General features: G+C 44.1%; 2 protein-coding genes and 1 long non-coding RNA gene across 7 annotated transcripts; 2 read left to right on the top strand and 1 right to left on the bottom strand.

Annotated features, from left to right (window-relative positions):
• The first annotated feature begins 14,508 nt into the window (after nucleotides 1-14,508).
• PRKAB1 (protein kinase AMP-activated non-catalytic subunit beta 1) lies at nucleotides 14,509-25,305 on the top strand. The gene is made up of 7 exons (XM_028116397.2): nucleotides 14,509-14,941; nucleotides 17,550-17,713; nucleotides 19,333-19,426; nucleotides 19,709-19,823; nucleotides 22,172-22,305; nucleotides 23,513-23,581; nucleotides 23,938-25,305. Exons 1-7 carry the CDS (start codon nucleotides 14,783-14,785, stop codon nucleotides 24,013-24,015), a joined length of 813 nt encoding a protein of 270 aa, XP_027972198.1. The 5' UTR covers nucleotides 14,509-14,782; the 3' UTR covers nucleotides 24,016-25,305.
• An 8,023-nt stretch (nucleotides 25,306-33,328) lies between these two features.
• LOC114219013 (uncharacterized) lies at nucleotides 33,329-40,218 on the top strand. 2 transcript variants are annotated; one of them, XR_003611290.2, is made up of 3 exons: nucleotides 33,329-33,671; nucleotides 36,149-36,371; nucleotides 38,840-40,218. It is a non-coding gene; the product is annotated as an uncharacterized LOC114219013 (long non-coding RNA). The 2 variants fall into 2 exon arrangements; XR_015766964.1 differs by lacking the exon at nucleotides 33,329-33,671 and having other exon boundaries at nucleotides 33,682-36,371.
• CIT (citron rho-interacting serine/threonine kinase) lies at nucleotides 38,115-197,013 on the bottom strand. 4 transcript variants are annotated; one of them, XM_028116391.2, is made up of 49 exons: nucleotides 196,789-197,013; nucleotides 195,858-195,955; nucleotides 190,662-190,803; nucleotides 183,444-183,619; nucleotides 179,094-179,195; nucleotides 166,168-166,310; nucleotides 165,352-165,445; nucleotides 159,179-159,382; nucleotides 157,612-157,765; nucleotides 136,020-136,203; nucleotides 120,346-120,451; nucleotides 119,297-119,440; nucleotides 117,845-117,964; nucleotides 112,528-112,698; nucleotides 112,200-112,250; nucleotides 111,413-111,466; nucleotides 108,662-108,802; nucleotides 106,738-106,863; nucleotides 103,311-103,406; nucleotides 98,990-99,106; nucleotides 97,940-98,049; nucleotides 96,711-96,885; nucleotides 92,557-92,754; nucleotides 84,651-84,704; nucleotides 77,108-77,305; nucleotides 76,410-76,630; nucleotides 73,789-73,924; nucleotides 71,493-71,597; nucleotides 66,067-66,207; nucleotides 65,508-65,615; nucleotides 63,636-63,753; nucleotides 63,190-63,354; nucleotides 59,732-59,869; nucleotides 58,795-58,975; nucleotides 58,033-58,124; nucleotides 57,386-57,490; nucleotides 57,007-57,176; nucleotides 56,229-56,273; nucleotides 55,678-55,758; nucleotides 55,405-55,540; nucleotides 53,594-53,733; nucleotides 49,944-50,036; nucleotides 48,231-48,339; nucleotides 47,991-48,119; nucleotides 47,351-47,431; nucleotides 45,392-45,470; nucleotides 45,079-45,258; nucleotides 39,552-39,852; nucleotides 38,115-38,521 (listed from the first exon to the last, which is right to left on the bottom strand). In XM_028116391.2, the coding sequence occupies exons 2-49, from the start codon at nucleotides 195,951-195,953 to the stop codon at nucleotides 38,498-38,500; spliced, it is 6,234 nt and encodes a 2,077-aa protein (XP_027972192.2). In that variant the 5' UTR covers nucleotides 195,954-195,955; nucleotides 196,789-197,013; the 3' UTR covers nucleotides 38,115-38,497. The 4 variants fall into 4 exon arrangements, with proteins under 4 accessions (XP_027972192.2, XP_027972194.2, XP_027972195.2 ...); XM_028116393.2 differs by having other exon boundaries at nucleotides 76,410-76,603; XM_028116394.2 differs by lacking the exon at nucleotides 56,229-56,273.
• Between the last annotated feature and the right edge of the window lie 59,972 nt (nucleotides 197,014-256,985).

The raw sequence follows: 256,985 nt of genomic DNA, 5'->3' as shown, positions 1-256,985 counted from the left end.
ACAGTCGCCAGTTGTATAATTATCATTTAATGCCTGTCTTTCCCAGCAGACTCTCAGCCCCTATGAGAGCAGGAATGCTGTTCACCTTTTTCACCTCTGCATTCCCGGTGCCTGGCACAGAGAAGGTTTTCAGTAAGAACGAGTAAATAAATAATGAATGAGAATGAGGGTGTAGAGCAGGGAGAAATGGAAAAAGAGAATAGAACCAAAAGTTGCTCCATTACCTTGGCCTTATTTTTACATCCTCTGGCAGATTTAAACCTCCCTTCCAAAGGAAGATGTGACTAACCAAGGAATCGGTTCAAAGTCCTGCCCCAAAACATCCTCGCATATTCCTTTGTCACTCATCATGATGGCCTGGAAAGCGGAAGTTATGAAAATTCAGTCCACCTAAAAGTTATTTCAAGAAGATACGGACCCCAATGAAGAACCCCAGCTTGTATATGTGGGTAACCTTTCCCCAAGGCTTCCTTTGAGGCTGGGCTGCCCCCTAGTGGAAGCAATGGACAAAGGCCCTTCAGGGGTTCCCTTTAACCCTCTGCGCTTCTGTAAGGAGATCCAGAAACAAGCTGGAGAGAAATCACACAATTTGATAGAGAAAAGAAGCAACAAGTTCAATAAAGTGGAAACGGAGCTAAGGCTTTTTAAGGTCTTACATTGGGCCAGGCACTGTGCTAAGCACTCTGTGCCATATAATCTTTGCAAGACCCAACTGAAAAAGCCACTCTTTGCTGTCCAGTTTGAAAAACAAGGAAACTGAGACGTGGAAAAGGTAAGTAACTGATTGCCCAAGGGCCCATGACTAGAAAGTGGTGGAACCAGGGTGTGAACCTGTGTGGGTTGACCCCAGAGCCTGGGATCCCAACCATAATGGTCCTTGCCTGTAGTCACTGGTTCAAAGCACTGAAGTACAGTCTGTTGCCTTTGAACCAGGCTAGCTCACTTTAAAACTTAGTTATGGCCACAGTTCTCAAAAGCAATGTAGGTACCAATATTCACATCTCTGTTGCTTAAAAACACTGAAGGTAGACAAGATGGCAAAATGCTTGGTGACCAAGGAAGGCAAAGTCTGGCTCAGTAGGATTTGTTCTTCAGTCTCTACATTCTGCAGTTCTAAAATTAGCTCTTTTGCCCCCAAGATATTGCTTAACCATTAAAAAGTGGGTAACTATAATAATGTTATTGAGGCAAACTTTATGGCTTGCTATCTACCAAGGAGTGTGCTGAGCCCTTAAATGTACTTTCACATAATTGCTGTTAACAACCCCAGATATAAATACCACAATTAAGTCATCTTTGCCTCTGAGGAAACTGAGGCACAGAGAAGTTAAAGAGTTTGTTCAAGGTCACATGACAGCAAAGTCTGAGGATTTGAGCCCAGGCAATTTGATTTTATTTATTTTTTAAGGTTTTTTTTTTTTTAAGATTTTATTTATTTATTTGACAGCGAGAGCAGGAACACAAGCAGGGGGAGTAGGAGAGGGAGAAGCAGGCTTCCCGCAGAGCAGGGAGCCCAACGTGGGACTCGATCCCAGGATCCTAGGATCATGACCTGAGCTGAAGGCAGACGCTTAACGACTGAGCCACCCAGGCATCCAGGCAATTTGATTTTAAAATCCATGTTCTTAATCACAACACCTGACTAACTCCCATAAATCACAAACTAGCTTTCATGGCTTTCAGTTCATAACTAAGAAAAAATAACAAAACTACTTTTCACACATAACAGAGTGAAATGACTTCATTGCCTATTCCCCACTTTCCATAAGTAGTTGCAAGCTTGACATAAATTTGTGTTGGCTGAACTTCTGGAACAGATTTGCAGTCATTATGACACGTTTTCTATTTAGAATCTTATCAGAGATTAAAGAAACTCTGAGGTCTCACTTCTCTATCTAAAATTGATTTTCAATGTATGATAATTGACATCCGTAGAAGACAAAACAACTACACACCTACTGCTTATGAACAGGAGCTCATCTGATTGGCTGATGTGTGATTTGGAATGCCATTGGTTGCAAGTGATAGAAAATCCAGTCAACTACCACAGTAAGAAGTTACTGCTTCTCACAGTGGAAAATTTCAGACAGAGGGCAAACTTCAAGGTTGATTTGATCCAGCAGATCACAAAGCTAGCAGACTATGGCTCTGTTTCTCTTTGAGTCTCTCCGTTCTGTTCTCCTTTGAGTATGATTCTTTGTTGTCAAACTAGCTCCTCAGGCTAAAAACTTCTTCATCAATGTTCTGGGAGATGGAAGACCTTTCTGCCCCAAACCATCTTGACGAAAGCCCTACACTTGCGTTGTAGGGTCATGCTGAATCCAGATTGGCACAGATCTGGGTTACATGCCCATTCCTGAAACAACTACTGTAGCATGAAGGGTGAGGTTGTCCAGTCAGGACCTGCCCCTGGAGTCACTCAGTAAATACTGGCTCTTACTAATTTTATTATTACAAGAAATGAGATGTTTTCATACCCAGGTAAAGTATAAGTAGAATGACCAATTATGGAAAAGTTGATCCGGCTCAGTCATAAATCAACAAACACAGCAGAACAATGAGATGTTCTGATTTTTTACTAATCAGACAGCTGAACAAAATTTTAAATGTTATAATGCTCAGTTTTGAAGAAGATGTGATAAACAGTCATCCCGAACATAATTGCTACTAGATTCTAGAGATAAATTTGGCAATTTCAAGCAAATGTTTTAAAGTATGTGCTCTTAGATCCAGTGATTCTATCATTAGGAAGTATTCCCACTATTTTACTCACAAAACTACACTGGGATATATAGATTGGTCAGGTTGTATGGGTATATGATGGCAGTGTTATTTGTGAAAGTCCAAAATGAAAAACAAAATGTCCATCAATAAAGACTGATTAGACTTCTGGCTTCCCATAATGGAGTAACATATTGGACTAATTCTCCTGTCTATAGCTGCTATCAATGCTGGACATTTTTTTTAAAATGAGAGGCTCTTGAGAACAACCAATGGCAGGCAAAAACTGTAAGGAACAGAACCCTTAAAAGAAGGAAATCATCCACATTTACCTGGATTTCCCTTTGAGGGGTCTCCAAGTCTGCATAACTCACATGGAATAAATGTCAAGCTGAAAGCAACAGTCTTGCTGGGCTGAGGAATCATAGGTTGGTGTTTGGGGCTCCTGGCGTACCTGGAAATTGAGGGGAGAAATCCCAGAAAAGATAAGAGCCACAGAGAAGGGGTACAAAAATCTGAATATAAACTCCCCTCAGATCCTTGGCTGACTCCTGAACTACATATGTGGAGCCCAGCAGGAGCAAAAGAAAGAAAAGAAGAGAAAAGAAAAAGACAGCTGCAAAGCTCAAGGAACTGAGCAGAGATTTTATCAGATCCTCGGTGCTGGGAGGCAGAGTTTGGGGTTTAAGTTCCACCAAATTAGGGAAGCCTGGTAGCCCCTCAGTCTTTCTGTTGAAACTCCAGAGGAGTCACACATTAGTAGTAAAGACCGTATCTAAGGACTAAAGTCTAGAATGCACAAAACCAAAATAGACCCACCCAAAAGAAGCCTAAAAGCATGCCTCCACTGGATAAATAAGAGTCACCAGTAATTTTACTGCCAGATAAATCAAAACCCAACACTATTCTGAGGACGATAACAGAATCCAAGTTCTCTGCAATACATCATACACAATGTCCAGGATAAAGTTTAAAAAATCACTGAACATGTGAAGAAGCAGGAAAGTATTATCAAGAGAAGAAATAGTTAATAGAAACAGACCCAAAGATAATGCAGATGTTGAAATAAGTAGGCAAATGCATTAAAATAAAGGCGATAAATAAGTTAAAGGATCTAGAGGAAAAAGTTAATGAGTGAAGATATGGAGAATTTCAGGAGAGATATGGAAACTAAGAAAAACTAGAAATCCTAGATCAGAAAATTACAAATTCTGAAAAAAAATTATTTGTGTGATATTAACAACATATGGGACAACACAGAAGAAAAGATCAGTGAACTTGAGGGTAGGTCCATAAAAATTATTCAAACTGAAGCAGAGCAAGAAAAACAACTTAAAAACAAAATAGAGCTTCAGTGACTGATAGAAGAATATCAGGCATCCCACCATATATGTAATCGGATTTCCAAAATAAAAGGAGAAAGAGAATAGAGCAGTAAAAAAATTTTAAAGAAATACTGACATAAATGTTTCCAAATGTTATTTAAAATATCAGCCCATATATTCAAGAAGCTCAAAAAACTCTAATATGGAAATGTTTAAAGAAAACCAAATTGCTGGAAACCGAAGTTAAAGAATAAAATCTAAAAAGCAGCCAGAGGTGGGTAAAATAGATTATATACATGGAAACAATGGTGAAAATAATTGACTTCTCATCGGAAACAATGGAATACAGAATACAGTAGAATGACAACTATATAAACAACTGTTAAGCTCCAGTGAAAATATCCTTTAAACAGAAAATGAAATAAAGACATTTTCAGCCAAACCAAAGCTGAGAGAGTTGGTTTCCTGCAGATCTGAAACACAAGAAATGCTAAAGGAAGTCCTTTAGGATGAAGGAAAGGAAAACCAGATGGAAATTAGTATCTATGGGGAAAAAAGTAAGTTCTGGAAATGTTAAATGTGTGAGTAATTGGAAAAGACCATAATCTTCATCAGAATCTCAACAGGACTTTTTGTACAAATTGAGAGGCTGAGTCTAAAATTTAGATGCCAGAGCAAAAGCCCCAGCATAGCTGAAACACTTTTGAAAAAGTGTAGCGAAGTTATAGGACTCACACTGCCTGATTTCACGACTTAGCTACAGTTATCAAGAAAGTGTGATACTGGTGATTAGACACAGAGATGAATGGAATAAAATAGGGTCCCAGAATAGACCTGCACATATATGGTCAATGGATTTTTCACAAAAGTGCAAAAGCAATTCAATGGGGGAGAAAATAAATGTTTTCAACAGATGATGCTGGAACAATCAGACATCCATATGCCAAAAAAATGAACCTCAACCCATGCCTCACATGGTAATATAAATTGACTCAAAATAGATCATAGATTTAAATGTAAAACCTGAAATGACAAAACTTCTGGAGAAAACACAGGAGAAGGTGGAGAAACTGGAACCGTTGTGCACTGCTGGTGCAAATATAAACTGGTTCAGCCTCAATGAAAACAGTATGGCAGTTCCTCAAAGAACCAAAAATAGAATTATCATACGATCCAGCAATTCCAGTTGCGGGTATACACCAAAAAGAACTGGAAGCAGAGACTCAAAGAGGTATTTGCACACCCATGTTCACAGCAGCAATACTCATAAGAGTCAAAAGATGGAAGCGACCCAAGTCGGCCAGTCAATGGATACACAAATGTGGTATATATGTGTCATAGGATATTATTCAGCCTTAATCAAGATGGAAATTCTGAGATAACTTACAACCTGGATGAACCTTGAAGACATTATGGTAACTGAAATAAGCCAGTCACAAAAGGACAAATGTTGTGACTCACTTGTAGGAAGGAGTCAAATTCATTGAGACAGAAAATAGAATAGTAGTTGCCAGGGGCTGGGCGAAAAGAGGGAGTATGGAGTTATGGTTTAACAGGTATAGAGTTTCCACTCTGCAAGAGAAAAAAGCTCTGGAGATGAATGGTGGCGACAGTTTTGCAACAATGTAAATGCACTTAATGCCACCAAATAGTACACTTAAAAATGATTAAGGGGGTGAGCCTCAGTGGCTCAGTCAGTTAAGTATCGGACTCTTGATTTCCGCTCAGGTAATGATCTCAGGGTCATGAGATCGAGCCCCGCATCGGGCTCTACACTCAGCTTGGAGTCTGCTTGTCCCTCTCCCTCTACTTCTACCCCCACTCTCGTTCACAGTCTCTCTCTCAAATAAATAAAATCTTTTAAAAAATAAATAGGGGCTCCTGGGTGGCTCAGTTGGTTAAGCAGCTGCCTGCGGCTCAGGTCATGATCCTGGGGTCCTGGGATGGAGCACCACGCGTCTGGCACCCTGCTCAGTGGAGAGCCTGCTTCTCCCTCTCCCTCTGCCTGCCACTCTACTTGTGCTGTCAAATAAATAAAATCTTAAAAAAATAAAAAATAAAAATAAAAAATAATAAAAGAATGACTAAGAGGGTAAATTTTATTTATGTGTATTCATGTTTTTTTAATTTTCTTTTTAATTAATTTGTTTTTTTTAGTAATCTCTACACCCAACATGGGACTCCAACTCATGACCCAAGATCAAGAGTCACATGCTCTACCAACTGAACCAGCCAGGCACCCCATGCTTTTTCTTTTCTGTATTTTATGATGCTTTGACATCTTGGGCCTTCAGTAACTGGGAAGAGAATGCACCTCCCCAAATTAACTAATTTCTACTGGTAGAAAATCACTTGCCTGGAATATGCAAACCAACCAGCCCAGAGCACATACTCTGAACCACATCCTCTATCTGAGTTCTACACTCCAGAAGGCAAAATTCTTCAGCTCTAAACACCCCAGGGCCCAGTACCAGACAACCAGGGACCATCCCTATAGTCCAGGGCCCACCAAAACCACAGTAAGGGCTTTTTGCACATGGTTTCCCCTCACCCTCTCTACCTGTGGCCAACCTGAGTGGCGTGGCATATCCCCTCCTCTCGGGAATGGAGAGGAATATTTCCATGGCCATCATCTCCTGATCTGCTGCCCTAACTATACATGAGTAAGTCCAATATCCTGGGTACACTTTATAGCAGTATATTTTAGTCAATTTAAAAAAGATAAATATATTTTTTTAAGATTTTATTTATTTGACAGAGAGAGAGAGAGACAGCGAGAGAAGGAACACAAGCAGGGGGAGTGGGAGAGGGAGAAGCAGGCTTCCCGCTGAGCAGGGAGCCCGATGCGGGGCTTGATCCCAGGACCCTGGGATCATGACCTGAGCTGAAGGCAGACGCTTAACGACTGAGCCACCCAGGCGCCCCCCAAAAATAAGTAATTTTTAAGAGTATTGAGAAAGATTGATGTATCAATTATGGTACATCTATGCTACCACAGTTTGGTATGGTAGTTAAGGATGTAGACTCAAGTGTCAAATTTCTGGCATCCAAATCCTGACTCTATCAATTTACTCGCTTTGTGATGTTGGGCAAGTTACTTATCCACTGTGCCTCAGTTTTTTCATGTGTAAAGTGGGGGTAATGATAGAATGCGCCTCTTAGGGCTCTGTGAGTGTTCAATGGGTTCAAACAAGGAAAGGGCTTAGGACAGTGCCAAGTATACAGTAAGCACTCTATAAATGTTAACTATTACTGTTATGGAACCTGCAGCCATTTAAAAAATGAGAGGGATCTGTATGTGCTGACATGGAAAGAGACACTAAGGGGGAAAAAGTCCCCACTGTGTCAATTTTTTAAAGGAGAGTGATATAAGCAAAAACTTCTGGAAAAAGTTACACAACTATAACAAAATATGCCCCCCAAATAGTATATGAGAAACTCTCAATAGGTTATTTTGGGGGGAAGGAAATAGAACTCTACTAGAAGGTGCAAGAGGAACTTTTATTTTTTATTCAATATCTCCTATACTACTTGACATTCTTACCATGTTTGTTCATACTTAAAAATAGAGATTTAATTTTTTGGAAAAACCACGGGACTATTTCTCAATGTTCTTTATTGCCACCTAGTGGATTCTGGGGGTATTGCCTGCCATAATGGGTCACCAGGTTACACTTAACTATTTAATGTGATACCACCTTCTTGATTTAGTATCTTACACCAGGCAATTCACAGCCTCCAACTTTCAGATGATAATGAGTTTTGTAACAATAACAAAAACATTCATATTTATAAAAGTCAATAGATGCTAAAAAAAAACACAACACCTTGTTTGATTTCCTTCACTGAATGATCATTCTGGCTTTATGTTTATAATCTTGATTAGTTTAGACCCATTGGCCTGCCCTAAATGATCTCACACTGTACCCAATTATCTTTCCACAATGCCTAACTTTCCACATAAGCATGGTCACCTGGGTTTGAATACAGATTCCACGACTTCCTAGCTATGTGACTTTGAGCAAGTCACTTCACCTCTCTGAGCTTCAGATTCTTCCGTAAAATACAAGTGATAATAATAGTAGATCCCTCAAAGGACTCTTGGGGGCCTTATGAGTTGATACATCAAGCACAATGTGAGCCACGTGATAGGGCTTGATAAACAATTTTCACTGGAAACAGCTACAGACTTCAAATGTCAACTTAATTGACACTTCCTCTAGGAAGCCTTCCCTGACTAGGTCACATTCCTCTCACAAGGTCACATTTCTTCCTAGCATCTGTCACAGATGAATGTTGGATGATTGTTTGATTAACGTCCATCTTCTCTGAGAGGATCATAAGCACTATCAGCACAGGGCCTGGGTCTGGTTTTACCCATCATTCTATCCCCAACATCTACCACAGCCTGGCAAATAGTTGTGCCATACATAATTATTGATAAAGAAATGAATTAATGAAGTTAGAAAACTGAAGGCCTCTAAAATATTATATGTTTAACTAAAACAGGTATCACAGACTGGTTGAGTTCTGATGGGCAGGACAGGAGGCCTGGACCAGAGAGGTCATCCTGCAAGACAGCGTACATAAAATAAATGGGAAATAGGATAAACTGTACACCTCTAACATTTGTCCTAGGACCAGTCCTGTTTTTTCAGTCGAGGTGAAATTCATATAACATCTAATTAACCATTTTAAAGTGTACAGTTCAGTTGTATTCAGTACAGTGTCCTGCAGCCACCATCTATCTATATTGTCCTAAAATACCTTCAGCACCCCTAAGGAAAACCCCATCACCATTAAGCACACTCCCCATTCCCTCTTCCCTCAGCCTCAGGCAACCACCAGTCTGCTTTCTATTTCTGTGGATTTACCTATTCCGGATATTTCATATGAACGGAGTTATACCATATGTGGCCTTTTGTGGCTGCCTTCTTTCACTTAGCATAATATATTCTTTTTTTTTTCTTTAAGATTTTATCTACCTATTTGAGAGAGAGGGAGAGAGCAGGAGCAGTGGGAGCAGCAGAGGGAGAGGGAAAAGCAGATTCCCGGCTGAGCAGGGAGCCCAACACGGGGCTCCATCCCAGGGCCCTGGGATCATGACCGGAGCCCAAGGCAGAGGTTTAACCGACTGAGCCACCCAGGTGCCCCCACTTAGCATAACATTTTCAAGGTTCATCCACCTCGTAGCCTGTGTCAGTACAGCTAACCCTTGAGTTGACAGCAAAAACCACGAGGCATTTATCTACCACCGCTCCCCTTAGTCTCCAGCTACCCGATCCAAGGTGACTGGCAGAGGCTGCACCTGCTGCCTTCTGAGTCCCCAGGAAAGCCCGCCAAGGCCCTCAGCAGCCCCGGGGCCAGAACCCCAGGACAGGGCAGGGCTGCAGGTCGCCCATGCGCTGATGATGGAGTGGGGGGCAGTCGGGTGGAGCACCCTCCCCCCTCCCCGGCCCGTGGGCTGGAGGCTGTGCTGAAGCGGAGGGACGCACCCAGAGGCCAGGGATGGGGCTGGGCAGGGAGCCCCGAAGCCTAGGCCGCCCCTTCTCCTCCTGGCGCTGGGGCTCGGGGCTAGATCAGGCGCTGTCCCCTCCCACACGTGGTCCCAGGCCCTCCGCCTCGCGGAGGCCCAGCACTCACGTGTCGCCGCAGCCGCCAAAGGCCACCAGCTAGTGTTGCACCTCCAAGGAGAAGGGGAGAGCTGAACTGTGCCTCCAGGTGACTATCGTTACCAAGCCAAGGCCACCAGGCTACAGACACCGCCAACCCCGGGCCAGGCCCGCCAAAGCCGCCGCTGCGTCCCAGCCAGCCTATGGGTGGATTAAAAAGCGCAGGTCAAAAGTTATACCCGGATTTTACATTGGGAGGGGTAGAGGGTGGGGCTCCTGCCCCCACTGGTTCAAAGGTCAACTGCACTTCTTTCTTTTCATGCCTGAGTAATATTCCATTGTATGGATTACACCACAGTTTATCCACTCTTACCTTGATGGACGTTTGCATTATTTTCACCTTTTGGCTATTGTGAATGGTGTTTTCCAATCCTGTTTTTTTAAGCCTGCGAGGTCTGTCAGATCATGAAGAATGAAGTATCAGTGTCCTGGACCAGAAACCAGGACACAGGGTGGTCCTAGGGGTGATTGACAGCCACTAGCTAGTATAATACAGCAAGCCTTTTTACCTCCTCAGCTGAAACCTAAGAGGTTGAACCAGAATTTTTGTGTAGGTAATTTATTTGGAAGGTGATTCTGAGTATTTAGTTAGGAGATGAGCCCCAGAGTGACAAAGGGAAGAGAGGAGGGAAGCCAACGATTTTGGTGCACCTTTATGATCACGTTCCTGCATTGGGCAACGAGGGTTCGGTTCCACTGGGGACCTCTGTATGGATACTATATGGAACAGATCTTAGAGCTGTCCTACCCAGTGGGCAAGGGAGCTGGGGTATCTATCCACTAACTCCTGTGTGTCACTGATGAGCACTGCTCACAAGCTATCCACTCTGTGGCCCCTCTGGCCTCCCCCTTGTGCATGCTAAGAATGCTCTAGAAGGCCCTCAGACAGTCCCATGTGCTTATAGTACGACACTTTGGGCATACATGGAAGGATGCATGCAATTTGCAGTTGAAGTGCAGTGGTCATTGACAATGCTTGTTCGAAGGATTATCAAACTCTGATCCTCAAATCCCTGGGAGCTCACATTTTAATGAGACAAACACAGACTTTTTTTTTTCACCTTTGTTGAATCTTTGCCCAAAAACTGCTTTAGTTTTGATAATCTTCTTGGAAAAGGGAAGAGAGATATACATCCTTTTCTCCTCCTATTTCTTCAAAGCTTGAAAGAGCAGACTCGGGCTGAACTTTATTAAGGCGGATGTATTACTACTCCAATCTAGGTCTCAGTTTACCCTGTATGTGAAGCTATTTCTTTAAAAAATATATTTTTATTGAAAATAAATAAATTTCAATTTTATTGAGAATAAAACAAAGATACAGGAAACCACACAAAATTAATGTATGGCTTAGTGAATTATTATAAGACAAATGCTTTAATAACCACCACCCAGGTGAAGAAATAGACTTTTGCCAGATATCCTACAAGTCACAAAATGAAGCTATTTGCCAACTAAGGTCTCTTCCTTCCAAAATGTACAACTCTGTATTTTTATAATCAGCTCATTTGTAACATTCAGCCCGGCCCCAAAATTCTATGATATTATAAACTGTATATTAATCATTATGTGAATCAGATAACGACTCCCACACATAAGCCCTTGCATGAATTCCCACTGACTTGGGAGTAAAATCCAGAAATTTTACTGTGACCACCAAGATCCAAAAGGATCAAGCCTTTCCTCCTGTTTCCCAGTCCACTCCAGCCACCATACAAATCACCTCTATGTTTCTCCAGCATGTAAGACTCATACCCACCTCAGGGCTTTTGCACTTGCATTTTCCCTTTGCCTGAAATGCTCCTCCCGAACTCCTCCCATCTGACTCTTTCTTGTCATTACAGTCTCAACTGAACTGTCGCCTCCTCAGGGAGGTCCTCCATGACCACCTCATCTGAAGTAGTACACCAGTCACTCTCTCACATGATTTCATTTGTTTCCTTCATAGTAGTAATCAGTCCAAAATTATCCAGCTTATTTATGTTTATTTGTTTATATATCTATCTGCCGCGCAGGGCCCTTCAGCTTTGCAAAAAGGATTAACATTGTGGGTTATTCCTTTATCCCCAGCACCCAAAACAAAGCCCAGCATAAATTGGCTCTCCACAAATATTTGTGGACCGAATACCACAGAATGAACTCATTCTATCTCTCTGTCACAATGACATTTGCATCTCAGTGGGGAGAGGACACAGGGATGTCTACCAAAAAAGACGGACAAATCTGCGAACATTGTCAGTGTTATTTACATCGCCCAGGCAAATTTCAGAAGGCCTGGTAGAAATCCAGGTAGGCCAACTAAAAAGCAAGCTTACAACTCTATCCCAACAGCTCACACACACTGCAGTCTGTCTTAGTCGGCTATAAAAAAGTACCACAGAGTGAATGGCTTAAACAACAGAAATTTACTTTTCCATAGTTCTGGAGACTGGAAAGTCCAAGATCAAGGTTCTGGCAAGGTTCCAGCTCTGGTTCTCTTCCTAGCTCGCAGATGGTTACTTTGTCCTCACCTGGCCTTTCTTCTGCATGTGCATGGAGAGAGAGGATGGGGAGGTGGGGAGATCCAGGGCCCATGCTTTTTACCTGGTTATCTTATCTGAGCCAGAGCAGAAGTATTAAAATTTTTTTCACGCATGAAAGCCTCTGCATAGCTCAGATAAAGGGTCCACAGCTTACATGTTCTTTCTTACCTCTCAAGTTGTTTGGAAGAGAACCCAAAGCTCAACATCCTCATGTCCATGGCCTCCTCATTGCCTAGCGTGAGTAAGAAAAACAGCTCAAAGAATATATTCTGGGTTATCCACTGGCCTGGCTTAAGTCCCTTCTGGGCACCAGTAGAACCCCTTGCCTAGTTGAATTATTGCCTTTCTGTGAGTCTGTTTCCACCTTTACTCTGTGGATTCCTTTGGGGCTGGAATCATGTCTTTTTTATTTTTGTCTTAAAAAAGTTTGTTTTTAAATTACAAAAGTAGTACATCCTCACAGTAGAAAAAATTTCAAACAATGAAAAAGAGAAAGTCCCCTTTTGATCTGTCCCTGTTTTCAATCCCACTCCTCTCCCCAGACTGGACCACGATTAACAGTGTGTTGTATATATTTCCAGAACTTTCCATTCACAAGAATAATGATACCAATAAATGTGCTTACATTTGTTGAATGTTTACTGAGTCAGATGCTATGCTAAGCACTTTCCGTGCATGTTCTCAATTAATTCACAAAACAAGCCTATAAGGTCGGTGTTATTTTATTTCCTATTTCACAAAAGAGGAAACCAAGGTGACAATTTTTTTACAAATGTGGTAAAGCCAGAATTTAAACTCAGGCAGGCTGACTTTAGGGCTCATGCTCTTAACCTCTATTGTTCTGCCACTGGCTGTGGGATTTGGAATGTCACAGACACTTCTCCATAGTTACCCACAGAATTCTCTTTCCTCCTTTTTTAAAGTTGCTCAGTATTCTCTAAAATGAATGCGTTTAATTCATTTTGTCATTCCATTGACACACTTCTTAAAAATTTGCAGTTTTTCATTGCCTTTTTTCATCAAATCTAAGATTCCATTGATTGTAAGAAGCACCTAGTTTCAGAGAGATTAAAATGCGAAATAAAATATGAATCTTAAAAAAAGGGCATCTTGGAATTAATGTAATATGGCATTAGAGACCCTGCTGCAAATGAACATGCATCCATATAATTGACATGTAGAGTATATTTCTGCAGAAGTTCCCTGGAATTAAAATTGTGCACTAAGATGAAGGTGCATTTTTTATTTTGATAGACACGACCAAATCCCCTCCAGGAGACCATTTCTTAGTCATCTGTCTCCCACTTACTTAGCACAATACCTGACACTTTGTAGGTATCAAATAAATGTTTGCTCAGTGGACAAAATGCATGAGCTGGCCCAGCAAATGCAAAGCATTTTGAGATACTCACATGCGAAACAAAACACAAAAACAAGAACAAAAGAGCCCCACCACCACCAAAAAACAAACAAACAAAAAACCACGATAGTGACTGACAGCGAGATTAGAATATTTTAGGACCACAATGTGTACACAGTTTTTGCTAAAGCACTGGCCACAGTGACAAACACTAGTAAGTAAATTAATTTTATGCAGAATGTTGTGTCCAAAGTGATTATAAAATAGCTTACAAAATTATCTATCAAAAGGCTGTGCACTTTAAAAATACACTAATAACTCCCACGTTTTATAACCCCCAAGCCTACTAGTGAGAAATTTCCAGAACTCTTATGGTCTGACATTTAATCAAACACCTGCAAGATTACTTGCATCAGAATCACCTGGAGTGCTTAAAATGCAGACCCCACTCCAGAGCTTCGGAATCATAATTTCCGGGGATTAGGGCCGGGGAATCTGCATTTTATGCAGGCGGTGCTTCTAAGGCACTCAAAAGCGTGGGAGCTAGAACATTAACAGGCTTTGATAAGATGAGTCTCTTAATTAGACGAGCACTTTAAACGAGCTCTTTGGCTGTCGAGTACAGAATCAACTGGAAGTGGGCAAAGATATCTAAAATAGTTAACGGCATCACTCATTCCAGCGCGGGGAGAGGGACCCAGACAGCCCGTCCGCTGGCACGCCCCCTGCCGGCCTTCAGCAGCCTCATCCTGGGTCCCGTCGTAGCAGCCGACTGCGACTGCGCGCTCCGAGGGCGGCCTCCTCAGGGTGCTGCGACCCCGCCAATCCAGACCGGAAGCGGAACTGCCGAATGCGATTCGCCGGCAGCCGCCGCCCCCACCCCGGATCCCGAGTGACTCACAGACGCGCCGGAAGCGGAAGTTGCTAAGAGGTGGGGGAGTTGTGGGGCAAGTGTTGGGTTGTTTTTGGGCTTCTTGGGTTTAAGCGCGGTTGGGTATCCTCGCCAGTTCTTCTCACCCGCCTCAAACCGGTTCCCGGCCCGCAAGCCTCGCCCGAGGGGTGTGGTACTCGGGGCTCCGACTCCTTCCCCGGGGTCCGTGTGACCCGCTGGTTGCCGCAGTCCCCTGCCCCTTCCCTGGAGTGAGGCCCCGTCCGGCTTCCCGGAGTCCCCCGCAGAGCCCCGCCATGGGTAACACGAGCAGCGAGCGGGCTGCGCTGGAGCGGCAGGGCGGCCACAAGACGCCGCGAAGGGACAGCTCGGGGAGCGCCAAGGACGGGGACAGGCCCAAGATCCTGATGGACAGTCCCGAGGACGCCGACCTCTTCCACTCCGAGGAAATCAAGGTGAGGGGTGAGGGAATCCGGCTCCCCTGGACTAGTGTTGAGGGGAGGAGCCCTCTCCTAGATTCCCCGCCGAACTCATCATAAGTGGGAAGGTAGGTGATACTTAACTCCGTGCACTTAGAAGCCAGATGGCCGGGTAAGAGCCCTCTTAGCAGTCCAGGAACCTGTGTCTAATTACCGATGAGAAAGTCACCCCGAGGGAGGAGGAACGCACTTCGTTCAACATCATTAAGGCGAAAGCAGCTCTGGGACAGCGTTTCAAATTCTTAAGATCGTTGAGCTAGCAGCAGGTGAGCCCCAGTCTCTGCTCGCCTCTTAGGTATCATTAGTTTCACTGCTTTGAGAAATTTTTCCTCCCCTTTACGAAAACTAACACTTCTTGTAATAGCTGGCTTTGTAGTTTATTGTCGATTTTGGAGATAACCCAGAGCACACGTGTAATCCGAAAGTAGAGTTACACAGCTGACCGTAGTTGCCAGAGGTGTTTCATTCTAACAAACTTTTGGCTCACCAAGCCACTTTAGAGCAGACATAGAAAAGTAAACCCACTTTTGGAGGTCAGTGGGTGAGTGAAGTGTCAGTCTGAAAGGGGGGCAGCCAGTTGCTACTCACCTTCTCTCTCCTATTGTGTAAATATGACTTAAGATTTTAGACCAAAGCAAACATTTTTGCAAGCCAAATTTGGACATCTTACCATGGTCTGCTGTAATTCATCAAAACTTTGAAGATGAATCTTGACTCCTGCTTCAGCCACATGCCTGCTAACTACCTGATGGGGTCTTGTGTTTCCAGCTGCAAGGCCCCTGCCCGGTGTCCAGAACCACGGACACTTAGTGGTTCTGGCAGCTGATAAGTATGTGGTAGATCCTCAGAGAGGAAGAACTGATCCCTTAAGGACAATGCAACAGAGTAGGTTTAGGAAAAATCAAGATGTCTCCCCAGCCCAGCATATTCTCTGTTAGTATCCAGTTGCATATTAATCATCATTGCCCATTAGGCTAATTGCCTGGCAACTCATTCCACCTTTACTCGTATTTTTTCTCAGATGTTGGGCTTGGTGATCACATTATGATCTTAAATCCTCACTTGGATCTTGGCTTTGAGTCTAAAGAGTCTTTTACTGGGCCTTATGTCCTGTGATTTGCACTTGCTTTCTGCATTTGTTGCATTCCTGAGGACCTGTATGCAAAGTGAACTTTGGAATCCTGTTTCTCCAGTGACTTGATATCCTTTCCCCCCAGAAATAATTGTGGCCCAAGGACGGCTATTTAAGATACCATAAGAACCAAACTACTTTATTCTAGAAGTAACTGTTCTGTTGCTGTTCCAAAATTCCTACAAGAAACGTTTAGCCTACAGAGAATCTGTGGACAATGATTTTAAATTGTTTCCATTATCACTTCCTCAGAAGTTACTGAAACGATGTAGCAGAGACACTGGATTGAATGCCCTATATTCCCAAAAAAGTCATGGGTTATTTTAGCTATACTAGTTCACCATTTTGGCTGTGGTTAGTTATCACCTTCTCAGTGGCAAGTGATTCCAGTCTGTTATTTTTTAATCTGTAGATCTTGTTCTCTCTTAAAGCAGGCGTCATTCAAAATAAGCTCTGGTCAGGGCACCTGGGTGGCTCAGTCGGCTAAGTGTCTGCCTTTGGCTGAGGTCATGATCCCAGGGTCCTGGGATTGAATCCCATGTCGGGCCCCCTGCTCAATGGGGAGTCTGCTTCTCTCTCTCTCCCTTTGTCCTGCCTGCCTGTTTGTGCACTCTCTCTTTCTCTCAAATAAATAAATAAAATCTTAAAAAAACAACAACAACAACAACTCTGGTCAGTATTTGAAATGAAGGTCTTAGAAGCTCACTCGTCAACACCTTTAAGGGTCTCTCCCAACCTGGAACTCCCACTCTTTTAATATCTTTGGCTTCTGACTAGTAAATATGTAAAAGATCCAAAAGCACATATATTTCCCCCAGAGTTGGAAGTGTTTATTTCTTAGTTTGGAATACCTCAGTTATACATCACTTCCTGCGCTTAGAAGCCATTGTTTGCCATATGGAGGGTCAGTCTGTGTCTTATCTTTTTATTCCCAATGCCTGAACAGCACTTTGAATATTTTTTTCCCTTAGAATCTGGATTTGTGAGTTTTCAAGTTGACAGCTCTGGAATTGTTCCTAATAAATTTTCGTGTACTTCAAATCTTGTTAATTAAGGGAAGAAAAGGACATTTATCTATCTGGTCTGAATTCATTGCATCCTCTTCCAAGTGAGTTCTGTAGCTTCTACTAAAATTTTGGTGTAGATCTCTTTAATCACAACAGTATTAACAGCTAATAATTATTAAGTACGCACTATGTGTCAGACACTATGCAGAGCAGTTTACATGGACCCTCTCAGTCTTTCACAACAACCTTAAGAAATAGTTCCTTTTGTTATCTCTGTTTTCCAAGTGGAGAAACCAGCACACCGCTATTAAGTTAATGAGCCTGAATATGAACATAAGTAGTAATCGCTGTCTCTTTAGAATGAATTGTCTACATTAGGGTAACTGTCCATTGTAGGGAGCTCACTAATGGCTTCCTGTCCCTGAGTAAACTGTTCCGTTTCTAGGCTCCAGAGAAGGAGGAATTCCTGGCTTGGCAGCATGATCTGGAAGTGAATGATAAAGCCCCCGCCCAGGCTCGGCCAACAGTATTTCGATGGACGGGGGGCGGAAAGGAAGTTTACTTATCTGGGTCCTTCAACAACTGGAGTAAACTTCCCCTCACAAGAAGGTAACTGCCTGGGCACTATTCACATATTTGTCTTCATCCAGGGATACTGTGGTTTCTAAATGGGGAATAGAAAACAAAGTTTTTATAAAATGGATGCTGAATGGAAAATAATTTTGCTTAATAATTCACAGGGTTTACATCTCACTCCCAGTTAGTCTCTAGGTTTAGAGCACACTTAGAAGAAAACATTTCTCAGTAATGAGATTTCATGAACATTTTTGACTTCAGATATGCAGCTGTGTGTTTGCTTAGGTGGGACATCTCCTGCAGAAAGAGAGAAATCTATTCCTAGTGGAGAGAGAGCACTGAGCTGGGAATCTTCAAGACCAGGATTTGAGTCCACATTGGCTGAGCTAACATCTTGTTGACAACTGAGTCCCAGTGTTTCTATCTGTAAGAAGGGAATATTGGACAGATAATCTCTGAGGTTCCTTCTAACTTTGCCTCTCTGTGTATTACTTTTGCTTGGAAGGTACCTGTTCTTTAGGCATCATTAGCAAGGCCATAGTAAAACACGTGATCAGGAATCCTAGCATGGACTTCTGTCTCAAACTGTCATTGGAAAAGCATCTTCAGGGCACCTGGGCGGCTCAGTCGTTAGGCATCTGCCTTCAGCCCAGGTCAGGATCCCAGGGTCCTGGGATCGAGCCCCGCATCAGGCTCCCTGCTCAGCGGGAAACCTGCTTCTCCCTCTCCCACTCCCTCTACTTGTGTTCCCTTTCTTGCTGTGTCTGTCTCTGTCAAATAAATAAATAAAATCTTTAGAAAAGAAAAAAAGCATCTTCATTAGTGAGTGTTCTTGATGAAACAGAGGGAGAGATTGTGCCCTGCTGCGTCAGGCCTGATTGCTGTCCCAAACCCCGTGCTTTCCCAGGGCTGATATCGGTGTAGGAGGGAGACACTCAGCACAGTTACAAGTCCTTTTAAGTCTGGGGAACAAAACAGAGAGCTTTCCTGGAAACTCGTCTTAGTAAGGAAGCAAGTTTCTTTAGAGACCTATTTGTGGATCCTGTGGAATCGGTCCCATCTCCTGCCCAAGGCAGACTGACAAAGACTAAAACTGCAGCATGCAGTTTACCTGGAGCTGTTCTCCTCCTTGGCATGAGTGGTATTTTGCATGCAAGCTGAAAAGAACATGTGCCTGATTGTTGACCTTTTGCTGGTAGGAAGGCGGATTATTCCTGCAATTGAGCAAAGTGAGTCCTCCAGGAAACGTCTTGCATTGCTGCTTCTTTACAGCTTTTCTAGTTTGGGATCATTCTACTGAATTGTCTAAAGTGGTTAAAAATGTTTACTCTTCTGCAGCTGAACTCTTGGTTTCACATGGAAAGGTCGGGTTTTGTTTGATGGCTGATTTATTTTTTTAAAGATTTTATTTATTTATTTGACAGAGAGAGTAGGAACACAAGCAGGGGGAGTGGGAAAGGGAGAAGCAGGCCTCCTGCTGAGCAGAGAGCCTGATGTGGGACTCGATCCCAGGACCCTGGGATCATGACCTGAGCTGTAGGCAGACGCCTAACGACTGAGCCACCCAGGCGCCCCTTGATGGCTGATTTTGTCGGTAAGCTTAGGAGGGCAGCTTACCCAGCTGAAATCCTCTGCTTCCTTTTCCCTTGCAGCCACAATAACTTTGTAGCCATCCTGGACCTGCCTGAAGGAGAGCATCAGTACAAGTTCTTTGTGGATGGGCAGTGGACGCATGACCCTTCCGAGGTACTCTTCCTCCTGCCATTGGTCCTCTGACTGCCTGCACAATCCAAACAAACTACTTTCCCTTATCGATTGTGCCAGGTCCCTTTGTCCCGCCGGTAAAATCCCCGTGTGTGGCTGAGCTAGATAGCAGTGCTGGTTGTCAGACTTACGGGCAAACTTGATGGAGATGAGCAGATTGGCTAGCCCGGAGATGAGACCTTCCAGCCAGGAAGTCTAAATCCTCTAGAGAATAACTCCAGAGACCTTCCACGTTATGATTTCTGCCTGTCTGTCTCTTCCCAGCCAATAGTAACCAGCCAGCTTGGCACAGTTAACAACATCATTCAAGTGAAGAAAACTGACTTTGAAGTATTTGATGCTTTAATGGTGGATTCCCAAAAGTGCTCCGATGTGTCTGGTATGAACACAGTTATTTTATACCACATGTGTGCAGGTGGGGGCTATGCAGTCTAGAAACACTCTTATTTCTCTTGCCTCTCACTCTTGAGCTCAAGCTGCTGCCCAGTTGTTTGTAGTTGTTTGTAGATGTTTGTAGTTCCCTAAAGAGCCACAAAAGTAATTCCTAACTCTGTCAGATCAGGTTGTTGAAATCCAGCCCCAAGGGAGCTGTAAGTCATTTTTTTTGGTCCTCTCCAGTATTCAGTAGGTCTGCTTAGCCACAGAGAGCAGACCATGGAAACAGAACCAGAGCTTGATCTTGTGCCAGGGGCAGGGCCCAGGAGGTCCTGGAGAGTTGCGTTGGGTCGGTGATGAGCCAGCTCAAGGGAAGCCTGCCAGCTCCCTACCCACTCCTGACTCGCTTGGGGTGCCTGCCTAAAGAGTTTCAGCCTGGCAGGTGGTAAATGGACACCTCTGTGACCTCATGGGGTGTATTAGCACCTTCTCAGAATCCCTTGCGAGGGGAGACAGGCTCATCACAGGAAACAGGCTAACTGTGCAGCCTACTCAGTACCAACCTAGTAAAACTTTATCATCTCCCAAGAGTCAGCCAGTCATCAAGCTTTCGGTAAATTGCTTTCCATCCAAACCCACAGGAAGAAACGTAATACATAGAATTCAGGGGCAATGATGTGTTGTAATTTTTTTTTTTTTAAGATTTTATTTATTTGAGAGAGAGAGAATGAGAGAGAGAGAGCATGAGAGGGAAGAGGGTCAGAGGGAGAAGCAGACTCCCTGCTGAGCAGGGAGCCCGATGTGGGACTCGATCCCGGGACTCCAGGATCATGACCTGAGCTGAAGGCAGTTGCTTAACCAACTGAGCCACCCAGGCACCCGACGTGTTGTAATCTAAGTGTTCATGCCAACTTCACTGCCCCTTCTTGCAGGGGTTTAAATAATTCCTGGACCCCTGTGGGAGGCAGTGAAAAGATTGCCCAGGACTGTACCTGATAATCTGACAAGATGGGTTCAGTTCAGTTTACAGGATGATTCTTCATTGTTACCTGGCTGGGCCTAGAGCTTCTGCCACCAGGATCTCTTATCAGTTCAGAAACCGCGGTGGTAAATTGACTATGGTGGGCTTGCTGTGGCTGAAAAGCCAGCTTGTTGAGCAGGAATTGGAAATCCAAAAATAGTGTTCCCTCTGGATAGCTAGCTAACTAATCTTTTCGAGAAGTCATTTATTTCTTTCTTAGTAGGTGGGAATTGGGGAATGAATAAAATGCCCCAGTATCCCCTACTTACTGATAAATGTAATTTTAGACCACTTACCAAAGCTTTTTAGTCAAGCTTTTTTCTGCAGCACAGACCACCTGGGGAAAGAAAACTGACCCCTCACTGCCAGTAAACCAATATCAGGCTCTGCATAGACTTCATATTTAGATATTCACTTTCTTAAAATACATCTTTACTCCCAATGGCTCAGTGTTCTGCACTTAATGCTTTTCTCAGTTTCCTGTTGTCATATGGTTGGGTCGTGTGAAGGGAGCCTGTACCCTAGAAAATGACATCAAGGGAACTGGCAGAGTGAGAGCACATCAGATTTATTCTTGGATGCCTCCAAGGATCAGGCAGCCAGAACCCGGCCCAGGTGTCCTTTGAATAACCGCTCAGTCCCTTCCAGCTGGCCCAACATTGCTAAGTGAGCCGCCTCTAACCTGATGAAACACTGCCCTTCTAGAAGCTTCTTGATATATCTGTGTAATCAAGACACTCAAGCAAGAGTTTGAAAGGAAGCTCAGAGTGGTAGAGTCAGAGTTGAACCTGTAGAGATCAGGGTTTCAATTTTTTATTTTTGGTTTTAGTTTTGAAATGTGCCAGTGCTTCCTGTAACCTGTTTTTGCCACCGTGTCTGTATCCACAGGCTGCTTTATCTTCAGTTTTATTCTGGCTGGTGGTGCTCACACCTTAAGCTTGGCTGCTGAAGCCTCACTTGAAGCCCTGAGCTTCTTTGCGGTATTTGCCAGCCCAGCCCAAGGCAAGAAGCATTGTTCTGCAGGGGCAGGTCAGGTTAGGTTACTGTGAGCAGCTTCCTTGTTAGTCTGACCCGGAATTACCAGCTTCACCACCACCGTTGTTTGCTGCCGGGGCATCTGAGCTGGCTGCTGAATTTTATGCCAGTCACCCAAATTCCAGAGGGTTTTCTCATTGCCTCTACTCTTCACCCTTGGGGCCTGTATGTTCTTCAAGGGAATATAAATCTTTATTGAGGGGACAAGGAAAACTAGATGATGCCACAAATTCAACGAGACTGCTCCTCAAACTCATAATTTTCAATGTAAATATCCTGTCACCATCTCCCAACAGAGCTGTCCAGCTCCCCACCGGGACCCTACCATCAGGAGCCCTATGTCTCAAAACCAGAAGAACGGTTTAAAGCCCCACCCATTCTCCCTCCACATCTGCTCCAGGTCATCCTGAACAAGGACACGGGGATTTCTGTGAGTACACAGACATCTGCCAGGACCATCCTCCGTGGTCATGTTCCAAGGCTCCCCTTTCTGACCATCTCAGAAAGCAGTTGGTAAAAAGGTTTTGGGTTGCCCATCGGTGTTAACTGCCACCTGCCAGGGTCCCCCTCCACTGTGGGAATGGGCTGCGAGCAAGATGTTGCCCGAGTGTGGGTGCTGCTCTCCCATCACACCGAGCCTTTCTGAACTTGTCTTCCTTGTGTTTCACTCCTCCCTCAGCCTCATTCCTTATAAATCATGATGAAATATATAGCCACCCCTTCTCAGTAAACTACCAAATGGAATTCCTCTTCTGGCCCCCACGTTTTAGAATCTAATCTAAATCACCAAAGTGCTTTCAGAAACATCAGTGCTCCTGGATCCAAATTTGGGGAATCTGGGTAACACACATTTTCTCTGAGAAATTGATGTTATTTGTAAAAAGAAGTATAATCCTCCTGGATCATGAAGAGCACCCCATTATTACCTTGTTAATTTTCCGTTCTGTTTAAGTAGATATGCACAGCATGGCCCTAATTCTGAGGAATCTGGCTGTCCTGTGCTTTGTTCAAGCTACCCCCTAAAATTCACATGTTTATGAGGTGATAAAGTAACCATGCCGCTGCTCTGGACTCCACATACAAGTAGCTACACCTGTGCTGAGCTGAAGAGCTGAATGCAGGCATGTGTGGGCATCCCCCCATCGCAGTCATGGCTCGTTCCCCGGGGACTCGCTGTTCTCCAGGCACCAGGTGCCATGCCCCCCCCCCATCCATTTCATCATGCTCCCTGAGTATAGACATGAGCCTGCAGTCCACTGCTCAGGAATGTTTAGTATAGATTTATCTTGCTGCTTTCTCTAAAAGTGCACTCGGTTGACAGCTCTTTCTTCCTTCTTCCCTTTCTGTAAGAGGACAGAGCCATGGTTCACACTTCAGAGGCCAGGGTAAAGCCTGACCAAGACACATACCCGTGCATCCAGCAGGCACGCAGGGAGCTCCCCTTAGTTGGAGCATGAGGCATGACCCCCGTCACCTCACCTGTCATCTTAGACGAGCCTTTCACTGCCCAGCTTAAGCAGAAAGGGGCATGAGAGCCGGCCTCTTTCCTGTTGATACCCACTGCTGCGAAATAAAGGGAGAACCTTCTTCATTTCCAAATCCTAAATGCTCACCATCTGCTTTTGTTCCCCCCACAGTGTGATCCAGCTTTGCTCCCTGAGCCCAACCACGTCATGTTGAACCACCTTTACGCGCTCTCTATCAAGGTAATGACGTGTTTGTTGCTGATTAAGCTATGTTTCTCAAAGTGTGCTCTGGGGCCCCCTAGTCACAGAACTACCTGGAGTACTTACCTAGCAGCTTCTGGGACCTTATGCATACCCTCAGGCTCTGGTTCTGAAGGCAGAACAGGACTCTTTTTATTAAGCCCCCTTAATGCTACACACACACACTCACACTTTGAGCCCTTAATGCCACACACACACACACACACACACACACACACTCACACACACTCACACACACTTTGAGCCCTTAATGCTACACACACACACACACACACACACACACTTTGAGCCCTTGACTTAGTCCTGCCTTTGATCATTTCCACCCTCTTCCTCAGGATGGAGTGATGGTGCTCAGCGCGACCCACCGATACAAGAAAAAGTATGTCACCACCTTGTTATACAAGCCCATATGAAGAGCTGGGAGCCAGCGGTGGGCCCCAGGGAACAGTGCACCCCCAGGCTCCACGCGTGCATGCTTTCCACTAGAGGGAATGGACTGTAAATTTTTCATTTCACACTCTATAAGACATTTCATACCCGCCATAGTCCTGCTTGAAGGTTTGTTCCAGGCGTGGCAGCTCCCGAAGCGCCTCCTGTCTGTAACAGTCCTCTGGGCACCCAGTGGCTTTGAGTCTCAAGGCTCACTAGAGCTGAGAACAGAGTGAGGGGACACAGGTCTGTGGCCCCCATACCACGGTGCATGAGGACAGGTGCAATTCTTAACAGACATCTTTTGAGCTGGTCGTGGAGATGCTTCTTAAGCCAAAAATGAACCCTAGCCACTTTGCTGGTAAAATCCGGGAAGCAGGGATGGAGGCCACACAGAATGTCTGATCATATGTGTGTCTGAGGCCACCCACTTGTCCCTGTTGAGGCCTGACTGTGGAGCTAACAGCAAGTACCGGTCCTCTTGAAATCAAAGCAATAAGATGGTCTCCTGTTTTCTGCTCCAGGGAGGTATAATTTCTATAGAAATTAGAACCTGTCTGATTTCCAGATGAAATTTACAATTGTTTCTTGCTTCTGTGCACTGAGTACTTTTGTTTTAAACCAGAGGTGTCTGACTCTCTGGTCTTAGGGCAATTTTAAAATCACCCTAACTAGAATATAGATCATGTGAACTGTATTCAGCAATAATCTGTTTTTAGAACAGACTCTGAAAACCGCTGCCGGATTTCTCCATGAAGCCAGATGATCCTGAGGACTGACCACTGTTAGCTGGAGCGTTGTCCAGCTTCTTATTCTAATCGCAGTGAGGTGACAGTGTTTCCACGATCACTTCAGAGAAGCGCCCTACCCTAGCCTGTGCCGTCTTGCTCAGGGCCTCCGTCTGCACTTAGCAGTGAAGGCGGTAGAGTTGCTCTTGCTTATTCTGGAAGGAACTTAGAACTTGACAGCAGCCTTCTAAATTTGTGTCAGGAAGACATTCTTTGGACCAAAGCAAACCTCTTTACACCCGTCGTGGTTTCCGGGGAGATGCTGCAGACGTGCCCATTAGCACAAGTTCCTGTCCCCGAGTCAGCAGAAGCTATTGTTACACCCTGTGTTCCTGCTGGGAGATGGAGGAACAAGCTCCCTGGTTTCCAGTATTTATTTGGTAAACCTGAGTCTGAGATACCCTTTTTTCGTTACTGTCTTCCAAACACTGAATTATTGTCACCTTGACGTACAGGTTTCAATAAAGCTTTGTAAAGATAATGGGACGTGCGCTTGGAGGAAGGCTTGATTTTATTCCGTCATTTGGAGAAGAGACTGGAACTCTTCCAGAGGTTTACTCGGCGCGGTGCTTTTTCAATCGTTATCACATATCGGCACTCACTGAAAATGGTCCCATCCTCGTGGTACTCTGGGGTGAGTGACAGGGCAGATCCAGCTGTCCCCAGGGCTGAGGAACATTCCCTTGACCCCCCCATTCTGCACGCAGAATTTGGAAGGCTGTTAAGGAGCCTGTAAAACTGAGCTCCTTTGAACCAATGAGTCATGAGGGGAAGCTAAGGAGAGGCGACAATGAAGGTTCCCAGTTTGGGCAGGTTGGTGGCATCCCCAGGTCAGAGATTTTGCCACCTCATGCTCAATCAGTAAGCACCACAGGAGCCTGGGATCTTGACACATGCTTTGGAAGACACCAGGACATTCTAGAATCAGTTGTTCCCATTAGCTAAAAGGAGTTCTGTTTGTTCTACCAATAAAGGTGAAAGATTACAGATGTTCTTTTAATAAGCCTTTCCTTCCCAGGCATCAGGAAACATTTAAATACATTTATGAGAAAAGGGAACCTCGATCATTTGGTCCACTTGAGGTGGAGAGTAGCCTAGAAAGCATTCCTACTTCAGTAATTAGCTATCTCACTCTGAAAACCCAAGCAATGGGGGAACCCTAGATTTTAAGGACTATAGGGATTATTTAGACTATGGAAACATGCAAAAATCCTCTCCAAAACTGGACAAAGTATTTTTAAAATACAATTGAAAATACATACCTAAGCTCAAAAGTATGAAAGGGATCTGTTCAAGCACCAGGAACATAGAGACCATTGCCATGTTGGTGAGCTGAGAGCACACCCCCTAGGTCCATGGGGGAGACAGAGGGCAGCTGGTGGTGGGGCCCCTGCCTGAGTTGGTCCAGAACTGCCACAGCCCTTTCTGTGAGGGAGGATTAGAGAATCTGGCTGCTAGCCTGAGTCAGAGCTCAGAGGAAGCCAGCAGCCCCAGGCTGTGGAGGAAACAGCATGAACTTGGAAGTCCAGTGTCAAAATGAACTGGGAGTCAGGAAACCCTGTAAAAGCCCTTTGCAGCCCAGTGACCACAGAGGACTCCCGAGGGAGACGCTACTATGGTGGAAATGCAGGAACAGCCACCGCCTGGAACCATGGTCTCCGTGGTCTCTACAGCTGGCAGTGCTTCTAAAAGACCCATTTTCTTTAAAAGGCAACACAAAGCAAGTCTCCTGTGGTTCAGAAGATTGCTCACAGGCCCAAGTGAAAGACTTGATACGCAAGGTAATGGAAATTACTTCACAGATGTGGGAAAGGAGACCCAAATCAAAGGGGCAAAGCCAAATGTAGAAGTGAAATGTCCTATGACCCAGGCAGTGCTTTATTAGCATTCCCATGATGGGTGAGGACTGGTTTCATGGTTAAAGCTTAACCCAAATTGCTTATTAACATATAATTGTTTCAGAGGTCCAGGTCTGTGATTCATCAGTCTTACACACTTCACAGCGCTCACCGTAGCACACACCCTCCCCAGGGTCCATCCCCCAGCCCCCCAGCCCTCCCACCCTCCTTCCCCTCCAGCCACCCTCAGTTTTCTTCCTGAGATTGAGTCTCTCATGGTTTGCCTCCCTCTGTGATTTTTGTCCTGATTGATTTTTTTCCTCTCTTCCCCCATGATCCTCTGTCTTGTTTCTCAAATTCTACATATCAGCGAGATCATATGATCATTATCTTTTCTCTGATTGACTTATTTCACTTAGCATAATACCCTTTAATCTATCCATGTCGTTGCAAATGGCAAGATTTCATTTTTTGATGGCTGCATAATATTTCAGTGTGTGTGTGTGTGTGTGTACACACACCACATCTTCTCTATCCATTCATCTGTCGATGGACATCTAGGTTCTTTCCATAGCTTGGCTATTGTGGACATTGCTGCTATAAACACTGGGGTGCAGGTACCCCTTTGGATCACTACATTTGTATCTTTGGGGTACATACCCAGTAGTGCAAATGCCAAGTCATAGGGTAGCTCCATTTTCAAATTTTTTTGTTTTTAAGATTTTATTTATTAGCATGAGAGAGGGGAGGGTCAGAAGGAGAAGCAGACTCCCCGCTGAGCAGGGAGCCCGATGCAGGACTCGATCCTGGGACTCCAGGATCATGACCTGAGCCGAAGGCAGTCGCCTAACCAACTGAGCCACCCAGGCGCCCTCCATTTTCAACTTTTTGAGGAACCTGCATACTGTTTTCCAGAGTGGCTGCACCAGCTTGCATTCCCACCAACAGTGTAGGAGGGTTCCCCTTTCTCTGCATCCTCGCCAACATCTGTCTTTTCCTGACTTGTTAATTTTAGCCATTCTGACTAGTGTGTGGTATCTCATTATGGTTTTGATTTGTATTTCCCCTGATGCTGAGTGATGTTGAGCAATTTTTCATGTGTTGGCCATTTGGATGTCTTCTTTGGAGAAATGTCTGTTCATGTCTTCTGCCCATTTTTTTTTTTTTAAGATTTTATTTATTTGACAGAGACAGCAAGAGAGGGAACACAAGCAGGGGGAGTGGGAGAGGGAGAAGCAGGCTCCCCGCTGAGCAGGGAGCCTGATGTGGGGCTTGATCCCAGGACCCTGGGATCATGACCTGAGCCGAAGGCAGACGCTTAATGACTGAGCCACCCAGGCGCCCTCTTCTGCCCAATTCTTGATCGGATTATTTGTTCTTCGGGTGTTGAGTTTGATAAGTTCTTTATAGATGTTGGATACTAGCCCTTTATCTGATATGTCATTTGCAAATATCTTCTCCCATTCTATGGGTTGTCTTTTGGTTTTGTTGACTATTTCCTTTGCTGTGCAAAAGCTTTTTATCTTGATGAAGTCCCAATAGTTCATTTTTGCCCTTGCTTCCCTTGCCTTTGGCGATGTTTCTAGGAGGAAGTTGCTGCCTGTGTTCTCCTCGAGGGTTTTGATAGATTCCTGTCTCACATTTAGGTCTTTCATCCATTTTGAGTCTATTTTTGTGTGTGGTGTAAGGAAATGGTCCAGTTTCATTCTTCTGCAATGTGGCTGTCCAATTTTCCCAACACCATTTGTTGAAGAGACTGTCTTTTTTCCATTGGACATTCTTTCCTGCTTTGTTGAAGATTAGTTGACCATAGGGTTGAGGGTCCATTTCTGGGCTCTCTATTCTTTTCCACTGATCTATGTGTCTGTTTTTGTGCCAATACCATACTGTCTTGATGATTACAGCTTTGTAATAGAGCTTGAAGTCCGGAATTCTGGTGCCACCAGCTTTGCTTTTAATATTCAACATTCCTTTGGCTATTTGGGGTCTTTTCTGGTTCCATACAAATTTTAGGATTATTTGTTCCATTTCTGTGAAAAAAGTTGATGATATTTTAACAAAGATAGCATTAACTACGTAGATTGCTCTAGGTAGCGTAGAGATTTTCACAACATTTGTTCTTCCTATCTGTGAGCATGGAACGTTTTTCCATTTCTTTGTGTCATCCTCAATTTCTTTCATGAGTATTCTGGAGTTTTCTGAGTACAGATTTTTTGCCTCGTTGGTTAGATATTTTATGGTATCTTACGGTTTTGGGTGCAATTGTAAATGGGATTGACTCCTTAAATTCTCTCTTCTGCCTTGTTGGTGTATAGAAATGCAACTGATTTCTGTGCATTGATTTTATATTCTGCCACTTTGCTGAATTCCTGTATGAGTTCTAGCAATTTTGGGGTGGAGTCTTTTGGGTTTTCTACATAGAGTATCATGTCACCTGCGAAGAGTGAGAGTTTTACTTCTTTGCCAATTTGGATGCCTTTTCTTTCTTTTTGTTGTCTGATTGCTGTGGCTAGGACTTCTAGTACTGTGTTGAATAGCAGTGGTGAGAGTGGACATCCCTGCCGTGTTCCTGACCTTAGGGGAAAAGCTCTGTTTTTCCCCAATGAGAATATTTGCTGTGGGTTTTTCATAGGTGGCTTTTATTATATTGAGGTATGTACCCTCTATTGCTACACTGTGAAGAGTTTTAATCAAGAAAGGATGCTGTACTTTGTCAAATGCTTTTTCTCCATCTGTTGAGAGGATCCTATGGTTTTTGTTCTTTTTTTTTTTTAAGGTTTTATTTATTTGACAGAGACACAGCGAGAGAGGGAACACAGTGGGAGAGGGAGAAGCAGGCTTCCCACGGGGCAGGGAGCCCAACGCAGGGCTTGATCCCAGGATCCCGGGATCACGACCCGAGCCAAAGGCAGATAGATGCCCAACGACTGAGCCACCCAGGCGCTCCTGTTCTTTCTTTTATTAATGTACTGTATCACATTGATTTGCAGATGTTGAACCAACCTTGCAGCCCAGGAATAAGTCCCACTTGGTCGTAGTGAATAATCCTTTTAGTGTACTGTTGGATCCTATTGGCTAGTATTTTGGTGAGAATTTTTTCATCCATGTTCATCAGGGACATTGGTCTGTAATTCTCATTTTTTTTTTAAAGATTTTATTTATTTATTTCAGAGAGAGAGAGAATGAGAGAGAGAAAGCACGAGAGGGAAGAGGGTCAGAGGGAGAAGCAGACTCCCCGCTGAGCAGGAAGCCCAATGCGGGACTCGATCCTGGGACTCCAGGACCATGACCTGAGCCGAAGGCAGTCGCTTAACCAACTGAGCCACCCAGGCGCCCTGTAATTCTCCTTTTTGATGGGGTCTTTGGTTTTGGGATCAAGGTAATGCTGGCCTCATAAAATGAGTTTGGAAGTTTTCCTTCCATTTCTATTTTTTGGAACAGTTTCTGAAGAATAGGTATTAATTCTTCTTTAATGTTTGGTAGAATTCCCCTGGGAAGACACCTGGCCTGGGTTGTTGGAAGATTTTTGATTACTGCTTCAATTTCCTTGCTGGTCATGTTTTCTATTTCTTCCTGGTTCAGTTTTGGTAGTTGATACATCCCTAGGAATGCATCCATTTCTTCCAGATTGTCTAATTTGTTGGCATATAGTTGCTCAAATGTTCTTAAAGTTATTTGTATTTCTTTGGTGTTGATGTGATCTCTCCTCTTTCATTGATGATTTTATTTATTTGGGTCCTCTCTCTTTTTGATAAGTCGGCCAGGGCTTTATCAATTTTACTAATTCAAAGAACCAGCTCCTAGTTTTGTTGATCTGTTCTACTGTTCTTTTGGTTTCTGTTTCATTGATTTCTGCTCTGATCTTATTATTATTTCTCTTCTTCTGCTGGGTTTAGACTTTATTTGCTTTTCTTTCTCCAGCTCCTTTAGGTGTAGGGTTAGGTTGTGTATTTGAGACCTTTCTTATTTCTTGAGAAAGGCTGTATCGCTGTCTGCTTGCCTCTTAGGACTGCCTTTGCTGCATCCCAAAGATTTTGAACCGTTTTGTTTTCATTTGTTTCCATGAATTTTTTTAATTCTTTAATTTCCTGGTTGACCCATTCATTTTTTTTTTTTGTGGACACTTTTTTAATACTTAAAAACTTCTTATTGAAAGCAATCATTGTCTTCCTTTATAGACATCAGATTGTTTCAGATCTGTAAAACGGTGTTGTCAAGGTAATTCAAGTAAAGTTACAATACACCATTGTTTTAAGCAACTGTGGATTTGAGAGAAAAATCACAAAGAGAAATGCGTGAGTACAATTCAGAGAACAACAAAAGGAACTTTTACATTGTCAGAGAATACACTGAATACAAAGAGTCTGGGAAGTGGGTGGGATAAAAACATGAAAGAATATTGAACTCTGGAGAATTTTTAGTTGCATTCATTTTTTTTAAGATATTTATTTATATTTATTTATTTACTAACTAACTAACACAAGCGGGGCGGGTGGGAGACAGAGAAGCGGCTCCCCGCGGAGCAGGGAGCCCAGTGCGCGGCTCGATCCCAGGGCCCTGGGATCATGACCTGAGCCAAAGGCAGACGCTTAACAACTGAGCCACCCAGGCGCCCTGACCCAGTCATTCTTTAGTAGGATGCTCTTTAGACTTCATGTATTTGAGTTCTTTCCAACTTTCCTCTTGTGACTGAGTTCCAGTTTCAAAGCATTGTCGTCTGAAAAAAGGTGGGGAATGATCCCAGTTTTTTGGTACCAGTTGAGTCCTGATTTGTGACCCAGGATGTGATCTATTCTGGAGAATGTTCCACGTGCATTAGAGAAGAATGTGTATTTGTTGCTTTGGGATGGAATGTTTTGAATATATCTTGTGAAGTCCATCTGGTCCAGTGTGTCATTTAAAGCCCTTGTTTCCTAGTTGCTCTTTTGCTTAGATGATCTGTCCATTTCAGTGAGGGGGTTGTTAAAGTCCCCCACTATTATTGTATTATTGTTGATGTGTTTCTTTGATTTTGTTATTAACTGGCTTATCTAATTGGTTGCTCCCATGTTAGGGGCATAGATATTTAAAAGTGTTAGATCTTCTCGTGGATAGACCCTTTAAGTATGATGTAGTGTCCTTCCTCATCTCTTATTATGGTCTTTGGTTTAAAATCTAATTTGTCTGATATAAGGATTGCCACCCAGCTTTCTTTTGATGTCCATTAGCATGGTAAATGGTTTTCCACCCCCTCACTTTCGATCTGGGGGTGTCTTTGGGTCTAAAATGAGTCTCTTGCAAACAGCATATCGATGGGTCTTGTTTTTTTATCCAATCCGATACCCTGTGTCTTTTGATTGGGGCACTTAGCCCATTTACATTCAGGGTAACTACTGAAAGATAGGAATTTAGTGCCATCGTATTGCGTGTAGGGTGACTCTTATTGTATATCTCTGTTCCTTTCTGGTCTATGTTACTTTTAGGCTCCCTCTTTGCTTAGAGGACCCCTTTCAATATTTCTTGTAGGCCTGGTTTGGTGATCACAAATGCTTTCAGTTTGTTTGTCCTGGAACCCAAAATGCTTTTGAATGAAGATGTATTCTTCCTTCTGGAAATGTATATACAAATGAACCTATAGAGCCAAAGGTAAGGCCTTCACATTCCTAACATGTAAAATGGTATTGGGTCAATAGGACCATATGTCAAAATACTGAAACCAAAGATCAAAGGACCCAGGCAAAGCTCTTTCTTTTCTTTCCTTCTTCTGGCTTCACTTATGGGTATAAATGTGAGGGAAATCAATAGTGCTCTGAAACCACAAATAGTGCTCTGAAGTCAAAGACTAACTTCACGTTGGAGTCGGCAGTCTCCCCTTTCCCCCCCAGTGTCAATGCTGGAATGAAATTAGGGATGTTGATCTAGTTCAGGTGCTGACTAGCTGTGTGACCTTGGGCAGGTCTCATCGCCCCTCTTAGCTTGACTTCCTCCTCTGAAAACTGAGAGGGGTTGGACTAGCCTAGATGATCCTAGGACTCCTTTCTTGTTGGGAGCCACAAAGCCTTTACAACATGGATGGAATACGGCCACAAACAGGAAGTCAGGAGGCCAGAAAGGACAAAAATGCCAACCCCTCAACTCGCTCAAGTAGGAAACTTCCAAACTCCAAAAGCCAAGATTAAAAACCCAGAACATCAAAGTGATCTCATCCGTGGCTGAGGTCAGAGACAACCACTGAGAGAAGAGTAAAATGTTATTTGGTTCAACACCCATTATTTCTAGATGAGCACAGTTTCATTTCTGAACATGCAATTTAGTTCTCCCAATACCTGATTCTCTACCGGTGTTTATGAACAGTTTGAATGAATTAATGAGGATCCAAGTCTATGGACCACTCACATCTCCATTCAGCTTCTGAAGGATCCCTCCTTAGCACTTCTATTGACCAGCAAATTAGTGGAGGAACAAGCCAGAGCCTTCTGACCCAGAGTGCCAATGATAATTGTCTTCAGGAGAAAATAAGGAAGTTACAAAGCACACGTGCATTTCTTCTTCTTTTTTTTAAGATTTTATTTATTTATTTGACAGTGATAGCAAGAGAGGGAACACAAGCAGGGGGAGTGGGAGAGGGAGAAGTAGGCTCCCCGCCGAGCAGGGAGCCCGATGCGGGGCTCGATCCCAGGACCCTGGGACCATGACCTGAGCCGAAGGCAGATGCCCAACCGACTGAGCCACCCAGGCGCCCCGCGTCCATTTCTCCTAAAGCCTGAGTCATCCCTCCTGTTGTAATAACATCTGCAGGGCCTTCCTGAGCGCCATTACTGCGGTGAGTCAGACCCGTGGAGAGGATCCTGAAAGCTGGAGCAGCCAGAGACCCCAGGCTGGGGGGCCTGCCCTGTCTCTGGTCAGCTCCCACTCCTAGCCCTTTTTGCCCTCAGTTTGGGCCTTTGCCAGGATGAGGACACCAGCTCTCATTGCCACCTTTTCTACTACCCCCGGAGTGAATTCACCCGTCTCATCTGGAAAATTGTCTGTACCGTGAGTCAACTTTCTTTTTCCTTTTTGTGGTTCTCTGAAAGACAGCCTGAGTTGCATAGAGTAGGGAAGTCGTTTTCGAAGTTCTCTCCTCTACCTCAGGGTAAACAGAGTTCCATTAATCATTGATAGACTCAAGGGAAAGCCAAGTGATCAACACTGTACTATATTTCCACTAGCCTCACCCTCCCCAGCTTTGGAAAATAAAGCAATACTTGATTAGGGAAATGATAAAACATTTTTCTCATATAAACATTGTATGCCTAGCACCACAGTCTCCGTGCTGTAGACATCATAAGCACTATTGAAACTGCCCAGAGAGAAATCTGACCAGAACAGGCCAAGACTTCTCAACCTTGGCACTACTGACACTTGGACCTGATATGAATCTTGTTGGGAGTGGGGGCTGCCCTGTACACTGTAGGACCCACTAGACGATCAAAAATGTCTGCAGATAGGGGCGCCTGGGTGGGTCAGTCGTTAGGCGTCTGCCTTCGGCTCAGGTCATGATCCCAGGGTCCTGGGATTGAGCCCCACATCGGGCTCCCTGCTAAGCGGGAAGCCTGCTTCTCCCTCTCCCACTCCCCCTGCTTGTGTTCCCTCTCTCGCTGTGTCTCTGTCAAAAAATAAATAAAATTTAAAAAAAAATGCAGACATTGTCTGATGTCCTCAAGGTAGGGGAGCAAAGTCCAGTGCTTTAGAACCACCGGAACAGGCCTATTCAACTGTTGTTATGAGCAGAAGCTTAGCGGCTCCTACCCCTGTAGGCCTCGTCCTAATGCCTTAGACGTCAATGGGCATGGATGTTTGCTAAAGCAAATCAGATTCAAGAGGCCCAGTTCTGAAGAAAAACTTCAGTCCCATTAAGCAAATTATCTCTTTCTGGCCTAAATCTCCATATCCTAAAGTTGCATGGTTACGAAATTTGCTGTGCAATCAGCGTCTTTAGTCTCATGAAAATTAAGTTGTCAACATAGAACACGTGACGTCTGATTCTGTGTTTAAGAAAGGAATGGTGGGGCGCCTGGGGGGCTCAGTTGGTTAAGCGTCTGCCTTTGGCTCAGGTCATGATCCCTGGGATCAAGCCCCACATCAGGCTCCCTGCTTAGTGGGGAGCCTGCTTCTCCCTCTTCCCCTGCCCCTCCCTTGTGCATGCTCCCTCTCAAAACAGAATCTTAAAAAAGAGTGGTGGCACCCTGGAACGCTGGGCCTCATTTTATGATGTGGCTGAGTAATTTGTTGGTTGTTTCTTTGATGTCATTCCTTAGGGTCCAGAGAAGCTTTCTGGAACATTCCTTTTGGAACCAAACTGTTTATGCTTTTGAAGTATTCTGTGGCTGCCGAGAATTCTCATTAACTGATATGGGGGGTTGGTATTTAATGGACTTTCCCCAGGATTGTAAGAGAGGTTCGAACATTTTTCCTTGTTCATCTTATGAATTATTTCCCTTCTTATAGTTACGACCTTTGGCAGATTTTTAGCTCCAACAGTAAAGTGGAACAGAATTGCAACTACAGTTCCTGTAACAAGCCATGTCAGATACAACCCTACAAGTAAGATTGTGACTGTGGTCACATTACTTCATTGGAAAATAAAAATCAAAGAGTAAAAGCAACAGGAACCATGAAAGAAATCACCATTTGCCAAAACTGATGTTTGTCCGGATCAAGCAGAGTTTATACTAACAAACTAAAAAATCATGGAAAAAAATCAACCTCACAGACTCTAAAAATCCATCTAGTTAAAAACAGAAGTATTTACATTTTAAATTATCTTGATCTGAACTCCTCCAAGGAAATCTACATCGTTAAATTCCCCACGGCCTAGGGCACCTGGGTGGCTCAGTTGGTTAAGCGACTGCCTTCGGCTCAGGTCATGATCCTGGAGTCCCGGGATCGGGTCCCACATCGGGCTTCCTGCTCAGCAGGGAGTCTGCTTCTCCCTCTGACCCTCTTCCCTCTCGTGCTTTCTATCTATCATTCTCTCTCTCTCTCAAATAAAATAAATAAAATCTTTAAAAAAAAAAAATTCCCCACGGCCTTAAAATGGATGAGAGAGATTTTAAGGTGACCTGTTTTCTTGGTTAGCTGCATTATAGGAGAACTAGGTAATCCATTCTCAAGTAAGCCTTTCAAGATGGCCTGTTTGCATTCGGAGCTCTCCAGTTCTGCAGTCCTATAAAGTGACCTAACCACCAGTCTGTGGTTCACGGGAAATAATGACCCAACTTCTTGACGCCAGGAGAGCAGTGTGCTCAGACCTCTGTATCGTTCCCTGACCCCCCTCCCCCACCCCACCCTCAGCCAGAAAAAGGAAGCAAGGTCCCAGGCCATGATAACAAGACTGTGCTGGCACGGGCCCAGTGCTTAGGGTGTTTAGTAGTCTCTCAAGAAAAGAAGAGGTCATTGCACGAAAGCACACATTTTAGATCATTGCTTTATTTCACTATTGTTTAACAACAAAGTTCATTCCTCTTCAGGTGGATCTTGAATTGTTCCTTGTGTTCTTTTCCTCATCCTGAATAAAAAAGGTAATGAAGAAAAAGCCTGTACTTTTGGAGACCTAAAATCTTGCTTTTGCTAATAAGCTTTTGACTGCAATTTCGTGGTCCGGTATTTCCTGCTGGCATCTTGGTGGTCCCACGGAGCTTCCCACCCTCCAGTGAAGATGGCTGTCCACAACTACCACCGTTGAAACCAAAAGTAAGTGTTGAAAAATGCACCTTTTACAATAAAAAAGTAGAAACCAATTCAATTTCCTTTTTTTTTTTTACGAATATAAAGTTTCTTGTAAATATGTACAGTCTTTTGAGCTAGTTCTATAGCAGGAAGCATTTCACAAATGAGACACACGATATACACTTTCCGGGCTCAAGAAGCCCATTTCTCATGGAGATCCTAAATGAAATGCCAAGACTGAAAGACCAGTTTTCAGTGACCTTTCCAAATACTTGTGGACCAAGAGACAAAAACTTCAGCAAACATTCAATCTGATCTGCCCTGGGGAAGGGAGGGGATGCAGTATGACCCCAAAGACTCCAAGCAACACATAAAACAACAGTGTGACACCTGCCAAGGCCGTTAACAACATGAGGGAGGGACACAGGCGTTCCAAACAAGAAAGCACTTAGGTTAAGAGACTAGCAGGAAGGAGCTGGGATTTGGGCCAGGTTGCAATCTGGAAAGTAATCTGAACTGCGGACAATGTGGGTGGAAATGTGGTTATGTTCACCTGCGGTGGTGGAAACAGGTCTACCTTTCAGCCTACCTAGGATGTGCCTTGGTGGTTTGAGGCCTAAGAGTCATGGAGAATCTGAAGCAAGAGATGCCTTATGGGAGATTAAAGGCAGAAATAAGGCCGCTAGTTAGCTTGCCAACTGCAAAGCCTCTAGGTTGCTGCTTTACCAGTTGCCAGGAATTTTGCATTCTGGTAGCGGGTCGAGAGAGAACCCGTGTGCGCCGCGCTGCACCTAAGGGAGGACCTCCCAACCCCAGCAGAGGCGGAGGAGGGGCCGCGGTGCTCTCGAACTTCCTGGTCTTCGTTCAGCCCTAGGGAAAGGCTCCCTTGGGAAGTCACAGTTTCGTGGGGGTAGAACCCTGCTGGATTGTGTGTGAACACAGAGTCATCCACGAGGGAGTCGGCAGGGAAGCGGGAAAGTGTGAGTTGGTGGTTTGCTGAAATCCTTCTCCGGTCGTAAGGCTTGAGCGTTTGGTTGGTGGTTCAGTGCTACAGACTGCAGCTTGTTGGGGCCAGTGAGTTGGCAAGTGGTCAGAGGGTCTCAATTCAGCGGGAGCTGTGGTATGGTACTAGTACATCGGCAGAGCAACCCAAGGGGGGCAGCCAGGTCGGGGGCGGCGGTGGGGGGGGGGGGGCAGCACATGCAGTGAACCGCCATGCAGAACTCCCGGACGGGACTCTTCCCATCCCAGGGTGGGGAACAATGCACTGTCGTGGACAGGAAGTAGGCGCCCCCGGTCCCCTCGCGGACCCAGAGACTCCTTAATGCTGGGCTCCGAGCAAGTCTATTGCATGCTTTCCTGGCCCAAGCTATGTGGAAAGCAGGGACAGCAGGCTGGGGAGATGACGCTGCGGGGCAGGGAGGGAGAGCTCCTTGAGGTCCCATTGCCCCAAGTCACTGCCTCCAAGCTGAGGCCCGATGACCTCTGTACATTCTCAGCTGGTGGGAGGGGAAGTCGTCAAGGCCATAAAAGGCAATGAGAACAGTAAACATTTGGCTAAGATGTCACCCTGGGTAAAACAGGGCCATCTGCGAGGATGGACTGGGATAAGAATGAACCTACATGAGCTCAGGAGGTTGGCCAACTGGCGGGGACTCTTCCACAATACGTTTCCAGAGCAAAGACCTGATGGTGTGATCTAGCTAAAAATAACTACAACGGGAAATACATTGCTATTCAAATCTATTAAGAATTCTGTTGTCTTAAAAAAAAAAAAAAAAAGGAAATCCAACCAACCCTAGGATCTTAAAGTAGCTATTAAATAGGATTCTAACCACGGTGTAGTTAGCGCAGGTTGGTTTCCTTTGATGAACCGGTACAGGCTAGAGCTAGGTATAAAAGTTTATGAATGCTCTGAAAGAGTAACAAAGTGCACAGAGGATGACTGCAGGAAGGCGCTGACAGCTCCTAAGAGCCTCGGCCCCTGCACCGCCTGGATGCAGGGTGTCCACACTGAGGTGGCTCTGGGCCCAGCTGTGCCTTGGGGTGGCTGAGCAGATGGGTGCTGGGGGCCCCTTCAGCAGAGTTCCTTAGAGTGTTTGGTATTTTCCTGCAGATTAAGATGAGAAGTTGGTTTTCCTGGCTGAGATTTACACTGAAGACTGGTCCCAGACCTAGGAGCAAAATAAGGAGGAGTTTTAGCTGAGGGGGCCAGGAGTCCCTGGGCTCGCCCCACGTAATCCCAGTAGGAAGCGTGCCACACTTGGTCTCCCTGTGGCCGTTAACGCCGAGTGCTGCCCAGGCCAGCAGCGGCGAGGAGAGCCAAGCCACTGAGCTCGGGGTTCGTCAGGCAATGTAATTCACGGAAAATTCTCCAAAGCTATGGATGGATCTCTGTTACACATACACATACACTTGTCCCCATTTTATCGGTAAATCAGAGGGGCTGAGAAGAAACACTGACTGGCTTTTCCTCTTCTCTTTATTGGCAGGGGTCCCAACAGTGACCTGCAGGTGGCATTAGGAGAATGTGATCTAGAAAACCAGCCCCCCTCCTGGCCCCCTGGGACAGAAAGGTGGCTGTGCTGTCCAGAGGGGGCCCCTGGAACTGGCTAGCCTGCCGAGGAGGCACCAAGCACTCAGACCCTCCCCCTGCTCATGGGGGCCCCCTTGTCTTCAAGACCTCCCACCATCTCTTTATTCGCTAACTGGAAAACTTACACAGATAACACAAGCATACGATTTAGAGATTTCAAAAGGCTCCAAGTTCTAGAAGGCAACCAGTGTTCCCAGTTTCTGTGTAGCCCTCCAAAAAAAGTTCTCGGTGCACGTGTGTACCTGTATATGCACTTGAAAAAAATAAGGCGTAAACATTTTGTGTAGTATGCTATCATTTGTGTTTAAGAAGGGAGGATACGCACACATACTTGCTTATACGCCCAGAATATCTCTAGAAACTGCTAACACTGGTTGCCTCTGGGGAAGGGAATGATCTACCCTAGGGTAGCTATTACATTTTGAGGTACACATGTACACATCATCCATCTGCTTAGAAAGCCCTCTTAAATGTTTTCTTCCTAAACTTGCTATATGTCCTGAAAAATCTGATAAAAAAATCCCCCCCCCCTTTTTTTTTCTCCAACAGTGGCCCTGAAGGGCCCTCAGCTCCCCAGGTCACTCCTCTGGCCTCAGGATGTGCCTGACCTTGTTGACCTGGGACAGTGGGGTCCTCACGGCTCCCACAGGCAGCCGGCCCCGGCTGCTGTCTTCAAACAGCCTCCCAGGGGAGCGTTCCCTCCGCGTGCTGAGCATCCGGCCTGGGGACTTCTCCCGCTCCAGGGGGCGGCCAGGAGACTTGTCCCTGCGCAGCTCCGTCCGCCCCTCCCGGTAGCGGTGGGGTGTGCTTGGCTCTCGCGGGTGGCTGGGGCCTTCCGGTGGTGCCGGGCTAGAGGCCACACGCTTGGTGATGTGCTCGTTGTACGTTGGCGGGCCTCGCTTATTGGGGCTGCAGGCAACAGGAAAGGGAGATGCGGAGCTGAGAAGTCATAACCCCAAAGGGGCATCTTCCTCCTCTGAGAAACACCCATGCCCCAATCTTTAGTAGAAAAGATCCCACCTGGAGTTCTTCAGGCTTTTTGTTTTCTTTAGGTAGTGAGGACAGGGAAAGAAAGATGACAAAGCCCCAAAAAACAAGCTTCCTGCTCTCAGTGCAGGTTTTCACTGAGCACCTACTGTGTGCCCAACCCTGTGCTAAGCTCTTTATGTGCTTCGACTCATTGAATCACCATAACAGCTCCACAAGCTAGGAACAAGCATGACCCTCACCGTTCAGACAAGAACCTGGAGCTGCAGAGCTGGGACTCTGACACAGGTCAGTTTGACATCCTAACCCCCGCCCTGTATCCTACTGGCCTAGTATTTTGCAGAGCCTAGAAGGCACAGAAGGAAGTCTTCATTTAGGGGTTGAGACTGCTACCAGGCCCTTGATACAAGGGAGCAATTTTGAGAAAGCCTGTGCTCATCACTGTCAGCTGCCATCTCTGCCCCCGCCCCCCGGCCTGGTGCTCAGTCACCTCTCCTTCCAGGTGGCTTTCCAAGCCCCTTTGGCACCTAATACTGATGTGAGAGGTGTGGGGATCAGGCCTGACAGAATTAGAAAACTGAGCAGGACAAATAAAAACAGTACAGTTGGCTCAAAACATGTCCCTGGCCCCAAAGGTTTATAGTAATAACCCAACAATTGAAAACACTGGGGCCTTTTTGTATGGCCCATCCAACCCTCCATCCAGCTCTGGCCTGGAAATTTCAAATGAAGATTTCAGCAGATACAGCCCTAACCATCTCTCTGAAGAAGTGAGATCCAGAAACAGAACTGAGAGTCAATTCCTTCCCACTCCAATGGGAAGAAAAAGTACTCAATCCTCATCATCTCAGCACAATTAGAGCTAGGAAAAGGGAACCTACTTAAAATGGGCACATTTTATAGAGAATATTACTTGGAGAACATATTTTGATTGGGGCTTTATCTCAGAAAATAGAAGTAGAAATCAAGAAAGTAAATTTATCCTCATTATTATTAAAATCGAAATTACAATTGGAATTATGTGCCGATTCTAAGAATGAGCCAAGTATGAATCACATACTGATTTAACTTGCTCTAATTTTCGCAAAATTGTATGCTAATATGCTCAATGACATACTTTCTGTCAATGTTGGACTTCTGCAGTAAAGTCAAAGTCATTTCTTAAAAAATGAAAGTGTCATTGATTTTCCCAGAGGCCTATCTTAATCCTTGATATTTAAATCCTTCTCTTTGAAAGGGGCCAAATTTGTTGTTTTTTTCTTCAGTTATTGATCTAACTGCCAGAATTGCTTTTGTCAATGCCCATAATTAAAAACAAGAAAAACAGGGCGCCTGGGTGGCTCAGTTGGTTAAGCGACTGCCTTCGGCTCAGAGTCCCGGGATCAAGTCCCACATCGAGCTCCCTGCTGAGCAGGGAGTCTGCTTCTCCCTCTGAACCTCTTCCCTCTCATGCTATCTCTCATTCTCTCTCTCTCAGATCTCTCTCTCTCATTCTCTCTCTCTCAAATAAAATCTTTAAAAAAAAATAAAAACAAGAAAAACAAAGACATCTACTGGGGGAGGAGAGACTCTAGAGCAAGCTTGAGGGCCAAATCCAGACAGATGACCTTATAAATAAAGTTTTATTGGAACACAGCCATGCCCATCTGGTTAGGCACTGTCTACAGCTGCTTTCACACAACAATAGTTGAATAATTGAGACAGACCATATGGACCACAAAGCCAAAAATATTTACTATCTGAACCTTTACAGAAAAAGTTTGCCGATTCCTGCACTACAGTGAAACAGAAGGGTGAGTAGAGAGAATGTGATAAGTGATCAGTTCATTGTGAAGATTTTCATGTGATTCTCTGGTTTCCCTGTGCAACTCTAACTGTGAAGATTCCAGACAACATGCCCAGAAAGCCAGAACCCCCCTGTGCTACATGTCCAGTGGAAAAAAATTTAAGGTAACTCAGATTTCAACATCTTGAAATAAAGTTTTATATTCCTCTCTAGTCATGTGGCTTTAAGATATGGAAGACAAAAATAAATAAATTCCAAGTAGGAGAATTATATTAAGCCTCTTTGTAATGGAAGGGAAATTATAAAATGTGTCCACAGGGGCCCATCATAAAGCAAGAAGGATGGCTCCAAGAAGACCATTTGGAATGTTGGCTTAGATTAATGGAATGAAAGAAAATACCCATCATTCTAGGCCAAGGGGGCAATCTTCCATCTCTGTGTCCATTAATGACCAATGCTCTCCCATGCCAATTTTATGGGTTTTTTTGTTTGTTTGCAAAGAGTTACATTTCCTGCTCTGCTAAACAGACCAGGTCAGTGAGGCCTTGTGGTGAATCACACTCAACCAAACTGGCCTTCTACATTCTGACCTGCCAAAGCAGCCTGCATAAAAAAGACCATTTTATAAGCCAAGAGACAAGCAGAGACTAACTGCGATTTTCCAGACATGCCTGGCCACCGCAGGAAAGCAACAGCATTGTCTCTGCCTCTCCTTCACAGGAACTGGAACTCCTTTCAACCAGAGAATAAGCAACTTCTTACAGAGATGCTATATAGTCTCAAAAGGAAGGTGCCTGCCATCTAATTAGTAAGGCAGTAGAGAAAAAAAATCTATAGTACTTTGATTTGTTCTTGGCATGACTTAAAATCTGGACATTTTCAGGAGAGTCCTTTGAGCAGTTACTCTTGAGGCAGGGTCAGGCCAAAAGAGTTAGGAACTGCTGGTTATTTACCACTTCTGGTTTTCTAGCAAGTGCCTGGGATTAAAATTACACTGACCAAACATTTAGACTAACCTCTTGTATTTCAACAGAAGAAAGACTATTCATTAGGACGTAGTCTCAAAATGTTAGATTTATGATGTTCTTTTCCAAGACCTAAGCACTTTTTAAATATTAGAGGTAGTTCCTTCACCAAATTGAGAGTCCCTTGAGAATAGAAACATGTCTTCATCAGTGTATCCCCAGCCCCAGATACCTTGTCTAGCACATGGTAGGGGATCCGCATAACTCTTTACAGGGTAGACACAGCAGGGCAGAAAATTTAAATCCTAGGTCAGTTAAATATTTCCCTGGGTTAAATAATCTCAGAACTACTTTGTAGACCAAGAACTTAAAGTTACACATCTCAAACCTATCCATCAACCTGGATCTGGCTGAAAGACTTCTATGTCAAGGCAAGGTCAGTCCCACTTCCCACGCACTGCTGATAGGATTACAAATAGATATAGCCTTCAGGGAGGAATACTCAGCAACATCAAAATTACAAATGGACATCTGATGTCACCCAACAATTTTTTTTCCTAGGGATTTATCCTACAGATGGATTCCTAAGCATGCAAAATGACATAAGCACAAAGTCATTTAATTTATTACAGCAACAGTCTGTGAACCACCGAAACCTCCAGATAAAGGAGCAGTTAAATAAATTAAGGTCACACGAAGGCATAAATGCCATGTAGGCATAAAAAACAATGAAGAAATACTTCTGATACTGACATGGAGCAAACTCCAAGATACATTAAGGTACAGAAGAAGGTGCACAGTGTGCTATCACCTGTATTAGAAAGGGGAGGAACGCTTCCAGAACGGTACAGTAAGGACTGCTGAAAACCCGTTCCTCCATAAAAGCAACCAGAACACTGGCAACAACTGTCTAAATCAACTTTTCAGAACTCTGGAAATTAACCAAAGACTTGCAACAACTCAAAGAGCAAGAGCATTTATGTAAAAAATAGCTGAATCTCCGTAAGAACAACAAGCTTTGTGACATGTTAATGTGACCTTTTCCCACCCTTTTCTCCCCAGATCTGCAGTAGTTTTGAAACCAACAGCCAGGTAACCACAGCAGCACTGGAGGGAGATCAGGATTGAAGCCCCAGCCCAGCAAACAGTCCCCATCCGACCTGTCTGGCTACTCCTCTGGCTACCATTTTCCGGGCTCTTTAGCTGACCTGACACAGGGTTTGCTCATGAGAAAAGCCCTATTCCCAGATGTTTATCAAAAACAATCAGCAGCAAGTGTTTAACCTGGCAAATACCTGAGGCAGTGATACCAGTTGGGGAAGAGGCTGGCCAAAACACTCAGAAGGCAATCTCGGAATAAGATGTCTACAGGGCATTCTGAAATGGTCCCACATATTTGTAGGAATCTAGAAGGCCACGCACACGGGCAAGGCTCTGCAAATGCCCAGGAAAAATCTGAGAAGGCCTCAGTCTCTCAACTCTGGCTGACTTTGAGCATTGAAGGTATGCCCAACACACACACACACACACACACACACACACACACACACACACACACAACCCCTCAGCAAAGGGTGGGAGACTTCCTGGTTCAATGCATCGAAGGAAATCTCTGCCCAATCATTAGCAGATGACTAACTTAACCAAGCAGAAACCTGAATGGCCACACAAAACAAAGAATACAGACTTTACAGATTTAGTCCCAGAGAGTCACTCAATAAACTGCAACAACAAACTCAGGGGAGGCGGGGGGGGGGGGGGGGGGGGTCTGAGTGGGGGTCTGATTTCCAGAGTTGCCACATTATATTATTTGAAATGTTCAGTCTCCCAACAAAAAATTAGAAGACATGCAAAGAAAGAGGAAAGCATGGCCCATACAGAAGGCCTTATTTCTTCTGCGAAATCTTCCTTGGCCCCCATTGTCCAGGCTGGGAACCCTCCTCTGGGTTCTCAAGGTGTCTTAAACTACCCCAGTTTGAGCCCCATCCTCCTAGGCTGTGCTGTAATTGCCTGATTGCTCATGTCTCTCGCCCACTGGGCTCTACGAGGGAGGGACTGCATCTGGTTTATGCGGCGCTATACCTCCCATAGCAAGCCCAACTAGCAAGGCAGAGTATCTGCTAAAGCAACGAATGCATAATTCGTGATCCATTCTAGTGCCACTGAGAATACCCAACAGAGAAAGACCAGACATTTCCTTCCACCTTTTCCAAGGGGGCATTTAAAAATTCTCCCGATACTTGACAAGGATGGAGTCACTTTCATGCTGTATCTCAAAGAAAGGGGTGGTTTGAGCTTGAAGATTGGGGAAACCTTCGACCAGCTTAGCAAAATTTCCTTCTACCTTACAGAAAAGCACTCTGCATCCTATAATGAAGAAGAGGGGAAGTATGGTACCTGCGGGAGGTGGCGGGGCCCCGGTGGTGGTCAGTGCCAGACTCCTTCACGAGGTTTCCTTTGCAGCAAATGACCCGTAATTTATCCTGGTATGAGGACGCCAGGTAAATCGCTCCTGAGGAAATTGCAGGGCCCAAGTAGCGTGGGTTCGGGATTTCCAAATACGCTCGGGCAGGAGTCCTGAGGAGTTCCAGGTAAGAGTTTACATTCAGGTTACCTCCATTGCTAGGCGGGATGGGAAGAAACAGACACTTGGCCCCGACCCCCGACCCCAACAGCTGAACTTTTCAAAGCCTGAAAGGACAATGCTTACCCCAGAGAGGAGCGTGCCTGGATCTCAATGACTTCGAGTGAGTTGAAGTGGGTCACAAACAGATAGGGTTCTCTGTAGGCTGCATGGCCACCACAGAAGAAGAGCATGGAGCAAGGGTTAAAAGAGGAAATCAAAACCAGGCTGCAGTGCCACCTTGGAGCCAGCAATCCCACCTAAAATAATTTAGCCTACACATACATCCATGTGCCAACATAATGAGGCATGTTCAAGTTTACACACTGCCATGTTGTCAGAGCAGAAGATGGGAACCAAATCAAGGGTACGTTATAGGGGGTCAGGTAAATATATTATGGTTCAACTGTGGGATTCTGCACAGCTATAAAAATGCATGAAGCTATGTACGGATGCATAAAAAACCCTGAGGTGTGTTTTACTTGGTGTGCAAATTAAGATTCAGAATAATGTGTAAAGTGTGGCACCACACTGATTAAAAAAAAAAGTGTGGGGGGGGGGAGGATAAGAATATATTTTCGAGGCGCCTGGGTGGCTCAGTCATTAAGCGTCTGCCTTCCACTCAGGTCACGATCCCGGGGTCCTGGGATCGAGCCCCACATCGGGCTCCCTGCTCAGCGGGAAGCCTGCTTCTCCCTCTCCCACTCCCCCTGCTTGTGTTCCCTCTCTCGCTGTGTCTCTCTGTCAAATAAATAAATAAAATCTTAAAAAAAAAAGAATATATTTTCTTACGCATCTGTATTTGCACAAAGCACTGAAAGGATAAGAAACAGGAGTTTCCCCCCCCCATCTTGGGGGAGTGGGGGTGGAGAATTGGGGAGAGAGGTTATATGGGAACTTTTCATTGTATACCTTTTTAAACTGTTTAATTCTGTACATTTTCAAAAAAAAATTAAAGACTGAGTTTAAGGATAATTAAATATTTCTAATCTTAATACTGTATATCTATGTCATAGCATCAGTGAAACTCTAGGATACGATGGGAGCCTTTTCTGTCTTAAAAGGAAAAGGAAATTATCACTGTTATCCCTTGTGGTAAACCAAGACTTTGGTTTTGGACAATGAGTCATGCCTCCCGGTACTCAGGGCCCTGGTGGAGCCTCCTTGCCTTGAATCTAGGCTGACCCCGTGGCTGCTTTAATCAGTAGAATGTGGTGGAAGCAACAAAGGCCAGCCAGCTTCTACTTTCGCACTCCTGGAAGAAGCCCACGTGGAGAGGAACTGAGGTCTCCAGCCTCCAGCCTCCAGCCCCGAGCCCCGGCTGAGTTCCCACCAATTATACCAATTGGCCGCCATTTTGTGAGGCCATTTTGGACTTTCTAGTTATCCCAGTGCCCCCACTGGTATCACATGAAGCAGAACTGTCCAGTCAAGCCTCAGCATCTTGGGCAATAATAAGTTGTTGTCTTGTCCATATGCAGCAAAAGAGAAACCAAATAGCCTTGACGGGTATTTTAGCCATAACAGTGTTTCAGAACATTTACACCAATATGTGTGTACATATTTGTACGTGTGTGTGTTCATGTATATGGGTGTTTATGTGTGACCCAGCAGCTCCACTTTTAGGGCTTGTGAGCAGCAGATACTACTTGACAAGTGTGCAGAGATTAGTGCAAGATGTTCAAGAATGAGCATGACCTACGTGCTCTGCCTAATTAGAACTGGCTAAATTGACAGGTGTTCAGCTATGCCATGGAGTACTCTGCAGCCTTTGAAATGATTTAAATAAATTCACAGGGAATGCTCTCCTTTCTTCATGAGAACCTAACAAATATTTCACAAGGCTGGTGGATCTGGCATATGCAGTTCTTCATCAAGCATCAGAATCTTTGCCCTGAACACTTCAGGGGACTACGACCTACGGCACTTGGTGTCTAACGTGATCCACAGGCACAGCGCATAAACCAAAAAGGATTCCACCTGCAATTCTTTCCTAGGACTCCAGCTGCTGGCAGAATAGAGCCCTCCAGACCTTGCTTCACTTACCAAAGGCCAAAGGTAAGCGACTCCACTTGAGATCGTCTGTGCGGCTACGTCTTCCGTAAGAATCCACGAACACCCCAAATTCTGCAAGGAGTTGGAGCCGGGGAGCGTTGGCACAGTCAGAGGCAACAGAATCAATGACACCACACACTTTGCCAGAAGAACAAGGGATTGAGCCCAGGGGACCACCAGCCATATTTACCTGGGTCGTTAAGACCTGAGGACCTTTGCTGAGCCACATCTCTGGGAGATGTGTTAAAGGAAAGTGGGGGAGACAGGAAAGAAGGAGCAAAAGGAGGAGGAAGAGACGGGAGACATGGAGGAAGGGAAAGGGAAGAAACAGAGACCCAGACACAGGGAGGGAGAGACAGGAGGAGCCAGAGATTTGCCATGGGGGAGGGGAAGGGAAAGGAGGAATAAAAAAGAATGAAGAGAAACATCAAAAGAAAACGCAAGAAAGAAGGAACAGAACAGAGAGAAAGGAAACGGAGAGAGAGAAGCAAGGGGCGGAGAAGGAAAGAAGTGGCTGCTCTCAGGACAGAATATGATGGTGCCGGACGGGGCGAGAGCCCTGGTGGCGGTCTGGGGCTCGCGGGCGCCCGCAAGCCCTCAGGACCGCGGCCGGCAGGGAGCCCCGACTCACCGTGGAAGCAGAGCAGGTATTCCTCCCGCTGCCCTGCGCCGTTCACCTGCACGATCGAGACAGGGAAACTGTTGGAAGAGGAGGCAAACACAGCAGGCGCCAAGGAATGGTCATTCTTATCCAGGAATTCTGTAAAGGCAGGTGGGAAGCGGGGCGTCAGGGAGGAGCCAGAAGTGGCGGTGAGGCCAGAGCAGAGATCGGCTGGGGGGCGGGGGGAGTGCGGCCGGACTGGGACCCTACCCTCAAGCGTGTACTGCTTCATGTCAATTTCGTAGAATTTATTGGTTCCGATGAGGATACTGTAATTGGTGAAGTGGATGCAGCTGCAGGGCTCTGAGGTCTCTATCTCCTGAGACAGAGGATAGAAGAAAACGATGTGAGCGAACACAGGGCAGCCGCATTTCCACTGCTATTCCGTTTCCCCCTCAGGCATCTCACCGAGCCTTGGAGACGGTCGCCTCTGGACTTGTTCACGTTCTCGGCCACACAAAGCACACACACTCAATCCTTTCACGTCCCCCATGAAGACTAATAATTCCTTTGCTACCTCTGCGTTCTTTGCAACCCAGACCAAGAATATCAAATGGCAGCCCCAAAAAGAGTCAGAAACACCATTTCAATGGCAAGGTTGCAGTCAAAGACAGATCTTTAAAAATAACACATTCTTATCTGAGGAAAAAGACTGGAAAACACAGGGTTGGTTAGAGGGAGTGGTTTTAGCTTCCTTCTTTTTGTGAGCTAAGTTTCTAACACGAACCTCTATTACCTATATAATTATTCTCATCACCGTTGTTGTCATCTCTTCCCTTCCCCTCCCCCATGGCAAATCTCTGGGTCCTCCTATTAGTGATCAGCTTTCTAATTACTTCCACTTGTTTTCAGGCCCATCCTAATATTTTCAAAAACCTAGGCATGCTTATTCAAAATGGTGGCCAAGAATTATAAAGAAGCAATGATTTCTGAGGCTTTTCCTAAAGCTAACAGTTCAAAATCTAATCTGCACTATCACCACCGCATATTTACTGAGCACCTGGTAAGTACGAGGAACAGTTAGGGAGCATGACACAGGGAAAGCAGGGAAAAATCAAACTTCAGAGTTTTGGTCTCAACTTTGTAACAGGATCTCAGCTCAATGGCCTCAATGAAATCCCATTGAATCCCACCTGAAAATTGGGGCTAACCACCCGTGCATTTCAGGACTGTTGTGAAAAGTGTTTGTAAAATAGTCAGCTGGGTCTTTGGTACCAGTAGGTGCTCAATAAAATAAAACAAGCGAACAGCCCACCCAGGATGAAACTGTTTCCCTAACACATAATGACCCTTATATATTCACCCCGCATTTCACTTGAGACTAATCGGGAAGGCACCTGAAATAAATTAGGCTTACAACAGGTGAACTTTTCCTAATCTAGGGACAAAGGCCAGCCTCTGGAAGGGAGGCGAATGATCTAATGTGCACCTTGTCCACACTGCAGTCACCATCACCACCACTCTGCTCCACAGAGAATCAGCTCCCTAGTTACACCTAAGAACACAGCACTGGCTTTTCCAAAAGTTATTAATGGAACCGTCTAGGATCCGACAAAGATTCTGTTAAGTGTCGCCAGGGACCGCTAGCTTCTCAGAGAGATCTCCTTCCTTTTTTATGCTAATTTAAAAGTGTCTCTTCCATCAGCCTGCTTCCTTTCCCCTTAACAAAGAGCTGAATTCACTGGGCTGGCTGGAGAGGCAGCTCACAGGCAGGAGAAAGAAAGTGAGAAGGAAAACTGCAGCTACTCAGGGCTCTGGAGCTTTCTCCAGTAAGGAAGGGTGTAATCTGCTTGTCTGTCTGTCTGTCTCTCTCTCTCTGGAGGTCACCCAGGCTGAAGGGACCGGGCACACACTGGTCCCTGAGACAGCACACTTTCCACACTAAGGGGGGGAACAGCAGGACATGCGAGGCCCGGGACTTACTTTCCGAATGCAGTACTTGCTGAGGTTTTCGTTGTAGCGGAGAATGACAACTTTGCTGGGCATGGCTGCACAGATGCAGAGCCCGTTCTCAATCTGAAAAGCAATCAGGGAAACAGAGAGAAAGAAAGAGAGGGTCACTGGTGTGTATGCTGGCTCCACAGCAAAACTAGGAACGTAACACCAATTCAGAGCAGAGTTTCTCCACTTCAGTGCTGACACCAGACCAGAAAATTCTCTGTGGCGAGAGGCTGTTCTGTGCATTGTAGCAGCAAGTTTAGCAGCAACCCTGGGCTCTACCCTCTAGATGCCAATGGCACAACCCCCAGTTGTGAAGGCCAAAAATGTCTCCGGACACTGCCCAGTGTTCCCTAGGAGATAGAACTGCCCTTGGATAAGAACCACTGATTTAACAAAGACCTGGCAAAGGCCCCTGGAAATCACCCAACACGACACACATTTGGTGTGTGTGCACCTTCTGCTGGAGACAGGGTCTTTTGACGATCTTACCCTGAGGGAGAGGGAGGCAGTAGAAATTACCTCAAGAATTTGGAGACCGTGGTTCAAAGAGAAAAGTTCTTAGCTAAGATCTGTGTACGTGCTGTTCTCTTTTTCTGGAACAGCTAAATCACTCTTACTTCGCCTTCCCATATCAGGTCCTTGTCATTTCACCAAGGGCGAAAAGAAGCTTCTCAAATCCGTACTGACACGAAGGTCAGCAGTTGCAGGGGGAGGGGTGGAATGAGATGGGAGGTGAGAGGGAAGGAATACACAGGAAAATGGAAACTGTTAGTAATGTTCTAGCTCTTGGGGTGGGTAGTGAGTTTGGAATGTTTATATTATTAGATGTTATAATTTTATAATGTACCTATTTTTTTAGTAGTTCCAACACTGTAAAATGCCCATTTCTAGGTAACTCATCATTCACAGAAGAAATCATAAGAAATTTTAAATTTTAAAATACGTGAAATGATAAAAATTTACAGGATGTGACTAAAATTGTAGTTAGAGGGAAAATGTATGGCCTTAAAAAATATCTTAAAAAAAAAAAAGACCTGAAAATTCATTAACTAAACAAGAGATTAGAAAGAGAAAAACGGAAGAAAGCCAGAGAAAACTGAAGGCAGGAAAAACAAAGATTAAGGAAAAAGCAAAACTCAACAATAAAGGTAATGCTCTCATAGCAAGAATCAGTACAGCCCGAAGCTGCTCCTTTATAAAGATTAGTAAAATCGGTATAATGCTGATGAAATTAAGATGAATGAGAGACCCAGCACAAGTAATATTAGGGATAAAGAAAAATGCAACAGCTACAAGAGAATATACAACAAAGAACAAAAAGCAGAAAAAAGGAGAGGAAAAAAATGTTCTTTTTAAAAAGAAGAATTAAGGGCGCCTGGGTGGCTCAGTTGGTTGAGCGACTGCCTTCGGCTCAGGTCATGACCCTGGAGGCCCCGGATCGCGTCCCACATCGGGCTCCCTGCTCAGCAGGGAGTCTGCTTCTCCCTCTGACCCTCTTCCCTCTCATGCTCTCTCTCATTCTCTAATAAATAAATAAAATCTTAAAAAAAAATAAAAATAAAAATAAAAAAATAAAAAGAAGAATTAATAAAACTGAAAAGGTACAGCGTTCCTTGCTGGGTCCCTGTTGGGAAATCCTGGGTCCTTCCAGCAACGTCCTTTATCAGTCCCTCGAGATCCACCTCTTCTGAGAAATCTTCGCAAATTCTAGGCCAGCCACCCTTTTCCTTCATAGTCTATCCTCTTTTTACTGCTGCCAGTTAATCCCAACCATTGTATACGTGACTAAGACAAGAATCCCACCAGCCCCATGGCCAGAGGGTTTCAGAAACCAAAGTCCTCAAGAACAGTGGCCACGGGCAACGACGTGGATGGAGCTGCAGGGTGTTATGCTGAGTGAAATAAGTCAATCAGAGAAAGACATGTATCATATGACCTCACTGATATGAGGGATTCTTAATCTCAGGAAACAAACTGAGGGTTGCTGGAGTGGTGGGGGGTGGGAGGGATGGGGTGGCTGGGTGATAGACATTGGAAGGGTATGTGCTATGGTGAGCGCTGTGAATTGTGCAAGACTGTTGAATCACAGATCTGTACTTCTGAAACAAATAATGCAACATATGTTAAGAAAAACAAGAAGAAGAAGAAGAAGATAGCAGGAGGGGAAGAATGAAGGGGAGTAAATCGGAGGGGGAGACGAACCATGAGAGACGATGGACTCTGAAAAACAAACTGAGGGTTCTAGAGGGGAGGGGGGTGGGGGGATGGGTTAGCCTGGTGATGGGTATTAAAGAGGGCACGTTCTGCGTGGAGCACTGGGTGTTATGCACAAACAATGAATCATGGAACACTACATCACAAACTAATGATGTAATATATGGTGATTAACATAACAATAAAAAATTTAAAGGGAAAAAAAAAGAACAGTGGCCACGGCCAAGGTCAAGCCCCGCCCCCCAGAAGGTTCCTATGGCCCACTGCACCCCTCCCCTGTTGGTCCTCCATCCCTCAGCACAGACCCCTCTGAAGGCTCGGTCAAGTACATAGGATGTGCTAGGTAAACGTTGACTGAGTGACCAAATGCCAAATACCCAGTGAGCAGTCTTCTGAGAAGGGAAAGGCAGTGGTTTACAACGGGAGAACTCCAGTAGCCTCAGGGGTCTACAAATGCTTGATTCAGATTTTATTAGTTATATATGTTCATGTGTATGCACCCACAAATATTCTTAATTTTTTTGATAAAAAAAATTTCCTTAAAGAAGCAGGCAAGCAAATGTATTTATGTGCCAAAATCAACATGCTATTAGCTACCAAAGAATTAACTTGACTTATCAGGAACTGACTTTATGCTATGTAAACGTCATAAATCAGAATTTGCAAGTTTTTAGTAATAAAACATTTTGTCATTTAGTTCGGACATGGGGTTCCAGGTTAGATTAAAAAAAAAAAAAGACTAGGGGGGCCTGGGTGGCTCAGTCAGTTGAGCAGCCCACTCTTGATCTCAGCGTAGGTCTTGGTCTCAGAGGTCGTGAGTTCAAGCCCCATGCTGGGCTCCATGCTGGGTGTGGAGCCTTTTTAAAAAAAAAAAATGAAAATAAAAAGGACTCCATCATACATACATACACACACACACGCACGCATGCACACACTCACATGTACACCCACACACACTTTTTAAATTTATTTAATTTTATTTTTTTATTTGTTTATCCGAGAGAGAGAGATCACAAGCAAGGGGGAGGGGCAGAGGGAGAAGCAGACTCCCCGTGGAGCAGGGAGCCCAGCATGGGGCTCGATCCCAGGACCCTGGGATCATGACCTGAGCCCAAGGCAGACGCCCAACTGACTGAGCCACCCAGGCACCCCCACACACTTTTTTTTAAACTATGGATCATTCTTTTAGTTTTGTTAATTTTATCCTCATTTTTCTCTCTGACATTTCCTTTGGACTCAAAGCGTGTGCAAATTTCATGGCTACACAAATTGTTTCGTGTGCCTAAAGGAAGCAATAGAAATCTAACCCAATGAGAGGACAGTTAGTTTTCAAGGTCAAATCAATGAGCCCCGTAGAAAGGGGGGCAGAGCTGATTTCCAGAACACTCGGCCCGCCGAGGCCCTGAGGAGAGCCTTACCTTGCCAGCGGCAAACAAGTGGCAGCCCTTCACGGCTTCGAAAACATTGGGGGAGATGTCGGGCTGGGCGGGAAGGTGAGCTTGCGCGAGGGACTGCTTCACTTTCTTCACGTCAACAAGGCACAGAGCCCGCTCTTCTCCTGAGGGGGAAGGAAGAGCCTCGGGTCAGTGTGAGGCAGGGAAGCAGGGACGCGGGAAGGCAGTTCTACTTCTCCTCACGAGGAGCCAGGCGGGGCCGCGCAGATGAACAGTTTTCCACAGAGTCCTGTCTACCCGGCTCCGGTCCAAGTTTTAGAACTACAGTGAAAAACACCTGGCTTCTAGGTCAAGATGCTGGGATGGAAAAAAAAAAAATCCTCTGCAGACGTAAAATCCGAGAGCATGAACTGGACTTTTAAACATGCTCCCACCAAAGCGGGAAGAAGGATGGGTTAGGAGCACCGAGGGGACATGTCATAAAACCACAGGCTTGGACTATTCTAATGTGCCCGTGGCGTGGAGGACAAAGCCCCGTGCCAGATTGCAAGGAACTGCAAGGACACCACTAAACGTAACGCACGACCTGGCGCGGGATCACAAATCAGGGCGAAAAATACCAGAAAGGACATTATTGGGGCTGCGGGTAAAATCTGACTCCGGGCAGCGTATCAGACAACTGCAGTACAGCAAGGGTTAAGTTTCTTGAATTCAAAAAACCGTGCCACGTGACACTATCCCGTGTGATACTCCGACGGCGGATCTGTGCCCTGACACGTTTGTCTAAACCCATGGAAGGGACACCACCAAGAGTGAACCCTAATGGAAACCGTGGACCTGGGGCGACGATGTGTCACTGTGGGTTCATCAGTGACGTCCAAGGTGCCGCTCTGGTGGGGATGGTGACAGTGGGGGCAGGGGGCCTCCGGGAACTCTCTGTACTTTCTGCTCAATTTCGCTGTGAGCCTAAAACCACTCTAAGGGATAAAGTCAAGAAGGAAGGGAGGAAGGTGGGGATGGAGGGCAAGGAAGGAAAGGAAGAGCAGGAAGGGAGGCAAGCAAGCGGAAAGAAAGGAACAGAAGAGGCAAAGAGACGGAGTGCTGAAAGACAGGAAAGGCCAGTTCCTGACCCTATTTACCTCACCCCCGGATGCATCCAGCCACACCTGAAACAAGACCTGGCTGTGGATGTTTTTGAACACTGAACCAACAAATTACTGTTTTCCCTTAAAAAAAAAGGACGGCCAATAAAGAGAGAAAAAAATTTTTTTGCCATGGTTGTGTAAGAGAATGCTCTTGTTCTTAGCTGATATGCTAACGACTTTGGGGTCACAGCTGCAAGGGACTCTCAGATGGTTCAACAGTTAGTGTGTGTGCATGTGCGTCTGTAGAGGAAGAGAGGAAAAATATGGCCAACCGTTAACAGTGGTGGACAGCCCAAGGGTCTCCCAGGGGTCCCGGAGAGGTAAGAGGCCACATGCTAACAGCAGGCCAGCTCTCAGAAGGCCACGGCTCACGATGGCATTGACGTCACCGTGACGTCGGCATCAAAGGGTCTGCCGTTAATGACACTTCGGGGCTCACTACTCCTCACTTGGCATAACGGTAAAGTGTTCTTTGGGGGTGTCCGACTGCGCTGCACAGGCCACCGCGGGAACGAGTCTGGGCCGAGAGCGCCATCAGCTCAGGCACCGATGGGGACCCAGAGGAAAGAGCCGCTTTGGCTCCCATCTGCCACCAGGAGGGCCTGCCTTTGTGTTTCATAGGCGTGACACTTGGTCTCAAATAGTTTCCCTTAACAGTGAAAAGAAAGCGCCACGTCCTTGGCCTACCACCTGCTATCATGAGGAGCTTCTCCAGGTCCTTGATGATATAAATTTGGAAGACCGCTCCAATTCCAGGGACATGGGTGAGGGAGTTTTTCAAGACATTCAGTGCGTAGAGCCCTTCCTCAGTGCCCACCAACACCACCTGCAGGAACAGAAGTCCACAGGCGGAGCGTAAGCATAACCACGTGCCCACGACAACCCCGAAGAGTAGGAAGAGCAAGAGCCCTTTGGCTCGTGACTGTGGGGGAGCTACAGCCAGTGCCCGGAGAACAGCGCTACCTGGTCGCTGAAGGGCAGCGTGCAGTTCATGTCCAGACGGTCATCACCTTCCAGTTTCAGCAGGGAGTTTCCAAGCAATTTCTTTTCATATTGGAACCAAAAAGAAAAAAAAAAAGAAGAAAAGGAAAAAAAAAGGCACAGTAAGTTTGAACTGTTCATAACCAAACCATCCAGAGACAAAAGCAAGAACAGAGAGAAGTTTGGTGCCAGGAAGAAAGTAAGGTTACTCCTGAAAACGCCAGAAACACACATTTGCTCTTGGCTTGCCCCGTATTTTGATCTGAGCTCAAAAGGCAGAAGGTGAATGTTTCTGGTACCTCCGGGGCGGTTGTTAATTAGCATCAGAGTTACGCCTCGGCTTGGACGCAGAAATAAATGAGTGAAGTAGACACTGAGAGATTTTCTGTGGTAGGAAATAAACTGACGCTAAAGAGATGTCACCCGCAGAGGGTTAATAAGCCACATGGAAGGCTCCTTCCCCTCCAGGCCGCAGCCAAAGTACAAAGCCCAGGGTCGGCAGCGAAGCAGCAAAAGCTTCTGAATCTCTTTACCTGAACCCACGCAGGCAGAAGCTCGTAGGAGAGACGGTCGCAGCCCTATTGTGCACATATTAACGTGGATTTCAATAAAAGGCTCGCACAGGGAACCACAGAACAAGTCATCAAAACAGGTCCACCCAGTGAGCCAAGCTCCTCTCAGGAGGCTCATGGTTAAGAAGTTTGCCACTGCAAACACCGAACATGTTTACTAGGAGCCCAGTGTTTGGTCTTGGGTGGAGGAAACGCCAATGAGCAAGGAGCCCTGTTTATATCCTGGAACTTTCCCGGAGGAGTGATGCCAATCAAGGCACACCTACAGTTCTGACGTCTTAAGGAGAAGTAGGATCCCGAACCTGCCTACAGAAGAGCAGATCATGTGGAAGCTACGGAGGTTATGGAAAGCCCTCCCCGAGTTGGCATGGTTTCGGCAGACTTTTGCGCTGCTTCGTGGCCAAGTGCTTGCAACTCAAGTCTTCAAATAAACTCATCAGAGTAAACGAGAGAGAGGATCTCCGTATGAGTATGTCTGCCGCCACGACCAAGATCCGTCGCGCCCCAAGAGCTGGCTAACGGCGCTGACTCCCCCATTATAAAGGGCTGCAGAGGGAGGGCGTGTGACGCCAGACAAGCCAGCACAGAGCCCGTGTCTTGGTCACACAAGCGCCCCAGTCACGACAGTCTCGGACCATCACCCCTCAGGGAGGCAGCAACAGGGCTCCCGGCACTCAGGTCAGTTCCCACGTCAGCCCACGTCACAAAGACAAGCTCCAGCACCCGTCTTCATACTCACAGCATCGGCTTCTGCTTTTTCCCTAGAAACTCTCCCACCTGCGACAACAGACTCTAAGGCAGTGACCCAGCGCTGTTTGTCGGGGAAGCTGGGAGCCAGCAAGTAGAGCGTTCTCCCGGGCCAGCAGGTGGTGTGCGGGTGAGACTCCATCTTCAGTATGTAGGGGACATCTAGGGGATTGGACAGAGAGCAGGGTTTGGGTGTGGCTTTCCCTCACTCCCAGGGGAGGGATGGCCCTGAGGGGTAAGAGATCCCCCCTCCCAAGCACGCAAGTCCCGGTCCCCCCTAAGACTGCAGAGCGGAGGACCGTGGCCCCTTCTGCCCCTGCTGACTGAGCAAGCCCGGCGCGCCCCTGGTGGGCTCTCCTGCTTCCCCTCACCTGCTTTGGCTGTATTTGCAAGCTCAGAAGCACCAACGGCGCCATGAATAGATACATCCCCGTCGGGAAGGCACAGCTCAAATTCTTCCACCGGCCTCTGTCCAGCTTGGTGCGAAGAGGAAGGGCAGAAAGAAAACCAAAAGAACAGGAACAAGAACAAGGGGAGAAAAGAAGAAGAAAAGAAACAGAGAGCGAGAGCGAGAGAGAGAGAGAGAGAGAGACAGGGCAAGAGAGACAGTACGCGTGGAAAGAGAGGCATACGAGAACAAAGGAGGAAGGGGAAAGGTGTGCGGAGAAGGCAGAGAGGGAAGATAAAAACAAAATAAAGTGCGTCAGATGAGCAGCACAGTCAAATTTCTGATGCCGATGCGGATTTATGGGCTAGTTGACTGAGGCGGAAGTTCTCTGAAGGTGTATTAGCAGGTAGAATCTTCAGGGCAGCACCCTGCAGGGTCTTCAGAGGGGAGACCTATAGACGTGAGTATCGTACCAATAACCTTTAGCGAAGTCATTTGGTTTTTAATTTTCAAAAATGGAAAATCGTAGAAGGCTGGCGACGCAGTCCGGAAAACAAAACCTTCACGCCAAGACTGGGAGACCTGGGTCAACCACGTGCACTGAAACTGCCCCCTGAATTATTAATTTACCTTCTCTGGCTTCATTGTCATAAATGAGGACTTTGGATCCCTCCAGGACAATGTACTTCCGGTCCCAGCCTTGCTGTCCTCGTTTGTTATTCCTGGGAAAAGAGGGATGGACGAGAACAAAGGTGTGGAGCCCGAATCACAGGAAAGGGGGAGGGGTGGCGGGGAGGGGGAGAGGGAATCCTAGTCAAGAGGCTTCCCAGGGAAAGCTCGGGAATGGGGGCGGCCTGGTCTGTTCTGTCAGGGGCTGCAAAGCTTCCTGCTACCCCTTGTCGGTTCTGTGGCTGGCCCAGGAATGCCACTGGCAGCAGAAGGACGAATGGGAGAAAAGCATACAATTTTAATTTATACGTTCCCGGGAGTCTCCCCCAGACAATAAAGGCCCCAAAAGTGGAGAGGCCTGCGTGTTTGTACACTGGCTCGAACAAAGACTGGCAATTATGAAAAAGCAACTAAAATGTTGCAGGAGAGAGAAGGAAGAAAAAGGTTACTTTAACAAGGGTTCCTTGCAGAGTTCTCTCTGCAGGCCTTGATTCCCTGTCTCTGGTGATAATATTCCTTTCCTCCTGGAAAAGGGAGGGCTGCTTTTACACAGGAATCGCATCTCCTACTTTCAGGAAGAGAGAGGGGAGGTCAGAGTGTCCTTCTGAGACCGGTGTTTGTCATGTGCCTTTGGCTCCAAATATTCCTTGTTTCCAAGTGGCCTATTTTGGGGGGGTGTCTTCACCAGCACCTGCCCCAGCCCGAGGCACCCTGCCACAATACCTGGGCACCTTCATCCACCCTTCCAGGTGCAAGCCGCTGCTGGGCTCCTTGGTCTGGAGACCCGGAGAGTTCATTTTGTCACGGCAGAAGGCCTCGGTGAAGTGTGTGGCATACTCGGCTGGCAGGCCACAGGTGGCTGGCAAGCACGTGGAGCACTTGGGATGACACATCACCTGACATTCTGAGTAAAAGCAGAAAACACCTTGGTGGACCGTGGCCCGTGCTTTCCTCTGCCAGCCAAGCCCCCACCAGGCCCCAACACCCAGGCAATCCCTAAGCTTTCCCAGAAGCCAGGCCCCAACAGAGAAAGGAAAAGAGGGAGCCAAGTGTTCTCGACACGGTGTTCCCGACTTCTCCCCAGGCCGCCACCAACAGGTGTGTAAGGGACCTCGTTTGCACGGTTCAGCTGGAGACAGCACACAGCCTAAAAGTGGGGAGAGAGCAACCTGGGCAAAAACAGGGGGCTGGAAATCAGCAAAGCACAAGGCATTTTGCACAGGGCGGTGGAGACATGAGCTGGAAACAGGGATATGCTCATTCCTTTAACAGGGGAAAAATAGTGTCCTCCCACTGAAACTAAAAGCTTGAAAATGAATGTACTGCAGGATGAAAAATTTAAAAAGAAAAACCACAGGGGCACCTGGGTGGCGCAGTGGGTTGAGTGTCCAACTCTTGGTTTTGGCTCAGGTTGTGATCTCAGGATCGTGAGATCAAGCCCTGCGTCAGGCTACAAGCTCAGTGCAGAATCCGCTTGAGATTGTCCCCTTCTCTCTCCCTCTACCCCTCCCGCTCTGCTCCCCGACTCTCTCTAATGTAAATAAATAAATCTTTAAAGAAGAAAGAAGAAAGAAAAGAAAACCACCCACCCCCATCAGACAGATCTGTTCGGGTGGAGACAGGCAGGTGCCCACTGCAAACGCACAGCCGCTGCTCTTACCAAGACATTTGGATGCCTGGCGCCCGAAGTGCACAGTATCCAGACACACAGCACACTTTGTGGCTCGCATGTTCAATCCTACGTTAAATCGGTGAGGAATATTGTGGTGCATGCGCTCCTTAAGACGCCGACTGAATTCTGAAGGAAAATTAAAAAAAAAAAAAATCATTAGGTGTTACAAATGATCCCATCAAGTAAAAAAGAAAAACAACCCAAAGAATGGGCAAGAATATTTGTAAATCATATCTCTGACAAGGGACTTGTTGCTAGAATATACAAAAAGCTCTTACAACTCAATAATAAAAAGACAAATAACCCAACTTTAAAACGGGCAAAGGATTTGACTAGACATCTCTCCAAAGAAGATAAATAAATGACCAAGAAGCACATGAAAAGATGGTCAAAATCATTAGTCATCAGAAAAACACAAATCAAAAGCACAATGAGATTCCACTTCACACCCACTCAGACGTCTAGAATCAAAAATGCAGGAAACAAGTGTTGGTGAGGATGTGAAGAAATTAGAACCCTCATACACTGCCGGTGGGAATGTCAAATGGCGTAGCCACTCCGGAAGACAGTTTGGCAGTCCCTCGAAAAGTTAAATTTCAGATCACCCAGCAATGGTATGACCCAGCGATTCCGTTCCTAGGTATATCCCCAAGAGAACTGGAAACATACGTAGCCACAACATACAACGTTCACAGCAACATTATTTATAATGGCCTAAAAGTAGAAACAACCCAAATTATTATCAGTGGATTAAGAAACAAGATGTGCTATCCATACAATAGAATATTACTCAATCGGAAAAAATAAAGAACTAATAAATGCTATAACGTGGGTGAATCTCAGAAGCATTATGCTCAATGAAAGAAGCCAGACACAAAAAATACGGTATGATCTCACTTACTGAAATGTCCAGAGTAGCAAATCTATTCGGCTTAGTGGCGGCCAGAGGTCGGGCAGAGGGGAGAATGGGCAGTTCTGCTATAGGGTAGAGTGCTTTTGGGGGAGGGAAAGGTTGAGGCCAAAAATGTCCCCAAATTACACTGCGATGGTTGTACAACCAATGGTTGCACAATGGTTGTGCAACCATTGCACAACAATCAAGTGCACAACCCTGTGCACTAAAAAATCATACACTTCAACTGTGTGAATTGTATGGTATGTGAATTTATCTCAATAAAACTGTAAAAAAGAAACATTACAGCAGATTAGTTACGGGGTGTGAAACCATTTTAACACTAACAGATGCATCTAGATTTATAGGAATCAACTTCAAATCTCCATTATCCAGTTATTAGGAGTATTTTTAAAGAACGTATTACTGCCAGAAGACAGGCTATATGATACCAACGATGTTTGTGGGCCTAAGGGAAGCATATGCTTTTAAGTCAAACATTTGTAAATATTTTAATCATGAAAGTTTTTGTTTTCCAGATGAAATCCTGTATCTAGAAGTTTTCAGAATTCAGTTTAAAAATCAGTTCTGAATTACAGAATTTCCAATTATTAGATACATAAACTGCCTGAAGAATTCTCTTCATGTCCTGTTCTTTCATGAATAACCTCCGTTGGTTAAAAAACTCAACTTTTAAGCCTTAAAAATTGAATTATTACATTTATATTCCACTCTGTTAAAATAACGAGGTTGCTATAGGCCCTCTCTCCATAGTGACCTAATTAAAGACAGCCTTAAACAGCAAAGCTTGGGATCCAAATTTCTGAATCCAAATTGGGTTCTCCACAGAACATGGCCTCCCATCCTTTATCAGAAAGCTGCAAGGAATAAATGACGTGAACGCACTCTGACCCGGTGAATATACACGGGAAGGAGGGGCCTGGGGTCTGAGGAACCTCGCAGGCCGCCGCTCTACGGAGCCCGGTCAACAGACACTATGGCCAGAAAGGATTTCCTTCCCCCGTGTTACCATCAGTATAAAACGATGACTTTAAGAGTAAAGCTCTTTGGGGCGCCTGCGTGGCTCAGTCGTTAAGCGTCTGCCTTCAGCTCAGGTCATGATCCCGGGATCCTGGGATCGAGCCCCGCATCGGGCTCCCTGCTCAGTGGGGAGCCTGCTTCTCCCTCTCCCTCTGCCTCTCCCCCTGCTTGTGTTCCTTCTCTCGCTGTGTCTCTCTCTGTCAAATAAATAAATAAATAAATCTTTAAAAAAAAAAATAAAGAGTAAAGCTCTTTGATTCAAAGTGTTACGAAAACACAGGAAACAAGAGGGCATCATCACGGAAGAAAAACCATTTGCTGAAGAAGAACCACAGACACACCAAAACACCATCAAGATTTGCCACTAACATCCGTTACATTGTGATACCATGACGCTACCCCACAGCTCTGCTCTACGATCCCCTAAGACCTTCCAAACCACCTTCCTTGGCCATTTTTTTTTAAAGAAAGGCAGACTGCCCCATGCGGCGCCGCATTTGGATGCGTCTGGAGTCTTGGAAGCTTGACCACCCGACATTCTCCTACAAATGGACCTTGAGAGCTTGTTTGAAGGTTCTAGCAGGGGAGCTCAGCTACTCGTATACCCTTGACCGAAGAATAGTCCTCCGGTGTCAGGGAAGGCCGTCACCTTTGACCAAGCGTGCAGCTTCAGGGGGGATGACACACACATGGAGCGGTGAGGGAGGAGGGGGACACCTGCCTCCCCAGCCACATCAGCCCAATCAACCCTGGTGACCAACGGGGTGTCAGATGTCACAGCCAGACCGCCCTCACAACCTGTCCGTTCTTTTTTTTTTTTTTAAGCCCTTTTCCTCTCTAGATGAACAGAGTACTTTTAAGACCACAAAGAAAACTTCTTACACTGTTGGTAAGAATATAAACTGGATCAAACTATCAGCATTCAAAATGCAAATAATCTTGAATGCAGTGAGTCATTTCCCAAAAACTAATCCTATGGCTGCAGCACCTGCAGAGGTGCAGGGTTTCGCTACAGGGTGCTCCTGGTGGGGGGAGACTGGAAACAACCCTAAATGCCCATCGGCAGGGGTCCTGGTTTAACAGGTGAACCATGTACCCACACCAGTGAGTACCATGCGGCCCTCTCAGAGGACGAGATTGATGCATATGAATTAATAAACACTCCAAGATAATATTTTAAGTAAAAAAAAAAGGTGTTTTGCAGGGTACAGCGTGTGTGCTGTGATATTTATAACAGAAAAAGGGCTGAGGAAAATACGCCTATTTTCTCATACTCTTGAAATATAACTATATAAGGTACAGGAGTAACACGACCTGTGCCTACACGCATATGAACTACTGCTGGAAGAATACTCAGGGACCTGGCACCGGGGCAGGGGAGAAGACGAACTTCTTACTCTTTGGTATTATTACCCTTAGTACTATTACTTGTCACTTTTACCATATGTCTGCATTTTCTTGGTCAATTAAAAATGATTTTCAACAGAACTCCAGTGGCTCCTTGGGCACGTACCCTCTGGAGTTGACGACTCCTTTCTGCGGCTGGACGGCGGGGCGAGCAGGCTCATGGCACTGGGCTGGTGCTCGGGTGACCGCACGATAGCGGACATGGCGATCTGCTGCCTCGCGGCGGCCGGCGTAGACGGGTGCGGATGGTCTGTGGCCTTCCGGTGGGCAGCTGGAGAGAGACCAGTCCGATGCCTTTCGGTTAGCTGGGTCACCAAGAGGCCAAAACCAAGCAGACTGCCCCTGGGCTGTCTTTCGAGGACCCAAGACCAAGAGAACAGGCATCGTGCCGAATGGACAATGCCAAGGATGCTGTGAATTTTTCAGACTTGGGGGATGTCTGCACTGAGAGCTTCCGGGCCATAGAGACAGATGCTGAACTACTGCGACCAATCTGCTTGAGATGGGTCCTCTGCCTTTATTCCACAGACTTGGCATAGGGAGTGCCCCTACCTTCCTCCCGGGCAGACCGGAGCTCGATGCGGGTCTTCTGAAGGGCTTCCTCTAGCTCTGCACAGCGAGCTTTCTCCTTCTCCAGGGCCACCTTCAGCTCATTGTACTGCAGAGGAACCTGTGTGGGCAAAGCAGGGTCCTCTTTCCGTCGACTAAATAAACCCTAGCAATGGAAACAGAGATATCTCCTAACTCCTGGAAACTGGCACTGGAAACTAGCTAAAGGAACACTGACTCAAGAGGAGCAAACCACGAAAGCCAGGAGCATACTCACTGTAAGCGGATTTAGTAAAAATGGCATGTGAAGGGGGGAAAGGGGAGACTGAGCCACAGCCCATTCCAGCCGGCTGGAAAAAAATAGGGTTTCGGAAATTTTCGACAAGAGGGTTCAAGATGCTTGAACTGCCACCACCTCTTCCTTTAGCATTCCCAAGAAGGAGAGCCATTTCCTGAGTCTTTACCCTCAAAAAATGGAAGTGGAGGATGGAGTCAGGAGGGATGGTTCGGAAATCACTCTTGCTTTGCGTTTGTCTCATGATGCTTAGTTACAAGACACAGAGATAAGTGTTTAAAAAAAAAAAAAGGAGACCAAAAACCTGAATACTAAAATGATATCAAAACAAGGGGCTTACTCAAAAAAAAAAAAAAAAAAAAAAAATGCAAATGAAAACACGCGCTGGACACGGAGGGGAAAAAAGGAAAACACAGGGAATAATGGGACTGGAAAAAAAAAATTAACAACCAAAAATCAATGGAAACACCCCAGCTACAGCACACGACACAATCAGACAACACTCCGCTGCTAAAATACAAAAAGATTGAATATCATAAAAGATTAAATATCATAAGCATAACAAGCACCAACTGTCCCACGGTAGGCCAGAACACTCCCTCCCCTGCAGCCCCCACGGGAGGAAGCTGCCTCTGAAGGCTACTCTCACCCCTTACGGTCCAAGCAGGGCTGGGGCCACAGGCACCAACTGCCCACTCCAGCCCCCTCTCATGTATTCCAAGTCCCAGGGGGGTTGCCACTGCTCCCCCCGGCGTAGGGATGCCTTTGGAAGCAAACTGCAAGCTCCTTAGAGACCTTTTCCAACTGAGAACACCTGGCCAAACCTACTGGGGCGGGGGGGGGGGGGCTCGGTGGTTTAGGGAAGCGTGTTTTAGGTGTAGTAAAAATCTCCCCAGGTGCATCTACATAGAACCCTGTCCATAGTTGTTGTTTTTTTCTTTCTAGTCATAGTTTTTCATTTGTTTGTCTATCATAATTTTAAAGGGATGGAGCAGCACTCAGTGGAGGGCCTAGTTATCCAGTCAGGCCCTGTAGGCAAGTCACCTCAATTCCCTGGTTCCTGGTCTCCTCATAGGCCCTTGCCAATCAAAAGGACTGGGCTGGGTAATTTCCAGTCTTTTCTAGAGTCCCGTACATGTGCCCTGAGAATCCTTCAACAGAACTAAGAACCCCTTTCTCTCTCTTTGGAATCCCAAACGCATGACCTATAGTCTCTCTATAGTCCTGTACGTGTGACCTGCTAATTCCTCTGGAGTCTTGTACAATGACATCCGTATAAACCTTTCTCTCGGCTGCCACCCCCACCCCAGCTGCTTAGGAAATGGGAAAAAAAAAAAAATCATTCCCTTATCAGAGATAGGCACCAAAGGCCATGAACACAAAGTAGCGTGTTACAGACTTGATTAACGACATCCCTTCCGTAAGGACTGTTCTGACTAACCCAAAACCTCTTTTCAACCCAATATAAAACAAGAAAAGTGCCTTTTGTTTTATGTTTCTATAATTATCCATCACGGCGGTACTTAATGAATCATAATGACCGAGCAAAAACTCCCCACTTTTCAAACACAAGGACCCACCTTTTTCTTCTTAGCGGGCTGGTCCATTTTGGCTTGCAGAAAGTCAATGAGTTTGGTTTGTTGAGAAATAGTACCTTCCATTTTCACCTTTTCGTGAGAATAGAGAACCTAAAAATTCATAAAGACAAAAATAAGCTCAGCCCTCGAAAGAAGGATGCTTTTAAATTTGGTACTTTAAGAACATAAAATATTAGGTCGTGAGGATACTAGCATATGAAAATTCAACACAGACCACACTGGGCCAATATTTACTTACTTAGTCCTTTTCTATGGCCAAAAACAAAACGAAAAACAGGACTGATAGACGGATAAGTATATGGAAAAGTGTGTTTAAAAAAAAAAAAAAAAAAGCCAGGGGTTAATATTAGAATCTCAGAGCTGATCATTATAGGTATTTTCCAACTTTTCTGAAGGTTTGGAAATTTTCATAATGAAATCTTGGGGAAAACACACAAAAATCACAATATAAAGAAAGTGAACTTTTCACCACATGGCTTTTGGCCATGATGCTTTGCCTCTGCAGACAATTTTTAAGTAAAATCCCTTTGCTGGTTCTCACCTGAATGTTTTCTAGCTGGTATTCCAGATCGCTCCTTTCGGTCTTCAGCAGATCAGCCCGGTCCAGAGCTTCTTGCAGCCCTTGAGTCAAACGGAAAATGTGATTCTTCTGCAGGTCCATCTGCTGCTGTAATTTGGCTTGCTAGTGGGGAGAAAGGCCAAACAGAGTCTCGATACCACAGACAATACAACTTGTTCCCCCCACTGTTCCTGTTACCAAACTAATTGCAGGCATGGCGCCAATTTTCGGCTTCTGAAATCATCTCGTCTTCTGTCCCAGACCGATGCATGGGCACAGTTAAAAAGAATTTGCCCAGAAATCTCTGACGGCCAGCAAATCACAGGATCCCCACTGTAGGAGGAAGGCTAGCTGGTGTGTCTGTCTTTCCAGTCAGTTACAATTAAGGACACTGCCCCCCTGTGGGTTGACATCAAAGATGCTGCAAATTACCGCAATGACAACTAAGCTCCAATTTGTCCTTCGCTTTGCTTTTTAAGGTCCCATTTGCTATTGCGAGAAACCACTGTTCAGGCACTGTGGATGCACAAACAGGAATCATGTCACCTCTAACTTAAGGAGCGCCTTGTCAGGGTGAGGGACCCCCAACCAGGACACAAAGAGCCACAATCACAGGAGATACTTTTGCAGTGTGGGGAGGAAGGAAGAGAAGAGCCCAGACTCAGCACAGCAGCCAGTAAAACCCGGGGGCGGGGGGATCACTTTAGTGTTTTAGAAATAGTTTTGTGCTGGAAATCTCTCTCCAGTTTTTACAATGGAAGTCAACCAGAAAACAAAGCGGGCTGTAAAGATGCTGGTTTTATGGCTCTCCTTCCTAAAATGCTTCTGTTTCTAAAAAAGCAGGAGAGAGCAGCTACCCTGAGGAGACGCCGCCTGACGGCATCCGACCCTGGTGTGACAATCTAACCACCCTGGAGGTGGCCCTAACACCCTCTCCCGTGGTGGCCTAGACTCTCTGCAGACTCAAGGACAGAGCTCCTAAAGAGCAGTAAACACCACCACGGGCATTTCCCAGCAGGCGACGGCAAATCTCCGCACTCTCAGCCCCAGAAGGCCGAGAGCTACCAAGAACCTCAGAACTTGCTGACCCTCTTCATCTCATTTTGCTTCCCTCCACCTATGTTTTGTTTCTCTCTCCATCTCTACTCCTCAACAGCCCTTCCTCTTGAGGGGAAGCGGATTCCTTGAGGCATCACGGTGTGGTGGAACGAACGTGGGCTTTGGAATGCTACAGACCCTAGTATAAATGAGGACTCTAACATGTATCAGTCATAGGACCCGAGGGGAAGCTCATATTGCCTCTAGAAGCCTCAGTGTCTTCACCTGAAAGTGGGTACAATGCCTGCCCTGACTGGGTGATATACTGAGCGCCATGCCCAGCGTACCATAGGTGCCCAAGGAGTTTTCACAGTCTCTCTGTCTCCCCTTCCCTCCATCCAGTTCAGGCTCCCCTCCCCCTCCCCGGTCCGTCCCTAGCCCAGCTGTCTTCCCCATGCTGACCTCCTCTGCCAGCCTCCCCGCATCAGTCCTCTGGAAAGCAAGAGATACTGTCAGCAACCAGAGATCACCTGCCCTGTATGCCAACCTGGGATTTCTGAATCAAACCACAGAAACCCCTAAAATATGGGGAGGGGGGAGCAGAGAAAACATTAAGATTACCGCTTAAAGGGAGCTATCAGTCCCCTACGGCGCAAGTGATTTCCGCAAATTACCCTCTTTAGTTTCTTCCCACTATTTTAGGACAACATTAATTACTAGGCAGGAAGCAGAGAATAAGGAGCTGGGGACAAGAATCGGGTTGGTGACAGCCGGGCCCAAAATATGTCTCTAGAACAAACGCATCAACTGTCCGTTAGCTTTCCAAGAAACAGGCTGCTTACTCACTATAATAAAAAAACAAGTGAGAGTGGCAGGTTGCTGCTCGGTGGAATGCTTTTCAAAACCATTTACCTGCTTCCCAGAGAGAGGCAAATGGGGGCTATTCACGGGTCAGTGTCGGACTGAAAGGAGAGCATTAGCTCTGTGCTTTCATCTGTCCAGGAGTTTCACAAGGGTGACAGGAGACCGGCAGGACGCACGGAGGAGCTGGATCATAGAACCGGAGCACCGGACAACCCTGGTGGCTCAAAGGATGGATCAAAACCAACCAAAGAAAGTTCAAAAGGATGGGATTTTTAAAGACACTGCCTGATAAGGGCGCCTGGGTGGTTCAGTTGGTGAAGCGTCTGCCTTCGGCTCAGGTCATGATCCCAGGGTCCTGGGATCGAGCCCCGCATCAGGCTCCCTGCTCGGCGGGAAGCCTGCTTCTCCCTCCCCCACTCCCCCTGCTTGTGTTCCTGCTCTCGCTGTGTCTCTCTCTGTCAAATAAATAAAATCTTAAAAAAAAAAAAAAAAAAAAGCTTCCAAAGCCATTTTGGGCCCAAGAGGAAAGATTTGGGAGAGATATCCATTAGCAAAGTCTGGGACAATGGAACAAGGGCTGGGAATCTGGGCTCCGTGACATAAAAAACTCTTTCCAACTCTGAGACTGTGATTCTGGCCCCATTTACAAGTCTCTGTGCCTAATGAAGAGGACACTTGGGTTAATTTAAGAAAGAAGACAAATGAGCAAATACAAAAAAAGAAAGAGAGAGAGACGAATGAAGAAACAGACTCTTTAACCATGGAGAACAAATTGATGGTCACCAAAGGGGAGGTGAGTGGGAGGATGGGAGAAATAGGGGATGGGGATTAAAGAGTACACTTAGCATGCTAAGCACGCACACAGTAATATCTCTTGATTTCAAGATGTTATCATCAGATGGTCTGGTAATGGAATAAGATAGACATGTAGACGGCTTTGTGACAAAGATGTCAAGAAAATTTAATGAAAAGAGTCTTTTAACAAATGGTACTGGAGTAACAGGACAGTTCTATGGAAAACAGTGAACCTCTCTAGCCCGGGTGGCTCAGTCGGTGAAGCATCTGATTCTTGGTTTCGGCTCAGGTCATAATCTCAGGGTCATGAGATGGAGCCCCGCGTCGGGCTCCATGCTCACCGGGAAGTCTGCTTGAGATTCACTCTCTCTCCCTCTCCCCGCGCCCGTCTCCCCCACTCACACACTCTCTAAAATAAAATAATCTTTAAAAAAATAAAACAAAATAAAGAATCCAGATACAAGGAGTATGTATACTATGACCTCACTTCTAGGAAATTCTAGAAAAGAAAAGCTCTGGGGCGGGGCGCCTGGGTGGCTCAGTGGGTTAAGCGTCTGCCTTCGGCTCAGGTCATGATCCCGGGGTCCTGGGATCAAGCCCCACGTTGGGCTCCCTGCTTGGCGGGAAGCCTGCTTCTCCCTCTCCCTCTGCCTGCCGCTCTGCCTACTTGTGCTCTGTCAAATAAATAAAAAAATAAAAATAAAAATCTTAAAAAAAAAAAAAAAAAGCTATCGGCAGAGACAAAGAGCAGATCAGTGGATACCCGGGGCCAGGGTCAGAAGGTATCAACCAGAAGGGGCAGAGGGAACTTTTTGGATGATGAAAATGTTCTATGTTTTCATTGTGATGATGATTAGTCAGGTGTTTACATTTCAAAAATGATTCAAAAAAAAAAAAAAAAAGAGGACACTCAGGTTAGGCCCTTGGTCACACGCTTATAAAATGCACACCACGACCAAGGATCCCAGCTACATCCTGGACAATAAATATCATTCTTTGTTTCATAATGGTTTCAACTGTCAGTGAAATCTGCCCAGACTCCACGTCAGCCAGATGTCTGTGCTCAAAAATCTGTCTGTGAGGTACAGACTGGGAAGCTGGAAATGTTCTCGTGTCGCTTAAAAGTGAGAAAGAGGGGACTGCATCAGGATCCCAGTATGCTCTTCCAAGCCTTGTCACCGACTCACCATGTAACCTTGGACCCAAGCATGGAGCTGTCAGAGCCAACTCTCTTTCCTCGGAAGGAAAATAGGACAGGCAAGATCATTGATTATTTCTGTTCTGTTGCCAACATGTGCCTAAAGCGGGGACATTGCCTATTCATTCCAGATAAAAGACCATCATTCTCTACTTGACCACCAGGGAGATTTTTAAATTTTATGACAGCGTTCTTAACGCTGCCTTTGGTTAACTTCCCACCCATGTGTGTGTAAAATTGATTTTATTGTAAAAATCTTTACTGTGATACAATATACATAAAATTTACACTTTTCACCATTTTTTTAAAGATTTTATTTATTTATTTGAGAGAGAGAATGAGAGAGAGGGAGCACATGAGAGGGGGGAGGGGCAGAGGGAGAAGCAGACTCCCTGCCGAGCAGGGAGCCCGATGTGGGAGTCGATCCTGGGACTCCAGGATCATGACCTGAGCCGAAGGCAGTCGCTTAACCAACTGAGGCACCCAGGCACCCTCAATTTTCACCATTTTTAAGTGGACCGTTCACTGGCTCTAAGGACATGCACAGTGTTATGCAACCATCACCACCATCCACCTCCAGAACTCTCCCAAATTCCCACCCATTTTTTTTTCAGGTCTCATTCTGTAAAATATTTCATACTCACCTGCAAAATTTGCACCACACTTTTCAAAGTTAATAGTTTAGCAATATTATTTCTATCAGCACAGTCCCTCGGGAGGTATCATATAATAAAACCTCAACGAAACCAGAATAGGTATTCTGGTTAATTGAACTATCAGGTTCACTATGGGTTAAACAGAACACTCTTGGAGTCCTGTTTCTCATTAAATATCTTTATAAAGTATTTTTGTCCTGGTTGATCAATTCTAATGAACAAAGCAGAATCATAAGTGATTCAACATATAAGGGAGGGCTTTGGTTGGGGGTGGGAAGTAGTCATCAACTTAAAGAGAAATTTTCAGAATTCTGTTAAAAGGTCCAGGAAATAATATAAGCAATGGGTTCCGGAGACCAATTTGAGCTTTCCATTCTATGTCTCAAAGGCAGGGCATAATTTTTTTTTAATTGAATTAAATGATCAAAAGTCTTCATGAAATTTAGTACTCAGCATAAATCAAGTCCCTGCCCTGTGCATGAGGCTAATTTGCATAGATGTTTATCAGCCTGAAAATGTAATATACTTTAGATATTAACTCTAAAAGAACAATTTAATTCAATATTCAGTCACCCGTATATTTAATAAACTTCCATTTGGCACATACTCATCTGTGCTCAACATTCTTTTAAGCACCACGTGGGGGGATACAAGTAACAAAGACCCTCTGGCCTTCGTGACACACTCTTTAAACGCGTTGAATACCTTCAAAAAAGCATTAAGTGACCACCTTACTCTTTTTCAAAAATTCAGACTTCAAAATTTGAATGTCTGATCTGGATCTGACCACCTAAACACAACAAATTTTCACCTTCAGAATTCCACCTGGCTCTACTTCTCAGGTGTTTTGTACTCACCTCTTCCAGAAGCCTCTGTTTGAGCTCCCGTTCAGTTTCCAGTTTCTGCTGTAAACTGCGGGCGTTCATTTCAAGCATGGCATGTTTCTTTTCCAGGTCATTGAGCTGGGCATTGGGAAAAATTGGCCATAATGTCATATTTAGGAATGCTAGATACTAATGACTTTCGCAAATACCTTCACATCTAAAGAATCAAGTTCTGAAGATCAGAATATTAATAATTGTTTTCTAGGGACACCTGGGGGTGGCTCAGTCGTTTGAGTGTCTGCCTTTGGCTCAGGTCATGATCTCAGGGTCCTAGGACTGAGGCCCACGTTCAGCACAGAGTCTGCTTCTCCCTCTCCCTCTGCCCCTCCCCCCACTCATGCTCATTCTCACGTGCGTGTGCTCTCTCTCAAATAAAATCTTTCAAAAAATAAATAAATAAATATTGTTTTCTAAAAGTATATCACAAAGGTCCATGTCACAGATAAGCCTTATATGGGGAGAGTATTATTTCTAATGGGTCACATAAATAGCTATGACAAGTTCTAAGACAAGGATGATCACTCTGGCTGAACTTAATTAAATAATCAAATGCTGAATGCTTACTATTTGCACAGCATTATATCGGGCCTCTTGGGATGAAAGAATGGACGAACTCTCTTAAGAATCTTACATAAAGTCACAAAGGCAGAGAGTAGCCCATAACTAGACATATACACAAACAAGGATTGCTTTGTCACATAATATTTTCGACAAGAGGGGTATGGAGAAGAGAAATTCTTCCTGAATTACCAGTTTCAAGAAAAGATGATATCAATGTCTGGAGTGTGGTTTTGTTTTTTTGTTTTCCTAAAGTAAACTCCACACCCAGCATGGAGCCCAACATGGGGCTTGAACTCACAACTCTGAGATCAAGACCTGAGCTGAGAGCAAGAGTTGGGACACTTAACCGACTGAGCCACCCACATGCCCCAATGTCTGGAGTCTTAAAGGACGAGCAGAACTTTGCTATAGAATACTCTAAGAACAATCAAACAGAAAAAGATGCTCAAGCTAAACCAAAAGGGTTCATTTACCTCTAAATAATAGCCTTAGTTTCCTCATGGGTTAAAAAAAAAAAAAAAAGCAAGCCAGTATCAAGGAACTCCAGAGTGTTCCTGAGTGGCAAGCTCTAGCCTTGAATCCAGTAATTTTATTTCTGTGAAATTTTATTTCTGTAAGAAAATCATGGATATTCATAAAGATTTATGTTCATCATAGTGTTCTTTATAACACTATGGCAAAAAATTGAAAGGAGTTCAAAGTTCCAACACAAGTAGAATGATTAAATGATTAAGTAGGTACCTCTGTGTTGTTGAGATTTTTTTAGAACTACATGTTCAAAAAACATTCAGTAACTGAGGAAAAGCCCCTAGTTCTATGTTGTTTTTTTTAAAGATGTAAACTTGTTTACACAGTAAGAATCTAAATTTATTCTAATAGATCTGTGGTGGATTGTCAGTCATCTTTTCCTTTACTTTTCTATGGTTTCTAGACCTGCCACAATGACCCCAAATAGTTACTTTTATGATCATGAAATAACAAATAGTTATACCACATATGAAATTCAGATTCTTGCTTTATTTTATGTGTGTGTTTGTGTGCGTGAAAAAATGCGCGTGTGTGAACCTGCGTATATACATGAAATTTCTTTGATCTCCATTCTTGTTATCTGGAACACTGGGGCATCTATTTGAAATCTCTTTCAAGACTTAGATGAACCTCCAGAACATGGGGACATAACGTGGCATGCTATGTGGACAGGACATGCGTATTTCCAATGTAAAATACTGAGGACTCACGTGGCCATCAGACCCTCTCGTGCCCCTGGCCTTGGAACAGAGAGAGGCTGAGCTGCCTACTATTGCAGCAATGGAAGGAGCATTAGTCCTTGCCATTGAGCACTTCCCAAGAATGCTCGACATTAAATCCAGCAACCAACCCAGAGATTAAATCTAGAAATCAGGTGCCAGAAAACGAGAGAGCTGTGTGGCCAGATCAGAATCCAGACCTCAGGGGCCCAGACAGGCAGATGTTGAGAAGCCACCGACAGATTGGGGCACACCAGTCCCCACCATGCCTCCCCCCTCATGCTCTCGCCAACCAAGGGTGTCCCGTGTGGAGCCTAACCCTGCGACTTGATGGGACGGAGCAAACGTGTGTTCGTGAAATATGCTGCCCGTGGATTGCACCTGAATGTGGGTCGAGCAATGCCTTCCAAAAGAGGGAGATGAAGATGTCCTCCTAAAAGGCAGAAGGGATGGGTGCTGACCTTGTCAGAGAGGCTCTCAGCTTTCAGCTTCTGCTCTTTGAGGGCCTGCTGCAGAGCCAGGATCTCAGCCTTGTGCTCCTTCACCGCCAGCTCCACCACCTGGCGGGACTCGGTGATCCGCTGGTCGGCCCGCGCCCTGCCGGGAAGGCACAGACCCATTTCAGAAGCGCCACCATCACCAATCCAGAAAAAGGAAGTGGGCCCATCTCTAATCCCAGTAAGCAACCAGACAGGCTGCAGCTGGACAGAGGCCCAACCCCGATTCCCAGTTCCAAATGATGTCTTGCTTTCTGACTGCTTACAGAGCAAAGAGTTGACCCACTTTAGACCTCGGGTAAAAATACTCTTAAGAGGTAAAGTTCCTGTGAGTACTCACTTGGAAAGGCTGAAGGGGAAAAGGCAATTTTCCAAAAGCAACCGGACTGAATACAATAGAGCAAGACTGCCACAGCCTCCCCTGGGAGCGGAAATGGAATGAGGTCCCCCTGAGGGTCCACAGGCAACCCTAATCGAGCAAACATTTCCTCTCCTTAAAGTCTATGCAGTAAGTTATGTGTTTGAGGTGCGTGTTAGGAAACAAACTTGAATCCAATGATGTATCTATAAATAAGGTTAGAGAATAGAAAAAAACTAGAAGCAAGCTAGAAAAATTGCTGCCCTTCCCCATTTAAATGGTCTTGTGTTTTGCTACTTCCATACCTGGGCTTATACAGTCTCCTCTTCTGGCCAGTGCTCTCCTCCCCCACCTCCCCTACCCTGCAAGCCCAAATCTTACTTGGCCTTCAGGGATGAACTCAAAAGGCCGTGTCCTCCGTAAAACCTTGCTCAATTTCTCCTCTTGCAAAGAAGCTCTCCTTGCTCTGTAGCCAAAGCGTAAACACACTCCTCTCTTGGCACACCCCACTCTCTATCTGAGGTGGTAAATATCCGAAAGCATAATTCATCTTCTCTATGAGACTTGCCTCTTTGAGCACAGGAATTAAGAATTATATTTTACTCATCTCGGGATCCCACGGAACACCAAAATAGAGGGGGGGTGGGGGGAAGAAAGGAAAAGCCAAGATCTTTCACAACTGTCCTTGAAAGTATACGTGAAATGTCTTCCTAAGCACAGCCCATAATTATACCTTCCATGGGGAGTTGTGTGTTTCTTGATGCTGAAGCCAGCTTCCGACCCTCAAATTGGTCTCTGAGGGATTCTAGAAACACCTCAGATAGGAGCTGCACTTGAGGGCAGAAGGAAGGGGGTCTGCGTGAAAGCAACCAGAATATACCATGAGAACTCAGGGTGAAGAGGAACAGGAGGTCTTAAATCAGCAGCCTGTCAGGTCGGCAAATACCCCGAGTAGGAGGATATCCAAAAAATGAAAATTTCTACCGGTGTCTCTTCAAATTTAAGGAGTCTCATCTTTTGCCTCCAATCTTTTCCAGTTTAACTGACTTAGCTCCCATTAAATATCCACCACATTTGGCTAAGTCTACTGTGGTCAAGTAAACGCAGGAAATACCACAATGAGTCTGATGGTGCCCAACTAAATGCTCTGTGAGAGGCATTTCTAGGCACAGTTTATCTCACTTAAGGAGTTCAGGGTACCCTAGGAAGGTCAGTTTCAGAGGGAGGGTGGTATGGGTGAGGTTATGAAGGACGGCCTCAGTTCATTTGTGCACACGTGAAGTCATGCGCTAACTCTAGCATGCACACTGGAAAATGGGACCCATTCTTCAAGATCATTTATTTCTATCTGCTGGTAAACTGTCATAATATACCCATTTTGTTAGAACCAAACACTTTCCTACCAAGAGCTGTAAAACTGTCATAACCAATCTTCCCATCAACCATGTCTGCAGTGTGAATGGCACCCCCTTGGGGTAGGAAGTCTATGACCTGCGCTATCATGGCCCCAGCAGGAAGGAGATTCTGACTTTGGAGATCAAAGTGGGAAAGCAGAGGAAAGATGCTGCTTGAACTTATTTCCTACCACAAAAGAAAAAAACTAAACTGTCCTTGTAGAGAAGCTGTTCTCCACCAAGGGTGATGCTGCCCCTCAGGGGACATTGGACAACGTCTGGAGACATTTTTGGTGTCACAACATGAGGAAGGGGTTGCTACTGGCATCTAGTGGGTAAAAGCAGGGATGATGCTTCCATTCTACGATGCATAGGACAGGCCCCACAACAAGGATTATCTAGCCCAAACAGTCCATAGTGCCGAGGTTGAGAAACCCCAGTGTAGACAGGTGACTAGCTTTACACAGGAGCAGGATTAAAATGGTGATGGTCTTGCTACATGGTCACAATGATAACAAAGGCAAAGTAAGGGTTTCTGCCAAGAGAGCACTGAGCTATTTGCCCTGCTGACTCCCAGGCCTCCGCATGGGGTAAAAGGACACCAGCTTCCAACACAGACAGAATCCAAGTGACACTGACCATATTTACAAGTAGGATGACCAACCCATCCTAGTTTGCCCAAGAGTTTCCCAGCTTTAGCACTGAAAGTCTTGTATGCTAGAAACTTCTCTCAGTCCTGGGCAAGCTGGGACTGTTGGTCACCCTGTTACTAATGCTCAGGTGATCCCGGTGAAGACACCTGTCACTGGCTTTCTACAAACAGGAAGCCCCACCTGCTCTGCTTCTCGGTGTCCAGCATCCTCTGTAACTCTCGGACCCGACACTCAAACTGGGACTTCTCGTCTCCAAGGACGCTCCTCCACGCCTCCCACTGCCGCTCTTTTTCCAGCAGCTCATCATTCAGGGCCTCCAGGTCCATGACCTGTTCCTCCAGCATCGTGCAAGTGGTCTTCAGAGCCTCCATCGTCTGCAAATCAGTACCACTGAGTTGTGCCTTGTATCAAATGAGGATTTCCCGGATGTTACTTTCGTTGGATCAGTGTCAGAAAAGCACAAGTTTCTAACTACAATCTGAAACACAGTGTATCTGTTTTCTTCTACAGACCCAGGGGACCAGACAAGAATGGATAAAGGGCCATTTCTGCCACCATCTTAAAGACAGAACCCAATGCAAGCCAGGGGTTAGAGACTACGCTTAAAAGTCAAGGGGCTCACACTAGCCTCCCAGAATATTCTATTTTATTTTTACCTTTTTTTTAAAAGTCAGAATTAAGAGAACAACACACTTTTTAAAAGTTACTTTTTCCAAACCCCCAAGCCCTCAAAACATAGACGTGCTGATGAGAAAGAGCCCATTTAACGGTCAGGGCTCAGTCTTGGATCCCTTGGGAGAGGTATACCGGGCGCCTGCTCTGAAATCTAACAGGATCAAAGGGTGCCAGGGGTCTCTGACACAGCATACTGCCCTTACTTGCTTCTGGCTCGTGAGCTGCATCTCCCTCTCCGTAATCTCGCGGCGGAGATGGTCTACCTCACTTCGTAATTGTACTATCTCATCGTTGGCGCCAGAAGCCTCGTCGAGTTGTTTGGACAAGTAGAAATTTTGGTTGTTGAGCTCAGCGTTGTCCTCGGTCAGCTGGTTTAGCTGCTCCTCCAGGTCTGTGATTACCTAAAAGAGGAAAGGAACCTGGTTCTGCATCCAGCAAGTCCGTTTGAAATGAGAAACTGCTTCCAGAGCCGCTGATTTTGGAACCTACGTGACAATAACAATCCACGTGCCACTCACATTTGCTCATCCAACCCTGGCCGCCAAAGCCAAACTCCCATGCCCGCCCACTTAGCACTAACACACACGTGCTGTGGTGGAAAAAGAAAAGTCTCTGATTCTTTCTCACTCATGATTTAACTGGAAGACATGGCAAAAATAGATCAATCAAAAGAGATTGCCATATGGAAGGGGCAACTTTAAATGAGATCAAGTTAATGGATGATAATATAATGTGGAGAATGCAAGCCAAGGAAAGGCGTCTAAGAGACTGGCATCACAATCAGCTAATTAAACAAACGGCACCATCCAGAGGACAGCAGAACTGGAGATAGTCTTAGAAAGCAAAATAAAATTCTTATCAAGGACTGACTATGAAGGACACTAAAAGTTATTTTAATATCTCAGCAATAAATTTAATTTCATGCAACAAAAGGAAAAAATTTAAGGGAAGCTCAGAATAATCCTGAAAATATTGTACTATGGCATCACTTTAATGGTTTTTATTATACAGTTAGCTATCAAAAATGGGAAGGCATGTATATGAGATTGTCATTTTATTGAGAGAGATTTAATCTGGTTTTGCTAAATTATTTCCCTGCTCAATGGCAGAATGACTTCGATTTCAGTGCATTTAGCTTCCCTATTCTCTTTTCTGAGGTTCAGTATCAGTGCTTGCAGAGAGCTTTTGTATATAATACTTTCGAAGTTTAAGGGCAATTTTCTAATAATAGTTTGAATGAAGCACACAGGCAGTAAATTAAATTTTATGTAACAAAAAGAAGTAAATTAAAAGGAAATGCCTTGAAGCCTACAGTTTATTGTTTCCAAGTCCCAAACCTAGAGTAGACTTAGTTTATGAAATGTTGCCACTGTTTCTATGACTAATTCCCTATTTTAGCCCCCTTTGATTATCAATTTTAAAAAAATCTTCCCAGCCACAAAGAATTAAAAAACATCAATTAAGAACATTTGTTCAATGTGGCTCAGAAAACAGAGCTTTCCATTTTATTAACTACGCTGATAAGCTTTTAATGTAGTAAGTGGTCTAGTAATGTGTACTTTAATGTCAAAAGCCCTGCTAATTCCTAATGTATTGGTTGAGGTGCACTGTTGGCTACAAGATGGGGAATAAAGGTTATCTGGTTGGGTCCTTAGCTAGGACCCCTTTATCAGGGAAAATGGGAAGACTGCAAGTTTGTCATTTCTAGTCGGCAGTTATGCCTTAAAGGGATCCCTGGACCACCCTTTGGGTGCATGGTTAAATCTCCTAAAACCAGAAACAATAAGTAAACAATGCCCAATAGTTCAACTGGTCTCCATCTTATATGTAGTGAAGCCATTCCTTAAGATAGTTTTCATCCTGGACTATAAATGTCTCCATTTAACTACTATGCTTCTTTTTAATGTCCTTCCCCCCAACACACCAAAAACAAAAACACAAGAAACAGAGGCAAGCTGGCCTGGAAACTATGTTCTCAAATGGAGTCTGGAGCCCCAAATAAAGCCATCTTGAACTTTGCAGGGTTGGGGTCTTCATCTGTGATAAGGAGGTAGATACTATATTTACTACCTCCTCCGTTCCATTTTTTTTTTAATGTTTTGAATTTTCTTGCATACTATTCTACCTTAATGTAGCCTGTGAAATACAAGGGATAAAAATTAATGACCAAGATAATGCTTCATTTTAAAGATTATCATGGTACCTCTTGTGGAGCAAAGAGGCTACAGAAAATCTGCTCACATAAGAATATACACGTTGCCAGGGGCGCCTGGGTGGCTCCGTCGTTAAGCGTCTGCCTTCGGCTCAGGTCATGATCTCAGGGTACTGGGATCGAGCCCCACATCGGGCTCCCTGCTCAGCGGGAAGCCTGCTTCTCCCTCTCCTTCTCCTGCTGTTTCTGTTCCCTCTCTCTCTGTGTCTCTCTCTGTCCAATAAATAAATAAAATCTTTAAAAAAAAAAAGAATATACACGTTGCCAAAATAATTTACTCAGCACTCAAAAACATACCTAAGCCTTTGGGTTCTCACTCCCTTTCTCTGATTTATGGGGAAAAAATTGCAATTTATTATTAGCCCATTTCTGCTAACTCTTCTCCTTTCAAAATAGATTATAAAGTGCTAAAGACAAAATACTTGAAAAGCTCAATGAAGTGCCAAGATTATGACTCTCACTTCAGTTGAGACAGGCCCACCGGAGTGGGAGGCATCCTTCTACTTCCCTATTGCCATTCAGTTTTCAAGGGGTCTCAAATCTCTGATTTCTACTTACAGTTTGTGAATGTTGGTTCTACCCTATTTTGCATGTTTGTCCAGAGGAGGCTTATGTGTTCGTGTGAAGCACCCAAACACTCATTAAAGCATTTTAACTCATTCAGACTTCTTATATATTCTTTCTGCCAAAGGCATAACATGTTTAGCTTGTGACTCTATTTTGAGGCGCTGGAGTTGTGGTATTAAGTGTTAGTATTAGACACCCCCCCACACACACCCACACATACATTATTGGGTTTACAGATATTGAAATGACTTGCGACACAGGCAGAAAATTAATGGTCTCCATGGTTTAAAAAAAATTGTTTTAAAGTATTGTGATAGGCAATCTGTGATTTTGAACCAGGTAACGTGCAAGGAGGATTCTTAGGTCTACCATGTGTCCGTGGGTGTATTCTCTCCATACCAAAGGCAAGTGATCTGTTTATTATTAGTCTGTTAACCTTTCAACCCCAAGGATACAGGGTAAAAAAGAGAAACTGAAAGGCTGACTCCATCTTAGCAGTGAGAAGAGGGAGACAGCTTCCTAACACAGGGGCCAACAGAGCTTTCTTCTATGCTGTTTTTGCAGATAAGAGATCGTGATGCATTTCTAAGAGGAAATAAGGATATAAAAAATGATCTACTCTCAGTGTCCGAGAGAGAGAGAGAGAGAGAGATCTCTATTTGGGGTTATCTGTTGCTTTTCAAGCAAACCTGACAGTTCTGAGCAAGTTCTGTTTACCTCTCACACCTGATGGGAAGACCAGTAGGGAGAAGGTTACCAGGTATATGTTCAATAGCGCAATGGGGGTTAGAAACCAGTTAGATGATGAGCATCGGGCTAAAAAGACACAGGGCTAAAGTCCTACTGGAATGTCTGGTTCCTCCTTGAAGGCAGCTATTTGCATATTATTTATTTTTAATCTTATAGCTGACAGATTGATTCATAATTAAAACTGTGTCATATGTTTGCCCACCAACTCCCCTCTGAAACAGACTTAGGTAGGGTTTTAGGTGCCAGATTGGATCAAACCCTTTTTTTAAATCTCGTCAAAATATAGAAATGGTTTGAGCTGGAAAATCTTACAGCTCATGAGCTTTTTAAAAGTTGCTAACTGGGAGCTCCTATCAGTTGAGTTATTACAAGAGTTCCCACCAGTAACAAAGATGACGTCTCCTTGCAGAGACAATCTCAGATAGTGCCAGTAAGACAGAAACATCCATCAGGCCCTTCAGAAGTGTCTTTAAAGCAGACTTTGAAGTTGAAAAAGGGTAACAGAGATCTGCTATTGCTGCCAAATGTTGTCCTAAAGCAGTGGTTTTCAAACTTTTTAAAGGGGCAGACCATTTTCTAAACAAAAGAATATGTCCTAAACCCAGTATAATAAAATATTAATAGTAACCAATACTGTTTAGCACTTGCTATGGACCAGGCCCTGTGTAATCCCTTGGATACATCATCTAATTCTTGCAGGACCGCCAAGACACAGGCATTAGGACCAAATTTGATTCTGTGACTTAGTGTTTCCTAAGTTTTGAACGTATATTGGAACTAAGCCGCTGTCTCTCTGCCCTCACCAAGCCCCCCAAAGAGCAGTTATTAAATGAATTATGCATCTTATACTTGACGATATATTGAAATGGGGAATATACAATGTCAGTGCCATTTTACAAGTAAGCGAATGGAGGCTTGGGAGTTTAGCATCACACAGACAAAGAGGCCAATTTCGAATCAGAACCCAGTCTGACTCCAGAGTGCATGGTTGGACCACGAGCAACCCAGCTGCTCTTGCCGAAGTGTGGGTGGGGGGTCACTCTTTCGAGTTCCCCCTTCCCACTGGGAGAGGTCCCAAGGCTTCTCCACAGAATGTCAGAAGTAAGTAAAGCAAGGATTAGAAGTCACTGCTCCCATAAAAAAAGCAAATGTGAGGGATCAAGAGAATATAAAAGTTACATAAGAAAGTAACCAAATTCATTCTACATACTGGCATATTCTATTTAAAAACAAACCTCTGATTTTTCAAATCTGGGGGTGGGGATCATTTCATTTCTCACATGGAAACATTTGAGAGTAAACCAATACATTTGTTATTTTGATTGTCTTGCAGGTTTCACAGCTGTGTACACATTTCAAAACTCGTAAAGGGGTGCCTGGGTGGCTCAGTCATTAAGCGTCTGCCTTCGGCTCGGGTCATGATCCCAAGGTCCTGGGATCAAGCCCCGCATCAGGCTCCCTGCTGGGTGGGAAGCCTGCTTCTCCCTCTTCCACTCCCCCTGCTTGTGTTCCCTTTCTCGCTGTGTCTCTTGCTGTCAAATAAATAAAATCTTTAAAAAGAAAATAAAATCTTTAAAAACTCTTAAAGTTACTGTACTCCAAGTATACCTCAACAAAGCTATAAAAATGTTTTTTAAAAAAGCTCTTATTGGGACGTCTGGGTGGTTCAGTCGTTAAACATCTGCCTTCGGCTCAGATCATGATCCCAAGATTCTGGGATCGAGCCCCACATCAGGCTCCCCACTTGGTGGGGAGTCTGCTTCTCCCTCTCCCTCTGCCTGTTGCTCCCCCTGCTTGCGCTCTGTCAAATAAATACATAAAATCTTTTAAAAAAAAGCTCTTATGAATATGTGGCGCGCACACACACACACACACTTATTCAGTGGAATATTACTCAGCCATGTAAAAGGGATGAGACTGTGCCATCTGTGACAACATGGTTGGACCTAGAGGGTATTAGGCTAAGTGAAACAAGTCAGACAGAGACAGACAAGTACCATATGACTTCACTTACATGTGGAATCTAAAAACCAAAACAAATGAACAAACGAACAAACAAAAAGCAGAAGCAGACCCACAAATACAGAGAACTGATGGTTGTCAGAGGGGAGAGGGAGGGGGAGAGATGGGTAAAATAGATGAGAGGGAGTGGGAGATACAGACTTCCAGTTCTGGGACGAATAAGTCACAGGGATGAAAAGTACAGCATAGGGAATATAGTCAATGGGATTATCATAGAATCGTATGGTGACAGATGGTAACTACACTTGTGGTGAGCCTAGCATAATATATAGAGTTGTTGAATCACTGTGCTATAGACCAAAAACTAATGTAATATTGTGTGTCAACTATACTTCAATTAAAAAAAAAAAACTGTTATGCCAAAAGACTAAAAAAAGAGAAAACTCCAGATGAAGGATTAACGATGTACACATTTATAACATATCCAAGTTTATTTTAGGAAAAAATAGTAATATAAAAAAAAAATCACGGTCATAAAATGATCTATGTTTTATTCAGTGATCATTTACGAGCATGTATGTAATATAAGCAAATAACTCGCGCGTAAAAAAAGAAACCGAGACAGTAAGAAACCAAAAAAGTGGGGGCACGAGAGTACAGGAAAAGAACGCATCAGCAACTCAAGGAAGAGAGGCAGAATGGAGGAGATCGGGAGATGCTTTTAAGGCGGGCCTACCCCTGATGCAGCCATTGGCATCGGGAAATACAGACCAAAAATCCATCTGCCAGGTACCTGCTAGAGTCAAACAGAGGCATATCATGAGATATATACTAGCTACTCCACTCTTCGGTATATGCTCGTCAGAAACAGGTGCTTACGGCCACCAAAGGACTCAAGCAACAGTGCTTCCTGACAGCTGTGTTCCTAACGGTAGCAATTCAAATTCCATCAGCAGGGGAGTGGATAAATAAACTCCACGTCTATGCATCCAATGGCAACGCTACACCATAATTAATGAAAGGGAACAAATTCTTGATGGGTTCAACCACACTGATGAACCTCACAGACAATTTAAGTAAAAAACAAAAACAAAAACAAAAACAAAAAAACTAAGCCCAAGAGAGCACATCCTCTGTGATTCCATCTGTCTGAAGTTCAAGAACAGGCCAAACTGATCTCTGGTATCAGAGGTCAGAACTGTGGTCACCCTTTGGGCAAAGGATGCTGATAAGAAGGGGACGTGAGGCAGCCCGTTGGAGACTGAAAATGTTCTGGATCTTGATCTATGTGGTGGCTACACAGTTGTCTATATGGTGCAAAAATTTCATTCAACTGTACCCATAAGATTAGTGCACTTTATGCATTTTACGGTGTGGATTTTATAACTAAATTAAGGAGGAAAAGCATACACTCTTAAGACTTAACGTCCCATTTATAATAGGTAAAGAGGAAAGAAAGAGTTCATTACAAGACAATAAAATATGTACGTGGGGAGTACGGTGGGGTTGTTTCTGGAAATTCACAGATGCGAATAACACAAATGGAGACAAGTTCACTGAGGACTAAGAAGGTAATAAAGCCATGAAAGTACCAAAGAAAGGAGGTGGAACCATGAATAAAGTGACATCCTATCTTCTGAAAGGGCCCTATTTCAGTCCTTTGTTCCAATGGGAAACAGAGCAAGCTTCTGCTGACCCTACCCCATCACATAATCTGTGCACGACGCTTCTCCACCCACAGAATTTACTTCTCTCCATATAAATGATGTCTCCCAAAGAGCCATAGAGTTTTATTTTGCCTGGTAGGAAGTTAAATTTCTAGGTCCACAGAACTTGCCAGACTTTCCTCTCTGCGGCAGTGGTGGGCTGGAGAAGCCTTGGGTCGCAACCACCTCCAGCGTCCACACAGCGTCTAGCTGGGACTAGCCTCGGAACCTTCTACACTGGGGCGGGAGTGGGAGCTGCCTTGGGACTTGCTGCAGCTACTGCAGCCTATGCAGTGAGAACTATTCCCACCACTCCAACTATCCTTCCCCAAACATAAAGAATGGTTTAGAAATTTTTAAACTGGCAGGAACCCGAGAACCGGCATTATCTGAGGCTTAGGAAGTCCAAATCAGTTTGACCCCATTAAGTGCTTCAAGTGGAAAGTCTGTAACAAAAAATCGGTCAGTTGATATTATAAGAGATGCCCCCTCTTCCCTCTTGGTGTCTAGTCTCATGTTATTTTAATCATCTTTAGATTTAATACTCACAGTACAGCTGTTACGAAGGGCATCAAATTTGCGCTGGATTTCATCTCTATGGGCCTAAAAGGTAAGAAGTCGATTATAAATTTTCGTAGGGTAGAATACAATTCTACATGCTATGGATCAAATAAAGAAAAGAGCGATTAAACTAGAAAGCCAAGAATGCGGTTGCAGCCGCCCAAACATCCGGTTTTCAAAGAACTAATTAATCAAGTCATGTCCAACATCAGAAATTAAAGTTACAGGAATACACAGTGCTGTGTTAACAACACTTGACGACTTAGACCCTGAGAGACAGACACACGCACGCAGACACACACACGCACACGCACGCAGACACACATGCACGCAGACACATGTGCATGCGCGTGCACAGACACACGCACGCACGCGCACGCACACACGCGCACGCGCAGACACACACGCACGCAGACACGCGCGCGCGCGCAGACACACACGCACACGCACGCAGACACACACACGCGCGCGCGCACACACGACAACAGCCAGGAAAAACAAGGGATTTTTTTTGTTGTTGTTGTTAATCAAAAGCCGCCGAGATTCAGAAACCCGACGTTGACCTTCAAGTAAGCAGAAGGCCTTCTCCAAGGCAGAGCTGCTCCACAACAGCAGCATTTGTTCAGCTGACACTCAAGGACTTCGCGTGCACCTGATAGGCCATACACTGTGGGGCCGTACGGCACACGTGGAGCTACCGCCACTCACTGAGGGAGGGGAGAAAGTTAACGAGTCGTGATTACAAACAGTGACAAATGCTATGGAAGAAACAAACAAGGTGCAGGAAGAAAAAGGATAAAGGGGACAGAAAGGAACTTACTTAGATGGGGTAATCAAGGAGGGCTTCTCTGAAGAGGTGACACTTCAACTGACACCCATACTATGATGAGGAGCCAGCCATGCAAAGAACAGGAAAAGGCAGAGGGCCAAAGTCTTGAAGCAAGAAAGGGTCTGGTGCATTTGACGAACAAAAAAAGGCCTGAATGGCTACAGCAGAGCTTTTCAAACTTCAAGCTATGACCCAAGAGCAAGCATGACAAGGGGGGTTTTTCTTTCTTTTTTGTTTTGTTTTGGTTTATTCGATGAAATGGAATAAACAGAATAGAACAGAGAATACTGGGATGTACCTTGGATAGGGAAGCACTGTCACAGGACACTTCTGTTCCAAATACCATAATTCACCAAATTTAGGAGGCTGTCAATCATCAGACATTGTAATTTTACGTGGCATTAAGGAAAACAAGGTGCTGTTGACTAAACTATGACATGTCCACATGTCTGTGTGTCCACATGACTAGAGAGTCATATACCATCTATGACTATAAGATGCACCCTGATTTTAGATACCTTAGAATCAATGAAGTGGAATATATATATATATATACGCTCCCTTGTATTAGACTATAAAGTAAATGTATTTTTGGTGGGTAGTGGTCAAACAATTTTTGGCTAAAGCACAGCAAGAGAAGGAAAAAGTCGCCCAAGATGATGGTAGAGAGGCAGGCAGGGACCAAGAATCTCAAAGACCCAGAATGGAGTTTGGGTTTCATTCAAAATACCATTAGTTGGAAGCCAATGGAGATTTTAAGAAGTAGAGTGAAATGATCCAATTGTCACTTTGTGGATGCTGTAGCAAGAACAGATCAAAATAGGACAAAGGTAGATGTGAGCAGGGAAGCTACTAAGGAGGTTGTTGCTGTCATTCAAGGAGGAGCTGACGGTGGCTTCGAGTAGGACGGTGGCAAAAGACAGAGAGAAGCGGACGGCAGTGAGATCTCTTTTGGAAGCACAGGTAATAAGACTTGCAGACAGACACTGGGAAAAGAAGGGAAAGGATGCCCTCACAGACCTTTGACTTGAGAAACAGGGTAGATTGTGGTACCAGAGCTCAGCTATGAAAGTCCAAAGAAGAATCTAATTTGAGGCAGAGGCAAATGCAGCCCTGCTCTTAAAAAAAAAAAAAAAAAAAAAAAAAGTCTCTGTCAGGTCTATGAGACAACTAAGTCAAAAATTTTAGAGCTGTGATGTATTCTCTAATACATCTATTTTGCCATAAATATTCTAAATTTATAACAGCAGATAGACGCTGCAGAAAAAAAGATTAGTGAGCTTGAAGACAAAGCACTAGAAACTACCCAAAATGAAACACACAAAGACTTTATTTATTTTTTTTTAAGATTTTATTTATTTCTTTGACGGAGAGAGAGAGACACAGCGAGAGAGGGAACACAAGCAGGGGGAGCGGGAGAGGGAGAAGCAGGCTTCCCGCCGAGCAGGGAGCCCAATGCGGGGCTCGATCCCAGGACCCCAAGATCATGACCTGAGCCGAAGGCAGACGCTTAATGACTGAGCCACCCAGGCGCCCCCACACAAAGACTTTAAAAAATGAACAAAGTATCAGTGCGCTGTGAGACAACTTTGAACTGCCTAATATGCATGTACTTGGAGTCCCTGGAGGAGGGTAGGGGTCGGACAGAAAAAACAGTTGAAGAAATAATGGCCACAGATTTTTCAAAGTTGATAAAAACCATAAACCCACAGATGCAAAAAGTTCAAGGAACCCCAAGCACAAGAAACACAAAGAAAATTAAGCTAAATCACATCTTTATCAAACTGCTTAAAACCAGTAATAAAGAGAAAAAGCTTAAAGCCAGAGAAAAAAGACAAGTTACATATAGAAAAACAAAAAGATTCCTCACCAGAGGGTGGGTGGGAAAAGGGGAGGTGAGGGGGTGAAGCACGTTAGAAGACAGTAGAACAACATCTTTAAAGCACTGAACAGAAAAACAACAAAAAACCCAAAACCTTTGACATTCTATACCCAGCAAAAATATCCTTCAGAAATGAAGGTGAAATAAAAGACTTTTTCAGATATACAAAAGTTGAAGGAATTTGCCACCTGCACTGTAAGAAATGGTAAAGGAAGTCCTTCAGGCAGAAGGAAGGTGACAACCAGAAATATAAATCCACACAAAAGCATGACGAGCACTGGGAAAATGGCTTAAAAAAAAAAAAAGTTGCAAAATAGACTCACAGATTCATGAATAAAAAGTTATCATTGAGAATCAACTCCCCACATCATTAGCCCATATTTTGATGGACTAACTTACCAGTCTCTTACTTTTCCCCCAAAATCAATCTGCTCTATGCCCAGCAATAATCCGAGAGATTTACTGATTTAATGGGGTAATGAATGCCATTGACCCAAAGTAGGAACATCGCACTACCACTGAAACCAAATGGCAATCCTCTTTGAAGTTAAAATGTAATGGAGTACCATCATTATGGCTTTTGATTTATTATTGACTGAGTTATAAACACAAAACGTAGAACGGATCCTGTTATGACTGCTGGAGATTCTATAAGCATTTAACAATTACTGAACTGATCTGAGCAAGAAAATGTCAAGAAACATGTTTTATGTTTCTTTGAAATAACTTGTAAAACAAGTGCACAAAAAAACAAAAGGTCACACAATAGTTTATATAAAGATAGTAAAATGCGTAAGACAGTGTTTAGATCCTCTCAATGAAATTTTTGAGTGTTCACTAGGTATCAGGTGCTACAGAGAATAAATATTTACACCCTTCAAAGGACCCTGAAGAGCTTTTGTTTATGTGGATTACATTTATCTATATTTACCACTTTAGAAATTAAAATGGAGATTTTTTCCCAAATATTTACTCTTTATTTCTTTTAAAATAACACTGCTTTTGCACCATCAGTGCAAACGCTAACACAATGAAAAATGCCAAATGACATCTTAGCATTATTATGAAAATAATCTGAATTTGGGGAACCCCCTTAGGGATCCACCAATCCCACTTTGAGAACTGCTGACCTAAGGGTTGGGTGGCAATCAGGGAGAATGCACAGGCTGCAGCCTGAAGACTGGAAAGGCACTCTTTTTGGGGAATACTTATGTTTTCATTAATGTTAAAGAGAGTTACAAGAGGAAGAAAAGAGAATTATATAATGCAGTCTTGATGAGAGAGAAGTACCTGCAGAACTCGAGAAAGGAAACTAATGTTTAGACGTCTGACCATCTTCTGAGATCCATGGACAGGATTCTAGAACAATCAGGCTTCCACACATCCATCCCTTTCCCTGTGAATGCGGGCACCAAGCAAGACTGTCACCTCATGTGCTCTAATTTTAGATCTTGCTTATCATGCCAATGGCTTGCTTAATTAAATACACAGATTGATATTTATGTAAAACAAATGAGAGTATGCATTGACTCATGATTTTAACAAATCAAAGAGGATGACATTGGGAACCCATGGCCACACCATGCTGGGAGGGTGCCTTTCGTTAGTGTCTCTAGCTTTAGACTCTTGATTATTCAACATTAGTCATTTAACCAAATCAGTAAAAGAGCATGACGACAGGGACCTGGACACGAAGAGTGTGTCGTGGGGTCATGCTGCTGTACACAGAGCCTACGTCAGGCCCCCACCCTGTGGCCCCCATTCAGAGTGATGTATCATATCATGCTTCTGTCTGCTCTACAGTGTGCAGACTCAAATTCTCTTCCTTAGATAAAGGGATGGAGTCTTCAATATCAAGTCCGGGTGGAAAATCCTTTCCTCCGCCAAGAAGCATGGAAGCACCTTAAAAGCCTGGCTTTTTGTTTCAATACGACTCTCCTGATTGGCCTCCACCTTGATTCATTCTCAGCTTTTGATGGCCCGTGAATCTCCATGCGAACACAACGGAGGAGAGTGGGTAGCAAGAAAACATCAAGGAGACCAACCAGTGGCTTCCCGGAGGACCCTGCCACACTTCTTCAATGGAGACCATTGACTGAGCTGCACTCCATCTAATCTGCTCCAGGGCAGAGGCCAGAGTAACTGCTCCCTCCCCGGGCTCGGAGACGGCAGCCTCTTAAAATTAAGCAGTAATAGCCCGTTTGACTATTCATTCCCTTTTATTGATAAATCAGCCTGCTATGAAGCTCGCAAACCTCCTCAGAGATTTCAGATCCAGCTGATTTAATTTGGCGGACGCTTACATGGGGCCTGCCCTGGGGCCTGAACAATGAGACAGAGTCAGGGTACTGCACCCGTGGCCACTTCCTCTTCCTCTCGGAAAATACAGTCTTCAGCACAAATTCAACAAAGCCATTCAGGCAACAGCTGCATGCGGTCCATAACCAGGTTTATGGGACATAATCGAAGGGAGGGGAGAGGAAAACTCACGGCCTCAAAACTGGACCGAGGCAAGTTGATACGGGATTTGCATTCTTGCATGACAGGCTACAAACAGCTCTGAGGGTTTGTTTGTTTTGTTTTTTTTTTTCCTGCCATCACTTTGAAAAAGCCCTATTTTCCAAGGCAACTTCATCTGCAAGAGTGGTAGAGCCCTGGTTTCTAGACTTAGGGAGGTTTGTTTCTTTATTTTTTCATAAGAAGATGCTCTGAGGCAGTGACCTCATCTGACTAAGTCGTGACTTGCTGCTGTGAAGGCTTCCAGCAGCCATTAGACACAGCACATTCTAACCAGCAGCAAGACAGGACTTAAAGACTAATTTCCCCACAGATAAATAGCAGTGACACATGCTCTATTTTATATCCTCCTTCTGAATGCGCAGGACAAGATGCATGGCTACCACCCTCCCTCCCAACTCCAACAGAGCGGTGAGATCAATGTGTCCTTCTCGGCTCCAAAGTAAAAGGATTTGAGGAATTACAGGCCAATCCCCTGGGGAGAAAAGGCTAAAGACACAGCACTAGGCACATAGCAAGAACTCATTAAGTATGGATTAGATTACTGATGTCTCCTTCTCCTTCTTTCAGAGCGTGGGTGGTTTGGACAGCGTGGGGAAGATATTAATACACAACACATTCAATATAATAGTGGCTGGATTTTTAGATGCCTCCTTTAGCAGCTAAGAAATGCTATCTGGCTGTCTCTCTCCCCATCCACCCAATTCCAGAAAGCACATAAGCCTTCTTGGCACGCATTCTTTTATACTCATTTCATTCCTACCTCCGTATTTTTCTTCTATAGACTTATTTTCTCTTGGCCTTTTCTTTCTTATTTTATCTTGTTATACTGTTTTGTTTCAAAATGGATTCAGAGCAGTTTGGAAAGATGCAAGGCAGAGGATAAATAAAGAGAGATCGTGACTGTTTCTTTTCCAAACCAAGTATAAGGGGCACATGGCATAGCACACAGGGAGTGTTCTCACTGAGAAATTAAGGTTGCAATCAATATCTGACCTTGGCATGAGTCCTGCAAAATCTGAGATGCACCTGCACCTTCACCTTCCTAATAGGAGTTACTCTGTATTCCCAGAATCCTGGAAGCCTCCATGTCCTAGACTAGTCCATAAGGACCCTGGCACTGTCAGATCATGTTCCAATCTGGTTCAGATAATGGGCTTCCCAAAACCAACAATGGAAGGTAGCTTCTAAGAAGATTGTTTTAAAAAAACAAAAAACAAAAACATATATATATATATATATAGGCGCCTGGGTGGCTCAGTCAGTTAAGCGGCTGCCTTCGGCTCAGGTCATGATCCCAGGGTCCTGGGATTGAGCCCCGCGTCGGGCTCCCTGCTCAGCGGAGAGCCTGCTTCTCCCTCTCCCACTCCCCCTGCTTGTGTTCCCTCTCTCGCTGTGTCTCTCTCTGTCAAATAAATAAATAAAATCTTAAAAAATACACACACACACACACACACACTACTTTTGAACAGGATTAAATCATAAGCAACGAATGTGCATGGCCATCTGTAGAACTAACCCCACTCTACATGCTTAGAGATGCTCAGTGATGGAAAGGAGGACCGCATCCAAGATGAATCAGAGTGAGTAAGGTACCCACCTAAGTACCTTATTTTAGAAAACACGAAACCCAATCAGCTGCAGTGTGCCCTGCCCACGGAAGAGGGTACCCTGACCAGCATGCATGACTGTGCCTGTCCACTTGGCAAGTACACTATGTTACTATCAGCAATGGATTTGCTTGGCTGATGCTAGCCATTAAACTCATTTGGCTTTCTGGGCCAAGACCAGGTCCACCAAGCAGCCTTCCAAAAGAAATGAGGTTTTTAAGGAGACTTCTCTGAAGGAGAAAAAAATGGGAAGATGAGCCACCCAGAGTATCCCAGTCAACTTGGTGGTTGTATTTTCCACTGTTAAGTAGATGAGCTCTCATTTTATACGTAAGATTCTTGTCAGTTTTGTTAGCCTGGGTCAGTCCCTGTGAGAAGGATCAACTATGGGAAACTGAAAAAGTCATATTTTTAGACTTCCAGAAAGAACCAAGGTCTAAATCCAGTGACACCTTCACCTACCGCCCCCCACCCCAAGTTCTACTTCCTGAGAACACTCTTCAGTTGGGTAAACTGTTGTCTCCGAAAGAGCAGAGAAGCCAGGTTCCTCTGAGAGAAATGAATCTCTCATTCAGAACAACTTTTCCATCCAGAACATACTAGATGCATACATAAGACTTGAGGAGAATTTACAGCTTAAAACAAACAAACCTGCAAATGAAGGTTAACCAATACAAAAATAGAAATATGGTAGGAAGACTACTATAAAATATAAGACTATTATTTTTTTAATGATCACTGAAAACTAAGTAGAAGATTCAAGTAAATGGCCTTCAGCTCAAACTAAAATTTTAAATTTAATGATGATTATTTTTAAAAGAGGGAAGATACATAAAGGAAGGAAGGACTGTTTCAAGATACTAAGGAAAGGTCAGATGTTGACACTAATTCTCAGGAAGGAGAATTCGCACCTAAGCCAGTTTTCTGGCCATTAAATATCTCTAGGGATCGTTTTTTCCTCTGTTGGGATTTGTCCGAGTGAGCAAATCTCCCCAGTGCCACACTCCTCCCGGCTGAGGCCTGGAGCAGCCTGGAGGTACCTGTCCGTAGACTTACCGTGAGTGCCTGGATCTCCTCCTCTGCCTCCGCTGTGGTCTCTTCCAGTTCAGTCTTGGCCTGGCGCAGCTGGCTCTCCAGGGCTGCCCGGGCAGCCTGCAGGGCCGTCAGCTGGGACTCGCGCTCCTGCAGCGAGAGCTGTAGCTCCGTGAGCTGGCGCTTTAGCTCCAGTTTCTGCTCCTCGTGCTCTAGGCTGACCTGAGACGGGCAGAGAGAGACACACAAATGCTCAGTTGACCCCAGCTAGAGAGAATGCAACTCACTAGTCTAACGAGCTGAGCCTGACTAGCTGAGACACAACCTGATGCTCAACCTGCATCTTAAATGTGGTCATGGAGTCAAATTCCCAGCGCTCAACTAACTGCGAAGGAGACAACAGAGCCGCTATAACACAGGTCTAACTTCAGGAGTCTCAGAAATGACCAGGAACAAGACCGTGGAAGAGAATGTCTGTACAAACCAACCCTTACTTACAAACACTCAAAGGCCTGGGGAGGCTTCAAAAGAAAAACCACACAAAAATCTCGAGTGCAAACTATGACAATTACTTTTATTAGAAAAGCATTTAAAAGTAAACTCGGCGGAGAGCCTGGCTATAAATAACATCATATTGGTAACAGGGACCTCTTTACAATTGGGATAAAAATGGAACCACAGAACTGAATTCTTTTTACTTTAAACGTTCCTGCTCTGGGGCGCCCGGGCGGCTCAGTCGGTTAAGCATCCGACTCTTAGTTTCGGCTCAGGGCATGATCTCATGGGTCATGCGATCCAGCCCCAGGTCAGGCTCAATGGGGAGTCTGCTTGAAGATTCTCTTCTTCTGCTCCTCCCCTTGCGTGCTCTCTCTCTCTCTCTCTCTCTCAAATAAATCTTTAAATACATACATACATCCATACTCCTCTGATTTGTTCTAATTAGGTAACCCACATTAATGTCACATTATGAAGGAATCATTCTTCCCATCTATCCTTCTATCTACTCAATGTTTCATCCATTCAAGAAAAATGTACTCAGCAACTTCCATATAAAAAGGAATATGAAGATGAAAGACAGTTTCTGCACTTGAAGTGGAGGAGAAGTGAAAACCAACCATGTATGTGGTCAAGTGTAATGGTCAAAATATGTGGGGATGTAGTGGGAACACAGTGGAGGGTAAAGGTGGTAACAACTCTGCATATGTTTATTGAAAAATTCATAGGAGCCAAACCAGCAAATAGGAAAGAAAATTCCAAGCAGAGGAACCAAGACATCCAAAGGCATGGAGATGAGGGAGACCCATGGCCTATCTATTGACCTAACCAACACTGACAAGGATTGTCCTAGCGACCAGACTCTGTGCCAGTCATTGTGGATGTCAAGTAAATAAGAGGTACTTGCTGCCCTCAGGAAGCTCACTGTCTAACAGGTGCTGCCAACAGGTACACAACGTGATGACCTAAACACACAAGGCTGTGGGGACATCCAGCTTAGGAGGGTCAGAGAAGGGTCCCTGGGAAAGGTGACACCCAAGTCCCAAAAGCTGTAAGGGTGAAGAGAACAAAGACTTAGAAAAGATTAAGCCTAGAGAACCAACAGGATTTGGTGGTTAATTTGAGGTGGGGCAAGAGACAAAGGACAGAAGGTGACGCCTGAGCTTCTGGCCAGGTGAACTGCGCAAGGGGAGACCTTTGCTACGCCAGGGAACACAAGAGGAAGAGCCAGTCTATGGGAAAAGATAAGAAATTCCATGCTGGGGCGCCTGGGTGGCTCAGTCGTTAAGCTCGGCTCAGTTCATGATCCCAGGGTCTTGGGATCAAGTCCCGCATCGCGCTCCCTTCTCCACGGGGGGCCTACTTCTCCCTCTTCCACTGCCCCTGCTTGTGTTCCCTCTGTCGCTGTGTCCCTTTCTGTCAAATAAATAAATAAAATCTTAAAAAAAAAAAAAGAAAGAAAGAAATCCATGCTGACGTGGTGAACTTGAGCAGCAAGGGAGACATGCAGGTGGAGGTGTCTAATGTCTACTGGGAATGGGTCAGAGGCTCCCGAGAAAGGTCTGGGCTGGCAATCTAGACCTGGGAGCCCTTAGCCAGTCAGTGGCAGCTGCAGCCACGACTACATTCTCCCGCGAGCGACAGTGGCGCTCCTCCCACCTTCATAACAGCCCAGAGAGGGAGGCGTTACTGTCGCCTTCTTCGTACACAGCAGCCATGGCACTGACAGAGCACGCAACTGAGCCAATGTCACCCAGCTCCACAATGGCAGGGCTGGCTTCGAACCCAGGAAGTCTGGCTCCAGAGTCCACGACTTGCTGTTTGTCTTATTAAAATGCCCGGGTCAGAGCAGGCTGCGACTCCGCCAGCCAGCCGAAAAGCTCCCCTGAGGCCACTTGGCAGAACCAGGGGAGGCGGGTGACTGAGCTGTGCGGGGCTGGGTGAGCAGGATGCTGTGCAATGACAGGAAGACCCCGAGGCCCCGCACCATCGCAACTGCACACGCTAGGCTAGGAAAGAGCTCACACTGCACGCGCAGGGTGAGGGAAGCCTTGAAGGCGGATCAAACCGGAGGCTGAGAGGCCTCGGCCCCCAATCTCGATAGCTGCAGGCAGCAAACCGAAAGTGGACCCGCCTTGTTATATTTAAAGCTAAGCTCCAGAACTCCCAGGGAGTATGACAGCCCTGAGCCCCCTGCCAGCATTCTTTCTCCCACCTTCCTTGGTGGGCAAGCTGTACCGATTTAAGAAAGAAAGGAAAAAAAAAAAGCAACTTGCTCCCCCTGGGGCATTTTAATTGCCCAGATGAGCGACAGATGCAGGGCAGGTGCCGAGCTAAGAGAGACATTTGTGGGAAGGGAAGGCAAAATGGCTACTCCGCGTCCCCACGCTCAAAGAAATCAGAGTTATTTACACTCGCACTCAAGGCTGACACTACAGGGAAATGTTGTTAAACTTACCGAACAGTAAAAATATAGCCTGGATAATAAAACTGAAACCGCCACCTGAGGCTTTTGGACAACCCAAAACAGAACCACTGCTGTGGGAGTATGAGAATTGCCCGAAGACTGTTCAGAATGAAGATCCCTGCTCCCCTCTCTTCCACCCATATCCTATTTCATTCAAAAACGCTGAGGAAGAGGCCCAGGAATCTGCATTTCAACAGACACACCAGATGATCCTCACAGAGGGGACTACACCTGGACCACCCCTGAAAAACACAAGACAATGTTTGTTCCCCCCTGCCCCTTTGGAGGACCGGCCTCATTTTTACACTCCAGTACAAGAACCACGGGTATCCCCAAGTTTAGTCTTCGGACCTCTGTCTGCTTCACAGTCTTTTCCTTTAAGAGAGACCGTGTGCTCGTTGAAGAATTCCATCACAAATACCTGAGCACCTACCCACTAGGCTCCAGGCAGTGTCTTCTCGCCCAGCCGGGATGTCGCGCTTCCAGCGACCGCTCTCCTGAACTCCTCTGTCCAACCAGCTAACCCTGCCGGCTAGGTGACAGCCCCCAGCATCAGGGATTGGGTCTTATCACCACTGCAGAGCCAGGCTGCTACCTGGCACATGGCAGGCATTTAACGAATATAGTGAGTACACGTGCCATCACAGCCTCAATCAGCCTCAACAGGTCTGCGACTAAATGTGCTGCGTTTTCCTCCCCAAAACTTGGCTGCCCTTCCCAGCTTCCCTATGTCTCTGAAGAGAACCACCTTCCACTAAAATTGAGATTTGTCTTTTCCTCTCCCACCAGCACCTGCAGACCCCGAGCCACTGCCCTGAGCAGGCCACGTGATGGCCCCGGGCGCTAAACCCCGAGCGTGGACTCAAGCAGGTGACCCTCGCTAAAGCAGGATGGCAGAGGAATCACTCTGCCCCCCAGTTTGACAATGCACCTATGTACATAATCCTCACGTGACCCTGGGAGGGAGAGCCACTGTCATGGCCATTTGACCAATGAGGAAACGGAAGCACAGAGAGAAAGTGGGCTGCCGAAGGTCACAGAACTCACAAGAAATGGAAGCAGAATCCTAGCCCAGATCAAGGTGGCCCGCTCTGCACTCTTCACCACCATGCACGGTGCCTCTTGGGTATATGCTAACTGATGCTTGACACCTGGAAGGTGTCAGGGGCTCCCAAGCCCCAGCGAATCCTCCTGGGAGAAGGCCCCTCACGCTCACCTCCCTCAACCTTGTCTCCAGCTCCAGCAGCCGGTTCTTGTCACTGTGGTCTTGGTGGCTGATTTTCTCCAGCTGTTCCTCCAGCTTCCGGTTCTGGGCCTCCAGCTTCCCCGCCTGTGTCTCCAGGTAGAACTTCTGTTGCCTGAGCTCAGAAATCATCTCTTCCTGGGCCTTCCTGGTGGGGGTGGTCGGGGGAGCCAAGCGAAATCACAGTCTCGTCAGAGGTGAGCACGTTCCCTCAGCAGGCCAGACAGAAACAGAGTGAGAGGTGCGTCTTGGTAAGTGGGCACGCTCATTCCCAGGTTGGCTCTGTCTTGACCCGGCCTCGTGTGCCTGATCCCAGCATGGGGACCTGGGACGAGTTCAGTCCTCACTGTTCAGAGGCCCTTGTCTATGGGATTCAGGAAGGTCAAGGGGAATGCAAGAGACACTAACATTTCCCTCCCTAAGGTAGACCCTTTTTTTGTTTTTGTTTTTGTTTTAGTCTGTCCAAGGGCAGAAAGGGGCCTCTGCAGAGAACAAACAGGAGTGCCCCACCCACTCCCGGAGGCAGGCCCTGGGGAAGAAAGAGCAATGAGGGGAAGGAATGCTATTCCCTCCACTTCTCCATAGACCTTGCTCGCCTCCCCACCAGACTGCTCACAAGTATCAGAAACTGGAATGACTCAAAGACCAAAAAGCGGCCTACTGAGCTGGTTTAAGTGAAAACGGGAATGTTTTAGAAGATCTCTGAGGAGAGGTACCTAAGGGGAGGGAGGGGGGATTCCCGGGGATGGTCATTCTTTGGGGGAGAAGATTGAGATCCAAGCGCTCCTAGAACATGGGGAGTCCTTGCAAACCTCATGCCCCTGGGCCTAACAACAACAGCAGGACGGATGGCCCAACGAGGCCCCCACAAGATCACCTCTGGCTAATCACAGGAGGCATGTCTGGGGAACAAGGCCTGCAGCTGTCCAAAAGCTAACTATAAATAGCCCTCATTAGAGAGAGCAAAGCCCTCTGTCATCTGATGGCAATTTGAAGCATTTAAAACCCAGCTCCAAAGAAAGGGCATGGCAGAATGAGACCACTTAAGAGAGGGCAAAATCACACAGGTAGAACAGGGTCTGGAACAAACTGCAAAAGTAATTAAATCTGCTCCGGCTTCATCAGACAGAAGAACAAAGTTTCTGCCCCAGGAGAGAAGACCAATGTGTAATCATGCACGCAGGTGGAATGTGAATACTTACATGTTCCTCTGGGTAAAAAGACTGCTGTTTGCCGCAAGTTTGTTGGCTTCTGAGAGTTCCACAATCCTCTGTTCCAGGGATCTGATCTTGGAATCCATAGCATTGATCATCTGAAACACAAGCAGGGCCTCTGAAACCTCACACACGGACAGTTCTACCAGAGTGAGAGTAATGTGGGCCGTCGGGCCGGGGTCAAAGACTCCCCTTGAAATGCAGGCTATCTGACCAGAGGTAACAGGGGAGCCAACTGCTCTGTACCCTCAGGGTCACAGGTCTTACTGCCCAGACAATGGCACTCGGTGGTTTTCTCAGAGATTACATGTCCCCTAACCACACGGAAGGACCAACTTAGGAACCCAACATTCTGTGAGTAAGCAGGCCTCATTAAACCTGTGTCATCCGCATGTGGCCTGGGCCCGCCGGAGCCTCTAACTTGAATCTGCAAACTCGTGTTTCTCATCATTCATGGGGCTGTCATTTCACTACCGTCCTAGATTCTCTACATCAAAGTTCTCCCAACCTAATAAATCATAAGAATCGGGGAGGCAGCGGCAGGGGAAGGTGTTGATTAAAAAAACATATTTCCTAGGACCCTCCCTTAGAGATTCTGAGGTACAGAGTCCCCGTGGGGTCTGAGGCCATGGGTGGATGAACAAGCACCGCAGGTGAACCTTATGAGCAGAAACCTTCTGAAACCCGTATGTGGGTCAGAAAGGCAAGAAGTGAGGGCAGAGAAGGGAGGCCCGTAAGGAGGACATAGGGCCGCTGGCCGTTTTGTCCGGTGGCGTTGTGAAGGGCCATGTTGATGGCAGACCAGCAGGAGTCCTCAAAGAGGAGCATAAAAGGCAAAATTGGCCACCCTGAGCCCCCACCCCCACTGCTTTTAGAGGATGAAGGAGTTGCAGAGAGTTTGCTGTAGGCAACAAACTCCACAGGATTAAACAGGAAGAACAATTCATCGGCTGGAAAGGACTCTCCTTGGGTGTGTGATTCCGGGCACGGTTCACAAACCCTCCTTGGAAAACGGGCATTGTGATCCCTTATACCTACCGCCTTCTGCTCGCTGAGAATTTTGCCCTTCTCGTGGGCCTCCTCTTCATGTCTCTGCATCAGATTCTCCAGAGTCTCTTTATCGGCCAGGTCTTTCTTTATCTGGTTGTCCAACACCTACGAGAAACAAAAGAAGTTAGTGTCCTGAGTAGCAAAGCTGAGCAGGGAAGACTAACCAGGGGCTCTTGAAAAGCGGGAGAAGTGGTGAAGAGGCCAAGAAAACTCTGGGGCAAAGAGAGGGCCTGGAAGTCTGCTTATGAGCCAGGACGAGGGTAAGAAGCCAAACCTGACCGTCCCACGGCAAGGAACCAGCGGACTTGACCTAGGGACTCATTTTTAAAATCAGCAACCAAAAAGAGGTATATATCCTCAGTGGAAGTAGACTCCAAATGAGAGAAAAAAGACCTGTCCCCAGATCTTACAATGTGTAGATGTTACCTGGGGACAACTTTATCGTCGTCAATGCACCAATTTTCAGAACACTGCTCGCTCTTAATCTGTACAGGATTAATCTAGGTAGCTCCAAGGCCATGTACAGAGGGACAGAAAGCTGAAGACCAAGGACGTCTGTGCAACCAAGGCTGATGTTCGGAAACAGACAGAGACAAGAGGATTCTGCCCACCAATAAAGCAGATGGAGAGTCCGTAGTTTGAAAAGACAACATAAAAGAGAGAGTGAAAAAAAAAAATCTGTTTCCTCCTCCGTTCTTTCTTCTGATCTGGCTAGGAAACAAAACACACACAAAAAAGGCACTGGAAAGAGAAACCTTTTCCCAGGGGAAGAGAAATCATGTGTTCTCAGTGCCGAGAACACCACTGCAAGCACCTACTGTTCCCAAGGGGGAAAAAATAAAACAGTAATGGTGTCACCATCCACCAGCTTGATCTAATGTTCTGCAAGGCACACACGGCCCTACCAGTTGCCAAAACAACAAGTGAGAAAGAAAGGGGGGAAGAAAGGAAAACAACATCATAACTTGCCCGAGCCTTTGAGAACAATCCTGTGTTTCTCATCACAGAGAATCCACTCTGCCTTTTCTGAATGACACCAACTGCTTCTGATACTGGGAAGAAGCTGAAAGAACTGGGGTCACAGAGGGGATTGAAATCTGTCTTTCCCACAATGTCTATTGTGAAGGGACCTTCGTGGCTCATGGGGACATGAGCTCCTAAAAGGAGCCAGTCAGCAGGGAAGGGGTTCACATGACAGAGAGAGGAAAGAACAGATCTCAAAGAGGGCTTTAAACTAGAACCAACTGATGAAAAAAATAGATTGGGAGTCTGTGGAGAACAAAAGGTGGAGGACAGGTCAAGGGAGGAGGGGAGAAGCTCAATAGGAGAAGTGGCCCATTCTCTAGGATGTTGGGGTGTGATTCTAAAATTACAAACAAGAAAAGGACAAAATCTAGGGTATGACCATGATTATTACTAAAATGGCCTTCGAGAGGCTGGAACAGGAAGCACAAGGCAAGACAGGCTAAAAAGAAATGGTTTCATAAAGATTCCAGTAGGGAAGACAGAAGAAAACAGGTCTTGCCATAACATTCCCTAGGATCTATAAAACAAAGTTCTTTCCATCTAGAAGGCTACGGAGACCACACAGTACCCGGACCAGGTATGCTCCTCTGTATGGGGTGCTAAGGCAACGAAACACATTTTCAGGGTGACTCATGCTCAAAATAAAACCTCAACTTTGGGCCATGATGGAGACCAGTAAGAGGTAGAGAGGAACAGGCCTCTATCAAAAATGCACACACCTCGACTTTGATAGGGTTAAACTGGCAGAAGGACGAACAAGAAAAGAGATGCATGGGAAGGAAGCAAGGAACTTGAAATGAAAGAACCACTATAGACATTTATATCAATTTAAGACAGAACACAGCTTTCAGACAGGAAAGTCAATATACTCACCCAAATTACAGAATTAATTTTATGAATGGCTATTTTCATCGTGCAAAGGTGTCAGTGGACTACTGCATACATTCTCATAATGTTCTGGAAGTTGGTTTATTCCAAAGATAAAAATTGGGAAGTCAGTAAGAAATCAGATCAAAAGGACTGGTATATAAAGTTTAAAATACACTGAGTAGGGGGGGTCACACTACAACACTTTGAAGTCACTTCTGAGTTATTTTTCTGTAATTTTCCTTCATGAAGAATAACCAAAAGTAACACCAGGGGTTAAACAAACAAACAAAAAATGAAGGTACCAGGGTGAGGAGAGGATGATGTTGCTGTGCTGTGTGGGCATATCCAGGTTTGGTTCTCCAAAAAAGGAACAGAAAATACCAACAAAATCCATTAACAGGATCATCACAAAAATTAAAAGCCTCTTCACTGTCTGATTTGGAAGGGGAAGATAATATTTAGGATGTAATGACCAATGTCTGATTCTCAGGAACACAAGAACTGAGTTAAAGGCTTGGTGCAAAGTCATAATGAAAATGTGACGTGATTTTAAAAGGAAATAGATAAGCTGGCATTTTTTCTGATTGCAGAATTTATTAATAATAACTGAACTGAAATAATAATTTTAATAATCAAAATAATAATTGAATTTAGTATTTTATACATTGGGCTAGATTATTTAGGCCAGCTCTTCTATGGGAAATGATTTAAAACGCTAGATAAAATATAGAAAACACTGTCCCAAAAACTGGCAAGAGACTAAGAAATTAGAGACTAAAATTCTAAGTGACAGCAGAAACCTAGAGAGTTAAGATGGGCACAAAGCTTGAGGCATTTGCTGAACCAAATAAACTTGAACTTCATTTTTAATAGCCTCAAAGGGTAAGAAGACAGAAAAGTCTAAGCCCAGGGCCACCCCCGAAGGGAGTACACATTTCCATTCAATGCCTCAAAGAATTCCCATTAATAATTTTCTAAGGAAAATGAGCAGCTGACCAAGCACACAAGAAGACAGGCACCGTGAGCGGCGCCTGGGTGGCTCAGTCAGTTATGCCTCTGCCTTCGGCTCAGGTCATGATCCCAGGGTCCTAGGATCGAGCCCTGCGTCAGGGTCCCTGCTCAGCGGAGAGCCCGCTTCTCCCTCTCCCTCTGCCTGCAGCTCTGCCTACTTGTGCTCTCTATCTCACTGTCAAATAAATAAATAAAACCTTATTAAAAAAAGAAGAAGAAGACAGGCACTGTGAAAAACAACAAAGAGAAACAACAGAGCAGAAACAGACCTTCAGATACATCAGATACTGGAATTATCAGATAAAGAACATAAAACAACTATGCTAATGTGTTTAAAGAAATAAAAGACAAGCTTAAAAAACGAATGCAGGAAATAGAAAATTATTGTCTTAAATAATCTACTAAACTTGGGAAGGAGCCAAATAAAATGTCTAGAAACCAAAAATACAGTAACTGAAATTTAAAACTCACTGGGTGGGTTTAACAGCAGATTTGACAGGTAAGAATTAGTAAAGTGGAAAATCAGCCAGAACTTACCCCAATGTGCTTCGAGAGATAAAGAAATGGAAAATATGAAAAAAGTCACCCATGATGCCTACTCAAACCCTCAAAAAGGAAGAAGGAAGGAGAAGGGACAATATTTGAGACATAGTGACCAATAATTTTCCAGAATTGATAAAAGATAGCAATATATTTTAAAGTCCTGTATATTTCGAGCAAGATAAAATAATCAATCTGCATTTAGATACATCATAGTAAAACTATAGAAAATTAAAGACTGAGCAAAATTTTAAAAGCAGCCAAACAAAAAAGAGCAATGATTTTCAAAGAAAGCAACAGTTAGACCGACAGCAGACTTCTCATTAGCAATAATGAAAGTCAAAAGACAATGGAGTGAAACCTTCAAAGGGTGTCATAACAAATAACTGTCAACCCAAAATTCTATCGCCAGGCAGAACACCTTTGAAGAATGAGTGTGAAATAAAGACACTTTCAGACACACGGGACCGGGACCTTGTCACCAGCAGGTCTTCGCTAAGGAAAGTCCTCAGGGATATACTTTAAACAAAAGGAAAATGTTCAGGTCTGAGATGCAGGAAGGAAATTAAAGCAATGAATGGTGAGTCTTTGGCTAAATCTAAGTCATCACAGACTGAATGACAGTGGGGTGAAAAATACATTAAAGACAGAACTGAGATTAATAATTAAAAAAATATATATATTTTTTTTAACATCCCCCACATGTGTTAACGCCCCAAAACCTCCCACCATGGCCTGAGGACAGCATTTACCCCATACAGGCCTTGGGTCTAGCAAGAAGGAGCCCAAAGTGCCCAGGAAGAGAGAGAAGCTAGGTCATGCCAGAGGAAGAATGCTGGGGAAGATCAGAAAGTGTGTTTACTTTAATTTTTTCCTCGTAGTGCTGTTCTTTCTGTTTCAGGTGCACCTCTAGGTGCTGGGCTGAGACCTGGGCCTCACGGTGCTTCTCCTCCAGCTCCTGGACACAAAGGAAGAGACAGTCAGGTGTGCAAAGGGAAAGACAGAGCTCAGGTGTGTTAGACATTCACGGGAAACATGACTTTGGCACAGGCACCACAAGCAACAGGCACATGTTCCTTCATGACTAGCCCTAAGGCTCTTGGGAAGGAAACCACCACCGATCCTTGGCCCTGGGGTTTCCGGGTCCAAGTATTCATACACATACACACACAGCTGGTGGGCTGGGATCAGAACACTGTCAGTGTGACAGGTCAAACAAAGGCAGCTCTTCATCTGTGCACAGAGAAAGGACAGTCACAAGGCAACATTTAAAATTTTAGTGCAGCACAAAGCCCCTGCCCACTGCCTTGAGCCTCAGGCCATTTTCACTGTCATAACAGCCTTAAATGAAAAGAAGTAATTTTAATTTCTTTTAAATTTCAAGTTATTTTATTATGATAAAAAAATATTGTGTGTTTTCCTGATTATCAACAGGACTGCTCACCCTAGCTATGGAAAGAAAGGTAATGTTACAATTCAAACACTTTGAGGTTTGAATGATTTTTGTTTTAACTGATTGGTGTATAGAGAATGTGAGTATCTGGGGATGTTCATATGATACCATGTTTATAGGCTACAATGCTAATGGGAACAAAGTAGAACATAAAATACACTGATAATAATGACCCAAATATGTATGCCTATATATTAAAGATGGGAAGAGAATTTGGAGTGATATAAATAGTTCAGACTTAACATTCCCTTCATTCTAAGATTTCTGCTTTTAAACAAAATCATTATTCATTTGAAAATTATACCAATTCATTTGCCAATGTATTATAAACTGATCTTATAAAAGGCAGCATTCAATCCACTGAAACATTCTCTAAATGCAGATCTCTGCATCCACATTAGTTCTTAGGAATCTGGACCCATTAGTTAATTACTAATATCAAAAGTCATTACCCCAAGTTTTCATCTCTTCACAGTTATGAAATTTTTCCTTAAAGTGGAAATAATTACGAGAATTTTGAAGAATGAGGAAATTATACAGGATATGTCCTTAAAATGGGGGGGGAAATAGTTTCAGATTCACATGCACATAAAATGTTACTGATTAAGCTTTTGAAATTCTAAAGCCTACAAGCATTGACTTTGCTTTGGGGGCCAGTAAAGTGTTCAATTTTAAGACCAGGTGCATAAGATCTATTGCCATCTAAAAGATGTGATCTTGAAAAGTTGAATGTAAACAGGATTTTAATTAATAAAAACATACTTTAAGGGCTTTATGTGCACTAAAGGATCTCCTGCAATGACTTCTTTCATTAAAGCAAAAGACTTTGCTATAATGAGAACCTCAATAACCTGTTTTAAAAAGGTCTTATCAGAATAGCAAATATTTTAAAGCAAATGACATTTGGGGATCTGTTTCCAAGCATCATCATTATATGGCAGTAGTAAGGACCCCCTCTGCCCATGTCCTGGGTACTTCACAGTTTCTTGAGCAAAAGGCACTTTACAATAAATAAAGTCACAACCACAAAGGTAGGCAGGTGGCAAGATACTCTCAAACAAAGAAATCTGTTTACTTTTTACGTTAGAAATCGCTTGACAATCATCTTGTCTGAGTTTCGGTCCTCCTAAGAGAGCACAGGAATGGAAAGCAGAGTCTAAAAACAGGTCAAAAACTCAGATCCCTGAACCTGAAGACTTGAAAACCCGATTTCTGGTCTATATGTGAATGGGAGTTTACAACACAGAATCCCAAGAAGGTAGAACTCTCTACTCCTACATTTTAATTGCAAGTGAATCTTTGGAAAAGCAGATATTCTAAATCTGACTTCTTTGTGGTTTGGCATTTTTTGTTGTTGTTGTCATTTTTGTAAAATGTTATCTTTTCTCTATGTACTGGATCAAACTCTTCAGTCCTGTTATGCAAACACTGTTGTTCGCTGCTACATTTCCAGCTCCTAGAACAGTGCTTGGCACATAGTAGAAGCTCATTAAATATTTGTTGAATGAATGAATGAACACATCACCATTAAACAGAGAAACACTTTGCAACCACAGGAGACTTAACCACTTTGTTTGCACCAAGCAAGGGACAGCGGTGGTGGGATCTCGGTAGGATCTAATTTTACTCACGATAAAATTCACACACTTGACACTCGCCAAGAGAAACTTTGATGATGGAACAAGAGAACAGAAAGGGTAGACTAACAGTCACGTTTGCCTTTGTGTGCAGACGTATATACGAAGACTGTGTGTTAAAGCAAAACAGTTCAACCAATTTCTCTTTCACCTGTTCGCTCAAGAGCATCCATATCTTCATGAATATATGCAAACATAGACAGGTAAAGTTTTGAAGGGTTTGGGGGGTTTTTTTTGGTTTTGGTATTAACGATAGGCCTATAAATTGGCCATTCTTGAGTTCATATAGTTGCGGGTGACCCACTTTCCAGAAGTGATGCAGACAGACACAGAGAGAGATGCACTGCCCTGCTCACCGCCTCGCCTCCTTATGGTGGAAAGGAACAGTCGACCACTCCAGGGTCTCTCCTAGGGGCAGAGTGGAGGGGGCTATGAACAGATTCCGTGTCAACGCTAAGACTCCCAAACGTGGCATACGTTCCTGGCTTTGGGACCGAGATCCAAGGACAGTCCTTTAAAAGTTCACCTGCCTGGGACAAAACCTCACCACGTCTGCAAGTAGCACCCGAGCCGGCCTTCCTTGATGAAGTTAATTTGGTCACCAGAGCCGAAAACAGAATCATGATGGTTTACAAACCTAAAAAAAGACCTGCTACATCTAAGGAATTAAGGGGGAAAAATAATACTAATAACCAACTGTAGCAGAGAGAGTGAGTGGGTGAACGCAGATCTATGACAAATACTACTCTGCGAAAAACAACCCTGCATGACTAATTTCTTTCTTCTCCAAAAGCACAAATCTGGGTTTTGATTTTAAGGGTCTAAATCCCCACTGTTTTGCCAATTGCCATTGCAAAGTTAACAGCCACACAAAACTCTGCTGACAGAAGTACGTCAGTGCTCCTGTAAAACGTATCGGAAACGACAGAGGATGCACGTTCATGTTTTAAAATGTCAGGCGGTAGCAAACAGAGCGGAAAAAATAGTATTTACGGATCTGTTACCGGTGCCGAGACGTCCAACATTTGGTTATTCGTGCTATCCTAGCATGGGGGCAGACACTGAAGCCACTTCTCTCCATTCGCCTACTCGGTGACACCTCCCCTGGGTGACGGCGTTCCGTTCCTCTTTTCGCCCCCTTCCCTCTGCGACCTCTAACCTGTTGTCTTTTTAACTTTCCAGCCTTTGTTCCTGCTCACCAGAATTTTATCAGCCATCTGCTGGATCTGTTGGGATTTTGTCTGGATGTCATCCTTCAGTCTGTTTTCTCTACGCTCCATGGTCTCTAGCCTCTTTACCTTGTTCTCCAGAGAATGGCGGCGTTCCTGTAGATCAGGAATCAATCAGAGAGTTTTAATGGAGTAACTGCTACGGGCATAGCGCCTGCATAGCGCCTGCACCGAGGGAGAGCGCCCTCGAGAAGCATACGCGCAAGGCAGGAAGAGAAGTTTCAGGCACCCGAAGCAACGGTGAGGAAAAGAAGATTCTAGAATCCAAGTACTTGGTTGTGTTGGGTTATAAGAGTGCATTCATTCATTCAAATATTTACCAAGCACCTACTATCTGCAAAGTATCACACTAGGCATCAGGGAAAATATGGAGAGGAAGCCGACAGAATTCCTGCCCTTGGAAAAGATAAGACAAACACAAAGAAACATAATGTAGGTTAAGACGGGGGAGGCTGCAGGCAGGAGAGAGGCCTTTTCACTGAACGAGCTCAGAGGAGAAGTCACAGAGATGTGAGCTTTGGACAGTGCTGGGATACCCAGGCTGGAGTGGGGAGAGCGGGAGGGGAGGGTGGAGGGCCCTTCAGATGAAGGCAGATGCATTAGCACAAATATGGAGTGGGGAGGGAGCCGGTGAGGGCCCAGGTGAAGCCTCCAGCAGCTACAGCATAAGATGCGTTAGGGGACAGAGTAGCAGAGAAGGTAGAAGGGAGCACTAGTGAGTCGAACGGCTCAGTTTCATGTACCAAGTTCAGGGGTGCACGTAGGACACAGGGAAGCTTTGAAAGCTCTGGGATGGGCCAGGGGTTGCTGATGAGCCTTGTGTTGAGGCCCGTGAGTCTTACATTGAATGAGCCAATGGGGGAGGAAGGGAAGACGGAAAGTGGAGGGCCCTGAAATGACTAAATGTGCTCAACTAAGGGGAAGAAGGACTGGACCGTGAGGAGGCCCACAGAAATGGCAAGCAGGGGTGAACGGGGGAGACAGCGGGGCTGAATTTATAGGACTGAGCGGCTCACTGAATGGCAGGGAGCGAGGAGAACAGACGACGTCAAGGTTTCAAGCCTGGGGTGACCAGATGAGTGACGCCCTGACTGGCATGAGGAGATTAAGAAGGTAGCCCCGCTCATGAGGGAAGATACGGAGTTCATTCTAGATGTGATGCACCAGCCGGGACCGGGGCAGGGGAAAGCAGAGAGCTTGGGGCGGGGGGGGAGGAGGGGGGCGGGGGGGGTCAACTACAATCTATTTATTCTCTGGGACAATCACCAAGGCGGCGGGGGAGGTGGAGGGGAGTTAGGGGAAAGTATTACTTTTGATTCTCCGTTCTTCAGTACTGTTCAAGTTTTTTACAACAAGAAGACACTCATGTGTTTCCTGTATAGTTATATCAAATATTTCAGCAACAACAACAACAACAACAACAACAACAACAAAGAATTCGAGGGAGAGAAGAGGCCCAAAATACAGGCCCGGGGCGGGGGGGTATCAACACACAAGTAACAGCTGAAACCTTGAAAGGTAACGTTATTAACTCTGTGGAGAGGAGGCAAGGAAAAACAAGGGTGCGGAGAGAAGAAAAAGAGAAACTGAGGGAGAGCGTTGCAGTGCATCTACTGAAACATAAATCTTCCCAGGTTCGTGAGGCCAGAGGAAAAGGAACAGAAAGGCAACGCTCTTATCAGGACATCTTTCTACTTGAAGCTGCTGTGACCAGTCTTTTCTTCCCCTTTGGGGAAAACGTTGCCAAGCCTCTCAGGTTTCAAAGGGATTGGCAGAAGGGCCAGTGGTTCTGCAGTGTCTTCTCCTTGGCACGGCCCAAAGCTGGTTGGCTGCTCCTGGGCAGCCACGCCAGGACCCGGGCTCAGTCCACCGCGGGCTGAGGACCCCTGCTCACCTCGGCCTCCACCAGCTTCTTTTTTATGCCTTCAGAGGAGTCCTCCCGGTTCTGCAGCTTCTCCAGCTCACGTTCGGCTCGCTCCTTTGCCTGGCGGATATTCTGCAGCAGTTCGGTGGCCTCTGTGCTGGCTTTCACAGCCTATCCGGGGAGAAGGTACAGGAGACAGATGGCCAAAGTCATTCACATAAAAAGATAGTGACTGTCTCCTCAACGGGGAAAAGTCAGGCAATACTAAGTATATACGTACCAGATCCATTTTCCAAACCCATTAACATTCACTTTATTCTGCATTTCCTCTCCACTAAAGTGCACTTATATATATATTTTAACATCACTGAATTTGGAATGCATCTTACAGTTAAAACGGACAGCAATTTTTCCTTCTTGGGGGTGCACAGATACATTGTATCTGATAATCATTAGTATCTTAGATTCAATGCAACATAGCAAATGCAAACAGAAAGGCCTAGCAGTACTTACCTACCCAGGTGTGAATGTGTTTACCCTCAGTTTCTTCTTATTTAATTATCTCATTTGTTCATTTTCCTACAGGGAATCTGTACTACTTTTATTTAAAAAAGGATAAAAACTGTAAGCTTTTCTTCAACCTATCAAAGCCTACAACAACCATAGAGTTCCCCAGTAATTCACAAATCCGTGCTTAAAAAGAAAAAAAAACCAGCTATACCTTTTGAAGTTAATTTTCACTTGGGTCTTAACTACACTGCAACTCATAGCATCATAGCAAAGATCTGAGGGTTAGAAACCAACAATGTCACACTTATTTGCTTTGAATTACAATTTTTAAGAAGTCAAAACTTCAAGAAAACTTCATCTTTGAGACCAGCACTGTCCAACACAGGAGCCACTGGCGACAGGTGGCCCTTGAGCACTTGCAATGTGGCTGGTGTGGCCGGATAATTAATTTTTAATGTAACTTATGTTTGACTCATTTAAAAACTGAAACACTGTAAATGTTTTACTATTGATACACGCTGCAATATTTTGGCTCTATCAGGATTAAATAAACTGTATCATTCAAATAACTTCACCTGTTTCTTTTTGCCTGTTTAAGGTGGCTACTAGAAGATTTAAAATTACACCAGTAGCTGACACTTGTGGCTTGCATCATACTTCCGCTGGAGAACACAGTTCTAGATAGAAACGTGAATCCTCAGACAAAGGTCTAGCTGAAAGAGGGCGGTAGAGGCTTTCATTAGTGATCTCCAGGATCGGTGAGACGGGAACGGATGAATGGATGAACAAAATGTGGTCTATCTACACAATGGAATATCACGCAGTCTTTAAAAAGAAGGAAACCCTGTCACACGCTACAACAACATGGATGAACCTCAAGGACGTTACGCTAAACGAAGTAAGCCAGTCATGAAAGAACAGATATTTTATGATGCTACTCATTTGAAGTCTCTAAAGTAGTCCAAATCACAGAAACAGAACGTAGAAAGGTGGTTTACCAAGGGCTAGGGGGAGGAAGGAAGGAAAATTAGCAGTTCAAGAGTTTCAGTTTTGCCAGATGAAAAAGTTCTAGAGATCCACTGCGCAGAGATGTGAGTATACTTAACACTACCGAACTCTCTACTTAAAATGGTTAAGATGGTAGGGGTGCCTGGCCGGCTCAGTCGCTTAAGCAGCCGACTCTTGGTTTCAGCTCAGATCACAATCTCATGGGTTGTGAGATCAAGCCCCGAGTCAGGCTCCACGCTCCACGCTCAGCAGGAGTCTGCTTCAAGATTCTCTCCCTCTGCCCCTCCCCCAACTTGCACGCACAGCACAGACGCACACACTCTTTCTTTCTCAAATAAATAAATCTTTTTTTAAAAAATGGTTAAGATGGAGGGCGCCTGGATGGCTCAGTCATTAGGCGTCTGCCTTCGGTTCAGGTCATGATCCCAGGGTCCTGGGATCGAGTCCCGCATCGGGCTCCCTGCTCCGCGGGAAGCCTGCTTCTCCCTCTCCCACTCCCCCTGCTTGTGTTCCCTCTCTCGCTGTCTCTCTCTCTGTCAAATAAATAAATAAAATCTTTAAAAAATAATAAAATAAAAATGGTTAAGATGGTAAATTTAATGTTATGCGTTTTTCACCGCAACTTTAAAACAACAACAAAAAAAGAGTAAATGAGAAGAGGCTCCATTAAACCAGGCCAAGAAACACATGGACATTCTTGCTGTGATGGGCATGTCTCAGAACCACATCCATTCTGGACCATGCATTAGCATTTCCAGCGTTCAGCCAAGGGGAGGGTCATTAGATCAACTGCACAGGATGCTATAAACCAAACCCACCCCCTCCCCCACCCAGAGATGACTCCCCAGCTCCCCCAGTCTTCCAATGGGCAGGAAGGCTGCCCACGGTTTCTCACTGAAAGCCATCTGGGTCATGAACAACCCCTGCTCCTCTTACAAATGTGCAAAACGGGGAGCCTGGCCCCCTGAAGGGAGAGAAGCTGGCCTCTTGGCCTCTTGGGTTCCTGTCATAGTATAATTAGAACTTTTACTTGAGAGTCTCACGCAGCTTGAGTTTTTAAAAATAAACACTGCTGACATGTCTCAAAAGGAAAAACTGTCTTCAGAACTCTGATATTTTCAGGTAATAGCTCACTCGCCCTTCATTTTCCTCGGTGCTGGCTGACTAATTCTGTCTCTTTCATCTTCTGGGTTCCAGGACAAGGCAAAGAAAAGTATTTGGAAATGAAGGGTAAGTTGCCAAAAAAAATCACCTCGGGCTTACCTTTTCCAGCTTCTCTTGGAGCTCCTGAATTTTGAGCTGTTGCTCAGCATTGATCTATAATTAAAATCCCAGGAAATAAAGCAAAACGTAAATTGGCATGAATGTCTTGCTACACTTAGTGCAGTGCTATTGTCTGAAGGTTTCTGTGGGGTCTTTTTGTTCTGTTTTCCAGCCCCTACTAATGGAGAGGAAGAACAAAGGCCTATCAGAGAAGTCTTTGAATGTCCCAATGAAAACCTCCATGCTACTTCCCTAGAACCAGCAACACACAAATGGCAAGAGAATCATAGTTACCCAGTGCCTTAAGACTATAGAAGTTTTCACCTATATTTTACTAGGTGTCTTGGTTTGTATGTTACTGTGATCAGGCATGATAAAAAATGAGGTGTTTTTTATCCCTTTTAGAACCACAGCTAAAGCTAAATGTGGTTGCCCAGAGATTGACCATCAAAATAAACCTGGAATAGAGTTCTCTACCCATTGCAAGAGAATTCTTAACCAATGACGAGCCATGGAGAATAACATTTAAAAGATTCTCAGGGCACGTGGGTGGCTCAGTAAGTTAGTGTCCAACTCTTGACTGTGGCTCGTGATCTCAGGGTTATGAGATCGAGCCCTGTGTTGGGCTCCACACTCAGTGTGTCTGCCTGTCCCTCCCCCTCTGCTCCTCTACCCCACCCCACCCCACCCCCACATGTGTGAGCTCTCTCTCTCCAATAAATAAAATCTTAAAAAAATTTTTTACAGATTATCTACCAAAAATAGCAATACCAATAATGGAAAATACCTTCTCCAGTTTGGAATATTCTCCCACTTCAGGCTTCCCTTGATCCTTAGCCTGTAAGTTAAGAGATAAAACATATTGGAAAATCTCAAGCACCTAAAAGTCTTACAGAGACTACCATACTTTCTTGGTCTCTACGGCCAGATGATGATGATGATGATGATGATGATGATGATAACTAGGTTATCTTCTATAAAAAAAGACCAGGAGCTTGGCAGAATATTCCATTATTCCCCAAAAATACACTCACAAAGCTAGTATTCCCTTTATTCTTACTAAGATCATCCAGGAGTCTACCCCAAAAACAGCCTTCTGGCAGGTGGCTGGCTACCTTCATTAGTTTATGCTGACATTCTGTCGCTTTCCGCTTGAACTCTTCAGCAGCGAGCCGAGACTCTCTCAACTCCGATTCATAGAGATCACTCCGTCTCCTTGCTGAAACAAGGTCCTCTTCTAACTGATTCATCATCAACCTCATTTCTTCCACTTGAGCCTGGTACTCCTAAAGGGCAGGCAAGGGAAGAAAGGTAAACTTTAGAACCCCTAAAAGGAAAGACAGGCATTGAAGACAGAAGACCATGGACCACGGAGGGAAGACGCACGTTGGAAGACAAGATTGGCAGGGAACAGTCCTAGAGAAAAGATGGATCAAAATGGGCAGAAGGGAGAGGTGTAGGGAGGGCGAGGAGGGAGATAAGAATATTAAGTCTTTATCTTAATGTAGGTAGGGGCACCTGGTTAGTTCAGTTGGTTGAGTGTCCAACTCTTGGTTTCAGCTCAGGTTATCATCTCAGGGTTGTGAGATCAAGCCCCGAGTCGGGCTCCACACTCAGCATGGCATCTGCTTGGGATTCTCTCCCTTTCTCTCCCTCACCCTCCACCCCTCCCCTCACGTGCTCTCTCGCTCTCTCTCTCTCAAATAAAAATCTTTAAACTGTTTTAATGTAGATCGTGTATCATTAGTAACACCATTTGGAACATGAGTGCCTATATAAGATCATTTGAGCAAATAATACCACACAAGTAGCACAGAACCTCAAGGCATTTGCAACACTGGAGAGCTGAAAGGAATGTTCTTTAAACAACCAGGATAAACTGCTTACATGTAGCTTTCTTCCAAGGGTAATCATTTATATAGATTTGTCCTTTAGAAGTCATGTGCTCCTAACACAATTAGATATGGTACTAGTTTTAAAATTAACCTCTGAGACGGCACAAGGAGGTAATTGGAAATCTCGGTAGAAAGAATCTTGGAAGGTGAAACTCATCATGTCGGTTTCTCACCATTAATTTCTCTGGGCCCAAAACTGAATGATGAACTTAACATTGCTCTTGAAATGCAAGTCACCCTGAGATTTGGAAGAGTCAGAAACACTGGCTCTAGTCAAAATAACTTGTGAGCAAAACTCCAGAGAAAGAATTATCTTGTTCCTTCGAGCAAACCTTTAAAGTGATCCAAACAGCCTGACCTTTTCCAAAATGAATTTCTAAAATCAAAACAGAACATTTGAATCGGTTTTTCAAAATTGGATTTACCAGGAGAAATGGGCAATGATTTTGAAAACTTTGGGGCAAAGTATGAAAATATTCTGTCAGCAATATCAAAGCTTATGCATATAGGGATTATGAATGAGCATGTATCCAATCCAAGGTGACTTAGGGTGGGGGGAGGATATAAAGTGAAAAGAACAAGGAATTGAATCAAGACCATCTTTGATATTCACAATATACAGTGAACATCTCTAAGATCTGTTCTCCCAGGAAATCATTGAAGAGGTATCAATTAAGCAAGGACATGTTTTTAATCAGTAAAAACAATAATTGATTTTTTTTTTAAATAACAGGGTATAAAGCAAACCTTTCATCCCATTGTAGCAGGCAATTCCCCCAGATGCACACTAAAGCAGAGATGATATTCTTAAGAAAACTGGATAGTTTTCATGCAAGCACACCTCTCTGTATAATTGGGAAAGGAAAATAATGAGCCCAGAGTGGAGCACGGTCTCATTTCACTTCGCCCACCCTTAAACATACTATTTATTGAAGTCACTCCCAGAAGTCATGGGGCACCAGGCTGTCTGGGGGGTGCACACAAAGTGGCTGATGCTGGGTTACAGAACCAAAGGTCTTCACAACCCGCTCACAATTATCTGAACTGAGAGAGTGGAACATGAGCCAGATTGTGTGAAATGATACATCCTCGCATCCTTTACTTTCTAGGCCCCTTGGCCAGGGTTGCATTATGACTTTGGCGGTTCTGGGCACTGTGCCTCCCTGGACCCCCTCCTTCATTAAAAAAAAAAAAATGCACGAAAAATTATCTTTTATGGGGTCCCTGGGTGTCTCAGTCAGTTAAGCGTCTGCCTTCGGCTCAGGGTCATGATCTCAGGGTCCTGGGATCGGTTCCCTGCTCAGTGGGGAGTCTGCTTCTCCCTCTGCCCCTCCCCACTGCTCATGCTAGTGCTCTCTCTCTCAAATAAAATCTTTAAAAATATATATATTTTACAATGGCATTCATATAGAGACAAAAACATTAGTATTATCTACGAAAACAGTTTCTTTGACCTAAAAGCTCAATTTTTTTCCTCTGATTTAAAAAAAAAAAAAGTAAACATTTTATGGGTCCCTAAAAGTACTGCTGGCCCTGCTCACAGGCACAAACACCAAGCTCTTAGAGAAACCAAAGAGCTGAGAGAAAATCTTGAGCATCTTTTATCCTCAAGCTCCTTTTTCTGTCTGGAACGTCTGTCAGCAGGAAGCGTAAGTAATTTTTGTGTTTTGTCAAGAGCAAGGACAGAGCGCTGTTCCTTCCCTTCAACGTTTCTCTTTCCTGAGCTGCCGGTGCTCAGGGGGAGGAAGGCAAGCAGCAGGCAACACCTCTACCAGGAATCTGAGCTCTTGGGGTGCCCAGCTTGCTACAAGCATCAGAAGGATTTCTACCTCATCTGTTGAGCTGCTGTTATTATGCTGCCTCTTTCAAGGAAATCCTACAAATCCAACAGCTAACCAAATCCCTGCTTCAGGAAAAATCGGAGAGAAGATAATCAGGTCTGTTTCCAAGGAGAGCGGAGAGACAGCGACTGTATCTTGGCATGGGATGGATTGTCAGTCAGTGTTGAGTGGGATCAAGAGAGGGAACCATGGACAACTTTCGAGGTCTGCCCTGAAGTCATCTGAATGGAGCCTCAGAGTTTTGTGGAAAGAAAGTAGCAGACATACACCTATTCAATCAGAAATCCCAAAACACCAATGCCTTCTGTGTTACTCAAACTTCCGTTCCCCTTCCTGAGGAAGGGGCGAGGGGCATCAGCAATCTCTAGTAATGGTACATGAATCAAGCTATCATGTGAGACTCTTAGGTGTTTTTATTGTAAACCAAATGCAAACACTCTATAGGGGGTGGCTAAGCAGAAGCAAAATGTTTAGAAAATTTAAAAATGAATAGCTGTACAGAAATTAGCTTTTGAGAGAAAAAGTGGGGGGAATAAATGCCAAATCTGGGAGGAATCGACAAGCTGCAAACCAAACACTAGGAGTCCACTGAGAAGCAGGAAATGCTTTTTCCTGGGTTGCAGACATCCTGGTCTCACAAAATTCACTAAATGCCAATTTAATAAATCCATCTTCCAATGAGAAAGAAAATCTGAAGCTGAGACGTTTTCTGCCCCCCCGTGAAACTTTTAGCAGGCATTAAATCTAAAACTCCACATGTATGCCAACTGTGGTATGAATCATCAAAGACATCTCTTTGAACTCAACCATCAGCATGTACCTTTTCAAAATGTCCTGATAATTCAGTTTCTATGGAAGTCATGGCCACCAGCTGCTCCCTCTGGTGGCCAAATGCGGCTTTCATTTCCCCCAGCATGTCACCAAAAGCAAATCTCCAAAACACATTGAACTAACGGGAGAAAAAGAATCCTGTCCCTTGAAACTTTTATGTTGATAAAAGGCGCAATGAGTCAACTGTCAGAGCAGATTTTTCAAACTCTACCTTCAAAATCTCTAAGATTAGTATCGGTTTTCAGAACAGATTGCCAACATTACCTTTGCAGGTTTATTTATAACATCTTGATCAAGCAAGAGGATATTAACTAATCACTTTAAAATAGTAAGGCGATACACAGATTGTGCCAACAAAAACCCCAAAACATTCATTTTTTCTTTAAAGAAAAGCTAATGGATCAATGATTTGCAGGAGCCTGTTGCATTACCACCCGGATGGCTAAGTCTGTGCTATCCAGAGACAAAATTGTTCATTCCCATCACTGCTTCCATTAGATTTTCTGAAATGAATGAGAGTTGCCTGGCAGCTGATAATTCAGCTCTCCCAATCGCTCACTGCCATCTCTTCATTAAAGTTTCTATTTACAGTTTCTTGAAAGGACCGAAAAATCCATGCTAAAAAGGAAACAATGAAGCAAAATAAAAATGAACCATCTAGAAAGAAAACCCTTTTAGAAAGGAAAAAAAAGAAAGAGAGTAAGTAGGCTTTTTAAACATCTTGATTCTCTTTTCTGAACACTCAGGGGATGGGCTTCTGCACTCAGATTTCCCGGGTTAATTCTGACGTGGCCTTCGCTGCTCAAGCTCTTCTTCTTTATCTTTATACAAGTAAAACTATGAAATTGGGGCGCCTGGGTGGCTCAGTTGGTTAAGCCTCTGCTTTCGGCTCAGGTCATGATCCCAGGTCCTGGGACCGAGCCCCGCATCGGGCTCCCTGCTCCTCAGGGAGCCTGCTTTTCCCTCTCCCTCTGTTCCTCTCCTCATTTGTGCTCTCGCTCTCTCTCTCTCTCAAATAAATAAATAAAATCTTTAAGAAAGAAAGGAAAGAAAGAAAGAAAGAGAGAGAGAGAGAGAGAGAGAGAGAGAGAAAGAAAGAAAGAAAGAAAGAAAGAAAAGAAAGAAAGAAAGAAAGAAAGAAAGAAAGAAAGAAAGAAAGAAAGAAAGAAAGAAAGAAAGAAAGAAAAGAAAGAAAGAAAGAAAGAAAGAAAGAAAGATATCCTGGCTTCTCTCAAAAACTTAAAGTATATCTGAAAAGCTATAAAAATATTTTTTTTGATGGTCTAAAGCAGAGATTGGCAAACTTTTTCTGTAAAAAGCTAGATACCAAGTAATTTCTGCTTTGTAGGCCATATGGTCTTTGTCACAACTACCCACCCCTGCCACCGTAGCATGACAAGCAGCCATGGACACTACATAAATGAATGGGCATGGCTGTGTTCCAATAAAACTTTATTTATGGATGCTGGAATTTGAATTCCATGTAATTTTCACATGTCATGAAATATTCGTCTTCATTTTTTTTTCCCCCAACCAGTTAAAAATGCAAAAGCCATTCTTAGCTCATGGCCATGGAAAACAGGTGGTGAGCCAGATTCGCCCCACGGGCCACAGTTTGGCCACTTTTGTTCTAAACCTACACCTTTCAGTGAAAAGAGTAGCCAGGATGGGCTGCAGACTTCAAAAGGAGCTAGAACAAGCGCTCCACCATTTATATAAATCATGGAGAATAAACAGTTTCCAAATGACCTACATACCTCTCTCTCTCTCCCCCCCCCCCAACCCCTTCCCTCTCTCTGCCCCTCCTGAAACACATCTCCCCTGAAATTAGAGGTCTAGGTACCGGACCTGAGCAGCACTCATACCTGCTCTTTGATTTCCTGGAGCTTCCGGCTCTGCTCTCTGATATCATGGAGAAGCTGCAGTGCTTTGTCATCCTCCTGGGACACCTCCATCCGTGCTTGCTCCAAACTTCGCTTTAAGCTCTGAGGAAAGCAAAAATTTTAATAGGGATGCCCTGTGGTTCCTGCTCTGTTTGGAAAGATTCATTAAAGGGAGCTTGCAAGCTGCTTCGCAGACACCAAGATGGTTTCGGGTGACGGAGCAAAGTTGACAACTTCCAGTTGGTTGCTGGCTCCGGTTTTTTTCATCCTGTAAAACCCCTCGGTTCAAGAAACATCATCTCAACCGTGTGTCCTCACGGGTCCGGCCTGAAACTGCAAACTGGCATCACAAGCTGCCTTTTACCGCTGTCTACCTGTCCTGTCAGATACTTACCCGTGTGTTTGGGACTGAAAACCAACAAGATCCCTTAGCCTTTTGTTAACCGCCACTGGGATGGCTAGGAAGTCTGTTCTGGAATATCGGATATTAGAGGGCTCTCCAGGATAGATCCCTCATTTCAAAGTAGCAATGACTTCCTTCTTGCCTAATTGCCACTTAAGACCCCAAGGGGTCTAATTCCACCTCCTGGCTTACGTTTCCTGGACACCTTTCTTCCGTAAGGTTCCCTCAATGCTTCAGTGGCACTGAAATACAGATCTGAAATACATATCTGAATAACTTCACCCACCACTGAAAGGCAGCCAAATCTGGAATGGAAACATAGCAGTTATTCTTAATCAGCCACGTTCTATAGATTTCCTCTCCCTTGTGAAAAAAAACTTGAAAAATGTGTGATTCAACTTCTGAAGACTGTTTAATTGGCCACATTAAAAAAAACACCTGAATGAAAAATTTAACGAGACAATGGAGAAGACAGTCTACTCTTGTGAAGGAAAGGAAAAAAAAAAAAGTCACATGGTAAATAATGACAGAGGGCCTGGGATTTTTGTTTTGTTTTGTTTTGTTTTGTTTTTACAGGCTGAGTTTTCTCGTTGCTGCACTGGTTCTAAGCAATGGAAAACAGATCTCAGATTCAAAATACATGTTCCTGTGCTCATTTAGGAGTTGGGCTCTTGAGGCTGCTGGTGGTGGGAGGGATATAGACCAGAGAGGCTGGGATGGGAGGCGCTCGGAGCCTTGGCCGCTCGCCGCAGCAATGACAAGGCCCGTGTCCAGGCTCCACAGCCTACCAGGACTCCTGGAGCCCAGTCCTCACAGTTCTGGGACCTCCCACCTGGCTCAGGCTACCCTGCCAATCACACAGCTTGCCTTGGAACACTCCCTCTCTCTCCCTCTCTCCCTCTCTCTCTCTCTCTCTCTATACGCTCTGCCATAGGCTGTGATGTGCCTCATGAAGCCGTCATGAAACAGGATGAGACACACACAACAGGAAGTGCCGCCTCCGAGGGAAGGGGACTTTGGGGAAGGCTCACACTGCATTCTGTGATGTAGGTAGCAAGGTCCTGCTCCAGGAGGGATCTCTGAGTCTCAGAGGCCTTCAGCTCCACCTCCTTCTGACTAAGCACAGCCTCCACCTCTGACACTCTCCGATGTAACCGGGTCATTTCCTGCTCCATCTGAAACAGACACATCGACAGGTTAAAAGGGCCCATGGAGGTTCGTTCGGAGCAATCAAATCTCAAGCAGCCTCCGAAACCACCTGGGCTGGCACTAATTCGCCAAAGGTTGGGAAGGAAATACCATTGCTTCTTCGCCCGGGAGTGCACAGTTCTTCGTAAGGACAGTCACCAATGCTAAGTCACTCCTCTCATCCAAGACTCGGTTCACACTTGGTCACTTCTCTAGCCCCGTGAGCAAGGAAGCCACAATCACCATTTTTCACCTGCACGCTTTTTGGGTTTAGTTTGGTTTTTGGCACATGTCACTTTAATTTTATCCCAAATCCATCTTGATCCCCCCCATCTCCTTGCAAAGATCTAGAGGACCAATCCAGGACAGGGCAAGGAGATATGTATTCGTCTGCACTCTTAGAGGAGTCCCAGGCAAGGAGTGGGTCTTAGGAGCTTCCAGAGAGCTGCCCCTGGGCAGGAACAGTGAGCGTTAAGAGACGTTGAGCATAGTCAACACAGTGGCCGCAGTTACATAAGCAGGAGGCTTAAAGGACTAAGAAGAGAGACTTCGCATCACTCAAAGCAGATGGGATGCATCTCGGCCACAGGTGAGGACCCACGCCACCTGCCGGAAGAAGCAGACATCTGGCTGGGTCATGCTGAGGAACGGGCCGTTTTTAAATCCAGGGCCTCCTCTGGTTAAGATTTAAAGGATTTACAGCAACGTCAAGGCCTGAATTCATCTCCCTCTGAGCTGCTGGAGGCGAGACTTCAGCGAGGGAGGGAGCGCCTCGCCCGCTCGGTATGGATCAGGTGGCTCAGCGCCAGCAGCGGCCCCAGGCGGATCCCTTGGCATAGACTGACGGGAGGATCCTGGAGCAAGGAGGGAGGCCGGCTGCGGAAATAAATACCTTGTGACACTTGTCCTGGGAGTCTTGCAGCTCTTTGCTTTTGATGAGAAGTTTCTTTTCCATGGAGCTAGTCTTGGCAGGGGAGTCCAGACTTGACACGACAGACCTAGATAAGAAGAAAGCCAGCGTCAAGGTGGCCAGCAGGTGGGTCTGAAAAGCGGCTTTCACAACCCATGGCAGAGATAACGGACCTGCCAGAGTTCTGTGGCCGTCCACAGAGCTGGCTCAAGAAGCTTCTGATGACATCAAGGCCATGAGGCAGAGAGGTGGACAGAAGCAAGAACTCTGGCAGACCTGGGTGTAAACTCAGTCGCTGTTGACCTGAGGCAACGATTCAGCCTCTCTGGGCCCTGGTTGCCATATCTGTGAGGTGGAATGATGAAGGGACGTCCCACAGAGGGGAGCATGAGCATTAGGTGCACGGCATTGTGCCTACACGGCTTCTTTCACTTACTCACGGAACAGATACGCACTGGGCACCTGCTCTGTTCCAAGTACTGGAACAGCTATGAACAAGACAGACAGGGCCCCCACCCTCCCAGAGCTGACTTCCGCAGATGGCAGACAGAATGCATCCCTGTAACAAAAAGTTACAGATGATGGCAAAGAAGGAAACAGGGTGCCATGGTGTGAGAGAGGGAAATGGGTCAGGGGCTTGGTCTAAGCAAGGGTGATCAGGACGGGCCTCTCTGAGCAGTGACCTGAAGGATAAGAAGGTGCTGGCCATCCAAAGCTCTGCAAGGAAGCAAACCCCAGGGAAGGGGAATAAGATGCAAAGGCCCTGAGGCAAGAGTGAGCTAACAGAGCAAGTGCCTAACAAACATCATTAGTGACAATACTGATCAAATTACTGGTTCTTCCAGCCCCAAGCTAGCCAGTTTGGTTCTGTTTCCCTTTTATAAAAACAGCTAACACAGGTGCCTGGGTGGCTCAGTTGGTTAAGTGTTTGCCATCAGCTCAGGTCATGATCCCAGGGTCCTGGGATGGAGCCCAGCATCAGGCTCCCTGCTCAGCGGGGAGTCTGCTTCTCCCTCTCCCTCTGCTCCTCCCCACAACTCGTGTTCTTGCTCGCTCTGCTCTCTCTCTCACTTAAATAAAAAATCTTTTTTTTTTAAGATTTTATTTATTTATGTGAGAGAGAGAGAGATCACAAGCAGGGGGGAGGGGCAGAGGGAGAACCTGAGCTGAAGGCAGACCCTTAACCAACTGAGCCACCCAGGCACCCGTCAAATAAAAAATCTTAAAAAAAAAAAAAAGACCAAAAAAAAATCCAGCTAATACTTATTATGGGGGGCCAACTAAGTCCCCCACCCCCAACTTGTCCACGTCCTGATGCCTGGAACCTGTGAATCTGTTACTTGACATTGAGTCAGACTCAAAAGGGACTTTGCAGCTGGGACTAAGGTAAGAGTTCTGAGATGGGGAGATTATCTGGGCAGATCTAATGTTATCACAAGGGTCCCTGGGAGACAGAAGTAGAGGAGGGGAGGGGATGTGAGAGCAGCAGTCAGGTCAGAGTCGGAGAAAGATTCGAAGACGCTACGCTGCTAGCTTTGAAGGTAGAGGAAGGGGCCCCAAGCCAAAGAATCTGGGCAGCCTCTAGAAGCTGCAAAAGGCAAGGAAACTGATTCTCTCCTAGAGGCTCCATAGAGCGCAGCCCTGTCTACACCCTGATTTCAGTCCAGCAAAACCCATCTTGGCTTCCTGACCTCCAGAACTCTAAGGTGATACATTTTGTGCTGTTTTAAGCCACTTATTTGTGGCAACTTGTTACAGCAGCAACAGGAGACTGGTACGCTTCCTGAGCATGGACTACACACATGGCTCCTGTCTGAAGCTAGCTAGGTCTTAACTCTTTATTCTCTATCATTCTATGAGGCATTTTAGAGATGAGGAAGCTGCCGATTCATAATTGATCTCTGCTGGTCTCTACAGAGTTGGAGTTCAGGGACTGACAGGTGCACCTGACAGAGTGCCCAGGACGGTATCATGAAAAGAATGCAGCAGGACCTCCCAAGACAGGGCTGGAAGGAGGCCCTCTCCACAGAAAGGAGGCGCTTACCCACACATGTTTATGTCACTCACACACTCTGCCTCATCCCGAGAAGCAGTGAGTCATGGGTGGAGAGGACACTTCTCACCCAGGGCATCTGCCCTCGGGGCGGGGGCACCGTGGGGATGAACACTGGGGTGGGGGAAGGGCAGGGCTGGAGGAACAGCCGGCAGAGGTTCGTGTGCACAGAGGGACGTGTGATAGAGCCCACCGCCGCCCCACGTGCCCATCTTTGTTGCCTTGGTAACATGGTTGCAGGAGCCGGTCATCAGTGAGCACTCACTTCTTACCAGCCCATGAAATTCTGCTTTCTGATGCCCCAAACTACTTCCTGGCCTACAAGAGGTCCGTTTCCTGCAGCAACTCAGCCCTCCCTCCCTGGTCCAGTGGCAAGGGCTGGCACGGCAGGGCTGGCTTGCTGTACCCTGGTGACGGCTCCCTACATTCACACTGCAGTCAGCATCCAGAGGCATGTTGCTCTGTTCAAAATCTGACTCTGCCACTCGCGGAGCCTCGGTCTCCTCATCTGTAAAATGGGGATAATTCTCAACCTCCTTCAAAGAGTTCTTGTGAGGGTTAAATGAGATAAGCCGGATATTGACCTTGGCACAGCGCCTGGCACATTACGAGGGTTCAATAAATGTCAACCATTGCTATTATCATTGTCATTTCTATCATCACAACCCATGCAACGGTGTAAACAGCACATGCCTCACAGGCCTAGAACAGTTGCTTGGAATAGTAAAACTCGGGGGGCTAAAAGTGTTCTGTGCTATTATTCGCATTAAACCAAACATTGATTATTCACAGAAATGGGCAACAGGGATTGAAATCCAGAAACAAATCTTTTGGTATCACCTTTGGCAAAAAATTTTAATCAAGTTCTAGAGCTCTCACTAGCCTATTTTCTATCTAAAATCTAGCCAAAACCCACACACATACACAATTTTCTTTTTAATCTGAGATGAAACGGGTTACTTGGCATGACCTTGGGTTGCCTTTGCTACTTCCTTTATTCCTGACTTCACTCTGGTGGTGGGTGGGCTAGAGAAGGAGACCCAAACCCCCCAAGGAGGGAGGGATGATCCATAGACGGGGTCCCCAGTCCTTTAGTAATCAGGAGGCACCCACATGTCACTAAGTTACACACTGACCTGGGTCAGGGATGATAGCAGAGGCCATAGCTCTTTGTGCCTGAACACAGAACCAGCCCCTTCTAGAAGAACGATTCAGGGGCGCGTGATGTTGGGGGTGGGAAGTGGCCCCAAAACTTGATAACACATGGAGGACAGGATCCAGCAGTGTTTACTGTTTAAAGTGTGCTGCTGTGGGTACAAAAGCTGATGGCTTATTAAAAAAAAAAAAACGCATTTCTAGGTCACTCATTAATGAGGTCCAGAATCAAGGGGATATGCGCCCCCCACCCACCTGCACTCACGGGAGACCCTCAGACAGCCCTCCCCGTCACCTGGGATCAACTCCCTCTCTTTTGATAGCCATGTTGATGCTTGACAAGTGTTCACTGTTTAGAAGTTCTAAGTACGGCAATTAAGAGCTTGTCAGAATAAAGGTGCTAAAGAAATCTCCTTTTTTTTAGAATAAATAAAAATCACACCTAAAAAAAAAAAAGCTATGGTAAGAATGCTGGTACTGAACCCAGCTTGTACCTGAGGCTGGAGGAAAGGAGTGGGGATAAATGTCCTCACAGCTTTCTGGAACTTCCCTGGTCTTCAACCAGGCTGCACATTAGAATCACCTGGAAAGCTTTTATAACATACTGATGTAAGGCAGTGAAAATATTCCACGTGATACTATGATGGTGGATCCATGTCCTTACACATTTGTCAAAACCCATAATATGCACAACACTAACAGTAAACTCTAAGGTAAACCATGGACTTTGGGTGATGATAACATTTCAGTGTAGGTTCATCAACTGTAACGAGAATACCCTCTTGGTGGGGGATGTTGATTATGGGGGAGGCTGTGTATATTTGGGGGTAAATGGGAAATCTCTGTACCTTTTGCTAATATTGCTGCGAACCTAAAACTGCTCTTAAAAATATAAAGTCTTAAAAAACAACAACAACAACAACAAAAACCTGATGTCCAGGGCCCAACTAGACCAATTAAACAGGGGACAGACTGGGAAGGGGGCCTGGGAGGTGCCATTTTATTAAGCTCTCAGGTGATTCTGATGTACAGAGAGGATTGAGAACCAGGATGCTAATTAGAAGAAAGCACCTGTGACTTCGGGTCTAGGCATTTAAAACTCACAGTATGACTGTCCCTAGCATTTGGCTCAAGGTGGTATTTTGGCCAGGCCATTTGGTACTGGTGCCTTTTGATCACTCCTTGAGTGGGGACACAATTTTGAAGTTCATCATGGTGGGCTATGAATTTCAAGACAATGTGCAGATTTCAGACAGTGATTAAAGACTATTCTTACCCCTATTTTTAATAAGTCAATATACCATTTCCATGAATTACTTCTGGAAGAGAAACACACTAGAGACAGGTATGGCTCAACATATTTGTATTCTATTTATTTTTCACGTAGACACCTAGTTAAGAAAGTCAGAATTCCTGTCCTCAAAGAAGTAGCAATGTAGGAGAGAGAAGTAATGCCGCTAACCTTTGTCATCAATAATAGCGTCCATTCACTAAGCACTTAACTACCCATCAGACACTAGATACTTTACAAGTTACGTCATTGAACTCATTCGACAACCCCATGAGGTGGGTATTGTTCTCACATGGCACTGAAGCTATGGGAATGGCTTACCCTATAGCCTCTCCATGCTCCCACCCCATTATGATGATGTGGGCACAGGTATGGGGCAGCAGAACTGGGTTTTGGTTCAAAATTGGGCTCTGCAACCCAATGGCCATTGGTTCAAATCCCGAGCCTTGGACAAACCCAAGAGAAGCAACCCAAGAACAGTGCTGCAGAGACCCAGAGGAGCAAGCTCACGGAAGAAAGGGAAATGGATCACTCAAGGGAAGTTAACTTCCATCCAGGACTGACTGAGGGCCATGCTGGGAGGGCAGCTCCAAGGCTGAGCCCAGGACAGCCCAGGTGCCCAAGAACATCCATTCCGGTCAGTCCACAGCCACCCCCAAAAACAGCTCAATGCACACACAAGAGCAACTCTTCCTCCCTCATTTGGCGACTTAGGGGGATAATTAAATAGGAAACAGTACAGACTTTAGAGGCCCAGGCTGGTTCATGCTCCGGGCTCGATGAGATGCAGTACAATGAGGATGCTAATAAAAGAACATGCAGCCTGCCCACACATTGCTTGCCTACTCCTCCTGGCCACATCTCTGATACACAGCGAGTTATACCCATGGAGAGAAAAGGCACTTCTGAGCAGCGGGTGCATGCAGCCAGCCGCCTACACATAGCAGCACGAAGCCAAGTTTGGGTTTTCCTCTTTTTCCCAGCTTCTATTTTCTAGAAAAATTTACTCTGAAATCAACATCTCTTCCTGATATACACATCTGCTTTATAATTACAGGGGCCCAAAGAGTATTAATAGAGGTGATGGTATATGACACATGGATGGAAGGTCGGGCTCGGTTGGTTCTGCTGCAGCAGAAAGAATATTTGCTTAAAATGTGTTAGATGTGACCTAAAAATTGCTTTCCATGTAACTTCAACATTTAAGTACAAATGATAAAATGCAATTTTCCCAGTGTCTGTAATCAACCACATGACTCAAAAAAATTCCTTAGTAAAGCTACCAAGAGAATGCTTCCTATCAAAAGAGAATACAATCTGTACGTCCATCCTCAAGAAAGCGTATGTGTTGAATACTGTCTCGTCGCTGCTATAATAATTAAGATCATGCTTAAGCATCAAGCCATCCATTTATTCCCTTAGGAAGAGGATCCTAAGACTGCAGAAGATGCCCCCAGAACACAGAGAACCCAGATCACAAATCACAGATATTCTCGAGATAACCAAGAATGGATACTTGAGTCTAAACCCAGGGAATCAAAATTAGCTCAGCTGAGGGCCCTACCTTAATTGTGGCCAATGGCACTAAAAATACATGCAACTGCAAGATGTAATATGGTGCAAAAAATAAAACACTCATCAGCATTCTGTTCCAAAAATATATTGGCTTTTAAGATTGAGCATTCTGAAATTTATGAACTAACTTTATAAGCCCATTTAAAAATACACAAGTGGTGTCCATCATGAACACTTGGAAATATTAAAAATACAGCTCTACTAAAGTTTCAGAGTCTAGCTAGCTTTGGGGCACCCTTACCTACCCATACACATCATATATTCTCTCTCCTTCTCTCTCACACACACAGCAGTGGTCTCCAGCTGAATCCAGAGCATTTGCTTTGGAATGATTAATATGTAACTCAAGAAGCATTTATTTAAAAGCACATTATTAATGAAAGTGTAGCTACTGTGGAATTTACTCATACAGTCCCCACCTCTAAGCCAGTGCCTTGCTCTGCGGGTTAACGCCATACTTCCACCTCCTACCTGGATGACTGCAGTGACCTAACTTATCTCGTTGAGTCCAGTTCTTGCTGCCTTTCCATCCACCACACACAGTCAATGAGAACCACATGTACCACGTCCCTACTCAAAATCCAAACCTGAAGGCCCATGCTACCTGAAAACTCAGCTCCCCATGTACCCCTGAAGCTCTACCTACCCCACCAGGCTCTCTGCTCACTGGACACCCACAGGCTAAGTCCCAGACTCAGGGATCCATGTGGTCATTCCCCTCCCAGGTTCTTATTTCTTCATAGCCCTCACCATCATCTGAAAATCTCTTATTTATGAACTTATTTATCCTCTGTCTCCCCCAACAGAATGCTAGCTTCTTGACAGCAGGGACTCTGTCTGGCTTGTTCAGTTATGCCACAAGGCCTAGAGCAGTATATCTGTGGAGTGAATGAATGGGTGAATGAATGGTATGCCAAATATTTCTAGTGCCCCAGGCAGCCTCAGTTTAAAGGTCACAGTGGACCTTCTGGGGGGCTGGGTGCACGGGAGCCTGGGAAGGGCGGAGGCAGAGGGAGAGAGAGAATCCCAAGCAGAAGTACGCTGAATCAATGCTGGCACGAGAAAGCTTTCTGGGCCTTGCCTGCAAGTTGCCCAGATACACTGGTTCTAGGACAGCAGTGTCATGATGCCACACACGCACTGTCCCCTCCCGGGGACACTCAAACACTAAGGGGTGGGTAGGAGTGCGTGACATCCAGGTTGGGCACAGCACATTTCCCCAGCACCAAGTTCCAGACCCCACTGGAACTAGATCTCACCAGAAGCCTCAAGCATGTTTTATGGAAGGAACCGGTTTAGCCAACACATCACAGACTCCATTCAGAGCAAAAAATTGGATGGAGATATTAGGACATCTGTCAGGCACCCCACGTGGAGCCTGATTCTCTCAATGGGCAGAAACTAGCAAGATGTCTTTATAAACTCAAGCAGGGACGAAGGGAGAATTGAAAGCATCCCTAGGCCCATTCTCACCCCAAAACAACAAGAATATGAAATGGACCCTCACTCTGCTCCAGGTGCTAATATCACATGCTCTGTGTGTTCCCCCAACCAACCTAGCAGCTAGGCACTGTAACAACCCTCACTTTATACGTAAGGGAATTGATGCTGGGAGAAGCTAAATGCCTCACACAGGTGGTGAGGGGCAGAGCCTAGATGGGAACCCATATCTACCTGATTCCAAAGCCTGGGCTTTTAACGCGTGTACCACAATTCGTGCCCCAAAATAAAGAATACTTATGTCAACTCTAAAGTTAAAAGTTGGAAAAGTTGGCCGCTCTCTGCCACTTGCAAGGTGTGCAAACTTTAAGAAGTAACTCAAGCTCCAGGGCACCTGGGTGGCTCAGTTGGTTGAGCATCTGACTCTTGACTTGGGCTCAGGTTGTGATCTCAGAATGGTGAGATCCATCCCTGCACTGGGCTCGGCACTCAGCATAGAGTCTGCTTGGGATTCTCTCTCTCTCTCTGCCTCCGCCCTTCCCGGGCTCCCGTGGGCTACCCCCCCAAATAATAAATAAATCTTACAGAAAAAAAAAAAAAAAGGTAATCCAAGCGTCACGATCAGTTTCCTTATCTGTAAAACAATGGGTGCTGCTGGGATTAAGCAAGAATGTTTGTCAAGCACTTGGAATAGGGCCTGGTAGTGAATTCTCAGTAAGAGCCACTCTTTCACCCTTATTATCAGGCCAGTCCGTAGGTTCCGCACAATCCAGCCAAGTCACAACTGTTAGGGCACGGTAGCACAGTGCTCCTGGAGGCAGCCAGTGACGAGGCTAAGTCTTCGATGCGTCACTACCTGCAAGACGTCAGGAAAAGAACTCAATGTGGCTGAGGCTCAGTGTTCTCATCTGGAAATGGGATTAATACCTGCTACCTCACAGAGTCGCTACCTTCCCAGTCAAGACTGGAAAGACCTAGTGAGATCATGCATGTAAGGCACTCAGCACAGCTCTGAGCACACAAGAAGTGCTCACTAGAGGACAGCTTCCATTAGCACTTGTGCAGAAGGAAATGGCATAATCCTTGGCCACTTTAGTGTACTTCAATTTGACAAATGTTCTTTGAAGACCTGCCAACGGCAACACACTGTTTCAGGCGAGAGGCGGAAGACATGATGGTCCCTGTCCTCAATGAGCGCTGAGCAGCATGCCCAGACAGAGGGGAGAAGACGGAGGTACGAATGAAAAGGAAGGCTGGGGTCTTGGCATACCAGCCTTGAATGCCAAGTTCAGGAGCGGCCATTAATTCTGTGCACACTGTGATGCTACTGAAGGTCTGAGCAGGAGAATGACATCATCCAACTTGTGCTTTGGAAGAATTCCACCCTCTGTGGAGAATGGATCAGAGCTGGGAAAACTGGAGGCAGAGAAATCGGTGAGGAGGCTACTGCACCAGTCCAAGCAAAACTCCATGCGGGATGGCAGTAAGGACAGAAAAAAGGGCAAAGACTCAAGTGTCATCCTAGAGGTACAACTTAGAGAGAGAACCTGGCAAATGATGGGCTGGTGGGGGAGATGCAAAATAGCTTAAGAAGACTCAGTTTTCTTGTCTAGAAGTCTAGGGAGAGTGGTAGTTTGTTCAATGAAACAAGGAAACCAAATTGGCACCTACTGGCTCACTGAATGAGCAAACAAATCTATCTGTGTTGGGCGGAAACAGAGGTCAGGGACGTTGAGAAATTGGTAGAACATCTTGGCAATAATGAACACAGAGCACATGGGGAGGAGAGCCATGAGGACATGAGAGTGTAAGTCAGGAAATGAATGAGATCATCAAGCCCAGGCTAAAAAGGTAACTGCTGGGACCTGAGGAGACGGTGCACCATTTCGAGGACCTGAACAGAAGATGACAGCCACGAAGCAGTAAGCCCGGCAGGCAGAGAGGTAGGAGGGAAAACCGAGTTTCCACAGAGTGGAAGAGAAGCAAGCAGAAAGTCTCAAGGCACACGTGGTAAGTGACGGCATTGCGTGGCAAGGTGGGGATCACTGGCTTTGGTGGTCGGGTGGAATAGGCGGCTTCTCAGACAGCAACTTCCCCAGGGTTGGAGAGACTGGAAGAGAGGCACAGAGTGAAGGCTATTCTCGCACGAAGCTGGTCAGAGAAAGGAAGGTGAGGGAGATCAGGAGACAAAAGACATGTAAAACAGAAAGAATGGAGAGCGATTCACTTAGGCGAAGGAAGAGGTGCCAAACTGGCGCAGAGCTTGGGAACACATAGCACCACTTAGTCAATTACTGTCTTCTTAAGGGATCCGAGGCAACCATGCAAATTAGCATGTGTAGGCCAGCAAAAAACGCACTTGACAGATCTTTTGGAGCCTAATCTTCAGGATGGGGCTAGGCTCGTTTGGATTACATTTCCTAAAGGTATCTTTAAGACAAACAAGAAGGCGGCAGAATGGTCCTGCCAGGCCCGCGAGGCAAGCACGCACAGTCTAAATAGAGAACAGAATAAGGCAAGCAGAACAAGATGTGCTTGACTAAGGGAAAGAAGACATTGAATGAGAGGAGAGAACCCAACACAACCAAGAGAGGCAAAGGTCCGATTATCTGGTCTGGATGATCGTGGAAATGGGAGCGACACAGAGCCCTGGAAGGTAGGAACCATAGGCAGGAGCTAGTTACAGGTTTTTAACTTATTTGGGAAGTACAGAAGATGCACACCTTCGTGTACCAGAGCACATTTTGTTACTCTTGCTATTTTTTTAAAAAACTCAAAGGACAGATGAGGCTCTTTGCAATACGGATCTGGAGGTAGCATGCACAATAACAGACAGCCCTTGGCTCGATGGGGAAAGGAAGACAGTTTTTAAGGGCAGACTCCCCACCCTCCCAAGTATTTCCATAAAAGGGAAGTAGGACTGATTGGAGAATTCAGGCCACATTCTGCTGGAATAAGCCATCCCCAGGATAAATGACAGAAGCAGCTGGAAATATAAAACATAGATTTGCATAGACACGGAGCATAGAGTCATCAACAAATTGAAAGCTGCAGCCATAAAAATGATTTGGACCAGTTCACCAAATGCTTATTGAGCACCTTGCATATGATCGGCCTGAAGCCACAGTGGAGAGCAAGGTCAACAAAGTTCCCTCAGCTCACCAAGCTTACACTCAAGCAAAGAACTTTCCAGGAGAGAGTATATATGCATGTGTTTATCACATACACACACACACACACACCAGGAAAGAGTCTCCAAATGAGAGGAGGAAAAAATTTTTATAAAAAATGCAAGAGCTAGTCTACATAGTCAAAAAACTTGCAGAGATTGAAAACAAAACCCAGCAATTAGACGGCCTGTCAGCTCTCATCCCACCCTGCCCCAATGCCACTGCTCATCATTCCCCACAATGGACCTCTACTTCCAACAAGCATGTGAACCTGGGGACCCCACAAATCCCCTAATTTCTCTTGTCAACAGCATTCATACCTGGCAGCATAGCACAGTGGCTAACAGACTCTTGAGCTGCCACATTGTCTGGGTTCAACTTCTGGCTGAGCTGCTCAGGGCTGCATGACCTTGGGGAAGTTGCTTAACCTCTCCGTGTCTCGGTTTCCTTACATGTAAGAGAGGAATAACGACATTACCTTCCTTGTGGGCCATTGTGCAATTTAAATGAGTTAATCTGTGTAAAGTGCTTAGAACAGAGCCTGGTCCAGAGTTGGTGTCCTGTATGGACGAGCTGTTGTCACCACTTGAACCTACATGAAATGCTCTCTACATATCTCTCCCCTCATCCAAATCCATCGTCTTCTAAAAAGCCAAACATTTCACCTCCCATTAGTGTGCTAACACACTCAGTCTCCAACACAGGTATTTACTGAGGGTCTACCATGTCTTGCACTCCAAGGGAACCAGGATGAATCAGAGCCAGCCCTGCTCTTGAGATCACGGCCGACTTGGGGAAATGGAAAGACATTCCAACGAAGATCATCACTGTAACTTGGCAAGAACTGTGAGCTGGCATTACCCATGAAGTGTCCCCCACAAGGGAGGCTGCCTTCTTCCTCTCCTGATTCCTACAGCAGTCAGATATCCCCTTTGTACCATGATGTTCTGCAGGAAAGGTGTTTGCTCTGTGTCCTCTGGACTGTTTCACACATATATGCCTTGACTTGTTCAACTTGATGAAAGGGCACCCGTTCTGGGACTGGGCCTTCTAATTCTGTCCCCCAACCCACTCCATCCCCACAACCACCTTTTACCTGCAGGTAGCTAGCAACTGCATATTAACTTGTGGTTGGTCAGGATGTTTAAGCTTCTCTAGCAGAAAATTCCCAGGACCTGGGAGGCTGTTTCTGCTCTGGCACGACTAGACTACCTAATTATTGCTGAGTTCCTTTATATCCTCTTGGTATAAACAGAGGAACACTATGCACATACAGACCAGCAAACTAGCAGTAACAAAAATAATAACAGTGAACATTTACTGAGACTCTTCCATGTGCCAAGTACTAGATCAAGTGCTTTATGGGTTTCATACAATCCTCCCGAAAGCCCTAAAAGGAAGGGATCTTTACCTTCCCCCACCACTTTGCAGTTGAGGAAACAGGCAGGCAAAGAAGTGCCGACAGAGCAAGGAAGAGGTACCAAAAACTGGTTCCCTGAAAATCTGGGAAGGCAAGGGTGGAAGCCATTTTTCATTCCTCCACCGTGTTTAGATGGCTGGCTCCAAAATGAAACTTCCAATCACCCAGAAGGAAAGGAAAGAGCCCTGAGCCAAAAGGAAGAGAGAGCCCCCCACTTCCTAAAAACCACCTATTCAGACACTGGCATCCCACAGATTCCAGCCTCATCGAGATCTCTTTGCTCCTCCAAAATTTCCAAGTTCTCCAAAAGCATCAAACCAGCATCTGTAAAACTAGCACAAAATATAAAACCGACTGGTTTTTTCCTCCTAGAGTTTATACTGAAGGTTTGCAGAAGTGCACAGTTTCAACTAGGGCTTAAATGAGACAGTATCTCCAATCTAAGAGGAAGAAGGGACCTAAAGAAATGTACCCCTGCTGACAAGGGAGGAAAGAGAACTGGGATCCATTTTATTTTTAAACCTTTAACATACATCTTTAACATATTGTAAAAATCAAGGAAACAGAGGCTCAGAGAAACACCCAAGACTCCAGAGCTTGGGGATGTGGCCTGGGTTATTGGCAGTTAAAAAAAAGAGGCACGAGACAGACACTCCCTCACTTTCCAGCACCAGCTTTGCCAGAATCCCACCCCAAAGACAACCAAAACCGGTCCTGTCGAATCTCTCCTGCTCCCTCCAACTCAAGCTGCAAGGAACGCCCACGATACTTCAGACACAGAATGCTGAGATCAAGATTCTTGCTAAGCTTAAAATAATGATGCGCTCCATGGCGGGCTTAAAAACTGTCTGGGGTCCCAAAAAAGGATCCTAAAAAGCAACCAACGATCACAATTAAAATCATTCTCACTACCAGAGCCTCCGTGAAAACTCCTCATTCATTCAGCATCACCTCTGAACATTTCATTCAATTCACTGGAACAGATCTGGGGTCAATTTCCCCAGCACAGCACCACAGCATCTGCAATCTCCTAGGTGGTGTGAAGAGTGAGTAATGGCACAGGTAATCCCTGTAAATAAAAACCCGTGATGCTGACAATGGGGAGGGGAGAAGGAGATGCTCGGGAAGAAACAGCAGGTCCCCGGTGGCAGCGGTGGGACCCCCAGAAAATGCCTCCTCCCACCTCTAAATGAATTTTGTCTATATGTCCGCAGCACTGCAGGGGCTTCTGATTAATTTCATCATTGCATCTTTTATTGAATTTCTAAATAATGATAACACAATCGGTCCAGGGTCACTTGCATCCAACAGGTGGAGTGGATTTCTATAAGGATGCTGTAGGTTTCACCCACAGGGCTGCCTCTGGACCAAAGAGCCAAACCCGACGGCAAGATCACATTCAAAGACACGAGATGAAAGAATATCTTTCTGATTCCAACCCCAAACTGCAATGGCAAAGACATTAAAGTTCCCCAAAGGCAGGAATACTCCAATCCCATCTTCCAGGGAAGAAATACACGCTTTTGTTTGCGTGGACTTTTTTTTATGAGAATCTTATTAAGCATTCTGTTGGGGCATGAACAGACGCTCGTGTTATGCTCTAGAGAGGTATTGTGAACTATCAAAGGTGAAATAGCCTATCTTCAAATACAATGAGCAGTACAAACACAATCAACAAATATTTATTGAGTGCCTGGGCCTTAAGACTGAGATGTCATCCCGTTCCCCGACAACCCCCCCTCCCCCCTGTCAGAGAGCTTCCTTAACTGAGCTTTCTGTGAAGGGCAGATGCAATTTCAGGCTTGCTAAACGATAAGCCATTAATCACACACTGCTTCAGATTAATTGCAATGCCTAAGATCCCCCACAGCATTCTGCCTTTGCCCCGAAAATCGAATTCCCTCAAGTCCTCCCTAGTTTTTCAGATCACTAGCACCCCAAGCAAGCTTTCATTCTGAGCCGGCCAGCCCACTGCTAGCCAGAACTGGAACTCTCCACACACCTCCCTCCAGTCTGATGTGTGACCTTCAGTGTGCTGCGCGTGTCCACATTAAGCTGCCCACCAACCACGCATCCTTTAGCGTCAGGCCTCCACTTCTGCCCTGCTCTCCAAATGCCCTGCTGGGCCATTTCAAATCATCTGATGGCACATTCAACAGCTAGTTAGCTCTCTGCCTGCACTCCTACCATCCAGATTGTTTTTGGAGTTGCAAAGCAAATGAGCCAGAAAGGCACTGCCAACGCTACCAAAATGCAACCCTGGATATTAAACCCAGAGCCCAGGGAAGAAGGAAAGTAGGACCACCTCAGCATCTTTCAACATAAAAATCTCTCTCCCATGCAATCACAGCCCACAACCCTATTTCATCTCAAGTGCCCAGTTCCCCCATGATGTTCTGAAATCTTTTGAGGAACCCATGGGGAGACACCATCCAAGAACCAACGCATGCCTTCAAATCGATCTCTGAACTACAAGCACAACAAATCAGGAATGGACGCTGCCAAGGAGAAAATCAAATTCTGCTTGTCTCCTAAGTGGGCAGCAACTAATTACCTAATGCTACCCAGAGAGCCTCCAAGTGAGAGAGCCAGGGCATCAGTGGAATAACACAGCTAGTCCAAGACCTTCCCGGGGAACCCGAGTCTCTGAACGCAGCATGTCATGGGATCACAGAACGAAGCAAGACACTGAGCTCCTACATCCACAGAAGCTACGGCAATTTACAGAAATTCCCGGAGGCTGGAAGCCAGGACCCTCCAGTCCCAGGTGCCGTGCGAATGCATTTTTCATGAGCTTTTTCAAGAACGGAGAAAAGACCTGTCATGTTAAGAGGCTTACAGTGATGTTTATACTTCCATTTTCTAGTCTCCTGGTTTGTTTGTTTTCCCTGTGAAGCCCAGTTTCTGTGAATCAATGACTCGGCTACATCACACTCCCTCCCGGTGGCTCCCGGTAACAGGGCTCTCACTGGCCACCAGCGCTCCGCCAGCTCAGAGAAGCTCAGCTGCCAGATCCCTGATCTTGCAGCAGACTTCGAGCGGAGCCGAGCACCATCTATCTGTTAGAGCTCTGGTACAGCCACTTGCAGCTCAGCTAAGCCCATCAGGAAACCTTTAGCTTATGAGATTCCATTCAATACAGCCAAGATAGCAACCTCCTTCCACCCACCTGAGAGATGGATACACAGATGGATAAATAGATGGACGGCTCATTTGAACCCTGCACGTTTCTCCTTCCACCAAGGATCTGCACTGCCAGATATCCCCCACTATTTCCTCCCCTCTAAAGAAGACCAAACACTGAAAAACTAACCCAAAGTACCCAATGGACAATTATGATGCTAGGGACAGGAAGAGGAACCCTAAACACAGCAAAATGGGAATATGAACAGTCTACCCACCAAAGCCCTGACAGGTAAATTGCTTCCCAAAAGCAGGCTGATTAACAGCTTCCCTTCCCTGCACTCCCCCCACCACCCCCACCACCACCACCTTTGGGCTCTGTATGCCTCACATCAGTACCGGTCCTTAGAAAGTCAAATTTTCACTTACTCAGATCTACCAAGAATCCCCAGTGCCTTGCTATACGAAAACCCCACGAACGGCAGTTCTTCACCCGAGAAACCTGAGAGGTTCAGCTGGCACAAAGAGGATGAAACCCCCGAATTCTTCTCTGGTTCATCAAAATTGGAGGTGTCATCATCAGACTTGAGGGTGGGAACGAAGGGGGGAGGAGCTGGTTAAAGAAAAACAAGAAGAGAGGGAGAGAAAAATTCAGACGGATTCAACACTGTTGCGGAGAAAATCGTCTTGCTCCTTCAGCACTGCAGCGACTAGCTCACACAGGCAGACCCAGCCTTGGCTCTGACAGCAACAAGAGATTAACCCCTTCTCTGCCAACATGGCCACCAGCCGGCAGACAGGCTGCCTTCCCCGAGGGGGGGTGGGGGGGGGTAAACTGAAGGAGAAACTCAAACAGGTCACTTGGTGGAACAAAAGCACTTTGGGGAACTCATGGGAGCCGGCTGTTCATTCCGGATATTTCCAGAACGCTTCAACAGAGCATCAGGCTGGCTAGTGCCAGCACGCCAGCCGACCCCACACCTATGTATTTCTTCCTCTGGACAGCTCTAAATCATCAATATTTAATGTTAATCATTGAAATAAGATGGCATTTCTACATTTCATGCAGTGAAATGAGAGGAAGGAGCAGGAAAGAGGACCTGGGAGGCATGTAACTCACGTTAGGATAGCACTGCAGTCTAGCTCATTCATAGCCAGAGGAGAGTGCTCAGAGCTCTTATCAACCACTTTTTTTTTTTTTTAGTTCATTATCCCTCCTCCCCACCTCAATCATGCCACCCAAATCCACCGCAGTTTAATCAGCATAATGAAACACCAGCCAAATAAAGTTCTTCCTGATGATTTACAGCACCCCTGCCCGCTGATGGTGTAAATGCACCGATGGACGTCTGCGTCCTACCTCGTTAAGGCATGACTCCAGGCTAGGGGCATCTTACATCTTCTCCACTTTCTGCAGACCTACTAAGCTCTCTTGGTCAGGGAGGGGGACACTCGGCCATCAGTCACCAGGCGGCTGCCCATTGTGGTGGGCTCCAGGGGGTGTAGCGGGTTAGAAGCGTTACCATGGCTGCAGGCTGAGGCGTCTGTGGCAAGCCGGCCAGCTGAGTTGGCGAGCCGGGCATCACAGCCCCCGCAGTGCAGGCTTCATGCTCCCCACTCTGTGCGTGCTCTGGCTGGAACCCCACCTGGCCGCCTGCGTGGCAGGGGCCAGTGCTGATCCAAGTGACAGAGCAGCATGACTCACTGCCGGAGCTCGCTACAGCGCCCCCTAGGACCCTTGTCACGGCCGGTCACAGTCCAGGCTTCCTTTTTAACTCCTTGTTTTCTGAAGCAGCTGTGCACCAGATAGAAGCAGCAGTCTGGTTTCTGCTTACAGACTCAAAAGAATCTGGCTGTTTGCAAAGTACCCCAGTGACAACCACATCGAAGCGGCAGTGCTGGGGAGTGAATGGAGAGGTGAAGGGATGGTGTGGTGGGGGAGGGAAGGAAGCCACAAGGAGGAGGTCTGGCTCCTCCTGGGAAGAGCAAAGGAGCATTCGCAGGGCTTCAAGTGCACTGAGACGAGGTAAGAGATTGAAAACGTAAAATGCGCTACCAGGAAATTATTTAACACCTCCAAGCTCTCAAGAGAATTTAAATCTTCCCTGTTAGTATCAGAATCTACTTGCTTAATACTTTAAAAATTAGCTGATAGAAAGAAAAATTACATTGACTGCTTCAGCCCACATCCCGTGTGTACCTCCAACAACAGAGCCTCAAACCAATCTGATTTCAATTATTCAATACTTTCTTTAAGGAAAAAAAAATAATAATGGAAATTACATTTCATAAGGATCAGAAAGAGAAGTTTTCCATCTCAAAAAACTCAGATAAAGACTGAGGAAATGTATGCAGTTTCACAGATGACACAAATATGGAAGCGTTATGACTGACGGCACATTACTTGGGAATCTGAGTGGGTTCAAATCCCAGCTCTACCATTTACCAGCTCTGTGACTTCGGGAAAGTCACTTAACCTCTCTGAGCCTCATTTCCAACACAGAGATAAATTCCTCAAAGGGCTGTTGGGAGGTTTAAATGAAAACCAAAATCTATATAAAGTGCTTAGCATATTCCTTAGCACACAGTAAACACTCCACAAAAATCACCCATTGTTGTTATTGCTCACATGAGATTCATGTTTACGACAGATCCTGCAATTGGTGAAGGCTAGTGAGATACAGCCCAATCTGTGTTGAATATTCTTCTTCCCTGCTCAAAACATGCACACAGTCATGTGGATGTTTGTGTTTATCATATCATCTTATTTCTAGCAGAAGTTTAATTCCCTTTCCACTATATACTAATTTATCTTTGGGAGACTAAAACAAAATCCCATTTCTGAGTGAGAAGTATGATTAATATAGGGGTAGGAGCCACCCTCTGTGAAATAATTATGATTTAGAAATTCTGTACTATAAAATAAGATTTCTCTTGAAAACTCCATCATGCTCAAAGCCAGCGCATATGGTCGAGATTAGAAAAATGGCCAATCTTCAATAGAAGGAAGGAAAAAATCAACATGAAATACACCAGCTGGTAACAGGTGAGATAGTCACAGGATGGATTAAAAGGCAGGAATATAAACCTCTAGACAGGTAGTCAGTTGACTACAACAGTAAAGTCTGAAAAAAAGGGCTTATAGGAGCATCTGGGTGGTTCAGCTGGTTAAGCATCTGACTCTTGATTTCAGCTCAGGTCCTGATTTCAGGGACATGAAAGCAAGCCCCGCATTGGGCTCTGCACTCAGCTGGGAGTCTGCTTGAGATTCTCTCCCTCGGCCCCTCCCCCTACTCAAAATCTCTCTCTCTCTCACTAAAATAAATAAATCTTAAAAAAAAAAAAAAGGACTTATAAGGGCCACATTTGGGCAGGAAAAGAGCCACAGCCTCAAGCCAAAAAGAAATGGACAAACTGGAAATTCTCTACCCACCAGAAAGTGACAAGGATGCTCACCCTTGGCCAGGACCCGTTAGGGGGAAAGAAACAGGCTGGCGATTAAAACTGTAATCCCAGCTAGGGTGTCTGCATTTACAGTATCCTATATAGGGTGGGAACTACAAAACAAGAAATTTGGGGCGCCTGGATGGCTCAGTCGGTTAAGCATCTGCCTTCGGCTCAGGTCATGATCCCAAGGTCCTGGGATCGAGCCTCACATCAGGCTCCTTGCTCAGCAGAGAGCCCGCTTCTCCCTCCCCCTCTGCCTGCCTGCCGCTCCCCCTGCTTGTGCGCTCTCTCTGACTATCTCTCTCTCTGTGTCAAATAAATAAAAAATCTTAAAAAAAAAAAAAAAACAAGAAATTAACATCAATACTGGCCCAGGATCACTGAGCCCTTAGGGCACTGGCAGACACAAAAGGAGAACATCTTGTGGAAGCACTTTCACAATCCAGGGCACATGGGGCAGACAAACCAACAGACACACACACATACACACATACACACAGGCCCTACTAGAAAGGAATTCACAAAAAAAAGTAAATACCAACAAGTACACATAACAAGGAAAAAGAAGCCACCCAAACTACCATGGAGGACCATCATCACATACAAGAAATGGGAAAATTAGCCTTCCAAAAACTGCAGATAAAAGAACAATCTAAAATGGGACATAAAAGGGGCGCGTGGGTGGCTCGGTTGGTTAAGCGACTGCCTTCGACTCAGGTCATGATCCTGGAGTCCCCGGATCGAGTCCCGCATCGGGCTCCCCGCTCGGCAGGGAGTCTGCTTCTCCCTCTGACCCTCCTCCCTCTCATGCTGTCTCTCATTCTCTCTCTCTCAGATAAATAAAATCTTTAAAAAAAATTAAAAATAAACAAAATAAAATGGGCCATAAAATTAATTTATTATCAAGGTAAATAAGTAGAAACGCTAATAAAAGAATAGGATACTCTGAAAAAAGGACCACACACATTTGAAAGGAACCAAACAGAACCTCAAAAATGAAAAGTATTGTTATTGAATTTGAAGTTTAAAACTCCCTGAATGCATTAAATAGAAGATAAGACACAGTCAAAGAGAAAATTAGTGAAGTAGCGTTAGATCTGAAGAAATCACACAGAATCATACTTCTCAAAGTGTTATCTGTAGAATGGCAGCATCAGCATCACCTGGGAGTTAGTTAGAAATACAGAATCTCTGGGGCGCCAGGGTGGCTCAGTCAATTAACTGTCTGCATTCGGCTCAGATCATGATCTCAGGGTCCTGGGATCCAACTCTGCATTGGCTCCATGCTCAGCAGGGAGTATGCCTCTCCCATTCCCTCTGCCCCTCCCCCCACTCATGCTCTCTAATAAATAAATAAAATGTTCAAAAAAAATACAGAATTTCTGGCTCTGCCCCACATCCACTCAATCAGAACCTGCATTCTAACGAGATCTGCAGTTGGAGAAGTGCTCACATGGAATGCAGCACAGAGACAAAGAGACAAGACATGAGAGGTCAGGAGACAAAAAATGAGAAGGTTCAATACATATCTTAACAGGTGCACCAGAAAGAGAGAGTGAACTAGCTCAAAATTTGGATGCTCAAAATTTTGAAAGGATTATGGGAAACTTGGTCAAATCCAAGACTACCAAGTATGTGACCACATCTATCTTTGGGGGCTAATTCTCCTCCTTCCTGTACCTTATGGAAAATGTTCCTTTTTTGATCTTCATAAAATACAATTTTTCCGAGCAGCCCGGATGGCTCTGTCGGTTGATCAACCGACTCTTGGCTTTGGCTCAGGTCATGATCTCGCAATTGTGAATCAAGCCCTGCTTCCGGCTCTGCACTCAGTGCGGAGTCAGTCTGCTTCAGATTCTCACTCGCTCTCCCTCCCGTTCACTCTCTTTCTCAAATGAATGAAATCTTTTTTCTTCTTTACAAAAGGTATTAATAGGTCACTGGATTTAAGTCTATGCTGATGGAGATACACATTATATCTGAGAACATAGCAGAGTGCCAGGCACACTGTAGGTGTACAATAAATATTTGCTGAACAGATGTATAGAAAATGACTCTTGAAAAGAGAGCACCTAGCATAATTAAGGCCACGAAGAAATTACTTGATGTTTGAGTTAAATGAAGAGGCTTTAAAAGTGGAGATTGTTCTGTCTGAAAAATATGTTAATGAGTGCCTTGTATTAATATTTTCTGGTACAGTATTACGAAATCATCTCATCCCCCATACCCACCACATTCAATAATGACAAATCAGAAGTCATAGATTAAAATCTACTGTTCATTGCCAAAAACTATAAAGAAAAACAAGAAAATCTTTTCCTATGTATTTTTAAAAATAAACCAGCCTGTGCTTGAAGTCACATTAGGGCAGATTCCCCATAGTGGCAAGGGCTAGGCAAGGGCTAGGCAAGTTCTGGAGTGTTTCCTGTGCCCACCATCCCCCACTATAAGAAAGATGGCAGAACAAGGTTTTCAGAAACAAAGAGCTATTTTAAGAGCTTTAGTTACTCTCTCTCCTACAAATTCTCTCTTTTCTTTAAATCTGACATTCATTAGAAGCTTTTTGGGGGAAAAATGTATTGCCTACAAATCAAAAAAATAAAAACAAAAAAACAAGGAAAGGAGAATCCCCTGGATTTGTCCTCTTGGCCCTCCTCATCTCTAACATGTTCCATTGAGCTCCATTTACCCCATTCCCACCCTTACATTTTTCAGCATGCCACACAAACATTAATATTACAAATATAAAAGATTTTCTAATTTCGGTATAGTGTTTATTGCCTGCCTTCCCCACTGGAACACGAGCTCCATGAGGGGGAAGACTATGCTGTGTTCACCATCACACCCCTAACACCTGGCTGTCCTTAGTCAATGTTTAGTACCTATTCCGTGAAAGGAATGAATGAATAACAAGAGCTTTGGATGTGTGATAATTTCTTAAACCTAATGGGCTATTTCGTGCAATGTGCCGCTTTAGGAAACCTAGAGTCCCCGATTTAGTCATGAAGAATTGGCACATTAAAAAACAAGTACGACAACAAAAATCTAAGCCTAGATATAGTTCATAAAACTCCTATGACTTTTAATCATCACTGTGAGTTACAGACGCTCGTGCTGAGTCGCATGTGGCAGAAGCGCAAAATGCATAACAGCCAACACAGTGTCATAAAGGACAAAGGCACATAAATAAATAGTGTGTAATGATATAATGAATCGGGACTGTGCCTGGAACACAGTGGGCATCCAATATTAAATCAAAAACATTTTCAGCTTCGTTCTATCTACCATGATGGCCCGTACCTTAAAAAAAAAAAAAAAGTACTTAATTAATACGATGCCATGTTCAAACCTAAAAGGAAGGCGACCAGAAAAGTGGCCATCCTCCGGTTCCTTAAACTCTGAAGCAACCAATGTGATCGCACTTATCCATGGTACAAAGGCAGGACTGCAAAGTAGGTGAAGAGGAGGCTATTTATGTCGTTTAGAGGTCAAGGGGTGGGTGTGAAAAGCAGAGATGCATAAATGGAGTGCTGGTAAGTTCTGCCGAAGGGGACACAGTGAGTTTTGTGTGTTCCTGCGGGAAAGTGTCATGGAGGTGATTGAATGTCAAGAGTTGGTTAAAAGGTATCTTGGCCGGCTGGAGTGGGGAAGAGTACCACTTTAGAAAAGCCACAGAGCTGCCGCTCGAGGGAGCCGTGGGTAATGAGATTGGGAAGGAAGCGAAAGTGAAATCTTGGCCAGACCTTGAAGCAGGGGAACCCTGGATCGGATTGACAGAAGGGATTATTAGACAGAGTTTTAGAGCGCTGGGCTGGTGTCAGTGCCAGAGACTGATACCATCGCCGCAGGAGCGGTGGTTGGAAGAGGTCGATGCTAGAAACCTCTAAAGGACAAGTCTACAATAGTCAACATGACAAATTCTACAGTAAGGAAGTGATAATGGACACAGAGAGGATGTGGATTAACAGGAGGCAGGCTACAGAAAGAAGGGGCAAAATGTGACAACTGACACAACAGCAGAGCTTTTAGGAAGATCAACGACCAACTCTTAGGATTGGAACAGCTCCAAGAGAAAGAGGTTGCAATAGTAGGAAGAGCAAGAGATCCAGGATCAGAGAGATCGTGGGAATGAACCAATAGAATAAGTTAGGTGATAGGCAAATATAGCTAGTTACTAAATATATGTGAATAACTCTGCCCATCAAAACAGATTTCTATTCCCCAGAGCCCCAGGCAAGTCCCCTACTTTCTCCCCTCTGGGTAGGAAGTGGTCAGGTATAGCTCCTCCAAACAAAATGTTGTGTAAGAAATACAAAAAGACAAACTAGATCCAGTTTCCAATATACTTAAGTAAATAAAATATTCTCACATGTCTTTGCTTCCCAAAGGAGTCATAAAGAGACTTTAAGGTAATGCTGATTTGGCCAGTGGTCAATTTTTACAATGGTGTCTTCAAAGGAGATGAATAAGGAAGTTAGCATTACTCGAGTATGCTTCAATCAATCGATCTCAAGGACGCTAGGGTCTAGCTGCCAACGGCTAAGCAGATTCCCTCTCTGGTGGCAGATTCAAATTCTTGATGAGTTGTGTGCTCTGTCTGAATCTCACCATTCTCAAAAGCCATGTTCCTACCAGGCTGCTTAGCATCAAGTCTTTGGTAAACGATGGACATTTTTCCACAGATTTATACTTTGAGAGATGCTTTCTCTCAATTCTGCATCATACTTGAACCAGACTTCTAATACTGTAGCTTTACTTTGTCCCCCTCCCTCTGGGTCTGGGTACTCAGCATACCCGCAAAACACTTACATGGGCTGGAAACGCTCCAAAAAGAGAATCCTTTCAAACCTCAACTAGTCATGATCGCCTTTTCCTGCCAGGTTGGGTCTAGATCTAACCAATGTGGGGCCCAGGTGGACGCCCCCAGAACATACTTCAAGGATAGTGAAGGAGCTAGTTCCTCGGCTTGCATTCCCTAGAACCGGATCGCTCTAGCACATAACTACTGCAGTAGGTATCTCTAAGCAGGATTTCTCAACTGGCACCAGTGACATGTGGGAGGGGAGAGTGCTTCACTGGAAGGGGCTGTCATGTGTCTTGTAGGGCACTGCTAAATTAGCAGTATCGCTGACCTCTACCCACCAGATGCCATCAGTACCTCAAGTTGTCAAATCGTGACAACCAAAAATGTCTCCAGACGTTGCTAAATTTGCCCTCCTGTGGAGGGCAAAATCACCCCCAGTTCAGAACCAATGCTCTAACAGGTAAGGACGTCCAAAATACTGTTACCACAATACCTTCATCACACCCAACAAAATTAACAGTAATTCTGTAACATTATCTAACACCGTATTTGTGTTTGATTTCTCCAGTTGTCCCAAAAATGTCTCTTTACAGTTGGCTTCATTTCAATCAGGATCCAACCAAGGTTTACAAACTGATTTGGCTGGTGTGTCTCTTAATCTGTAACAATGACTTTATTTTAAAGTCATTTATTGGTCTAAGAAACTGGATCACATGTCTGTAGAATTTCCCAAATTCTGGACTTGGGTGAATGCATCCTTGTTGACGTCATTTAACATGTTTCTCTGCCCCCATGCTTCCTGTTAACTGGCAGTTCAATTGAGGGCCTTCCTTAGATTCATATTCAATTCTTTTGGCAAGAATACTTCCCAGTATTCTGGGTGTGTTGTCTACTTAACGCATGACATTAGAAGGCACACAGTGGGGCGCCTGGGTGGCTCAGTTGGTTAAGTGACTGCCTTCGGCTCAGGTCATGATCCTGGAGTCCCGGGATCGAGTCCCACATCGGGCTCCCTGCTCAGCAGGGAGTCTGCTTCTCCCTCTGACCCTCTCCCCTCTCATGCTCTCTCTCTATCTCATTCTCTCTCTCAAATAAATAAATAAAATCTTTAAAAAAAAAAAAAAAGGCGGCACACAGTGTCTGCTTGTCTCCCATCTTGTGATGTTCACAATGATCCATCGGTTCCATTGACATCAGCCTGATCCCCCCAATGGTTCACTTAAAGGTTTACAAACATTGATGAGCATTGACTATAGCCATTATTTCATTAAGGGCGACAAAATGATGGTTTTCTCATTTCACTATCCCTTCTACATGTATTAGCACATCAACAATTTGGTTACCCTGAAATATAGTTCAAATAGAAAGGCAGGTCAAATGCTTGGTTCTTTCCCTATATTTAGCAACATTCAGAGTAATGACTGGGGTGCCCTTAGCAACTGCCAGAAGTGACCAGTGATATTTCTTTTTGTGTTATCATTAAGAACTCATAAATTGTTATATATTTGTTGTGTTTCAAGTCACTACAGTCTTTTTGGTGTTCATATTGTCCCATCTTAGGCAAGGAGAAGCCCCTCTACTAGATATTCTTGCCAGAAAAGCCAAATCAGAATCTATTTTTAGCTTTTGGAACTACCTTCCAGTTTACAGGAGCCAGAAGAACAAGTACCATCATCATCCCCTACAGAGGAAGCAAAGAGACAAATGTGGGGGTATTCTGTAAGCCAATGATCTAACTTCATCAAGCCAATGGCATAGAAAAAAAATAATATACATGTATATATGCGCATACATACGTCTGTGTGTGTGTATATATATATATATATATACACACACACATATTTTCATTAAAAAAATTTAAATTTGTCTCCATAGCTGACTATATCCCAAGATATGAGTGACTTTGAATCCAACTACTGGGAGCATTGGCAAAATGTGGAGGAACTGGATCTCTCATTCATTGTTGGTGAAAATATAAAACGGGTCCTGAAAAAGGTCGGCAATCTCTTAAAAAGTGAAGCATACCCCTATCATATGAGCCAGCCATTCCACTCCTAGATATTTACCCAAGAGAAATGAATGTGTATGTCTGCAGGCTTGTACACAAATGTTCATAGAAGCTTTATTTCAAATAGCCAAAAACTGGAAACAACCACAACCATCAGCAGAGGACTGGATAAACAAACTGTGTTATATCCCTATAATGAACTACTACTTAGTAGTAAAAAGGAACAGACTATGACACATGCCACAACATAGGAAGAATCTCAGAATGATTATGTTGAATGAAAGAAGCTGGACAAAATAAGTACACCGTGTGGGACTCAATTTATATAAAGTTTAGAAAATAAAGCTAAACTACGGTGACAAAAGACAGATCAGTCATTGCCCGGGGACAAAGGAAGGAACGGGGAGGGGTGTGAGGAAAGGGTTTCAAAGGGGCATGAAGAAACTTCTGGGGATGATAGCCATGTTCATGCTCTTGAGTGTCATGATGGCTTCATGGGTATACACATATATCAAAACTTAAACTGTACGCTTAAAATACATGCGCTTATTGTATGTCCAATATTCCTCAATAAAGCTCTTTCCAACCGTTGGGAAGGGCAAATATTGTGTCTCCAATCCTTTCCTGGTCTGAGGAGCTTCCAGGCAGGCTCCTTCAGCCCATGAGGCAGAAGTGCTACACAAACACATCCAGCCTCACCCCTCTGCTCACTCCTCCCCCAAGAAGAGGGAGCTAATGTGACTCATCAGGCTGGACATCACCGGGCTATGCTGTATTGGAAGGCAGGGTTACTGTGCCTGGAAAGCAAAGAACCAAGCCTAACACTTCCTGTTTCCCTCAGCCAACTGACCGCTTTTGTCCTCCTTCCTTCCCTCAGTCCCACCGCAGCGAGCCCTCTCTGTCCATGAGGGAAGGCCTTCCATTCTTCTCTGGGAGGGTGGGTAAATGTCCAGGAGCCCAGCATCAAGGGTTATTGAGTATTTGCCTCACCAGGAATAGAGTAGATATTTTCATCCCCATCTGTGTGTTGGGGATGTGTGTGTCCTTTGCTCGTCAGAAGTCTCAAGGACAGGAAGGGTGGGTCTTACCCCCCAACCTGCCAGTGCTGTACGATGAACCCCATCCTTTTCTTTCCATCACGAGGGAGCAACAGAGTTGGTCACGTTTATTTTCTTTGAAGTGAGACGCTGAAAATCGCTTGCAAACCCCTGGTTGTGAACCACCTGGACCTCCTACTCTTTGTCCTTTGGCTTCTTAACCTCTTTTGACTCCTGCCAGCCACCTTCTTAGTCCTATCCAAACTTCACACTCATAAAATGAGCGTAAATGCAATCACCACACTTCAGAAAACTGACTTGAAAGTTGGCTACTGAATACAGGCCCCGAAGTTTAATGTAATTCTGAATCTTTGGCCAAATAATTTCCATGTTTGCTTGGTTATAAAAGGTTTTTGGGCAAGTGAGAATTTAAGGGTCGAGGACTCCAATTTATGGGCTTTCTAGAAAAACCTTTCCCCAAGGAAAGGCATTAATTTACCTCATCTAGAACCAATTTTACTAAACTGAAATTTAACATTGCACTGTTGGCTGGCACTAAGAGGCACTATAAGAAGCAGTTATGGGGGGGGGCGGTGCAAGGGGGTAGCTCAGTCAATTGAGCATCTGATTCTTGATTTCTGCTCAGGTCATGATTTCAGAGTTGTGGGATCGAGCCCCATGTCAAGTTCCACACTCAGCAGGAAGTTTGCTTGGGATTCTCTCCCTCTCCCTCTGCCCCTCCCCTTGCTCTCTCTCTAAAATAAGTAAATAAATCTTTAAAAAGAAGAAGTAGTAGTAGTGGTCGTAGGGAAATCCCCAGGGCACATATGGGAGGAATGAGGCCCACAATGTCACAAGGAGGTCTCGTTTGGGGGAACTCAATGATGAAATTCCTCAGGGCTCAGTATCCAGAAAATCAAGTCTTTTCTGAGCAAACCATTCTGGGTTTTTCTCTCATGGGACTGAGGCTCTCATACAGGTGACCTTTGAACATGGGTTTGAGCTGCGGGGCGGGGGGGGTCTACTTACACATGATTTTTTTTTCAATAAATCAGCACAGTACTGCAAATGTTTCCCTTCCTAACAATGTTCTTAATGACATTTTCTTTTCTCTAGCTTACTTTATTGTAAGAATATAGTATGTAATACATATAACATACAACAGATGTTAATTGACTGTTTACATCATCAATAAGGCTTCTGCTCAATAGTAGGCTGTTAGAAGTTTTGGGGAAGTCAAAAGTTATGCGCCGATTTTTGACTATGCAGGGGTCAGTGCCCCTAACCCCCATGTTAGTCAAGGGTCAACTGTCACTGTTCATATTTTCCTTTTTGCTTTGGCCACTAGGAGGCTTAGAGTCCCAAATCTGTCCTCGTCCAGCAACTTGACCAGAAATTCTTTGTTTTTACCTTTAACCCAGACATATTTCTTTACTGGGATACCCCCTTCAACCAGATTCCTACATTTATTTATTTTTATCCTTTTGATATTGCAATTATCTCTAAAATAAGCCATCTCAGTTTATCTTGGAATAAAATGAAATACTGCATATTTTTAACATCTCTGGTTGTAGCATCCAAATTCAGACTAGAGCAGGGAAATCCCATAATCCTAATTTATAAGCATTTAGCTCTTCTTAGCCTATTTTCTCCTATCAATAACTTACTTTCTAAAAACAGAACAATCCCCAAGAGACACATAAATACTTGCCTGTATAGCCCATAAGCCTGTAATAGCTACTGACTGCATGTCTTCATTATTCCTTGTTTATGTTGGGGGCGGGGGGAGGCCCACATGCTCCTGGGCTAGTGAGTTGAATTCCTGCCATCACTACTACAGCATCCCCCCCCCTTTCTACCTTCCTCTCTCTCATGCTGATCCCCCAACATCCCAGCTTCCCTTCCACACTTCCTCGTGCCCCTGAAGTCACTAGGTGGCTGTCCAACAGGGAGATACACTTCAGGGCCAACCAAGGAGAACACAGAAGCACATCTACCAACCTCCACGAACTAGCTTAGAAAACAAAGCATGGATAGACACCTGTTCAAATGATAGGAACCCAAAACAAGCAGTCCTGAAAAAGGTCCAAAACAAGCCAACACACACACACACATACAGACACACACACTCCACAAGCCATTGAGATAATGCTATTCTAAAAGCAGAACGCTAAAAGAAACAAATGAAATACTCATGTTAAAACCATAAGGAGTTTTCATTTGTAAAGAAGAGAACACTGCTCATTAGAAATCAATGCCAGAGTGGCCAATTCAAAGGATAAATATGGTACGGTTTACAAAGATGTCTTCATTTATATCAATGATGCAGGAAAATCACCTGACAATAAAAACTCCTGATTTCCTGGGAGGCAATATAATGTTGTAAAGAGTATAGGCCGTACTGGTGTTTATGTTGGTGTAGAATATTCTGGAAAGTTATATAAGAAACGGACAATAGTGGATCACTTTAGGGAGAGGCCCTGGGCATAGGGCGAGAAAGAGACAATTTTCACAGTCTTCTGTGTCATTTGAATTTTTTTTTTTTTTTAAACCATGGACTACACTAACTTTTCAAATAAATAAAAGCAAAGAGAACCTGGAGTCAGACAGACTTGCATTTGACTTCTGCCACTGCCAAGTACTGGCTCCGGGACCTTTGCCAAGTGGCTTCATCTCCTTAGGCCTCAATATCCTCACCTGTACTGTGGGACTAATCATAGCACCCATATCCCAGAGGTGTAGTGAGTAAATGGGACAATAATACGCATAATGTGCTTTGCAAAGGCCCTGGCACATAGTAGGGGCTCAACAAATGGCATGGCAATATAATACACAGCTAACAAGTTAATGAAGAAAACTTAATCCATCCTTAATTAAAACTAAATATGGGACAATAGTAAGCTGGGGGGGCACAGGGATGGAAAGTGGAAGGCATATAAATACCTTCTTACAACCACCTATTTGCTATCAGTGGATGGAGATTAAGTTAAGCCACCATCTTGAAAGATATGAAGGTTGTAAAGCTCATCTGAGAAAAAAGCTTTAAATTCCTCAAAAGCAGAGCCTAAAATCCAGCATTTCTAAGCATTTCCATCCACCTATGGACGTTTTCAGCCAAAAAGCAGTCTCCCCTTATCCCGAGCGCAGAGAACAAAATGAGGAAGAAGGGCCCTACAAAGATGAGCAAGAAATTCTGAGGCTGACAGAATGAATTTTCTCCTCTTCCGGGGCTTTGCAAATGCTAATATGCACAGGAATCTTATTTCTGGGGATCTTATTAAAGTGCAGCTTCTGACTCAGCAGGTCTAGGGAGGCCCGAGTCTCTGCATCTCTAACAAGCTCCCAGGTGATGTCGGGGATGCAGATGCTGCTAGTCCACACACTGCACCCTGCACAACAAGGTTCTACTGAACCCAAACTATCGTTCCATGACTTGTTAGCAATGGCAGTCTCGAGTGATTCTGATGACTGCAATATTTTCTCTCCTGGTAATAACCAGACCAATTCTAAATCAATGGTTCTCCAACGGGGGCAGATGTGGCACCAACAGACACTGGGCAATGGCCGGAGACATATTTGGTTGTCACAATCTGCACAGGGGTGGGTGCTGCTGGTATCTATGGGTAAAGGCCAGGGTGCTGCTAAATATCCTGCAATTCACACATCAGATCACACCACAAAGAATGATCCGGTCCCACATGTCGACAGTGCCATGGTTGAGAAACCCTGTTCTAATAAACAGAAAATATGAATCAAGTCCTGTCAATTCATCTCAAGACTATATAAACCCCAAATTTGGAAGTGGGTCTTCAATCCAACATTGTCCTTTCTCAGGCTAGGTCTGAGGCCTGGGGAGGGTAACAGATTAGAGGAAAGAATGGGATGCTGTATGTGGGGAAAGAGTCACCGGCTCATAGTCCATATTTTGCTTATAATCAAGCCTCTGTGGGGGCGTGTGGGTGGCTCAGTCGGTTAAGCGCCTGACTCTTGATTTCAGCTCAGGTCATGATCTTAGGGTTGTGAGATCAAGTCCCACAACAGGCTCCACGCTCAGCAGGGAGTCTGCTTGAGATTCTCTCTCCCTCTCAGTCTGCCCTTCCCCCAACTCATGCATATACACACTCTCTCAAATAAATAAATCTTTAAAAAAAAAAAATCAAGCATATGTGGTTCAGTAAGCCAGTGAGTGACCTACTAAGCATTAACCTTTCTATGATTTTGAGCAATTTAACAGGAACAAAGCTCTACGTAAGCAGAGGACCCAAAGTTTAGACTGTAAGTTCCCTGAAGGCGGGGCTATATCCAAATTTGTCCATCAACAGAGCTACAGCTAACTTAGCACAATGAGGAGGTAGATATTCAAACATCATGAGGAACTGAAAAATTACTGTGATTCCATATGTGCTAAACAGATGTAGAGATTAAACCATTCACAAATGTGACATGGTTCTTTGTCATCACCACAAATATTATTACTAACAATGATCTGTGCTAAGGCATGCATGGTTTTGTAGAAAGAGCATGGGCGCTAGAGTCACGCAGACCTCGACCCAAATCCAGATTCTCTCATTCATGTGTTATGTGACCTGAGACAAGTGAGCATAGTATCCACATCTGTAAAATGGGTATAATAATCCTGACCTCTGACGGGACTGTTTTCAAGTAATACAGTGTGCTGTATTTAAACACCTACTGGTTGGCACACAACAGGGGCTACTTAACCAATTTCCTACCATATTAAGGACCAGAGTCAATGCCCAGTGAGTTACATGGTGCTTATTTCTGCATACAACAATACGTAAGGAGCTCACATGAGGCTAGGGAGCCACAAAATCCCTTTCCTTTCGACCAAAGGCCATCATCCCCTAGGTTTATTGAGCAACCAGGAGGTCATTCGGGGCCTGGTAGTGCACAATGATCATCAATGACAAAAAGGAGACCTATCAGCAGGGGAATACATCAGTGTTCATCAGCACGAGAGCACCCACAGGTCACTCACTACCAGTGGAAGTGAAATGTCCTCTCTGCTAACAAATGCTAAGGACCTGAAAACTCACAGTAATTTTGCAAGAACCGTGGCTTTCTGAGAATAGTGAAAGAACACAAATCAGGAGAAGCAGGCTGTGTCATAAGTAACAGACAATGCAAGTTCTCTAGAGCATTCACCACAGATGACTCAGGATACTTCCACAATCCACACTCGTGTTTTGCAGTCCTCACTTTCGGGACACGGTGGTCTTGAATGAAAGGGACAAGCATGCTGGCTCCGTTGACATCACTGTGCCTGTGCAAGGAACATATTTTAACAGATGTAACTAGAAAAGCGCACCAGGCAGCAAAACTTCCCTACTGATAGGAGCAGGTGCGCGATGCCAGGAAATGGAGGCATAACCACAAAGGCATGCATGAAAGAGGCACTCCGATTGGCCTCGGCTCTCCAGAAGCTCAGGAAATCAGGCTGGGTACAACCAGACTCTTGCCCACCATCAGAAACATCACTGGGACTGCAGAGCCCAGGGCAGCCAGGATACTTAAGAAGCCTCCTACTGGAACCTGGAAAGCAGCCTTGAAATAGTGGTAATAATAAGCAGCTGAAAACGCAAGCTGACATCTGATCGTGTGAAGCTGGGAATGGAACATCAGGGAAATGGGCGCCTGGTGACCTCCATGGGGCAGTAACTCTTCACAAAGCTTTTGACTTGCTGGGAGAATAAGCATTCCAGAACTGGGTCAGGTTCCTGTTTCACATGGTGTTGCCCAGAGCAACCCTAAGAGGCTGGACGCAGGAGGACACAGATGTTCCGTCTGACCTCAGTGTCAAAGCCAAGGCATGTCCTAGTTCCCCCTCAGCAGACACTCCCAATTCTGTCATTCAGAAATTTGCCCAGACCCTTCTTAAACTGCATTTATATATCTTGCCAGGACCACCTCTTGAGATAATGAGTTTTAGAAGATTATTACCTGCTGTGTTAAGCAGTACTTCCTTTCACTGGTTACAACAAGGAAAAGAAGAATTAGGGGTGAGGCAGCAGAGGGGCTAATGTTGCTTTCATCAAGGGACAATCTTGTGTGTGGAAAGTGGAAATATTTAATATGCTGGAGCCATAGGCATTTGAGCAGCAACCATAAACTCAGGAAATCCAATGGCTTCAAGTTTTTTGGTTGATAAAAATCACTCAACGTTCATTTATGAAAAATGGGACCAGACAAAGGCATAATTTCTGTTAGAGTTATGTTGTTAGAAAGTAGTTCAGACAGCATGGAGTCCAGCACTGTTTTCAATCACACAACCCTGAGTTGACTGCAAATACACAGGGATTGGAGGTTGGTGAAAAACTGGGAAATCTGCTAGGAGAAATTCAATGAATACCGTGGCTCTCTGCATAGTCAGGGATGCCATGGAACCTCTAGGAAAATGCACTACCACTCCTCAGTGGACATGAAGATCCCACCCACTGGCTGAGCTACACCAAGTATCTCAGCCAGGCAGAGTCCCATTGGATGCAAACACTCTCAATGCAATATGGTATCCTGGACTGATTCCAGGAACAGAACAGAGACACGAGTGGAGAAACTGGTGAAATCGGGATAAAGTCTCAAGTTAAATTAATAGTAATGTGCAAATATTAATCTTAGTTTTGACAAATGTGGCATAGTTACGTCAGATGTTATAACATTAGAGGAAACTGGGAGAAGAAGGGTATGTGGGAACTCTCTGTACTATCCTTGCAACTTCTTTATAAATCTATTATTATTCCAAAGTAAAAGGTTTATTAAAATTAAAAGAAATTTTTTTAAAGCAAACATATTTCATAACACTTCAAAGCCACTATACTGGGAGTTGGAAGTCCATAAAAACCACCAAGATTTTTAAGAATCAAGATTTAAGGCAAAGGACATGAAAAGACATTTGTCTAAAGAAGACATACAGATGGCCAGCAGGTATCTGAAAAGGTGCTGAACATCACTCATCATCAGGGAAATGCGAGTCAAAACCACCCTGAGATAACACTTCACACCTGTTAGGATGGCTAGTAACCAAAAGACAAGAGAGGGGTACCTGGGTGGCTCAGTTGGTTGAGCATCAGACTCTGATCTCAGCTCAGGTCTTAATCTTCGGGGTCATAGATTTGGGCCCCACACTGGGCACAACGCCCAGCATGGAGCCTATTTTGGGAGGGGGGGAAGCCAAGAGACAAGTGTTGGCGAGGTTGTGGAGTAAAGGGAATCTTTGTACACTGTTGGTAGGAATGTTAACTGTTACAACCAGTATGTAAAACAAAAACTAAACTATTTTTAGTTGCTGAAAAACTAAAAATAGAACTACCACACAATCCAGCAATCCCTCTTCTAGTTGTACACCCGAAGAAAATGAGCTCAGTACCTCGACGATTTATCTGTGCTCTCATGTTCACAGTAGCATTATCCACAACAACCAAGATATGGAAACAATCTAAGTACCCATCAATGATGAGTGGATAAAGAAGTTGTGGTACACACACAGGTACACACACACACACACACACACGGTAATATCACTCAGCCTTAAAAAAGAAGAAGGAAATCCTGCCATTTGCAATAACATGGATGAACCTGGAGGACATTATGCTAAGGGAAATAACATAGGCACAGAAAGAGAAAAAACTGTATGATCTCACTTTTCTGTGAAATCTAAGAGTTAAATGCATGGAAGCAGAGAGCAAGATGGCTACCAGGGCAGGATGGGGAGATAGTGGTCAAAGGGTACAAAGTTGGGAGTTATATAGGATGAATAAGTAAATCTAATACACAGCACGATGACTATGTTTAATAACACCGTATTGAACGCTGGCAATTTGCTAAGAGAGTAGATTACAGGTGCTCTCAACACAGAAAAGGAAAAAAACGGTAACTATGTGAGGAGATGGATATGAACATTAGCTTGACTATAGTAATCATTTCATAATATATATGTAAATCAAATCATGTTATACACCTTAAATATATACAATTTTTACTTTTTTTCAAGTTTTTTTTTTAAGATTTTATTTATTTATCTTTGCAAGAAGGAGAGAGAGCACATGCACACTTGAGCACAAGTCAGGGGGGAGGGGCAGAGAAGCAGACTCCGCACCGAGCAGGGAGCCCGATGCGGGGCTCAATCCCAGGACCCTGGGATCGTGATCTGAGCTGAAGGCAGACGCTTAACCGACTGAGCCCCCCAGGCACCCTACAATTTTTACTTTAAAAAAATAACCTCGGGAAAAAAAAAAAGAATCAGGATTCAGGTGGATGAGAATTCCCTAATACAAAATGGCGGGGAGTGAGGGAATGACACATGCACATGTGTTAAAAATAAGGAAAAACTGGGCACCTAGCTGGCTCAGTCAGTGGAGTGTGACTCTTGGTTCTTGGTCTCGGGGTTGTGAGTTCAAGTCCTGCACTGGGTGTAGAGCTTGCTTAAAAATAAGTTCTTAAAAAAAATAATAATAAGGAAAAACTAAGTGGGTATGTATTAAGACATGGAAATTTTAAGTAGATAGCCACAGGAGGCAGGGTGAGTCACGTATGGGGGCAGCAAGTGTGAAGATGACCCAAGACTGTAGTGACCCATTAGAAAGTCACCTCATCCCAAAGAAAACCAGGACCTTCTAAAAGATGGGCCAGGGCGCCTGGGTGGCTCAGTCGTTAAGTGTCTGCCCTGGGATCGGGCCCCACATCGGGCTCCCTGCTCAGCGGAAAGCCTGCTTCTCCCTCTCCCACTCCCCCTGCTTGTGTTCCCTCTCTCGCTGTCTCTCTCTGTCAGGTAAATATATAAAATCTTGAAAAAAATAATAAAATAAAAATAAATAAATAAAAGACGGGCCTTGTTTTATATGTTTGTTTAAAGATTTTATTTATTTTATTTTAGAGCGAGATAGCAGGAGGAGGGGCAGACAGAGAGGGAGAGAGAAACCCAAGCAGACTCCGCACGGAGCACAGAGCCCAATGTGGGGCTCGATCTCCTGACCCCGAGATCAGACCTGAGCCAGAACCAAGAGTCAGACACTAACCAACTGTGTCAGCCAGGCACCCTTAAAAGATGGGCCTTGGGATGGACGGCATGGGCCACAATCTACACTGACGTGTATCCTTTACGAGCACTATGTAATTTACAGAACAGGAGTTAACACCTGTAAGCCCAATAAGCCTAGAGCCTATAAAACAGCCTGGAAGAAAAAGACTAGGGGGCGCCTGGGTGGCTCAGTTGGTTAAGCGACTGCCTTCGGCTCAGGTCATGATCCTGCAAGTCCCGGGATCAAGTCCCGCATCGGGCTCCCTGCTCGGCAAGGGGCCTGCTTCTCCCTCTAACCCTCCCCCGCTCATGTTCTATCTCATTCTCTCTCTCAAATAAATAAATAAATAAAATCTTTAAAAAAAGAAAAAGACTAGGACAAAATCTGGGAATTCTGACACCATACCAAAAACAACATCAAGGTAAACCAAAACTCAAAATAAAGTTACTTGGGTAATTCATCACCACTCACTGGCTCACTTGAGTGGAGACAGGTTGTTAAGATACAGTCGGCAAGTGCATACATAGAAAAATTAACTGCTCATTCAAGGAGACTACAGAGACACAAAGGCAAGTCAAGAAAAGATTGAGTATATGAATAGCATCTATAGGAAACTGTATCAAATCTTTCTAAAAGTGAAAAAAGAAGACAGCCCTGAAAATATACTGTTAATTAAAAGCCCCGAACCTTGGAGATTTGGGAGTTGATACATGAAGGTTAGAAAAAGTAAGCAATGTCCCTACCAGAAGAAAAAAAAATTTGCTAAGAAATATTTACAAAAATGTAGCCTATTTAAATATTTGGGCAGGTTAGAGAAACCATCACAATGGCTTTCAACTGGACAACGCTGGATCTTAAACCAACTCCTACATTACAACGACATGGCTCCAGCTAGAAGCCTGGTGCTGACACCTTAGAAATGGATTCCACTCCCCACTTCCCCTCATCACCGAAAATAAAACACTCACACAGACCAACTGCTTTCCTACTGGCTCTCCTCTGTGCTAATCACTGGGTCACATTCAATCAACAACACATCCAAAAATAAAAAAATCACCAATTTGTAAAAAAAACAAGCATTTTGGTTTTTGTTGATAATAAATCAGGTCTCTGTTTTTAATGAATTCCGTTTGCACTAATTGATCCCAGAGTGACGTATGTATGAAGGAATGACTCCACTGTGCATTTACGTGATAGATTTTACAAGCTTGTGAACAAAGACAAATATTCTAGAGGAGAACAAATGAACCCAGAGAGACATTTACGGTTTCTGTGCAAACTTGGCCATTCACAGAGCAACGTGGCGCTTTGCCTCATTTCTGAGTCTTTTTTCCTAATCTGTGAAGGATATACCTAGGTCTGCTTTTCCTCTGAGAAGAAACTCTTGTCAAAGCAAGTGACAACCCTTGAACTCCATCAATCCGTACCTCTAACTTACTGAGGGATGATGTTCAGAAGGCCACATAAGCCCAGAGTTTGATAAATGACCCTGTTCTGTGCAAACAATTTTAAAGAAGAATTATCACTTACCGACAGCTCTGTCATTAGCCTTTTCTATCCCCTGTAGATAATTAAGGCCCTTATTTATATAATTTATACCACCTTCTGTGGGTCAGGATAATTTCCAATCATTCTTAAGTGTTTACACTTAATTCCGACACCAGAAGTGAAGGACCGCGGCTCTACTTACAGTTACGGATGTTATTCCAGTCAATTTTAGAGAAGAAAGGGTGGCAGCAAAGGCCTTCAAACTTCAGTCTCTCTTTCTGGCCACACAGCAAACTCTGAATCAGATCAAGTAATTCACCGCTAACTTTGGGGTCATCAGGAAACTTCAAAAACCGCTATTCCAAAAAAATAAAATAAAATAAGCATTTCCTTAGCAGATTCAGCTTCTGATGTTCCAAAGTTAAAGTATTTCTCATATATGCAAGTTTCTCTCTCTCCCTTTTTTTTCTTTTAAAAGAAGGAAGTTTTGTGCCCTCTTAACTTTGGACCAAAGGCATATTCCCAAAATAAATGGCCTGTTCACATCAATGGGTCCCATTCCTTTACAAGGGTTCAATATCCTTCATGATTTGACCCTGCTCCTCTGTCTCTCGTAGCTCCACTCCCCATCTCGCTCTTTGCTGTCCAACAATGATGAGCTATTTAAAGCTGCCTGAACAAATCATGCTGTTCTCTCTGCCTAGAACGCCCTCCCCATCCCATGCCCCTCTTCCACCCGATCACTGCCCCTCCCCATGCTCCCTCTGTAATCTACTTCTGCACACAGTACACTGTGATTTCTATGTGATAACAGGGAGAGAAGGCAGAGAGAGCCTTCTCCTTGCTCATCACTGTAAACCCAGTACCTAACCGGGCCGAGCGCAATTCACTCATTACTGATTGAGCAGACTGAAATGAAGGAGATAAATTGGCCCCAAAAATCATCTAAGGGAAAACTTTCACTCCAGAGGAGACTCAAGAATAACAAGGAATATATGTATGTATTAAGCATATGAAATATGTATTATACATATGAAAATATGTACTAAGCATTCCGGAAAGATGAGATTGAGTGAGTTAGAAAAACCTGTGAAGTTTCTCCTTTTTCCTTTCGGTTGAAACTAAAACATACATATTTATCATATCCTTAAGAAATGGGTTTAACATACTGGAACGTACAGTTATTAGAGAATGGCTTTAATTCTACTTCATATATATTGCCATAATTCTAATTCCTATCCCCCTTCGATTTTACGATCATATTCGACAGCTAGGAGTACTGAGAAAGAGCCCAGCAGAATATCTATCAAAGGAAAGGACTCAAAGCCAGACATTCTAGGCAAGTTACTTAAACATTTTGGGATTTGGTTTCCTCATCTGTAAAAGGAAAAGAATATCGACCTCTCACATTGTTTGAGGATTAGCCAAGTTAATGAACTATATTTCAAGTCTAAGACTCAGTTACTCCCACAACAGCACTGAAATCAAAATGCATTTTATAATCAATGAAATATGATAGATTAATTGGCAAGAGATTTCTTTTTTAACGGAACCTAAAATAATGGCACAGGCTTACAATGACTGGCAGCTGCGAGTCAATGAAACACAATTACTAAAGCGTTTAGAGCAGCTTTTAGCACAAGGTGCTTTATTAAGTATTCGCTATTGTTATTATCCGGGCACTGCTGATTTACATCACAAATGTTCACTCGCACATTTTTAAACGACAGCTCTCGGTATTACTCCAGAACCTCCGACCGGCTCTTTACCTGAAAATTCATGATGTTACTGAAGGTTCTGGCTGAGGTTCCCTCAGTGAACGGGGACCTTCCATAAACCATTTCATAGGCGACCACTCCCACCGACCACCAGTCACAGTCAAGACTGTAGGTGCCTTTCCCATCCCCATTCATCACGGTCAACACTTCAGGGGCCATGTAATCTGGAGTCCCAATCGGGAGTTTGGCATTCACCTGGAAACCCATAAATGAAATGAACACAGCAAACTTTCAATTATTCTCAAACAGTTTGCCCAACAGCCACATTTCAGACACAAGCTGATTTGCCACTGATTACTATTCTCCCAGGCACTTAAACCTTCTGTCAAGTGGCACGCTGTCAGGAAATGCAAACGATTTACTAATTAAAAAAAAAAAAGTATATAATATAATCCAAAGGCAAAAGGGCAAGAGTTGTTGATGATATACACCCTTTGGTTACACAAATAAGAGTTGAGTACACAGCTAGAACGGAAGAGGTCTTTCCTGGCACATGTTACACAGAACTTCTCTTATGAAAACAGCAAAATGATAATGAAACCTAAAGATGAATCTATAAGATCAATCTACCCATTATTGAAAACCTGGCAGCTAGCTGGGGCAAAACAATATTGCAAACTCATTGTATCTCAAGTTTAAATGTCTAGAATCAACATTCCTACTTCAAACCACCCACAGGGAAAGACATGATAAGTATCTCCCACCAGAGGGCCAATGCTAATGGGTCCATTTTCCTCACGCCCAACCCCTGGCCCTGTGGTTCCCTCTCCACTATTCAGGAATCCAGAGCCCTCCAATCCAATGGCACTGAAGCACCTGACCTTGGCAAAGAAATGCTAGGACGATGTAGTAGGTCTTTTTCTAAAGCTAAATATATCCCATTTGAAGAACTGTCCTTTTTTCTAAGAATTTGTCCTTCTGTTTTAGTGTTTACATGTCCTTTGTTTCTCGAAATGATGCTGATGAAAGGTTTTCCGTCCCCCTCCCACCCCACTCCTTCCTCGACAACAGAGTAAGCCGGCAACCTTTCAGTCTTGAAAATTGTTGTGAAGTCTTACTGATCCATGAAATTTAAAGGCTAAGGATCACCTCTCTGACTTCTTCCCCATCAAAACAGAAAGGGCCTGATGTTAGTCATATCTGTGTTAACCAATAATCCTACAGTTGTCCAATAATCCTGCCTTTAAAAAGGCTTCTCTCACCTGAGCAGTTACATGGGCACAAAAGAATCTTCTCCCCATTAAAGGATGTTGAGTGTCCCTGAGAGACGTTAGAGATTTTATAGATATGGCCACGCATCTTTAAGGCTGGGCTTTATATCCCTTCCCTAGGGATGGAGCCTCAAGCTCTTCAAGCCTGTAACTTTAATCCTGTCCATCCCTCTGCCCCACAGATCCACAGTTGGAGGAAACACACCCATTCTCCCTACTCCTTCTCTTTTCACCCCTTCTCTCAAGCCCACCGTAGGTTTTTCCCAAACCCTAAATCTGGACAACAGTGTGATACTGGTATTCTTGATGCCAGGCATCCATTGCTTTCCACTGAGGGGTGCCTGGCCGACTCAGTGGAGCATGCCCCTCTTGATCTCGGGGGTTGTGAATTCGAGCCCCATAGTGGGTGTAGAGATTACTTTAAAAAATAAAATAAAATAAAATCTTTACAAAAAAAAAAAGAATTTTCACTGCAAGTACCCACTGGGGAAAGCTAGATGGTCACACTGCCCAAGAAAGCCACAAGCCATTGCTGATAGATAAAAGTGGGGAGAAAGGAGACGATATCTGGTCTAAGACAGGGACCTTAAACTTGAGAAACTGAAAGCAGCTTAAGGCAAGGGAAAGCCTTGATGCTGGGGAGCCTGTGCTAAGATTTCTATCTTTTAATGTGTGTGTAAGTGTTAATGAGCTCAGCACGGGACTAGGATTAAACTACAGGTTTTTGGTAAAAACCCTCAATACTGACAATATTTTTTTAAATATGAAAACGAGAAGAAAAACTAATGTCATCATTAAATGCTTACCCCTTATGCCTAATTACCTTGCAGAACTATTACTACGCAATCCTCAAATATGCATCTTTGCACTTGGTGGGTTTTATTTTATCATCACACTAGACTGTTTGGGAACATTCAGTTCTCCTTGTTTGCAGTGCACAGGGCTTAGTCACTTGTTCACCAGCAGAGAGTTGAAAGGAACTTGACTGGGTTGTGTTTATCAGCACGACCCAGCGAGGGGTGTAAGTCATCAATGCCTCATTTTCAGACTCATGATGAGACTTATCCAAGAGAGTCAGATAATTCCCTAATTCCTGCCCCACAACAGGCATGTGATTATACACATTTGCGTCTAATCACTTTGTAATTTTCTAAATTTTAAGGGAAAATATCCCTAGCTTCCTTTATGCACATCTCCTGCATAAAGTACATTAGGTACTTAATAGTAACTTACAAAGGTTTTTAATGACAATTTAATGACTGCTAAATTTCCATTAGTTACTGACCTCCAAGCACATTAAACCCATTCAACACTTAATGTCTCACATCCTGATAAGGATTTTGCAGGATGCTTTCACTCTCCTCTGGTGGCAATTCACGCCCAGCTAATCTGGGTAAGATATTAAAAGTGGAGCCATGTACAGGGCACCATCTGAAAAGTTTTACTAAATTTTAGTTGATTTTCACTGTATTGACAGGGAAGAAAATACACCAGTTCAGCAGGAGACAATAACAAAATGACTAGGAGACAGAAGACGGAGTCATATTTCAGGAGATAGAGAGGTTAAGAAAAGAAACAAAAAAGCATTAACTTAGATTCCTTTAACAAACATGAGAAGAAAGTAAGAAAACCACTGTCTCCTCCCAATCCTCTTCCCATAAAATGCTTAAACATAAAACTTTTTCAACCTAAATTTCCCCATGTGGCTACGCAGGGCAGAAACATCCACCTGCAGAAGCAGGGGCGGGATTGGGGGTTGGGGCGGGGGGGGCGGGGGGGTAGGGGGAGAATGGTATCTCACTGTTGTTCCTCTTGGGGGAAAAGCATAAAATCTTCTCACTCCTATGTAAATGTCAAAAAAGGCTATCTCCTATAGATTTTCAACTGCTCAATGAGGCTGATTAACACTTAACATGCTATACTGCTCTTTATTTACAATCAATCTCCTTACAAGTGTTTGTGTGAGAGCTGAATGAGACAGGTTGGAAGAATTTGCTATTTGCCACTCTGAGATTCTAATAAGGTGAAACGGGTAGCCTAAGGGCACACAGCAGGTGGATGGCATGTCTCAGCTCAACACCCAAACCTCTAGGCAGTATGGTTCCCCACTGTTAGTAAGAATACTTCAAAGCAACACGCCAAGAAGCTTGAAATAATGACAATGGAAGATGGAAAACCCAATAGACCTAAAAGTCACAAATATCTAAAATTCGTAAATAATATTTGAGAGTGGTAGGGGAAAGAATTGATTATAGGTGAGTAGCATACATGAATTTCAGTAAACGAAGATTATATTTCACATATTTTGAGTACAAAAAACACTTAGAATGTCCTTTAGGCCCATAAAACATTCTATTTAAAAGAAACACATGTTGGGATGCCTGGGTGGCTCAGTCAGTTGAGCGTCTGACTCTTGGTTTTGGCTCAGGTCATGATCTCAGGGTCGTGATACTGAGCCCCACACTGGGCAAAGGGCTCCATGCTCAGTTCAGTCGGCTTGAGATTCTCTCACCCTCCACCTCCCTCCCCCTCTCCTCTTCCCCCTGCGCACTCTCTCTCTCTCTCAAATAAAATCTTAAAAAAAAAATGTTTAACCCACCTCCACTGATCAAAAATACAAAAGAAAAGTATTTCTATACCCATACTTGACTTCATCTAGATTGTAGATTATCGGTCTTCTATAATTAAAGGCGTTTTCACTTAAAACAATGCTAAAAATTCCTTCCTATGTGTTTTTCACATTGTGGCCCTTAAAAGCACAAAGTTCTGAAGAGGCGATTCCTTCTCTAAGAGAAGAGGAGGTGTACTACTCTCAAGTATTCAGGACTGAGTGCCTTATCTCCTTCACCAGAATAATCAGGGGTTGAGCACTGAGCTGCAAATAAACCTGAGTGACTCTGAAGGGCTCTGCGCCTGAAGTGAAGGTTGTTCCAATTAGAAGAACTGAAAAGGGATAGTCTGAAGCACTGAGAAACAGAAACCTGAAATGAAGGAAAGTCCAGTCTCTCTACTTGGGGCTCAGAAGAGAGTGAGCGATTCCAGATGCAGAGATGGGGCCTTACTCTTTATTCCCATTTGTTTACCAAGCAGTGACTTTGGATCATAATCTAGTTTTCCCCAAGTAGGTTTTCTTGTTGCAAATACCTAGTGCTGGCTCTCATTAATAAGCTGTCTGCTGTTTCTCAATCAACTTGGGATGGTTCTCAACCAGGGGTGATTTTGTCCCCCATGGAACACGCAGCAATGCCAGGAGACATTTCTGGTTTTCATAACTGGAGGAGAGAGTGTTATTGGCATCTGGTGGATGGAAGCCAGGAATGTAGCTAAATATCCTATAATACACAAGATAGCCCCCCACAATAAAGAATTATCCAGGGCAAAATATCAATGGTCAATGTCTATGGTATCCAGAGCTGACTATGTATCTACACTTCAACTATTAGACCATGTATCTATGCTTCAGTTTATTTCTAGATGCATGAGTTCACTCAATGAACAAGTTTTTGAGTCCAATATGATAAAATTTTCCATTACTTAACTTTTCTCCTGTGCTTTATTCCACTAAATTCAACAACTAAGTTTTCATGCCTGTTTTGGCAGGTAATTTTTAAAAACATGAAATGCTTATCATGATCCTATAATCTAAATTTCATTGTAATGATCAAGTGGAGTCGATTACAAGAACATGATTTGGCGGGGAGCAGGGAAAGAGCACCTAGAGAGACTGTTTTTCCAAGGATCTGAACACCAAGTAAATTATCTCAAGTAGGCCTCAGGTCTGCCTAACATAACCCCAAACCTTTTCCTAATATCAACCTGATAACACCCACCTTTCCTCCAAGGAACTTGAGGAAAAAAAGACAATTTTACGTATTTCCCTTTATAAGGACTTAACTCTCAGAGGTTAGGAAGGCGGGGCATTTTACAGAGTAACCTCCCTAACCTCTTAACTTGTGCATTTTGAATTTTATTTTATTTACTCATTTATTTATTTTGACAGAAAAAGAGGGAGAAAGAGAGCACAAGCAGGGGGGAACAGCAGGTAGAGGGAGAAGCAGGCTTCCTGCAGAGAGCCCCACGCGGGGCTCAATCCCAGGACTCTGGGACCATGACCTGAGCCAAAGGCAGACACTTAACCGACTGAGCCACCCAGGCTCCCCTTAACTTGTGCATTTTAACTAGAATCAGTACTCTACTGAGAAAGAATGAAAGGCCAAGTTCCTAAAAATTTGTCCAGGTCACTGAATGGGTTAGTTGTAAAATAAGTCTTAAAATCTAAGTTGATTTTCTCTTAGACTCACCAGTTTTTTGCATAGATGACATGAAAATTCACTTTAGTCTGTACCAATTTTATTAGGGTTTGTTTTTAAATCTATATACAGATTTTTTTTTTTTTTTTTTTTACTTTGTCATCTTTTTCCTCAAGTATTCTTGCTCTTGATCTCGGCAGGTACCCTCTGGCCTTCCTATTTAGCACGGGGAATACAGCTTAATTTTTACCAGAGGTCCAGGACTTCGAAATGACATTTTGAGCAGTTGGTTCTTAATGCTAAAGGTTATTTGGTTCAAATGTGCCAGTGATTTCTTTCAATTTTGCTGAATAGAAAATAGAGATGTGAGATAAATAAGATTACAGAAGACAATCTATAATAAGGAAAATGAGAAGAGAAACGAAAATGAGCATTTTCCCTTTTATGTTTTAACCAAACCATAAGGATGTTCCTAAAAATGTTTTGTAGGGTATTAACAGATAGGGTGCCAAGGTCAAGCAAGTCTGGAAAATAGCTCTATGTCCCCATCCCCACCACCACCTTCAGAGAAATCATGCCCTACACTGGCAGTTGAAGATTCCAAAATGTCACTCAAAGTTATCCCATATTTTCCAAACTTATGAGGACCACAGAACACTCTGTAGCATAATCTCTATTAAGCTATCTCATTCCATGATATTACCATCTTATTTGAGTTCATTTTAGCCGCTGATCCAAAATCCACAAGCTTGATGTGTCCTGTTCGGTCAATGAGAATGTTCTCAGGCTTGATGTCTCTAAGAAAATCAGAGCCACAAATTAGTGTTGTTTCCTCCATGCAAATCAGCAAGCAACTGCTAACGTAGGATATTGATTCAGCCAACAACCTCAGTGTCTAAACTCTGCTATATAGACCTCCCTATTGATAGATATAAATAATAAGCAAACATTCTGCAAAACTAAGTAAGAAAAAGAAGGAGAAGCAGGAAGAGGAGGAAGAGAAGGAGGAAGAGAAAGGAAGGGGAAGGAAAAAGAAAAGTGGGGAGGGAGAGGAAGGGAACAAAACATCATATGCGTGAGGATGTAAAGAGACGCTTTTCAACTGAGGATTTGCTGGAACACCTGTGTAAATCACTAATGGGTGAGGTCAGAAGTACAACTCCATGGTCTTCCGCTCCCATGTGGTGATGCAGGGTCCTTCTGCAAGTCGAATTCGGTTTTTCTACCATATAACTCAAGGAACCCATGCGAGAGTTCTCAGTCTTATCAGCCACAGTCACAGATCTTATTAGCAAACTTGAGAACTCTGTAATTCTAGATCTATTTCACTGTTGAATGGGTAAAGCTGATATGTCTGCCACTCTGGAAAACAGACTTTCAGCTGGTTGCAGTTAGGACTGGTTAAAATTTGGATGGAGCATCATTTTGATGCTGAAATTATTAATCTATTCACTCTATTGTGGGAATGCTTAGGTGATACACATAAATTCTCAGTACACTACCAGAGAGTCTCACTTACCGATGCACATATCCCATCTGATGAATGCTGTGAACAGCCAAAATCAGTTCGGCTAGGTAAAATTGAATCATATTTTCATCTAACTGGTCCTCATATCTATTCAAAAGTGACAGCAAGTCCCCTCCAGGCTGATATTCCATGACCTGCATAGAATGCCAAAGTTATTAATTCTTCATACACCCCAAAAAAGGGAACATCTCAATCAGAGCCTCAAATACTACCTGACGCGTTATAATTACAATGTCTCCACAAAGCAACTAAGATGTGGGAGACATATCATCGTAAGTCACATAGGATGAGGTCCCTGCCCTAAGGAAATTACATCCGATACCCAAGAGAATCAATATAATGAAAGACTAGTCCCAGACACCATGCACAATGTTTGCAAGGCAAGCTTGAAAAGTTGAATTAAATCCACCCACTCACCCACCCACCCACCCAAGTCGACACCCCAGACATTCCCTAGGATTAGGTACACAGTGTAGATGGAAATTGCTAGAGGGCAACAAACCCTCCAGCATCCTTTTTGCATTTCTCTCAGCACCCAGCAGACTAGAGGAGGCGCACAATAAATATGATACAGTCTTTTCCTGCAACAGTCATCTGACCACTTCTATTAAAAATTTAAATGTGAACATACACTCTCTGACCTCATGATTCCATTTCTGACAATTTATTTTACAGGAACCTTTTTTTTTAAGATTTTATTTATTTATTTGAGAGAGAGAACGAGAGAGAGAGAGAGAGAGCATAAGAGGGGGTTGGGTCAGAGGGAGAAGCAGACTCCCTGCTGAGCAGGGAGCCCGATGTGGGACTTGATCCCGGGACTCCAGGATCATGACCTGAGCCGAAGGCAGTCGCTTAAACAACTAAGCCACCCAGGCGCCCCTACAGGAACTTATAGTAGTTTGTAGATCGATAGATACATAGATTCACTGTAGCACTGTTTGTAACACAGGGGAGGAAAAGCCTGGAAATCCCCCAAACATCCAGCATTAAGAAACTGCTGACAAGATGTCCATCAACAGATGAATGGATAAAGAAGACGTGGTATATATACACAATGGAATATTATGCAGCCATCAAAAGGAATGAGCTCTTGCCATTTGCAACGACGTGGATGGAACTGGAGGGTGTTATGCTGAGTGAAATAAGTCAATCAGAGAAAGACATGTATCATATGACCTCACTGATATGAGGAATTCTTAATCTCAGGAAACAAACTGAGCGTTGCTGAGTGGTGGGGGGTGGGAGGGATGGGGTGGATGGGTGATAGACATTGGGGAGGGTGTGTGCTATGGTGAGCGCTGTGAATTGTGCAAGACTGTTGAATCACAGATCTGTACTTCTGAAACAAATAACGCAACATATGTTAAGAAAAAGAAAAAGAAGAAGTTAGCAGGAGGGGAAGAATGAAGGGGAGTAAGTCAGAGGGGGAGACGAACCATGAGAGACGATGGACTCTGAAAAACAAACTGAGGGTTCTAGAGGGGAGGGGGGGTGGGGGGATGGGTTAGCCTGGTGATGGGTATTAAAGAGGGCACGTTCTGCGTGGAGCTCTGGGTGTTATGCACAAACAATGAATCATGGAACCCTACATCAAAAACTAATGATGTAATGTATGGTGATTAACAGAACAATAAAAAAATTTAAAAAAAGAAACTGCTGAAATATGATGCATCTAAATAATGGGAGATGTAGATATTAAAAATGAACAGAGTCAGTCTATTCATACTGCCATGGAAAGCTGCCCATGATAATACAAAGTGACACCCTATACAGGACAAACTACAACCTCCTTTTTGTGATAAAAAGAAAATTATTACATTTGTTAATATATACACAGGAAAAAAATCTGGAAAAAGAATATAGGGGCACCTGGGTGGCTCTGTAGGTTGAGTGTCCGACTCTTGGTTTCCGCTCAGGTCCTGATCTCAGGGTCGTGAGATCGAGCCCCGGCACCCGGCTCTGCGCTCAGTGGAGGGGTCTGCTTGTCGCTCTCCCCCTGCTCCCCGCAGCGCCCCTCCCCCGCCCCACTGCCCAATGCTTACTCTAATAAATAAAATCTTAAAAACAGCAGAATATAAAGTACAGCTTCAAGTAAAATGTTTGATTAGCAAAAAATTTCCTCCACTCCAGGGAACTGAAATCCTTCCTCCTTCTGATGATAACTGAGTGTGATATTCTGAGTCAACACGCAGCTCTGAGGCCGATTTGCCCAGGTGGCTTCAAACCGCAGCCTGGTGACTTCAGCTCTCTGCCCTTCAGTTTTGCCCGCTGTAAAATGGGGTGAGACCAATTGCCTCGCAGTACTGTGCCTGGCACCAAGGAGGTCCTCCACTGCCGGTCAAGTGCCTTCCTTTCCCACCCTTGGCTGCATGATCCTTCCCTCTCTGGCTGGGAGAAGCTGGGACACATTTTGATCATCTTTGCAGTCATGTTAACTCTTACTTGGTTCTCTTCCTGTCCTTTGCTCTGATTTCCCATTTTGTGTGCCACTCTATAAATGCCTTTTGTTTTAAGTTGTCTCAAACCCTTTCTGGAAAGAGGCAAGATCCAAATAAACATCTTAAAAAAAAAAAAATACGAAATCTCTCCAACTACTGCATTCCAGAAGCCAATTTTGGGATGTGAATTCTCTCCATCCTCCTCCAAACTCCTGTTTGCTTTTGGTCCAGAATTAGAAGAAAGCTCTAGTCAAGTGAGACATTAAGCATCTGCACATATCTGCAGAGGCCGCAGCCTGGCCCAGTAAAGATTCTGCCCGGCACTAAGTGAACCCCACACCAGAGACCCCTGAGGGAGCCAGTGACCCACATGCCCTCCACAAGGGCTCTGTGTCATCTGGGAATCTCCCCCATTCACATGACATCTTGCACGGAGTGGAGAATCAACCAGATACTGGACGATTGGAAGAGTAAGGTTCCATTTGCATTGCAATCGCTGGAAAAAGATTTATGAACCCACAAGAACAACAACACTTAGAAGGGGTAGCAGCTAAAATGCAGACTTTATTTCCCCCAAATTCACAGCAGATTGAAAGCTACCAGTACCAGCCCTAGAAGAGCCCACAGGAGCCACCTGGCTGCCTAAAGCTCACCCACTCATCCCAACCTGGTTCTCCACAGGCCCTGGATATGTGGGTGAAGGCCAATTTTTACATCTGTTTTAAATACATATTGCCATTAAAAAAGGTCTTCACTATAAAAAAAAAAATTCACCGATAACAACAGAAGTACTCATGCTTTTAGAACGGAAACATCTTAAAATAAGAAGAATGCATATTTATGATGACACATCGCAGTTATAAATGTTCTAACCTGGCTCTATTAAAGATGTGTGAAATGGAATGGCTTGTAAGTTTGAAGATGACAACATCAAACAGCACCAGCTGGCAACTTTTAAGAGCTCACAAACTGACCACTATTTAATACTTCGCAACTCTTCCTGAAGATTCTATTTTGGAATGACCAGTAAAATAGTTCAGAAAAGAAGAACCATCTCTTAAAAGGCAAAAGATATGTATTCTTTGCTCCTATTCAGAAGATCCAACTTCCTGAACTAAAAACCCCCGCCAAAAGTAGATTAGTCTTTTCTGAGTCAAACAACTTTTCATTTATTCAAAACCAGGGTTGATTGAGAAGACAAGCGACAAAAATTACAACAGCTGCTAAGCAGCAGGCTCCACAACATGGGACAAAATAGACACGAAATGACAAACCTCTAAATAGACTGGGTCCTTATCAAAGAAACTAATCAGACTTGACCCATCACCACGATTCCACATTACCATACTAAAAATTCCAAGCACCCGCCATTCAAGAACTTAATTTGGAAATTTACTGAGCAAATTTGGCTGTCCCAAGATGTCACCCCAACCCCAAAACCATCCTACTGGGGAAGAATCGCTCATTCTGTTATGAATGGAGCCCATGGGGAATATGGCTTGTATGTGGCCAACCCAAGCTGAGTCGATCATCTTGCTATTGAGCTTAGGCGTACAGTAAAGAACAAGACTTGAACACTTTCAGAAAACTCTTCTGGACTTTTAAAAATGGTACCAAGTCAAGAGGTTCCAAAAGCATCATCAAAGATCAAAAACTAAGAGTCTTCAAGTCTCCATACCAGATGACTTTGTTATGAACTAAACACCAGGGTCAGCAGAACACTATAAACAATTCAAGGCCAAAGTCACTGCCCAGGCTATGCCAGACAATCCATTCACAGCACCTGGTTTTGTCCAAAAGCATGACTCCAGCCCAGACTTTAACTACTCAGAGACACCCAGTGAGGTACTGATCCCCCAAAAATGTGGCTTCTCACCTAATGAACCTGGTAAGTCCTCCAGGGCAAGGCTTCTCAAACCTGCCTGCCCATCAGAATCACCTGAGGAGCTGCTTTTTTTTTAAAATAAACACATTCAGGGCGCCTGGGTGGCTCAGTTCATTAAGTGACTGCCTTCGGCTCGGGTCATGATCCTGGAGTCCTGGGATCGAGCCCCGCACCAGGCTCCCTGCTCAGCCGGAGGCCTGTTTCTCCCCCCTGCTTGTGTTCCCTCTCACGCGCTCTCTCTCTCTCTCTCTCTCTCTGTCAAATAAATGAAATCTTAAAAAAATAAATAAATAAAATAAACACACTCATCCAAAAAAAAAAAAAATTGAGTGCCTACTATGTGTCAGGCACCGTTCTAGATACTAGGAAAACAGTGGAGACTATAACAGGCAAAAAATCTCTTGCCTTCCTGGGGCTGGAATTCTAGTGGAATGAACAAGAGTAAACATTAAGCAGTCTGAAAGTGTATCTCACTCCCCTCCCAACCATTCAGTGAGCTTGTTAAAAATTCCAGTGACCCTGGGTGAGGTGCAGAGATGGGCATTTTCAGGGAGCTCCCCGGGTGATCTCATGCGGCCAGCACAGTCCTGAGACCCACCGCAGATGAAGGTGCAGGACAAAGAGGCTCCCTGCGTCGGCCAGATGAAAAGTTTCTACGGCAGAGGCGCCCTGAATACAGCCAACCCTCCTGCTGCTTGCCGTTTTTTTTTTTTTTTTCAGTGACTACCTGGACATGACAGGATCTGCCTACCACGCCAGGATCACTGGCAACAAAGGGCCGGAAAGGAACCGGTCCATCAGCACGGAGGCAACCATCCTGTGCGGAAGGACGCGCGAGGTCCCTGCCCACAACGACCAGCTGCAGTTCACCCGAACGGCAATCACCAAGGCATGGTAATCAAAGGCCGGGGAGCCAGGAGGAGGAAAGAGCCCTACAGTGAAACAGTCCTAAACAATGCGATCACCCTGCAGATGGCAGAGAAAGCACAGCAGCTGACAGACAAGCCTGGCTTGGAGCTATAACAGACTTGCTCTTTTAAAGCAAAGACATTCAGGCCAACAGAGACAAACCCTGCTAATGGCACAGCTGCAGATGCTAATTAAAGGGCAAATCTTACATGTGTTCAGTTTGGAAGGAGCAGCGCCTTCTCTGCTGGTGTTCGCATCTACACCCCAAGAACAGGGATGGCAGTGCCCATCAATTGTGTTGCCTTCGAAACAAAGGACAAGTGTGTGTGTGTGTGTGTGTGTGTGTGTGTGTGTGTGTGTATACCCACATGCACGTGCACGCACGTGCACATCCATGTATGCTTGCATGCACACATATCCATATGCGGGGAGGAGGTGAGTATCTAATCATTCTTGTACTCTATTCCAATTTGCACAGGGTGTCATTAGAGGCATGCTGTGCTGGCCACCCCTCTAGCAGCATGCCCTTGAAATGCTTGCACTACAATCAGCACGCCTGAAAGTACCACGGAAATGTAACGATGGTATTGGCATCGTTATCTGCCCTGCGCAGTGTTCCCGATCTTTGGCATCAGGGAGGAAGGAAGGGATCCTCGAAGCAGAGTGGTCCCTGGCAGAGACCTTAAGTTATTCCTCTTGATGGGCAAAGTCACCAAGAAAAAAAGAGAGAAGACCCTTTATTTCAGAAAATACGAATCCCAGCCTGACTCACCCATCTATTCAAAAGATCCTCATTGAGCACCAGATCATCCAGAGTCTTGGCAAGACACAAATAGCACATTCAAACTAGGTAACGGAGGACACGGTTAATGAAGCACCCTGCACTGGTGAAGAATCTCAGGGCCAGTTAACAACAGGGGAGTAGGTACCACTCCTCAACCTGAAAGAGCCAAGTGCAAGGAACAGGATCTCAGGTTTTTCACTACTGCTGAAGGAACCAAAGGAAGAAGCAATACCCAGGAATGAACTGTAGCTAGCTATAGCCACAGGACCAAGGTTTTCAAAGTGGGGGCCCCAGACCGGCAGCAGCATCTGGGACCTGGTTGCAAATTCTTGGGCCCCATCCTAGACCTACTAAACCAGAAACTGTGACAGTGGAACCAGGCAAACTGGGACAATGGAACGAAATTTTGACTCATAAAACTCTAAACACATTCACTTGAAATATGCCTCAAAAGAGCAGGACACAAAACAACTGTTCTGAAGGCACAAAGGACCCCCCAGGGCAATAACACACTCAGCAACTGAATTGGGGTCAATAAGAGGTATTAATATCTCACTTTGCCAATGAGAACGTTGAAACTGAAAAGGCCAATGACTCCAGAGAGACCAACCAAGGAACAGTAATAAAATGAGAACCTCTATTCTAGTAACAGCTTCCTTCTGACAGGCAGCCAGCTTCCAAACCCCTGCTTCCCAAGAGGCAACATGCAAACATGCTGGTGAGTTTTGAGACATGCCTGAAAACTGGATAATCTTATACAAGAGATCAAAACAGCACATGTCTCGCTGTCAAAACTATCATAAGCTGCCACATTTCACTAAAATAAACAATGAAGTTCTATTTGTTAACTCTCTCCAGACTCCCAGTCACAGCATGGGCTGGTGTTTATACAGGCCACGGGGTCACTGCCCAGAAACTGCTAACCTCCAAACTGTGCCTACACCAAAGGAAATACTCCCCATGTGACTGCACAACCTTCGGTGGAAAGTGAGACAGGAAATATAAAGAACTAATCCCAAGTAGGACCTCAGGGCCAGGGTCAGACTGGCAGTGCTTTGGGATGTAACAGTGTAACGTAATGGGTAAGAGTATGGGAGGTGGATCGAGGGGGCCTGGCTTCAAAACCCAGATCTATCTTTTATTACCTACAAAACAGACTATAACGTGTCCCCCAAATCCATTCTTCCCTTAGCTGGATATTGGCCATGCAGCTAGACAGTACTGATGTGAGGTCATGTGATGAAGTTCTGGTCAACAAAATAGGAGAGGAAATGATGTGTCCCACTTCCATATCGTGCTACGTAAAAGGAGTTTTCTTGTTCTGCTCTCCAGCCCTTTCTCCTGCCAGCCAGGGAAACAAGAACATCAAATGCCCAACTCCCACCGTGTCAGGGGGACAACATCCTAAGGGATGAGGAGCCACAAGATAGAAGGAACCTGGGTCCCTGAATTATCAACATACAACAGAGCTGCTCCATCAGCCTGGACTGTATTTTGGTATCTTTTTGTTACAGTAGCTTAGCCTACACCTTAACTAATACATCCTATGTGCAACTGGGGAAGAAAAGTTTGGAATGAACAGAGAGAGGTTAATGTGAGGTCACTGTAAGGAAAGAAGATTCATGGGTCAGTTATAGGCTCAGAGCAAGAGCAGCCCGAAAAGACCCCCAGTACGAAAAACATCAGTACAAAGCCAGCAACCTTTAAGAATCTCACAAAGCATTCAGAAGCAACAAGACTACATATAGTGAGTTGCAAAACAATGCTTTCTTTGTAAAGATCAGCTCCTTCCTGGAAGGACACTGGTGAAGGCATCTGTTATACGGAACTGAACAGATTTCATCATGAACCAGATCAACAAAGCGCTGTTTCCATGGGCTGCCTGCCAGAATACAGAACTAGCCTTGTTATATAGAACCAGACATTAACAACACAATGGGCTTCATTACAATTTTCTGTATACCAGAAAATGGCAAGCCACATTCATTGGTATGTAATGACAAATAGGAAATTTTTAACCATCAAATTTCAAAAGGATCCAAGTTCAATTTCCTTGCACTGTGCTTCAAATTTTGAAAATCCCACTGGATCTAACCTGAATTACATACTTTAGAGAATAAAATTTACACTCCTAATGTGTGATTTCCATAACACAATAAGTTAATCTGTGTGTAAATCAATTTCTATGAAATTAACCATACGTTCTTCCAGTAAATGCTTCTTAAGCATATGCTTGGAGAAGCGCTACTGGAAGCAAGCGAGACATAATCTTCCCTTCATGGATGGAGTAGCCTGGTGGGGGAGCCCAACACCCACTCCTGAAGAGGAGGTACAGGGTGCTATGAGTCCACAGCCAGAAGGGCATCCCTCCCAGAAGTAAAGGGGCCAGGAAGAGCTTCTGGAAGAAGTGACAACTGGTCCAAGCCCAGAAGGAGAAATAGGAGTTAGCCAGGGAAATAGGGAAAGAGGAAATGGCACAGAGAAAGGCCAGAGGCCAGTTCAAAGAACAAAAGGAAGGTCGAAATGAATATAAAGTGCAAGGAGAGGGGTGCCTAGGTGGCTCAGTTGGTTAAATGTCTGGCTCTTGGTTTCGGCTTACATCGTGATCTCAGGGTCATGGGATGAACCCCAACGTCAGGCTCCACACTGAGCATAGCGCCTGCTTAAGATTCTCTCTTCCTTGGGGTGCCTGGGTGGCTCAGTCAGTTTAGGCGTCCGACTCTTGATTTCGGCTCAGGTCATGAGCCCAGGGTTGTGGGATCAAGCCCCGTGATGGGCTCTGTGCTCAGCAGGGAGTCTGCTTGAGATTCTCTCTCGCCTCTCCTTCTCCCTCTGCCCCTCCCCCACCTCTAAAATAAATAAATAAATCTTTTAAAAAAAAAAAAGATTCTCTCTTCCCCCCCACCTCTCACAGTCTCTTAAAATATAAAAGTTAATTAATTAATTAATTAAAGTGAAAGGAGAGAAAAGGTAAGCAACAAGTCTAGAGATATATGGGAAAAGGCCTTGTAAACCACATGTAAGAGTCTGGACTTCATCCAGAGGGCAGCAGGGAGTCTTAAAGGGTTTTAACAGTGGGATGACTTGGCTGTAGTGTGTAGAAGACCTGGGGTAAGGGCAAGACAGATGGCAGGAAGAACACTTAGGAGGTTACTGCAGTAATGCAGGCAGAAGAAGGTGGCGGCCAGAACTCACCCTGTAGAACCAAGAATGGAGAGAAAACGTAGCTTTGAGAAATATATGAGACACCAATCCTACTTCTTTTACTCATTGATTTTTAAATGTATCTTCAATTACACTGCATTTGCATTACAAATGAACGGTTAACTGCCAGGGAGTTTAGGATGATTTGTATGCTTCCCTGAACTTCAAAGGTTTGGTGATCTGTCAGTGGTCAATAGGTACAGTTGAATTCTGGAACTTCAGGTGCCAATACAGATCTATGCTCATCTTGTGACAGAATGTATTTCCAGACTTAAAAATGTTAAGATTTTAGAAAGGTAAAATGGTGTGTATACTTTATATTATGTGACATCCTAGGGTAGGGCTTTGGGATATCTCCCTGTACCCAAATGCATTCACAATTTTGAGGCAAAATGTATGGAAAGTCACACTAAAGGGAATGAAGACGAGATTCGGGTCAGGTTTTGCTACAGAGCTCACGTCAGGTTTTGCTGCCAAATAAGTAACAAAAGAACCTGAGGTATTCAGAGCTCTGGGTGTTTCAGAATTGCAGATAAGGGATGGTGGATCTATAATCATATCTTAGCTCCTAAGCTGAGTTTGGATATTTATAAGAAAACTGTGCCCTTAGCAAGCATTTTACTCTGAATTACCAATGTACTTGAGAAGAGAATGCAGACAAGGAAATAATTACAAGATCCCATCACCGATACCCAACTGAGCTACTAAAGGGTGTAAAAATATCGTTGCAGGGGCGCCTGGGTGGCTCAGTCGTTGGGCGTCTGCCTTTGGCTCAGGTCATGATCCCAGAGTCCTGGGATCGAGCCCCACATCGGGCTCCCAGCTCAGAGGGAAGCCTGCTTCCCCCTCTCCCTTTCCCTCTGCTTGTGTTCCCTCTGTCAAATAAAATCTTAAAAAAAAAAAAAAAAAAAAGTCGTTGTAGCCAGGTATCAATGTGCTGAGGGAACGAGAACTCTAGAAAACAGCTGTTTTAAGATCGTTCCCATCTCGTAAGATGGTGGCTGGAAAACCTGAGAAGATGGTCATTAAGCCCAGAATGCTAATGCCAGTGGCAAAATCCAGATAGAAGCCCCCCACAGCCAAAAGGCCCCAAAAAGGAAGCCCCCTGCCGCTGGGAGATGTCTTAGCAGAGGAGTGGCTGACATTCCCAATCCCTGAGGTATTCCAGCAAGGCTGTAACCAAGAGGAAGTCCACAGGGGTGAATTCCACGATTAAAAAGAAAGGGAAGTTCCACTACTGGGACAAAGCCAATTGGCAGGGATAAAAATGGTGGCCCCAAAGAGATTAACATTTCTGAAATGACCAAGTATTAACCTCTCGAAGATGCACTTTGTCTGGGTCTTCAATCCAGATGAAGAGAAACACAAGCTTACAGAACAATGCGAGGCAAACCAGAAAACTGGGGATTGTCAACTTTTGCCACAAATCGGGGCCCTTGCTAGTTCCAGGACTGCCTGTATTCTGTGTTGCCTTGAACACAAAAAAGACTGCTTGCAGAGCTGAAGTTAAAACATCCAAAACAATAATAACAAACAAATAAATCCCTGCTGTTTCAAGGGATCTTCTTTTCTGAGAGCTAATGAAGAAGTCTGTTAATACACCCAAACATGAGGGGCTCTAGAAGATAGAGAGAGCACAAGGCAAATGTTGTGTATGCAAGAAATATCCTAGAATGTCAGTGAGCCTAAAACATACCACGGTCAGTTATGAAGGTCAGGGATCCATGCCCCATGTCTCAGGAAAGGAAAGGTCCAAACACAATATTCAAGGAAAGGAAGTTTCAGGCCCTAAACAACAGGCATAGTGTTGGTCCTCAAGAACCATGTGGTTAGTGCAAGGCCAGTCTCCCAACACATCTGTATGAAAACACCCTCGCTCAGAAGGCTGGGTAGAGCTGGCAGGGGAAGGGGGTCTTCTCTACCAGCACTGCATTCTCAACTAATATAAAACCAACGCAAATAAACTGTTTATTATAGGTCAGAAATAAAGGCAATAAAGTCCCCCAAACTACCCTAGGGAAGTTCAAGATAAATAAGAGTCCATTCCTCTCCTACCTTCTCTCTTATGTGAGCCTCTGTAAAAGTTTCTCTCCATTCAAGGTAATAGGATAGTCATGTTTGAAAGGCTGAATCAGGAACAAAAATTGTTTCTGGGATACATTTTTTTCCTTTAGGAATCTAAACCCCCAAGAACCTAAACAAGGCCCCAAAATGAATTTTAGCCTTGTATACGTTATGCTACACGTACATCAGAAATACTATGGCACTGTTCAAAAGGGTGAGGCAGATCTGGGGGAGGCGGGTGGGGGTGTGGGGGAACTGCATGCTGGACATTAAGGAGGGCACGTGATGTAATGAGCACTGGGTGTTGTTATATGCAACTGATGAATCACTGACCTCTACCTGTGAAACTAATAATACATTATATGTTAATTAATTGAATTTAAATAAAAAATTAGAAAAAAAAGAAAGCTGTGGTAGGGAGGCAGTTCCCCTTTCCAGATTCATTTACAATTAATTGCAAAATTCTATAACTATCCTCTGAATCGCATCTAACACTCAAATGTTTTTGGTTTTTTAAGATTTTATTTATTTATTTGACAGAGAGAGACACAGCGAGAGAGGGAACACAAGCAGGGTGAATGGGAGAGGGAGAAGCAGGCTTCCTGCCGAGCAGGGAGCCCGATGCAGGACTCGATCCCAGGATCCTGGGATCATAACACAAGCCGAAGGCAGACACTTAACACCTGAGCCACCCAGGTGCCCCTAACACTCAAATGTTTAATGATACCAAAGCACAAAATAAACAAAACAAGGCACGATGTGCCTGTGTGTGCCACACACTGCCATGGGCAAAGGCAAAAATAAATGTCAGAGGTAATAAAATATTGACTAATTTTAATAGAAAACAAAAACAAAAGAATGAGGCAGATATGTGTATGTGCTGACGTGGAAAGATGTTGGGGGTAAATTGCTGAAAGGCAAAAAGCAAGCTGAGGAGCAGAGTAGAAAGCAATATACACCAATTTTGTAAAAACAAAATATACACATGTGTTATAAATACAGACATAGAAATATTTTTTCCATTAGGGTCAGGAAGAACATACATAACCATTAATATGTTTTCCTAGGATTAGAAAGGATTAGAAAGAAAGTTAGGGGCACCTGGGTGGCTCAGTCAGTTAAGCGTCTGTCTTCGGCTCAGGTCATGATGTATATAGTGAATGACATTCACTAGATTTAGTGGCAATCATTTTGCAGCATAGACAAATACTGAATCATTATGTTGTACACCTGAAACTAATAATATATGTCGATTACGACTCAAAAAAAAAATTAAAGATTCTAGTCTACTAAAGGTCATATCAGACTATTCCCAAATAAATGACTTCTCATTATTGCCCTTTAAGCCATGACTACAATACCCAGCAATAGATGGGGCTGTCTCTAAATGGACTGGCCCTTAATCTTTAGGACAGGAGAATAGGAAGATACCTCAAAGTCAGGAAAGCAACTCGACGGACCATACGGGCAAGAACTGGCCCTTAATCTTTAGGACAGGAGAATAGGAAGATACCTCAAAGTCAGGAAAGCAACTCGACGGACCATACGGGCAAGAACTATATCCAGTTCTACATCTGTGATATCTGAGTGTCAGCACTGGACTAATTCTAGAGAGATGGATGGAAAGACTCACCAGATAAAGGTTATTTTTGTCCTGAAAGGCATACTGTAACTGGGGGATCCAAGGGCTTGTGCTCCGAGATAATATGTTCCGTTCTTCCTCAAAAAATGAAACCTAGGGGAAAAAGAAACTCTTTAGACAATTATAACAGCACTGGGGTCGGGTGGGGAGAATGCCCTATCCTCTCTCTGTAAGCCAAAACTAATGTCTCTAGTTTAAAAAAAGAAAAACCATCCCTTAGCCCAGCACTCAAAAAATTTCATTCATTTGCCTACTTTGCTCAACGTTTTTGCCAGATTTGTATCTTATTTGTCCAATTATTGGCTGAACCCCTCGCCTTAAAGTCAACTCACTTCTTTTAAATCTAAGTACCTTTCTCTTTCTCTTCTTCTTCACCTCCTCTCCCTGAACAATTCAGTCCTAAAGCCCTTAGGTGATGCAGAATAAGGTAAGCATCCATGACAGGTGGTAGGGAGAGAGGGCCACAGTGGCCCAGAACAGGGTGCCAGGCCCAAGCAGGGTGAGGAGGGCAGCGACCATGTGGGAGGGCAGTCCAATATCGGATATCAAGGGCCCACATAGGGTGAGGAAGGCATCCACATGCAGGGATGGCCTGGAGCAAGGCATCTGAGCCCACCAATGGGAGGAGTGGTAGCAAAGACAGGAGACTGGATGCACACAGATGCATAAAGTTAGAATATTAAGGGAAGAGAGCTACAAACACAGAAACGGTGAACACTAGAATAAACTCAGTGAAGTTGGACCGGACTTGGAGGTATTGGTGTGAACACATGGTTTTTCAATATACAGAGACAGAGAAATAAATATCGATGTAAATGTGTGTGTGCGCGGAGGTAGGTGTATTCCCTGGCTCTGTCCACTGAAAGGGGTCTGGAAGCAGTGATACCCCAATAGCAATAAGGGCATCTAGTGCCCAGATCTTGGCTTCTAAATAGCCTCTTACACTGAAAGTCATTGCTCATCTTTGAGAAATAACTGATTGCAAGGGTGGGGCAGGCAAGAGCCTGAACATCTTGTTGTACCAGAAAGCAAGAGACAACCCAAAGAGGGGGATGTGTCAAAAGACACAAAAACCAACCTGAAGGGACTCTCGTGGCCCAACTTAGGGGACAGTTTGAGGATAAAAATACATAATGACAATAATGGCTTGAACTCATTGACTTAAACAGAAAAATGCAAATCCACACAGCTATAAGTTAATAAATTGAAAGTTTTGTGAGGAACAGGTGCTTCCAGTTTGAAAGCACCTCCCTACAGAACACTAATGTAATGACGAAGCAGAAAGGGCTGACCCCACAGTGAAGCATGGCAGATACCTAAGTGAACATTGATGTGAACGCAACAAACTGAAACAAAGTCACCTGCTGGGATGCAACGAGAAGAACAGGGCATCTTATCTGTGATATTCCTGCCAAAGAGCTAGTACCTGAACCTGAACGACACTGGACATATCTATATTTTACAAAATAACTGGTCTCTAATCTTCAGAATCGCCAAGATCATGACAGTCCAGGGAAAATTGAGAAGCTGGTCCAGAATGAAAAAGACTAAAAAGACAGGACAACTAAATGCTATGTGGGATCCTGAGCTGGACACTTTTGTTCTAGAGGAACATGAAACAGCCAGTGGAACATGAATGGGGTCTGAAGATTAGACAGTGGTAATGGAGCACTGTTTCTCTCCTGATTTTGTTGGTTGTATTGTGGTTCATGCGAGAGCATCCTTATTGTAGGAAATGCACACTGCAGTCTTCGGAGGTAATGGGGCATCGGGTTGGCAACAGATTTTCAAATGGCTCAGGAAGAAAAAAGTTGTTCATACTTTGTAATAGTTTTCCGTGTCAACTTGGCTAGGCTACAGCACCCAGCTATTCAATCAAACACGAATCTAGGTGTTGTTGGGGAACCACAACCCAACTCCTGTAATCTCCTGCTCCTGATCTGAGGTCCTTCTGCTTTCCCAGCACATAAAAGGTATGCAGTGAAGGTTGGCCGAACTGAAGAACCTACATCTTTACTTGCTCACCGTGGACTCTTTGTTTGAGTCCTGAAGCTTCTGTTAAAATAAGTGGTCTCTGAGGACTCTTCCGGTTCTCACCGAGCCCTGGGCAGCTGTGCTGGCCTCTCCTGGGTGACCGGTCTTGCTTACAGGATGTGCCCCTCCCGTCTCCTTCTCTGGCATTTGCTTTCACTCACTCCCTGTGCTGGTTTTTCTCTTCTCATGCCCTTAAATTCCAAAGCCCTGCCATGGCTCAATTAAAGATTCTACTTTTCTTCATATTCAGAACTCTCTTAAGGAATGGTTGGGTAGCTTTCATTAGCTCCTGTGTGTGTCTGATTTTAAAAACCCCCCAGCCCACGCAGGGCACCTGGGTGGCTCAGTTGGTTAAGCCTCTGCCTCTCTATCTCAGCTCAGGTCTTGTTCTCAGGGTTGTAAGTTCAAACCCCGCACTTTATTTCAAAAAAAATAAAATTAAAAATAAATTAAAAATAAAATGAAATGAAAAAATAAAAACCCCCAGCCCATACTTCACACAAGGTCACTGAGAGTCCTTCACCTGAAGGAAGGCACACCTATTCGAACATCTCTATTGCTTGCCTGCAGTACAGTATATTAGATTGTTTTCTTTTTACATGCACTACTTCCCATCTAAAACAAACACTGCAAGGTCAGGGCTACATTTAATGCCTCTTCTCAAGGACCGAGAAGCACACCATGCAGAACAGGTGCTCGGGAAGTGTGTCCTGATGATAGGTGGTGGCTTAGGTACTGGGAGCTTGAGTGAGCATCTTCCATTCTTCCCTTCCAAATGATTTGCAACGTCCTGTCATTTCTTCTTTCGGTGAAGTTGTTCACATTTCACTGCTAAACACAGGCTACATTATTCTTGGACTCTGACAAGCAGCCTCCTGCCCTCCATTGCTCCTTTGACTGGAGGCCTCACAAAGTCACTGAGTCCTCAAACTCTGATCCCAACCTCCTCCTTCCAAAAGTGTAAACAATCCCCAACCGCCTCACATAGTGAACTGCCATTCCGAAAAACAGTTCTTGGGGGAATGGGGAGTTACCATGTCATAGGTACAGAGTTTCTATGTGGGGTGATAAGAAAGTTCTAGAAACAGAAAGTGGTTATGGTTGCACACAACATTGTAAATGCACTTAAGACCAGTGCATTGTACCTTAAAAAGGATTAAAACAGTAAATGTTATGCTATGTATATTTTGCCACAATAAAAAAAAGGTTCTTCCAATTTCCCGATGACCCTGTCTCCAACCCAATGTCTCATTTCTCCTCATTCCATCTGTTCTAAACCACTAAGATGAAAACACACACACACACACACACACACACACACACATCTGTATAGCATTCTAGTACTCAATCCTCCAGAAAAATCACACACACACACACACACACACACACACACACACACACACACAACTTCCACCTGCCATCACGCTTCTCTGCCCAGAACCTACGTTCCCTCTCAGCGGTGTGAACCTCCCCTGACTGTCCCTGGCTCACCCACATCTCTCCTCACTCCATAGTTGGTGAATTTGCTCACTGCTCTCCCTTCTGCAATGCTTTAGCTGCTAAGCGCCTGCTTTACACATTTGCATTTTTCCTCCACTTTCCAAAGTTGTTTTTAAAGCCTGTAACTAACAGCCATGGAGCTTCAATTTCTTCTGCAGGCTTCCCACGGAGCTGGGTACATTATCGGACACATGATGTGTGCTCGGACATCTGTAACTAATAAATTGCTCTGAACACCAAGGCTGATGACCGTCTCTCTAGAAACTCGGCAAATGAATCAATATGTCTGGAGCAGCAGGCTTGTTTAAAGAAAGAAAAATACCACGACCAAAAAGGGAAGTTCTTACCTGCTCTTAAACAAGCAACACCCTAGCCACAGAGTAACTGTATTTCATTTCTTCAAAGGCCTGTTTAAAAATCAAATATATATGCCCACAGCACAAAGAAAATGTGCCCCAAAGCGAATGCTGCCTAACCCCACAATATGCATATCTCGAAATCCCCCAGCCAACGGTCAGGAAGGTCATCTTAAATTCGTTAGTTAAAAGGCCATGTTGATTCTGAACAAAATACAACCAGAGAAACGGGATAAAGAAATCAAGGGGAGCTTGTGAGGCTTCAAAATGAGTCAATATCAGTTCAAGAAGAAAAGCTGAGAATGTGAGAGAGCTTTCTGCAACCGTCATTAACCAGAGGATCACCAAGGAAAACTTGTGTGATCCCAGATGTCGATTCCGCAGATCATCACCTCTGCAGTGAACACTCTGGCACAAAAGGGGAAAGGCCGTGGTGTTAAAATGCTCCTACCTGCTCTTGGGCCAACAAGGTCTTCTTCTTCATGACTTTCATGGCATAGATGTCCCCGGTCGCTCGCTCCCTTACCACCTGCACTTCGGCAAAGTGACCACAACCCACAAGACTTCGGACTTCAAAGTCCTTGGCTGAAGGCTGGAGCTCCTGTAACTCAGCTATGGTGTCAGAATCTGCAAGAGATGGAAGAGTTGCTCCCAGGTAAGGAAAGCATTTCAAATACATGCATCTTTATGAAAGCAAAAAAAAAAAAAAAAAAGAAGAAAGGAAAAAGAAGTGTTCCTATGTGTTCCCTCCCTGTCAAAAGACATTTAGTCACTTTCTCATCCGTCATGAATAATTATAAAATCAGCACAAAAGTGTTTTTATATGTTAAGTTAAAATTAAGGGCTCCAGAAATTCCAAAGCAGTTTCCATGGTAGCTATAATTTGAATCCTGTAGACTCAGAAAATAGGAGGAGAACACAAATCATGCTTTTCTGCCTCCTCTCTGAAGGGCTGCAGGGTAGTGTTTGGTCAAACATGTTTATAAGCATTTAGACTGGCTTATGATGTGACATAAGCAACACATTCCCATCTCAATCCACTCTGGAGTGGACTTCCAGATCATTCCATCCTAAGTGCATTCTGCACAGTTTTATCCCACTCACCCAGGTTTTATCCCACTATCCCATCTCCCTTGGATGGTGTCAGAACTACCTTCTTTCCCTTAATATATAGCAGTGCTACCAAAAAAAAAACAAAAAATAAAACCAACCAACAAACAAAAAAAATGAAGTCCTGGCATTTGCTCTGTAGAGTTGGCAGGTCACACGCCTGGAAGGGTTTACAACTATCTTTTTCTTAGCATATAGTCTTACTCCTTTCTCAAGTGCAGTCTCTCAGTCAGTATCTTAGTCCGCTCAGGCTGTTACCACAAAATACCACAGATGAGGTGGCTTAAACAACAGGCATTTATTTCTTATAGTTCCGGAGGCTGGGAAGTCCAAGATCAAGGTGCTGGCAGATCGAATTCCCGGTGGGAACCCGCTTCCTGGTTTATAGAAAGCCACCTTCTCACTATATCCTCACAAGATGGAGAGAGAGGCAACCCTGGTCTCTCTTTTTCTTCGAAAGACAACAGTTCCATCATGGAGGCCCCACCTTCCTTCATGACTTCATCCAAATCTAATTACTTCCCAAAGCCTCCACCTTCAAATACCACCATATTGGAAATTAAAGCCTCAACATTTGAATCTGCAGGGGGACATGAACATTCAGTCCATCACAGGTAGAGATCCTCCATGTATGAAGTATGGATTAAATGGATGGCAGATTTGAAATCTACCATATATTTACTGATGCTCTAAGAACACCAAGCTGGGACATCACTGGATATGCAACGATTCTAAAGATCTGAAAGAATGGAGCGGAATAGCCGTATCTGACTGAAAAATTCAATCCTTCACATGATAGAGAAACTCCATATAGAGAAACAGGGGTTACACTCCAAAGGAAGACAAGAGGAACACATAATCAAAATTATCCTGGAGAATCCCTCAGAAAGGTGCCATGATGAAGACCAAGAGACTTCTGAATTCCCACACGGACACTAAAGTCCTCCGGGCACTAGAGTGGGTTGCCATGTCCACCGTTGGGCACCAGATAAAGCCAGGAGGCTACATTCTAGAGTTACACTTGGCTTGGCAAGTTATTCACACAATGAGAGGAAATGAGTCCAATGAAGGGGAAAGCCATTTCATACCTATAGTTGTTGGGCAGCATATTGATAAATTAGTCAATGCAGTTTTAATTGCTACCCACCCCCTTTCTTTGTGGCACGAGTGGAGTTGAATTCACTTGGATCAAAGGCACACATGATGGAACCCACTGCACTGGGTACCTTACCAGCCACAGACCACACCTTTCTCTGAAGACACCTGGAAACACCTCCCTTTGGTCCCTGGGGGAATCAGGCAAGAGTGCTGGGTAGATCCAAATAAATTCACCATGACCACTGTAAAAAATAAATCTAAAGTGCCTTCATGGAGAATTCCATGCAGAAGCAAAGCTGAAAGCTGCACACTTTTGCCCTGACATCCTTGTGCCAAGTCCAGTCTTTCTTCCCTGCCCTTTTTCCAAGTTTCTTTCAGATCAGGTATTTGAGGTTTGAATTATAATTCCCCAAATATGCTGGCTTGCAACTTTCTGGGTTGAACCTGGTTTTATTATTGCTTGCCCACAAAGCCAACATCTCTCGAGTCTCTGCTGGGCCTTGTGTCCCTAGGTTGCTTATAGCATTTGTCCAACTTAACTCTGGATCCGTGGCTGGCAACCACCAGGCATTTCAATCACGTGAGTAGACAAACTGCTACAGGCAAAACCACAAGAATACTCAGAATTATGAGGAACAATTCCAAATGTCTATGTCTTTTTCCAAAGGCTTTGGATTATTAAGGGGAACAGGTCAGATACTAAACTCAAGTCTATGATGATTTAAAAAAAAAAAAAAAAAAAAGACCCTCACAACTTCCCTCTATACCAGCAGCTTCTATGACTCCAAAACCACATCCCACTTCAGCCCTGCACCCTGTTAATTACAGCATTTAAGGACTGAATATTGAGGTGGAAATGAAGACCCAAAGCACTGTAATGAAAATGCAGTCAAAGAACAGCCTTGTCAGATAAACATTTGGACCCAGGGGCAAAAGCCAACACAGCTGAGAATATCCCTTCCTCTCCTGAAACTCAGTCAATTCAACATTTCAATTTCTAGGAATTTGTCCTTCACAGAAACGTTAGCAGATGTGCTGGAAAACAAAACACAGCAAGATGCTCATCACGAGCACTGCTTGTAACAGAAAAATAACCAGAAACGAACCTAAAGGTCCAGGGGTGCCTGGGTGGCTCAGTCAGTTAAGTGTCTGCCTTCAGCTTGGGTCATAATCCCAGGGTCCTGGGATCGAGCGCCGCGTCAGGCTCAGCGTGGAGTCTGCTTGTCCCTCTCCCTCTGCCTCTGCCCCTGACTCATGCTCGCTCTCTCTCTCAAATAACTAAAATCTTTAAAAAAAAGAAAGAAAAAAGAAATGACCTAAAGGTCCATCAACAGGAAAGTGGAACCAACCACTTAAAACCACCCACGTAAAAGAATATTAGGCACATGAAGTAGCTCAATCTCCACGAGAATATACATTCTTTAAAGGCAGGGATTTTTTTCTGTTTTGATCACTACTATAAACCCAGTATCCAAAACAGAACCTGGCACAAAACAAGTGCTCCATAAATATTTGTTGAGTAAATATATTGCTAAGTGAGCAAGCTAATAGCAAAATATTACAGACATATGATCCATTTTGTGTAAAATGAAACAAGAGTGATGTTAGAACATACATGGAAAGGGCTGACTAGTTGCTAGAGTGGGCTGACTGGTACACGAGAGTGCACTATGCTATTCTCTTTACCTTGAGACATGCTTGAAAATTTCTATAATAAATATTTTATAAGGACCAAAAAAATTGCAATATTATGCTCCAAACTGCTCAGAGGAGATTTTGAGGGATATTCTCTCATTTTGACCTTTTATATTTAACTTTGTATTCTGTTTACAATTAGGAAGAAAAAATTCTTAAAGTGATATATTCACCTCAAAGTACTACCGTTGTGAACATACAGAAGCTTTTGCCTACAGTAAACATAGGTGGAAGAGCGTAGGGTTGCAGCGACTGTCAAATCACCAAGAGCAGTCCAATTTCAACAATTATCAACACTTTGCATGTTTAATATCAGTTTATTTTTTTACACAAATTCTATAATACAATGCTTAAGGTTTTCCCACTTGGTTTGCTTAGCAATATAGTCATTCGACCAATATTTACTGAACATCTACCATGTGCCAGACACTGTTTTAAGCCCTGGGAATAGAACAGTAATTAAGAAACAAAAATCTCTTCCCTGGTTCCCAGATCCGGGTTCCCTGCTCCCCGCCCTCCTTTGGCTCAAAGATGGGACACCTCTTCAGAGCTATACCTTCGTCTCATTTTCTCCAACAGTCCCAAAAGAAAATCTCCATCTCTACGACAAGATTCAAGAAACTTAAGCAGCAGCAGCTGTTGGGCCCTTTTTCCCATGTGAAAACGAAGCTTACATTCCAAAACAGAAAACTCAAAACAGGGAGGGGCGCGTGGGTGGCTCAGATGGTTAAGCGTCTGCTTTCAGCTCAGGTCATGATCCCAGGGTCCTAGGATCGAGCCCTGCATCGGGCTCCCTACTTGGCAGGAAGCCTGCTTCTCTCTCTCCCTCTACTGCTCCCCCTGCTTGTGCTCTCTCGCTCTGTCAAATGAATAAATAAAATCTTTAAAAAAAAAAAAAAAGAGGGGGAAAAAGAAAACAAACAACCCTACTAATGTAATCACTGTTTTTCAATCACAACCTCTCGGCCTTACTCCCCAGGAAGCCTCTTCAAAAATACAAAACAATTCCTTGCAAGAGAATTCTATTAGAAAAATCTACATTTCACTAAGCCTAAGTCCCCTGATTACTGAAGGAGTTTAGAAGATCCACTACTTTAAAGTAACCAGAGGGCAGGGGTGCCCGGGGTGGCTCAGTTGATTAAGCATCTGGACTCTGGATTTCGGCTCAGGTCATGATCTCGGGGTCATGGGATCAAGCCCCGTATCAGGCTCCATGCTCAGCGGGGAGTTTGCTTGAGATTCTCTGCACCTCTCCTGCTTGTGCTATAAATCAATCAATCATTTTAAAGAATAAAAATTAAAAATAAAAAAATAAAATAACCAGAGGCCAGACTCCAGACTGATGAAGGTGCCTGAAGATGGCTTGATAAATTAGTCTGTCTCATAATTTCCCCTCCCCTCCCACTCCCTACTTAAAAATTTAAATATTCAAGAAAATAAGGTGGGAGTTTATTCAAATATGGAACAAAGAAAAGTACCCAAGTACATTTTAAAATTAAAGACACACAACATGTTAAATATATGTTGAGGTTGATGGCTAGTTATTGGGTTAACATTTATTATCTCTTACGTGTCAGGCAACACAAGCCTGGTCTGTGCACTAAGTCATTCAATCCCCGCACAGCCTTATTACATATGTGTTTTCCCCATCTTGCAGATAAGGAATCAGAAGAGACAAGGTACAGGTAAATCCCAAAGGTCACTGTGGTGGCCATATGCTGATTTTAGCTACTCAAAACTCCCAGCTCCTTTGGGCACTTATACATCCTCCATTCCATGAGACCTCAGTAATCAGGGTGCCCTGAGCCCCTGGGTACCCAGAGAAGTTCCCATCACACTTCATATCCTGGCCAGTGCCTGCTCAAGGGGTAGGCAGATGACCCAGAGCAGAGCTAATTAGAATCTTCCCTCGGGATTGTACTAATATAGGCAGCGGACGATAAAAGTTGAACAGGGTATGTATGGTACCCAGTCTCCAAAGATGGTGCCCAATGAATCACATGCCTCCTAGAATTCACAACCTCATGTAGTTCCCTGGCACATGGAATTTGGGAAGCCCTATAACTCACTTCAAACAACAGAATGCAGCCAAAGAGATCCTCTGTCCCTTCCTGGCAGCTTTGGTGCTTTGGAAATTTGGTGCCTGGCACCAAAGGGACCATGTAGATCAGAGGTCAGCAAGTTTTTGCTTGAAGAGCCAGAGAGTAAATATTTTAGGCTTTGTAGGCCATACAGTCTCAGACACAATGACTCAAATGCCTTGTTGTGAGAAAGCAGCCACAGAGAGTACATAAACAAAGGGCATGGCTAACAAGTTCCAGTAAAACTTTGTGTACAAGACAGGTATCCCAGGCTGTCATTGGCTGACCTTGATGGAGAGACCACACGGAGAAGCCACGTGGAGAGCAAGAGGCCCTGAGACTTCACAGAGACAGGGAAAGGCCCAGGCATCCCAGAGTCCTAGCTGAGTCCAGTCTTCCAGGCAACCCGCCAAACACTGAGCAGGCCATCTTGGACATTCTAGACCAGGAGAGTCCCAGGTGCCTGCAATCTTAGCCAGAGTCACATGGAGAGGAAAAATCCTCAGCTGAGCCCAGTCAACCCACAGATTCATGAGAGGTAATATAGTGATTACTGTTTTAGGCCAGTATAGTTCAGGGTGCTTGGTTACACAGCAAGGTCGTATAAGGGAGGGTTTCTCACACTTGGCACTACTGAAATTTGAGGCCAGATAATTCTAAGCTGTGGTGGCTATTCTGTTGTTGCAGGAAGGTTAGCATTATCTCTGGCTTCACCCATTGGATGCCAGTAGCACCCTTCCCCTCCAAGCTGTGACAACCAAAAATATCTCCAGACACTGCCAAGAGTCCAGAGGGGGGCAAAATCACCACTGGTTGAAAAACACTGATGTAAGGTAATAAAATACAAAAGTGGGACACGGACACCAGCAGCCAACTCCTCCACCTCAAGGAAGACAAGAAGAGGGTGTGGGTAGAGCCGATTTATGCCTTTCATAGGCCCTAGGCACGCCTCCCTTCATCAGCCCCTTCCTCCATAAAAAAAAAAAAAAAAAAAATCAAGGGGCGCTGGGGTGGCTCAGTCGGGTAAGTATCCAACTCGTGAGCTCAGCTCAGGTCTTGATCTCAGGGCCATGAGTTCAAACCCTGCATCAGGCTCCACATGAAGTGTGGAGCCTACTTTAACACAAACAAACAAAAAAAAAAACTATTAAAAAAAAGTCAAAACTTATATTTTACGATGACATTAACATAAAGATGAATATAACCCCAAATCATTATACATTATTATAATATTTTTATTTCTAAATTAAATTAAATTAAACTAATGAAAATAAGTTCAGTTTATTAAAATTAAATACTGTGGGCCCTGAGCACTGTGTTTGCTATGCCTGCTAGATTATCAGCCCTGAGTGGGTATAAGGATGGAACCAGAGGACATCGTTTAACACCCTGGAACCAGCCATGCCAAGAGTTTGACCCAACCCTGGATTTCTCAGTTTCATGAGCCATACATTCACTTTTTGGCCTAAGCTAGTTTAAGTTGAGTTTCTGTCACCTGCAACCAGCAGACCTGACTTATCTGGTCTCCCAGCTGCAGCAGGTGGAAACTGGCCTGAAATTGGGTCTGTCTTCCTCCGAGCAGAGTTCTTATCCACGACCACCAACCACTAACTCATTTTGGCCTCCACCATCTTTGCAGTTTTGTCTAGCAGAACAGTTTTCAAGAAAAAGTTCTCCAAACTTACACTTCCGGACAAAGTTGTTCACGTGTTTGATCTTCATCAGAGTAGGCTGACTGCATTCTCCGAAGAGAACGAAGAGGGCATCTAATATCCCTTCTCGGGAAAGAGGAGACATCTGCTGTTGAGTCAGAAAGGGTGGTTTCCCCTAAAAACAGCAAACAGCAGATGGAGACACTGTCAATAATGAAAAGCTTTGATCAATAACATCCACACAGAGTAAATTACAAGCCACCAACTCTTAACTGCTCACGACACACGCTAACAGCAAAATTCTGGGGCTTCATTCTTTAAAGCGACATCAACTGAGTCATTATGTTATCACTTGTAAGATTCCATTACTGTGGGTTTCTTCCACCAGCACCTGGGAGGAAAACTTCACAAGCATGCCATTAAAAACAAAAAGCCAGGGGCGCCTGGGTGGCTCAGTCGCTGGGCGTCTGCCTTCGGCTCAGGTCATGATTCCAGGTCCTGGGATCGAGCCCCGCATCGGGCTCCCTGCTCGGCGGGAAGCCTGCTTCTCCCTCTCCCACTCCCCCTGCTTGTGTTCTCTCTCTCACTGTGTCTCTCTCTGTCAAATAAATAAATAAAATCTTTAAAAAAAAACAAAACAAAAAGCCCCCCCTTTTTTTGAGAGAGAGAGAGAGAAAATGAGTGGGGGGGGGAGGTGGTCAGTGGGAGCACACTCACCGCTGAGAAAGGAGCCCAATGTGGGACTGGGATCCCAGGACCCTGGGATCATGATCTGAGCCGAAGGCAGACACTTAACCGACCAAGCCTCCCAGGTACCCAAGGCCCTTCTTTCTTAACAGTCTGTGGCTCATGGGAACATTTACTCTGGACCCTGCTGGTTCTGAAATGTTTCCATGTCTCTACAACAGGACACAATGATTGCTACTTCTTTCAAGTGTGCCCAGAGGTTTGTTAATATAACTGTGGTTCTTTAATTCACTTGAACAATCTAGAATAGTATGGATGAAGTGACCATACTAAAGCTGAATTTATTCATGATCTAGACCAACAGTTGCAAACTGGCAGACTATATCTAACCCACATGTTTTGTTGGGCCTGGAGCATTTAAAATAATTTGAATTATCTGCCAATATTGAAAAATCAGGAAATTTGGGGGTTCTCCTGAAACACTAGAGGACCAAGCCACATTGCCCCACATCCCTGTCTGGTGACGCTGAGCTGTGGCTGAGTGATGCTGCCCCTCCGGGTAGTGAATATGGTCTGCAGTTCATTGCAGACCTGACTCCCAGTCTTCCAGGTGGCCCATGTGACTCACTCATAGTCACTGCCTGGCCCCCAAAGACATGAGTTTGCAACCTCTGGTCTAGAGCAATGATTTCCATGTGCCAGGCTATGGATTGTGTGGAGGTATCTCTGCAGAGATGGCCACCTACAGGCCCTCTCACTCTGTAGGTGCTTGGCACCACTCTCATCAACAGCCAGAGTCTATTTCCCCGCCCCTTAAATCTGTGCTATCTCGGTGACTTGCTTCAAGCAACAGGTGACACAAGTGACACTGTGCCAGTTCAGGGCAGAGCTCTAAAGATGCCTAGCAGCTTCTGCTTTTGCTCTTTTGGGAAGCCAGTCACCATGTAAAAAAGCTTAGTCTAGACCAGGGGGTCAGCAAACTACAGCCCATAGGCCAATGTGGCCCACCGTCTGTTTTTATAAATAAAGTTTTATTGGAACACAGCCACACCCATTCACTTACATATTGTCTGTGGCTGCTTTTGTCCTACAATGGCAGAGCTGAATGGCTGCAGCTACACTCAAAGCCTAAAATATTTATTATTTAGAGAAGAAAGTTACAAGGCCTGGGTTAGACTACTGGATAATGAAAGACCTCATAGAGAAGTCAGCTGGAGGAACACTGAGATGCCCTAGCCAGCAGTCAGTACCCAGATATTCCAGCCCCAGCCAAGCTCCCAACACAATATGGCCTCTGGAGTGACCCCAGCTGATATCACAGGGTGAAACAGAACTGCCCAGCTGAATCCAAACAACCCACAGAATCTTAAGATAAAATAAATCATCACTGCTTTAAACTCTGTGAGTGGTTTCTTACACAGCACTGGATACTAGAAACGGACTGGCTACATTTGAATCACCTGAAGAACTTAGCTAAAAAAACAACAAAATTCTCTGGTGCTGGGGCACCTGGGTGGCTCAGTCGGTTAAGCGTCTGCCTTCAGCTCAGGTCATGATCCCAGGATGGGATCGAGCCCCGCGTCGGGCTCCCTGCTCAGCGGACAGCCTGCTTCTCCCTTTCCTCCCCGCTCGTGCTCTCTCTCGCTATCTCTGTCTCTCTCAAACGAATAAATAAAATCTTAAAAAAAAAATTATCTGGTGCTATCCCTGACCTACTGAACTAAAACTTCCCATTTTGTAGCTTAGAATCTGTTAACAAGCTCACCAAGAGATTCAAACCTCAGCCAGGGATGTGAAGCACTGGGTCACAAGCCACCATATCTGTCACTTTAGTTATAGTTCTGCCACAAATTCCAAAAAATAGTCTTTGTTCTTTTGTTCTTTACTGAGTTTAGACTGATTGGAGCAACGGTTCCCAAATACAGTACTAATGCTTAACCAAGTGCTCAAGTCTGCCACGAAATGAGAAAAATGAACACCACATGATGACTGGTCTATAAAGCTAATACACGCTCAAATTTTAAAGGGACCTGTGTTCTGAAATCACGTCCTTCCTCTGTTGGTGTTTCTCAAAATGTCCCTTCTTTACGAAACGAAAGGACCAGAAGATAATGGCTTTTCTCTATATCTTGTTACATCCTTCTTACATCTCTTAGTTGGCAAAATAAAAAGCTGGCAAACCTATGTCGGCCTAGCAAATTTGTGAAATTTTGTTGGCTCAAAAGTCTAAATGTCTGCTGACCACCTAACACAAAACTCACTGGGACGTTAAGTAGAAACACTTAACCCAGGGACTCCTGGGTGGCTCAGTCGGTTAAGCAACTGCCTTCAGCTCCGGTCATGATCCCAGGATCCTGGGATCAAGTTCTGCATCGGGCTCCTGGCTCCACGGAGAACCTGCTTCTCCCACTGCCTGCCGCTCCCCCTGCTTATGTTCTCTCTCTCTCTGACAAATAAATAAAATCTTTAAATAAGAAAGAAACTAAGACTCAGTCCAAATACTTACCTGAATGGAAAACAAAATCACTACTCTATCTACACCTCATTAAGATAGTATTACACAGGGGCGCCTGGGTGGCTCAATCCGTTAAGCGTCTGTCTTCGGCTCATGTCACAATCCCAGGGTCCTGGGATCGAGCCCCGCATCAGGTTCCCTGCTCGGCGGGAAGCCTGCTTCTCCCTCTCCCACTCCCCTGATTGTGTTCCCTCTCTCGCTGTCTCTCTCTGTCAAATAAATAAATAAAATCTTTAAAAAAAAAAAAAGATAGTATTACACAGGGAAAGAACAGTATCCGTACCTGGTTAGGCAAATGTTAGATGTATGCTATGCTTGCAAATAATAGCTTTCCTGGGGACAGGAAAGAACTCATCACGAAAAAAAGATGAACTGGGGATTTACCCACAACCCTTGCTGTTAGAATGACATTTAAATATAAGACACAATAAATCCTAACACACGTTGGCAGTGTTGCCAATGGTTACATGCAGCCTCTGTTGTCAGAATAAAAATGGAGCCTGGCTCTGTCATTTACAAGCTGCATGATCCTGGGCAAGTCCTTGCCTCCCTCGATATCTGTCTCTTCCTATTTAAAATGTAAATAAGAATAGTCCTTACGTCTGTAATGGAGCTGAAGTGAGATAATCAGGACCATGCTGGCTCTGTACCAAGCACACTGAAAGCCACAATTCTTACATAAGGAGCACATTATATGCCTTCAGTCAATTTTGTAATAAGTCAAAAAAGTTTTGGAGTAAAACATAAAGGGGCTAAAACATGGCAGCACTCCGGTCAGCTAGCATTAGGGACAGACTATTCATTTGTGAAAAATATCTCATGACTTAAAATGACAATGACAACAGGAATGGTCCCACAAAACAACCTAAGCTTTAAATCTGTCTCCACTCTGATCTCTTTGAACATTCCCCAATACCAATATTTTGGGAAAAAAAATGTCATCAAGAAAGTATCAGTATCATCATACAGGTATCCTTGCATAAATACCTTCCTAAATATAATTACTGCTAAGTAAACACAAATTTGTCATTATTATAACTAATATTAGTTCTACACTTCGCATTAATAATAGTTACCATTTATAACCATTGGCTTACCAAGAGCTAAGCAAGAAAAGTGCTTTATATCAATTATCTCATTTCATCCTCATGATAACCCTGTGAATTTGGTGCTATAACCTCTATTTGAAAGAGTGGCAAATGAATGCAGAGAAGGCAAGAGAGTCGCCCAAGATAACACAGCTAACAAGTGCTGGGGCCAGGATTCAAACCCAGATCTTCACCACTATCTATATTGTCCCCTTGACTTGTGAATACATAAGTCAAACAAGGATTTCTACATCAACGTTTCATCTACATCAAAAACAAAAGAATTAGAAGTCTACTTGGAAATTATTTCCTGAGCTTTAACACTTCTGGGGTGATAGAAACGTTCTTTATCTTGAGCAGAATATGGGTTTCACAGGTGTGGGTATTTATCATTTCTTTCTTTCTTTCTTTTTTTTTTTAAATAAAGATCTCTTGAACGGGGCGCCTGGGTGGCTCAGTCGGTTAAGCATCTGCCTTCAGCTCAGGTCATGATCCCAGAGTCCTGGGATCAAGTCCCTGCATTGGGCTCCCTGCTCAGCGGGGAGCCTGCCTCTCCCTCTACCTGCCTCTCTCTCTCTCTCTCCCTCAGTCAAATGAATAAATAAGAAAATCTTTTAAAAAAAAATCTCTTGAACGAAAATAAATAGAATTACATCTATAGCTATTGTGGCCCAAAGAATGCCTTTGTTTTTCCTTAACAAAAGAACAACCTTAGTACAGATAAGTAAAGTGTAAAAAATGATAAAAAAGATCTCCCTTCAAGGACAAGTTCAGCTAGCTACTCCTCTGTACAGTGGCTTTTTCCACTACTATCAGCACATATAAAAGACCAAATAGGATTTCTCCTAGAAGATTAGCCTCAATCCTGTAATAAGAATAAAAGAGACAAGGAGGTTCCAAGGAAATAAGCACAGGTGAACAGAGCTGGCAGCGTGTTACCTGGAAGAAATGATTCAGCCTGGAGGCCCGGTTGGCAATGGGTTCAGCAGCACCAGCGTCCAGCAGATTCCGTGCTCCATATTTGAACTTCAACATCTCTGCAATGGTGAAGAGATACAGGAGAAGGTCAAGTGTGTACTGCCAAATTGAGGAGGAAGGGCTTGAAAGATCCTGATCTTCCTCAAGATGTCAGGGATAGCGAGGTGAAAACCAGCCACCACAAAACAGATCTTGGGAAGTTCAGTCTGGCAACGGACATTAAAAAACAGATTTTTACTCACTGTAACAAGAGGTAATACACTTATCTGACATATTCTCTTACAAATCAATTTATTATCTGCTCCACCGATAATGTAAGCTCCACAAGGGCGGAGACACAGAGCCTGGCACATAGCAGGTGCTAATAAATACTGAATGAATGAATGATTGAAATAAGCGAATTACATAGTATGTTGGAAAGTAATATGTACTACAGGGTTAAAAATGAGAAAGAGCAAAGTAGGGGCAACTGTTGTGTGTGCGCAATTTTTAACAGTGTAGTCAGAGTAGACTTCACTGAGAAGGTAACATTTGAAGCAAGATCTGAAGCGGGTAAGCAGTAAGCCTTGCTGATGGGCGGGGGAGGAAAGGACAGTGTGCCGTCCAGAGGGCACAGCCAGAGCTAGGGCTCTGAAGCAGGACCTGGCCGTCTCTGACAACAGCAGGGAGACGAAAGGCGGTGGAGCAGTGGGAAAGACGCGGGAAATAGGAGGTGACTGACGGTACTGAGAGTGTGAAGTCACTACACAAATAATAGGGAGCTGCCGCACTCCACTGGACGGAATAACGCAGGTAATGCTGACAAGCAACGAGGCAGGGCGGAACCCACAGGGGACCCCCTCCAGGTTTAAGAAGGGAACAATTCCTCCTGCCCCGGGCACCACCTACTGACCTTTAGGCTCTCTCGGAGGAGGGCGCGCGCACCGCCAGCCTGGTGAGACTCTCCGGCCCTCGGCAACCTTGGGGGCGGCACCACCGCCCTCCCGGCAACGGGAGGGAAAGCCCGGACTGGTGTGGGTGGAGGCGGCCCTGCCCCCGGCCCTACGGAGTGGGGTGGGGGAGAAATGGGCGTGCGGGGTTCAGACTCACGCTCCGCCGACCCCGCCAGTCCGCGCTCTGCTCCGCCCCGCGTCTCCCGCCGCCGCGTTTGAACCTGGTGAACAGCATGGGCGGGGCTCAGCCGTGTCCGGACCAATCAGAGTGCCCGCTCCTAGGCTGAACTACTGCGTCCCACCCAAGTCCTTACAGGGATAGAGGAAGTGAAAGGAAAAACCAATCAAATTGTTTCTTCCTCTGACTCGTGACCAATGGAAAACGGGGAAAGACCAACCCGGCAGGGCAGCTCCTGGAAATTTGAAATTGGCGGTTAAGCAGGATTCTGCGTTTAAGGACGCGTCTGTTTGTGTATAGGATCCCTGGGGAGGTCGCGAGAGCGCTGTCCTTTGCTATCATGGCCACCTGCGAGGAGGAAGGCAGCAAGGCCGCCCTAGTCTTCTTGTTCCTTAAACCGGGCTAAAGTCGAAGTACTTGTTATTTGGGGAAATCAGCTTGTTCTCTGCTACAGCTGAGGCAGGAAATGTTTTGAGCCTGAACTGCCAACCTGCCTCGGTTACTTGCAACTTTGGGCTGATTGCCCAGCGATCAATAGGTGAATGTATTGATACTGTCTGAAAGGACATTTTAAAAATCAATTAAACGCAGGAGATTTAAATAGGCACTTCACTAAAGAGGAAATCCAAATGGCCAACAAACGTATAAAAAGGTGCTCGGGGCGCCTGGGTGGCTCTTAAGCGGCCGCCTTCGGCTCGGGTCATGATTCCAGGGTCCTGGGATCGAGCCCCGCATCCGGCTCCCTGCTCAGCGGGAAGCCTGCTTCTCCCTCTCCCGCTCCCTCTGTTTGTGTTCCTGCTCTCGCTGTCTCTGTCTCTGTCAAATAAATAAAATCTTAAAAAAAAAAAAGGGTGCTCAACCTAATACATAATCACGAAATAGGAAAAATAAAACCACAGTGAGATATAACACTCGCCGCCCCTTCCCCCCCAAAAAGATGTGGAACCACAGTCATTCATACATAGCTGATGGGACTATAAGTTAGTACAGTCTCGAAAAAAAGTTTGGCTCCATTTGGTAAAACTGAAGATAAACACATCCTATGGCTCACATGTACAAGAATGTACAAATAGTACTGTATGACATAATGGCAAAAAAAAAAAAAAAAACCCTGGAAACAGCACAAATGTCTACCAGCAGTACAAAGTATAATTTTTTATATTGCAGTGTTTTCATACAGTAATGAAAAGGAATAAATACAGCTAAACACAATGACATAATGAGTTTTGAAACAATGCTGAATGAGGGAAATGGCAATAGAATAAAGTATGATTTCATTAAAATAAATTTCAAAAGCAGACCAAAAACATGTAAAGGGAGAGATGTACGTACAGGTGGTAAAACCATAAAGAAAGCAAAAGTCAGGAGAGTGGTTCCCTGGGGTTAAAATGGAGGCCATTCAAGGTGTCAGGGAGCTGCTATGATCTGTTTCTTAACCTTGATAGTAATAACATAGATGCTTGTTTTAGAATTATTAAATTGGGTGTGCATGTATTTATATACATGTTCTATTTATGTACATAAAAAATTTGAAGGAGACAGTCTTTCCTGTACTCTTCTAATTCCTACACTAGATAGAACTGGAGATGTGTTATCACATGCACCCATGCACACACGTGTGCAGCAGTACAAAACCAAAGCGACAGACTTGCTGAATACACTTATTTTCCCCAAATGTAAACTTGCTCGTTCTCCTTGGGACGATAATGATAGCTACTATTTATCAAGCCCCCTCCCCTACCAAGCACTTTATCTCATTTAATCCTTACCACAACCCTAAGAGAGAGGAACTATAACCCACCTTTTATGGATGGAAAAACTGAAACTCAGAGAAGTGGAGTGGCTAATTTGAGGGTATTCAACTTTAGGTGGTGGAGTGGGGTTTGGAACTCCCGGACTGACTCCAAATCCTTTGGTCTTATACAAAACCTGCTTCTCAGAAGATGCTAGAAATTCTCCCAGTCTTCATTTGTCATGTTGCAAGGGCTGACTCAATATAGAAAGATGTCAAGCAAAACTAAGAAATGCTTTTAAATGACATGTTGGCGATGGCAAGGTAAGGGGAGATGCAAAGTGGGTTGTAGCCAACTGTTGACTTGATATAAAGGATCTCAGCAAGGTCTGAAGGTGGATCTAGTCAACACTTCTGATTTTTCTAGTCCAGCCAAACCTGTTAGTTTCCTGGCATCAGAAATAGAAGCCTTTACCGGAATCTTGGGATTTGTGCATCCTAAATTAGAATGCAGTGTTAGCAGCACTGTTTTGCACTGCCCTGAATCCTGCCTAGATATCCTAATTTCCCGTTAGGACAATTACTGGTCTCTGCAAACCCCTTATGAAACAAGACAGGGAATAAAGAACAAATAAAATGAATACAGAAAGATACAGCCAAAAAACACATTAACCCCACCAATTTTCTTTCAGGAGTAGTAGCTGCACAAAAAAATGTATGGGGAGAGCAAATAAGAAGGGCCCAAGAGTGGATATGCAGGTGCTAAAAGGATAAGACACTGTCAAATAGAACTGTCATTAAAACTAGACAGACGGGTGCCTGGGTGGCTTAGTCCATTAAGCAGCAGACTCTTGATTTTGGCTCAGGTCATGATCTCAGGTCCTGGGATCAAGCCCCACATCAGGCTTGGTGCTCAGCGGGGAGTCTCCTTGAGAATTCCCTCTCTCCCTCTCCCTCTGCACCCCCTCAAATAAATAAATCTTAAAAAAAAAAAAAAACAGGAAACCTGAGACCGTATGTTTGTTCTTGCACAAAATGAAACCATGACCAGACCTATGCTGAACATGAATCCATGACGATTATCATAATGAGGATTCTGGAAGAACGCCATCATAACTGAGCCATAATGAAGGACCTTATGACATTCCTCCATTCAACCATTCATTTATTAAAAAAAAAAAAAAATTTATGGTGCCAAGCACTGGGGGTACCGAAACAAAAAAGACATCCTTCTTGTCTGATTTTCAAAGGCTAATTACGGTGGGGAAATGGGGCTGTGAGCAAACAATTGTGAAACACTTTGAGAAGTTCCTGTCACAGTGGGAAGTACGGAGTGCTGGGGCAACCCAGACAGGGGAGGGCAGGCCGTATGTGGCAGCAAATAGCCAAAACTTGAAAATGGAAAGAATGTGATGGCCCTCAGAGCGGTCCCCTGGGAGATAACACAAGCGGAGATACTCCAAGACTCCTGGAAGGGGAAGGAAAGACAGCAAGACTCAAACCAGACCTAGTGGAACCTTAAGAATGATACATAACCATCCCCGAAAGGACAGAAAAAAGGATCTGAGGAACTAACCCCATTCTAGATATAGAGATAAATTTATTCTGGTCCCTTTGGCAAGGAAGAATTCTTCAAGCTATTTTAGCCGCAGGTAACTTCTAAATCATGACACCCACTACCATTAACTGAGTGCTTTCTAAGAAGCCATAGCCAAGGTATTACCTGTTCCCAGAGATGTGTACCTGCCACTGGTATGAGGGACACTTTCAAGTCACATACAAATGTCACTTATTTTTTTTTTAATTATACATTTTACCGTGTTAGGAACCATGGTAACTAGTTCATCAAACCAGGTGTTGTAGGATGTTTAGCAGTATCTTGGCCTCCACCCACTAGATGCCCCACCCACTAGCATGCACTCCCAGTGGTGACAACCAAAAATGTCTCCAGACATTGCCAATGTACCCTGGTAGGGGGAGGGACCACCCTGGATAGAGAACCACCTGTTATAACTGGATGATGTGAAATTTTCCAATGAATACATTAAATATACTTTATATAAACCAACAGAATTTTTACAAAATACACGTCTGATAAAGATCCAAAATATACAAAGAACACTTAAAACTCAACAATAAGAAAACAGCCCAATGTAAAAATGAGCCAAAGACCTTAAAGGACACCCCACTAAAGAAGATATACAGACGGCAAAAAAGCAAATGAAAAGATGCTCCACATCCTATGGCATCAGGGAAGTGCAAATCAAAACCACATTGAGATACCACTACACACCTATTAGAATGACCAAAATTCAGAGTGCAGACACCACCAAATGCTGGTGAGGATGTAGAGCAACAGGAACTCATGTTCATTCCTGGTGAAAATGCAAAATGGTAAAGCCACTTTGGGAGACAGTTAGGCAGTTGCTTATAAAACTAAACACTCTTAACGTACAAACCCAGAAATTGCCCTCCTTGGTATTTACCCAAAGGAGTTGAAAACTGCATATCCACACAAAAGCTGCACATGGATATTTATAGCAGCTTCATTCATAATTGTCAAAACCTGGAAGCAACCAAGATGTCCTTCAGCAGATGAGTGGATAAATAAACCATGAAACATTCCAGACAATGGAATATTATTCAGTGCTGGAAAGAAATGAGCTATGAAGCCATGAAAAGACATGGAGGAAACTTAAATGCATATCACTAAGTCAAAGAAGCCAATCTGAAAAGACTACACACTCTATGATTCCAACTATATGACATTCTGGAAAAGGCAAAACTATGGAGATGGTAAAAAAAAAAAAAAATCAGCGGTTCCCTGGGGTTGGGAGGGAGGGATGAATAGGTGGAGCACAGAGGATTTTAAGGGGAGCACAACTGTTCTGTTTGATACCATAATGATGGATACATGTTATTGTGCATTTGTCCAAACCCATAGAATGTACAACCCCCAGAATGAGCAGTAATGTGAACTGTGAACTTTGGATGCTGATGACGTGTCCATGTAGGTTCATCAATTGTAACAAATGTGCACTCTGGGGAGCCTGGGTGGCTCAGTTGGTTAAGTGAGTGCCTTCGACTCAGGTCATGATCCTGGAGTCCTGGGGATCGAGTCCCACACTGGGCTCCTGGCTCAACGGGGAGCCTGCTTCTCCCCCTGACCCTCTCCTCTCTCATGCTATTTCTCTCTCTCTCTCTCTCTCTCTCTCTCTCAAATAAATAAATAAATAAATAAAATCTTAAAAAACAACAACAAATGTGCACTCTGGTGGGGGTATGTTGGTGGGGGAGGTTTAGGATGTGGGTATCTTTGTGGGGGGGATGTGGGGGCGGGGGAAGGGGACACTTGGGTCTACCACAACCAGCAAGGTTGAAGAAGAGTTGATGCAGGCAAGAATAGTGGGAGATAAGGTCAAAGATACTCCTTTTTAATGACTAAAAATGTACCCGTTAAAAAGAATCATCTTTGCAATTTCATCCTTTGAAACTAACTGGGTTGGCCCTTTCCACAGTAAATTACATTAAGTTGCACTTTTCTGCTCCTTCTTCTCTTGGACTGCCTTTGTAATGTTCTCTTTCTTTCTCAACATCGTCTAATAAAATTAAAACACTTGGAGAGACTACAGCATGAATTATTTCAGGTTTGTGTATGTGAATGTTGAGAGAGGCTGTCCGATCCCCAAAAGCAGGCCTAGCTGAGAGAACTTTGGAAAGAAAGGAAATACAAACTGTGGAGTGGGTGGAAAAGGGTGGATCCTGTTGCTCATTAGCATCACTTTGTAGAAAAAAAATAAGATTTCTATTTGGTGGCTTGTGTGTTTTGGGGAAGACACTGGCCAGTCTTGCATAGTTGGGTTTTTTTCATTTATTTTTTAGTCATGATAAAATACATAGAACATAAAACTTACCATCTTCACCATTTTTAACTCTACAGTTCAGTGGCATTAGGTACATTCATAGTATTGGGCAACCATCACCACCACCCATCTGTAGAACTCTTTATCTTGCAAAACCGAAACTCTGCACCCGTTAAATGCTAACTCCCCATTCTCTACTCCTCCAAGCCCCTGGTACCTTCTGTTCTTTCTGTCTCTCTGAATTTGCCTATTCAAGTGGAATCGTACAATATTTATTTTTGTGTGTCTGGTTTATTTCATGTAGCATACTGTTTTCAGGGCTCATCCACATTGTGGAATGTATCAGAACTCCATTCCTTTTTTTTTTTCTTTTTATGACTGATATTCCATTGTATGTATATTTTGTTTATCCCTGCACACGTTGATGGACCCCTGGGTTGTTTCCACCTCTTGGCTGTTATGGAATAATGTTGCTTTGAACATCGGCATCCAAGCATCTGTCTGAGTCCCTGCTTTCAAATCTTGGGGGCATCTTTTTTTTTTTTAAAGTTTTATTTATTTATTCATGAGAGACAGAATGAGAGAGAGAGGCAGAGGGAGAAGCAGGCTCCCCACGGAGCAGGGAGCCCGATGCGGGATTCTATCCCAGGACCCTGGGATCACGACCTGAGCTGAAGGCAGACGCTTAACTGACTGAGCCACCCAGGCGCCCTCAAATCTTGGGGGCATCTTAGGAGTGGAATGGAATTGCTGGATCACAGGGTAATGCTACATTTAACTTTTTGAAGAACTGCCAAATCTGTCGAACTGCTGTTTTCCACAGCAGCTACACCATTTTACGTTCCCACTAGTGAGGCATCGGGGCTCCGATTTCTCCACGTCTTCACCAATGCTTGTCGTTTTCAGTCCTTGTTTTTTTTTTATAATAGCCATCCTAGTGGGTATCAAGTGGCATCTCATTGTGCCTATTTATTTGTATTTTCCTTGCTTAGTAAACGAGTCTTTTCTATGAAATACAGGCATTTCTCCAGATCACACTCATTGCACACTGTCTAATAAGCACCTATACTTCACTTCCAATCGGCTTTAGGCTCCCGCCTTCAAAATTACTTCAGTCAGTGGCTTCCCTACCTTTCAAGCACCTGAAGCACCGCGCCTTGTTTTGCATTTTGCCTCACCGAAGCCGAGGTGCTATCTAGTGGCCCAATCGGGTAACTGCAGGTACAGCCCCCTTTTTACTCACGCCTATGCCAATACAGAATCCTCGACTGTATTTTATTTTCCTGGTGATGCCCATCTGGTAGCACCACGAAAGGTGAAATCCAAATCCGATTCAGAAAGTGGCGTTTTTACAAAGATTATATAGCTAGGCTTCACCCCAAATGACAATCCCTTCTCCAGTGTCCCCTTAATTGGACCCCTTCCTAAAATAGGAATAATAGAAATGCAGCTGACATTTTAAAAGCAACTGGTTTGTTGAACAAGCATTCCAAAAAAGAAGTAATTTAATTTTCTCCCAGTCTCTTCCTTCAGTCATTCTCTAGCAAACCTCCCTTTTGCACCCTTCAAAGATGTACCTAGCAAACCCTAGTTTTCAGGTTTCCTCAAGTTCCCACAGTCCTTTGTCATGCCATCTGATACTTCATTCACCTTCCCCTCCCAGAACAGGCCATAGAGAGGAGGGTGGTCGGTGGGGGTGGTCTTCTCTCTCATGCTCTTTCCTCTCTCCCTTCTTCCTTGAAAACTCCTTTGAATTGGGGGTGCCCGGCTGTTTCAGTCAGTAGAGCACATGACTCTTGATCTCAAGGTTGTGAGTTCAAGCCCAACGTTGGGTGTAGAGATGACTTAAAAATAAAACCTTTAAACTCCTCTGAAGGAAGGAGATTAAGAGGTACAAACTTCCAGTTATACAATAAATAACCCATACAGATGACAAGTACAGGATGGGGAATATAGTCAATAATATTGTGATACACTTACCATGGTGAGCATTTTGTAATGTATATAATTGTTGAATCAGTATGCAGTACACCTGAAACTAACTTAATATTACATGTCAACTTTTTAAAAATTTATTCTGAAATGCTAGGGGAAAAAATTAAAAAAAAAAAAACACTTCTCTGATGTTTGGAGCCATGACTAGACATTTTCCCTACACAATTTTCTGACATCAGAAATGGACTTCTAATTGGACTTTTCCAACTACCCTCCCTCAGCTCACACTCTTAGCTGAGTCCCAAGATGTCCATTTCATTCATTCCTGCCCCATCCAACAGCAAGAGTTGAGGCTGCTTTACTTTGCCCCTTCTTTCTGCCTCTGTGCACCCCAGCCATTTCTTTCCCATTTTTCTCCCTTTGCTCGGAGGTCACTTAATAAGAATAAATAAGTATCACTCATAGAAAAGGAGATCATGTTATCATCAGGTAAGACTGTAAGCTTAAAAAACCCAAGAGACTCAACTAGGAAATCATTAGGACCAAAAAAAGTTACAAAAGATAGTCAAAAAAGAGGAATGCACAGAAAAATCAATAGCTTTCCATTATACCAGCAGCAGCCATTGAACTAATGTGATGGAGAAAAGATTCTATTCCAGTAATAGCAAAATATCAAGTTCCTAGAAATAAACTCAACAGGAGAAGAGCAGAGGCCACATAAAGAAAACTATAAAGCTTGACTACAAACATAAACACAAGATGTGAGTAAGAAAATGGAGAGGCTTGGCTTGTTCCTAAATAGGCAGCATCAGCATTGTAAGAAGTCCTTTTCTACCCAAATTAACGTTAAAATGAAGAGCAGGATAAATAAATGATGGTCCACCTACACAATGGAATTCTACTCCGCAGTAAGAAGGAATATACCATTGATATATGCAGCAACATGGATAAATCTCAAGATCATTATGCTGGGTGAAAGAAGCTAGACACAAAAGAGTACACACTGTAGGATTGCATTTATATAACATTCTAGAAAGGGGAAAAATGAAAGCAGCTGGGGTTGGGGGTGGAGAAGAGGATTAATTGCAAAAGGACATGAGGGACCTCTTGGAGGCTGATGAGAACATTCTATATCTTGATTGCACTGGAGGTGACATAGTGTATACACTTGTCACAACTCATCTCAATGTATCCTTAAAATGGTGCATTTATTGTATGTAAATTATACCTCAATAAAGTTGAAAGAAAGGACTGCAACTCCAATAGAAACGCAATTCAAAAAACACCCCAACTCTAGGGTTTGGGGGAGAGGTGTGGCAGAGACTTAAGAAACAAAAATAAAATTCTTTGGCAAGCAGAATTGCAAGAGATCAGCCAAGAAAAAAAGCGTAAGTTCAGAAAGCGCATCAACAAGTTCGCTGCCCAGGGCACCTGGGTGGCTCAGTCAGTTAAGCGTCTGCCTTCAGCTCAGGTCATGATCCCAGGGTCCTGGGACCGAGCCCAGCATAGAGCCCCACGTCGGGCTCCCTGCTCAGCAGGGAGTCTCCCTCTCCCTCTCCATCTGCCTCTCTCCCAGCTGATGTTCTCTCTCTTTCTCAAATAAATAAATTAAATCTTAATTAAAAAAAAAACAAACAAGTTCGCTGCCCAAATAGACAGCCACCTGGACCCCTGGGGAATGAGATGCCTCCAGTCCTCCTATTGGCAGGGACTCTCCATCCCTTCATCTCTAAAGAAGGCTCCCCACGGGGAGGGCGGGGAACAGTGCCAGACCTTCCCCTACCTCCACTCCCCAAACAGCCTGGAATGGAACTCTGAGCGAGGCTGCAGATAGCAGAGAAGTTTAGTCCCTTCTTACAGAAGAGGGGCACCCCAATTTTTCCTTCTCTCTTTTAAATCTATCAACTGAAATAAATTCTAGGGATTTAAGAGGGGAAAGATGCAAACATTGGGTAGCAGATTCCAGTGTGCATGGAGCAGGAAAGAGAATAGGGATAAATTGATTTTGTAAGCTCCCACGGGGTTGCTGTAATTTGCCATGAAATGCTTGAAAAGGAAGAACAATGGATTGATGCATCAACATACTTTGTGTTCACTGCAGACAAAAGCAAGACAGCTCCTTAATGTGACCAATTTTTCTGGGCCTAAAGATTTTCCACAACCATTAAGACATTTCTCTTTCAATCGGTGTACTTGGGGGTATATTTTTAGAATTGAAATTTCTTATTAAGGGGTGATGTGGTTGGAAGATGATCACTCTTCTGAGCTAGTTTTCTCTCTGATCCCCATTAGCGGGGTCTAAAAAGCAGACTTTGAAAATAAAGGCTTTGTGACCTCAGGAACATAATTCCCAGCTCACTTTCCTTTGCCAAGTAAAAACCATTTCTAGCACTAACACAAAGGCATTACGTCTGAGATTCTCTACCAGTTTTTCACTCTCTAGAGCTAAGATTGTTCAAGGAACTAGGAATTGTTAAGATTTGAAATTTATGGGAAATATTCGTGGCAGCCAGCCAATGACAGAAATTGGGACCTATGGTAACTTATGGAGATACTCTTTTGTTTTCTGAGCCATTGGAGTGTCTTTCTAGTCACTGCTACTCAATAAAATGAGAACAACCCTATAAGGTGCTTCTGAATGCCTGCTGGAAATTAAATGGAGCACATCACTCAGCTCTGTCTGTATTAGTTATCTAATGCTGCGTAAAAATATTGCCACAAACCTAGTGGCTTAAAACAACATACACTTATTATCTCGCGGTTTCTCTGGGTTCGAGGACACCTGAGCCAGATCCTCTGCAAAGATGCAATCAAAGTTTTGGGCCAGGGTAGCAGTCTCATATCAAGGTTTGACTGGGGAGGAATCTGCTTTAAGCTCACGTGGCTGCAGGCACATTCAGTTCCTTGAACTCTGTTTCGGTAGTTTTTTGCTGGTTTACAGTGGAGGTCACCCTGTTTCTTGTCTTGTGGCCCTGTCCACAGAGAAGCTCACAAGACAGCAGTTTGCTTCCTCAAAGCTAGCAAGGGAGAGTCTTACAGCAAGACCTTACAATCATAAGTAACTTAATCACAGAGTGATAGCCCATCACTTTTGCCATATTCTCTTGGTTAGAAGCAAGTCACTGGTCCCACACATGCTTAAGGGGAGGGGATCACACTAGCACATGAACATCAGGGGGCAAGGATCATGGGAGTCCCCTTAGAGTCTGTCTTTCATGTTGTCTAAACTGACTGAAAACATCACTGTGGTATAAATGGTGATGACTTGGTTTAAAGATGCACTTCATCCCTGTGATTGACAGATGGACCATCCTTTGTCATGAATCCTTTAATTCAAGAATAGCATTTACCACACAATTGAAGGCAAACTTGGATGATTCTCTTATCTTCTTCTTTTTTTTTTTAAGATTTTATTTATTTATTTAGTTGACAGAGAGAGAGACAGCGAGAGAGGGAACACAAGCAGGGGGAGAGTCAGAAGGAGAAGCAGGCTTCCCGCCGAGCAGGGAGCCCGATGCGGGGCTCGATCCCAGGACCCTGAGATCATGACCTGAGCTGAAGGCAGTCGCTTAACCAACTGAGCCACCCAGGCGCCCCTGATTCTCTTATCTTCTTATCTGCTCCTTCTTTCTCCTTTTCCCATCTACCTCCCCTCCAAATACTGAGAATCCACACTGCAACTCTACAGGGCACATCTCCGTGAGTGCCCTGCTTGGACACCCCTCAGTGGGGACACACCTGTCTCTATGCGTACAGGGAGGTCTCTACCATCACCGCTCTCATCTGCTCAGCTGTTAGTGCCTCTGCTGAGCAAAGCAGAGTGTTAGCCATAAATTGATGATGCAAAGAATAATGAGGCATGATCTCAAGATGTTTACAACCCAGATGGAAACTGCTCTAAGGTCTTACCCAAGAGAGGGTAAAAGGACCATAAACCTAAAGGACATAGTAGACAGCTTTTGTCCACCTTGTTTGAATTTTTAAATAATGAGCATGCAGGAGTTGAGAGTAGCCATTTCTTATCCTACTTTCTGGAAACAGAATCCCAAGCATGTTTTGTGAGAGCCCCCTTCCCCTACATCTTCCCAACCAGAAGCCTTAGGTGGGATTAATCCATCCCCTCCTCCAGAGATTAGCCTATACCTGGCATCAGCCAATCAGTTTACCCCATGCCTTTCCTCTAGTGAGTGATTGGTTCACAATTGAGACAGCAACCCCACCCAAGCCAGTGAGAGGTAAGAAGTTTACTGTGGCCTCTGGAAAAAAAAAATCCCCTCACTCTTGAGGAAGTCTTCAGTAGATTCTCTTCCCCTGCCCCAGTGCTAGCCAGTAGAAATATAATGTGAGCTTCATATGCAATTTTCTTTTTTTTTTTTTAGATTTTATTTATTTATTTGAGAGATCGAGAGATCGAGAGAGAGAGAGAGAGAGAGAGAAAGAGAGAGATCACAAGCAGGGGGGAGGGGTAGAGGGAGAAGCAGACTACCCGCTGAGCAGCGAGCCCCATAGGGGACTCTATCCCAGGACCCTGGGATCATGACCTGAGCCAAAGGCAGACGCTTAACCCACTGAGCCACTCAGGCACCCTCACGTGCAATTTTCAATTTTCTAGTAGCCACGTTTGAGAAAGCAAAAAGAAAAAAGTGAAACTAGTATTAACAATATATTTTATGTGGCCCAACATAGCTAAAATATTATCATTTCAATATGTAATCAGACTAAAAAGTATTAATAAATGTTTTACTTTTTTTCATACTAAGGTCTTTAAAATCTAAAATATACACTTACAGAACATCTCAATTAAGACTAGCCACATTTCTCAAGAGCCACATGTGTGCCCCCTGAGCAGTAGGGTATGAAGAAGCAAAACTAGATCTGTACTCATGGAAGGAAGCTTAGGATGACACTGACCACATCTAAGGAAAAGAAGTGGAAATAAACTGGGTTCTTGGTGACATCAGTTGAGTCACCAGATTAAGCATCACTTGAAATTAGCATAACCTCAGAACATTTCAGTTATGTAAGCCAATAAGTTCCCTTTACCATTTAAATTAATTCAAATCAAAAGTTCTGCCACTTCCAAACAAAGGAACTGATACAAATGGTAATCAATAAAGTAAAACAATCTATTATGAGCCCAAACCGAAGAAAGGAAAGTAACAATAATGTGTTCAGAAAAGGGAGAAATTAACCTGGCGATAGGAGGGTTTCTCAGTCATGGCACTTTTGACATTTGGGGCTGGATAATTCTTCATTGTGAGGGGATTGCCCTCACCATAATCTTAGCCATAGTTCTGGGCTCTACACACTGGGTACCAGCAGCAACCTCCACCTCCAGTTGTGGCAAAAAAAAAAAAAAAAAGTCTCTAGATATTGCCAACTGTCCCCAATTGAGAAACACTGAGCTAGAGAGAGGGATTTGTAAAAAATCTGGAAGAAGGGGTGGGATGTATTTATGTGGGAAAGGCATTTCCAGTGGGTACAATGAGATGAATAAAGGAACCAAGAAGAGGGAACAGAAGGCTCATGAGGAAATCGATCAAATCATCAGTGCTCAGTCCCAGCTGTGGCTGCCAACAACAATCAGAGCATTAAATTTTATCTGAAAAACCATTTTTTCGAAAATTCTATCATACACTGTTAGTGGAAACCTAAATCAACACAAACCTTTTCAGAGGGCAATTTGGCAGTGTCTACAAAAATAGAAAATGTTTTCTACCCTTTGTCTCCACAATTCTTCCTCTGGCAGTTTACTGGAAAAAAAAAAACAAAACAACCTTACCCAACAGAAAATAATAATAATAACTAAAAAAGACAAACAGCTATTCGTAAGGGCTTGGTTGAATTCAATAGGCAGAGCCACACAGTTAAATACTATGTATCCATTTTTTAACAATGACTTTGTGCGCAGAAAGGAAAATATCAGAGATACCTTGTTAGATTAAGAAAAAGAGTAAGATATCAACAAGATGTGTTGTATAATCTCATGCAAATAACATGAATATCTGTTTATATATATTTGGAGAAAATGAGGGAACTATATATTCAACTAAATGATGGTTATCTTGGGGAGAATGCATGCTGTGAGAGGATAAAGAAATGAGTGAGTTAAGCATCCGACTCTTGGTTCCAGCTCAGGTCATGATGTCAGGGTCGTGAGATCAAGCCCCCACGTCAGGCTCCCCGCTCAGTGCGGAGTCTGCTTGGGATTCTCTCTCCCTCTCCCTCTGCACCTCCCGCTCCTGCTGTCTCTCTCTCTCTCTCAAAATAAATAAATCTTAAAAAAAAAAAAAAAAGGAATGAGAGTTACGCTTTCTATATATCTTATATATGTAACAATTTGGAGAAAAGCTCTTATTTTCTTGGCATCAGAAATTATCTTCCATCCCCACCCCAGCCCCTGGCACTGCCTTCTGCAGAAGAAAACATATTTTTGTTTGGTAAAACTTTTATATGCGTGTTGCAGGGTGGATCCAGTTGTGTGCTGGTAAATGTTTAAGAACTAGCTCTTTGGGGGTGGGGACCCTGATTTATAGTGTTTGCCAATTTCCATGATGTAAATACTCCAACTGTAGGCCATTTCAAGCTACCCACAGGATTTCGCTGAATGCAGAACTGAGAAGAGAAACACGCCAAGCCTGAGAATGCCAGCTCCAGCCCCCCACCCCAACCATTCTTGACAAATAATTGATGGATATTGAGCTGCTTCCTCCAAAACGGGATCAGAGTCAGACGAGCCATCTACTGAGTTTTTTGTTTTTTTGAGTGGGATTGGCAAGTTGAGAGCCAGAAGTGAGTTGTTCTAAAATTCGAGGGGGGAATTCGGGTTGTGAGAAAGGACAAAGTCAGAGAGACAAGGAAGGAGGAAGAGCAGGGGAGAGAGGAGGCTGATGTTTAGAGGGGAAATTCTGGCAGAACAAAGGTGTTTACAGAGATTTCTGTGGAAGTGTTGCCATGTGGTATGCGAGGTAACCCTTCTTCCCTCAACTTCTCAAAACATCTTCAGCCAAGCTGTATCACTTAGTGATGTGTCACCAACTGGACCCAGTTTTCTAGGATTGCATTTAAGTGCTGAACGTGGCCCCAGAGCAGATGGAGAAGATGCTCTCTTGGGAGACTTGCTACATCCGGGTCACACATATTTTGGTCATGTTTGGTTTTCTCAGTAATGAGCATGCATTATTTGAGTTCTCAGCAAAAAAAAAAAAAAAATACTTTTTTAAAGTTACCTGCACCTCAGACCATGGAGTTGAGAGTTATTTTCTTACCTTAATCAGCAGAACCTGGCCTAGGGACCTTTGCGCTTCGGGGAGGGAATCCAAGTCCTGCAATGGATTATCAACCAGTTGGGTCACTTTAGAACAGTGTTCTCTTATGGAAAATAAGCTCCCTAAAACTGCTTGTCTCCTGCCATCGTGTTTTTATTACAAACTTTTGACAGAAGTTTTTCGAATCTATTCAGAAACCTCAAACACACTGATAAGTCTCCCCAAACCAGCTGTGTAAAGAGAAGACACCGGCACAAACTTGCCTTGTGGTTCAAGTTCCTGAGATAGTACTGAGCCTGTGGACTAGAAAGCTGGAAGGAAGGCATTCCTCCAATGGGATGTAAATATGGTTTCGTATTACAGCTCAAGTGGGAAAGTCAAGCGAACAGCAAGGTTTTATTGAGGTATGAATCACAGATCATAAAATTCACCCATTCTGAGTACTCTCTGGTGAGTTTCTTGAGAGGTTCAACCATCACTATAACCCAGTTTGGGAACATTTTCACCCCCTCAATAAGCTCTCTCATGCCCATTTACAACTAATCCCCACTCCCTCAACCCCCACCCAACCCTAAGCAACCACTAATCTATCCTCTGTCTTTATAATTTGCCCTTTCTGGGCATTTCCTATAAATGGAATCATGCAATTGGTGGTTTTCTTGTGTTTGGCTTCTTTCAGTGAGCATAATGTTTTGGGGTTCATCCACGTGGTAACATGTGTCATTACTCCATTCCTTTTTATTGCTAAATAAAAAGAATTCAAAATGCGTGGCTAGCACACATTTTGTTTATCTGTTCACCAGTTGATAGATTTTGAATTGTTTCCACATGGTGGCTATCACGAATACCGCTGCTGCTGAACATTCTCGTGTTCTGCTTTGTGTGGAGGTATGTTGTCATTTCTCTTGGGGTAAATACCAAGGAGGAGGATGGCTGGTGAGGAGTAGGGTTTTAGTCCACGGTAAGATGTTAGACATAGTGCTATGTTAAACAGCAGGGCTTTGCTATCATTCAAGACTATTCTAAGGCCCAGGGATATAGTCAGGATTCCTGTTCTATCTGGCAATACTATTTCCATGAAATCAGGGTTTCTTGACCTCGGCACTATTGATATTTTAAGCCAGATAATTTTTCATTGTTTGGGGGAGAGGGGGGTGTACTGTGCTCTATAGGATGTCTAGCAGCATCCCTGCCCACCACCCACTGGATGCCACTAGCATGCCCCCCACCCCTGCCCCGCTTGTGACAACCAGACTTGCCTCCAGATATTGCCAAGGGTTCCCTAGGGAGCCGAGTCGTCCCTGGACAAAAACCACTGTATTAGACTTTACTTAATAAATGGAAGGTGTTCTAATCCTGCTTTTGACCAGGGGGTACTCAGTGGCTGAGCACATGGCCAGTTCTGGCTTCCACACTCAGTGGAGTAGGTGTGTGGGTCCTGTCTTGGAATGCTCAGCATTGACATCCTACATGTTGCTTTATTTAATTTGTTCTAAATCAGTAGTTCTCTTGTGGTTCGGTGTGTATGTGTTTGTTCTCAAATTGGGCCAAGAGAAGAAGTGGCGGATTGCAGATGGCACAGCCTGTAGTCTCTGTCTATTTAATTCAGATGAGTCCGCCCTGGTGGAATTTATTCCAAAAGTATGAGTTTAAGACAACACGTAATAGGTACTCAGACTGTTTACACAGCTCTGCTTACAAGAGGTACAAAGCGAAATAAAGTGGATATTTGTTGGTTTTTTGTGTTCTTATTTATTTATTTACTTTTACTGCCAGGTGTATACTTCTCTCTTAACACACAGCACTCTGCTTGCATTTTGAAGAACTTCTCCCTGACTGTAGGCAGCTGGTAGAGCAGAAAATCCAGCAAAGGCAGATTCCTCCTCTTTAGATCTAGAGGGTGGGCATGTGTTTCAGTTAGCTATTGCCGTGCAACAAACAATCCCAAACTTAGAAGCTTAAAACAACAACGATCTATAATTTCTCATGATTCTGTGGGTTAGACATCTGGCTGATCTTCTGGTCTCACCTGGGCTCATCTACATGGTTGCCCTCAGTTGGCTGGGCTGGACTGGGCTAGATGATCCAACATAGTCTCATTCAATATCTGGCAGTGGGTGCTATCATCTGGAGAACCTCAGTTCTCTTGAATGTGGCCTCTCATCCTTCAGTAGGCTAGCCCTATGGCATGGTAGTTTTAAGGTTTGGAGAGTATAAGAGCAAAGGTTCCAAGATTTCTCAAAACCTAAGCTCTGGAGCTCACACATCATGCCTGTTGCATTCTGTTAGTCAAGGGAAGTCATAAGGTCAACTCCAATTCAGGGGAGTGGAAAAATAGCCTCCCTTTTTGAAGGGAGGAGGAGCAACATCACATTACAAAGAGATTATAAAGAGATCATTATTATAATGATCTAATACAGCAAGTGACCAGCCCACTCCAATTAGATAGTCTCTCCTGGGACTCCAGAGCAAGCTCTGCAGCCTCTCTTGGCACTTTAGAGTATACACAGATCTTCCTTGAACCCCTTCAGATTGTGTGTGTGTGTGTGTGTGTGTGTGTGTGTGTTTGTCTTGAGTTGGTCAGTGTTGATTTCTATCCCTTGCCAGAATTCTAGTAATATGTGTATCAGGTCTATTGAGTTGAAGACCTTTCTCAGATATTGGCATATAAGGGCATATGTTCTCTTTTCTGTAGGTTATAGGGGGCGGACATCATGTTCTGGAGAATTGTCTTGCCCCATTCCCCAGTCCAGTGGTGGTCCCCTTTCCCTGTGTCTGTACAACGTGATTCCAACTCCTTGAGCATATTTGTTGGGACCAGGAGCAGAAACTGACCCTACTGAGCCCAATCAGATTATTTCTCCTAGCACTTGAAATCAGGACATGAGAGTCCATCAGGCTCTACTAACCCTTGAATAAGGCCATGTAAACTCAAGGACTAAAGATGGCTACCTTCCCCTCTATGCACAAAAAAAAAAGAGAGAGAGAGAATGAGAAATTTGACATGCAGAAAGAAAGAAGCAGAAGCACTGACAGGAGAGAGTTGAGAGACCATGTAGCATCTGAAAAAAGGAGCCTGAGAGATGTTTGACTCCTGAGAGATTGCCAGTCCCTGGTTCTTGTCTCCTTCCATAGTGATTGGTTTGGGAATCAGCAAAGGCTGGATTCAGGCCAAAATGAGCGAGAGAGTGAATTCCAGGACTCATGTAAGAGATATCAGAAGATACATTCTTTCTTCCCCTGGATGGTATGGCATGAAGAAGTGAAATGTGCTAAAAATAGCGGAATCTGGAGCAGTCCTAGGACCACTCGGTAAACTCTGAAGATGATGCCAACACTACAGAGTTAGAATTAAGAGGTGAGAAGAAAACGTGTGCTTGGAGACATTTGTAAGCCATTGCATCAAGCCTTACCTGAAGGCAGCCCTGCATATAGACTTTCAGTTATATGAGCAAATAGGTAACAAATTCCCTGTTATTGTTCAAGCCATCTGGAGTTAGGCTGAAGCCAAGAGCATCCTCATTGACAACTTACTACTTTTTTAGGGGGTAACAGATGGGGGAAATTCAGGCCATGTGCCATTAAAAAGGACCTGACTCCCAAAGCAAGCTCTGCAGGCTCTCTTGGCACATTAAGGGGTATTCACAGGTCCTCCTGGAGTCTCTTCAGTTATAGAAACCACATGTGTGAGTCCTCTAAAAAAGCCTATTAGAGTGCCCTACGTGTGTAAGAACTCAGTAAATTTGCTGATTGATTGGAAATTTTCATTTTGATTTAGCCTTTTAAAATCATTCCTATGTTTTGGGTCCCTAAGTTTGAAGAAATAGGCAAGAACAAACAGAGCAAGTGTCTTAGGGCTCATTCTGGGCTGTTACAACCCACATAAAGCTCAGAAACTCATTTATTTTGCATCTCTGGCCATCGATAAACACAACTCTCCTTGCACGATGTTGACCCAAGGGCAGGATTCAGAGATGATTTGGGACTTCCAAATATGATCAGAAGAGTGGCTGAGCTTGTGGGAACTGATCAGATAATTCACTTTAATCTCCTCCTGTTGCTAACTTATGAAAAGGAAGCGTGAGCTCCATTTTGTGGATAAGGCAAATTGAGGCATATGGTGGTGATAGACTCAGTTATGGAGTGACAAGCTCTAGCAAGGGTACTCACATTTGATGCTGTTCTGAGCTGTTAAATCACCTCTGTCACATATTATCTACCTGCCTAGACACCTAAAAATAGAACTGGAGGCTCCTGGGGGGGAGGGGACCAGGAGGGGCAGGCCAAAAAAAAAAAAAAAAGCCAGAGGTATTTTAAAATTATTAATCTAGTTTAAGTGATCAGCACATGCATTATAGTGACACAGTGCAGGGACCTCCTTAGTGACTGACTTTTAAAGAGTTATTAGAATTGTTCGAAATGAACACTGATCCTTCCACAATTTCATGGGTAGAATCAAATATCATGAGTAACTGTGCAAACTAGCAGGTGCTCACATGCCCAAGCTCTAAAGAAAATAAATCAAGAAGCTTATTCTAAAATAACTTGCAATAAATTTTGCTTTCTCCTTCACTAGCATTTGGTTCAGTTTCATTCAATAAGCATTTATTGAGTACCTACTACATGTGCAGCACTGGGCATTTCGTTTCCATTTGTATGATGATCAGCTGTCACCTCAATTTTCTCACTAAGCTTTCCAAGTTGAATACGGTTTTCATTTCCCAAGGCTGCAATAACAATGTACTGCAGACTGAGCAGTTTGAACAATAGAATTTTATTCTCTCACAGTTCTGGGGGCTAATAGTCCCAAATAGAGGTGCCTACAGAGCCATACTTCCTCCAAAGTTTCTCAGGAAGAATCCTTCTTGGCCTCTCCCAGCTTCTAGTGGCCCGGTGTTCCTTAGTTTGTGACTGCTTGAGAGTCTGCCTCTGTCTTTATGTGGCCATCTCTGTGTCCGTGTCTCTCTGTGTCCTCTCCTTATTTTATAAAGACACCAGTCATTGGATTTAGGATCTGCCTAAATCCAGGATAGTTTCATCTTGAGATCCTTAACTAGTTACATCTGCAAAGGCCTTATTTCTAAATAAGGTCACATTCTGAGGTTCTAGGTAGACATGAATCTTTGCAGGGTGGGGGATACTATTCAACATGCTAAAAATGCTGTCTCACGAAAGCATGAGTGAGCAACACCCATTTCACCAAAGCTGGAAGGGAGGAGGAGGAGGTTTGGATGAGTCACCCCACAGCAGATACCTTGAAATCTGTCTGTCACAGGTGTTCCCAGGAAGCTGACTCTAAGATGGAGATTAGCGGAGAGGATGTTATTAAAGAATGCGCTCTTGGGCTCTCAACCCTTGTGAAGCGAGGAGAAGAAGAAAAGAACCCAGGGGTTGGGTGGTGATGCAGCCACATCAGAGACCCAAGTTTGTCACCAGCTAGACCCCAAGACCTGAACTTTATTGCTCACATGCTTATACTCCATTGACCATTGCCCCCACATTTTTCTTTAAGCTCTTCTTTCCAGCTTAACCCTTAACTCAGGCAAAGGACCTGGTGGACAGAGCATCTATAATGGAAACCAAAACTACCCCTCAACCAATAATGTCTGCCTGGACAAGGAGCTCTGGTGGCCCAGACCGCCCAGACCACCCAGACCAGTTCGAGTTTAACCCCTGACTCACACCTGCACAGGTGGACCGCGGAGTGAGCCGCAGAGTGTCTGATAGCTACCTTTTCCTCATTATAATATGGAAATCTCTGCCCAAAGAGGAGCACAAGCCTCATTTACATAGCATGCAATATACACATAGGCATGTTTCCTTAAGGTGCACGCACAACCTTATGTCTGTCTCTCCCTACGATGACAGGTCTCCCCCCTCCTTTTTTTTTAAGATTTTATTTATTTATTTATTTATTTATTTGAGAGAGAGAATGAGAGAGAGAGAGAGACCATGAGAGGGGGGAGGGTCAGAGGGAGAAGCAGACTCCCCACTGAGCAGGGAGCCCGACGTGGGACTCGATCCCGGGACTCCAAGATCATGACCTGAGCCGAAGGCAGTCGCTTAACGAACTGAGCCACCCAGGTGCCCAGGGCTCCCATTTCTAAATAGTCATCCTAAACCTAAATAAAAGGAACCCACTCACCCTTGCTCAGGGAGCTATGGCTTTGGAAGTTATGCCCCATGATCTCTTTACTTGCTGCAAGTAAAGGTTTTCTTGCATGACAACTCCACCTGGCGTAGTTTCCAGCACAAGGAGCGAACTCACGTTGGTTCAGCTACACGTTGACCCCATGAAGAGTTCTGGAGCTGGGATAGCCCTTCAGAGCCTTTATGTTGCCCACTGGATGTAGGATTCCCAGGGTGAAGCGGCTCTCTATAGGAAAGGCAATCCGCCAGCCAGCAGCTGGGGGAGTAAGTCCTTCAGCCTTAAGGAGCATCCAGGCAGCACATCACGGTGTCTACCAAGCCTCCACTGTCATTTCTCTCTTCCTGTGGCTGCTATCGGTCAGGACTCCTTTTTTCTCCTCTCTCCTCACAGTGCTGAGGGGCCCTCACAGTCCTCACTCCCCGTGGAAGCTTCTTTCTCCAAACATGTAGATGCAAACCCACCCGCAAAGAAACTGTCTGAGTTACTGTTAGCTAGGATGCAAAGAGAAGCTACTCCAGTAAGAGGACTGCAAGCTATCAGCAGAAGGGAGGTGGGGAAGGGACAAAAGCAGGGAAGGAATGTGTTTCATTTTGCAGAACCAACAGTTCCGGCCAACGAGACAACCAACGAGGCGTTTTACCTGATGGCCCCTTGCTAGGTGTGTCTCCCCTGATAGACTCTTACCTGAGCCAGTGTGAGCTGGAGTGGAGCTGAGCTCCTGCACAGAAGCCTCCCTGAGTTGTCCTGAAGTTACCTTTAGCTCATTATACTACTAAGATCTCTATAGATGACTACCACCATACTAAGATTTTTCCATCATTTTTTAAAAATAATTTTTATTGTTATGTTAATCACCATACATTACATTTTCCATCATTTTTTGAACATACAATGTATGTTCGGGAAGATAGTGCTTTGAGAGCTATCTCCCTGTCTCCTTAACTGTGACAAGTAATAAAAAGATCTTTGCTTTCAACACTTCCTTCCATTGTATGCAATATGATGCACCCCAAGTGGCGAACCCCTTGAGTTTGGTTACATTGCCACTAATGCTACCTCCTTAAAAGATATCAAAGGGAGTAATAAATAGCAACCAAGGTGTTCATTAATGTTTATTGCATAATAATGAGTGCCGGATGTTGAGGAAGAAGACAGAGTCTAAATGCTAGTTCCACCACTAGCTGTGTAACCTTGGGAAAATCACTAGTCTCTAAAACTTGAGGGCAAGGACCATGTCTGTTTTGATTGTCACTGATTATGCACCACTCAGGCTAGTTCCTTGCATGTAGCAGGTTTTTATTAATATTCCCTGAGTGCATGAAGGAATGAACCAGTTGTGCCTGAGCATTGGTTTCCTTGGAGTAATACTGAATTAGTAAGGTTAGGCTACGTAATGATTCCCAGAATGTGGTCCCAGGAACTTGTTAGAAATGCCAATCACTGGGCTCCACCATACATCTATTGGATCAGAAACTCCATAGGGGCATTCCACCATTTCCTGTTAAGAGCCACTGGGCTAGGTTATACCAAGGTAACAAAGTCAAAATCTCAGTGGCTTAAGACAACAAAGTTTTTCTCTTGCTCATACCATCTCATGTTGAAAGCTGTTCATCATAGTATTTCAGGGATTCAAGCTGCCATCTTGAAAGCTGTTGGTTTCCATGACCAAGGGAAAAAGAAATTATGGTGAATCATGGACTGGGTCATTAAAGCCCTATTCAAGTGTGGCGTCACTTCTGCTCACAATTCATTGTTCAAGGCAAGTCACAAGGGCACATTCAACTCCAAGAGAGTGGGGAAGAGCACCACATCTACTTTGTAGGATTTCTGAAAGAATCAAGTTAAATAGCAAATAGGGAAGCCTTCTAAGAACTATTTAAAGCTATCACAATTTAAGAGATTTTTTCTGTTATGTCTACACTTGGTGTAAAAGGGTTTGTTCCCTGGCTGTTTTGCTCACTGTCACCTTTGTTAAGGGATGGCTCAGAATAGTGGAAATATAAAATTGAGTTCTAAAGCAGGAAGTCACAACCTGCAAGGTTAAGTTCAGAATTTACCAGATATTTTCTTCTTTTTTTTTGAAAGAAACCAGCAGCTTTGAGAAGACAAAACGATAGATAACTGTAAAAATTACGATCTACACAATACTTGGCACATAAGGCACCCTCCTTATACAAAGGTATTTGATACATTTTTATTAGGTACATTTTGTTATTTTTTTCCCCATGATTTATACCAGTTATTGGGTCTCATGGTTGCAAAGATTGTATTGTATGTAGGGTACATCTGACCGGCTCGTTGGACAGTATATAGACGTCCAACCAGATTTCAAATCCCAGTTCAGTCACTTACTACTAACTGGGTAACCTGAAGCAAGCTATTTAAATTTTCTATGCCAGGGCACCCGGATGGCTCAGTCGTTAAGCGTCTGCCTTTGGCTCAGGTCATGATTCCAAGGTCCTGGGATCAAGCCCCACATCGGGCTCCCTGCTCAGTGGGGAGCCTGCTTCTCCCTCTCCCGCTCCCCCTGCTTGTGTTCCTGTTCTTGCGCGCTCTCTCTGTCAAATGAATAAATAAAATCTTAAAAAAAACTTTAAATTTTCTATGCCTCTGTTTTCTTATCTGAACAATGAGGATAATAATAATACTACCCAAGTTTGTTGAAATGATTAAATTAAATAATACTTATAAAATGCTTAAAACGGTGTGTGCACATAGTAAGTATCCAATAAATGTAAGCTATTGTATTATGTTAGTTTTAAACTTAGAATAAAATCCAGCCTCTACCAATAACCTACAGACCCTGCTAGAACATTTCCCCACCACTCATTAACCTACCACTCGAAAGCTACACTGACCTTTCTTTTTAGAGAGAGGCGGGGAGTCCCAAGCAGGCTTCACACCCAGAGCAGAGCCCAACATGGAGGAGCTCAGTCCCCCAACCCTGAGATCATCACCTGAGCCAAAATCAAGATCCAGACGCTCAACCAACTGAGCCACCCACGTGGTGCCCCTGACCTTGTTTTTCTTCAATATGCCGAATTTGTTCCTGCCTCAGCGCTTTTGTACCTGCCATTCCCTCTGCCTGGGCTCTTCTACCAGTCCCATGGATGGCTAGCTCCGCTTGTAGTCTATTTATTGGTGCAAACGCACCCTCCTTATACAGAGATCAAATCACCATGTTGTACACCTGAAATTAATCTAATGTATGCCAATTATATATCAATTTTAAAATGTGCCTTCCTATATGGGCGGCCACACAATCCTAAAATAAATTAGCCATCCTCCTTATTTAGTTCTTTCCCACCACCCCAGCATTTTTACTCTATAACCATCTTGTTCATCTGTTTACCAGTTTGTCTTTCTCATCACTTATATAATGTCATTTTCTTAAGAACAGGGACCTTGAGGGGACCTGGGTGGCTCAGTCAGTTAAGCATCTGCCTTCAGCTCGGGTCATGATTTCAGGGTCCTGGGGTCAAGTCCCGCATTGGGCTCCCCGCTCTCCCTCTGCCTGCCGCTCCCCCTGCTTGTGCTTGCTCTCTCTCTCTCTCTCTCTCTGTGTCAAATAAATAAATAAAATCTTAAAAAAAAAAAAAAAAAGAACAGGGACCTTGAATGTTTCCTTTACCACTGGAACCCAAACTCCTAAACAATACCCAAAGCATAACTCAGCACCCTATAAATGTACGTTGAACAAAGGATTCGGGGCTCTGCTTCCCTTTTGAGATATTGGCCCTCTGCTCTGTGAGAATATCTTCTCCATAAACTTGAGATGACAATGAATTTCTGCAGCAGAAACATTTTTCACGTTAAATAGATGGATCCAGAAATGAAGAGCATCTGGGAGCCATGTGTCGAGGAAGTGCCATTTTTAACAAAGGGCTTGCAGGGTCAGCATCCCAGCTGATTCACTTCCCAGCCTCGCCACAGATGCCCAGCAAAATATTGTACTCACAGCCAAATTATTTTTGCACATTACTATATGAGAGCTATGCACAATGTCCTAACAATTGTGTATAGATTTGCGTAGTGAAAAATAACAGTTCTCGCAGGTTTTTTAATTTTCTAATTTCAGAAGAATCGCAAGCCCTTTGTAGAAAATTTGGAGGAGACAGAAAAGCACAGAGAAAACACCAATCTTCCAAACAGTGGGCTATTTTGATGTATGTACTTCCCAGTGTTTTTCCTATGAATGTTTTACAAAAACAAGTCCATACCGGGGCACCTGGGTGGCTCAGTCTGTTAAGCGTCTGACTCTTGATCTCCACGCAGGTCTTGATCTCATGGTCACGAGGTCAAGCCCCGCACTGGGCTCCACTCTGGGCATGGAGCCTACTTAAATGTAAATAAATAAATAAATAACAAGTCTGTACTGTCTAACTTATCTCAGAGTCAAATTTTTCCCTTAGTAGTATATCAGGGATATTATTATTTATTTAATATACTTCTACAAAAATGTTTGTATATTATAACCTATTTAAATAATTTTAAATTGTATAAAAATATATGCCCATGGTAAAAAAAAAAAAAACAAATTCGGTAGTAGGGAAGAGTTGAAAAGGAAAAAAAAACTTCATACTACTACTGCTGAGGGTTTCTTCTATATCCTTCCAGATTATTCTGTGTATATATACACAAATGTATTATTGTTCAACGAGTTATTATTTAATGTAACAATATATTTTAAATATATTTTTAATGGCCACATGGTGTTCTGTTGCATAAACAGACCATAATTGTTTTTAAAGATTTTATTTATTTATTTGACAGAGAGAGAGAGATAGTGAGAGCAGGGACACAAGCAGAGGGAGTGGGAGAGGGAGAAGCAGGCTTCCCGCCGAGCAGGGATCCGGATGCGGGGCTCGATCCCAGGACCCTGGGATCATGACCGAAGGCAGACGCTTAATGACTGAGCCACCCAGGTGCCCCAGTAGGCTATAATGTTTCAACTAGTCTCCACTTGGACACTTTTGTAATTCTTAGTTCTTTGATATACACAATGATGAGACATTCTTTCTCTGAATCATGTTTCATTCTGAATAATGAAAGATTATTGCTCTGCGTCTCTCTCATAAATAGATGTGCATGCAAGATATCTATCTATACCGATCTATCTACCTCGTAAATTGCTTAGACTAGTGCCCACATATAGCATTTGGTGTGATGTGGGTTTTTTTTTTTAAGATTTTATTTATTTATTTGAGAGAGAGAGAGAGCAGAGAGAGAGAGCACAAGAGTGGTGGGGAGGGGTAGAAGGAGAAAGAGAAGCAGACTCCCTGCTAAGCAGGGAACCCAACAGGGCTTGATCCCAGGACCCTGGATCATGACCTGAGCCAAAAGCAGATGTTTAAATGCCTGAGCCACCCAGGCGCCCCATCGTGTGGCTTCTTAACTTAAGCGCTACTGACATCATGGACCAGATAAAGCTTTGTTGCAGGGAGATTTTCTGTGCTTTGTAGCATGTTCAGCGGCATCCCTGGCCTCTACCCATTAGACGCCAGTAGCATCTTCCTTCTCAGTTGTGATGACCAAAAGATGTCTCCAGACATTGCCAAATGTCCCCTGGGTACAAAATGCTCCCTTACCTTCCCAGTCCCCCCACCCCAGTTGAGAACCACGAATATCCTGTCTTTAAGTCCCCAAGTGAATCTAATATGCAAGCAGAATTGAGAACCAGTGGTGTAAATAATACTATAGTAAATGTTTTTGGGTTTCTTGTTTGTTTTTTTACCTTAGCTTTTGGGTTTTTTGGGGGGGAGTTACTTTAGTTTTTTAGATTTGTTGAGGTATAATTGACATACAACATTATAGTAGTTTCAGGTATACACTATAAGGATTAGATCTTTGTAAATATTGTGAAATGAACACCCAATAAATCTAGTTAATATCTGCCACCATATATAGTTACAGGAGTTTTTCTTGTGATGAGAATTTTTAAGATTTACTCTCTTAGCAACTTCAAAATATGCAATACAATATCGTTAATGATAGTTGTTGTGCTGTACCTTATATTCCCAGGACTTATTTTATAATTGGAGGTTTGTACCTTCTGAGCCCCTTCACCAATTTTGCCCACCCTCCACTCCTCTCCTCTGTCAGCCACCAATCTGTTCTCTGTAACTATGAGCTTTTTTTTTTTCACATATAAGTGAGATCACAGGTCTTTCTTTGTCTGGTTTATTTCACTTAGCATAATGCCCTCAAGGTCCAGCCATGTTGTAGCAAATGGCAAGATTTCCTTCTTTTTTATGGCTGAATAATATTCCATATAATACACACACACACACACACACACCACATTTTCTTTATCCATTCATTCATTGATAGACATCTATGTTGTTCCCATATCTTGGCTATTGTAAATAATGCTGTAGTGAACATAGGGATGGGTATATCTTTTCGAGTTGGTGTTTTCATTTTCTTCATATAAATACCCAGGTGGAATTGTTGGATCATATGGTAGCTCTATTTTTAATTTTTTGTGGAACCTCCATGGTGGCTATACCAATTTACATTCCTACCAACAGTGTGCATGGGTTCCCTTTTCTCTAATCCTCGCCAATACTTGTTATTTCTTTTCTTTTTGATAATAGCCATCCTGACAGGTATGCAGTGATATCTCATTGTGGTGGTGATTTGTATTTCTCTGATGTGTCATGATGTTAGGCATCTTTTCATGTCCCTGTTGGCTGTCTGTATGTCCTCTTCAGAAAAATGTCAATTCAGATCCTGTGCCCATTTTTAAATCAGATTATTTGGGCTTTTTTTTTTTTTGCTATTGAGTTGTATGAGTTCTTTATATATTTTGAATATTAACCCCTTATTGGATATGTGATCTACAAATATTATCTCCAATTCAGTATGTTGCCTTTTTGTTTTGTTGATGGTTTCCTTTGCTGTGCAGTAAATGCTTTTAAGCAAATCATGTTGCAAACATCTCTAATTATTTCCTTAGGATCAACTCAGAAAGTTTGCACCTCTTAATCCTTTTATTTTTATTTTTTATCTTATATTTTTTAAGATTTTATTTATTTATTTGACAGAGGGAGAGAGACAGTGAGAGAGGGAACACAAGCAGGGGGAGTGGCAGAGGGAGAAGTAGGTTTCCCGCTGAGCAGGGAGCCTGATGGCGGGGCCCGATCCCAGGACCCTGGGATCATGACCTGAGCCAAAGGCAGACACTTAACGACTGAGCCACCCAGGCACCCCGAGCCTTTTTTTTTTTTAAATAATATTTTATTTACTTATTTGTCAGAGAGAGAAAGCACAAGCAGGGGGAGCAGCAGGTAAAGGGAGAATCAGGCTCCCGGCCGAATAAGGAGCCCGATGCGGGACTCAATCCCAGGACCCTGGGATTATGACCTGAGCTGAAGGCAGATGCTTAACTGACTGAGCCAGCCGGGCGCCTCCCTCTTAAGACTTTTGACACAGTTTTGTCAATTGCCCTTCAGAAATGATACTAGTTACTCTCCCATCAACACTGCTTGAGAATGTCCTTTTCCATTCACCTTTGCCAATTCTGAATATTATTTTGAACCTAGTTGATAGGTAAGAAATAATATCACATTTACAAGTTGACATTTCATAGGCCACATTAAAAAGAAAACCTAACACAGAATATACCAAAGGTGACATTCAGATCAATCTTTTTCATCATATTTTCTGGTTGGTTCCATCACTTGGGAAAACCTGAAGGGTTCAGGTAAATTTCTGTGCTGACCTAGCACCAGTGGTGTGCTGGTAAATGTTTAACAACTGGCTCTTTGAGGGCTTAAAGAAAAAACCACACACACACACACAAAAACAAAAACCTGGTTTGTTGTGTTTGCCAATTTCTATGGTATAAATAGGCGCACTGTGGCCAATTTCAAGTTATCGATGTGATGTCATTGAACATGGAGGTAGGAAGAGAGGTATATAGCTGGTTCTTGGTGGCTAATAGAGAGGTCTGGCTCCAGCCCACCACAGCCTTGCACAAATGTTTGAAATGATTGTATAATTCAGGTCCAGGTCCTACAACTGATAGTGAGAACTTAACCTATTCCTCTTAGATTGCATCTCTGTTAGCAAAGTAGACAGCAAGCAATTAAGTGATGGATTTGGCCTATGAGTTCAGCTTGCATAATGAAAATTTTGAAAAAGTACAAGGATGGCAAGTGCCAATGAGGGCTTATGTCATCCAAAATGTTTATTCTGAATGCCCATTGACCTAAAATACTATCAGCTTACCGATTTGTGTAGTATAACCTGGACTTGATTTGACACTTGCAAGATATCCAGCCTTGAGCAGTTCCCTTAAATCTCTGTGCCTTATTTTCTCCCATGAACTGGGAAGGAAATTTTTTCACAAGGGAGCTGTGCAAAGCAGTCCACAGGCACCAGGTACTGCAGAAAGACCATCTGCCCCTCTGGTTAATGCAAATCCCCCAAATGACAAGTCAGCCGACTCCAGCTCTGCCCACACTCAAGACAATTTCAAGACTTTAATAATCATCACGCCCAGCACAGAACAGAATTGCATGACTTGACTCGCTAAGCAGTTTCCCACTGACAGCAGTCAAAACAAGAATGAGTTTTTCTCCTTCCCAACATAAAAAAAAGCAACATATAAGATCAGATTCCAGAGAGAAAATCACCTCCTAACTGCAGAAAACATTCAATTCCATGGTTCGGGGATTGTTTAACCAGCTTAAGAATTTCCTAAACCAGTCGTTCTCAATCCTGCCTGCAAACCAGAATCACCTCGGGAGGTTTTAAAAAAATACAGGGTCCCACTTGCAGGAATTTTGGCTCAGGTGATCTGGGGTAGGGTCTGAGAATCTTTTTTTTTTTTTTTTAACTATCCAGATAATTCTAATGTGCAACCAGGTCTGAAACCACTGACCTAAACCGGTGGTTCCTAAACTTGTACATGAAACAGGATCACTTGGGGGAAACTTATTAAGGGTGCAGGACCTTGGTTCCTGCCCAGAGATTATAATTGGGTGGGCTTAGCCTAGGGGCCCTGGAATCTGCAGGTATTCTGATGCTCTCTTCCTTTTTTTTTTTTTTAACCTGCCCAGTCATATTTGCAGCAGAAATAGAAAAAAGAAAGGAAAGGAGTTGATATTTGAATTTATCAGTTTTGCAGATGCTCCGGAGCCCATTGACAGAGCTAGGTGAAGCTCTTGACTATACAAAGGTTTGAGATAAGCAGTCCAATGCACTCTTCTGTGCTCTTAACCTGGCAGGACACAAACACACACACACACACACACACGTACACACCAGTACACATGCTTCCACACAAGTCCGTGCTACACAGCCAGTATTTTAACTGGTTGTTAAAGTGTTGAAACCCTTCTATCCCAGCTAGTAAATAGCCGCTCCCTTCAAGGTTTTCTTCCTGCCCTCCACCCCCATGCTACTATTGGGGAAGCAAGAGGGACTTGACCTCTGTGAAGCCACTGGTCTAAGGCAAGAGTTAAGTTTCCATATGCTGGGGCACCTGGGTGACTCAGTTAAGTGTCAACTCTTGATTTCAGCTCAGATCGTGATCTCGGGGTCCTGGGATCAAGTCCCACATCGGGCTCCACATTCAGTGGGGAGTCTGCTTGAGGATTTATCTCCTCTGCCCCTCCTCCCTCCCCCCTCCCTCCCTCTCTCTCTTTTTCTCTCTTTCAGATGGATAAATAACTCTTTAAAAAAAGTTTCCATAGGCTTAAAGACAAACGCCTCCTTCTGGGAGAAGAAATGAGAGAAAAGAACCCTCAGGGAGTCATGGTTGTCTGGGCAAAATTAGAAGTAACAGTTTAGAGTCTGCTTGCACAAGTAGTCCTATTTTCCAGGAGCCCTGGAAGAATGTCCACCCTGGGGATAGGCATCCTGTGACTGTCTTGGGCTCAGCAAAAAGTAACAACCACAAGATAATGACCATGGAACTAGAGGACACTTCACCACTCCCAGCCCCTCACCCTCTGCAAAAGTGCCTTTATAATACTTGCATGCCACCCCTTCGGGGAGGTATGTTCTTCTTTCTTGCCGGCTCCCTTGTACCAAGCTCTCTCTAATAAACTCCGCCTGCTTTCTTTCTCTCGAGTTCAGTGTTCATTTCTCTGACATTGAGACTCAAGAACCTGGTCTTAGGGATCCAGTAACACTACTACCCAGTCCTTCCTGGGGTGACTCTCCCCACAAATCAGACACAAAAACGTCTCATCTTCTGAGTTCTGATTGACCTGGTCAACATGCCATACTGTTATCAAATATTTCAAACATCCCACCCATGCCCTCTCTACAACAAAAATGTGATACTGAAAGTGTGCACAGAGGGGTATGGAGGTGTAGAAAATGGAGTGCTTAATTTCTACCAAGAAGAGTCAAAGAAAGACTTGAAAATAAGTAGCTTTTGAACTGGACCCCAAAAGATGAGGAGGTTTTCAGCAGGTAGGGAAAAGAAAGCATTTTAGACAATGAGCAAAGGTACACAAATGTAAACTGTAGTGAGGAAGGGGGGTAGCTGACATCACTAGAGTATGGGACAAGAAAAGGTTTTAAAGCATAGGTTGGTGCCAGGTCAAGATGAAAATTGAATGCCATGTTTGATTTATCTGGTATCACAGTGTTTCTTCAAAGTATGATCTAAGAACTGCCCCACAAAGAATTACCTGCCCATTTGTGATTTAAAATGCAGATTCCAGATCTCCATGGAAAAGTAAACTCATCAGAAGCTTATCTCTACAGTAAGATCTGCACTTTTAACAAACTCACTGTTAATTTAGACAGTGGAGAATGGTCCGAGGCTGGAGCACTCATGGGGTTTGATCATACTGGGATTGCAGTGAGCTGACTCTGGAGAGGAGAAAGCCGGGAATAGTCATCAGGGAGCCCCGGGAGAATTCCAAGCAAGTGATTCTGGTCTGAAGTAGGTCGTTGGCACTGGGGATGGTGAGTGGAGGCTGGACATGGGACAGACGTGGGAGGCGATAGCAGCGAGATTTGGCGACTGGAGAATGAAGGAAGGAGAAGAAGGAGTCATAGATGACCCCACGGTTCCTCCATTTGTGACTGACTGGATGGCAGTGCAAATAGGATGTAGGAGCAAAATCAAATTTGGAGAAAAGAGCAATGCATTTGGTTCTGATGCACTGGAGATGCCTCTGGGACAGCAGTGTGGATTGTCGGTGAATTAATGGATGGTCAAGTCCGTCATCAGGAAAAATGATGGGGCTGGAGACAGAAACCAGAGTATCCTTGGGACACAGGTAATAATGGAAGGAATGGAAATGAATGAGTACACCCAGGGCCGACTTCGCCATCAGGCATAGCGTGCCCAGGACTAGGGGCCCATGAAAATGTTTTAATTGCTTTTAAAAAGCTAGAGAAAAATAAATGTTATAAAAATAATTTCCACCTGGATTATAGTTGTCTTTATACCTCTGCAATCAAAGAATGTAATTTTTAGTATCTTTTATGGAGGAGGGGCCCACAGAGGCAAAAGTGCCTCAGATTCACAAAAGTCATAACATGGCCCCAAGTCCACCTACACAGAGGAGGGCTGAGGCCAAGCTCAACAAGCTCTTAGGTTCTGCAGAACTTCTTGCCTTTCCTACACGGGGAGTCCCTTTGGTTGTCCTGTGAAGCTGAGGGACCCTTCTCAGGATGTTTATAAATGCCTAAAATAAAACACCTAGAGTCACAAAGACAGCAGTTGTATTGAAACACACTTATCCAAATACTTTAAAAAACTAATTTGGGACATAGTAATATGTTTGTGTATGTCTTTATTAATGCACTAAATAATAAGATCCGTGTGGCTTCTACTGGTGACAGTTACAGGCACCACTAACGCTCCTGTGGGTTTTTTGCTTACGTTCATAATGGAAGGAGGTATGCTGATTTCAGTGAGAACTTAGTGAAAATAAAAGAAGCGATTTCTTCCCCATTCAAGTTCATGGATGCCTGAATGCTATCCACATCCCCCCAAGGGTCTATGGGTTCTTGCAGCAGAAATAGAAAAAAGAAAGGAAAGGAGTCTATGGGTCCTGGTTGGGAACTCCTACTCTGGTGAGCGTTGGGGAAGAGGTGACAGAGAGAGATCAGGAATAGGAACGGAACCAAGAAAGTTATGACCAAAGTGTGGAAATATTTCATACGACCCACCCTAGAAATGTTAAGACAAGGAGTGTGGGGAGAGGCAACCATTGTTCCAACTAAACCATCAGCCCTTGGAGGACTGGGATGATGTCCGGTCCTATCCAGGGATGGAGGGTTGTAGAGTTATCATGAGGATTCTGTGAAGTCGATTTGACCCATCACCAGCTACAGACTGAAGAAATGTTGCCTCCAGAGCACACACACAATGAGGAAATTTGGGTTATGTATAGATGATGTTGTAATAAATAAAATAAATAAAATAGAAATCTATTAAGTGTCCTTGAATCCTGGTAGCCTCTGGTCACTGTATATTTTCCCCATTGGAGTGCACTAAAATATATAGAGGTCTTTGGGCCATCCAGCACACTATAGCCTCTACGGGGAGGGCTCTTACACACTCCCTCTTCCCCCACTTCCTTTGTCTAGCCACTCTTACTCATCCCTGGGGCTCAGCTTAAGCATCGCTTTCCCAGGGAGGCCTATCTCGACCCCTCCCAAGATTAAATCACCCTCTGACACATCTCCATGGTTCTCTAGGTGGGTCATATCATACGTGTAATTACTTACTTGTCCAATATTTGTCTCTCTTTTTCTCCATGAGGATTGGAACTGCAACTGTATTCCCAAGCCCGGAGTCAAATGTTTGTTGAATGGGTGATGGATGGATGGATGGCCCCCCTGGGATAGGAACTTAGAGAACAGCAATCTGTTTAAATACTGCATTGCCTCATCGATTTTCACCGATTTTGCCCAAAATTCATAAATTCAAATTCATAAATCCCCTAGGTTGAATCCCCGTTACCAAGTCCTGTTAACCTCAGGCTCTGAACACAAAGACTGCTGTCACTTCCAATTTGTCCCTCAATGCTTGCTTGCTTGCTTGCTTTTATAGCATTCTCATGGTGGGACATCTGGATGGGTTTGAAGTAGGGAAGAGTTGGGGAAGGGGTAGTGAGTGAAGGGGAATCATCTTGCTAGGGACCAGGGAGAATCATCAGTTACTTTATTCCCCTTCTATAAAAATAAAAAATAATAATAATAAATAATTTTAAAAAATAGGGACACCTGGATGGCTCAGTCAGTTAAGTGTCTGCCTTTGGCTCAGGTCATGTTCCCAGGGTTCTGGGATAGAGTTCCGTATCTGGCTCCTTGCTCAGCGGGGAGCCTGCTTCTCCCTCTGCCTGCCCCTCCCCCTGCTGTGTTCCCTCTCTCTCTCTCTTTCTGACAATAAATGAAAGTAAAAAAAAAAAATTCTTCTAAAACCCTCATGGGCTGACCAGAGGGAGCCTGAGCGGAAGCTTGCTCTTTGCTGCCATCTGGTGGCTTTTATTGGAGCAGTTCCCATAGGAAAAAAAATTCCACCCAACAGTATGCAGCGCCTACTGTTGTTGTTCAAGGCTCTGTGCCAGGCAATCTAGAGCTAATTCCTTATGTTGTTATGTTCCTTCACCAATGATGAAGCATTTTCACATACAATATTTCAAGTCATCCTCATAGCCTTGAGCAGGTAAAATTATTCCCATTTTGCAGAGGAGTAAACTGAGACACAGCTTGCTTAGGGCATTGCAGCTGGTCAAGAACAGAGTTTAGATGAGGCTAGAACTCAGGGTCTCTGACTCCCAGTTCACTGACTACAGAAAAACGAGTATTACTTCTTTGGTTTTACCCAGGGTAGAAGACAAAACACACACACACACACACACAAAACTAAGTTTTCCAACAGTGAAGGCACATAGATCCTGAAAAGTGACAAAGACAAGGAAAACGGACCAAGAAGAGAGTGAAGGAAGAAATGGCATCTCTACATTTTTTTCCAGTTCTAAATTTATTGATTCCAAGTAATATCCCCAAATGTTAATATTTCAGATGAGTGAGAGACAAATAAGAATCAACTAAGATAATAAGTCCTGGGGATATAACGTACAGAATGGGGACTCTAGTTAACAATACTGTAGTATATATTTGAACGTTGCTGAGAGAGTTGATCTAAAAAGTTCTCTTCACACACAAAAAAAACATTGTAATTATGTGAGGTGGTGGATGTTAACTAAACGTGTGGTAATCATTTTGCAATACATTAATATATCAAACCGTTATGTTGTATACCTAAAACTAACACAGTGTTATATGTCAATTATATTTCATAAAAATAAATACATGTTTAAAAGAAAAAAGAGATCAACTAGTGCTTCACCTGAGGCTTGATATTAGAAGGAACCCTTAAATAACTCTTCCTTCTTTTTTTTTGAGATATTTGTTGTTTATTTATTTATTTATGTATTTGACAGAGAAAGAGCACAAGCAGGGGGAGTGGCAGGCAGAGGCAGAGGGAGAAGCAGGCTCCCCACTGACCAAGGAACCCGATGTGGGACTCGATCCCAGGACCCTGGGATCATGACCTGAGCTGAAGGCAGATGCTTAACCAACTGAGCCACCCAGGCGCCCCAAAACTCTTCCTTCTAAATCAGATGTCTTCTATGCAGCATTCTCCAACCTTACTGTGCACACAAACTCCCTGGGGGTTGTGTTAAAATGTAGCTTCTGATGAAGTATGTCTGGGGTGGGGCCTGAGACTCTGTTTCCAACCAACCCCCAGATGATGCTGATGATGCTAGACCAGGGACCGTACTTTGGCTAGCAAAGGTCTGGAGAAGGGTCTGCAAACTTTTCTAAAAAGGACCGACTATTTTAGGCTTTGAAAGTCTACGGTCTCTGTGTGACTACTCAACTCCGCCATTGTGAGTTCTTGATTCTGCCATTATAATGCAAAAACAATCTTAGATAATACGTGAAAAATGGGTATGCCTAGGTTTCAATAAAACTTTATTTACAAAAACAAAAGGCTGGCTGGATTTGGCCCACAGGCCACAGTTTGCTAACCCCTACTCTAGATATTTCTATTCCTGGATGAGCTTTATGTATATATTGAAGAGGTGTTGTCTGAGTTGTATGTGGAGTACTATCCTGGTTGGGAGCGCATGTTCTTAAACCCAAAGACCCTTACCACCACTCCATACTAAGCCATTACCATTCATTTAAACCTTCTTATTGGGTATCAGTCTGAGACCAGGTTTCAATAAAGTAGTAGAGAATTGAAAATAATATTATTCACACTTACATAATATGTGATGTTCCAGGCACTGTTCTAAGTTCTTTATGTATGTTAACTATTTAACTCTCACAACAGCCTGAAAAGGTGGCACTATCATCATTCCATTTTGCAGATGAGGAAAGGTTAATTAAGTCATTTGCCCAAAGTCATATCAATAGTAATTAGTAGGATCAGGATTTGAATCGAAGTAGGCTGATGCCAGAGTTTCTGCCCTTTTTTCCCTCGTTATATGACTTCTGAAAATAAGAAGCAGTTGGTAAGATTAGTCGTTAAATTATTTTCTGTTGTATAATTTGCTGAAACCAGACCTGTTAGTGGGGTTTTCTTACATTCTATTTTGTCAGTCACTAAGTTCCCTTAATGATAGCATATGAGTATCATTTTCCAAAGGTCAGAATAGAAATAAACCAAACAATGGTAATTCTCACATTCATTTCTAATCTGAGCTATCCCTCTTTTACTAAAGTGCTTTAAACACCACCCTTAAAACAAAGAGTCCAGCAAAGCTTGGAAGATTGAGTTTTCTAAGCAGTGTAGCTGGATACCTTGAAAACTTCTACCTGCTATGTTCAGTGCCCTCCTCCCAAACTGGAAAACAGGACCTCCAGTGTATCTCAATACACCAAAACCAGCCATAGAGTATGCTGCCGAAGTTTTTCTGTAGAGGCAAGTCGTCTTCTTCTTCTTCCTCTTCTTCTTCTTCTTCTTCTTCTTCTTCTTCTTCTTCTTCTTCTTCTTACTGAGACTGCTTTATATCCAAAAATAAAGACCATATCAGTTTGTATAGATCAGGAATTCTCAACCTTAGCACTATTGAGATTTGGGCAAGATAATTTTTGGTTATGGGGAGCTGCTATCTGTACATCATAGAATGTCTAGCAGCAGCCTGTCCTCCTACCCACTAGAAACCAATAGCCTCACCCCAGTGGTGACAGTCAAAAATGTCTCCAGACATTGCCATTATCCCCTGGGAAGGCAAAATCACCTTCGATCAAGAACCACCAGTATAGATCAATGACAGTTTACAATTCAAAAATGCCCACCACCATCTGTTTGTGGGAGTATACGTTAGCACAAACCCTTTGAAGAGTGATTTTGGAAGTAGGCTTTGGAAAGCAATCATTAAAATATTCAAAATATTTCCATTTGAAAGGAAAGGGAAAGGATTTACTATTTATAGCCATGAAAATGTAATAGATTCACGAGGAGTAATAGTTTGACAATGTATGAGACTTTATTTTCCCTGAGTGATAGACATAGATCCAGTGGCTGCTAGTTCCCCACGATCCCGGAGGCCCCTGGATCATTGATCTGAGGTGTAGGTGTCTGGCTTAACTGACTTAGTCTACACATTATTCCCTGGACTGCAGTGGTCAGTCCAAGGGCGAGCCAATCAGAATACTTCCCTGGGGTTCTTCTAGGGGACATGGTGGGGGAAGAGAGTGTCTTACCTCTCTGGTCACAAGGATATAAAGATGAGAGCCCAGCATCTAATAGCCATGTACCACCCTCACCTAGTAAAGAAATTGTCCTGAGAAAATGAAGTCCGCATGCCGAGAGCAGCATGGGTGAGAGGCATGGAGGATCCTTGTGATATTCAAGTGTCAAGTTCTGCCCATCCCTGTAGCCAGCTCCAACCAGGACATTCCCATAGTTTTATTATGTAAGCCAAAGTATTCAAGCTAATTCATGTTGGATTTTTGTTTCTTGCAATTCTTAGGTTTTGACTAATACACAGTAGTAAAGATGTCAAGAGAATTCATATAACGACCAAGAGCAATGATAAAATTCTGACTTGTAAATGTCCTGAGGAAAGAATCTCTGTGCAAACTGGGGTGTTGGGGGGTGGGAGGGTGCAAATTCACCTATAGTCCTATTTTGTAAATCTTGTGGTGGCTCTTGAAAATTCTCAGCCCCTATGGCTACCTCTCTCCACTACAGATAGCCTCCGCAACGGCTCCCATTCGTTCAAAGGTTTTCTACTCCCCAGGGCTTTTGCATTCATTACCTCATTCGCCTTCCACCCTAATTCAATCAGACAGGGAAGGAGAGTCTACCATCCCTGTTTCCAGGTGAGAAAAATGGGGATGCTATGTGGCTAAATGACTCTTTTATGTAATGCAGGGATTTGGAACGAGATCAGCAGTTCTCAAATTGAATCAGTCATGAACTATGTCGTGAGTGATTTGATGCTAATGGTTAAAGTACTGAAGCTTGAGAATGATTCAACTTTTTTTAAATAATACATTATCTCTATAACAACCTAATTCTTGCTGGCATTCAATATGCTCTCCTAAGTGGGAGGAAAAGGAGCGCAGTTACAGCTGGTATATTGGGAATTCCCATGGGGATGTTGGGCATGTGGATGCCCGACCCTCTGCATCGTAATAGAAAAAAGGTTAAGAGTCAATGGATTAGCCAAGCTCAGAGGTTGCTTCCAGAGACAAAATTTGATGATTCACCCTAAATGAGCAATGAATTGATGGCATTCAAGATCAAAACTAACCACTCTCCCCGTCCGTGTATCTTATTAAGGATCACTCACTTCAAACAGGGGTAGGACAATCATCAAATATGTCATCCAAGCCCAGATACTTTTTTTTAAAGATTTTATTTATTTATTCATGAGAGACAGAGGAGGAGAGAGAGAGAGAGAGAGAGAGAGAGAAGCAGAGGGAGAAGCAGGCTCCCAAGGAGCAGGGAGCCTGATGCGGGACTCGATCCCAGGACCCTGGGATCATGACCTGAGCCGAAGGCAGACGCTTAACCCAGATACTTTTAAGAGGAAAAGGCTATCAATAAAATGGAACATCGGGGCAAGAGATGAAACAGCAATTGTGTTGAGAAAACCAAAATTTGAGTCACCTTAAGTATATGTAGCTCAAGAAAAGTAAATTTATATAACCGGAAACCATCAGACCTGCCCCCTAGGAAGATCCCTCTAAAGGTGAGTTGGATATGTCTTGGTTCCCTTCCCCCAGAAGCAGACCCCGAGAAGAGGATTTAGGTGCAAGTATGTAGTTTATTTAGGTGAAAGCGATATCTCTAAGAGTGGGGAAGTGAAACCAGAGAAGAAAGGCAGCCAGTAAGAGCATGTTGTCAAGCCAGATATGGCTGTGGCAACTGCAACATGCTCCCTTGTAGTTGTCCCAGAGATGTGCCGCCCAAATCCCCTTCAGGGAAAGACTTGCTGTCCAGTTGCAGGGAATGTAGTCAGCAGATGGCCCCCAGCTGTCAGCTCCTTCGGGGTCTGCCTCAGGGGCAGAGAGCTGCCTCACTCAAGATTATGCCCTTCCCAGAACAGCCTGTACCTGCTAACCAAGCAAGACGAGGCTACAAAGGCTGGCCATTTCCACCTGAGGCAGGACAGTTCAGTGCGCAATCCTCACTCCAGAGCTTCCCTCTGGCTTGGCCAAGCCTTTGTCAAGCCTGTATTGCAACTAGACTTTTCCTCTCCTTTCAGAGGGGATGACCCCAAATAAGCATTTTCTATCCCAAATTCCATATAAGTATCTGCTTGCCGAGAACCTATCCCTAAAACCATCCCTCTAGGGAAACTCAGTGTATTGATCATATTTTTTTCTCTTTTCTGTATCTTATGACGTTTTGACATTTCTGGGGATTTGGGGAGAGACTGCCACTACAGGGCTAGCTAATTCCTAGGACTGGTGCTTGGCCTGCCTGGAGAGTGCACAGTCACGTACAGACGACATGATTCAGCGCCCTGCCCCCACGTGCCTGCTCATAGAATTTTCACACACCAAGCCATTATGTCCCATGTCCTGAATCAACCCAGAACCAGGTACCAGAGCCCACTGGAATGATTCAAACTAGCCAACCCTAAACTGTTCCTCCTGCCTCACCTTTCCTATAAAACCAGGAAAGCTCTGACTTAGGCTCTCCCCTCATCCCTGCTTCTGCCTCCTGACCAAAACCTGATGCCTCTTCTGTGGCCCTGTGTGGCATGACATGGCCTCCTTCTTTGGGGAAGGAGAGTCAGAAAAAAGCATTCAATGGCACTGACCTCTCCGTGTCATCATTCAATCACTGAGTGTCTGTAGCAGCTTTATTCATAATTGCCCAAAACTGAAGCGACCAAATTGTCCTTCAAAAGGTGGACAAACAAGTTGAAAGAAGTCAACCTGAAATGGCTAACTATGGCATGATTCTACTACGTGCATGACATTCCGGAAAAGACAAAGCTATAGAAAAAAATAAAAAGTGTTACAATAGAAAGAGATAGCAAGAGAGCAGTGCTTGCCCCAGTTTTGTGACAGGAGGGAGAGAGGAAGAAGTGAAGCATGGACAATCTTTAGGGCAGTGAAATTATTCCATCTGGTTCTATAATGGTGGAAATACGGCATTACATGTTTGTCAAAACCCATACAACCACAGAGCACCGAGAATGAACTCTAATGTAAACCTAGGGACTTCAGGGGTGCCTGGGTGGCTCAGTTGGTGAAGTGTTTGCCTTCGGCTCAGGGTTCTGGGATTATTGCTCAGCGGGGAGTCTGCTTCTCCCTCTCCCTCTGCCTCTCCCCCCTCACTCATGCGCGCTCTCTCTCTTACTCTCTCAAATAAATAAATAAAAAATCTTAAAAAAAAAAACAACTAGGACCTCAGTGAAAAATGTATCAATATTGGTTCATCAATTGTAACAAATGTGTCACATTCACATATGACCTTACTAAGAAGACAAACAGAACAGAGAGAAGGAGCCTGTGTCAACTCTGTACTATCTGCTCAATGTTCTGTAAACAGAAAACGGTGCCCAGGACAAAACAAAACAAAATTTCAAAGTATGTGAAAGAGGGAAGACGGAAAACAAAACAGAATAGTGGAGGGAATGTTCCAGAACCCAGGTGTCCCTGGGCTCAGACAGGACAGAGGAAAATTAAAGCTTTTCCAAAAAGTAACTGAAGTAACCCATAAGACACCACTCCACACCCACGGAATGGCTATACTTCAAACAGCCACAAGAATAAATAAACAAATGAAATCAACAGGCACACAAAATGACGAGTGTTAGCGAGGATATGGAGAAACAGAACCCCTTATTCACTGCTGGTGGGAATGTAAAATGGTGCAGCCACTTTGGGAAACAGTTAGGCAGTTCCTCAAAGAGTTGAATATAAGTCACCATAGGACCCCACAATCCCACTCCTAGGTATGTACCCAGAACAACTGAAAGCAGGGACTGAACAGACACTTGTATGCCACTGTCCATTGCAACATTACTCGTAATAGTCAAAAAATCAAAACAACCCAAGTGTCTGTTGAGGGGTGAAAGGATGAACAAAATGTGGTAATATCTATTTGCCAACGGAATATTCATTGGCCATAAAAAAGAAAGTAAAGATACTTGTTACAGCATGGAGGAACCCTGAAATCATCATGGTAAGTGAAAGAAGCCAGACATGAAAGGTGTGGTATGGTATGGTATGGTATGGTTCCATGTATATGAAATATCCAGAAGAGGCAAATGCATCGGAGACAGAAAGTAGATTAGTGGTTTCCAGGAGCTGGGAAGAGGGAAGTGAGTGCTAATGGGTACAGGGTTTCTTTTTGGAGAAATGGAACTGTTCTGGAATTGGATAGGATTGATGGTTACATAACATAGTGATTATACTAAAACCATGGATTATTCACTTTCAAGGGATGAATCTTATATTATGTAAATTATGTCTTAATTAAAAAACCCATAAATAACAGAAGTGCCAAACCATGTCTCTCCTCCTTTGCTAAGATCTACGTGAAAATGAGGCTTCCTAGAATAACCTACTTGTGGATAATTGAATGGCAAGAATTTCTCTTTCAAAGGCTAGACTTTTTATTTTAAGATTTCTTTATTTATTTTAGAGAGAGAGCACGCCAGTTGGGGGAAGAGCAGAGGGTGAGAAACCTCCAGCAGGTTCCCCGTTGAGCTGGGAAGAGCCCGATGACCCAGGTCTCGATCCCAGGACCCTGAGATCATGACCTGAGCTGAAATCAAGAGTCAGACGCTTAACCGCCTGAGGCACCCAGGTGCCCCTCAAAGGCTAGACTTTCTAGTTTCTAGTTAGTGCTTTATTTTAAATAAAACTACTGCACTTGCCTCTTAAGGGAAAAAATATTACAGCCCCAAACTCCAGATACCTACATGCCTGTGACCCACCACTTAAAACAATTTCCTTCTGATTCATGGAATGTAAAGCAGTCACTCAATTTCTAGCATCTGAGAATCCTAGGGAGCCCAGTCCCAACACTGCTGGTAATTCTTTTCTCAATAGGGGTGTTTTTGAGAACAGTTTGCCAGGACACCTACGAGCGAAGATTAGGTTCATAAACAGGCTGTATTTGAATTACCATTGGGTGTTTTTAGATGCACATAACCTGCTGGGTATACATTTTAAAACACCATCTCGAGATCTATCTTTAGCTCCTACTTTCAAGTTTGTGCTCATGAAAATAAGTACATCCACATGATAGTAATTTCAAGGGCAGCCTTGACCTGATGAAACACACAATTCCAGTATGTTGGTAGATTTCTAATGGGTGGTGTGTGGGAAGCCTTACTGTATACAGGTCCTATAAATCTCATTCTTTCATTTCACAAGTATTTACTGGGCACCTACTGTGTGGCAAGCACTGTTCTAATCACTGGATTCAAGAAAAGAAGAGGCTAGAGAGTCCTATGCCTCTGTACCTGCATCTGGTCACAGAGCTGGTTTATAAACAGCCTGTGTATCTTGGTTCTGTGTGCCATTCTGCAGAACAATAATGAAATGCTTTCAATGTTAAGCACAAGTAAGAAAAGCTCTGTTCCAAGAAGTTCAAAGAAGAGGGGAAAGGGTCAATAAATAAAGGAGAAAATGTTAGACCTCGGTAGCATTTATTTATTTATTTATTTACAATAAATAAATTCTACTGTGTTCCAGAAAAGATTTAAGGCAGCTTACAAGGATACATAAAACATAACCAGATTGCATAATAATAAAAAGGAAGGAATGGGGCCAGAAATTAAAGTAACATAGAGATCAACATGATAAATTCCTCTATGCTCACAACCACTACTCCAGTAGATGCTGCAGGGGCCCCTCCCAGAGGCCCTCAACACTCATCTCTATACACCAAAGCATACTCATTGCTATACCTGTGGCTCTCTGAATAAGGGCTCTGTTCTGGCTTCTGGGATAGCCCAGAAATTGCAGAGCGTTCATGTTCCTAGAAACAGCCCCACACACTGATGGGTGGAAGCTGGTAGATGAATATCTCAGCTTTCTCTCCCTCCACTGAGATAACATGAGACACGTTCTCCACAGTCTCCCAGAGCTCCCAGGGGCGCCTAGCTCCAATCCAGACTCCAACCAAATATTAAGTGGGCTCCACATCCAATGTGGGACTCAAATTCATGACCCTGAGATCAAGAGTCACACGCTCTGCTGACTGAACCAGCCAGGTGCCCTTTTTAAAAAAATTTTAAACCTTGTTTTGAGCCAAATTGGTTGGGCTGACTGTCTTTTTGATGAGTTATCTCCTGGGAGGTCCCTCAGTCCCTTGTGCAAACAGGATGCGTGTAAAATGTACAAGGTCTCTTGGTATATGAGATTATTACCTAAAATACTGTTGAATACTGGAGGATGTCTACCAAAATCAATCAGTTCTTAGTTCTTCTTCTAGCATTAAAGAACAGAGCTATTCATTGAAGCTACTATTGGATCATCTGTATGAAAAATGCATCTGGTTACTCTTGTGCTCTAAAACCATCAATGGCTCCCCATTACCCTTAAAGTAAAATTTAAATTTCTTAATACGGCCAATGCCATCTGCTATCTCTTGCCCTTTTGCTCACCACATCCTAACCATATGGCTTTCCTTTCCTGTTCCTCAAACACATCAAACTCTTTCCAACCTCGAGGTCTCTGCTTCTGTTGTACCCTCTTCTGCCTGAAGTGTTCTTTCCATGGCTCTTCTGTATGGTTTTTTTCTTCAAATGTCACCTTCTCGGAGAGATTGCCCAGCTACCTTATGTAAAATAAAAGAATCCCCCTCAACTTCCCATCATTTGATAAAATTACTTTTTATCAAATCTATATATTTTTTTTCATAGAACTTATCAGAATCTATGATTCTCTTATTCATTTGTTTTCTGTCATGTAAGTTCCATGAGGGCAGGGACTTTGGTATTTTTGCACTGAAATTCCCAGCATCTACCATAGTGCATAGCAGACAATATCCAGCCAATATGCTGTTGGTGAATGAATGTGTGTAAGAAAGTGCTTATCTTTCGGTTCTCAAGAGCAGAAAGGCATATACTTTTGGTTTATCCAAAACTGATAGTATATGTTTGACGTATAGGTTAAAAAGTCCAGAGGCCAGTACATGTCACTTATTTTCCCTCATTTAATACATTTTAGGGCGCCTGGGTGGCTCAGTTGGTTAAGCAACTGCCTTCGGCTCAGGTAACGATCCTGGAGTCCCGGGATCGAGTCCCGCATCAGGCTCCCTGCTCAGCGGGGAGTCTGCTTCTCTCTCTGACCCTCCCCCCTCTCATGTACTCTCTCTATCTCATTCTCTCTCTCAAATAAATAAATAAAATATTAAAAAAGATAAAAATAAAATAAAACATTTTAATGATTGGGGCGCCTGGGTGGCTCAGTTGGTTAAGCAACTGACTTTAGCTCAGGTCATGATCCCAGGGTCCCGGGATCGAGCCCCGCATCAGCCGCATCAGGCTCCCCGCTCAGTGGGAAAACTGCTTCTCCCTCTCCCTCTGCCCTTCCACCCTGCTCATACTCTCTCTATCACGTGCATGCCCTCTCTCTCCCTCAAATAAATAAATAAAATCTTAAAAAAAAAACATTTTAATGATTGTATTATAAGACCTCTCCTAGTGTTTCTGTCTCTGAGCATCAATAGCTAGCAGGAGAGGAGAAAAGCTTTGTCAAATTCTTACCCCTTAATTCATAGACAATTTTCAATCCAGGCTAAAGTCTAAGGAAAGGTCAATAAAATTGGCAAACATATTATTCCTAACCAGTTTATGCCACACGGTAGCAAAAAACTCTACAAGTTCATGGTAGGTGCTCAAAATAATTTTTTTGAATTAGTGTCTAGCTTGAGTTAGATCTTTGACCAGACCAGTCCCATCCAATAGAAATTTAATGTGAGTCACATGCATAATTTTAAATTTTCTAGTAGCTACAATGTAAAAAGGAAAAATAAAACAGTTGAAATTAATTTTAATAGTACATTTCATTAAACCCAATATATCCAAAATATTATTGTTTCAACATGTAATCAATATTTTTTAAAAGAGATATTTTATATTTTATTTCATACTAAGGTTTTGAAATCTAGAGAAAGTGTAATTTTATACTCATAGACATTTCCATTGGGATGATAAATATTTTGGGGGCGAGGGGAATGATAAATTTGAACTGGAAATAATTGCTCTACATTTAAAAATTTATAGTGGAAAAAGTAGACTCAGGTGCCCAAGTAGTTCCAAACATACCTAAAATTTTTCCAATAGCAGAACTGAGTATCAGTTTTTAAATTTAACATGACAACTAATTACACTATGCTAAGTAAAAGAAGTCAGACATTGTATGATTCTATTTAGACAACATTGTGAATGTGCTAAACACCATGGAATTGCTCATTTTAAAAGAGTTAATTTTGGGCGCCTGGGTGGCTCAGTTGGTTAAGCGACTGCCTTCGGCTCAGGTCATGATCCTGGAGTCCCAGGATCAAGTCCCGCATCGGGCTCCCTGCTCAGCGGGGAGTCTGCTTCTCCCTCCGACCCTACCCCCTCTCATGCTCTCTCTCTATCTCTCATTCTCTCTCTCAAATAAATAAAATCTTTAAAAAAATTTTAAAAAATAGTTAATTTTGGGGTACCTGGCTGACTCAGTCTGTGGAGCTTGCAACTCTTGACCTTGGGGTTGTAAGTTTGAGCCCTAGGTTAGGGTGTCGAGATTACTTAAAAATAAAATCTTTAAAAAATAAATACAGGGGCACCTGGGTGGCCCAGTCAAGCGTCTGCCTTCATCCCGTGGTCCTGGGATCAAGTCCCGGATCGGGCTGCCTGTTCAGCGGGGAGTCTCCTTGTCCCTTTCCCTCTGCCCCTCATCCTGCTCTCATGAGCACTCTCTCTCTCTCTCTCTCTCTGCTCTGTCTCTCTCAAATAAATAAATAAAATCTTTAAAAATAATAAATAAAAAGTAAATACATAAAATGGTTAATCTTATGTGAATGTCGCCATCATTAAAAAATTGAAATTAATAGAATTCAAGTAAAATTACAACTTGAGTTCTTCCATCACTCGGCCTCAATCCAAGTGCTTCACAGCACCAGACTATGACATTGTATAACACAGGACCAGTTAATTCCTTCCTATGCAGAGGCTGTGGCTTTTTTAAACATTTATTTCTGTTTTTCCAGGACCTGGCTTCCCAGCACTCACCGAAAGCTTTCAAGGTGAAGTGTCCCAGTTTATTTAAGCACCACCTGGCAGCCAGTGAAGTGTCACGTTTCTATTTCACGAGAGGCAGCCATGAATCTGATTGCTACTGTTCCACATGATTAGCACGTTTTGGGTGACAGATTGTTAGGTTCACCACACTTTTGAGCATGTTGTGATTCTTTCATCGCTTTTCTGAAGGGCGTGAGGCATCCAGAAGTTGGCAGTGTGTGCTTCAAGAACTGCCTTACAAAGGTTTTCCAGTTGTCCTTCCCTCCAGGGAGACAGAGAGGCGCAGACAAGGAATGAGCGCACAGAGAGCAGGCATGCACTGCTAGGAACACGTATTACAAGAGTGGTTTAAATGATGAGGAGCGTACACCTTAAGACACCCCAAGGATGATTCATAGGACTCAGAAGGATCTGATGAACTCACCTAGTCCACCCCAGATGAGTAAGAGCAACTTGCCCGTTTCTTTCAATTCTCCAGAGATAAAGATCCACAACGACTCTTGTTTGCACATTGCACCAAACTGTACCTCTTGGGTATCAAGAAGTGTTTTTCTAAGTCTTCCTTACCAAAACCTCTCTTATTAGTTTATCCTTAAACCTCTTAGCTAAGTCTGATATCATTCCATGATGACTGTCCCCTGAATGTCAGGATATTTTACCTGGAAATAACCTCTTTAGCATTTTCTTACTTTTTTTTTTAAAGAGATTGAGAGAGAAAGAGTGGCGGGTGGGTCGGATGCAGAAGGAGAGAGAGAATCTTAAGCAGGCTCCATGCCCAGCGGCAGAGGCTGACGTGGGGTTGGATCCCCCCACCCTGAGATCATGACCTAAGCTGAAACCAAGAGTCAGTTAACCAACTGAGCCACCCAGGCTCCCCTAGCATTTTCTCACGTTTGATGCTTTTCTCACTTTTGATGTTTCTGCAACCCAATATGATTATTCAGTTTATAGATTGCCTGGACTATTTTTTTTTTCCCTCTCTTTCTTGCTGCCCATTGCCTTTTTTATTGTCTTCCTCATCAGGTTGGAGAGAAGAGTAAATAAAATTTCCACCTGCTCATTTTTTTTTTTTTTTTGGCCAGTCCAATAGTGGAAATGTGTTCAAATTTTACCTAATGTTGAAGTGATAGCCATCACCATAAATCTATATCTCTCTTATTTATTCATAACACAAGCCTTGGGTAGTTTCTGTAGAAACTAAATAATATATAAACCATGGTGGCACATTCAATCCTGTTGCTGACAAAAAATGATGGCTTTTATAGATGACTCTGAAGAAACGACAAATATTCCCCAAAGACTTGCTGTGATTTATACCTCTTTCAAGGTTAAACTTGGCTGTATGCGATGTTTTGTTTGTAAGGTTTTGATCCCAAGTAACAGAAATGTCCTATGGCTAGCATAAACCAAACAAGAAAAAAGGGCAAGGCAGCAGAGAAAGTCAATGAAGGGATGCTAGAGGTATTTTGTAACATCAAAGGCAAAATTAAATAACTAAAATTTAGAGGAGGAAGAAACCAGGGTCCGTTTTGTGAATTCAGTAGCAGCTTGTAAATTTTTCTTTCTGGAACACTGCCATTAACATCACTTTGTTCCAGGTCTTCTCCGACTTCGTTCCTTTCTATTTCCAATTCCAGATTCCTAGGAGAGAGCTCAGTGTGGGGTCACATGAGCTCCAGCCATGGCCACGGAAGCCGAGTCCTGCAATGTCCTGTGTAAGGGGGAGGGTCCCAGGAAAGAGGAACCCAATTTCATCCAGTAGCATTCCTCACATTGTTTGGAGACCTTTAAGAGACTTGGTATAAGATAGATGTGAAACTAATGTGTAAGTGGGGTGACGTTTGATATGCCCAAATAAGAACACACACCAGGCAAATTGTATTTTCCAAAGATGACACCTTGCTTTTCACAAGTGAGACCCATCTTGGACTTCTGACTTAAAGAACTGTAAGAAAATTAATTTGTGTTGTTCCAAGCCACAAAGTTTGTGGTGATTTGTTACAGTAGCAATAGGCAACTAACACAAAGTCTCTACTGCTGTGGCTAGTGGGAGGGCCATCCTCCATTTATCATCTCTCTCCTCCACTACCCATCCGGATTTCCCTCACCTACAGCTAGCATTTTGGTTGGTCTGGGTGATTTGCCTGGTGGGGTCCCCAGACATTCATCCCCAAAGGATGTGAATACTTTAGGTGCCCTTGACAGGTTGCCATTACTGTAACTGCCCATGAACGGTCATCCCAAGCATGGAAGTAGCAAATGATGCACTAGTGAATCATCTGGGTTCCAGACATTCTCTGTCCTGCCCCCGTTAAGTAGCAGCACCCCTTCTCTGCCTGTTGGTTCAATGACAGGAAGAGCCCAAAGTGACTACGTAGAGTCACAATGTGCAAAGCAATGGGGCCCACACTGTGTCCCCTGGCCTAAGTACTCCTCAAGAAATTAGAAACTCATACTCTACAGAGCACAAGTTTATGGGGAATGAGAAGCACAGAATCCGCAAGTGGATCACTGGGTATGATTGTGAGGAAGGCTTCTTCTTGATCTCCAGCCCTCAGATACTAGCTATAGAGACAAAGTACCTCACCCCTTATATATCACTTGTTGGTTCAGAGTGTAAACCACATCTTTCGAGAGAGCACCCAGCCCTGCAAGGTAAAGTAACCAGGCCTTCAACAGGTGTTTTAAAATGTAGGCTTTATTATTATTCAGGTATAAGGAGGCCAACAGATCAGGAGATGGTTGCCATTGAAAATAGAGTTTGTGGCTTACGGTGCCTGAGAGGAGGGTGCGTGCCATGCGAAGCAGGGCCACACAGGGAGCAATAGGTCAGTCAGGAGGTATGGAGAGCCACAGGGTGGGGCCGGGAGGGAAGGTGGACAAGAGCCTTTATTATGGTTTCCATAGGAAGGAACATAGGAGGCAGGGTAAGTAGGTTTAAGATTGGCTAATTTGGATAATTTCAATAGGCTCTGGGGTGTAGGGGCTGTGTCTAGGTGTGTAGTACCTGGACCTGAAGTAAGGCAGGTCAATAGTGGCTCAGAGTATAAGAGCCCAATAGAGGGGCGCCTGAGTGGCTCAGTCATTAAGCGTCTGCCTTCAGCTCAGGTCATGATCCCAGGGTCCTGGGATAGAGCCCTGCACTGGGCTCCCTGCTCAGTGGGGAGCCTGCTTCTCCCTCTCCCACTCCCCCTGCTTGTGTTCCCTCTCTCTCTCGCTGTGTCTCTCTGTGTCAAATAAATAAAATCTTAAAAAAAAAAAAAGACCCCAGTAGAGAAGGTGGGGGGGGGCATATGGGCTCTGGATTGGTTGGTTTACAAATGAAACACATGCTCACAGGCAACTCATCTACTGTCTCTAAGAATTGACTAGCCCTGGGAGGGGCAGTCTTTCCAGGGCAAGCAAGGCCCCAGGGTCAAAACATCAGAAACACAGAGTTACTACAATAGGCCATTCCATCATTCTATCAGACCAGCCGTTTCTGGGAGATGGGGTACTTGGTGAGAGCGGTGAAGTCCATGGTCATATGCCCATTACCATCTTCCTTTGCTGTAAAATGGGTCCCCTGATAGCCAAGATTACACAGGATATTATGCCATTACATGCCATCTGAGGCCATAACATGTAGAGGCTCTTAGAAAGGAGGGAAACCCATATCAGGAGTACATAATAACTTAAAAGGGTGAATTTCTAACTTCTCCAAAGTACAGGGGTCTGATTGATGTCTTGGACTTGCCACCTGGTGGCTATGGCTGATTTCCCATGAAGATTGGTGCCCTATTGATCTCTACTGCTAGCAAATGGATATTGGGCAATGACATTGCTAGAGATCCTTTGGGGGGGGGTCCATGGTGTTGTTGGGCCCATACATGATCTCCATCCCTGTTGCCATGGTCACTTTGTTTATGGGTCATTGTACCAGTTATGAGGGCATTGGACAATTAGCCACACTGAAGATAGAATGTCTTTTTATAACCAGCATAATAATGCCTTTTACATAGTGGTTAACAGATACTGTTGAATTTGATTTATTTATTCAACAAGCATTTAATGAGGACCTACAGTGTGGTAGAAAATGAGATAGGTTAAGAATATCGGCTATAAGTTTCTGGAAGCAAACAATGAGAAAGAGTTTTGGGCGGGCCAGGGAATGAGCAGGATATTTAAAGAATGGGAACATGCAGAAGTCAGTTTGCAACACAAGCCTAACAGAGCCTTGGTCAGCCCATGTCTTAGTCCATCTGGGCTGCTATAACAAAATATCATAGATTTGGTGGCTTAAAAACAGCAGAAATTTATCTCTCACAGTTCTGGAGGCTGTGAAGTGCAAGATCAAGGCATTGGCAGATTTGGTGTCTGGCAAGAGCCCTGGTTCATAGACAGCGATTTTCCTGCTCTAACCCCATGTAGCAGAAGGGAGAAGGGAGTTCCCTGGGATCTCTTTTGTAAGGGCGCTAATCACATCCTGAAGGCTCTACCTCCAAACACTATCACATTGGGGATTAGGTTTCAGCCTCTGAATTTTGCAGGGATACAAACATTGGGTCAACCCAGTAGAAAGCTCTTAGGACAAAATAGCCAACCCTTGATATGCCCTCATCTTTTTAGCCCAGATGCAGGCTGCTCTGGGAAAGGCAAAATCTTAGGTGAGGCCAGCTCTGAAGGAGCTGACAACTGACGGCACTCCTCGCAACCGGGTAGCAAACCCTTCCTTGAAGAGGGCGTGGCACATTCCTGGGTCTACCAGAGCCTACCACCTTTTCAGGATTTACCTCGACCTCAGCTACCACCTCAGCGGGCTTTGATGTCTTACCCGGTGATAGGATTCAGACTCTCATCCCTAGAGGTTAGCATGCAAGAAGTTTATTAGAGAAAGCTCTCGGCATGAACACCCCGGGGGCCAGGGCAGTGTGGGAATGAAGGAAGCAAGATCCGACAGAGGGAGACCTTATGGTACGATCACACAGCAAGATTTCAGCTGATCCCATAAGGAGTTCTGAAGGTGGGCTTAAGGGACGTCTGGGTGGCTCAGATGGTTAAGCAACTGCCTTCAGCTCAGGTCATGATCTCAGTGTCTGGGATGGGGTCCCGCATCCGGCTCCTTGCTTCGCAGGGAGTCTGCTTCTCCCTCTCCCTCTGTCTACCCCTCCCCCTGCTTGTGCTCTTTCTCTCTCTCTCTGACAAATAAATAAATAAAATCTTTAAAAAAGAAAAATGAAGGTGGGCTCAACCTTAAAAGCTGTCCCCTACTTGGGGTGAGAAGACTGGGCCTTGTTTGCCCTTGCTTGGGCATCTCACTGGATGCAGGCTGCACTGGGCAGGTGGGTGTGAGACTGGGAGAGGTGGCTTTCTTTGGCAGAGGGCAATTCCCACAAAGGGCTGCCAGCTGAGGGCTGGTGACTGGGGTGTGTTAACCAGCAGCACTCACAGCAGCTGGGGCAGGTGTCCTTCAATACTGGAGGGGGGATGGGGTGGTGCCAGACACAATAGCCCTGTGTCCAGTACCCAAGGCCTGTCTCTCCCTGTCACCGTCTCAAACTCATCATCAGAGTTGTTTGTCACTGACTCCTCTTCCCAGGATTTTTCTTTTAATTGTGGTAAAATACACATAATGTAAAACTTGACTATCTTAACCACTTTTTTAAAGATTTATTTACTTGGAGGAGAGATTGAGAGAGCCAGCACGAGTGGGGAGAGGGGCAGAAGGAAGAGTCTCAAGCAGACTCCCCATTGAGTGCAGAGCCTGCCTCCAGGCTTGATGTGGGGCTTGAGGCAAGGCTCGAACTCACGACCCATGAGATCATGACCTGAGCTGAAACCAAGAGTCGGATGCTCAACTGACTGAGCCATCCAGACACCCCCCAATCTTAACCATTTCTAAGCATACCGTTCAATATTGTTCAGTATAGGGCACCTGGTTGGCTCAGTCAGTTAAATGTCTGCCTTCGGCTCAGGTCGTGATCCCAGGGTCCCGCCTTGGGCTCCCTGCTCTGTGGGGAGCCTGCTTCTTCCTCTGCCTTTCTCTCTCTGTTTCTCATGAATGAACAAAATATTTTTTAAACAATTTTATTTATTTATTTATTTGAGAAAGAGAGAGAAAGCATGAGCAGAGGGAGAAGCAGGCTCCCTGCTCTGCAGGGAGCCCGATGTAGGGCTCGATTCCAGGACCCTGAGCTCACGACCTGAGCTGAAGGCAGACGCTTAACCGACTGAACCACCGAGGAGCCCCTGAATAAAATCTTTTTAAAAAAAAATATATTGTTCAGTATATTCACAGTATTGTGCATCAGATTTCCAGAACTTTTTCATCTTGCAAGATAAACTCCACAGCCACTCATTAAACAACTCCTCCTTTTACCCTCTCCCCAGACCCTGGCAATCACTATTTGACTTTCTGTCTCTGGGAATTTGACCACTCTGGGTACCTCATATAAGTGGAATCATATAGTATTTGTCTTTTTGAGACTGGCTTATTTCACTTAGCATAATGTCCTCAAGGTTCATCCATCTTGTGGGATTTGTCAACACTTCCTTCCTTTGTAATCCTGGATAATACTTCATTGTGTGAATATACCACATTTTGTTTATTCGTTCATCCAGCAATGGATACTTGGGTTGCTTCCACCTCTGGTCATTGTAAATCATGCTGCTATGAACATGAATATACAAATATCTCTTTAAGACTCTGCCGTTAATTCTTTTGGATACAAAGACAGATCTAAGATGTTTTTGTCCAAGACAGGTTTATTTTTCATTAGCTTAATTCCTTCTATGCCCAGAAAGAGGCAAGAATGTACCACCTACTGTCTTCCTAGGGAGGCAAATCTTGTAAGTCAGAATACTCTGGTAGGGTCAAGTTGATGGATATTAAACCTGGCTCATGATTAATTATGAGCCAATATATGTCATGCAATAGTTTCTGCTTTTCCTACCAAAGGGAAAGAAACCATCTGTAAAGGAAATTTCCTACATGCTGCTTGAACTGCTTCACCTTTTGTTATCCTAACTGCCAAGGTTAGTTAATCACAAACAGGACTTTGAGAAATAGTTTCTGGGATGAAAGAAATTCAAGCTGTCAGGGGGCCAGCTCATTACCATGCTGAAGCTGATGAGGGTATCTCTGTGATGATTAGGGGAAAGGAGTGGGGGCTACTTACAGGGGAAAGGGAGACACTGGGAGGGGAGGTTAGGTGGAGTTGGAAAAAAACTTTGCTAAGAATGTAATAGTATGTCATGTTGTGGGGGGGCCTGGTTGTAGTAGGCTAAGCAATACAGGTTTCCCCCGCTATCCAAAAGTAAGAGCCAAACTGATGTAAAGCAAAGATGTAATTAGCATTTCATAAAGGCAAAATCCTCTTAAGATTTCTTTCGACTGAAATAGGTACCAATGTTGAGTCTTTCATAAATGCAAAGTGGCATAAAGCAAACTTTCAGATAGCAGGAGAAACCTGTTCTGAGATTTCAAACAACAAGAATGAAAAGTGCATTCCTTATGAATTAAAAAAAAGACAAAAAACTTGGACGTCTCATCCAGAACCTATAAATTTGGAAGAACACCTCCACTTCAGGATTTATTTCTTCTGTTCCTATTAAAGTTAAATCCAAACTGCATGACTCAAACCAAAAGTTAAATGCAGCAGCAGATGTCGAGCTTTTCTTCATCCCAGGTAGCCAGATGAAACGGGAAAGTGACAAAAGTAAACTTAAAATTCAGAATTCATTTTCTTAAGGAAATTCTCAACTTTGCAACTCACCCACACAGAGCTGTGTGCAAGTGGATAATTGATACTGAATATATTAATAGCCAAATCATAAGCATGCTTCCTAAAATAAGAACTGTAGCACAGTAGTTGGGAAGCAGCCTTCAAAAATAAATAACAGAAAGAACTTTCTAGCATAGACGACTCATTTTTTTAAAGATTTACTTATTTATTTGAGGGAGAGAGAGAATGCAAGCAGGGAAGGGGAGAGAGAATCCTCAAGCAGACTCCCCACCAAGCATGGAGCTCAACACAGGGCTTGACCCCAGGACTGCAAGATCATGACCTGAGGTGAAATCAAGGGCCAGACACAGTCAACCAACTGAGCCACAAGGTGCCCCTAGATGACTCATTTTTAATAATATTAGATGATTATGCTAGACACTCCCAAGAATGTGTTCTGAAAAGATAAATTAACCCTAAAGGTTACATTGTTATGGTTCAATTTTTAGTAGGCTATAAGATAACAGAAGTTTATCCCCTTGGAACACTCATTTTTATGAAAGCAGTTGTATGTGACACAGTATATGTTTTCGGTTTGGTACGACAATTCTATATCTTAAATGACTTGCCTGATGTTCATTTCATTGAAAAAAGATGGCAAAAACAAAATAAACAAAAACCCAGGGCACCCCTGCCTTTTTCCATAATTCTCCCTTTAATTGGTAGAAACATGGACAAATTTAAAACCTCCTTTCCTTTGTTCCCTTTGGCAAAGACGAGATCATCTATAATTTTCAAAAGAGGCTTCACTAGTAAACACAGGAAGTACCAAAAACAAGAAAAGAAAAAAGCCAAGTTGAAAAATATAGGTTTCCAAGTTTCTGATTCTATAAAAGCTTGCTAGCTCACTGAGACAGCTGGTTCTGATCTGACACCTTGCTCAAAGAATTTCCTCTTTAATTTCTCTGTTCTTTCTTCTCTGTCTCCTATATTTGCACCCACCCAGAGGAGGGTTCCACTCACTCAAAATTTCAAGGGAACAGTTAATGGAAGGTAAGTGAGGTTAGTGACCTGAACTTGTGTGAACAATGAACTTTTCACTCTTCGCCAGATACGTTCAACATAGAAAGCCTTCCCCAGCCGTAGGAAATGGTCTAGGGTTCATTTCTTTTCTTTTTTTTTTTTTTTTAAGATTTTATTTATTTATTTGAGAGAGAGAGAGTGCATGAGCGGGGTGAGGGGTAGGGGGAGAAGCAGACTCTCTGCTGAGCAAGGAGCCCGGGACTCTGGGATCATGACCTGAGCTGAAGGCAGATGGTTAACTGACTGAGATACCTAGGTGCCCCAGGGTTCATTTCTTAGGTAACAGTTTGAGGTCATATCTAATTTGGAATACCTATTACACAAAAATCTAGTGAGCTGCCAGAACCCATCTAAAGTCCTAGAGACTTAATCAGCTTTAAAGTCAAATACCATTTGTGTGAAAAGAAAATTAATTTTTATCATGGCAGTTCTAACAGTTTGATATAAAACCATATCCTTCACTTTTTACTTTCAAAACTTCCTGCAGCTGAAACAAACCATCCTGATCTGTTTTTCGACATCTCGCAGAAGCCCGATTACCATGATAACCAAAATGTTAAATTAAGGGCAAAAACTTTCTGAGAATGTTATTACTACATGTTGACATAAATGTCCAATATAGTGAATCAGCTTAGGTTAACATAGACTGATTTCTGTTTTTATGGTTAACTATAATAGAGTGCTAAGGCAGAAGAGACTAATAAAAAGTTGATTTGTGTATCATTCATTCATATTTGGATGTTCACCATGGCCACACTCTCTATAAACAAGCGTCCTATATAAACTACATCCTAGCCTTCCACCCCAATTTTCTTTAAGATTTTATTTATTTATTTGACAGAGAGAGACACCGCGAGAGAGGGAACACAAGCAGGGGGGAACGGGAGAGGGAGAAGCAGGCTTCCTGCGGAGCAGGGAGCCCAATGCGGGGCTCGATCCCAGGACCCTGGGATCATGACCTGAGCCGAAGGCAGACGCTTAACGACTGAGCCACCCAGGTGCCCCTACCACTCCAATTTTTTAAAGCAGTCCAGAGTCAGTAAACTCAGTGAATGATTTCAGAATCAGGCAACGAGCATTTTCAGGAAGTTTTCTTTGATTTGAATTAAAATCCTCGGTGCAATTGGAGAGTAATTGATCATCACTGTGAAGGTTAATTTTTATTTGTCAACTGGACTGGGCTAAAGGATGCCCAGAGAGCTGGTAAAGCATTATTCCTGGGAGTGGCTGTGCACGTGTTTCTGGAAGAGACTAACATTTGAATCAGTAGACTGGTAAAGAAGATAGCCGTCACCAGTGTAGGTGGGCATCATCTAATCTGTTGAGGGCCCCAACAAAACAGAAAATCAAACGAGGGGTGTATTTGCTTTTTTTTGCTTGAGCTGGATCATCCATCTTCTCTTGCCCTCAGATATTGGCAATCCTGGTTCTCAGGCCTTTGGACTTGGAATGAGACTAAGACCAGCAGCCCCCAATTCTCAGGCCTTTGGAGTTGGACTGAATTACATCACCTCTCCTGGTTCCCAGCTTGGAGATGGCAGATTGTGGGACTTCTCTGCCTCCATAACCATGTAGGCCAATTCCTACAATAAGTATCCTCTTATCTATGTATCTTATTGGTCCTATTTCTCTGGAGAACCCGAACATAACCAATTCCAGTAAAATAACACAGGATATGTTACCACCTATCTCAGGTTAAATAATTCTATTCACTCACATTTTCTTTAAGTTCTATTTACCAATTGTCTAGCTATATTTCATGATTCTCTGAACCATCTGCTGGTTTGGGCTTCATATATGGACTCCTAAATAGAAAGTAGTAAAGTGGTTCATGCCTAGTCTCTCTCCTTGCTTCAGGCCCCCTGGACCAAGCCTAGTTTGCTCCAAAAGAAGTAGCCTATATCTGTCCTAGGCTCAGGTCAGCTCTGGCTCATATTACTCTTCTGCCTCCAGCCCCAAACTACCTCATACTTATTATTCAGCATCTCATCTGCCCTTGAAACTCCTAGTTTAGCCCAAGAATCTCTCTAGTCTCACCCAAAGTTCTGCAAATCTCATAAAAACCCCTTCAGTTCACACAAGAGCAGAAGTTCTCTTTCTGTAATGGCCCAGAATTCTTTAAAGGGAACATGGAGAGAAAACAGTACACCTGAGAGATGGCACCAAATAGGCCTCATATGACCCCCAAAGTTTTTTTCCCTATAGGCCAATCTCAGTCAGCTAAATTCTACAATTTGAGAGCGTTATTTAGGATGTTGGCAATAAATTTCATGACTTCATTGGCATCAATAAATTTCTCATATTGGTCACAGTAACCCTGCCAGGCCCTAGGGACTTGCAAGGTGGTTATGTGAAGGCCAGGGCTTGGGGCTTGTGGGGGTGCTGGCTTCATCTTGCCTTGGCAGAAAATCCTGCAGGTGTGAGGTGCTTGGAAGTAGAGGGATGGGCACCAAAAAAAGAGGTTAAAAATAGACAACCAAGATAAATCTTTCACAACTTCGCTTGCACTTTGAGAATAAGAATTATGCAGATTCCAACAGATAAGAAGAATATGTACTCTTCGAGGTCAGACATTTTCTATCAAGAAATCTTATAGGGTAAGAATGTCTTGGACAATTTCCCATTAATAATAAGCTTCAACCCTTGCATAGTATTTATTATGTACAAGGCACTGTTCTGAACACTGTATATGAAGTTACTTATTTAATCATTACAACAACTCTAAAAGGTAGGCACTATTTTAATCTCCATTGTCAGAGAAGGAACCTGAGGTTCAGAGACATCTGTGGCTTGGCCCTGATCTATGATCTGAAAGGATTAGAAAGCTAAAAGGCTTGATTTTGCCAGTATGTCAAGAATGGGTCTGTATTAATGTGAATCGAACTCACATTAATTAGAGCTTACTAAGTCCAATGTTCAAGACTGGGATGCTAAATTATTAATTTGTGATGAGAAATTTAAACTCTTCAAGAATCACAATCCTGAGATTGGCAGGACTAAAGCATCCCCCCCCCCCTTTTAGGCAGAGAAGCCAAATTGCAATCAGAACACAGCTTATGGGTGTACCTGGCTGGCTCAGTCAGTAGAGCATGTGACTCTTGATCTTAGGGCTGTGAGCTCCAGTCCTACATTGGGTGTAGAGATTGCTTAAATGCGTGCACGCAAACACACACACACACACACACACACACACCTTAAGGAACATATCATTAGAACAGAGAGAATTAGATAAATGAGCTAACAAAGCATCCCTCAGCTTAGGTTTTTAAACACACTCTGCGCCTCCTGGGATGACTCTGTAATACTAGAAGTCCATTGCTGAGCCATATTTTAAAAGGTATCCTGATATTTACCCCTGTGATGCTCCTTTCTTCTATGCTTTCAAATAAACCAACTTCTCTTCTGATAGACAATGTTCTTAAAAATTGTACTGAACCCCTGAATTCAGGCCTTGCTCTGGCTGAGCAGTGACTGTATCTCTCTATTCTGAGACATTGTATATTCGGTTTTCTAGATCTCTGTTGGACCATCAAACTTGTCATATTTGTAAACTTCACAGAGCCTGGCACAGTCATTATACAAGGGGAGTCCTCAGTAATGTTTGTTGAAAGAATGAGAGTGAAGGGAGGAAAGAATAAATGCACCTTGATGTCAGATGATTTAAAAATAGCTCTCCCATCACTATGGAAAACAGTACGAAACTTCCTCAAAACATTAAAAATAGAATTACCATATGATCTGGCAACTCCTCTCCTCGGTATGTACTCAAAAGAATTGAAAGCAATTTGAAAGGACTCAGAGATATTTGTACACTCATGTTCATAGCAGTGTTATTCACAATAACCAAAAGGCGGAAGCAACCTAAGTATCCATCAACTGATGAATGGAAAAACAGAATGTGCTCTCTACGTAAAATGGAAATCTTATTCAGTCTTAAAAGGGAAGGAGATTCCAGTAGATGCTACAACCTGGATGAGTCTTGTAGACATTATGTGAGTGAAAGAAAAGGACAAATGTTGCACGATTCCCCTTATGTGAGGTACCTAGAGTAAGTCAAATTTGTATAGACAGAAAGTACAACGGTGGTGGCCAGGGGGCAGGGGAGAGAAGGGAATGGGGAAGTTAGTGTTTAATGGGAACAGAGTTTTAGTTCTGCAAGACAAAGAGTTCTACAGCAGGATGGTGGTGATCATTGCTTAACAATATGAATATACTTAATGCCGCTGAACCGAACACCTTAAAATGGTTAAAATGGTAAATTTTATGTTATCTGTATTTTACCACAAGTGAAACAAAAACAAAAAAGCAACAGAGACGCCTGAGTCAGTTGAGCATCTGACTCTTGATTTCAGCTCATGTCATGATCTCGGGGTCCTGAGATCAAGACCCACATCACATGGGGCTTCTTGCTCACAGGGGAGTCTGCTTGAGAGTCTTTCCCTCTGCCTCTCCCTGCCCTCAAATAAATAAATAAATCTTTAAAAAAGAAAACACACACAGACACATACACACACACATACACGAACAACAAAAAACCA

This window comes from Eumetopias jubatus, unplaced genomic scaffold (assembly GCF_037043125.1).
Source record: "Eumetopias jubatus isolate StellerSeaLion01/CBP00866 unplaced genomic scaffold, mEumJub1_p1.0 scaffold_16, whole genome shotgun sequence".
Lineage (NCBI taxonomy): Eukaryota > Metazoa > Chordata > Mammalia > Carnivora > Otariidae > Eumetopias > Eumetopias jubatus.
This window is presented reverse-complemented; position numbering and strand designations above follow the sequence as displayed.

What these genes read in the sequence shown, in the direction of transcription:
- PRKAB1 (XM_028116397.2), top strand. Translation starts at nt 14,783, where the DNA reads ATGGGTAACACGAGCAGCGAGCGGGCTGCGCTGGAGCGGCAGGGCGGC. An exon ending in TCCACTCCGAGGAAATCAAG is followed by an intron (nt 14,942 to 17,549) that starts GTGAGGGGTGAG and finishes TTCCGTTTCTAG; the next exon opens with GCTCCAGAGAAGGAGGAATT. An exon ending in AAACTTCCCCTCACAAGAAG is followed by an intron (nt 17,714 to 19,332) that starts GTAACTGCCTGG and finishes TTTCCCTTGCAG; the next exon opens with CCACAATAACTTTGTAGCCA.
- CIT (XM_028116391.2), bottom strand. Translation starts at nt 195,953, where the DNA reads ATGTTGAAGTTCAAATATGGAGCACGGAATCTGCTGGACGCTGGTGCT. An exon ending in ACTACGAGGAAAAAATTAAA is followed by an intron (nt 99,107 to 103,310) that starts GTAAACACACTT and finishes TGTTTCTCGTAG; the next exon opens with GTGTTGGACAACCAGATAAA. An exon ending in CCGGTCTGCCCGGGAGGAAG is followed by an intron (nt 63,355 to 63,635) that starts GTAGGGGCACTC and finishes GTCTCTCTCCAG; the next exon opens with CTGCCCACCGGAAGGCCACA.